Consider the following 282,350-nt stretch of genomic DNA (forward strand, 5'->3'; position numbering starts at 1 on the left):
TCAGCAAAGGAAACTCTCAGCAATGTGAAGAGAGAGCCTACAGAGTGGGAGAATATCTTTGCCAATCATACTTCAGATAGAGCGCTAATTTCCAGAATCTATAAAGAACTCAAAAAACTCTACACCAAGAATACAAATAATCCAATCAACAAATGGGCTAAGGAAATGAACAGACACTTCACAGAAGAAGATGTACAAGTAATCAACAGATATATGAAAAAATGTTCAACATCCCTAGTAATAAGGGAAATGCAAATCAAAACTACCCTAAGATTTCATCTCACCCCAATTAGAATGGTGATTATCAAGAACACAAGCAACAATAGGTGTTGGCGAGGATGTGGTGAAAAAGGAACACTCATACATTGCTGGTGGGGTTGCAAATTAGTGCAGCCACTCTGGAAAGCAGTGTGGAGATTCCTCAGAAAGCTTGGAATGGAACAACCATTTGACCCAGCTATCCCACTCCTTGGCCTATACCCAAAGGACTTAAAATCAGCATACTACAGAGATACATCCACATCAATGTTCATTGCTGCTCAATTCACCATAGCCAGATTGTGGAATCAACCTAGATGCCCTTCAGTTGATGAATGGATAAAGAAACTGTGGCATATATATACAATGGAATATTACTCCTCAATGAAGAATGATAAAATTATGGCATTTGCAGGCAAATGGATGAAATTGGAGAATATCATGCTAAGTGAGATAAGCCAATCTCAAAAAACTAAAGGACGAATGATCTCGCTGACATATAATGGGGGGTGGGAGGGGTTAGCATTAGGTTTAGGGTTAGGTTTAGGGTTAGGGATAAGGAGAGCGGTAAGAATGAAGGAAAGAAGGACTGTATAGAGGGGAAAGAGGGGTGGGAGGGGTGGGGGGGAAGGGAAAAAAATAATCAAACATCATTGCCCTATGTAAACGTATGATTACACAAATGGTATGCCTTGACTCTAAGTACAAATAGAGAAACAACATGTATTCCATTTATATACAATAATAAAATAAATAAATAAATAAATAAAAAAGAAACAATGTTTGCAAAAAGAACCCAGTACTTTGTGTCTGGTGCAAAGATGCTCTGTTATTCCTGAGAGTTTTCATTTCAATAGCCTGAAAGTAACCTTATCAACTAATAAATACAATAGATAAATTATAGAATTAATCAATTGGTTGGATGCATCTCATATAACGCCTAATTTAGGATTTAAAGAACAAAATCTAAAAATAAGGCAAATTTTTGTAAACAGGAATAAAAAGTAGATACATTTTACTGGAGAAAATTACTCTTATTTTAGCACCATTCTTACCAAGGGAGGTTGAAGATTCAACCATAAATGGAAGACTCAGATGGGTTTATGCAGATAACCTGATAGAATGTAATGGAACCCGGGGAGAAAGCTCTATTGATTCTGTTGGAAATGTAGTTTGTGGAATCAAGCATTTGATGTTCTTTTCTAACTACAGGAAGCAATAAAAAATGAGGTATATTCTATCAAGCAAAAAGGAAGACAGAATCTATTTGCTACTGAAAGATGATAGTGTGGTAAATTCTCTTGTCATTTTAGAGCATCTTAACTATATTTATTGGACAGAGTGAGTACAGTAGAGTTTCTGGGTATTTTGATGAATGCCACATGAACAAAAATTCCAATACTATCTATCTGATAGTGATCTAGGACTAGGTGTATCATAGTCATTGGACAATTTGTTATTGTATGATGCCAAGTTATTTGCTGAGGTGCCATATTTGCACTTAATATGTATCCGAAAGAAAATATAAATTACCAGTTTCTAAGTGTTTGCCCTGGTGGAGGAAAAATAACCTCATTAATTTCAATGGAAACTTTTGGTTTTAGTTTTGTAAGTAACCTTTGGAATACGGTGCCTGAAATAATTTTCCATGATAGTCTAGAAAACAGTGAAGAGCCTGCTTATATACCTGGGATTTCTCCCCACCCTTCACAAATTGCTGGCTGCCTCCTTCCTCTGGAGAGGAATTACCTTTGGGTACCAGTGGTAAAAACCACAGGAGGCCCCCCCTACCAATGCTCCCTCCTCTGGGGCCTGTAACACTCCCTCCTCTTGTCCCCTTACCACCACTAGGGGTGGCAGAGGTTCCCATTCTTGATAGGCCATAAGTACTAGGTCATTTCCAGTTAATTTTCTTAAACTTTGCTACACTTTAAAATTAAACTCCTCAGTTACCCTTTTGAGTCTGCTGTTTCCTGCTGGGCTCTGGTTGACAGAATGCATTCATAAAAACTATTAATAGAAAGACAAAACAGTTTTGTTGCTTTTTAAAGATAGTACTTAAAACTAATTCTTTTTTTAAAGTGTCGCCTAATAGAAGTCATTAGAGATGGCATGTTCTGATGAATAAACAGGTCTTATCACTGTTTGCTGTTGTAAATAAAGTTTATCGGCTTTAGAATTGAAAAAAAAAAAAAAAACTGGATTGAAATTCACTCCCCTTATCCGTGGGACAGAGGGCCATCCAGTCTATTCCCAGAAGGAAAACAGATGATAGCAAAATGTGGATCTTCTCTATGCTCTTCCTTCATTTTTCTCTAGGGAAGAAGAATGTATTAAAGGGGCCTGAGGAGGTCTGGCCTAGGCCCCCCTCTCCCTGCCAGCCTGTCCTAACTGCAGACCACCTCTGCTCTGATTCCCATGTTGTAAGCTATGTCCAGTCCAAGGATAGGGTGGGCAAAACCACTGGGTGTGAAATGGGTAGAAATCACAGGAAGCCTTACTCGGGCATAGTCAAGCAACTTCATCATTAGTGATCATTTGATTTTTATTCATTTGGTATATTTCTCAACCGAATTGCAACTTAGAGATGAAGTGGGACCAAATAACACCCTCAAATCTGAACCCCTGTTTTAATATGGATATGGAAAGAGTGAAAGTTCTATGAACCACCCTACATCCTTTATTCTTGAAATTATCCATAAAGCATACTGTAGCTTCTTCATCTTCCTGCCTCCTGCTTACTGAATTCATCCACTGACTCTAAGAATTTTCTGCAGTTTACAACCCAGATCTGCTCACTTTGGGTTCCCTGGGGGCTCTGCTCTTGGTTTTCTTCTTACCTATTCACTCACATCATTTCCATCACCTTGGATATCCCATTGCTAATGCTTCTGGTAGAAGAAATAGAATATTATGCACCCTATGGGTCATTTGTTAAAAGTCTGTCATGCCCACATTTTTTCAGCCTGAAGGTTCCCTCAGGAACCTCCCCACCACACCCACCAAGTCAAATTCCTGATTAGATCCTCCTAATTAATGGCTTTTTGGGAAAAGAATTTGAGACCAGTAGGAGGGAAGAAAATACCGTGAAGGCCAATATTGAAGAATATTAATTCTTCACAATAAAACCATGTAGAAGAAACTTTATATTAAAGGCTAGAGACTGAAAAACATAAAAAATGAAGAAATCATCATCTTTTTCTTCTCCTCCTCCTCCTCCTTCTTCTTCTTCTTCTTCTTCTTCTTCTTCTTCTTCTTCGTCTTCTTCTTCTTCTCCAATCCCTCCCCCTCCCCCTCTTTCTTCTCTTCCTTCCCCTCCTCCTTCTACTAATTCTTCTTCTTTACTAGGAATCAAACCCAGGGCCTCACACATGCTTAGCACATACTCTACCACTGAGCTGCACTCCTAGCCTAAGAAATCCTCTTCTGTATTTAGTAACCATAAAAATAATCTTATTATCTTCCTTCCCCAAGCCAGTTCTTCTGGACTCTCTATCTGGAAAATGGCCTTGTATTCTCTTGCTCATCTGGTCTTAGTGGTAGGGCTCAGGGGAGGCAAGTGAGCTACCTGGGTGTAAAATATAAGGAGTTGCTTTCAAATTTAAGGGCAGCTTTCGGATTGGAACCCCACATCTGATCAGTCAGCACTCCGCTCCCGCCCCCCATCCCCTCACATTATCTCTTGCAGTCCCACCGTGGTGGGTGCTTGGCAGGGGAGGCTCAGGGCTAGGCGAACATTTCCCTCCTCTTGTCCCTGTGGCTGCTCCAGTAGAGGCCTGGTCATTTGACACCTATTTGCTATTAGAATTATGTTACAATTAACTTCTTTATTCTTCTGATCTTTAGTGTCTTGCACCCTTACGGTGTCTATGTGACAGTGAGTTAAAGAATAGCCTCAAATCATTGGCACAGACTTTCAAGTGTCTTCCTAGTGCAAAAGAAGCTTTCCCCAGCACCACAATTCCCACCCTGAGGACCTTACAGCCAGTTCAGCTGCTCACCACTCTCAGCCGAGGCCATGCACGTCCACGTCTTCACTCCCTACATGATGTTCTTTCCATATTCTGGTGAACCTTCTTCCCCTGGCAAAACCCAGACGAAGATGCAGCCCTGAAGTTCAGCTTCCTGAGAGGCCTTCCCCTCTGTTGCTCAAGCTGGTATCGCAGCTCTGATTTCACACCCATTTTCATCTCGTCAGCCTTGACACACAGCCACCATCCCTCTACCCCAACATCAAGATGGGGGTTCCTTGGCTGTTGGCACAGGGCCAAGCTGCCCTCATAACCTGCACACTACTTTGTGTGAAAGGTTAACTCCATAAATACTGACTAAGCCCAAGTATGCAACTGGTACAAAGGCAACTTTTTATAAGGGATTATTATTTTTTTTCTTCTAATACGTTTCCCACTCCTATTTCTACTGCCTTCTTTCCCTTCTACCTCTTCATCTTTGACTTTCAGTTCTAACACCAAGATAAAATATGCAACTAGACTTTCACAAAAAGCAGAGAACAACCATTAGAAGACTTAGCATGGTGAGGGCCGGAGCTGTCATCTCTCGACTCACAGCTCTGTTCTTAGTGGTTGGTACACAGTAGGTGCTCAAAAACTAATTACCAAAAGAGTGAATTTCTAACAAGTTTCATTATTTTATGCCACTGTTGGATTGCTTACGATTATAAAGAGTTCATGTCAGGATTTACATCACTTTCAAGTTTTTAAAAACTGAACTACCTGCACCAACCCCGCAAGAGTACAACATGAAGAGTGTTCCTTACTACTCCTTAGATCTTTATATTAATAATCCAAGGGGCACATTAACAAGGCTGGGGTTAGACCCTGTATTCCTGGAGGGAGGAACAAGGTGAGTGCTAGGTCTCAGCCCCCAGGCACATCTTCAGGTGACTTGGTCTGTTACGGCTTTTGCATTTCCTAGTAAAATCATGACAAGACAGGGAGAACTTTCTACATTTAGTAACATTTATTTATGCATTCAGTATCAAGTACATAAGTGCAAATATCCAGAGTCCATAATTAAGTACATTAGGAACTACAGAGAAAGTAATACAAATTGTAATAAATTTAACATGCTGGTACTTTTCGTTACCATACATGTAAATCAGCCCATCAATCCCAGACAACAAAAGTACTGCATGTTTGTTTTGGATTTATTCATTTATTTAATTATTTTAAGTTATACAAAACTGATTACCATAAGTACGGTCGACTGTTTTTTTTTTTTAATTTTTATGTTGTGTGTGTTGGAAAAATGCTAAAACATCAGTCTACAATTCTATATAATGTTATTAAAGATTAATCCAACCAGCAACCCAAGGACATATAAGCAATTTCCACTATTGCGCCAGTGCACTCGGCAGGAAAGGCCTAGCCACGGGGGACGTTAGACGCTACAGAAGCATGGCAGAGAGAAGAACACCGAAGGAGGAAGGAGAACGTGGGCTCTCACCATCATGCACTTTTTTTTTTTTGTTTTTAGCAACACGAAATTAAAAACCACATCTAATACACTTTTCTCTACACTTTAGTGCTTGACACAAGTGACTCAAATATCCTAAGAGTAAAGGAACAGCCTAAAAACAGCTGTTTTAAAGTTTGCCTCTAAGAGTATGGTACTGGGTAGGGGGAACAATCAATTTGCAGTAACGAGTAAGAAGAGAGCTGTCGCCTCTCCAGACGTCCCTGTTTGTGTCCAGTCCCCGCTGGGATACCTGTCTACTCAGCGTGTCTTTTGGCACCTGGGATTTTAGCTTGAATCCTAAGAACAAACAAAACAAGACAAAAAGTAAAGGGATAAATTGTAAATGTTAATTAACAAAACCATTTTATGTATCCATTCTGTTTCTTTAATTAGCTAAGATTAATTACATAAGATTCTGGAAGATATGGTTGTGTGTGTGTGTGTGTGTGTGTGTGTGTGTGTGTGTGTCTATAAATATTCTTCTAAAGAGCAATAAGAAGGAAACAAAAATTGGAAGGAAATGAGTGACCCAAGGAAGCTGCCTTCTTTACAGTATAACTTTTTAGGTAGATGAACATGCTGACTTATTTCAGGACTATAGTGACAGTAGCCATTGATCCCCTAATCTGAGGCACTTCTGAAAGACAAAGGAGAGTGCAGTTTCTACCTGTGCGAGGAAGATGAGCATAAACACAGATGGTTCCGGGTGAAAGAACCTGTGTGTATCCTCAATGTGGCCAAACTACTCAGAACTGGAAGTAAGAAACCTGGATCCCCACCTGAGTTTTGCTACTCACTCAACTGATGAACAGCTTTTCAGACTCTAGACACTCATCTTTCATATGTGGGTGCACAGCAGGCTGTCACCAAGGCTCCTGTGATTCTGTGGTGCTCACAATACGGTTGTGTCATTTCAAGGTAGGTTTACACCAGAACTGTTTTGTTTGGCAATGTGAAACTTAATGAGTTCATCATGCAGATTTTAATTGAGACCCTCCTCTATGCCAGGCACCCTTCCACATTCTGGAATTCAGTGGTCAACAAAAGGAAGAAGGTACCTGCTCCCATGGAGTTTTCCTTCTTGTAGGGGTTGAGAAGAGAAAAACAAGGAGAAAAGAGAAGTTGGGATGATGACAAATGCTATAAAACAAAACAAGGCAGTAGGAAAGGAAGTGAGTGGGCAACGTCCCACAGATCTGAGAAACAGGTGCCCAGAGGACAGGGAGGAGCCGACACACTCACGCAAAGATCTGGAGGTTGCAGGCAGCAGCAGCAGCCATTGCAAGGGCACTAAAGGAAGGACACGTGTAGGGGAAGAGGAGGGTACAGCCCACTGAGCTGAGGCGTGGAGTAGGGAGGCCTGAGAGGCAGGCAGTATCCAGATGGTGTTGGAACTTGTGGGCCATGATAGGGGATTTAAATTCTATTCTGTGTGATGAGAGGCCATTGAAAAATTTTATGCTGGGGAATGATGTGATCTGATTTACGTTTTAAGAAGATGATGATGGTGGCTATTTGAAAAAATTGGGGAAGTGAAAGTAAAGCAACAATGGAGGAAGGGACACCTATGGCATTCCGGGTACCAGAAGACAATGTCCAGAGTTTTGTGGCAGATGTGGAACAGGTGTCCACAGGCAGGTGACCAGCCCGTTTGGAATCTGGTTTGGAAATGGAGCTGAAAGGACCCACGTAACCTGTTGATGTGTTGAATGCATGGGCACAAGGGGAAGAGGAAGAAAAATAAAGGAAGATTCTTTAGTTTTGGGCCTGAGCGACCATGTGAATGATGATACAATGTAATTACCGGGATGGAGAGGACTAAAGGAAAAATGGGTTCCGATGAGGAATTGCAAGATGTTTGACCATGTAAATCTGAAATGTCTATGGGACATAGACCAGAAAGTATCAGATAAGCAGGTGAGTGGACCTGGTGCTCAGCAGAGGAAGTCTGGCTGGAAACACAAGTATGGAATCCTTGACATTTGAAGCTATAGGACCAGAAGAGAGGTGGATGAGAGGAGAAGCCAGGAGCAACAGGACATAGTGACAGGGGCCACCTAACTTCTACATGGATACTCGAATGAATGACAAGGAACTTACTGCTCCATGGGGCAAAGGCTTACATTGTGGAACAACTCTAATTTTTACTCTTTTATCTCATATTTTATTAGAATCTCAGAACATCTGAAATTTCTGCTTTTAAGAGAAAAAGAGAAAGCCTACTTCTTTCACAGTGTTAGACCTCCAAATACTTGAGGGACAGCCATTGTGTTCTTTTTAAAGTCATCTCTTTTCCAGGGTCATTCAGTGAATTTTGATCTTCACTAGTCATTATTGTCAGATTTCTAGTACCTCAGTACTGGAATTACTGTATGGCATTACTCCAGTATATTAATGCATCTCTTAAAACGCCCCATCCTGAAATAAACTGAATATATGTGTGAAAGGACCAAAATGGAATATAGCAACTCTGCCCTTTTTTCATTTAGGTTTTAGACTTTATATTAGTAACTTCTAAACTTGCACAAATTTTTTAAAAAGATGCCTCAGCATACCATGACTCACATTTGACTGGGGACCAATTAATCAATTTAAAAATCTCAGGTATTTTTTTATACCCACTACTGTTATAGTTTATCTCATTCACCCCTCCTCCATTCTTTTTTGAAGTTGACTTTTAAAAAAATCTAAATATAGAACTTTCCCTGTTAATTTCATTTTCTTGATTCAAATTCAGGCTCCTAGATTGCTCAAGGTCCTTTGATTCATCTTGAATCTTGCCCTCTCTGAATCTGCTTTTGCTCCAGGATATGTGCCACCTAGAACTTTGGAAATTATATTTGATTTATCTTCACATGGCTAGGAGAAGTAATGGTGTTGAAAGGGATGGGTCAAGGCCGGGTACTGCAGCACATTACTATGCCTTGCCCCAGGCAGTTACCCGGTAGATTAAGGAACACATTTTGGGTCTTCTACAGACTGTGCTATCATCTCTGGTTTTCTACACAAGAATGCCAGGAAGACTTGTTGAGTACCTCACTGAATACTCACTACCAGAACAGTATAGAATCTCTCCAGTTAGTGAACACACACAGTCTATTCTGAGTACCTACAGTTTTACTAATTCACTCTAGATTTTTTCTTGGAATTAGACATTCAATTCACCCAAAGATAAGTTCTAGAATCTATGCTTCCTTCCCATTTGAAAATTGAAACAGCTCCAGTTCAATTTCAGGTTTCAGGGAAGTCTTTCAGTCTCTGAGATTTATTAGAGATCACCAGGAAGGTTTCTACATAAAATCGCAGGCACTTTCACCGCCCCAGACTAGAACTCACCTAAATATAGGCAGCTACACTCATTTCTGGCAGATTTCTTATGTTCTTGCTTAAAGCTGTAATTTCCTCTATAATCTTTATTTTGCCTTTTCTAATTTGAGGCCTTTTCAAAACTCTAATAGTGTTTCTACATATCACCCCACCCCCACCCCATCTTAGATCTGGAAAACTGATACAAAGAAAGGTTAAATGACCTGGACAGGGTAACTCAGTATGGAGAAAGAATGGCATGAGGGTTCCCTGGCTCAGTCTGGAACTGTCCTGGATCTCTACACAGTAACAGGCTGTTGAGGAGGAGGAAGTGGAAGAGAAGGATACGTAACAGTTCTTGTTTCCCATGTCTAAGTAAGAATACTCTACAGTTGCTAACTTATTAAATAGACAACAACCCTATGAGGTAAGTACTAATATTTCCAATTTACTGATAAGGAAACAGGTTTACAGAGACAACATTTATGATGAACTCATATTGCATAAATGCCAGAAATGGACTTAAACTAGTCTCTCTGATGAACCATCGAGTTCTTAACTGACTAAAATGGTATAAATTCTGCGGTTAGAATTATTATAACATGAAATCAGAATTTTAGAGGTCAAGGAGACCTGAGAGGTAAGAGTTCATCAAGAAATTTCTTTTAGACTTTAGTGCCAGACAAAACAGATTACTTAACCTAATTTCTCTTTTTGTTCTAGCGACCAGAAAGCTCAGAACTGACTCAGAGTAAAGGTCAATTACAGAAGTCCTATCAGTCCTCATAGACAACATGTTCTCTCTCTGTTCCTTCATATAGTCCTGATTTCCAAGTGTAATTTAACAACTACATTGTGTGGGGGTCTGGGTGGTGGTGCGGGATTTTCTCTGCCATTTGTTTTCCCTTCATTTTAATAGTCTGTGCCCTGAACACTTTTGTTGGAATTACGATTTCTCCTAGCTGATTGCACATCTCCTCTGGTCTTTCTCCTCTCCAGTTCTTCTCTCACTAGACTGTCATGGCTGATCTTCACAAAAGGCAATTCTGATTACATCGATCTCCTTAGAAACATCACGAGCTAGCCATTTCCTATTGGGTCAGGGTCAAAACTGCTCAGGGCATTCAGGTCCTGGTCTCAGCTTCTCTTCCTACATTTCTTCTAACTGATCTTTCCACACAGTAAGCTTTGGACACACTGTCTGACTCACTGCTTCTTGAACATGACCCACATTTTTCAGGCTCTTTGTTTTTGCTTGTTTCGCTTCTTCTTCTTGCAGAGTCTTTTACCCTATCATCCACTGGGCTGCTGTTCACCCATTCTTCAGTGCCCAAGCCAAATGCCACCTTTTCTTAGTGACTTTCCATTGATCACTCTAGGAAGGATCAATTGTATCCTCATTGCTCTGACTTTAGTATTTTATGCAACTCTACCTGTATTTCTTAAATTGTCTTATAGTTGTTTCTTTTTGTCTGCACCAATAGGCTGAGAGCTGGATTTATTTCATTCATCTTTTTACCCTCTGTGTTTATTATATGAAGTATCCAGAACAAAATAGGTACTCCTCTTTTTAGAACCAATCAACCAGCACTGCCTACTCCCCATTAATAGATGTGATTTTCTCAAGATCCCCAAACTGAGTATTGTACAACTTAGTTCTAGAACTTCTATTTTTCTGTATCCAAACTCCTATTCTGGTGTTATGTACTATAGTTTCCATAGTTCTAACTGCCAAAAAAGTTACCTGGGAAAGTCACTGAAATGTAAATTTCAGGTCACCAACCCTAGAAATCCTCATTCTATGGGTCTGATACGGAATTTGTGTTTCAAACAGGTTCTCCAGGTTTGGGCACCACCAATCTTCACATGATGCCATGCTACCATTTATTAAAATAAAATAATGACTTTTGTCCTTCATTGGTTTATTTTATTAGATGTTGGTCACACTGGGGTCCAAGCTGATAATTTCAGACATTTTGAAATGTGCCGAAGATCTGTTACAGATCCATATTCACCACACAACCTGAGTTCCTTAAGAGTTTAAGAGGAGAATGTAAATGATACATAGTAAAGATAAAATCTGTATACACTTCAGGAGGGAACCGTTGTTGATGATATGTAACCTAATAGAGAGGAATTTTAAAGTGGTTGCCTTTCAATTTGTTTATTTTGCTTTTATACTTCTTTGCCTAAGGAAGGCAGCCTGATTCAGAAAATTAATGGTTAAATTGAAATAGAAACACTTGACATTTTCAATCTTTTAAACAATGAATAGCACTGCTTTTTAAACCATCAGAGTTATCTTTTAAACTTTAAAATAGATAAAGTTTTTGTTACCTAAATATTTTGATTATAAAATGCTGCCCTCTAAATCTGATCATCACCTGGGTTCAAATACATAGTTATTTGATTACTGGATGGAGTCCATATTAACTAAGACCCATCCTTTGGTGATATGTATTTGTAGCTGAAGATTAGTTCAACCTTCAATTAAAATCTTGAATAGTAATGACACCATAAAAACTATCATTGTAAATGGCAACAAACCTAAATATACTAATGTAAGAATTAGGGAAAGCTACTCAGTTAAGTGATCATGTTAGGTGCAGATATGTAAAACTGAAATCTTTATTCCCCAATACATTAGGTAGCCCATAAATTAGGGTCTGTTCTAGACTCGGATTTAAAAAGCAATGGTGTTAATCAAACACACTTATAAAGTAGTATAATTAAAATAGTTAGGTAACAAAATTTACCTATTTTAAAGTTTAAAAGAGAACTTTAATGGTTTAAAAATTAGTGCTATTTATTGTTTAAAAGATAAAAAATATTCGTTAATTTAAGTGTTTCTATTTCATTTTAACCATTAATTTTCTGAATCAGGCTTCCTTCCTTCTTCCATCTTGCTCTTGAACATGGGTCAGCCCTCAGCTAGAGCTTTACTTCATTTATTATTAAAACTCATTCATTATGATATTCAAGATAAATCCCTGGAGGTTTCAGTGAGTTGCAAGTTGTGAAATTCATAGTTATTTTCTGAAATAGTATAATTGAGAAGGGAATGAATATATGACTTGAATAAGTAAAAAAATCATACAGTAACCTATTATTTTACTATCTTTTATTATACCTATCTAATCCTTTCAAAGGCCTGCTTAAGACAGTGACTCTTTTTTATGAATCTTGCTGGACAACTTACTTGGCCACGACAGCATTTATGTGAGTCCTCACAAGTCCCAGATATTGGTCAATCTGTGCCTACGAAGAGAGAAATAATGAGCACATCCAAAGACCATGAGGTCAAAATTTAACATGAATGTCTGACCCCACAGAGAACTTACCTGGTGCTTAACATACACTACAGGTAGAGTAAACATTGAAACCACAGCTGGGATGAAAAAAAAAAATGCAGTGTTAAAATTCTGAGAGTTATCAATAATAATAAGTTCATAGACACATTTTTATATACTTATGTGATATTGCAACATTATTTGGAATAACTAGTATTCTAGATGAAGGATGACAGGGCAGTTATAAGGAAAGCGAAAAGATGTCATTCCTAGAATGAGGGTGCCTTCCCAAGATGAAAATGCATCTCTAGCCATAACTGCTGCTATAAACAGATACATTTAGAAACCAATATAACCCATTTTGGTTGAAGAAAAACAAAATCCTTCAGACTTAGAAATTCATTACTGATATCTAATATGTAAAGATTCTTTAATTGAGCTGTGATAGTAAGGGAAATGCCCTGCACTCAGGGATATCTGGCATTTGTCCCTAGGAGTTTATCAGAACAATGCTAAATGCTAACAGCCTAGGAAGACTTGTGTTCTCAGGGGGTGTGAAGGAAGACACAAAGCCCTCTTGTCCATCCTTACCCATGAGCAGCAGGGTCAGGCCATTGAAGAGGGCGCCGACGTAAGTCAGGAGCCACATCAGGACTGCAAACTGAAGAATGAAAGGATGATCAGAGCTCCTGAAGCCATTCCTGACAGACTCGAGCCTCCTATTGTTAATTTTTAGATTATAATTGATTTTTCTAATTAGTGTTTCAATTTTTTTTCCTAATTAGGATTTCTGATTAGAATTTTGTGGATTACAGTTATAGGTAATAGGAAATGAATTTCAATGGAATGATTTCAACAGGAAATGAAATAGCAATAGGTTTAAAGTCCATCATGGAATCACTGATGGGTTGTCATTAGCTCCCTTGGAAACCATTGGATCACACTGTCATAAGGTTTGACAGAATCTGGGCAACAGAAGTCTAGTCTAGGGCTTCATAAACTATGACTTTTGACCTGTTTCTATATGGGCCCATATAGAAATTTTTACATTTTTTAATGGTCAAAATCAAAGAAGAGAAAAATGATATGTGAAATGATATTAAATTTAATTTCCACTGTCCATCAGTAGAGTTTTACTGGTACGCAGTCGCAATCTTTCACTACTGTGTTACTGTGTTGTCTTTTGTGCTTTTATGCCACAGTGACAAAATTGGATAGACAAAGTGTCCTCTGCAAAGCCAAAATATTTACTATCTGGTTCTTTAGAGAGAAGGACTGCTGACCCCTGCTCTATCCCTATTTTTACATAGCGAAAGGAAACATTATCTTAGAAGCTCCAGGGCAGGTCATTATAATCTCCTGGTATCTGTCTTTAGTTACTCCTGTAAGTCACCATTCCTCTGAATCACCTCAAGGATCACGACCACATCTCTCACTTTCCCCTCTGCCTTTCCTTGAGCAGTTACCAGACCACTTGTGGTACAAGACCCCTGCCAGGGTGTGTCCAGAGTGTACTTGGAGGACACAGAACTTAGAGACCTTGTCCTGGCTGCCCCTCACTCTGCTCATGGCCTTGCTGAATCATAATTAGTTATCACCAGATAAAGCCCGGGGCCCAGGTCCTCACTCACATTGGTCGGAGCCTACTTCTGCCCTTCAGATGGCTCTGCCTCAGGACACTCAGAGGTCTTACCATTAGTAGATTCCAGAGTATCTTTCAATAAAGAAGTATGTATGTTTTCACATTTCCCAAAGTAGATTTTTATTTTAAAATTAATTTTAGAAAATTGGGTGGGGAATCAAAAATGGTTTAAGGACAGACATCCTGATGTGCTATAAAAAGAACAGAATTAGTAGTATGGTCTGGTTTTGATCCTAGCTTTGCCAGACTACTGGGCCACCTTGGCTAAGTATCTTAACCTCTAAGAGACAGTGATGCTTTCTGTGAAATGAAGGAATGGAGTCCATGGTGCCATACAACAGGAGAGTTTCTGACTCTAGAATACAACTGGCATAATCTTCTCTATTATGTGGCAGTTTATAATATTTTACTCTTAGGGAAAAACAAAACCATAAGATCATAAAGCGAAGAGCCTAAGGAAACATACTTTTAAGGAATCCACCAGGTCCTGGACCAGGAAGAGCCTCCGGAGCTCTTTCAGTGTGCTGTTCACGTAGAGCTGCAGGCAGTCCGTGTACTTCTGAATCTGCTCCTGGGACAGGGTGATCTCAAGCTCCAGGTAGGCCCTGTCAACAGATCACAGCATCAGAGACACCGTCAGAGGGATGGCACGCAGGCAGCCACGACCTGATGCCAGGTGAGTGTTCCCTTTCTCCAACTCCAGGGGTCATGTCGGTGGCTGCAGGGCACCCTAACTCGAGCTTCCTGTGCGTGGGGAACACAGGAATGGGGATGGGAGAGAATCGTGATTGTTTCTAGCCACTGATGACAGCATTACAGCCTGAGCTGATAGTTCAGAGAAACTGGCTGGAACTGGAGGAAAAGAAAAAAAAATCAATGCAAAACAGCTCATTTGCTAAATTCTCCATGACTGCGTGGAGATGAATTTTCTTCTTTAAATAATTGAGCTACCTGAAAAACTTAGCTGCCAATTATTGTTCCTCATTAAAACTCTTAAGAATTCATGTTTAAATTCTGGAATTTATTTCCAGGTTTATCTAGGGAGCACTGGAAACTCAAGAGACCTGGATCATGTGAAAACGCTCATTGGTTCTAGTAAATGGTATTTTTAGAAATGGAATCTTTAGTTTGTTAAATTTAACTTGTGGGTTGGTAAAATATATAAAACGTGATTTTTTTTTAATAAAATAAAAATATCTAAAAAACCCAACCTGAGCTTCCTCTGCTGGGCCATGCTTCCTGGCACAGTTCCTGCAGCCCCTCCCTTGCCTGCCTCTGCTGTTTCAAGATGGCACTTTGCCTGCCTAGAGGAAAATTCCCAGAGTTCTTAAAAGCCTGTTTAACTCTGGGAGTGTAGAAGAAAAGGGCAAAGCAACATTTGGCCTAAGTTGTAAGGAGTGTTAAGGACCAAATGCTGTGTCCCCTCAAAATTCACATGTTGGAATTCTCACCTCCAGTGATGGATGGCATTATGGCGTGGGGTCTTTGGGAGGTGATTAGGCTAAGAAGACGCCCTCATCAAAGGGACCCCTGAGAGCTCTTTTACCCTCTTTCTGCCTTGTGAGGACACAACCAGAAGATAGCAGTCTGCAACCCAACCATGTGGGCCATCTGGTTCAGGACTTCACAGCCTCCACAACTGTGAGAAATAAATGGATGTGTTTAAGCCACCTGATTTATAGTTTGTTAAAGCAGCCTGGACTAAGTCAGGGAGTTTGCATTGAAATACTATGACTTTTCTTTCCTTTAGAAAAAAAAAAGAAAGAAAAAGGAAAGAAAGGGGGAAAAAAAAAAAAAAACTAGTGATCTGTCTAGATAGTGTGTTCTGATTCAAAATACCCTGAGTCAGATGTTCCTTTTAATGATGAAAATGACTCAGTCAAAGGAATTCTTAATATTTTAAATTTGTCCCCTGAGGGAAGTGCTGAGCTAACTGTGGCTAGACTCCTGTTCCTATAACCAGGTATGAGAAGGAATAAGTCAAATGAGAGCTAAGTCCCTCGTGTGACAGCCTGGAGGCCAGAACAGGGTGGAAACAGCTGGTAGAATATGCTGACTGTTGGATGATGAAGGGAGAGACTGGGACAGGAGAGGGATGAAGATGTGGACTGTCACCAGTGAGGGCCACTCAGGTAGGTGTCACATATGCTCCTTGTGTGGCCAGGTGATAGCCCAGAAGACCCACTCACTCAGCATTAGAAGGACAAACATATCCCTAGGGTGGGAATGCCCAGGCAGTAACGCTGTCTGACACCAAGTCAGGACCCAGAGCCTGGGGAGGAAGGCCTGAGAGCAGCCTTCTCCTTTTGTCCAAAGCACCTGTAAACAGGCATCATTTTCCCTGTTAAGAGCCTGGTGCCACTGAGGCCTTGGGGAGAGCCAGGACGGATACAGAGGTGGCATCAGTAAATACCCAGGGCCATCCACACATCTCATCCAGGACTCAGAACCGTCCCTCGGTTGGTTACAGAGGTGAAGACAGCCAGTAGGCAGGTGAGGGGAGGTGCTGATGGTCAATGCTGTAAGTGCCCTGGCTTACAAGTTGGCGGATAGACTGTGGCGGAGCTGGGTGGGTGCTGCTGGCCAGCTAACGCTGCCCTCTGCCACATGCATCTTTCTTAATAGATTGCCTCCCTTTTAAAAAGTTCCCTACTTTTCAACACTCATTCTAATCAGACTTCCCCAGTATAAAAATTCAGAGGAGGGCACATGATAAGACTGTTCATGAACCTTGTACCTCTCAGATGGTTGGCCCTTTGGTCTTAAATTTCCAGAGAGTGTATGGAAATAAAAATCATGCACCCTCGCTGTGGTTCTGTGTTATTTCCTGGACACGTGACTCTGGGAGTTTCATTTTGCTTCTTGGAACTTCAGTTTTTCCACCTGTAACATAGGGATTATAATGCCTGCCCTGCCTTCCTTACAGAGTTGGGAGGATTAGTAATTGATGGAGTACTTTTTAAGTGATAAACCATTATACACATATAATGGATTATGATTACTATTGGTAATTAAAGTACAAAAACTCAACACAGCAATAAGTATCAGAATAAGGATAATGAAGTTTGTTTCAGGAACCCACCCAAAATGTTAGCTATTAAAGTCAGGATATTAGGAGATCTGTTGGTCTCAGAGAAACAAGTCCCAGTGCACCCCTGGCTTGGAGTGGAGGCAGGAGAGGAGCCCGAGGAGGTCAGGCGGCTGGTCAGCTGGGGGCACTCACTTGAAAGGGTGGCCCTCGTCGGTTTTCTGCACAGCTTGTAAGACAGACTTGTAGATGCGGAAACTGATGGTGGCTGAGAGAGCGGCCAGGGCCAGGTAGGCCACCACGCTCACCACGCTGAACTGGGTCAGGGAGAAGAGCAGCAGCAGGAAGCTCCCAAACACAATCCCCGTCTGCTTGATGTCCCGCCAGTAGAGCAGGTCGATAGCTGTCGGGAGGGGACACAAACACACACACCACTGAAATCTAGCAGTGCCAGAAGTGAGCAGCTGGCTCCGTCCACCCAGCTGCCGGTTCAGCAGGTTCCCACTGGGCATTTGGATTCCTAAATGCCAACCAGTGGACAGATGGCTGCACCAAAGGGCATTTATTGACACTCCATTTCAGTTTGAAAACTCTTTTCCATTGCTGGGGATAGTTCACAGATTCACAGAGAAGACTCCAGTGACCAAATCTCTATGGTGTATTCCAATGGGCTACAGCATGTATCCAGGGACTGGAATTATGTGGCTTTCAAATAGAGGATTCTGTGAAGTACCTGACATCCTGTGGATGTCATTGATTATGTGCATATCTTGATGCTCTGCTGACAATTTTATGTCTCAATGAGGGTCTGTAGATATGTATATCATTCATACGAAAAGGTCCATGCTAAGGAAAAAGGGAAGCAATCATGTAAACAGAGATTTGGGACAAGTGGTTTTTTGGAACATGCAGGGAGGTCTTGCGAGACCTTGGCAATACCATATGCATTTGGATAAAGGTATGACCTACCCCCTAAACTCAGGCAAAACTGAGGGGCTGGTGGCTGTCTTGACAAACCCTGGAGCTGATATTTGGATTGAGCTTTTGCATATGATTTATTTGCTTACATTATATGATTTGAAAAATCGGGAATGCAAGCTTTTTAAAATCTATTTCATATCTACCATTGTTATCATCCTTTTTTAATGTGTAAACAAAAAACTAAGTTCAAAAGAATAAAGCTAACCAGGTGTGGTGGCACATGCCTGTAATTCCAGCAACTCGGGAGGCTGAGGCAGGAAGATTGCTAGTTCAAAGTCAGCCTCAGCTACTTAGCGAGGCCCTAATAACTTAGCAGGATGCTGTCCCCAAATAAAAAAGAAGAAAAAAAAAAAAGGGCTGGGGGTGGGACTTAGTAGTAATGTGCCCCTGGGTTCAATTCCTGGTGCCAAAAATAAATAAATGAGGGCTGGGGAGGTAGCTCAGCTGGTAGAGTGCTTGCCTCGCAAGCGCAAGGCCCTGAGTTCGATCCCCAGTACCACAAAAAATAAATAAATAAATAAATGGATAAATAAAGCCACAGCATTTCCAGTGTGATACAAAATGGAAATATTTTGAATATTTCAGTTTCAGCCTTACTGAAGAATCTCTGCAAGTTCATTATCCTATTAGGCAAGTAGCAAATGGTCTTTATAGAATGTCATATCAATTCTCAGGATGAGAAAATAAGAAACAAATTTCCCATATGATAGACAGATATAAGTTGTAGTGGCTTAGACTGTCAGCTTTCTGTGCACTGTACCTGGGAACACCTGGTTTAGATTTTGATTTCAGTCATTTGCTCATTCATTTGCTCAAAGGAAAACACAGGTAACCAGGTTGAAGAGAGCAGGGGGTGTGGTGGACACACCTGTCCCATCATTCCTGAGTGTGCAATAAGCTGAAAGAGCCAAATGGGTTGAGGATTCCTTGTACAAAATGCCTGGGACTAGAAGTATTTCAGATGTATTCTGGATTTGGAAATAGTTGCATATACATTATGAGCTATATTGGGGAATGTGATCCAAGTCTGAACATGAAATTCATTTATGTTTTATATACCCCTGATACACATAATCTTGAAGATAACTTGAGAGAATATTTTTAATATTCTGTGCATGAAACAGTTTCATGGTGTGGAATTTTCCACCTGTGCAGTTGCATTAACACTCAAAAAGTTTTGGATTTTCTATTTTTGCTTTAGGGTTGTTCAATCTGTATTGTTGTCACATACCCTAGTGACAATCCAAGGTTAAAGAGGTGACATAGGAACCCCTTGCTCACAGCAGGCTTGCCTCTGGCTGGCTCGGTGCGAATCAGGGATTGAGAAACGAGAGGGTATTCATAATAGGCTGAGAACACCTCTGGCAGTCTGAAGCTGGGAAGAGAATTTATTCTGCATCCACCACCACTGTATTCTACCAAAGACATTAACTTAAAGATTCCAGTAGGCAGACATTTGTTGGGCAAAAACATGGCTTCCTTTCCCCTGTAGCACTTCTGCAAAGTATGAAGGAGAGGAGAGTATGAAGGTCAAAACTGGGATGTATATAATTTCTCTTTTAAGGAAGGCCAGGCCTACAAGTAGGTTTCCAGAGGCCAAGGAGAAGCATTGCTTCTCTAAAACCTCTCTCTCCTCCCTGCCCCAATTACCAGTCACACTGACTATTAGAAATTCATTCCTTTGAATAACCCTTTTTCTATCCTCAAAGTGGTTGTCAGCATGATGTCTCTATTTAATGCAAAATATGCAGGGATAGGACAATATTAAAGATTTGCTTGTCAACAACACAATTCAAATGAGTTCTCCAAATAATTCTCCTTTTAAAAGAGTTTATGAGGACAGAACATCAAAACATAATCATTTTCAGGCAGATGAGAGGATCTTTTGGAAGATACCACCTGCGGCAAATCCCTGGATCCTGAGGAGAAATGATAGAAGGGAAGAAGGAGGGAGCTCCATAGAAGCCTGGCTCCTCCTGGGGTTGAGTAGGTCCAGAGGCAGAGGTGAAAGTGGGTCTAGGCCTAGGTCCAGACCAGCAGGGCTAAAGGACTTTGGTGAGGAGGAGAGGCAAAGGGGAATAGAATAACAAGAGAATGACACACCATGGTTTAGAGGTATCACTGAAGTATGACTTCCTACACATTTACTTACTGAACCAGTATTCACTGATCAAGAACTAAGTGCCCAGCTTTGTGCCAGGGGTAGGAGTAGGGACATGAAAATAAATGAATTGCAAAAAGCAAAGAAATACATGCAAATAAATAAGAAATAAATTGTAATCTATTTTATGAGCCCACAGACTCAGATGGCAGGCACATTTGGAAGCAAATGCATGAAAAGGCAGCACGATTTTTGCTGAAGTGGGTACTTAGTACTAGGGGAGGTGACTTACCCACCTGTGACACACCTAGGGGCACAGGAAACCTTGCAAATAGTTTTCAGACAAAGAGGAGACATAATTTGCTATTTCCAAGCTGAATGAATTGCCTAACACCTGCCAACAATGGCATAACTTCTAGAAAGCCTTCTATCTCTCCAGCCATCTGTTCAAAGAGCTGAGAAAGGTGGGCACCCAGTCTGGGCTCTCCTGGAAGAGTCTGTGGGCAGATTGGTTAGCCAAATCACATTGGTTTGGTGAATAGTCATCTCCCAGCAGGTCTTCCAAACAACAGGTGAAGTTCCAGGAGCCTTTTACTTAGGAGCTTAACAGAAAAATTACCTTAAAACAATGGGTACTCTATGACAAGCTTTTCTATTTACATGAACTCTGAAATGTTCAAAACATTTGCATATATTACCTCATTTAAACTCCACGATAAACTCCATTAGACTGCTAATCTAACAGGCCAGAAAAGTTAAAAGTTAAGAAACTTGTATCCTGACTAGGTAATATAAGAAGCTCAAAGAACTTCTAAATTTGATACCTCTCCCTATTGTGTGTTAAATGTCCTCCAAAGTTATGAAAAATTAAATTTGGGTAACTTTGTTACATTTAAAACTGCTTTCAGAACTAGCTATTTAAAGGGAAATTCTTTAAGTAAAAAGAAGTCATTACCCATAACTCTTGATCATCCATTATCTAGGAAGTGTAGGACTCAAGCAATCTTAGAGTTATGTTCCTGTTTGAAGGAACTTAAGGTCAAAACTGGGATGATTGAGCACTCATCTAAAGAAAGCTTGACTTGATGCCAATATGTCTTGTTAATGGTGGCAAAAGTTGAATTCGGAAGGGGTGTGCTGAAATTGATGAGGCAAGAGGGCGTGGGATGGTTTGTAAATGTGGGGAACAATTTGTTAAGGAGATGGGGTGGATAAAAGGAAATATTATGAAGGATTAGTTGACAAGAATGGTGACTAATTAGCTGGGGGAGAAAGGAGGAAGAGCTAATTAAGGGTGAAAGCCTCATTTCAAAGCCTGGTGATTGAGAGATTAGCATCACTGACAAAAATAGGAAATTTGAGGGTGAACTGGTTTGGGAGAAAGATGACACTTGTTTTTAAACCAGATTCTGACATGATGACATGGAGCCAGGCATTTTGACACAGCCTGGGGCAGAGATGAGATCACGATTACAGATGCGTTAAGGCTGATAATTACGCACCATGCTGATTTTTAAAAAGCTTGAAACTTAAATGATTTTTTTTTTAGGCTTTGTCACAGTAGCCCAGAGTTAAGATTGGTCCTTAATGCCACAAATCCATTGAAATTCAGACAAATTTGTATAGTAGGCAACTGGAAATGTAGGAATAAGATTTGGTAAATGGGGTGGAATGTTTCCATTTGGGTGTATTTGGGGTAGAAGTGATTGCAGCCATGAGTGTGGAGGAAGTCTCCAAGGGGAGGCTAAGGGACGCAAATTTACGATGAAACCATAGAAAATCCTGAGTGTTAGAAAGGGCAACCACAGTAAGTAGGTCACAGCAGTCAGGAAGAAGAAACTTCCCAAAGAAAAGGGTTATCAGCAAGGAACACTGGATTTAGAATGGACAGAGAGCAGTGTTAGGAGGAGTGGGGATGGGGACCCCACTGTAAGGGGTGGGGTAAGTGGCAGAAGTTCACAGTAATGAAAAAGATGGCAGTCTGGTGGAGCAGCAGCAATAAGTAACCTTTAAGTTTGAGCAAAACCTGGGAATGTTGGTGCAAAGGAAGGGATGAGGGTTCTGGAAAAAGAAGATATTTGATTCTCAGAAGGCAGGAAAGCATGGAATTAGTCACAGCTCCCTTCAAAGAAGGCAGAAGAAAGAAGGGATGGGGAAGTGATGGGTATGGCTACATTGTGTTGAGGTGGACAGGAAGTAACTTAAAGTGGCCTCAGATAAATTAACTCAAATTCTCCCTGGAGAATGAGTCACAAGGCCCTCCTGAGACTGAGGAGGTTCCGGTATGGCATCACAAGGTAAGGTCTGTGCTGACCAGTACAATAGGGGCAAGCCACCTGTGGCTACTGAGCACCTGACTGTGTCTGGGCCCAAAGGAGATGGTCTGTAAATGTAAACTACATACTGGGGTTTCAGACTTAGAGCAAAAGAGGATGGAAAATATCTCATTAATTATATGTTGAAAGGCTAATACTTCTGAATATGTTGGATTAAACAAAATATATCATCAAAGTCAATTTTGCCTACTTAATTTTTTTGCGTGGCTATTAGAAAGCTTAAAGTTATATATGTGTCTCACATTATATTTCCATTGGACAATACTGCTATAAAGAGATATAATAAGGATTCCAAAAGAAATAAGTAGAAGGACTGCACAAAAGCAGAGAGGGTGTGACTAAAATCAAGGATTTCTAGTGGACGCAGTCTACAGGTTAGATGCTGGGAGCTCTCTCTTGAGTGGTGGGGCTGACCTAGGCCGATGAATTGACACAGGTGCAGGGTCAGAGAAGACTGAAATCCACTCGGACAGGATTGACACAAAGTCCTGGAATCAGGCTAGGAATGACAGGACAATTGGGGACTGATGGGCTGGCAGAGTGGCAATAGCTATGTGTGATCAGGTGGCAGGCAAATGGCCCGAAGCTCTGATGGTGGAGTGAGAAGAGTAGGAGGTGATGAAGTTGTGATCAGAGATGAGAATTTCTGTCCTCTGAATATGCTGTGTAAATGCTGGTTTTTCACATTTTATTTTTGCTTAGAATGATGTAAATTTGTGTAGGAAGCTTTATTGTACCTGCTATGGTTTGAATATGGTCTGTCTCCTATAAAATTTGTTTTGAATTTCAATGTTCATCGTAAAGTATTAAAAAGGTGGAAACAATCTGACCATGGTGTTGTAGAATGGGGGACCTTTGGGAGGGGATTAGAATTAGATAAGGTCATCAAGGTGAGGCTCCCATGATTGAACACTGGTGCCTTTAGAAGAAGAGAGGGAGAGACCAGGACACACAGACACACGTGTGTGCTCCCTGTCTCTTGCCATGGGATGCCCTACTCTGCCTCTGGGACTTGGCCAGCAAAAAGGTCATCACCAGATGCAGGTTCTCAACCTTGGATCTCTAGAACCATGTGCCCAAATAAACTTCTTTTCTTTAAAACTTACCTGGTCTGTTGTGATATTAGCAACAGAAAATGGACTAAGACACTACCTGATATAGGAGAGTAGATAATTGAATAAAGTTTCCTTAGAACTCAAGAAAAATGCAAGTAATTCTGTAACTGCAACAAATTACTCCCAAGTGGTCTCTGAGTACCACGAAATATAGATAGGTTATCTTTTCTTTTTAAAAATATCCTCCTAACACAGAAAAGTCAGGTGAGAATTTAAACATCTAAGCACACAATCACTAAGCACATTCACTAGGACAGGTGTATCACTGTATATTACTTTGACAATTAAAACAAATTCAAAGCTACTTTGCCAAAAATGACACATCAATGAGTCCTATGAACTTAACAAATCGCCTGTGTTTGGTAATGTCATTTTAGTCCCCAACCACAGATGGGAGCACATACTAGAGCCCTCAAGGGACAATCTTAGAACAAATGCAGTTAAGGGTGAACTGACAGATTTGAAGAGTCCCAATATCAAATACCAAAACCAGTAATTTCCTCATTTTTCAGAATCTATTCAACATCAGAAAAGAGAAGCCATCCAAGGTTAGAATTAATAGTGAAATGGAAATTAACTCCTATGTCAAATTTCTAGAAAGCCCTTTAGTACAGTCTGAAGTTTTTGGTTTGGGAAACTATTTTAGACACATTCAATTACATGACCCAATAGTGGCTGCAGTATTCATAAAGTTTATTAAAAATGTAAGAACTGGAAAGACAGTGTTGCAGCTATTCATAAATTATTTACAAGAAAAAATGTGCTGTAAGTAGATAATATAAAATGGCAATAAATTGTGCACAATAGTCTGCATTATGGCACTACTTTTTAAAATGTATATTTATATTACATCTTGGCCCAGAAAAGGTGGAGAAAATGACAAGTTAACTTGTCATTTAAAAAAGGCTACTTTCAAAAAGGCAAAGTGAGAACTGTAAGAAATTCCTGCTTATAGAAATATCAGCATTCCAACAAAAGAACCATTGACAAATGATGTGCTATTGACTTTTATTTACTTTTTAGCAAACTTCTAATGATCTGACTATAATAGCTGACTACTTGTGAGCAGAATGAGAAAACTCACAAACCTCATTTCTCTCCGACCCAGTGATAGAAGCAGGGATGGAAGGCCAGTTTCTCTGAATGACCTTCATGAGGCAAACGAACTATTACCACAACATGTCAACAAGAAGAAACATAAGTAATTTTCCCTACTTTAATCTTCTTCCTTATTTTACATGAAAAGAGAAATATAATGGAAGTAAACATAATAAAATTCTTGAAACATACACAGAGACCTTCAAAGGTGACGTCTTCTAGTCAAGTAATCTATGAATTTCATTTGTCAAGATTCTTACACGACTATTGAAATTTTAAAGGATAATCTAGGTGCACTAAACCCACAGGGGAAGCTCCTGGCAGGGACTTCTACTGGTAAGACAGTTGCATGGATTCCATTTTCCTAGCCCTTCCCTCAGACCTCCCAAATACAGCCAATATGACCGTGGAGAGAAAAATGCCAACACTATTTCTAGATGCTTCAGTAAGAGGGATGGGAGGGGTGGGGGGAAGGGGAAAAAATAACAGAATGAATCAACCAACATCACCCTATGTAAACGTATGATTACACAAATGGTATGCCTTTACTCTATGTACAAACAGAGAAAGAACATGTATCCCATTTGTTCACAATAAAAAAAAAAAAAAAAAAAAAGAGAAGACACACAAAGGTTGGTGTATCCCATACACAGTAAAAGAGCATAGCTTTCAACCCACTACTCTAAATGAGCTTTGGTGGAACTAAGGGAAATGAAGAATTTGATTGTCAAAGGCACAGCCAACAGCAATCTCTAGTACTTTTGTCCCATGAGAGACAAAAGCCAGTGCACTATTCCCCAGGGGCTATTCCTCAGGTTGGACCAAAGGCAAGACCCGTGTGATGCTTACACAGGCCTTATTTGTGTGACAGTGAATATGATTCCTGTTTGCTAGTTCTCATCACTAGACAGTGGCATTCGCATTGTCTCCCTGCTGTGATGTTGACCTAGGCCCAGAGTTGCCAGGATGGAGGGTCTGACTCCCTTTCAGGAAGTGAAACGGGCAGAGCCATGTATTTCAGACGGTTGACCAGTTTTTTCTAAAGCTCTAGCAAAGCTAGGGGGCTCATTTACAGGGGTCTTCCCAGGGCAAACTGAGATCAAAGGAAGAAATGGCCACACAGAGGAAAAAACAGACTTTGCAAATGAGATAGATGAGGCTAAAAGAAAGAATGTCTTAATGTACTTTTCCTTTCTTCAGGTTTTCTGACCAGATCAAGATGTATATTTGGTCTTCTGGTCATCATCATAATTAACCACAAGTGATTGTGTGTCACACATTCTTAAAATCTATCATAGTAGTGGAAGAGAAAAGAACCATGAAGGTAAGCAGGTTTTTTTTTTTTTTTTTCAAAGAATATATTTAACTTTTTGACTTAAGGTCAAAATGGTAAAAATATTTCTTGAACTATAGATATAAGAAAAGCAATTATCTCTCACCATACCTCTGTCCCATTTCATTAAAATGTTATGTTCTTCCTGGTGTTGGTTACTACTAGAGTTGAGGTTTGCTCATCTGCAATTTGGTGAACAGTCTCTTGAAAGGAGATAAACTGTGACCACATTGAATCCTGTCCACTATGAAATGGATTGAATTGTGATGAATTCACAATTATGATAAAGGGTAAAAAATGTCATATTTGTACTTTTCATTTGTTCAAAATTAACACTAGTTTTGACAAAGAACTGATAAGTACGTTGGAATTTTCCCCCTCCCCTTTGGCAACACAGGCAATAAGGAAGAGTTCTATTTCAGGAAACAAGACAACGTTTCTCAGATTTAACTTAAAGATATATGTCAAACATATTTTAGGAAATTAGAAATGTATACTTCTAAGTTTTAAAACTAACAATTTTCTTATTTGAAATATATTCATTTAGAATATAATTATCAAGTCTTTGAAGCAATTTTTATAGCTATCACCTAGGCAGAAGATGGTTTTTCAAGACTCACTAATGTCAAATTCTTAGCTTTCAAATTATGAGCTTAATTGCAAAGCAGTCAACTTTCTTCGAATGACTGAATATACTTTCTAAAAACTGGAAAGATGAAATCTGTAAATAATAGATGGGGCCAAATATGCACACAATTTAGAGATCAGGTTAGAAAGATGGGAAATTTGGTTGTGAGATATATTTAACTATTTTCAGAAATAAAATTTAGATATTCTGAAAACTGTACTTCAAACAATCATGCCCGCCATGTATTCTGGGCTGCTTGGCTCTTTAATGTTTAAATGAGCCCCTTTTAGAACAGATTGCCTTAAAGTGTTCCCATAAGGCACCGTAAGCCAGCATTGAGTTTCTACAATATTTTATTTTGTACAGTACTGACTGCATTCAGGTGGTCCTCTCTGGGAAAAGTTTCATCCTCCACAGGAACTTACGGCTAGAGCAGCTGTGGCTGCCCCACGAGGCCACACAGTCCACTGGGAGTCCAGGCCCACCCTTAGCCCTGCACACGACAGGTATCAGCTTCCATTCCTAAGCATCCTGCCAGGTGAATCTGTTAGCACAGGGAAATCTGGAAGAAATGATCTTTAGAGCACAGATGGAATCATATGGATGGATGATTCTGATGAGATTTTGCTCCCTGGCACAGCATCATTTGTATAGAAAAAACTAGAGACTTTAGGATCAGAGTGCCCTGTTCAGGACCCAGTTATGTCCTGGGGTAAGTCACTGAACCTCTCAACCTTAACACCTTCCATTTCCTCCTCTGTACAGGAGAGGGATGTCATGAAGCCTAAGGGAAGAGAAGGCATGCCACAGGAGCTTAGGACAGCAACTGACACACAGTTAACATAGGTGGAGAATTTAGGACGATGATGTGATGACCACAACAACCATAGTAGAAACTGGGCAAATCCCTGCCTCGCTGCTGAAGTTTGTTTTCTTCAAAATAATAATAAAAAAGAACCTATGTGAAACTATCTCGGAGGAGATAGTTCATTTTCTGTAACGCAGCATTAGTCACCCAGGTGCCTTGTGTTGGTGTGGGCGCACTCTGAATTCGAAGCCGAGGGAATCACCTTTTACTACTTCGTTTGCTACTTATCACAAAATATTGGGCAAGTCACTCTACTTCTCTGAGCTTCATGAGGTCCAAGGGTAAACTGGAAACATCAAGTGACATGTTTGGCAAAATGAAAACTTGAGTCCTTCATTTGGCAAAAATGTTATTCATTTGTTCGGCAAAAATGAAAAACGAGGACTTGTGAAGCCCACACAATCGCCATTACACAGATAATTCAAGTCTTCAGAAAGGCACTGGGGGAAAAGCCATCTATCTTGGAGGCAGATGGCGGAACAGTGAGGAGTGAAGGCCTCTGGCATCACTAGCTGTGTGCCCTGAGAGAGGCCTGTCATCACCTGTAACTGAGGATAATGAAAACTACATGTCAGGATTTGAGAGGATTAAGCACAACAATTCAAGTAAAGTGCACGGCAAAAGTGCCCCATAAACATTAGGATTGTTGGGCTCTGGAAGATTTTATCTATATATGTGTTGCACTAGGTTATTGTTTTTAGCTCATTTTGTTTTTACTAAGTAGAATGTGCTTTGCTTTATTAACACCTTTTTGGTCAATCTTTTTATGTTGGAAGTGGAATCTGTATAAAGTTATATAATGTAAACTTTTAGCCTTTAAACATTCATTACAGCTGAAATTATGTTAATAGATGGAGAGATCCTTTTTCACATGTATTGTAGTTTTTATGATACATTGTAATTAATTTCAGTGGAATCATCATGAAATATTCAATCTACTGCAAATGCTCCGTGAAATATTTAATAATATGAAGGAATCGTAAAGTTCACATTATTTATTTCCTCTATAGGCAAAATGCTCACTTCCTAACACTTGCAGAGGACATTTTCAATGGTGTTGCACTGACTTCTTTTAACTGCATTTGCAGATGCTCCTAGATCATCCCTGTGTCATCATTGGTACCCTGAACCTCTGCCGGCCCATGGGTATTACACACCCGTGGCTGCAACCCTCAGTGCATATTAAACTCACCTGAGGAGTGTTTTAAAAATACTGCCAATGCTTGACTCAAATGAATGAGGATCTCTGGGGTGGGATCCAGGCATCCTTTGGTTTTTAAAGCTCCCCAGGTGATTCTAATGTGCAGTATGAGTTAAGAACAACTACTTTTGATGAGGAGAAAATTAAAGTGAAGAAGATACATTGAAATTGTTAAAGAAAAAAATCTTGTAGGTTTAGTTTAGCTGAAAGTTTTCACATTGGGGAGGAAAAAAAGGCATAATTCATTTCTTACTATTTCTCTTTTGTGCCAATAAACCCACCCACCCAGTCAGTTATTAGTCACTTTTCAAGATAATGGCTTTGTTCTATCTGACATAAGAAAATCAATGATATTAAAGATGACCAAAAGGTCACTGAGTGTAAAAGATTCTAAATGATCTTGAATTAATCTTCACAAGTAGTTGTACATTGGAAATGAGCAGAAATGCCTTCAATGGATGAATTATGGTGCTTGCTGTGAATTTCCATGTTTTTATTTTTTAACAACCGCTCCAGAGAAAGTCAACAGACACAAAACAAATAGGACTGTGATGAAATAATGTCCTATGTCTTATACTCATAAAACAGAAAATCTGCCATCTTTTGGTATATACTTTTGTTAAGAATAGAAGAAACTCATAATCATAGTCTAATCACCAGTCTTTATGTCCAACTAAACTTGATATTCTATGGAGCCCAGGTTGTCAAGTGTGTATATGAAATAAACTGATGGGTCTAAACATGTACGGAGGAAATGTTACAAGGAATTTTCACAGCTGCCATCTATATTAAACACATGCTTTTCTATGTAGCTGTCATCGTTTTCCAAAAATATGACCCTTGATTGCTGTACATTTCTTATTTATTGGCTTTAAATTTGTGGTCCATCTATTTACCTTTGACAATTTATTTCCAATAGACACACACATTTTCAAGTAGACTACTATATTTTTGTCAATGCCACCCAATCCAACAAACAAGAGGCAGAGCAAGCATGCTGTCAATTCTGAGATATATATTAACTTTTTCTTAAAATATATACTGAAGAAAAACTCCCGAAAAGCATGAAAGATGAAAAGGAAACCTATTCTTTCAGTGATATAAAATTACTAGGGGAAGATGGCCAAGTTCAGGGAAAAAAAAAAAAATCAGCTGCTGCTCCAGAGTATTCTTGGTCCCCTGAGGGCTGCTGCAAAACCCTGCAGGTTACATCCAAACGCCTTCAGAACCATATTTGTTAAACATCAAAAGACACTTCACCTTACAGACACCCAAGTTGATGACACACAATTCATTCTTGCAAATTATCTCTTTCTCCTTATCATCTTTCACTTGAGCTAGGTGAGGAGCAGAATTTTAATGTAACAAAGGAGAGATGGATGTGTGAAGTATGAGGCTGAATAAAAATGGCTGAAAAGCAATCCAAGCGAGGCTGGAGGGTGGCCACACCCAGTGCTAATATGGACTGTTTCAAAATAAATCTGTTATACTGGAGGGCGGCCGTCACTGTTTTGTTATTTCCCTCCATTTATTCTATAGAATCCAATTATTAATAAATAGTAGTTACAGGTTACTAGGATGACAGACAAAAACACCGAAATATTTCAAAAGTGAGCCATTCTAATATGTGGCTACGCCATCATATTTTCAGGATTTGAAGAACTAGTCTACGTTTCCGGTCTCCTTTGTGTGACCACAAATAACAACCCTCAAATGGGTGTGTCCTCTTAAAAGGATGTACTAGAGCCCTCAGTTAATGGTTCTGCTAGGAGATTTCAACCTTTAGGCAGAAATAAATGCACGGGGATGTATGAAACAATAAGCAGCACTTTAACTCTCGGGATGAGAAAAGATTAAACAAGTACTGAATGATAACGCCAAAGGAGCTCCCTGAGGAGGCAAAAGATGCATTATTTCAAATAGCAGCATTACAACAAGACAACAAAGGATGAAGAGGGTTAAAAAAAATGAAGAAAAAAAATCAAACACCATTCATTTTGATTTTTGAAATAACACGTTTACTCCCCCCCGACAGAAAGCTCTTGAGTATAAAGCATGCATAGGTCCCACAGGTGAAATGATGCACAATGGACGAGTCCGGATCCCGGAATTCGCGTGCGCCGCAGGCATGCACTACTGAAATAAAAAGAATACCCTGACTTTTCCAGTTGCTCCACACACAGTCCATCTTGGTGGAATCGGCAGTGGCCTGCATGGTGCGGGCTTTGGGGACTCGCCGTTGCTCTTCGGGGGCGCTGAGCTGCACTCAGGCGTGGTGCCCCGGCTGCAGCAGCTGGGCTCGCGGCGGCCGCGCGGCTGCAGACAGACTGAGGCTGCACCAGGCGCGCGCGGCGAGGGGCGGGCGCGGCGCGGCGCCGCAGTCTGCGCGGCAGCGAATCAGCGCGGCGCAGCCCCGGAGCCGCCTGTGCGCGCGGGGATGCGGGCGCCGCTCGACGCCACAGAGCTGGCTGGGCAGTCTTTTGGGAGAGCTGCCCCCGGAGATGGTGAAGCCGCTTATGAACCGAAGGCACACAGGCGGGCTGGGTGTGGGAGGGTTGGCAGAAGGGGAAAAAGGTCAAGAGTGGGGGTGGGTGTTAGGAGAACCCGGGCTCTTCTGGCTGGTGTAGGGCATGTTCTGGAAATTTCTCAGAAACCTGTCGACAAGACACAGTAGTGGTAGTACAAATGCCAGGCTTGTAGCAGAATGCCCCCTAATTGTCCCCACCGTTAACTCATCTTTCCCATCCCTAATTCTGAAAATGCTGGCTACGATGAATTTTAATTGCCTGGACTCTTCCAAAGAAGTGCCAAAATCTCTCCCTCTTTTGGAATATTCCACAAAACCTTTGTTGTCAAGCTGCAGGCATTCGTGAGAAATCCTACTGCCCAGTCGCTCGGGGTGGTGTATTTCTCGTGTTGCTCCTCTACTTTCAATGTGTTTGGGTATTGGGTAAATAAAAATCAGAATGTTTTAACTTTAGGCCCCAGGTTAAAGTCCTTGGACGCTGGTCAAAGACCTTGTACTGCAGCGACAGTGCAAGGGTGTCAGTCCGGGGGACATTAAAAAAAAAAAAAAAAAAAAACTCAAAAGAAGCAAAGGGCATGCTGTGTAAACAGTGTCACCTTTGGGATTGGACACTGAGGATCATGGAGGTGTGTGGTAATGTAGTTGGGAGATAAGGATGGTTACCCAGAAGAGTCAAGGATTTCAGGAATCCCCAGTTAAAATGCAAATGTCAAAAGAAGGAACAGAACAATGTGTGATGACCTGTACTCAAATCTTAGCCCACGATGCTTTATCAGAATGCACACCAAGACCTTGGGAGACTGGATAGGGGGTAGGTGTGTTTTGATGGGGGAAGGGTAGATAGAGCAAAGAGAAAAGGGCTGGTATGTGGCATTTTCTGGAAGAGGGTAATTTCAGGAGACAAGACACAGCATGATGGCCTTGGGGACCATGGGAACATATCAAAGAAAGAATTCCTTGGCACTAAAGACAAACTCCCAACTCCATTTTGTTGTGGCAGGGCCTTACCTATTGCACAGGATCTCTCCCCCTGGTGGAGATGTGGTGCCTTCATGGTTCCTCCCTAGTTCCCAGAGGTGCTCTTTCTCAGACCCGAATCTACATTTACATATTCTGTGCCAGCAAAGGCCTAGGGGCAGTAATCTCAAGGTTATACTTGTAGACATGACATCTTTCATTTTTATGAAGCATACAGACTAAAATATGGTTTTTGGAATCATGCATATTCTATTCAAAAAGCTTCCAGAGAAACCAGCTGGACCCCTCTGCATATATTTGTAACATATCTGAAATTATTTTTGAGGATGCTTCATAAGTGTAACTACAGGAAGGTTATGGCACTTCTGGGCAACTGATGGCTCCTACAGGGTGTGGGGGTGTGTCAGAGCACCTACAGGACCGACCAGGAAGAAATCAGTGACCACATTATTACAAAGCACTTTTCAGAATAACCACCTCTAGGGACATTAGTGACTTTTAAAATTTGTGTTTCCTGCCCCCATTCCAACTGTTTTTTGTTGTTGTCATGGTCATTTTGGGGAATTTAGTTGGCAGATTACCCAAAAAAGACTGGTAGACAATGATGAGCTGATCAGCACCGAGTTCTTACTGCATAATGGGGGAACGAGACTCAAAAGGAAGGAGAGGGCAGCACTGGGGTTTGTCAGATGAGCTGTTATTGCCATGGTCACGTTTCAGTTGTAGATCTTTGAACCCTTAGCCACTAGGAGGCACTGCCAGTTCATTGATATCCTCAGTCTTGAGTCCTAAATTCTGGTGTCAGTAAGTACCTTCGGTGCAGAAATAGAGGGGCAATAAGCCCTTAGCCAGGCATGGTGGCCCATGCCTGCAATCCCAGCGACTTGAGAGGCTGAGGCAGGAGGACTGCAAATTTGAGGCCATGCTGGACAATTTAGTGAGATCCTAAGCAACTTAGTGAGTTCCTGTCTCAAAATAAAAAGGGCTGGGAGTGTGACTCAGTGATAGAATGCCTATGGGTTAAATCCCCAGTAACTCCCCGCCCTCCCCGCAACACACACAAAGAGCTACACAACCCCTAAGAGTCTACTCTATAATCAGGAACACCATGCATTGCTAATCGGGCAGTCTGCACAGTGTGCATTGCTAATCTCAGCAACAAGCTGACAGTAGCACATCCCTAACAAGGAACCACAGGCAGAGGTAAATTCTTTTTCAAGCAGAGGATAGATTATGTCAGACTCCTTGGGCTATCTATGCATGTTCATTGACCACAAAGTTGACCTTGGAATGTCAGCTTAGCTTTGAAAGGCCAGATTATTTTCAATCATGCTAAACCTGGAGAAAAAAGCTTGACAGTACATGAAAAACCAATAAAGTAGTCTGATAATAGAAGGTTGGAGGAAGTAAGACAACTGATAGCACAGACAAGAGTCCCACTAATGAGATACAAATTGAGGGGCTTTAGGTTAATGCATAGGTAGCAAGTGAAGCAGAAATGAACTTATTAAGACAAAGGTAGCAGCGTATGAAGATCTCTTGACTGGGAATCACTGAACATGTGTGTTGGACCCATGTGTATGCCAGAAGTTAGTTACATGACCTTCAGCAAGTCATTTATCATAATATACAAAAAAGTTATAGCTTTGGATGTTTGTTTCTATGAAATAATAAGAATTTATTTCCCATAAACATTGTAAATGGATGCTTTCTTTTTACAAATGCCCACGCTGTTAATTGAAAGCTCTTGCCAAGGTCAAAATGATCAAATGGGTAGAAAAGATATGTAAATTTTCCTAAAGCAGTGAAAGAAACAAAAAGCAAAAGAAAGCTTGCTAAAAGCAGGCAGGAACTGTCACTATCTTTAAACCAGTGGAGAACAGACGGGCTTTGTATACGGCCACCTCAGAACTTGGTTTAGGCGCCTGCCAGGAAAGGAAGTGATTTCTTTAGTTTTCAGGATGAAATCATGCATTAGGCAGTCTGTTTTAAGAAAAGCAAAACAGTCAAGTTTTATCATCTCATCCCACATCAAGATGAGTGTTGAAGACTAGCATGCCCAGAGTGACTCTAGGGTGTCTGTCTGCTATAGCACCAGGGTTTTACTATTGAGAAGCAGTGGCACCTACACAGATACGCTTAGTCAACAAATATTTATTGAACACCTAGTATGTGCTATACTGTTGCAGGCATGGAGAAAAGTTCCTTGGTTTAAGAAGTTTATATGCTAGTGTGAGGGGGAATGGAAGGGCAAATGATAAGTGTTAAACACTTTCATTTGTAGAGAAGTATGCTAGAAAAATAAAGCAGGTAAAAGGTAATAAAGAATGGAAATAAGTGGAAATTTGCTATTTTATAAGGAGGGTCAGTAAAAGCTCATGAGGTAAAATTGAAGCAGAAATCTAAAGACAGACCAGAACACCCTTAAGAGGTAGGGGAGATGGGCATCCAGAAATGAACTTTTTCATGATAGACTGTCATAACTGTCAGACGATATCAAGCATTCTCATAGAATGCCTCAGTGTTTTTTCAGTCTCTGAGAAGTGTAGCAATTGGAAGTAAAGGCACAGAGCTAAAAATATACTTCATTATGATCAAAGAACACTAAGAACTCTTTTTATGCCATATGGAATAAGGAAATTTAAAGAGACAACTAATTTGGTACATAACCTGCTGTACCAAGATAATGCATGAATTGCAGAGATTGAAACAATGGATTAGCACTTGCCATATGCAAAGAGCTCTTCACGCATGGTATACAGTTAGGGTTTATAAGATCCCTAACAAGTAGATAGTGTTTAACCTCAATTCTGGATCCATTCATTCATCTATTCATTTATGCCACCTACAAACATTTATACAGCCCATACCAAGTATTTGTCTCTGTAAATACAAAGGGAGCTGCCTAGTGGGAACTTCAGTCTAGTTAAAGAGATGTATGCAAGCAACAGATACCTGAAGAAGCAGGAAACAGTGGATACACAGAACACAGCAAGGTCGGGGAGAAGAGGCTTCAGGAAAGACTTCACTGTAGGTGAGAGCTGAGTTATTAACAGCAAAATGGCATCACCAGTTTGAGTGACAGAGCTTTCCTCGCAGACCAATATGGAATGGGAAACTTAATTACAGACAAGAGCATGGGCCAGATTGTGACAGACCTAAATAGTAATATTGTCAGTAAATGAGGGTGGCACTGAAGGGTTCGGGAGGGGACTAACATGAGAAGTTGAACAATTTATCCAAATTTGAAACTTTCCAGAATTGAAAAAAAGACATAAATTATAGGGTTTATGGCAGTCAGCCAGCCCTTAACAAGATGAATAAGAAATCAGTACCCTAATCCAGAGCACAGTGAAGCTGTAAGGTGTCAAAGACAAGAAGAAAATCTTAAAAGTGAACATAAACGAAAGGCAGACAAACTGCTAGATCAGAAGCAGCCTTGAACAGGAGAGGAGAACAGACATTTTCAGATATGTGAGGAATGAGAGAATTTACTGATTGCAGAACCTGAAGAAAAATTTACTGAAGGTGAAAAAAGAAAGAAGAAAAATGAACTTACAAGGAAAAAGTGATATGCATGAAAGAATGCTGAGCATAAAAATTGGTGGTGGCTGATTTGGAGTGGTCATAAAAGAAAGGGAGAACTACAACAGGAGACAAAAGATAACAAGGTTAGGTGAATGATAAGAGTAAAAACGTCATAGTTAATGTGATAATTTATATAGTTGGATCTAGGTCCATCATCTTCTTATTTCCTTCCTATTCTTTATATCTGTTTTTATGCCTTTATTTCTCCTTTCTTTTAACCTTTTAAAAATTAAGTATGTTTTTTATTAATCTATTTATTTCCTCTAATAGTTATGTGGCTGTACCTTTTCAACATTTTAGTGATTATCCTAAAAGCTACAATGTTCATCCTTAACTTATTCCAATAAGACTCCAGTTTATCTTAAATTCATAAGTTTATAATTTCCTTACAAGAATTTTATGACAGTAAATTCCATTTACGCCCTGTCCTATTTGTTGTAGGGTTATTCCATGTTATAAACACCAAATGACATAATTTTTGTTGTCTTAAAAATTCAATAATATTAGCCAGTCACTGTGGTGCACACCTATAATCCCAGCGGCTCAGGAGGCTGAGACAGGAGGATCACAAGTTCAAAGCAAACCTCTGCAAAAGTAAGGCGCTAAGCAACTCAGTGAGAACTTGTCTCTAAATAAAATACAAAATAGGGTGGAGAATGTGGCTCAGTGGTCAAGGACCCCTGAATTCAATCCCTGGTACCTCCCCCACTCCAAAAGCCATTAGTATTCCATATTTAGTCTTTTCTAGTTTTCTTCACCTCCTCTTACACTATCATGTTTCTATTTGGGATTCTTTTCTTTCAAGTCAAAGAATTTTCTTTACTAATTTTTAGTTTAGGTCATAGTATTCAATTATATTCACTTTTGTTTCTCTGACAAAACCTTTATTTCTTTTTCATTTATGGTAGTTTCATTGGACAAAGCACTCTAATTTGGCAGGTTTTTCTTCCAGCAATTAAAAGACTTCATTCTACCAATTACTGGTCTTCATAGTTTCAGCTGAAAAATCAAAAACTTGTTTTCTTGTTGCTTCTTGCAAAGTAATTTTTATAGTTTTAAAGAAGTATTTTATTTTTAGCTCTGATTTTATGCAGTTGATTACAATAGTATTATGTTTGCTTTGGGATCTGTTGAGCTTCTTAAATCTGTTGATTCCTTTTATCAGTTTTGAATAAAATATCTCAGCTATATTTCTATTTTCTTCAAATATTCCTTCTGACCCATTTTCTCCTTCTCTTCTGCGAATCCAATTATTCACGTTAGGCCTTCTAAAGATGTCTCAAACATCTCTTGTGCTCCGCTTTGGTCTTTTCATGTTTTCATCTACCACTTTGGATATTTGTTGTTGATCTCTGGGTTCACTAGTTTTGTCTCTTTTGTGTTCAAAGCCCTATAAAATGCAGCCATATAAGTCTTGTATTCAGAAATATTACTTCTTTACTTCTAGGAATTTCAGTTTTTAAAAAATAAATTCCATTCATCTGTTGAAGTTCTTCATTTTTATTCATTTTCTTTAACATATTTATAAGAGTAATTTTAAAGTCCTTTATATGCTATCTCTAATGTATGCATCATCTGTGTGTTTGTTTCTGTTTTTGTGTGTGTTTGCTCCTATTGTGTCCCGTTTTGCTTGAATACTGGCTACCTGCTTTGCCTCTTACTTGTCTAATAATATTTGTGCTATAATAGATATTGTATATAAAAATCATAAAGACTGACATTTTTTGCTATTTTCTTTTGAGAAAGCTTCCCCCCATCTTCTATTAAGTAACTCGGACAAAGGGTTGATTAGTTTCCATCAGAAACTGAGTCATAGTAGGTTTCAGTTTTAGTTAGAGACCAGTCCACCTCTAGTTTCCATTGTCATATGAGTGACATTTATGATGTGATTGTTTGAGGTCCCCTTTCTACTAGATCTACAATAAACACAACCCCTCAGTCTCAGCACACAGACATATATTTGGAGTTCCTCAAGATTCCCAAGCATCATGTCAAGCCATGCAACTGTCAAAAGTTCCATAGGTTTTCTTTCACCCAGTAGAATTCCTCTACCTAGGCCACAACTGATATGCAGCTGGTGTCTAATTTTGGTAAATGCTCCTACAGAAGAAAATGAACAGTGATGTCTGCTTACCTAGAAGTAACTCTCTTATTTCTTGAACTTTAGTTTATCTTATCTTTATTACCTCCAAACTGTCTAAAGTCTTTATAAATGTAATGATTTTCATAATTTGCTTATATTTTTCTAGTTCTTGCAGCAGGGATAGTGGCTTACTGCTATTTTCTCCATTCTACTTTGAATTAAGATCTTGGCATTTAGAAATTTTAAATTTTAATTAATAAATACTCTAAATAGTGAACTGAAAACATATTGAATATTGAAAAATAAAAACTTAGAAACACTGAAATCACATATTCATTGGGTAGAATAAGCTAAAGCAGTATTTATTGGGATATTATGCTTCTAAATGCATAAATATATAAAAGAAAAACAAACAGAAAATTAATGAGCTAGATGTTCAACATGAGAAGTCAGAAAAAAATGAATACACACAAAGAAAGATACATAAAGAAATAATAAATTATAACATCAGATATTAATGAAACAAGAAAATGACAAAATGAGTTTTGGTTTCTGGTCTAGCATGTAGGAAATTTGGAAGTCAATCCTCTGTCCTAACAAATAGCAAAGAGATGAACAAACTGAAAAGTCAATTCTTCTTAGGTTGGTAAGAAAAGTGAGACACATACTCTTTCCTAAATGGGAGAGGTTGATAGGCAAACACAGAGAATCACCTTACTGGAGCGAAGACTCATTATTTGAGAATCCCATGGGAACCAGTGCCTGGACCGGAAAACCCAAGCTGTAATAGACAAATTGCTGATGAGGATAAGTTTGAGAGATGGAAACTCTAAGAGTACCCTGTCACTGGGAGTGGGTGAGCACAATTTTGTCATCTCCAAAAGCTCTATCATGTTTTCACAGTAATCAGAGAAAATTCCCTTCCTTCTTCTAAGAAGGAAAAGGGAAAATGAAAAATTTCATAGCAACTCTGTTCATAACTGCCAACATTTAGAACAAACCAAGATATCAATTACTAGATGAATGGAAAAATGAACTGTGGTACATCCATACAATGGAATATTAGTTGGCACTAAAAAGAAATGAGTTACCAAGCCACAGATTGGCATGGAGATTTAAATGCATATTACTAAGTGAAAGGAGTCAATCTGGAAAGGTCATACATTGTATTATTTCAAATTTTATAACATTCTGAATAAGGCAAAACTATAGGGACAGTAAAGAGATCAGAAGTTGACAGGTTAGAAGAGGAGGGAGGGATGAAGAGGTGGTGCACAGAGGATTTGTAGGGTAGGGTAGTAAAAGTACTTTGCGTGGTACCATAATGATGGACACAAGTCACTCTTAATTTATCTAAACCCATAGAATGAACAACATCAAGAGTTAACCCCAATGTAAACTGCAGATTCTGGGTATTAAAAATTTGTTAATGCACATTCATCAATTGTAGCTAATGCACCATGCTGGCGGGTGATGCTGATAATGGGGAATCTGCCAGGTAGGAGGAATATGGCAAGTTTCTATACTTTTTTCTCAATTTTGTTGTGGACTTAAAACTACTTTGGAAAAATAACAAAACATAAGGGAATATCAATTAAATCAATTGCCAGTTCTTGAAAAGGTAATAAAATATGCAAACCTTTGGCATTTGGCCATGAAAAAAAGGCAGAAATAAGCACTTTAGGATAAAAAGGGTATTATGGTTACACATTTTAATTAGAGGAGAATATCATTATATTCTTATGACAATAATTTTAAAAATTTACAAAAATAAATGTTTTGATAAAAACTTACCAAAATTGACATAGAAAGAAGTGTAAAAATATGACCATCGCTGTTAAATGAATGCTCATAACTGAAGCTGAATGGCTTTACAAGCATATTTTAAATGGCCTTCAATAGTGTTATAAACATATTCTAAATGACTCTCAAACAGATATTCCTTATTTTATACAAGTTATTTTATAAAAAGAAAAGGCAGGAAAGACGCCCCAAGTTGTTTGGAAGATTTAGATCATCTTTCATTCCTGAATCAGGTAATGAGACTACCTCACTAAGGGACAAAATAAAAATCCTTAAAGATACATAAGCAGAGTATTTCAACAATGAATCAGTTAAACACAACTTTATCACAGGAATTCAAGATAATTTTTTATAAAAATCTATTTGCATGATTTACTGTATTCACAGACTTAAAGGACAAAAGTCTAAGTGATCAATTTGGTATGCTGAAAACATATGATAAAATTCAACAGCCATTAAGAAAAATTCTGTCTAGAAATAACATAAAAGTCACTAAAATCTCTAAAAAGAGCTCTACAGAAAAAGATATAGCAAAACCTTTAGAAGTAGTCTCTTTAAAACCAGTATTGAGAGAAGGTAGCTCACTCTTAACTCACATTTTATGGCAGGTATTAACTGGCACACAAGAAAAGTAAATCAAAAGTTTAAAAAAAATTGTAACAAAAGTGAAATTGTAATATCATGTACACAGAGCATTGATCTGATGAACAGACTACTATTAGAAAATATAATATTTAAGCTACCTATGGTAAGGGTAATAAATTTATGACGTTATTAGGAATAAACTTAGTTAAGATTGTATAGAAACTTAAAGGAAGATTATAAAACTTTTTATAGGATGTATAGGAAATCTTGAGAAGACACCCCATGCTAGATGACCCATTGTAGTAAAGATGGAAATGGTGTCAGATATGTATCATTCTGTGAATTCATGGCACTATCAATCAAACTCACAGTAAGCTTTTTCATAGTATTAGACAAACTAACCCTAAAATTCATATGGAGGTATAAAATGCTGAAAATATTCAGTACAATTTTGAAAAAGAAAAAGAAGCAAGGAGGAAGGGGAAGAGAAAGAGAAATGTTTCTTTTTTGTTGTTGCTGGTTTTTATATTTATTTATTTATTTATTTATTTATTATTTATTTTTGAGACAAGGTCTCCCTTTGTTGCCCAGGTTGATCTCCAACACCTGATCCTCCTGCCTCAGCCTCCTGAATACCTGTGATTACAGTTGCCCACCACCACACCTGCAAAGAAAGTTCTTATCTTCTAGTTATACTTACATCAATTTTCCAGTAAGAGAGCAGAATGTTGGTGCAGCAATAGATAAATAGACCTATGCAACCAACTAACAATCTAGAAATGTACCCATGCATATATAAAATTTGCTATTATCACTACTAATGACATAGTTTGTCACTGTTTTAAATGCTTTACATATGTTAATTTGTTTGGCCTATGACATTAATCAGTGAGAAAGGAAGGGCTAGTCAGTCAAAAGTGCTGGAATAATTGGCTAGTCATCTGGGAAAAGACAAAATTAAATCTCCAATTAACACTATCTATAATCATTAATTAATAAATACTTTAAAGACTAAGTATAAACAATTTAAAGAAAAAACAAGAGCATAACTTTATGAGAGCAAGATAGGAAAAAGTTTTAGAAATATAAATTTAAAAGGAAAATTATGATCATTTTGATTAACGAAAGAAAGTATATATAGTGAAAAGAAAAGTCAGGGACTAGGAAAACTACAAATTAATAACAAAAAGAAATTTTAATAGAAAAATGAGAAGACATGCAGTAGGCAATTCATACAACTGGAAACACTTTGAGCCAATAAGCAGAGTGGAAGTAGGGGTTTGTCCATTCTAATCAGGGAAATGAAAATGAGAACCAGAAAAAATTAAATGTTGGATGTTATTAAGTGAGAATGCAAAAGCAGCAACACATACTTTGCTAGCTCTGTGGAGCAGTTCAGCAAATTCTAGGAAAGTTTAAATGCATGTTTTGTGACCCAGCAACTCCAGAGAATTACCTACTCTAGAGAAACTCTCAAACTTGTACATAAGGACTTATGAAAACAGTTGTTCACTGCAGCCACGTCTGTAACACTTTCAGTAGAAAAACAAATAGATCATGGTTTATTCCATAACAGAAGCCTAGATAGCTGTTAAAAGGAATGAATGAAGGTTTCGGTATAACTAAATTTGAAAACAGGATGTTGAGTAAAAACCACAACTTGAAAAAGATATGTACAGCACAAAATCTGGAGAGAGTGGAGTAGAGGGGATGGCACAACATCTTCCCCAAACCAAGTATGAACTTGGACAAATTTTTTCAAAACAGCCACTTACCAGTTCTAGAAACCAACCAAACACTATTAACTAGAGGCATTTATTCATACAGTTTTGGAATAAGGTGGGATTCTGTTGTTCTTGACTAGGGCTTCTCCCATCCTTACTGCTAGCTGAGTTGTTGCAATAGTGTTACTAGATGAGGGATGCTTTGGACCTTGTGGAAATGAGCAGCTTCACTCTTCAAGAGGAGTGACTAGCTCAGGACTTTGGGGTGAAAAACCCCAACCCAGTGGTGTTGTCGATAAAGAGAACAAACTTAGTGGAGAATGGAAAATACCACAATTTCTGGAACCCTAAAGTTGTGAGCATGGAGTGACCAGCAGACCAGTGGATTAGCCGGAAATGTAAAAGGAGTTCTAATTACTTGCAAAAGTAATTAGAAAGGGGTGGAGGGGTTGCATGGTCACATATTCTTTGGTAACTGGGAGATTGTGAGCATGTGCAAGGAAGACCCAGGAAGAACCAAGCTCTCCATAGTCTTTGGTTGACTGAGAAGTCATGAGTATTCACAGGAAAGATATCAGAGAGGCCAAGATCTCCCATATCTATGGTTCCTGGTAGTCTGTGTGCACATGCTAGGCAGAACTGGGATGGTCCAGGGGAAAGTAAACCCGGAGAAGACTTAAAAACTTCCTGAACTTGTAATGTGTTCCAAAGTCCATATGCAGATCCACTGGTTGTGGGTTGAAACTTTATAGATTTGAGATGTTTGAGTGCCAACTATCATTAGCTGTCCATTAAACTTTGCAGACACAAGGGGGATGCTTGGGAAGTCATAATAAAACATAACACAATACTAAGCAGAGATATTAGTGTCCATATACCATGGGGATTCACCCTAATTAAATCCAGGAAAGTTACTAAACACAAAAACAAAACAAAAAAGCCAAACAATAGCAAAAACTCTCAGTTAAAAAAAAATGTCAGAATTGGCTGGGCACAGTGATGCCAGCCTGTAATCACAGCTATTCAGGAAGCTGAGGAAGAAAGATCACTAACCCAAGGCCAGCAGGTACAACTTAGCAAGACCCTTTCTCAAAATAGAAAATAAGGGTTGGCAATGTAGCTTGGTAGTACAGCATTCCTGGGTTCTGTCCCCACTACCAATAAAATAAAATCTAGGGCTGTTACAAGGTATTAACCAAGTGTTCAATTGTCCACAACAATTACTAGATGTAGAGACACAGGAAATTGTGACCCAAACTCAGGAAAAATAACAAAAGCTAAATAAAAACAGACTCTGAGTAGGTCCAGGTATTGATTAAGCAGAGGCAGACTTCAAAGTCTTCAGAATATGTTCAAGTAATCAAATGAAACCATATTTAAAGGATTTGTGGAAAATGGGATGAAAATGACCCAACAAATAGGACCTACTGATGAAGACACAGAAACTTACAAAGAAGTTACTGGAAATTCAAGCACAACAATATTCACTGGATGATCTCAACAGCGAATTTAATAAAGCAGAAGACAATATTGTTGAATTCAAAAGTAGATGAATAGAAATGTACACATAGAGAAAAAAATGCTTGAAGACAAAAGTACAGAGACACAGAGACTTGAAACATCCAAGTACACCAACATATGTGTAAAAGAAGTTCCAGAAAGAGAGAGGAGAAATGGATGGAAAAAATAATTTAAGAAATAATCCTGCAAAAAATCCCAATTAAAATTGATGAATAACAGATATAAGAACCTCACGTAGTTTAAGTACAAAGAGATTCACATCTAGATACACCTTTATCAAAAAGTTGAAATAAAAAGACAAATGGAAAACTTAATATACTACCAAACTAATAATGGGTTCAAGAAGAAAACACAAGTCAATTAGAAAAGACTTTGAGGTTACAGTAAAGCATATCTTAGAACTGTATTGCTGTAAAAACCTATATCAAACAAGAAGACATCAGTAACTTAATCTTCTGTCTCAAGAAACCAGAACAAATTAAACCCAAAGCACACAGACTAAAAAGTAATAAAGATTAGAGTGGAAGTTAATAAAATAGAGAAAACAATGCAGAAAAAAAAATCAATGACACCAAAAGATGACTCTGAAAGGATCAATAAAATTGACAAGCCTTTATTTAGCTAGAATAACCAAGAAAAAATAGGACTCAAATTACTAAAATCAGGGATGAGAGGAAATTGCCACTGACCTTCTAGAAATTTAAAAAATTATTGGGAAAACTATGAATAACTGCAGACCAACAAATTAGATAACCTAAATGAAGTGGACAAATTTTTAGAAAAACAACTCAAGCTGACTCAAAAGAAATTGAAAATCTGAATTGATTGAGATTAAAAGAGAATCAATCATTTAAAAACTTCCCATCAAGAAAATCCCAGGTACAGATGGCTTCACTGGTGAATTCTATCAAAGAAAAATTAACATCAGTGCTTCAGAAACTCTTCCAAAAGCAAGAAGAGGGGGCAAGAACTTTCCATCTCACTTTATAATGTCAGTATTACCCTGATGCCAAAACCAGACGAAGGCATTCAAGCAAAGAAAATTATAGAACAATATCCTTCATGAACACAGATACAGAAATCCGCCAGAAAATACTAGTAAGTTGAATGCCACAATATACAAAAAAGGAAACATTGTGACTCAGTGAGACTTATCCCAGGGTAGAGCAATCAATGTAATGCCCATGTCAACAGAATAAAGGAGGAAATACAAACAATTATTTCAATTAGTGAAGAAAAGTCATTTGAAAATTCAAACACCCTCTCATGATTTAAGAAAAAAACAATATCAACAACAACGAAAAAAAAAAAAAAAAAAAAAAACTCCAAAAACTGGGAATGGAAGGAAATTTCTTTAACCTGATAAAGGGAATCTCAAAAAACTTACCTTATGGCTAACATGCTATGTATATAACAATGAAAAGTTGAGAGCTTTTCCCCTCAGATCTAGAGCAAGACAAGGATTATTAATTAGTTCTCATAACTTCTGTACTATACTGGAGATTCTAGCTAGGGCAATGAAATAAGACAAAGAAATAAAAGCCATTCACATTGAAAATGAAGAAGGACAGCCATTTCTACCTGTTGACAAAACAATCTTGTATATAGAAAATTCTAGGAAATCCACACAGTATAATTGAGAGGATATAAGTCTGGCAGTTTGTAGGATACAAGAGCATTACACAAAAGTCAATCCTATTTCTATATACAAGTAGTGAACAAGTGAAAATTAAGAAAACAATTCCCCTTACCATAGCATAAAAAAGAAAAAATATTTAGTAATAAATTTAATAAAGGATATATGACACTTACATCCTGAAAACTACAAAACACTGAAAGAAACTAAAGACAGAATAAAATGGAAGGACATTTTGGTTATAGATTGCAAGATTTAATACCGTTAAGATGATAGTATCTCCCAAATTAAAATATAGATTCAACACAATCCTTGCCAAAATTACATCTCGTTTTCATTTTCTTGTTTGGTTTTATTTTCAGAAGTTGACCACCTGATCCTAAAATATGGGGATGCAAGGGATCCAGAACAGACAAAACAATCTTGAAAAAGAACAAAGTTATAGGCTATACTTTCTGGTTTCAGAATTATTGCAAAACTGTAATGATTAAGACACTAATATACTGGATAAGGCTAGACTATAGACCAATATAATAGAATTCACAGTATAGAATCAAACCCTTATATATATGGTCAGCTGATTTTTGACAAGTGTGCCAAGAATATTCAACGGGAAAAAGAATAGTATTTTTAATAATGGTGGTGGAACAACTGGATATACAAGAGAAAAGAGTTGGACTACTGCATTACATCATACACAAAAATGAACTCAAAATAGGTAAAATGTCAAATATGCATGAGAAAAAAAAAAAAACAAGAAAAGTATTAAAAGAAAACACAGGCATAACCAGATTCACATTAGGACTAAGTGGTACTCATGAATTACATTGACTCTGTACTGCTCAATATTACACCCCATCTTCCCTCTAGTTTGTTGAGTAGTAGTGGAGGGGATAAGCTAAATAGTAATTTTCGACAAAGACTGGGAAGGGTTTTTCTGTTTGAATGACAATGGAATTGGCATAATTGGGAATGAAGCTAAAACTTGGAACCAAGATGGAGAAGATGGAATGTATGTAGACAGGCTGTTTAAAATGTAAAACTTGGTTGCATTATATGTGGAGACTCAAACTTGTGAAGGTTAAATACCATAATTTTTCCATATGTTCTGCATTTTGATTCTGAAAAGAAAGCTGGCTTTGTTCATTTCTTACTAAAAAACCTGTAAAAAAATGCAACCTTGAATTAGACATGGATTTCTTAGATGATACACCAAATGCAAAAGAGCAAAAGAAAAAATATAGATTAATTGGACTTCATCATAATTAAAAAGTTTTGTGCACCAAAGGACATTGTCAAGAGAGTGAAAAGATAATCCATGGAATGGGGAAAATATCTGTAGACTATGTATATGATAAGGGATATGTATCTGAAAAAACAAATGACTCTTACAAGTCGTCAACTAAAATAAACCAATTAAAAGATGGACAATGGATTTGAAGTGACTTTTCTCCAAGGAAGACATACAAATGACCAATCATCACATAAAACGATGTTATCATTAGGTAAATACAGAACTACAATGATATAACACTTTGTGCTCATTTCAATATACATAATAAAAAGATGGAAAGTAACAAGGGTTGGCCAGGATGTGGAGCATTGGAACCCTCATACATTACTGGTGGGAACACAGTGGTGCAGACACTTTAGAAAACAGCTTGGCAGTTCCTCAAAAAGTTCAGTTACAGTGTGACCCAGAATTTTCACTTCTAGATTTATACCCAAGGGAACTGAGAATACATTCCCACGCAAAAGACTTGTATATAAATATTCATAGCAGTATTAATATTCATGACGGTGGGAACAAAATATCCATCCAGCGATGAATGGACAAACAAAACAGTACTGTATTCCACCACATCATCACTGCCACCGTGATCACTGCACCCTGTTTTTTAAGCCCCTAAATTGATTTATAACCTTTTGTCACTAATTGTCACATGGCATACTTCTGTTCATCACACCTTTAACAGGTAAACAGAGCAGCAATGTATTCACCAGGTACATGGATGCACATGGAACTGCTTGGCAAAGTTCCCACAATGGAAAAAAGGAATGGAGTGGAGCTGAGGTGCCTCAAGGTCATGGGACCCATGGCAGTTGCAGTGGTGGTGTGGATAAACAGGATTGGTTGGTCTTCAAAAACTCTTACTTCTGTTAGAGGTAAAATGTGGTATTGGCCTTTGTTCCCCTGAAAACTTGATCTGTTTGTTGGAAATGTACAGAGTAAGGATCTCATAAATTTGTTGAATTTCAAAAGAGACACCAGCTTAACACATCTAAAATGAAGCAATGAGAAGCCATCAGGAAGATGGGAGTGTACTACTCCTGGACCGACTGCTGTCCAAGGTGGTATCAGATTTGACCTGAGAACATTATTCTCAAATAATAAGAACACTGATGCCAAGACAAGCTGTCCTGTGAAGCTGACAACATTGTTTGAAATGTAATTAACCCTTTGAAGTGTTTTACACCAAAGTCATTGCTGAATAGATGATGAAAGTCACTTCTTCGTATATTGCATAATATATGAAAGGATATCATGTCTTCCCAACATCCTATTTATATATAAAAGACACTATATATGCAAAAGACACAATATTGTCCCAGTATCCTCTTTATAGGACACTCTGTATTTACATTTTTAATGATAAGAAAGGATTTATAAGATCTAGATTGATTTCCAACTTATTTTAATGCACCTGTGTCAATTTCATTGAAATATTCTAAGAATTGAAAACTCGAGACTAACTGGGTTAAAAAATAAGAGCTATCATTAGCATAAGATTCCTCCTGCAGGTGGCTGCAGTGTTGCAACTCAGCATGAGTCTTGGTGAACGGCGCGATCAAGCTTCACTTGCCATCTTGGCCAGCCACTCTTGGAAGGGAACCACAGGGCAACCTTACATGGCAGCTTGGACTTCTTCTCAGCCCACCCTTGTTCCCAGGCCAGCCTTGCTCTGTATCTCAGCCTCTGACAACAGCATAACTCCTTGACTCAGGCCAAAATTCTTCTCTGGAATCCCTTGGCAACCTGAGTTTATTGCTGTCCCCTTCCTAGTCTTCTCTTCCCATGTATCTCTCAGAATTTCCCTGGCGGGGCTTCCTGAGTCCATCATTTGAGTGGTTTCTGTAGTCTGCAGTTCTCGTCAAACATAGGCCTGAGCATGTTTGTTTGTTTTTTTACTTGCTAGGGATTTGATTCCTCGGATATTTGCTTGTCACACAGCTCTGCTTTCTACCCAGGAGTAGCTCTAGATTTTCTGTTTCTCGTCTTGCCATCTGTCAGTCAATGGCTGATTTATAGGAATTAGCACGATCTCCACAAGCTAATTTTTTCTTTCAAGCACACAGAAAACATTTCATGTTTATAGACAAAAGGAAGGAAGGAAGGAAGGAAGCTAATCCGCAAACTGATGGAAGATTCAAAGTAGTTCTCAGTAGTAAAAAATGTATGAAAAGTCATAGAACAATCATGATATAATAAAATCAAATGCACCTTATGAGGCTAACATTTAATTTTGATGTTGACTGGGACTTCAGAAACAATGATCTGATAAAGAAATCAGTAGTAAAGAATATCAAGACCTATGTACATGTGTATTAATCCTGTTTTTTATTTTACCTTGTGATGGTTTGAAATCTTTTTGTACTGTAAATTTTCTTCTTATGTCTATTGGACATTTGTTATTTCTTCCAATAATCATTATCTATTTATATCTCTACTGACTTTTTAAAATTTTATTTTTGATTAACATGTTATTAATTGTACATTACAGTGGGATTTGGTGTGATGTTTCAATACAAGCATACAGTGTGCACGGCTCAAATCCAGCCTCTCCCTCCCACACCAACCTCTAGTAATCACTATTCTACATTCAGATTGACTGTTTGTTTGTTTAAATTCCACATGTGAGGGGAAAACTTGTGATACTTGTCTTTCTCTATCTGGCTTATTTCACTTAATATAATGTCCTCTAGTTTCGTCCATTTTGCTGCAAATGTCAGGATTTCATTTTTCTTCAGGGCTGAATGATATTCCATTGTGTAAATATTCTGCATTTTTTTTATCTGTTCATCCTTTGATGGATACCTAGTTTGATTCCATTCTTAGCAACTGTGAATAGTGGTGCAACAGATATGGGTGTGCAGGTATATGTGTTGAGTTCATTTCCCTTGGATACATACTCATAAGTGGTAAGCTAGTTTTTGTTTTTTAACATTTACATTTCCACCAGTAGCATATGATAATTCGTTTTTCTCCACATTTTATTCAGCATTTGTTATTTTTTGTTCTTTTGATAGTAGCCATTCTAACTGGAGTGACATGTTTACAGACCCAGGGAGAGACTGTCCTTCCTGATGGCTGACTAAGTCCTCAAGATGGTAAACTACTTCCTTGAGAGAAAACCTCTTAAATGTAACCAGCCAGCCAGTATTCCCTCTGCCTTAAACTGCCCCAGGGCTAGGTAACAGACAACTAGAGATTAGTCCTACTGCCCAGAGCCCTCCAGAATTATCTAAACCAGTCAACCCTAGGCTGTGTACTCTCTCTTGCCTTGCCTGCAGAAACCCCTCCAGAAGGCTCTGGCTCCTGACCAAAACGTGCTGCTTTCCCTGTGGTCCTACGTGGCAAGGCATGACCCCTTCTCTTGGGAAATGTGAGTAATAAAACTGTTCTTTCAATGGCATTGACCTCTGTGTGCCATCACTCAGTCACCTCTAATTTAAATCCCTCAGGCACAAGTGGGACATCATGCTTGGAGAGTTTCCAAAGCCATACATGTGACCAAACCAGCAATACCATTCAATCAATCCCATCTGCATATTAGAATCAATCAGAGATTTTTAAAAATACCCTTGATAAATTCATTGTTATGCTCTTGAAATTTGTAATGTTTTAATTTTTTCAAGATTAAAATAAAAAGTTAATATGAAAAATCCTGGGTTGAGAGTTCCAGTGACAATGTGCTGTATCTGGACCATGCATGGGGTTGCTCGGAGGTATTTACTTACCTTCACCAGGCTGGGTACTTAAGATTGGTGCGTGTCACTATAAGGATGTCACACTTTTTGATAAGCACTTATTAATAAAAAACAAGAATTTATGCATGCTTTATGGGAGTACAAGTAATTCTAAATTAGGTAAATCTAAAGCATCAACAAGGGGTGCCAGAGGGAAGCAGCCTGGTGGGGAGGGTGGAGATAAGTAGGGCAGCAAGTCTCACCCAACTTTTTAAAAAATGAAGTGCAATATTATTTCAATCAAAATTCTAAAAATTTAAATAATTATTATTCCATCAAAATAAAGAATGATACATATTAGAAGACATGAAATAAGTCAAAAACAACAAATTAATCACAATCCTATTCATTATGACCACTAAGGACTTGGTGTATTTTTCCATTCATTGCTTTTATTAATTAAAGTATTTCTTGAGATGATTGTAGATTCACGTGAATTTTTAAGATTTAATACAGAGTGATCCTGTGCCCCCAGTGGGAAATATTTTATAAAACTGGAGTATGAAAACAACAGTCACGATATGAACATTGGTTCAATAAGATTAGTGAAGCTTCTTCAGACTTCCTCAGTTTTACCTGTGTGATTTTCATCACCTGTGCAGGTTCCTGTATCTATACCCACAGTCAGGATACGGACTAGTTCTTACCGTAAGCGTCTCTCATTGCCCTTGGGTAGGGACACCCACCTCCCTCCACCGACACCTCATCATACCTAATCTCTCTGGCACCACTAACATGTCCTCCACTTCTAGAAAACTGTCATTTCAAAATGTTATGTTATGGAATCTTCTAGTTTGTAATCTTTTGTGATTTTTTTCTCTTGACAAAAATATTGCTGGAAATTCATTCAAGTTGTTGCACATATCAATATTTCCCCCTTTTTATTCATTAAATTTTTCTGAGTAACAGTCCATGGTATGGATGGATTACAGATTGTTTTATCACCTGTTGAAGGAAGTTTCTTTTAAAAATAAAACTTCTGTAACTTTTGGATACAAAGTTTCTGAGTAAGCACAAGTTTTTTTTATTTTTCTAGAACAAATACCAAAGAGTGAAATTACTGGGTCATATGATAACTACGTATAGTTTTATAGAAATTATGAATTTTTTTTTGCAGAGCGGTTGTACAATTTTACGTTCCCACTAGCAGTGTCTCAGTGACCCTGTGCCTCCACATTCTTACCAGCATTTGGTGTTTCCACACTTACTCTTTTCTATCAGTGTAGTACTATCTTATTGTGGTTTTCATTTACATTTATCCAAAGCCTAGGGATGTTATTTCATGTGCTTATAGTACATATCCTCTCCAGTGAAATGTCTGCTCATGTCTTTTGCTCATTTTCTAATTGAATTATTTTTGGTTTCTTTCTATTGAGTTTTGAAAGTTCTTTATATATTCTGAACATTAATCCTTTATCAGATATATGGCTTACAAATATTTTATTCTAGCCTGTAATTTGTATTTTCATCCTGCACACAATGGGCTTCCATAAAGTAAAAGTTTTTACTAATTCCTGGTATGCAAGTCTGGTTCAACATTCAGAAATCCATGATAATCTACCATATCAGTAAGCTAAAGGAGAAAAATCATGATAATATCAATTGATATATGAAAAGTATTTGACAAAATCCAATACTCATTTGTGACAAAAATCTCTCAGAATAGTAGGGATACAGGGCAACCTTCCTAAACATGATAAAGAATGTATGAAAAATTCTATCACTGACATTATGCATATTGGTAAAAGATTGCAAGCTTTCCTGAATGTTTGCCTCTAAGGTCAGGGACAAAGCAAGGATACTGCTTTCACCACCGTTACTCAGCAGAGCATCGGCAATTTTGGCTTAGTCACACCACACAATTCTTTCTTTCTTTCTTTCTTTTGGTGTGCAATTGTTATATTTATTCAAAATGAGAATAGAAATGGTGATGAACACCAGTATTTTATATAATTATAATGCACCAATAAAATAATCAATCCCTCAAGGAACAAAATTAAAATATAAATAAAAATAATAACTAAAAGTGGTAATTCTTTAAGAAGGGAAAACTTTTGTAAGGTAGATTTTTGTACACCCTACTGCATGGCCCGCCCATTTAACAGATGCCTCAGTCACCTCAAGTCCTCTCCTCTTCATGGCCAAGTCGCTATGGAGTCCGTAAGAAATATGTAGTTGCTTTTCCAAGATGCTGTGCAGGTAGGGGCAGTAATGGAGCCAGGTTTTAGCCAGTGACAAATACGGGAAGGTATGCTAGCGGGCGTCTGGGAGATATTTTTTCTCAAGGAAAAACTGGGAGAACTCTTCACCCCAGCCTTGTATGTGGAAATGATGCTTGGAACTGCTACGGTCATCTCATGATCCTGAGGAGAAGGTCATGATAGCTAGGTGAGGCTAATGTCCTAACACTGGGGGTCTGTTGAGTCACTTGTGTCTCTGGAATCTCTTGCCTCTAAATTTAGTAAGTAAGCAGTGAATGACTGTATGGCTCACACTGATACTGGTTGGGTTTTCTGTTACTTACAGCCAAAGCATTCCTACTGATAGACTCACTGACAGGTTCGCACTGCCGTACATTTTTTCTGGTCCCTTCTTCATTCTTCAGACTCCTTGTTACAGCAAACAGCACCAACACTTTTCTGTTTATCTGCTCATTATTCTTACCATCAATGAAGTAGACATTTTCAGCCATTTTTTTTTTGAAGGTCAGGGTTGACCACTTGGACAGAATGCAATAGCAAAAAGAAAAATTGAATGAATGGGTTGCTATTGCAAAAATTTGCCTGGAGAGCCATGTAAAATAAGTATTCTCAATAAATCACCATAGAAGGTGACAGTGATTTTGCAACAGTGCCTCATTAGTAAAAAGTCACTGAAAAAAGTTTCTTTTGCTGAACATGCATTAACAAACAAAGACCAGAAACTAGATTTAAAATAATGATCTCATTAAACGTTTACAGCACAACAGTAAATTTTTGCAAACAGTTGCAGTTTGGCAAACCACTCCTAATATATCTAGGAGGAAAATTTTAAAAATACTAATCTGAAAGCCCAGGAAGCTGCTGAAGCAGCACTATCTTTTTTTTTCTTCTGTCGGCTAGAGGCAACCCAAATTCACAAAATCGGTTTCACCATTTAAGGTTTGGAATTTCAGAAGAGCGCTTTTGTGTTAGGAAAGAAGTAAGCAGACAAAGCACAAGAATAGTCAATTATTGAGGGGAAAAATGCTCTAGGGTAAACCCACACTAAAATTCTGTAGCACACAACTTCAGGAATGCAAGCACTAAGATTGAATCAAAGTGCTTCCTAGAATATGAACCCTTAGCAATCATTTAACTTCTTCTTCTTCTTTTTTAATGTGTAGGAGGGCATCTTTGTTGCAGTGAGTCTAGAAGATTCAGGGACCAGAAAGACATTTGTTCTTTTATAATAATGACTATAGCAAGTCCCAGGCTAAAACTCAAGTAAGATGAGTCCAAAATGATGCTTATAATGACTACTGTTGCCCACTGATCCCGTAGGAATACCTTTGAAGTTGTTAGCTGGAGAACCAGACAGATTACTCAATTATTGTGTCTGCTGCTCTCTATAACAATAGAGTTAGGTTCACTCTTTGATTCAGCCTCAGTGTTCTTAGCACAGATTTGCTCTGTTAAGCTTAAAATATAGAACTCTGTTCCAAATACATTCTGATTGCTTCTTTAATCTAATTCTAGATTTTTTTAAGACTTAAATATTGCTGACTTAGCAAAATTTGGTAAAACCCACATCAGGAGCTCATGGAAAAAGTCCTCCTCCTCATATTCCTTCTTTTGCAACTGTCAGATAATAAGGAATGAAGATTATTTATTTGTAAGTCATATATAAATATGAGAGCAGAGAAAAACATTCCACACTTGAAAAAAAATATGTGAGTAATACCTATAGGAACACATACTTGTCGACACGCGCCATGAGACAGACACTGGGCTCAGTGGTTCACAGGATTATCTCATTCAGTCCTTGTGACAGACTCACAAGGAAGATTTGCTAGTACTCCCACTTTACCAAAGGGGAAACTGAGTTTCAGAGGGTGAGTGACTGTTCCCAAAGCCCTAGTGGTAGAGTCAAGTTTCAGAGCTTCAGCTGCGACCCAGGCCACTTTACAGCCTATTGACCTTCCTAACAGCCATCTAATGTCTCTAGAAGCCAGGGCCTAGACAACAAGGGCCTCAAGTTCTGACCTGGAAAAGCCAGGCTGAGGGAGAGAACTACTAAGCCAAACTTCTCTGGTGTGTCTACTCCATGGAGCTGGGCCTGGGCTCTGAATTCAATGCAGAGACAGGATTGGTGTGTGTTTAATCATTGACTGCAGAACGCTTATGAAGCTAGAATTAAAGACAGGCAGTTAGGATAGATAGATGAACAGGTCAAATGGAGAAAATGGAGGTTAGTTTAGATCTGGGAAATTGGAGACTGCCCCAGGGAAACTGGATGTCAGTGTCTCCAGAGCCCTCTGTTTACCAGGATTACCTGACTATTCTACCCCTCCCAAAAGGTTGCAGACAGGGAGTTGCTAATTAATGCCCCCTGGGCTGCTACCTGCCTAGATCATTCCTTTTGGCCCTTCCCCTGCCCATGTGCTTCCCACCAGGCATCTCCGAGGTCTAGTCATGTAGATAGGAAGGAGAAAGATAAGCAGGGAGAGAGTGGGAGAACAAAGAAAGTAAAAGTCTATAAAAAGGGCAGGGTGCTCTCATTCTTGGGATACCAGAATACCAGCCATGGTCCCCTTCTCCCTCCTGGGAGGAGTCTGGATTGCTACCTTTAAATAAAACCTGCTCTGTATGCTTGCCTCAGAGTGCTTCTCTAATGTACAGACTTCAAGGAAGCAGAAGTCCTCACTGATAACTGGTGGTATCACTTAACACCAGTTGTATTTCTTTCTTTTTTTTTTTTTTAATTTTTCAGACTGCATTTTGATTCACTACACAAATGGGGTACAACTTTTCGTTTCTATGATTGTACAAGATGTAGATTCACACCATCCGTGTAATCATACATGTACATAGGGTCATGATGTCTGTCTCATTCCACCATCTTTCATACCCCCAACCCCTCCTCCCTCTCATTTCCCTCTATGTAATCTAAAGTTCCTCCATTCTTTTCTCATCCCCCAACCCACCACATCCATTATGTATCATCATCCACTTATCAAGAAAAACATTTGGCCTTTGGCTTTTTGGAATTGGCTTATTTCACTTAGCATGATATTCTCCAATTCCATCCATTTATCTGCAAATATCATATATTATTCTTCTTTATGGCTGAATAATATTTCATCTTTTTAAAAATATATTTTTAGTTGTAGATGGACATAATGCCTTTATTTTATTTTGTTTATTTTTATGTGGTGCTGAGATTCAAACCCAGGGCCTCACACCTGCCAGGCAAGTGCCCTACCACTGAGCCACAACCCAGCTCCTACACAAGTATTTCTAACATCTAGTTCCTGATTTCCCCTTCCTTGAATTGGACTCTTCTTGAAATCTGCTGCTACAGTGACTAGGAAGTGTTTATTTCAAAAGCATAAATGTGGGAAGTTTCTGAAGTCAGCCTCCAGAAACTTCTTTCTCTGGGTTTTGAGATGTGAATCTAGTCTGGATAAACTATAATAACAGGTAGGAAAAACCTTCCTGGCTCTGCCATATACTGGCATGACTGTTTTAAATGCTGTTCAGTTTCTCTAAGATCAGGTTCATCAACAGGAAAAAGGAGATGCCACTCACCACACAGGTGAAAACAGGCCAACACTCACGGTATTCACCAAGAGGCAGCTGTGTCACTTCAGCAGAGTGACAGATGGTGGAGGCAACCCAAGAGGGCATCCCACAGCTGCCAGTAAAGCACTATCAACGTACCTCAGCCTGAGTAAAGCCAGTATGGGACCGCCAAAGACAGCACTTTAGAACAATGTTAAATTCCAGGGAGAATCACTGTCTTTCCACAGTGGTGCTTTGAACTTCCTATCATCCACATAAAGAGCACACCATATGGGAATGATTTTACAATTAATATTCAAGGAAGGTATTGTCTCTTTCAAACAAATAATATGTTTTATTAGATAATGATGTTTATTGTATTCATTATTTATTGAATGAATGAATGGTTTGCTTAATAAATGGATTCAAAACATTTCTTTTTTGCCTAGACTTCTTTGCCCAAGTAGGGAGTCAAAGCCAAATTCAATATCAAACCAGATGAACTATACTAACATTAGTTGTAGCACATTGTCTGCACCCCTTTTTCTATTTTGGGGGGTGTATTGGGATTGAACTCAGGGGCATTCAACCACTGAGCCACACCCCCAGCCCTATTTTGTATTTTATTTAGAGACAGGGTCTCACTGAGTTGCTTAGCACCTCGTCATTGCTGAGGCTGGCTTTGAACTCACGATCCTCCTGCCTCAGCCTCCCGAGCCACTGGGATCACAGGTGTGCACCACTGTACCCGGCCCCCTTTTTCTGTATGACTTTGATTTTCTTACCTTCCTTCCTTCTTTCCTTTCTCCCTTCTTTCCTTCCTTCCTCCCTCCCTCCCTCTCTCTCTTCCTTCCTTCTCTCTCTCTCTTTTTTTAGTTTTTAAATTAAAACTTTTATTGAGACACTTGTAGGAGTATGAAAAACACAGAGAGATCCTTTATACTTTAAGAAATTTCCTTCAATGGTAACATTTTGTAAAACTAGTATAATACAACCAGCCTATGGACAATGCTTCGATCCCTGATCCTATTCAGATTTCCTTAGTTTCACTTGTGTGTGTGTGTGTGTGTGTGTGTGTGTGTACTAGGTTCCTTACAATTTTATCATCTGTGTAGGTTCCTGCATCCACCACCACAGTAAAGTTTCTGAATGGTTCCAACACCACAGAAATCCCTTGTGTTGCCCACTGGTAACTACACCCATCTCTTCCGAGTCCTCCTCCTTCTCATTCTATTTTCAAGCCCTATTTTCTACATTTTTGGAAGTCTATAGGAGATAAACAGAAATAAACTAATACTTAGAAACTGAGGTCATAACTCCATCCTGGTCTTATTGGCCATGTCAACTAACTTAGCCAGAGAACTACCAACATAAGTCCTTTCCCGGCAATGGGAAAACGTTTGCATTTATTTTCATTTCCAAATTTAATTTAAACAAGACTAACGGAGTGTCCAGTGCTCCAGACTTGTGCAAGGTGCAGGAAAAACAGAGATGAATAAATACAGGTGTTCATTAACAATGGGGGAGGTAGATATGTAAAGAAGCAATGCAATACAGATGTCACAGTTTGTTTTAAATTTGTGCATGCTAGTACAGATGAGGGAGCAGGGTTGGAGAGAGGAAGAGATGCATTAGAAACAGCTAAAAATTGACAATCTCTACAAATGCCTTGTACAATGGCTTTACCTAAAGCTAGGGAGGTTACACAAGGGCAATATTTAACAAATGCTATCAGAAGAAATATAAACATAAAGGATTTGTGTGTGAAAGATAACGAGAGAAAAAGAGAGAGGAGAGGGCTGGGGAGATAGCTCAACTGGTAGAGTGCTTGCCTCACAAGCACAAGGCCCTGAGTTCGATCCCCAGTACCGCTAAAAAAAAAAAAAAGAGAGAGGAGAGATTCAACCTACAGAAACATCATCCAGGAGTTCAGACTATAAAAAGAAAGACAGTGCACATGAATAATACTGAACTGCAAGATGCAAACAACAAGGGAAAAGCAACAAAGAGAGGTAAATAAGTACTTCAAAACTTGCTAATGGCACAGGGTGAAAAGATGCGTGATCTGTAAAATATTACAACAGGGAATCTACTAAGGCTAGTACATATGAATTGCACACATTCCTGGCCTGAAATTAGGGAGAAGTTGATACCTTCATTCATTCATTCATTCATTCATTCATTCGTTTGTTCATTCAAAAATACTCATCAAAAACATATTATGGGGCCAAACCTCTCTTCTAGGCACTGGACAAAGAAGGGCAAGCAAGTCACACAGGAAGACCATACAGCCCCCAGGGTATTCAGACAAGCGCACACACACAGCTATCACATGTGGTGGGAGCACCATGATGTAGGAAGAACAGCGAGTTATGGAAGTACATGAGTTATGCTGGCTAATCAAGATCCAGTGGACAGGGTCACAGAAGATTTCTTGGAGAAAATGGTAGATAAGTGGAGACTTGGTGGATGACTAATGAGTCAGGGGCAGGGGGGAAGAGAGGAAGAGGAATATGCGAGTCTTTGAGGCCAGGGAGTTTGGAGAAAAAAGAGTGCTCAGCAGAAGAACAGAAAGCTAACTTGGGGGTCAAGAGACTAATTAAACTAAAAATTTAATTATTTGATACCTACAGGAGTGAGGGGGCACTTACTATGTTCCAGAGAGTGAACTAGATGACTTTTCATGTTTTTTCACTTAATTCTCACAACAACCTTGTCATTTAGGGATTATTATTTCTACTTTACAGATGAGGAGCCCAAGATTTGGAAAGATTAAGTAACTTCTCCGAAGTCATACTGTACAAAAATGACAAGAGCTCAGATTTAAATTCAGAGGGGTCTGATTCTAATACCCAGGGACCTTACTTAACCAGGTTACTTTCGTTATCTATTTTCTAATTTTATAATTAAGATACAAATTACAAAAATTATGATGATGGTTAGAATTTTCTTTTAAAGGAAAGGAAACCAACCATCAAGTTCAAGATCTGGGGTCAACATATTCAGTCCCGTTCAGACCTTTGGTCCTATTCAATTTCAGCTTCAACCCTCTATGACACTTCCCTGACACCCACCCCCACACCCATTCAATACTGGGTGAGGTGACTCCACGCATACCCTGTTTTCTTTATTTTCTTGTTTGTTCCCAACTAGACTGTATGCTTCATGAGGGTAGTGTATCATGAGAACCTAGCTCAGTGACCGACATACAGCAGATAGTACATAAATATCCATTTAATGAACCTTCTAGATTAAGGTTAACTGAAAGAAATACTGAAGTTGAAATGCGCACTTGTGTCCAATTGCCTTCAGCTGGAAAGTGAAGGGGTTATTCTAGCTAGTTTGGGCAGAGACTGTAAAGATTAATGAGTTAATGTCTTCTGCATATACCAGGTACTCAGAAGAATACTACATATGTAGAAAATGTCACTGTTTATTTTCTGTGGTGTATAAATGACCTTGAGAATACCATCACCATCATTTGTAATGCAGTGCAGCAACTGAGGAAAAGTTTCAATTAATTATTCGTAGTTTTATGGCCTGAGCGATAAGTCAGAGTTTAAAGCAAAGAAGCATTAATGGGATCCTGCAAGAAGCCCAAGAGGGAAATCAAAGCTGAAGTGATGCCTACCTAATTGATACTTAGAAAAGACTTTTGAAGGCAAAGGGCACATCCACAAACGCACTGTGTATTGGGAGAACATCAAAGAGGCGGCAGGACAGTAGGAAGAGCAGAGGTAAAAAGAAGCCAAGAGCATATGGCAATGTAGCCTTGTCAACTCTCTGCTTTAAAATCACTGGGTGTACCCATTAAAAAGTGAAATTTTCTGCATCCATCCTTGATACCCCAAATCAGAATTGCTGAGGGTGAAGTCATTGAATTTACATTTTAGCAGGTTTCTTAGGTCATTCTCAAGCACTGAAAAAGTAAATCACTAATTATTAAATCCATTGAACATGATATGTTAATTTGATACGTTCATGGTAGTTTGTTTTTTCAACCTTTCCCCATTTTTTTCCTCTTTGCAACACAGGGATCAAACCCAGCTCCTTGTGCATGCAGCTTTACCAGTAAGCCACACCCACGGCTCACATCTCCGAGTTTAAAAAGCAATGTCACTTAGATTTTTCTCAGATTTGGAGTTTGTAATAGGCAGAGCCCTCTCCACCCGGTTTTTATTGTAGGTCACACAAGACACCTTTTCTGAGGGATGATGGCACTTCATCACTTGGACCAAAGAGGAAACAGTGGTTACAGTTAGGGAAGAACAACAATAAATATGACACAAGAAAAATTCACTTTTTCTTTCCTGCAGAAAAGATGAGGAAAGATTTGTGATTTGAAGTGTAACACAGGGAGTCAAATACTGCATTAAGTGGGCAGAATATGAGGCAAAACAAAAGCAAACAAAACAAAGTATAGATACCAATACTGGAGATTTTTCATCTCTAAACTAAGCTGGCAAACAAAAACCGGGCCCTGAGGAGGAAGATAATGAAGGACCAGCACAGTCACTCTGCAAAGGAAGGCATGGTCTTGGATTCTCCAGAAAATGGAAAAGGTGAAATCTATGTTGGCTTTCTTTTGATCAAAACACAGCTGAGTTCGCATATCTTTCTAGCTTTGAGAGGTGGTCAAAACTCAGAAACCACGACCCCATTTAAGAGAAAGTGGAAAAATGACCAACTACCCTGTTTGTAAAGGGCAATAACGTGGATTTCATCCTTGCAAGGAAACTTCCTAGCAAACCATATGGCCCATTTCTGTCTTTCAATGTTAGAAATACCCCCTAAAATACTTCTTACAAAAATAACATTCTTTTCCCACTCCAAGTATCTTGGCATCTAAATGCTATTCTAAGCATTTTAGAAAGATAAATTAGTCCATGCTATTTACAACAATGAATACCATGCTGTGGACTGAGATATTTTCCTTTGAATTGCCAAGAAAGGAACAAAGGTGTCATATAAACCCTGGAAAATAAGCTCAGGGAACAAGTCCTGATTTGGACTCTGGGATGATTTGGAAGACTGCCAATGCTGAGGCTGTACTGGGGGCCTGTGAAAAGGGGTCTTTTCTCCAAAGTTTTATTTGAGGATTGAATGCTAATGACAAAGTGGCCCAGCTCAATTATTTTAGCTACTCTGCCCTGATCTTCCTCATAATAAGCAAGAAATCATCAACTACTTAGGAAACTTCTCATTTCTCATAAAAGCCTGTGACTGCTCTTTGTTTATTGTATGTTTTGATTTCCACTACTGGAGAGAAGAGAATTGATTTAAACACTTAGGTAATTACAGATAATTCTCACTGACTCAGAAGACAGTTTACTCAAAGGGCAGATTTCAGATTTCTGTATCCCTATTTTTCCACCTTGTGCTTCACCCTTTATCAATACTGAAGTCCTATTGCTTTTCCTCACACCCACAGGTCTGGTGTGGCGATAGCCCATGTGAGGACCTCAAGAGATTCCTTGCTGGGCTCCCAGGTCCAGAGGAAGAGGCCTCCTCGCTCACCTCAGGCCTCCTCCATAGCACTGTCCCTACTACGTGCATAGGGTCACTGGTGCAGAAGAGATTCAGACTGTGATGCAGCTCCTTGGGTTTCTTAAAGTGTAAGCTACATACAACCTGCTTCAGAAGTAAAAGAGGACCTTGTTAAAAATTCTATGTCCTGGGCCTAACCCCAGGCTTACTGAGTCAGAATGGGGAGCTGGGAACTGCAATTTTGATAGGCTTTGCTGGTAATTCTTTTCACACATAAGTTTAAGGACTACAGACCTAGGCTTAAGGTCTCATTATCTAAATCTATTTGGTTCTTGTGTTCAATAGTGAATTCCAAAATCAAGGGACAGCATCTGAATCTTGTTGGTTCCAGGAATTTGGAAAGTAAGAGATTGGACTGCAAGGGAGAATGGTATTTGAAAAGGAGAAAAAGGCCAACATGATCCATAACTTGCCTATCTGTGAAGAGCATCGGCATGTTTTAGTGAAATCGTTAGGGTGGTTTGAGTGTGACTTGGAGGCGTATTCTGGGTTTCTCTCAGTTGTGGAGGTGCTCCAGAATGAACTAACAGCATGGCCTCTCTGCTGTCTCGCATCATCTATTAAACAGTGCCATGGACAACAACCCATGTACCCTTTGATTTAGGTTTCATTTTTGCTATTTTGTCAACATTCATAAAATAAGGCTGTGGGCTTGGGCTCTGTTACCAATCCAAACTCCAGTCCTCCCCACCTTGAGACCAAGAAGTCTCTGTTTCTTAATTTCCTCTGTTGTAAAATGAGCATGCCATTTATGGTGCCAGTCATATGTCGCGCTCAGGGTTATCAAGGAGAGTTAAGCAGTGAAAAAGCAGGGCACACGATAGGTATTAACATGAGTAATCACTGTTAATAATTTCACATTATCACTACAAAAACATAACACTGCTTTGACCAATGAGGAGAAGCTGAGCTGCTTAGTCTAAAGTCTGGGATTACTTGTGGATTTAAATTATTCACACTCTGCCTATCATCTATTGCCATAGATAGTTCAACGTTCACAGTTCTCTGTGATATCATGTAATTTTTTGAAGCTTCTACATAGACCTGCTTAAAATGACTGTGAGCTTTACAAATTTTTCTTATTTTGTTCTTAGGTTTAATAGGTGGGAATAGGTAGACAGACATAGATATAAATACAGATTTTTAAACAGAACCTTTCTTTTTAATCTAGGTCTACAGGTTCTAAATAAGATTTGGTATGTTACCCAACCTCTACAACTGTTACCACAATAAAATCTCACAGAACCTGCTGCATACTCAGAAATATTTACAATACATGTGACAAAGTGTGTCTATTTCCATGGCACCTGTCACCATGGTAGCAGAGCAGCAGTCCTCATGGAACAAACAAGTCAGTAATATAGCCCTTGGTTATTGCCTCCTAAAAGCTTTGCTCTTGAATGATGGGGACACTTTTTGTTTGTTTGTTTTAGAGAAGTCATAAAATTCCTCCAAAATAGATAATTATTGCTAAATACCGCTTAATTGTGCTAAAAACAAAATAACAAACTCTTGTAACTCTCCACATCAGCTAGAGAAGGATTCCTCTTTTCTTTCTTTTTAGAGAAGTATTTCCCAGGAAACCATGCAAAACATGCAGAAATACATTGTGCTTTGAACTTTATTGGAAGGTTCTTTGGCAGAAAGGTTAAACAAGAAAGCAGACAGTGGTGACTGTATATAGCAAGGCCACCTTTACCCTAATTTGAACCAATTCATCTGTTTGTTGAACAATTAAATACAGGGTTAGTTTCAATTCCCAGTGAACCCAAATTCAGGCTTCATAACATGCTTCTTACTTCGTGTTGATAATATGGACAGAAAGAGTAAGAGAAAAATGGGTTGAAATTTGGGTGGTGATTGGCCCAGGCGATTGCATTGTGGATGACACTTTTCCTGTCCTTTGTCATTCATAGTATGTGTATGCCTATTGCTATCTTTCTAATTTTCTCTGCCTCTCTTTTCTTTCATCTTATGTATCCATAACTAAGACTAAAATCTATTCTATTATCTGTATATTTATTAGATACAATTTAGAATTCTACATGCATCCATCTATCAAATACTTAATAAGTATTTGAGGTGCTAGAGACAATTCTTAATTTGGACATATGAACAGATATATATCCTCTAATAAAAACTCAGGTACTATGCCTTTAATTTATGTGGTTCTGTTGATTGATTTTTTTTTTTTCTCCAGGAGTTACTCTTCTTTAATAGAATAAAAATTCTCAGGAGGCTGAGGCCGGAGAATCAAAAGTTCAAGGCCAGCCTGAGCAATTTAGTGAGGCCCTAAGCAACTTAGCGAGATCCTGCATCAAAATAAAAAATAAAAACAGCTGGGAGGGGCTGCGGTGGTGGTTCAATGGTGGAGTGCTTGCCTCGCATGTGTGAGGCTGGGTTCAATCACCATGTAAAAATAAATAAATAAAATAAAATAGAACATTGATTGCCTAGGGAAGGATGACTGTAACAAGACATGCTAAAAAGTTTGGAAGTAAAGGATTGTTCAATATCTTAATTGTAATGGCAGTTTCATGGCTATATGTGCATCATCTCTCACCAAAGTATCTACTTTACATATTAGAGGTTTATTGTACAATCATACTTTATAAGTTAATTACTTGTAGAAAGGTAAAAATATACACTCATAGTATTAATGTATTTAAATATTATGAAATGTTTCAATATGACTGTCATGAATTTCAAGGATATCCAACAATGTTAAATGAAAAATTTAGGATAAAAAAAAATCACATATGCATCATATTTACATCTATATACCCATAACCAGGAAAAAAAGAATAAAAGAAAATACACCAAAAAATTAAAAATAAAATAAAATAAAATAAAATAAAATAAAGATATTGTGTCCATCTACAACTGAAAAAAAAAAAAAAAAAGCCCTCTGGGAATGTGTCTCAGTGGTTAAGCACCCCTGGATCCAATCCCTGGTACCTAGAAAAAAAAAAAAAAAAAAAAAAAAAAACGGGGGGTTGTAATTTGATAAAACCAAAATTTTCTTCATCCTACTTTCTTCCAACATTTTTCTAGCTCCAATAACAATTATATTAATCAGTGTCATATCAATTCCAATCTCAAAGTGCCACCATTCCCTGCAGTAGGCACTGGGAAGTGATGAATCTGGGTCGCTCACTGTTCTCCTCCCGGGCTCTCGCTGATGCTCATGCTTACCATTACGCTGGGTCCCATCAACCCTGTCTGCACCCTGGATCTAGCTCTTGAGTTCCAGGTGTACAGGTTCCTGAACACCTCACAGACATCCATGAACTCTTCTTTCCTGGCGCACCTTCTCCTTGGAGCCCTCCCTTTTGTACAGTCAATCAAACCAAAAACAAGGGTCATCCCAGATTCCGTGTTCTCTCCCAGGGTCCTCTTCATGCCAACCCTCACAACTTGATTTTTACTTCCCACATCTTGCAAACTCATCCTCTCAGGTGCTAATACTGCTGAGTTTAGACTTCAGACTCTCATCACCACTCACCAGATTTTTGTTATGATATTTCAGCTATTCTGTTGGTTGCCAATCTGTCCTTCACATGGAGAATTCCTTTTGAAAGTCAATCTGATTGTAATTCTCTCCTTTAAGAAGCTAGACTTAATGTGCTGTACCTGATCTGCCTCCTTCCCGCCTCCTCAGCTTCATCTCCCAAGGCTTTACTGCTGACATCTTATTTTCCAGGAAAAAAAAGTATCCTAGTTCCCTGAACCCACATGCTATCTCACCTTTGGACCACTTACACATATTGTCCCCTTCGGCGGGAATCCTGTCACCTGTTCCATCTTTCAGCAAACCACGCAGTTTCATACTTAGCTTAAGGTCACCTCCATGTCTCTCCTCATCTGTGGCATCACTACTTCTTGTACATATTCTCATAATTGTTTATTTAGTCAACCAAAATTTACTATGTAACCAATAAAGGCCATGCACTGTGCTGGCTCCTGAGAATGCGGATGTCTGCTTCAACAGAAGGATTGAGGGAATCCCCTCACCTTTACTGCCCTTGGGTATTTGTACCTCTTGATCACGAAATGGCAGGGACTGCACTTCTGCCCTCCCAGCTTCAGGCAAATATTAGTACTTAATAAATTTGTTAAAGCAATTGGCTAAATCAACAGAGCAATGAGACTGTAGGAGTATAAAAGTAACTTAGCATTTCCAATGATTTGATTCTTGATAATAAAGGAACACGAGAATCTATGTTTCTATGGAATCAGATCAAATGTACTAGCAGAGCACATGATTCAGCAGACCTTAAAAAATGCTTTGGGGATATGAATGGATAATTTCTCAGTTCCCTGATAGTCCTATGATTCAAATGAGTGATTGAAGGGAATATATTTAGTTCTATTTTAATCTACTTTAGACACTGATTTTTTAACCCACACGATACTTGTATGCCTAACAGAAATCTTACTTGTGGAGTTACTCAGCATTGAAGGGCATAGGTAATAGAAAGAGGTAGCAACTTGTAGCTATAGGAGTATCATTTGGTTCTTAATTAATATTAAAGAGCCAACCAACACAAAATATTTGGTGACACTCTATATTTGATTCATGAATCTGTCAACCTACTCTTCCTTACTAAGGTATTCTTTTGGTTTTATACTGAGACTTATTTCAAATTTAATCTCTATCGGAAATCACTAATTGGGATCCACCCTCTGCTTTTTTTTCGCTGAATAAATACATTACTTAATCAGTTTCAATATGTAGAAGGGTGGCATTCATTTTCATAAATTAACAACCATGCCCTATTTTCTGACTTAAGAATTTCCAAATCATCCTTGGGTAAGTAAAGTGAAAAATAGCACATTGGAAATATGGCTAACAAGGAAATATATTTTACAGATTTGAAATGATATGGATTCAATATAAATTGCTATTTGTCCACTTCATAAGCATTCAAAACTAGGATTTCTTTATTTTTCTTAAATTTCTTTTAGAAAATTGAGAAAGGTTAATTGGAATGTTTCCAGCCAGTCCCAAAACACTTTAAAGTATACTTTCCTAAGAGTCATTCACTGTAGAGATTAAATGTCACAAATGATGGCTTTTAACCACAACTTCTGAAAACTTTCTTTGTTCCTCAACCAGGTGAGCCAAGTTACAAATCTGTTTATTCATTTCTCTTTCCTGAAAGGTTAGATACCCTAGCTCAATAGCAAGTCCCTTGAAGGGCGCCTTTCTCTTGCTTTAGAAAAAAAAAAAAAACTCTCTTAGTTCCTTAATCTCTCTGGTTTCAGGTAGTTGCTCGTATTAGTCAAAAGAGTGCTTTTGGCTTTTGTCTGCGATGATGGAAAACTGATGACCCATCTAATTTGCTCTTCTCTGGTTTTCTATTCTTGTCAAAGCCAACTCTCTTCACTATGAAGAGTACCCTAGTGTTTTGATAGTCTTTGTGTGGTTCTTTAGCTTTGAGTCAGCTTCTTACAAGTAACAATTTTAGTGGCCAACTTTCAAGAAGCCCCAGAGCCCTGGATTTACAGTTTTGCAATGACCAAGCAAATTACATACGGTGCGCATCTAATTTGCAATGGACAACTCTGTGAATTTTAATTAGAATACGGCTTCTATTTCTTTTCTTTTCTCTTTTTTTCTTCCTCTTCTTTTCCTTCTTCTCCTCCTCTTCTTCCTTCTCATTCTTCTTCTAGTTAAAAATCTTCCTTATTTTATCTCACTCTTCTTATTTAGTTTCTGTTTTTACTTACAGTGGCTCCTATGGTTTATTTTAATTATCTATTTTGCAACTAGTTCTAAACCTGTTAATTTTAGGTAACACGTGTTACAAAAAAATGAAATTTTGTGCACTTTCACCACCACTCATTTTCTTTCCAGTTGCTGATTTTTCACAATATTTTTAGTGCCAAGACTTATAAAATTTAAATTTCAAGAGTTATAATTAGGATTGTTCTACTTTATCCATAGGACGATTTAAAACTTTGTGGTATTTATGGAATTATAGTATAGTATTTAAATAACCGTCTATAGGATTATAGTATATTGTGTGTAGTTGTGCTGTAACACAGCAGAGTATTGACATTTAACAAACTTTATACAATTATAGCATTATAGCTATTTAAATATTATTCACAAAGTGAACAACATATTTAGACTCAAAGAAAGGGAAGAATAATGTCATATCACTAAATCCCTCACTGCTCAATAGAAAAAAGTGTAAGCATTCAGATCCAATAAATTCTCTACTAATTTCTTTTCCATTTTCTTTGATTTTAATAGGTCAAATTCAGCTACCACTATTTCTTATATTTAACCTATTCCCTTTCCCTTGCTTGAATTTACTTTTGTTTTGTTAAGGTAACTTTCATTCATATATATATATATATATATATATATATATATATATATATAGTACTTAAGTAGTAAACTTTCAGAGTTTCCCTGTCAGAAAATACCTTGATTTTGCCCTTTAACCTAAATGTTTGGGTAGGGTTAGAAGTCCAGCTTCAAGGGTCTGGGGTTGTAGCTCAGTGACAGAGCGCTTGTCTTGAATAAATCTTAGCTTGTTGTTTCTTCTCACATGCAATGCTGCTGATAAAAAACATATTATTATCTAACCAACTCCCATTTCTTATTTTTTCATTCTCCACACTCTGGAATCTCTAACTTAACTTTCTCCTTTTAGTCCTCAAGCTTCACAGATCACATCAGGCTGTGTGTGTCTCCTTCCATCTACTTAATATTTGATAGATACATTAAGTCTGAAAATTCACACCTTTCTAACACTTGAAGAAAAGTTCTCCTGTTATTATTGACAATCTGATTATTATTACTTCTTCCCATCCATTGTTCCCTGATCCTGAAGCTCTGGTTCAATGATGGGCCTCCTGGTACAGTCTTTAATCTTTTCTTCTTTTTGGCCATTTTTTTCTTATTTTAACTAACATTTCTTGTTTTAACAAATGTTTTATCCTTCTTGGAGAGTTCTCGAATTTTAAATTTGGAGCACCAGCTTGGTCTTCATTATCACTCTTTTATTCAGTCTGAACTACTGGTTTTTTTTTTTTTTTTTTTCAGTCATATTTATAATTTCTAAGAACTAATTCTCCTCTGACCCTCATTCATAGTAGTCAAAAAAACCTTTCTCTAATCACTGTGTGAATACCAATTATAGCTTTAAAAAGATCTCTCTTTACCAATTTTCTCTGATTTATCTGTTTCCTTTTGGCTAGTTATCAAATTGTTCTTTTAAAATTAGTCGTTTAAACTCACACACAAAAACAAAGTTAAACATACATATGGGGTACCATGTAATGTTTCAATATAGGTACACATTGTGTGATGGTTTAATCAGGTGAAGCATTTGTTTCTTCAAACAGTTATCATTTCTATGTAGTGAAAACTTTCAAAATCTTCTCTTCTAGCTTTTGGAATATCCACTACACGATCACTACCTAGCCAGCTGCCACGCAGGAGCATGCCAGAGCTTCTTGCTCCTCCCTGTTTGTAATCAGAACCCACTGGCCTTTCCCGCCCCTCTCCATCCCACCCGCTGCTATCCCCAGCCTAGGGTGACTGGCATTCCGTGCTCAACTTCTATGAAATGGGGTCTTCTTCTATATGGTTGTTTTTTCCTCAAGACGAGGTGATTTCTTTCTGTTTTGAATCAGTTTTATTGAAGTGATTGATTACATGAATTAAATTTACATAAACGCGGTGACCCTGATTGTGACTTGACTAAGCCAAAGGACTCTGGCTTTCTTACCAGCCCAGCCTAGGAGCGGCAGTGAGCCCTGCTGTCTCACTATTACCAGTGCACGTGAGAAGTCCCCGAGCCCACCTGTCAAACTGGGAGCCTCTCCGTGCCCTCCTGGGTGAACGGCACCCACAGACGGTGCCTGTGACGATGGCTCTCTCTGCAATTCCACCAGTCCAGTCCCGTCTCTTCTCTGCTCTTCAAATCCTCCTGCACTTGTTGTCCACTGACTTCATTACTTCCTATTTCCCAGGGCCTATACAAATTTGTTATCTAAAAAGTATTTTCAGTGGGAAACGGGGAGGGAGGGAGGACATGTTTTGATACAAGTGCCACCTCTGTCATCTTGAGTCTCTGAATATGTAAGTTTGTTTTACCCATTCATATCTGCTCCTGCCTTTTCTGTAAATTAATTTTAATGTTGGGCACGTCACTTAGCATCTTTGTGTTGGTTTCCTTCATTTTAAAATCAAGGCATTCTAATAGAAATTTTCTAAATTTCTACCTAGCACTATAGTTTAAGGGTTCTAAAAATTTTCTTTAGCATCATAAAATTCTGTCACTCTTTGAAAATCATAGTGTCCTGCATAAAATGTCCAATATCTCCTTAACGTGGAAAAGCAGGTTGTACATGAATTATCCAATTAAAACCCTGGTGACTCCCTGCTTTTTTGCTCATACACAAGTTTTGTGAGGACAAGAAAAACATTAATAAAGTGACAGTCGTTGCAGTTCTTCAGTCACTGAACATGTATTGTTAGTCTTTATCTAAAGCAGGAAAGAGTGCTGCTGTCTTCTGGCCAAACAACAGGCAGAGTTTACTTACTTGCTTTACAGAAATAACTAAAATAGGGTCACAGAAGACCTCTCTGAGATGATGTAGGCTGAGAACAGAATAAGACAGGGACAGTTGTAAAAAGATCAGGAAAGGACATACTGCTAGGCAAAGAGAAGAACTAGTGCAAATGTCCTGGGGCAGGAACAACTTGGCATACTAGGGGAAAATGGAGGTCAGTGTGATTGGACAATGCTGTATGAGGAGGAAAATGGTAGAAAATAAGGTCATAGAGTAAGGCAGAACTATAGAAAGGGGCTCAAGACAATGAACAGTTTTTAAATGATCACTGATGTCTGATTCATGCTTTCGTAGCCATCATGTGGGGAACATCCTGTAGGATGCAAGAGCGGAAGCAGGGAGACCATTAAGAAAGGACAGGCAGCTTTCAGCAACAAGGTGTTTGCTATTCACTGAGTGCTTACTCCCCCACTCATGTGTTGACATTTAACCCCCAATGTGATGCTATTAGGAGGGAGGCTCTTGGTCTGTAATTAGGTCCTATAGAGGCCTCATGAATGGGATTTAAGTCCTTATAAACACACACATGACCTCACCTCCTCTTTCTCTACTCCCCACTCTGTGAGGATACAAGAAGATGGCATCTGCAAACTAGGAAGTGAGTCTCACCAGACACCAGATTGCTGGCACCTCAGTCTTGGCCTGCCCAGCCTGAAGAACTGTGAGAAATGAATTTTTGTTGCTTAAAGCACCGAGTCTATGATACTTTATTACATCAACTCTAAATGACCGAGACAGTACTGTTAAAGACAGCGGTCCATTTTTGCACAATTCACCTTTTAAAGCAGTGGTTGGAACATTTGTGGGCAGCCGTATGCTCATTTAATTGATTCGGCTCTTGGTTTTTCCTTCTTTTGTGGGATGTATGCTGTAACTCTGGACTCCAGGTCCAATTTGATGAGAATATAACCGTCCAAAGCTGTTTTCCTCCTGTGGCTTTTTCCTATAATGCTTTTCAGACAATGCTACCACAGAAAAATGCACACAATAAAAGAATCCTGAGGAATGGATTAAAGCTGTCTCTATCACAGCTGATGAATTCAGCCATAAGGGAAGTCAGCCTGCTCCAAGACAATGCAGTCAAAATGGTTTTGCTAGACTCAAGATCTGTTCAGAACCAGGCTGACTTTTTCAGTTCCCTTCACCTTTGCCATGCCTCCATTTGGTTTGAAGGAGGTGTGACTCCAAAGAAATGCTCCATTTGGGTTCTGAAACCTAAACTCTCAATACCACCTTTCAGTCCAGGGCCTTCATTGCTTTTCCTTCTTCAGCTGGGCTTGCAACCCAGTTGGTTTCTCAGCTCTCATTCCTTACTGTTCTCTAAATCAAGACTGGAATATTTTTTATTTCAAATAAAATATTGATCATAGTCAACTTTTAGTGAAAGTAACAAAGGCATGACAATTAAAAGCAAGAGATCACTTATCTGGAGAAAAGGGGCATCGCAGTTGAGGTGGGAGCAAGGGGGAAATCAGTCCCGAAGGGGAGAAACCACTGACAAACACCGCGAGAACGGAAGGAGGAAATAGCATATGTGAGTGTGTTTACTTACACAGATATAGCACTCTTCTCTTGAACGTCTGAGTTTCACATAGCTCATATGACCAAGGATAATTAGATATCTTTTTCAAGAAACAGTAATTGCTAGCTTCTGAAAATAATTCTGAAAATTTGCATGAGGCAAAACCTTAAAGTACATCAATTAAAAACCGAGAAAATGCCATATGGTGTCTTGAATTTCAAAACTTCAGGTTGAAAAGAAAATTTCTATAATCTTCTTATAGTTTCTCTGCCATTCAAAATTGCTAAACTTCCACCATGCTGGATCAACTTATAGTTAGGATGTGCAAATCACTGGTTATGAAGCTCAGAGAAGCCTGACAAGATTGTAAACATACACCAACAGCTCATTCCCTTCTGCAGACCCAACCATGGACGTGCCACAGAAAGGAACAGGGGGCTGGCAGGTCTCGGAAACCCATGTGTAAACTGGGGAACCCATCAGTGTAGCGTAGTTGGGTTCCAGAGTGGAGAGCGAGCAGCAGTCTAGACTCAGAAAGAGTGGGCATCCACAGACAGAGGACAGACTGGCATGGAGCTTTCTATTTTCTGTTCCCTCTGTTGCCCCAGCGTAGGTCATTAGAGGCATCAAAAGAGCAGTGCCAGCTTCCTGGGACAGCAAAGAACATTCCCTTCTCCTTGGAGGTGAAGATATAGAGAGGTTCTCAGAGAGGCCAGAACACTTGGTGTTTCCACAGTTGAGAGACAGGTTAGGGTGGCAGGTAGGGAGGTGACGGAGGAGGGAAGGTCAAGCGCAGACCATGACACTGGAGGCTTTCCATTTTGAGGAATATTTTCTCTACCAGACATATCATATTGAGGACAAGTTAGAACCTCAAAATCTAGAAAGCACTAATTGATCAAACAATGGGGTGAAGTAGATGAATCAAAAGTTGAAACTAGAAAGTTTAACAAACCCTGCACAGAAACTCATAGATGAAGCACTATAAGTCAGTAAAGCTATGTAAGATTTAAGTACAATTAATAGGTTCAAACTAGTGGAAAACTTTATGCCAACAGAAAGTATATATTTTATTTTCTTTAGACATACATGAAATATTCATGAAGTCAGCTACTTGCTAGAGTACAATCAAAACCTTAACAAATCCCAGAGAATCAATATTATACTCAACTAACCAAAATGTAATGACATTAATAATTATAGAGGAAAATTATAAAACCTTAGACCCGAATGATAAAGAAAACATGTCAAAATTTGTAAGAGTTTTAAATACATTTGACCGAAGAAAAGATAGCAAATGAACTGCATTTTCAATTCAAGTGTTATAAAAATGGAATAAATTCAAAGAAACAAAAAAGAAGGAAATATCAGTATAAGGAGAAATCAATAAACTAGAAATACAGCTAGAGCAAAATAGAAAAATTAAAAATTGAAAGTTGCTTATTTGAAAAGATTAAAAAGACAGGACTGATCAAGAAAAGGAGAAAGAACTAGCCAAAAAATGCATCATAACAAAGCTAAAACAGTTACAGATATAAGAGAAATTATGAGCAACTATAAATCAGTAATCTGAAAACTAGAAAATACATAAAACATTAAAACTGGTACAAAAAAGAATCAAAGTCTTACACTAACTGATAATCTTCAAAATCATCTGAATGGTAATTAAAGTCTTCCTTCATGAAAGAAACCATGAGTTCCTGTCCTGCTTTGGTCCCAGAAGCTGCCTGTGGGCCGGGCCCGCCGCTGGGTCCGGGGCTTCGGGTTGGCTCTGTGCGGAAAAGCTCTCACTGGGTGGGCCTGCTCCGAGGAGCTGGCTGTGATAGGTGTTGGCAAGGATGTGGGGAAAAAGGTACACTCATACATTGCTGGTGGGGTTGCAAATTAGTGCAGCCACTCTGGAAAGCAGTATGGAGATTCCTCAGAAAGCTTGGAATGGAACCACCATTTGACCCAGCTATCCCACTCCTTGGCCTATACCCAAAGGACTTAAAATCCGCACACTACAGAGATACAGTCACATCAATGTTCATTGCTGCTCAATTCACCATAGCCAGATTGTGGAACCAACCTAGATGCCCTTCAATTGATGAATGGATAAAGAAACTGTGGGATATATATACAATGGAATATTACTCAGTCATAAAGAAGGATAAAATTATGGCATTTGCAGGCAAATGGATGAAATTGGAGAATATCATGCTAAGTAAGATAAGCCAATCTCAAAAAACCAAAGGACGAATGATCTCACTGATAAGCGGATGATGACACATAATGGGGGGTGGGAGGGGTTAGTGTTAGGGTTAGGGTTAGGGTTAGGGTTTGGGTTAGGGAGGGGGGCAAGAATGGAGGAAGGAAGGACTGTATAGAGGGAAAAGAGGGGTGGGAGGGGTGGGGGGAAGGGAAAAAATAACAGAATGAATCAAATAACATTACCCTATGTAAATTTATGATTACACAAATGGTATGCCTTTACTCCATGTACAGAGAAACAACATGTATCCCATTTGTTTACAATAAAAAATAAAAACATGAACTCCAAGTAGTCTTATATTTCAGTTCTACCATACTTTCAAAGATCAGATGTTGCCTATTTTATACAGGTTGTTCCAGAAACAAAGAAGGAAAGTTGCTCACATCAGTTTATTCTGTAGGCATAATCTTGATTCCAAAATTAATTGAGATGTGAGTAAAAATAATCACAGTTCCACTCATTTACGAGAGGCAGTAAAGCATACAGGCACGCAGATTCCAGAATCAGGTCATCTGGGTTAAAACTGCTATGTCACCAGTCCTAGCTATGTGACGTTGAGAATGTTACTTCTCAGTGTCTCGCTTTATCATTAAAATATGCATGCTAACTCTTAGTCTATGTGTTGTAGGCTGCTGTAAGGTTTAATGGAGTTAAAGTCCTTGGTCAATATCTGATATGAAGCCAATGTTCTCTAAGTATCAGTTCTATAAGTATTGATAATTAATATCAACATGAATATCAAAGTTAAAAAGAAATATGAACTAACCAACAGACATTGGAATGCTACATAAAATAGCAACTATTATATTAAGACTTTATTTTAAAAATACAAGATGGCTTAATGTTGGAAAATCCATCATTTAATTAACTACATTAATTGAATATGCTTATCTTAGCAGGTGCAGATAAAGTGTTTAAAATTAAGTATTATTTATGACTAAACATATAAGAGAAGTAGAAATATAAGGAAACTTCTTTGATAAAAACTATAAATCAAAATTAAATTATAATAATGAAGAAAGTTTAAATGCATTTCTTTCATTATCAGAAATAAGATAACTATACAACTATTACTACCAGATTTCATATAATACTGGAACTCTTAGTCAATGCAGTAAGATAAGAGAAAGAAACAAGTTATACTAAGATTGTAAGGAAAGAAACAAAGCTGTATTATCTTGTATGTTATGATCATCTCTATCAAAACTCCCAGAATTTTCAAAAGACATAATATGGAACTATGGAACTCATATGCAAGTTGGCAAACTTGTCAGATATTGTAAGTTTATATTTACATATATAAATATATGTATAAGTATATATATTCACCTACTAATAGTCTCTCTCTCTCTCTCTCTCTCTCTCTCTCTCTCTCTCTCTTTCTCTCTCTTCCCCCAGACACAGAGCATTATTCTTTACCAGCAATAACCAACAAGAATATGTGGTTGCATTTACAACAATGGAAACTACTAGAACTAACTTCAAAAGGCACAAGACCTTTAAATAAAGAAATTATGAACTCCAGTTAATGGAAAAAAAAAAAGAAAGAAAGAAAAAGAAAGACTCAAGGGTAGGTATATACTACATATATAAATGAAAAACTTTTAACAATGCCAGTTCTCTCCAGTAACATATACAAATTCAATGCAATTCTAATAAAAATTTCCATTTGGGGGGAGGGGGAAATCTGAAAATGCATCTGAAAATTCATATTCAAGAACAAAGAAGTAAGCCAATTTTGAAAGTAAAAAAGGTAGACTTTCTCTAGCAAATGTTAAAACAAAGTGTAACAACATCTGACACAGGAACAGAAAAATATGCAAAGGGAAGAGAATTTGAAGCTCATAAGTGAGACCCCAGAGCTTGAAACTTGATTGATTATAATGGTGGGACAACAGTTCAATGGGGGAAAGGTTAAATCATTCAATAAGTTCTATTAAGAAAACTGACTCAGTGAATGAAGAAAAGAATGCCAGATTCTTAACTTATGGTATATTCAAAGGTAAACTACAGATGGATTAAAAACTTAAATGCAAAGGGGAATTTTAGATAGTAAAAGGAAAAGAAAAGAAATCACTTTATTATTTTGAAATTTAAAAAAAAATTAACCAAAAAAGCACAAATACACACACACACACACACCCATATATCTATTTATGCCAGTCAGTTTTTGTTTTTGTTTTTTTTTTTTGTTTTTGTTTTTGTTTTGCGGTGCTGGGGATTGAACCCAGGGCCTTGTGCTTGCAAAGGAAGCACTCTACCAACCAAGCTATATCCCCAGCCCACTACATATCTAGATCTAGATCTAAAGTTCAAACTATAAAGTCCTGGGAACTTCCTGATATAGTTTGTACTCTGTAACATCCATGGAAAAATACTCAAATGATTTTGTCCTAAAATACTCAAATGACTTTGTTCTAAAATTTTAGTTTTTTAGGGTCCTCACTCTATACCTGGTTTCCCGGAAGATTCTGACAGGGACTCCGTTAAAGTCAGAACAACTATCCAGCTAAGTATCCAACAATTCAGCTAAGTTTAGACTTCAACAGCAGCTCCATGCCTTCGTTTATCTGCCCAAGGGCAGGCAAGGTCATGCACCTTATGCTGAGGCAGCAGGCGGAAGGACTTCGCTTTTAAAAACTGCAGGGTCATTGCTCAATGGCGTGGATCGTCCCAACTAAATGAATGACTTGGCCCACAGCAGAATTACCTTGGTGTCTTCAGATGGCTTACTGCCCAAAGCCTCATCCTTCCCAGAGCTGACACCACTTTAAAGGTCAATAACATAACTTAATAAATGGACAAGTACTTTTATATTCTCAGGTCTTTGTTGGATCTTTGGTTTTTTTTTTTTTTTTTTTTTTTCTAAAAGATAAAATATCTTGCTGAATTGATTGTCCTTGTAGAGGTAGGAAATGGAAAATGCCATTCACCACAACTTCATGAGCTGATCCTGAGGACAGGACATGCAGGCCTGGTGACAAATCCATTTGTTGTGAGAAACAAATTCCTAAATCTCTGCCAAGATCTGAAGTACATTGTGACTCCCAGGTCTCATTACCAGTTTAAGAAGCTGGAAGCTTCCAAAACCTGGTTGTTGGAGGATGAAATCTGGACAAGAGTTGTTCTCTAAGATGAATGAGTTTCTCACAAAGCAGATTTGGCTCAATAAAGACAGGTTATCAAGGAATAAGTTTTCAGGATTTTCTATTTTGAGCCCCTAAATCTAGGGGACACAGGTGAGAGCTTCCTAATCACTCTTAAGGGTCAAAGAACAGGAAAATATTAGGGAAAATTTTTAAATGGAATTTTTCTCTCTGTAAGAATGAGATAGTCTTCACATTGTGAAGTTGCTACTGAATGTCCCAAGTATAGATTTGATTGACTAACAATTGTTCATAGTGGCAGAGTCTCAATTTTTTCATCAACTTGTTTCTTAAAAGAATAACTATCAGGCCAGATGTGGTGGCACAGGCCTGTAATCCCAGTGGCTTGGGAGGCTGAGACAGGAGGATCACGAATTCAAAGTCAGCCTCAGCAACAGCAAGGCCCTAAGCAATTCAGTGAGACTGTCTCTAAATGAAACACAAAATAGAGCTGTGGATGTGGCTCAGTGGTTGAGTGCCCCTGAGTTCAATCCCTGATGCCCCAAAAATAAAAAAAATGAACTATCAGACAAACAAAACTTTGTTTTCCTATGAATACATGCTGAGTAACAAATGGCAGATTCCTCTCCCATTTTTCTTACAAATGCCTACTCTTCTTTCAAGACTCTCTCTCTGTAGAGTGATGTATGCTTCAGAGTACTATGTTAGCTTGTTCACTGCATTCCCAATTCTGAGTATAGTCCATCAAAAAGTACATGCTAAATCAATTTGAATTTAAATCTGGGGACAAGTTCTTGATAGCCTGTTGCAAGATTTGAGCTCTCAAATCTTTCATTAATGTTATATAGGAAGCAAATAATCACTCCTATAGATAATGCAAAGGTGTCAGGGGTAGTGAATGCAGTAAATGACAGAATCTTTGCAATCTTTCAAGAAAAATGGGGTTAAACTAACAAGATAAAATTTAATAGGGATAAAAGTCAAGGTCTCGTACTTCTACCCAAAGTACCAACCATAATAATATGAAGTAGAAGAATGTAGCTTATTTTTAGTAGTACATATGAATAAGAGCATATGGGTTTCAAATATAAGGTTAACAGAAGTTAACAGTGTGATATGGCTGGAAATCGGGTGCTGTGTCCACAGATTAAATCAGGAGAAACAGGCATCTATCACAAAGGAAGTCAATGTCTTGCTGTAAAATCAACTATCCCATTTATTTACTTTTCAGAAAAATTTTCCATTTGGGATACAATTGTTAGAAAGGGGTCTGGGGGAAACTATAGGACATGAAAAACTATACAGGGACTTGAAATCAGTCTGCAACAGTTGATAGAAATGATAATGTAGGGTCTGGAAAAGTAAAGATGCAAAGTTAGTATGATGGTTATCTTTTTACTTTATGGTCCTACAGGATACAACAGGATTAGTGAATAAGTGGTATCAATGTATGAGATAAATTTCTTGTAGCCTGAATTGACCACGGATGGAAAATTGGTGAAGAAGGCAGAGAGAGTGTTCGTCAGGCCTGTTAATATTGGTTCCTTCCAAAGCTGAAATTCTCTGAGTCTGGGTTCTTTTATTGGTCAGGTAAAAAAATAAAAGGACATTCCTTGACTTCTAATAACAGGTAACACCATCTCAACCCTTGATCTTTTCTAATATTATATCCCACTGGAGACTAATAGTCATAATAGCCTGCCATTTTATTGAGAGATCGAAATAGATATTTTTTTATAAAGTATTGAGAATCAAGCTTTTAAAAAGTGACTGAAAGAGGCCTCTATCTTGCTAGAAGCACTAGACTTGAGGTTTGAGTGCCAGATAATCTCATCATGGGGTTACACTCCTGAAGCATTTCTAACTTTTAATTGTAAGTGGAAGTCTGCATTTTATTTATACAACTGGAGCTGCTGAGTCATACTTTATTAATTTTGGTCTAGCCATTGTTCTTCTGGAGTAGATTCAAATATGGAGCAAGAGGAAACCCATTTGAATCTGTTCCAGCTGGAAGCCTGCTGTCATCCACACCAACAAAATAGATGCTGCTGGAGATGTGCCTTTGGAGATGTGCCTTTGGAGATGTGCTTTTGGTGGCACAAACTGCTGCAATGTCTGTGCTGCAAATATATGAGACAAACCAGTGATTTCACTAGGAAATGGAGATAATCTATCTTTTCTTCAAGGGGAGAAGAAAGCCCAGTAAAAAACTTATTCTAGTATTCTCTACAACTGAGTAACCAACAGTTTTTTTCTGCACATTTTAAATCTTCATGAAAAGGAAGCAAATGGCATAAACAATAAAGGCACATCCAGTTTGCTGACTGAAGACTCATCACAGCGGTGGATGAGGACAGAGCGATGTCTGAGCTCTCATGGCCAGAGTTTACTTCCAAGCAGTGGAAAGGGAATGGACAAAAAGGAAGAATTTCTGAGTTTTCAGTCCAATTCTTCCATTAGCTCTTATGTGTAACATTAGTTACTTTTGTCCCTCATAATAAAAGAAAACTAAAATTTCAAGGAGGGAAAAGAGAACTTCGGAGAGATCAATTAAAATGTGATGATCCAGGATTTGGACCTGACTCATTAACTCCAAAACCCATCCTGTTTAATCTTACTTTTATCTCTCACTATCAAATAACATGACTCTTATTTCTCTTTCATCTTACCACATCTTATCTTTAGGGGATAAAAGAAGAGGATCAGCTTTTATACAAACAAATAATGTTCTAGAACAGAGATCAGCAAACTCTTTTTGTCAAGGACCAGACGGTTAATGTTTTTATGCTTTGTTGGCCAAATTGTCTCAACTTTGCCCTTGTAGCACAAAACAAATCTGACAATATGTAAGTAAATGAGTGTGGATGCATTCCAATAAAACTATATATATATATATTTTTTAAAGGTGATAATATAATAGCATCAAAAGTAATAAAGGACCAGGAATAATAAATTCAGTTTAAAAGTACAAGATCTGTACAATGACTAATGAGAAAACACTGTTGAAAGAAATTAAATAGGCCTGACTAAATGCAAAGCGATCCCGGGTTCATGCACTGGGAGACAATATTTTTATGATGGAAATACTCTCAGATTCAACACAATTCCTATCAAGATCCAAGCTAGTTATTTTTCAGAAATTGATGATATGATTCTAAAGTTCACATGAAAATCCAAGGAACTCAGAATAGTCAATATTGAGAAAAAAAAAGTTGGAAGATTCCACTTTTAAATTTCACTTACTACAAAGCTACAGTAGTCAAGATGGAATGATACTAGTATAATGCTAGACATATAAATCCCAACACCTTTACATTTATGGTGAATCGATTTTTTACTAGGGTGAAAAGACAATTCAATGGGAAAGAATAGACTTTCTTACAAATGTTGCTGGGACAACTAGTTATCCACATACAAAAGAATAAAGTTGGGCTCCTATCTCACACCATACACAAAAAAACTTAACTCAAAATCCTAAGTCAAAAAATCTAAATCAAAAACCTACATGTAAGAGTTAAAACTGGGCTGAGGAGATAGCTCAGCTGGTAGAGTGCTTGCCTCGAAAGCACAAGGCCCTGAGTTCAATCCCCAGTACCGCAAAAAAAAAAAAAAAAAAGAGTTAAAACTACTAAACATTTAGAAGAAAGAATGGGAATGAATATTTGCTTCCTTGGATTAGGCAATATTTCTTAGCAATTACATAAGCAGCAAGGTAAGAATAGAAAAATTTGGACTTCATAAAGATTTAAAACTTTTGTTTATCAAAGGGCACTATCTCGAAAGTGAAAACAATATGTAGTCGATTGAAATTGAACCCCTAAATCTAACCCTACACAAAACTCAACTCAGAGTGGATCAAGGACCTGATATTAGACCAGAGACCCTGTACATAGTAAAAGAAAAAGTAGGCCCAAATCTCCATCATAGAGGCTCAGGATTAGACTTCCTCAATAAGACTCCTAAAATGCAAGAAGTAAAATCAAGAATCAATCAATGTGATGGCATCAAACTAAAAAGCTTCTTCACAGCAAAGGAAACAATCAAGAACATGAACAGAAAGTCTATAGAATGAGAGAGAATCTGCACCTTAGATAAAGCACTAATCTCCAGGATATACAAAGAACTCAAAAAACAACACCAAAATAAACAAATAGCCCAATCAACAAACTGGCAAAGGAATCAAACAGGCACTTCACAGAAGAAATATGAATGGTCAAAAATTATATGAAAAAAAATGTTCAACATCTCTAGCAATTAGAGAAAAGCAAATGAAAACTACACTGAGATTCTATCTCACTCCAGTCAAAATGGCAATTATCAAGAATATAAACAACAATAAAATGCTGGTGAGGGTGTTGAGAAAAAGGTTCACTCGTACATTGCTGGTGGGACTGCAAATTGGTGCAACCACTCTGGAAAGCAGTATGGAGATTCCTTAGAAAACTTGGAATAGAACCACCATTTTGACCCAGTTATCCCACTCCTTGTCTTGTACTCAAAGGACATACAATCAGCATACTACAGTGACACAGCCACATCAATGTTTATAGCAGCTCAATTCACATTAGCCAAGCTATGGTACAACCTAGGTGCCCTTCAAAAGATGAATGGATAAAGAAAATGTGGTATATATACACAATGGAATATTACTCAGCTATAAAGAAGAATGAAATTATGGCATTTGCGGTAAATGGATGGAACTGGAGAATATCATGCTAAGTGAAATAAACCAGTCCCAAAGAACCAAAGGTCAAATGTTTTCTCTGATATATGGATGCTAATGCATAACAAGGGAGGGTAGGGAGGGAAATTACAGAAGTTCATTGGATTAGACAATGGGGAATGAAGGGAAGGGAGGGGAGAAGGGAATAGAAAAGACAGTAGAAGGAATCAGAAATAACTTTCCTATGCTTATATATGAATAAACAACATGAGCAGTGTAACTCTATATAATGTTCAACCACAAGAATGGGATCAAAATTGTAATGGGTTGCACTCCATGTATGTATAATATGTCAAAATGTGCTCTACTGTCATGTATAACTAAAAACAACAAATACATTTTTTAAAAAAAGAAAGTGAAAAGATAATCCATAAGAGAATTATTTGCAAATCATCTATCTGGTAGGAAACATGTATTCAGAACATATTAAAAAGCCCAGCAGCAAAAAGAAAATCAATCCAATTTAAAAATGCACCAATATTTGAATAAATTTTCCTACAGAGGAGATCTGTATGGCTGATAAAGCACATGAAAAGAAGTCCAACACTACTAGTCATCAGCAAAATGCAACCAAAACCTCTAGAATGGCCAGAACCAGAGTGTCGTAAGGACGTGAAGAAACTGGAATCAGACATTGCTGTGGGGATTGTAAACTTGTGCAGCTGGCTTGGAAAATAATTTGATAGTTCCTCAAAACGTTAAATGTAGTTATCTCAGGTCTACTCCTACAGACACTCAAAATAAAGAATCAAAAGCATGTCTCCTCACAAAAGCCTGTACGTGAACATTCATAGCACCATTACTTGTAAGGGGGAAAAAATGGAGACAACTCAAATGTCCATCAAATGATGAATGGATAAATAAAAGGTGATGTAACTGAAGGATGGAATATTATTTCTCTGTAAAAATGAACGATGTACTGATATCTGCTGATGATCTTGAGTACATCATGCCAAGTGCAAGAAGCCAGACACAAAATGCCACACAATATATGACTCCACTTATGTGAAGTATAAAATATGTCCACGGTAGGCAAATATATGGAAATAGAAAGTAGTTTAGTGGTTGTCAAAGGCTGAAGGAAAGGAGGAAGGGGGTGGGAGAATAAACACTAACAGGCAGCGGGCTTGTTTTGGAGGTGATGAAAATGTTCTGAAGTCAGTGGCTCTATAAAAGTAAAAACCACTGAACTATACACTGTAGAAGGAAGAATTTTATGGTATGTGAATTTATATTTTAATAAAGCTGTTGTAAAAACAAACACCTACTGGTAGTTTGTTCCAGATTCTTAGATATTTATCTAGGCCTCACTCCATCTATAAAATTATTGAATTCGAACAACTATTCTCCAAGATCGCTTTTGGAAAAATAAAAATTATCCTCTTTAAAAAAGTATTATACCCAGAATGAAGATCCGGAGGTTCTAGAAGATTTCCTGTCACCAACCATAACACTTTTGCTATGATAGGTGAAAATATCATCAAATTTTAGGAAATGATTAACAATGAAAGTTATAAATAATTATTTGTGATAAGACATTATTAATCAATATGCAAACCAGAGACTTTCTTTCCCCCAGTGCTGTGCTGCTCTGGAAGACTGTGCAAGGAGGGGCAACACGGTGAGGTTGCTCCAGAACTTATCATCTCCATCTACTGTAAACAATTGAAGGTAAATGTTCTGAGGCTTGCAGAGTTAACTAAAACCAGTACAGTTCATGTTCACATGTTATATAAGATTCTGTCAAAACTAGTCCCTGGTTCTCTTTACTTTATCTATACTGATCCCCTTGGTGATTTTATTCAGTCTCAAAGCTTTAAACATCATTTTCTGGAGACATGCAAACCAAAATCCAGGGAGTCATTCTTGTCTCTTATCCCACAGTACAGTCAGATGGTCAAGAAATCTTGTTAGTTCTAGCATCAAAATGTTTCCGAAAATCTGGTTTTATTTTTTTGTTGTCTGCTTGTTTTCATTTTTGTTTTTTAACCATCTCCACCACTAGCACCCTGGACCACCATCATCTCTCACCAGATTTCTAAAAGTCTCCCTGTTTCTGTCCTTGTCCCTCTACAGCCTTCTCGCTACAGTGAGCTCCTCAAGTGTGGTAGATTCAGTCATCCTTCTGCTTAAATCCTTGGGGGGGGGAGTCCCATTACACTCTCAGTAAGAGTCCTCACAATGGTCCAGGAGACCCACGGTCTGCCTGCCCCTTACCTCGTTGGTTCCCTTTTCCATGACTCCTCCCTCCCCAGCTACCCTGACCTCCTTTCTGCTCTGGGAAAACTTGGGACAACTACCACTGTAGGGCCTCTGCCACAGCTGCTCCTTCTGCTTGGACCACCTTCCCAGCGGGTATCCTCCTAGCTAAATTCTTCACCTTCTTTAAATCTCTGCTCCACTCTCACCTCCTCAATAGGAGCACCCTCCTTCACGTCGTGCCCTGGCCCTCCACCACCCTGCTAATCCCACTCTATTATTGCCTTATCCCAGTCATATCATTGCTATATCATTTCCTAGCCCCCAATTTCATTATGCTATGTTTATTGTTTTTGCTTTTCTTTCCATACGAGAATGTAAGTTCCATGAGGGCAGAAATCTTTGCTTCGCTCACTGAAGCATCTCAAGTGTCTCACATGGTGCTGAACTAGGAGATGCAACAGTGAATACCTGTCAAATAAATAAATCAGCCAGTCATCTATATGGAATGTCTTAACTAAAATTCCTGTTTTTTGACAACACTTACCTGATCATTACCTAAAATGTCACACTGCTTGACCAATTATAATACTGTAGCACTGGGGCCCCAGTCAGGGATCTGATTCCATAGAGTTTGGAAAAACAGAAATGACTATATCATACCTTCTCCCTTGTGAGTGGGTAGAGAGTAATCCTGTACGAAATCACAGATTCAGATTTGCTATAGCATAGAGCTACAGGGAGATAATCCAGTCCAGTGTTTTCTTTCTTCTTTTTTTTTTAATTTAAATCTTTTAAAAATTTTTTGAGTCACAGATCCCATTGAGAATGTGATGATCTATGAACCTTTATCTAACAAAATGTCCTGTGAATTTTTGTGCACAAATTTCAGGCCTTCCAGGGATTTATGGTCCCAGCACAAGAATCCTGGAAAGCTAATCCATTTAGAAACACCCCCAAGAATGGACAAATCTCTGCAAGGTTCAAAGATCTACTGAAAAGGTTATGCAACGCTGCTCAAAAATCTCATCTAATAGTGAACAATGCTCCCTCTTGGCAAACTCCTCCTTCTGTCTTTGTGAGGACGGAATGAAAGGGCAGTGGGTACATATGGTCCATCATCAGGAGAAGGGGAAACAGAAATGCTCAGAGCTTTGGAAAATCTGCTGGCATGGAAAAGAGTGAGCTTGTGAAGCTTCGGAGGCTCAGAGTCACCAGAACCTGCACACTAGCTCATGCCCCTGTGGACAGGCTGTCCCTATTACAGGGAAGTGATGGTTAGTGACTGGCTTTCTCTTTTTTGAATTCAGTTCTGTCCTATGAAGACAGTACAGGCATAAAGGATATTGGAGAAACAATCAAACTGGCAGTCACAGAGAAAGAGAGGAGGGAAGGCTATAGAAATGGCAGTGAACGCATGTGGGAAGAGCCAGCGCTGGCCCTGGAGTCTGGTTGCTGCTGCTGCTGTTGATTTTCCCCAACACTGTGATTAGTAGGAAAATCCCACCACCACCCCCCACGAGGGCTGTGCAATAGACCACAAAGCATTTTGATGCCAACTGAGCATATTGGGTTGGGGGGAAGGGAGAAGTGGGTAATCAGAAAGCTGGATCATCAATACAAACACTCAGCAACAAGCAGCTTTTACAGCTTTTATTAGCCCAACAAATATTTTTCCTGGCTCTAGAAAGTAATACTCGACTGAATGAAAATGCTATATGCAGTCTGGGAAAAATTATGAGCTTAGGTCTCTTCTTTGTGCCCAGAGTTACCTTATTAAAAGCACTCTGGAGAACAGAAGATAAATAGGACATTCAGCAGCTTTTCCCTATTCCCAAACTCAATTTCACTTTTGTTTCCATGCAGGCTAGTACAGGCTGCCAGGAAGAGGGGCAGGGGACCCTGTGAGTACTTAGGAGAAAGTAAGTTTCCTAGGAACCCAGATCTCACTCCAGCTTTGCAGCTACTCCACGATAGGCCTCTGTGGAGGTGAGCGTTTACAATGAACTGCAGAGAGGGCTACCCCATCTCTCAGGTCCTGCAGTAACTCCAAGCAAATTGAATAAATAGGAAACAGGGAGAAAGTGCATACTTCCCATTTGTTTCTCTCCTGCTGGTGTACTCTCACTACAGACTCTGATACCAGGACTTGAGCTATTAAAGCAATGATTCTTTTTATGTGTCTCATTTTCTGTAAGCCAAATGCTGTCATTACTTCAGGACAACCCAGGCTTTCTCCCCAAAGTAAGAAAGGGAGGGCTGGGGAGATAGCTCAGTTGGTAGAGTGCTCGCCTCACAAGTGCTAAGGCCCTGAGTTCAATCCCCAGCACCGCAAAAAAAAAAAAAAAAAAAAAAAAAAAAAAAAAAAAAGAAAGGGATACAAATCATTATGCTGCTAATAATTCTCCCTACAAGATTTTTGGAAGACATGGGAAAACAGTCACAGAAGGATCAGAATACGCATGCATCTCAACCCCTGCAATGTGAGTCAACACCAGACAGGGCTGTGATGCTTTCATTGCTCCCGACACTCTATTGCACTAACTTGTTCATGCATATGTTCCTACAAATGTCTTGTGGGCAGTAGGTGCCTATGACTTGATTCTTGAATACATGAACACGTGCATGTGGGAGTGGTGGATGCATGTTGGTAAACACAGAGAGGAATCCACACAGGTTATTTGTTTAGGATTTTAATGACCTGACTTCAGAATCTTCTAAAAATAGGAATATCGGTCATCTCATGGTGCTCAATGCACAACACGACCTGGCTGTTAGAGACAGTAGGAAAAGAGAAAGGTGATGGACATCTTGCTGCTTTTCCATTCTCTGAAGTCCAATAGTACTTAAGATTGAAAGCATTTATAGTGAGAATTTATCATAAGGGTACCTGGTGCTATTATTTAAATGTCCCGTATGTATTTATTATATCCCCTTGATTTGTTGCGGGTTGGTGAAGCATCCAGTTAAAAGCAACTCCAGGAGAACAGGCTCTTTGGTGTTCCTCACAGAACCAGTAAAGGACTAGGCGCATAGGGGTGCCCTGACCACCGACTGAACTGAAGAACCGCCACTCTGAGTGGAGCCCAGTGTCCATTCAGTTACAAAATGACAGCAGAAACTCTGTTGGCTTTCGAAGACCAGATTTGTTTCTCATTTGTGTAATGCTTCTGGCTCATGTTGAAATATAATTATTTAACTAATAAAGAGCCTCAAAGCACAGACACCTTTATTGTTTTTCTTAGTAAACTAGGCACATTAGAGATGCCCATTCCAATATTTAAATTCTATCATCTATCAGGCCACCTTTGACAATCCTATTTGACATAGCTCCCCTTAGTTTATTATTATTATTTTTTAAATTCACAGCACATGCCCCTACTTGGTATTATATTATGTGTATTTACTTGCATACTGTTGTCACCTCCAATGACAGAACATCATGATGGCAGGGAGCCTGCCTGGTCTCCACTGACCAGTGTCTCACAAGAAGCCGGACATGGATTTTGTTCTCAATAATTATTTATGCAGTAATGTTACTGACATGACAAATGTTCACTCACTGAGAGTCAGGTTCATATTTGAAATAAAGCAGAGAAGCCCAGGAATGAGTTAACTGCTTGATAATTACCCCCCCCCACACACACACACACGTGCGCGTGTGTGTGTGTGCGCGCACCACTCAGCTAACACACAAGTCTTCAGGAAATGAATACTGAGAGTGGAGGGAATGTATTCCTTTGACAACAGCCTCATCCAGTGATCAGTAGGAAAAAACAGGGGCAGTCAGTATGAAAGATTTGCGGAGATTTGATGCATTCTACTAAGACTAAAAAGAGTATCTGGGGAGGGGGGGATCTGCAAGCAAGCCAGATGGGGAGAACGCCATGCCACCTACAGCAGATGGCACTCAAATATTAAACTAACATTTCCTTGTGCTCCAAGCTCAGTTCTGCATTAATGCTGATTTCAGGATGTCTATTTAAAAACATGCAGATGAAAAATGAATCTTGCATTGTTAACTCCATCTGCTAAAAACAACTCCAAGCATGAGCACCTAATGTGCTTTCACAGAAAGGATATGCTAATATTATTCAGGCAAGGTTATGTCTAACAAAACCATCCAGAATAGGTGGAGGGCGGGGAGAAGCCCAGTGTCTCAGGAATCTGTTCAAAAACAAGCTCAGTGTGATAAAGCCAAGAAAATCTGCCTCGCTAATTTCCATAGGAACAGCAGCAACCCTCAGACAAACACTTTAAAAAACAGATTTGTTTTCCTCCTTTCTAAATACCTTTGCATGATATTTTTAGATAATGTTGAAATACAACTGACGTTGCATAAGGTGTAAACACACTGCTTGTTCCAATTGCTTCAGTATTAGGGCGGTTTGTCATTTTCTCTCTAAAGCCACAATGGTGCTTCCACTGGCAATGGTGCAGCACCTGGCTCTCTGGGGATGCCCCAGAAAAGTACTGTCAACTGAAAGTCAAGTTTAATAATGTTTATAGACTGACAGGAGGTAACCAGTTGGAGGACAAGATATTCTGAAGATTTATAAGCCATGTAAAGTAATCAGCATATTAACCACCCACTCTGCAAATATTATTTAAGTCTTCCACCAACAAGAAAACACACACCATTCATTTACTTTCTTATTAAATGGCAAGTGGAGAGACTATGTCCTGGTCAGCAAGAAGTCAAAGAAGAGAATGAAAAATGGAACCATGAGAACGGGAGCAATAAAGGATCCTACCAACTCTTCTATGTTTGAAACTTTTCTAATAAGATATGGGGAAGGAAAGAAACACACTGATCCTCATACGACATACAGAGAGTTTCCTCCTGGTTCATGTTCTTTTTATAGTCAATAGAATGGAAAAATAGAAATTGAGAGAAATTTGCTCATTGGCTAATTAAAACTGAACATCTGAAGGAAAAACTATTTGAAGGGATTTTAGGGGCATTAGATGACATTAAGTTATTTATTAGATGAAATAATGGTCCTATGGTTATGTAAGAAAAACGTTTCTATTTTCAAAGATATGCACTGAAACACTAGGGGTGGAGTATCCTGATGGTTCTGACTTAATTTTAAAATGCTTCTCCCAAAAGTAGACAAAACAAACATAACAAAGTGATAATTGTTAAATTTTAATGATCTAATGGTGATTTAATGATCTGTTCTCTAATCCAAGAATGTAAGTTTGTACAATGATCTACTTTAAATATCTTGGAAAAAAATAAAATCATGAAGCCTCATTTCAAATCATAGGTTAAGTGCTGGAAAGGTCAATCTTTATTTCAGCTTCTTTCAAGAATGATTAAAATGCATATTATTTCATGGATGACAATTCCTTGACAATCATTGGTGAAATACCTTTTGTGGGCTTTTGGAGCGAGCTGATGCACAATTTTTGAAAATACATAAACAGTAGACAAAGACAATGAAGCAAAAGGCACCAAACTGGCAAGTCATTATAGGAAACCTCTCTAGATGGGGATGGAAATTCTGCACAAATCTGACCTCCTGCCTGGTGCCAGTCTGCCTGCCTTGTAGGGCCTGGGCAGACAAGACCTGAGTCAGAAGCACACCAAAGCTCACTTTCCACTTAGGATAACTGCACTTGTAGCAAAATGAGAATGTTTTTAAGCAAAAAGGAAGTCATCCGAGGCATTTTATGTAAGAAACAAACTCTCAAGGATTGGCCTGCATACTTCAAAGGGCAATCCTGGGTTTATCATTATAAGAGCACAACTAAACCTTGCCCCCAATATTAATTCAAATATTCCTAAAAAATCTGGTTGTTCAGCAGGTAGCTTTCCATAAAAAGAATCACAGGGATGAAACTTCTTTAGGTGTAATAATTTGCTTTGGGAAATGAAGCACTCTGTAACATTTCCAGTTTGCCCCAAATTCAGTCCCTTTTCAAAGGAAGGGACCTTAATGGTTGTTACTGCCTAAGCATTCCTCTGGGTTGAGAGAAATCTATCCTACCAGCCTTGCCACAACTCATAGGACCAGAATTGGGGCTTGAGCTCAGCATTATGCATGAGGAAGATTGATGTCCTCAAGGTGGGCTGTAACAGGTGAGCTCCATACCAGATGGTGATGAGGCAGCCAACTCCGATCCTCTGCATCCTGGGAAACATGTATGTTGACGTATCAGAGGGTGGGCTGCTGATGGAGCTCAGGTGCAGGGCACGGCGGCCTTGGTTGTGCTCCACAGCCCACTGCCGAGCCAGCCTTGGAAGAAGCGTCAGGCCATGGGGCTGAGCCACCCAGGACAGCTCATCCTTGCGCTCTCATTCTCCCGTATCTCTCAGTAACATTTAACGGAACCTGGCTATAGAGCCTTAGCTAGTACAGAAAACACAACCCAACTATAGAATGTGATAATAACTGCTGTCATTTACAATATGCCAGGTCCCCTACCAACCTAAGCACCTTAAAAGCCTTATTTAACCTCACTGCACTTCTGGAAGTAGAAAGTATTAGCCATATTTTACAGAGGCTGCTTGAGAAGTTTTAGAACAGTAAGTGGTGCACCAAATCTTATTCTAGAACTCATGCCTTAATCACTATGTAAATACTGCCTGCCTCTGTACCAACCTTAATAACAAATCTTGTTTTTAATCTGGCTGTGTGTATTCAAAATAACAAAAAGCAGTCACTGAGAAAACTTTCCATTTTATAGAGGTTAACATTTCAATGAACTAGTGTGAATTTCATAAGCTTGGCTCAGCAAAGAAAAGGTTGAACGCAGGCCTATAGTGATGTCACCTTCTGCTTTGTCAACTCAAATCCATACTGGACTATGTCAGCGGAACCTCAGAAAGCATCTTCCTCTGCTGACTACATTTGCCCTTTCCTGGATCATCACTCCAAGAGTGCCCAAATGAGAGGTAAATGTTCTTCATGAGTAACAGTAGGTGATCCACACACAATGTTCTCTTCTTAATTGGTCCATTATTCTTTAAATCTGTCATTAGATTCAATAACATTTAAATGAGATTTTGGAAAAGAGCACAAGCTATAAAACACACTGACAAACAATAAAAGTCCATAATACACTTCAGCAACTTCACCTGTGTTTGTAGTCACCATTCATTTATTCGTCAAGTGTTTATTGAGTCTCTACTACTCATTAGGCATCATGGCAGACACTGGAGATTAAAAAAGTGAATAAAAAGCTGTGATCTGAAGATCTTAAAGCCTAGTTGGAAGACATTAGCAATAAATAGACAAATGCACATATCACATATTGAGTGATGATAAGTGCTAGGTCACACAAAAGATCACTGTGCAAGAATAAGAACTTAATGCACATCAAATTTCCAGGGTCCCCATGCATCAGGATGGGTAGAGTTATGTTATTAATTTCAGCCAACAGCCATAAGCAAAAGTGATGTGTATCATTTCCGGGAGATGTTTAAAAACTAGTGTGTACCTCCAACTATCTGTTCTCCTGGCATGGCAATCTAAGAAGCCATACGTTGCTATTCAGTGACATGGGGACATGGAGTTTGGGTCCCTTTGTAACTGGATGGAGGAGAGCCCCCACCAACAAGCATCATATTTTTAAAAATGTTTTTATTAGTGCAGTACAGTTACATGAAATAGTGTGGTTCATTTGGACATAATCATATATGCATGGAATATAATTTGCTTCATTCTAGTCTCTAGTACTTCCTCTTTCCCTCTCCTTCCTCTACTATACTGGTTTCCTTCTGTCCCATAATATGCTTGGGAAAGAATATATTGGTAAGGTCAAATAAACTTCATAAAAATCACCAGAAAATAATCTAACTGTGACATGAAGAAAACCTGCAAAATTTTTATTTGAAATTTTATGAAAAGAAAAAGTTGCAGAAAGCATATATACATTAAATAAGCAACTGAATTAGATTCTTCCAAAGTCCCATCTCATTGTATAACTGTGATTGTCATAAATATTTAAGTAGTAATAAAATGAGAGGGTTAGCACTTAACCTAAATTATCTCAACTAATCCTCATAAGAAGGCTGTGATGTAGGTACAATTACCCCCTTTGAACAGATTAAAAATATCAAAACTCAGACAGGCTAACTTATCCAAAGACATAGAAATAGCAATAAGTGGTAAAAGTCAGACCCAGATCCAGGTGGCCTGTGCTTCCTGGAAGAGGAATTGGTATCTGAAAGGACACAGAGTCTAGAGAAAGGGAATCTAGACAGTTGTCACTTGTGGAGCAGAAGAAACAGAGCAGCTATTCTGCATCGAGCTAAGAATCCTAGTCCTTTGAGATCAAAACAGTTCACAGGCCACCAAAGCATAATGGAAATTTCTGACAGTTTTACATTTCTTGCTCCAATTCATGCTCGCTGGGCAACAATGAGCTCATCTCCCCGCTAGGATGCAGTCTGCATGGACATGTCCAGTGTAAATTTATAACTGGGCATTCTGAGTGAGTCCAGATTCAGATAAGTTTCAGAATCCTTATAGCTGTGAAGGAGTTTTGGGATGAGGAAGTACTCCTTCAGGGCTTTCTGGAGATCTGGGCACCTTCCAAGTTCAAAGCCTACTATATAGGAGCAAGCACACACTAGTGAACTAATGCATTAAAACAAACTGGTTTATTAAATGAAATCTGTGTACCACACTCTTAAAAATGAAATGCATGAAGAACTTGAAGGAAAAGACACAGAGAATGCATATTTTGAGAGGAAACAGGAAGAGCTCAGGCACATTGGGTTCCAAAGTGGGGGCTTTGAGTAGCTGAGGGACAACATGGAAGCTGGAGACACCCTGGCGTGAGAGGGAGCAAACCCTAAGATACTGTGTTCATTTCCCCATTTTGACTGGCTGGCCTTAGACAGGGACTTCTCAGTTCTTTCTGGAGTCTCTCAGAAGCTTTTTGTGGTTCTGCTCTCCAGAGGGCACTAGTTACTCACTGTGGTTATTAAAGATTGGTACAGTTATTACAGCAACATTTCAGGAAGTAGCAATAAAATGTCCTGAGGATAGGAATGTATTTTTTGAAAATATGCTCAGAATGACCACACCAGTAATTCTAGCAGTGGGGTTGGCTAACACCAGCAAAGGAAAGTACAAAGAAGAAAGGTTTAGGGAAAGAGAAGCAAGATTTACATAAAATTACACAACTATGGGACATAGACTCTGACATGTTTTCTAACTATAGCTCTTCTTCAACCTCACAGTATATCATAGGTTATCCTGTGAGTCAGGAAGATGCTGGCTACAGTAACGAATAATGCCCAAACTGCAGTGCTTTAACGTGGGAGGGAATTATTTTGGCTAAGTAAATGGATTTGCATGAGTGGTCGTTCGGAGGCAGCTTTCCAGCAGGTACTCACTCAGGGACTCTCTGTCATCCCCTTCTAGAGCCTTGAAGGAGGAAAAGGCACAACTGCATCTCAGATGTGACCTTGTCCCCAGTGTGACCCACCTTACTGCCACTCACCTTCTATGGATAAGTATTAGATACATAGCTTCATAAATGCAAGGTGGGCTGGGAAAAGGGCCCTTACTGAGCAGCCACTTTCCAGCCATGTCCCTATCTATGGAAGAGCAAGTACCAATCTGGTGGAAAACAAGTCATCTTTACAAGTTACAGAATGAGCACCACATAAATTACAAGGGCAAGCGGTATAAAACAGGAGAGATGAAACTTATAGTGCAGGTGAATGACCTTACATCTCATCCCAGGGGCAAACCAGTCAAGATTCAACAGTCAAACCCCTGAAGGTGACTCACAGAGAACTTTGCCCTCAGAATCTAGAGTTTGGCTTTATGACTTCCCTTATCAAAGGGCCCACCTCTGTGTTTAGTCATGTTACTAGACTCAGAGGAAAAGATGTGGCCTCCACAGGAAAATATAAATCATGAGAGGCTTTCTAAATCAAAGTCAAAGCCAAAAATTTTGGCTTTGGAATGATAGGACATTTTATTAGAGTATATAAAATCTACCCAAAATGTCAGTATTTTGTTTTCAGAGGAGCAAAAAAGAGTATAAAAATGTGGACCTCATCAGAGAGAAAGAAAAGTAACAAAGTGACACTAAGAACATATTTATTTATATCAAAATTTATCTAGAATCAATTTATTTATGGTTTTGTTTCCCATTTGAGAAAAATATGATTCTAGTAAATCTGATTCAACTACCAATTGCCGAAGCTAAAATTTAAAAAAAAATAAATGCTTTTCAGTTATTGGACTGAATTTCTAGCCAATTGACCATGCTTGAACTAGTTTTATATAATGTGTACCATTATAAAAATCCTATTTGCATTAATATAAGTTCATGATATTAAATCTTAAATTTCCAAATGCTAAAGCAACTTGCCATAGAAAACCACTTAGGTTTGATTAAAGACATGTCTACTACTTGGAAATCAACTTAGTTGAGAAAAAAACACTGGATGAAAATTGGGAGATCTTTTTTTATAAGTCCTGGTTCTTCTACTATAACATCTCTCAGAGCAAATAACCATACATCAACCATTGACTTCAATCTGAAATGAAGTGTTTATCCAAAAACCTCAATTAGTGGGAACTAGCCTCATATATTCTTTGCAGCATCATGCTTTATGTTTTAACAGGGGCCAAATGGTATAATTTAAAATTAATTCTGATAAAAACTAAGTCGCTTAGGAATAGTTTTTAAAACTCTGCCTTTAGACTTGTTCTAAGGAAAATATGGATAATTGGTAAATGACCAATTAAACACATGGACATTGCAAAAATAATTCAAAGACCTTCTCTTAATCATAATCCATGATATCTGATTATGAATTTCAAATCATGGTGGTTTGAGATGAGAATAAAAATCAGAGGCTAGATATTTTCACCACAACCACTGGATGGCAACAGACAGTAACAATGAGTAGAAGTATCAATTCGAAACCCACTTTTTGCTTTAGTTGATTTTCTCTGCAGTTTGGATGAAGAATCAAATAACCTCCTTGAGATATTAGGGAGAAGTATGTGTTTTGAAACACATATTCTGCTTTTGCAAATGCTTTTTATGCAGATAAACCCCAAAATTCAGTACTTAGTCAAGAGTTGTAAAATGAATTGCCTACCACAAGGAAAGTGGTTAGCCAAAATGCTGTATTTACCAGTATCTGAACTCAATTATTTATTAGTGGCAGTGAAAGTTTTTATCTTGTATAACAAAATCGCACCTGCTATTTTCCCACTGTGAGTGGAAGCAATAGCTCAACCCTGTTCTCAGGCCTTCTCCCTGTACCATGACTTTTTCAAGCTATGGACAGAGGCCACTAGGAGCACTCCTCTAAAACCAGGAGGCCCCGAACACCCTGGACAGTGGATGGTTAGTTCCTCTGAGTCTCCACCACACGTTTTTGGGGTCTCTGTTTTGGAAGCGTTATGGGGTAGGGACATGTTAGGAAGCACCCTCCAGAGGGGGCCACGAAGGCCAGGGTTTGCCTTACATGATCTCTCCACTACTCTATGAGAAGGTACAGTCTCAAAATAAAGAGTATATGTTTCCTTCTAAATCTCATTTACCCACAAGAACCATTATTACTAACATCTACATTTAAGCAAAACCTAACTTTCATGAGCCTGGCACAGGCCCTGGAGAAAGGTGGGGCAAAAACCTAGGCAAAGATTACCCTGAGAACCTTGAGAAACCAGCCTCCACACAATCCCTAGAACACTGATTCTCAAATGGTGGTGAGCTTACAATTCACTGGAGCTACCTACTGAGGCAGATTCCTCAGCCCTCCTAGGAGATCCTACGGCAGGGCTATGAATGTATTTTAATAAACTGCTTCTGACATAAATGGCTTGCCAATCACACTTGGAGTGACACTACTTAGGAAAACCAAAGGGTCCTAATCCACTCTTGCTGCCACCCACCCAAATTTCCACAAGGAAAGAGAGAAGTCCTACATCAATGGTTTACCTGGCAGAGGAGGATCCTCCTGTCCAGTCCAGGTCACTTAAAACCCAGAGGGGACGTTACAGAGACAGGGTGGATGCAGGAAGCACTGAGTAAATCACAGATATAGACCAAGGTCAGCCTCAAACCCTAGCTGAAGTAGCAGACCCCATGTTGTACATGTACCCCCTTTGACTCCAGTTTGAGGGTCTGCTTTAAAGTTATCCTTGCTTTAACCTCTGTTCTCTGGAAGGCTAGTAACTCTTCCGTTAGTATAATTTTGATTCCTACCTGGAATTCCTACCTGTACCTTAGACAGTCTGAAAATTTTGTGATTTCCTGCCCCTAGCTAAGTTTGTAGCTAACTTTACTTAAACAACTCCTTTGCTTGTCCACAGTCTCTGCCTATTTCACAAGTTTCATTTAACCTCTGCAGGTATCATATCTTTTCAGCTACCGTTTCAGCCACCCAGATATCACTTGTCACCTAAACACATGAAAATCCCAGATGTTGGGCTGGGGAGATAGTTCAGTTGGTAGAGTGCTTGCCTTGCAAGCACAAAGCCCTAGGTTCGACACCCAGTACCACAAAAAAAAAAAAAAAAAAAGAAAAGAAAAGAAAAGAAAGCCCTAGATGTTCAGCCATAGGATGTTCAGCTCCAACTGAGAGGCTACTTCGGTACCATCATAATCTGCACGGATGATTCTCCCACAAGCACACACAAGAAATGGATTCAAAGGCTAATGAAGCAGCAACAAACTTGGGGAAATCCCCCCCATTATAAATACTTTAAAAAATCTATTTGTTAGAGCAAGCAATCATGAAATTCATCTGGAAGAATAAGAAACCCAGAATAGCTAAAGCAATCCTTAGCAGGAAGAATGAAACAGGGGGTATCACAATACCAGAACTTCAACAATACTACAAAGCAATAGTAACAAAAACGGCATGGTATTGGCACCAAAATAGACAGGTAGATCAATGATACAGAATAGAGGACATGGACACAAACCCAAATAAATACAATTTTCTAATACTAGACAAAGGTGCCAAAAATATGCAACGGAGAAAACACAGCCTCTTCAACAAATGGTGCTGGGAAAACTGGAAATCCATATGCAACAGAATGAAACTAAACCCCTCTCTCTCACCCTGTACAAAACTCAACTCACAATGGATCAAGGACCTTGAAATCAGACCAGAGACTCTGCATCTTATAGAAGAAAAAGCAGGTCCAAATCTTCAACTTGTTGGCTTAGGATCAGACTTCCTTAACAGGACTCCCATAGCACAAGAAATAAAAGCAAGAATCAATAACTGGGATAGTTTCAAACTAAATAGCTTTCTCTTAGCAAAGGAAACTATCAGCAATGCGAAGAGAGAGCCTACAGAGTGGGAGAATATCTTTGCCACTCATACTTCAGATAGGGCACTAATTTCCAGAATCTATAAAGAACTCAAAAAACTCTACACCAAGAATACACATAACCCAATCAACAAATGGGCTAAGGAAATGAACAGACACTTCACAGAAGATCTATAAGCCATCAACAAACATATGAAAAAATGTTCACCATCTTTAGTAATAAGAGAAATGCAAATCAAAACTACACTAAGATTCCATCTCACCCCAATTAGAATGGCGATTATCAAGAATACAAGCAACAGTAGGTGTTGGAGAGGATGTGGGGAAAAAGGTACGCCCATACATTGCTGGTGGGGCTGCAAATTAGAGCAGCCACTCTGGAAAGCAGTGTGGAGATTCCTAAGAAAACTTGGAATGGAACCACCATTTGACCCAGCTATCCTACTCCTCGGCCTTACCCAAAGGACTTAAAATCAGCATACTACAGAGATACAGCCACATCAATGTTCATAGCTGCTCAATTCACAATAGCCAGACTGTGGAACCAGCCTAGATGTCCTTCAATTGATGAATGGATAAAGAAACTGTGGTGTATATATATATATACACAATGGAATATTATTCAGCTATAAAGAATAATAAAATTATGGCATTTGCAGGCAAATGGATGAAATTGGAGAATATCATGCTAAGTGAGATAAGCCAATCTCAAAAATCCAAAAGACGAATGGTCTCACTGATAAGCGGATGATGACACATAATGGGGGATGGGAGGGGGGCAAGAACGGAGGAAGGAGGGACTGTATAGAGGGAAAAAAGGGATAAGAGGGGTGGAGGGGGAGGAAAAAATAACAGAATGAATCAAACATCATTACCCTATGTAAATGTATGATTACACAAATGGTATGCTGTTACTCCATGTACAAACAGAAACAACATGTATCCCATTTGTTTACAATAAAAATAAATTTTAAAAATCTATTTGTAATCATCATGTTGATAAAAATGGCAATATAATTTAAGAGATGTTGGGGGAAAAGTCGCCCCCACCATCAATGCAAAGCATAAATCTTATTAAGTCAATCTCTAAAATATATCTCAAATCTATCCATTCCTCTCTATCTCCATTGCTATTAAACTCCCTCAGTCACAGTCATCTCATTCCTTCTATAACTTCCTAATCAGTTTTCCTGTTTCCGAGCTTTTCCTCCTCCAAACCTTTCTCCCTACAGCAGCCAATGTGACCTTTAAAAATGCAAAGAAGGTGGCATCACTTCCTCACTTAAAAATCTTTCTGTGGCTTCTTATAAGGCTCAGTAAAGATCAAACACGGCACCGAGGTGGGTGCAGGAAAGGACATTGCCAACCTCCCAACCCTATTTCTTACCATTTTACCCCTTGCCTGTCACATTCTGGCTACATCATTGTTTTTTTCCATTTCTATAATATGTTCAGAACTTTCCTGCCTCTGGCCTTTGCATTTTCCACTGCCTGGAACTTTCTTTAATGAGATCTTGCCAGAGTTGACTCCTCAGTTTCTTTCTTCTCAGAAACCTTCTCTGACCTTCCTAGCTAAATGCCACCCCCAACCAGGTACTCCCTCATACATCACTGTGTTGATGTCCTTTTGTAATGTCTGACCCCTCCACCACCTGCATATAAGCCACAAAGGGTGAATTCATGTCCGCCTCCGTCCCCAAAATATTGCTTGGGTTAGGACACTGTATTCTATATTGACTTATATAAAGGAAGGATGAGTGGATAAAGGTCTTGCTGTGATAGGAGTGGCATAACTGTACATGATACATGCTGTCTGTAGTTCAGGAGTGTCTTGTAGGATCAAAAGAAAGAGTTTAGAAGTGCATAAAACACGAGTGCCCCATTTAAAATTTAGAGGAAAGTGAGGTCAGCATTTGAAGGGGTAAAGCATACCCTAGTGCCCATTTTGGCTCTGAAAATTAGAAATATGTGAATTATTTTCTCTAGACCCATTACTAGAGGTAATGGTGATTTATATGAGGGACAAAGACCCTGGGTAGGGAGTCAGGATCACCATCTAAGTATAAGCATTATTTGTTGGGGGCGACAAAATGTTTGCCATCTGTGAACTCTCGCTCTACAAGCAAGTTCAGGGTTGACTTGAACACATCTCAGCAGTTAATCTGTGTCCTATTCTGCACCCAGGCCAGATTTACTAAGGAATGGGGGTTTATTATATTCCAAGATTTGGCAAGAACCTCTTCTCCTGGGGAAGAAGTGTCAGGAGAACCTGCCCCCAACAATAATACCTGCTGGGGACCACCAAGATTTGGAGCAACTCTAGGTGAAGAAAGAAACCCCCTAATTTCCTGAAGCCATTATTTTAAAAACAGATCAATATGCAACTGGAACAATGTTAACCTTGTAACTCTTTCAGAAGGAAAAGCCAGTGAACTGAGCTGGTGATCCGCAGCCTCATTCCAGGGATGCCTAGACCGGAAAAGCACATTCTATCACTGGACAAAGCATCCAAAGAATAACTTAAGTGCTTTGAATTGTCTGAGGTAGGAAATTCAATTTCTTCATCTAGACATTTACACGTCCTTGTTGACCCAGGAGCCCAGGCCTTATCCAGCAAATGCTGGTCCATCTTGCTGAAAGCTGACATAGGGCAGCAGCCTAAGTCCTCTGTACCATGAAAGGAAAGAGCTCTCCAAGCCTGATTTATAAATTCAATCTCATGGATGCAAATAAATGTAAGACTAGGGTATAAAGATTATTTTTAGAATTATAGGAACAAAACTAAATGGGTGGCACTTATGTCAGTACTCATCCCAAAAAATAGAACAGAAGCAATATCTAGTATCATAATGAAAAGTAGTAACAAACATCATCCACGTGAGGCAGCTGGAATCTACTCTAATGGAAGACACCCACCTGGTACCCTTTTTGAAAATCACTCCCATAAGAAAAAGGGACTTTTCCCTGCACAGCCCTCCAAGCTCAGGCTGGTGGAGCTGGTACTGAATGGAAAGGCAGCCATAAAGGAGGAAGCTGTGCAGGTCTGCCTCCCAAAGCACAGGACGGGCACCTCTCTATCCAGAAGAGATGTTAAGAACTGAGTGGCCCTCAGTACCTTGAATTTAAAAGCAACGCTATGCCTGGGTCATCCTCATGAAGGTGTTTTGTTGTTGTTGTTTTTGTTTTTTACTGCAGATCCAATCTGCTTAGCTCATCTTCTCACAAAAGAAATTCTTGGTCTTCAGTGTGCTTACTAAAGGTTCAGATTTAGACCCTGCTTCTTATTCTATAGTTTGGGGATAGGGGTACAATGGGAACCTGAATTTATACTAGATCTCCAGGCAACACTAAGGGAACAAACAGCTTAAAGCAATATTTCTTAAACTGGGTCACTGGGTGCATTCTTAAGCATTCCACAAAGAGAATTTTTTCATTTTGTATTCTTATTTTGATGATAACTTTTCAAATACCATGAACATTCTGGATCATTGGGGTGATAATTTTAAAATCAAATACTAGAGCAGGTTACCTATCAAAGCGTTTACAATCAGGTCAGCACTGAGCACTTTTGGCTTTATCTCAGGCTAACGAGTCTTTACTCAGATCCAGACCTAATTCTTTTAAATGACTTCCTTGCACGCCACCGGGTAGATGAACCAAAATCATTTGCTCGACTCCCTGTTGATGGAGTGTTATTTCCTTTTTTTGTTGTTGTTGTTACTATGAAGAATGCTATTAGGAGAACACTTATCTGTATCTTTATAAATTTTTATAACATATATGTACATATGTATATAATTATGTACTGTGCACATATAATTTATAAACAAAAATGTTTACATTATATAAACCATATGTATATAATTCATTTATGTTTTGCCTACCTGCTGTAGCCTTTCTGTGGGAGAAATTCCACAGTATTTAAAGAATATGATCATTTAGAACTGTAAATAGCTATTACCAGATTACCCTCCTAAAAAGGCATTTGGATTCTGAAGGTTACAATCATGTAAGTGGAATAATGCTCAAATGACATTGTTTCATTTGCTCAGGAGGGGGAGAGAGGAAAGGCAGGAATGGATTTTGACCAATAATGAGGATATATTGCCTTTGGGAGATTAGGGGATGATCCACAAACAGTGGGGAAATGCGCTCGGCACTCAGAAGAGAGGGCTTCTCCAAAGTGAGATGTGGGAGGTGCCACACCCAGGGCAGCAGCTGAAGGCCTGCCAGGGTGAGACGGCACTGAGAACTAGATGCAAGGAGGGAAGAAAGACTAGGATGGAACTCAGCATAAGCCAGGGCAACCGGAAGGGAGGCAGCAAGAGATTGGAAAAGAGGTGAGGGAGTAAGGGGAGGGCCAGGAGGGAGAAACCTTACTGCAATGGGGGAAGAAAAAGTTCTGAGAAGCAGTCAGTGATCTCCATGTGAGCTGATATTGTCCCCAATTTTAATGTTAAATGAAATGCTACCAAACAGGATGTCTGATAGGATATCACTTGTGTAGTAAAAAATTCACATATTCTGATTACTTACAGAAAATGTTTGAAAGGAATGAGAACAATGATGAAAACAAAACAAAGCACGTCTGTGGTTACTGAGAATTAGGAAAGGGAGGGCAGATGGGACAACTTTAACTTTTTATTTTGCACTGTTTTGTATAGCTTAAATTAATAATTATGAACATACTTCCTCCTTTTAAAAAAAAAAAATAATGTTTTAAATTGATCAGCAGTATGTCCAGAGAGGGCAAAAAAAGAGGTCATCTGGCAAACAGGAAGTCACTGGTGACTTTCAGTAGAATGACTTTAGGTAGGAATGTGACAGCTAACTGCTATAGCCTAAAACACTGCTTCTCAATCTTTCAGGAGCAAAGGAATCATCAAGGGATCTTGTTAAAACACAGACTCTGATTCAGCAGGTCCTGGAAGGAGCCAAATAGTCCCCATTTCTAACAGGCTCCCACACGGTATCTGTAGGGCTGGCCCAAGCACCATACTTTTGAATTGCACAGTAAAGTAAATTAAAATGCAGAGACTGAACTTCAAGGCAAAAAGGACATTTCCCAAAGTGCTTCCCCTGGAAGATGAACTCATAGGCACATCCTAATAACAAAGATTCTCCAAACAGTTTCAGTAAATGCCACATACCTATCCTGATGAGTCGCATTTGTGTTTTATTGAGAATTTTTATATTGGCTTTTCACTGGGATGTTTCTAACAGTTAGGGCTAGCCTTGGAGAATGACTCTTCTGAGTCTGAGGTTCACAACAGAAAGTGCAGGGAAGCAGAAAGCTGAAACTAAAACACGAACAAAGAACTGTATTTTGTCTCCAGTGCAACAACAGCAGAGGTTTCTGAAAGGTAAGAAAGTTCCAAAAATAGACCCTGTTAGGGAACCTGCACCCTTAAGCCTGCTGCTCCTTAATGGTGCCAGTTCTGATGCCCCCGGAGATCCACTGAATCTTGTTCTAAATATTTCTAGGTGCTTCTGAAATCAAGCCCCGCAGAAGCAAGACAGCTCCAAAGACAGGGGAACTGGTAAGCGTTCTTGGAGAATGCACTTAGACTGCCAGACACTTTGGTGGACAAGAGCAGGAAATCCAAAGTTGACCTGACCCCACTGCTGAGGGAGGCTGCACTTGGCGTGAACACACTACTGCCCAGTGATAGTGACTGACAGCAGCCTGGGGGAGGCTGGGCAGCATTCATTCTTCCTTACCTGCTGAGATGGAACAGGTGAGACCAGAAGGAACCTCAGGGATCAAATAACCTGCTAGAGGCGCTGAGTCATCTATCCAGGGCCTCCTGTGCTTAGCTGTCCCAGAATGTCCTTTTAGAGTCTCTTCATAGATAGTGCAGCTGAGCAGTGAGTTTCAGTAGGAGACTAGATTTCAAAGGACCCCTTGGTGCAGAGTAGAGCAGAGGTTACTTACCCTGGCATGCTTTAGTCTTTTGAAAAGACTGCTGCACTCTAACTTTGAATCTTGGCAGTGGAGGGCCCAAGCCATATGGGGAAACTTGCGCAGAGATTTGAATGACACCTGATTGGCCATAAAAGATTCTGTGAAGCCCTTTCATTCACAGCTGCAGCTTTCCATTCCCTCAGTTCTTCATCAGATGTCTGGTCAGTCAATCTCAGATGCCGTACTTGTCCCTCCAAACTTAATAGGGAGGGAAATGGGACTGCAAAATTCCCTTTGCTCTTCAGACTTATTTGCTTTTGAGAATAAACATATTTGAATAGCACTGGGCACATGGTGACTATTTCAGGAACATTAGGGGATAAAATGGAGATGTGTGCTTGTCACTGTATAATGACATGAACATACACCCACCATGCCTCAAGTTCAACTGTTCCGAGCCCAGGAGACTGAAGATTGTTCTTCTTAATGCTGTTGCTGATGGCTGCTGAAACCCATAGGTTTCTTCCCCACCACAGTGGTGGCAAAAGAATACAAAAATGAGTTTTAATATTCACCTAACAAATACACATTTCCACTGTTAAATTTGCTTTCCAATGTCCTCCCTATTATATACACTAACTACATTTTAAACATTGAGGAGGAAAATTATTTATGAAATCAAGAGTCAATTATGTCACCCCACCACCACTGCACCACCATGATGCCACATGATTAAGCCACCAGCAACCAAGTAGCAAGGTTATCTTTTTGTTTCATTCCTTTAAATTACCACATTCTAATGTGTCAGTGTTAAAGAATTTAGAAGCTTGCTTCCAATCTATAATGAGAAAGATTATGCTATATGAAGTACTTTTAATTGCTAATCACTGAAGGTAGTAGAGACACAAGAAAGAGGGGATATCCTTGAAATAATAATTTAGCATCCCCCTCCCCCGATGCCAAATACTTCCAAAGAAACAAAAAGTATAAGAGATGGTTGGGAGGGGACATGGAGTGAAGTTGTACTTTTAGGGTTTGTTTTAAAGTTCTACATGGGAGTCCTATACTCCACCACTGTAGTCCACTAACATAAACAGAATCAGCAGAGCCTCCTTTGTTCATGTGACCCTGATTCCTGAATTCCATGATACAACCACACTCAGGTGTGTTGGATAATATAGGGGTGGGGGAAGAATTTCCTCTGTACACATAATGCTTGGAAACTAAAATAATGATTTTCACTTTACCTTCACTTGAAGATATTCAGTATTTCTCACAGGGAGAACACAATGGCCAAATTAAAATCATTCTAAGTTGTGACTTTAAGAATTAATAGACCACCTTAGGTCTTGTTCAGAAACAGGAGAAACTCTGGAACTGACTTTGGCCCCTGTCTTTTCTGACCATCTAGGACAAAACCCATATCAAGATCCAAATATCTTGCTCCTTAGGTAAGAGAAAGAATGGAGCTGAGTCCACTTGTTCTGTTTAAGGAACATCTTGAGCTGGTCCCTGCAACTGGTCAGTTACAGCATGGAGGGACCAAGCTAGTTCACATTACAGAGGAGGCCGGAAACTGAACAGGAGCCAGGACAATAACAAGAAAGGCATCCCTTTCCCCCTTTCCGTGGGACTGGGAAACTCAGCCCTGATGAAAGGGAAGGCACATTCACTCCATTCAAAAGCTCCTGGAGTGCACACAAAACCACTCATTATTTGGGGTGCTTGGGTTCACTTGGCCCAGTGATGCTAGGAGCACATGGATTTGACACCATGGTCTGTCCCAGCTGCAAATCTGAATTCTCTCCTTCCTTTCCCAAAAGGGAATTGTTCTCCAGTCTACTGTCTGATCAGCATAGGGCAGAACCAGATCCTCCCATCTCCCTGCTGGATTCTTCAGAGAGCACCCAGCGGGAGAACACCAACCAGACAACCCTGCTTCCATCTGAATACCTGTCACTTTACCTTTCTGCTTATTGAGAAACGGCAGAGGGGGCACAGTGCCAGGGCCTCGCGCTCCAAGGCCCTCTGAGGTCGACGGACTTTGGTTGGATGTCACTGCTTCCGCAGGTTTCCACTGCGATGGGGATCCCTCGGGCGCTGGGGCTCGGTCTCCAGAGGGCAGCTCGGGGTCGGTTTGAGGGGCAGCTGAGGGGTACGTGAAGGGGCCCTGCTCCACCAGGCCCCGCCGGCTGGGCGCGCGCTCCTCGGCCCGGGCGCCAGTCTCCTCCCGAATGGCGTCCAGGGCGCTGGGCTTCATCGGGGGCGAGTCCTGCTCCCGCTTGGGGCTCTCCTCCGAGGCCGAGGAGGCGTCGCAGGACTCGATGATGAGCTCGCTGTCCAGCTCGGCCTCTCGCTCCTCCCTCAGGATGCTATACTGGATGGATGGGGAGGCAGGGGAGGGCGGCGGGCCGCCCACAGTGCCGAAGGTCACGTAGCCCGAGGGCAGCGCATCCTCAGAAGCCATCGGGTCCTCCGACACGAGCTCAATTTCCGAGTCCCCGGATTCTGCGCTGCTAGCCTCATGGTCCAGGGGACTGGGGATGGTTGGCAGCCCAGACCTGGCCTTGGCCTCGGGTCTGTCGGCCACCTGGCCAACCGGCCGTGGACTCTCCGTGGTTTCATATGATAACCCCTTTGCTTCTTTAATGGCAGTAATCAGCTCATCCTCCGAGATGCTGCATTTTCCTTGGGACTCCGCAGCAGATGGTTCTGTCATTCCACAGAATGAAGAAGAACCAGAGAGGCACACACACGGACAGACAGATGGACAGAAAGAAGAAATAAAACAAAATTTCATTAGAGGAGATGTTTTGTTGTTGCTTGAGAAACACATATCTCATTAGCACAAAAATAGTCTGTTTCCAGGGCCATACTGGAAAGACAGGCCACCTGAACTTTTGGCTAATTAATCAGTGTTTTACATCCCTATCCATCTTAATCTAGCCATTTTAAAAAATGGCCCAGCAATTTCTTAGGAACAGAAACTTGGTTGGGTTTTTGTTGTTGTTGTTGTTTATTTCAATGAAGCAAAGATTCTCCAAGTCTTTTTTGTTTTGTTTTGTTTTCATTTCGGAGTAATTTTCTCAGGGGAATTTTTATATTTCACACATTTCATCAGATAATCTGATGTATATGTCACTACTTGGGCCCGTGGATACCAAAAATCTGAAAATCATCCATTATTCCATGTTCAAGGCTGTTCATGTTTTCTCTTGTTATAACACAAAGATAGGTATTAAGGAGCCTTGGATAGAACTTGATTCTGAGCTTTACAGATTTCTTAAGAATCAAATATTTTTACTATTTTTCAAGGGCTAGTATTAGTAGATGAAGCAGGAAAGAGACGGTGTGTTTCAATTCCCCAGAGCAGGCTGTGCAGATTATCCTAATATGCACCCTGCTGCAGAGCTTCCCAGCAGCAGCCTCTGCGTTCTTCACCTCCTTTCCCTTTCTCTTGAAAAGAACAAAACCGGAGAGTCACCCTGTCTCCTGGGTGAATGCCTGCCTTCTGCCTGATGTTTATCCAGATGGCATGAAGGCTACACTGGCAACCTTGCTGAGCTCTCTGTCCCTTGGATGAGATGACCTGGGATCACCATGACAACAGTGTACAGGAGCTTGGTTTTTTCCTTACCACTGAACAGGGCCTTATTTCAGAATACCTTAGGCAGTGGTCTATGGTCCTTTTGTGACTAGTAGCTCAAAGCTGTCTTCAAAGTGTTGAGGTCACTGGTGGGGGTGATTATCTACAGCTAGATCACCATTGCTTTAGGATTGTTGGGGAACCCCAGTGGATAAATCATTTTAGATGTTTTTATCTCTCAAAATTAAAATTGACCTTATGTGTCCATCACTTATTCATCTAATATTGATGGAGAATCTACTATTTGTTAGGTCCTCTTCTAGGCATTTGGGATATATTAAGAATGAGAGAGATAACAAAAGTCCCTGCTTTTATTCTAGTGGGAGTCACATAACACTATATATATTTATATATAATAAAGTATATAGCATGTTAGATGGTAAGTGCTATGGGGAAAAAGAGAGTAGAGGAAAGGAATCAGGAGTGTTGGGACAGTGTGGGATGAGTTTATAATTTTAAAAAGGGAGGGAAAAATGGGACTCATTAAGAAGTGAACCTGTCTTTAGCACTTGAAGGAGGTGAAAGGGTGACTTGTGAAAATATCCAGAGAAAAAGCACACCGAGAAGAGAGAACGGATATTGTAAAGGCTTGAAAGTGGAAGATGCAGTGATTTCTAGATATTGAAAAAAGGCTGTTGTGCCTGGTGGATCTGAATAAGGGACAAGTAATAGGAGAAGAGGTTGAAGTCATGGGGGGGGTTTGATTTCATTGGACTTTTATTTTGAGTGAAAAAAGAAGTAATTGGATAGTTTTGAGTAGAGGAATGACGTGATTTATTAAGTAACTCAAAGCAGTCACTACTTCATTATTTCTCCCATAATTTATCAGTTAAAAAAATATTGTATCATCTCAAATTCTACTTTTATAGCAGTAAGCTCCATAATAAGCTACATAGTTCTTTGCTATGATTTCAAACAGCAGAACAATTTAAAAGTTACATCAGTTGACTTCTGAACTGTTGGCTAGAGAAAGAAAGACAGATGATATGGAGTAGAGGCTAGTGCACTAAGGAATGGTCCATACCTCCCTGGCACTAGGTGCTATCAGTAGCAACAACTGTAAGCATCCACTGGGTGACAGGAACTTTACATATGGAGCTTAGAATCCAGTGGCAATAGGTTAAATGACTGTCCAATGTCATTGTGCTGGTTTCTCTCTGGATTCACTCTCATCTTTCTGTGTACTATCCTTGTCTTCTGAAAGACTGATCTACATAAAAGGCATCACTCGGGATCTTATCCCTTTTTCTGGGTTGTTTTCTGCCAACAGTAAACACTGAAAGGCTAGAAAGAGGGAGACTGAGGGAGATTGAGGTCTAGGAGATTCAGGTCTAGGGGTAGTGTTGGTCCTCTTAATCATCATTGCACATCTGCAAACAGCTCCCTCTTTAATCTCTTCAGTTACAACCTGTGAGAGTTTCACTGGTTTCCTGCCAGGACTTTAAACAATATAGCCACATGGCTAGAAATGACTTGAATTGGAACCATGTCTTTCTGCTTCTCGTATTTTTTACTATAAGTATCCATGTTTTAAAAGGAAGTGGGGTCTGAGAGGGGCCAGTTATATTTTGGAGAGTGAGAAGACAAGGAAAAAGCAAACTAGACAATCACACACCAAAGAAAGAAGCTGGACCCCTGCCTCAGGCCACATGCAAAAATGTAGTGCAGATAGATCAATGGTCCAAATAAGACATAATACCAGAAAACTCTAGAAAAAAACATGGAAATGAATCTTCATGATCTTGAATTAGAAAATAGATTCTTAGATTAAACACCAAAAACAGAAGTAACAAAAGATAAGTTGATAAACTGGGCTTCATCAAAATGATACATTTTCAAGTGGCAGAGTGCTTGCCTAGTAGTGCAAATGTCTGCATTCAGTTGCAAGCACTGCAAAAAGCAAACTCAAAAAACCACTCTTGTGTTTCAGAAAAAAATGATTGTACAATCCAAAGAATGAGGAAAAATATTTGCAAATCATACTTTGGATAAGGGACTTGTATGTTGAAAAACAAGAACAAAGAACAAAACTACTAGAAAAAGACAATCCAATTAAAAATGGACAAAGGACTTGAATTGACATTTCTCCAAAGATTTACAAATGCCTGAAAGGCACCTGAAAATATGCTCAGCATCATTATTCAGCAGAAATGTGCAAGTCAAAACCCCAAGATGTCAATTTACACTACTTCGATGGCTACAGTAAAAAAGTCAGATAATAACAAGTCTTGTCAAGGACGTGGATAAATTGTTACCCTCAAACTCTATTGTTAGGAATGAATGATGGTATAATTGTTTTAGAAAAAAGCATCTAGCAGTTCCTCAAATACTTAAACATAGTTTGCATATATAAAGTACATACACATGATAAAACATGGCTAAACCTTGAAAATATGCTAAGTGAAATAAACCAGTCACATAATATACCATATATATTATGAATTCTATCTATATGAAATGTCCAGAATAAGAAAATCTGTAGAAATAGTAGAATACGGTTGTGATAAGTAGGGAGTTTGGAGGGGACAAAAAAGGGGTACGGGGTTTCTTTTGGGGTAATAAAAATGCTCTAAATTTTATTATGGTGATGGATCACAACTCTGTGAATATACTAAAAACCACTGAAATGTTGTTCATTTTCAATGGGTAAGTTATATGGCATGTAACTTATATCTCAATAAATGTATTTTTAAAAAGAAAGATGGAGGAAGCTTGGCGCTGAATCTGTTCCTACACTGGACTACACTGGACTGTACCAGGAATAAGAAACTTTAATTATGTTAAATCACCAAGGTTTTAGGATTTATCTGAATCGGAATGAATACACCATTTCAATCTGAATTCCACCCCCTTTGCCTGTCTCAGATCACTGGTAATTTCCAGGTCATTTTTCAGTTCTCATCTTCTATGACTTCTTGCTAGCTTTTGACATCTTGTCTGCTTTGTTAGCTTCTGTGACACTATTATCTTCATATTTTTCTTCTTACTGCTCCTGATCTCAGCCACCTTTGTGGGCAATTCATTATTCTCTCCTAGGTTTTAAACACTGACCTCCCCAGAGCTCTGCCCTGGGCCCTCTTCCAACTCACTCCATCCAAGGTGATTTCCCCACCTCACCATACTCCATTACTGTCACTACTCACAGCCTTCTCTATCTCTCCTAGAGAGCAAGAAGAAAGCAGGACAGAATGGCCTTAGAGGCACAAAAATTCCAGAGGAACATAGAGGAGGTAATTGAGGAAGTTGCATTTGAATTGTCTTCAGATACAAATCCAGCCTTGAAAAACAGAGATTGTCCAAGAAGAGTGAACTCTGGAGCAAAGAGGGATGTGAAAAAGTGAGGGATGTGTTCAAAGGACAGCTATTTCAAAGTTTAACTGGGGTATCGTGGAAATGATAGCAGATGATATGACTGAAAAGGTAAACACCCCTGGGTCATAGAAGACCCTGGAAACTTTGTCTAAAAGTTAAGGGTAACAGGAGGTTCATCTCATGCCTTACTGCTCAACCACTGACAGCTTATTTCAAAACTGACCTTTTATTTACTTCCTCTTCTCCCTCTTCCCCTCCCTAACTTGAGAGAAGTAAAATTAACATTCTCCCTGTCCTAAGCCAAGTTATCTGTCCTTCAACTCACCGCCCACAACAATAAAGAACCTCTAGACCTGCAGACTGTAACTATAGCTTTCTCAAGGACACACTTGAACGTTAACCTCTTAATGATACTTCATGAAAATGTTACTTGGAGAACAGGCCTTCTATCCCCCCTTTTATAAGCCCTCTGCTCCCCCTGGCAGTTAGAATCACAATCTCTGAGACTTGAGTCCACTGCTAGTGAAGCAATAAAACTTCTTTTTCCTGTTTCTCAAAACCTTGTTCTGATTATTGGATCAGCACAGAGGACAAAGACTGAGCTTTTGGAATCAAATTTTTTATCAGACAGGCATTAGTGGGTCCTGTAAGAGTTAGAATAAACATGGGAGAAATCAGTAGAGGAAGGATGACCCATTAAGAGATGGTAGTGCAAGAGCTGAGAACAGAAATTACGGTAACCTAGTGTGTGTGGATGACCACAGGATGGAAAGGGGAAGAAAATTCAAGAAAACGCTGAAGAGAAATAAATCACAGACAATGGGTGTAATTCATGTGGTAGGTAAGAAAAAGAAGGGCATAATTCATGTGGTAAGTAAGAAAAAGAAGGATATCAAAAGTCATTCAGAAATGGTGGCACTGGACCGGTATAATGAACAAGGATTATAGAGCTAAGAGCATGGGATGCAGAACAATGAGCTGGCTGGATGGGACTGAGGAAGACAGTTCCTACGTGGGATGTGACTTCCTTTCCTGTGACACACATCCTTCTAGTTTCTCCTGCTGGATGCCTCTGTCAGAATACTCGGACTGCTGGGACTCTAGTTCCTGCTTGTACAGTCCACCCTGGGTGCCGGCTGGCCGAATGCTGTTTCCTTCAGGGGGCTAGCTGGTTCCCATTCATTCTGCATAACTTGGAGCCCCCCTTAGCTTTGAATGTTTGTGTGATGATTTGATTAAAGTCTGTCTCTTCACTCTCCCCTACTTTCCCTGACCCCAGACTGCAAAGCCACAAAGGTAAGGGGCAGCCCAGGCAGGTCACCCACTATCATAACTCCATCATCTACCACAGCACCTGGCACACAGGAGATAATTATGGTGCTCTGGTGAGCGTTAGTTCAGATTTTTAGATCCGTGATTTTATGTGTGTGTGTGTGTGTGTGTGTGTGTGTGTGTGTGTATGTCAGGGGATGGAATCCAAGACTTCACACATACTAGGCAAGCACTAAACACTCTGCTATTTACCTCTATCCCAGCCTGGAACAGTATTTCTCAACCAGGTGCCGGGTATGTGGATCAAAACTGCCCTCAGGAGTTCTGACTTAGTGCAGGTAGGTCTGGATGGAGCCCAGGTATCTGCATTTTGCAACTTCACATGTGATTTTAACAGTCACCTCCTATGAGAGTTGGCAGATTTAGCAAATAAAAATGCAGGACACCCTGTTAAATTTGAATCTCAGAAATAATAAAATTTTGTGTGTGTGTGTAAGCATGTTCCATGAAAATTTGTATTTTATCCAGCAACCCTACCTCTGGATGAGAACCACTGTGTCAGAGCATTCGGAAAAGGAAGAGTAGGGATCTTGCTTTATTTATCCAAATGTAAAGGTTACAGATAGAGAAAAGTACCTGATAAGTTCCATTTTAGGCAAGTTCTGTGACCTTAAAGGAAATCTGTCCATATTATGAGTCAAAAGGGAGCTAATAACTCCTGTAGACATTGTCCTTCGTTTTTCTTTTTTTTTTCTTTCTTTTTTTTTTTTTTTCCTGGTACCAGGGATTGAACCCAGAGGCACTTAACCACTGAGCCACATCCCCAAACCTGTCTATATTTTATTTTGACACAGGGTCTTGCTAAGTTGCTAAGGACATTTCTAAGTTGCTGAGTCTGGCTTTGAACTTGCAATCCTCCTGCCTCAGCCCCGCCAAACTGCTGCGATTACAGGTATACACCACTGTTTCTAGTCCTTTGTTCTTAATACAAACTAAAAGTGCTTTTTAAAATGCTAGAAGGAATCTGAGAAATTTTTAGAACAAAGCAGAAGTTTTCCTACCTCTATTTAAAGCCTTTTGGACCTCCAGCTAAGATTTTGGTTATTATGTATGAAGACTGACACAGCAAAAGTAGCAACTGTCAACTAAAAAAAAAACTCAAATCGTTACCCTATGTACATGTATGATCCCACGAATGGTGTGACTCTACCTCGTGCACAACCACAGAAACAAAAAGCTGTACCTCATTTGTGAACAATGAATCAAAATGCAGTCTGTAAAAATAAATAATAATAAAAATCAAATTGAGTATGAAAACTGGGAAGGTTAGAATTCCCTCTCTAGGGTGATGTGTTGCTGCTGATCTGATGCGGAGAAAGAAAAAGAAAGGCAGATGCCAGTGACTGACTGTGAATGATGCTGCCTTTTAGGCCCTCCCTTTGTTCTAGGTTTTTCTCTAACAACCATCCAGAGGGATCATTTGAAAACCCTGATTTGAACCTGCTGCCATTCCCCCCATCCTGGCCACCCTGACCTTGGCCTTCCCCTTGTTCCTTGAACGTACAAGACGTCCCCGGGATAGTGCCTGTGCCCTGGCTATCCCTGCAGCCTGGCACCCTCTCCTCAGATACCTGCACGGCCTGCTCATCACTCCATTCACGTCTCTGCTCAGAGCCACCAGCTTGGAGAAGCCTTTCCTCAGCACCCCTCTCCTACACTTCACCTGGGGTTACTCTGCTGCATGACCATTGTAACTGCCTGATCTTAAATGAAATCTTTATTTGTGTGTACGTCTTCCTAACTGGGATGCTAGCTCCGTGCAGGGGAGATTTTGTTGTCACTCACTACTGCATCCTTAGCAGTAACGGAAAAATGTCTGGTGTGAGTTAAAAGGCGGACAAATGTTTGCTCAATGAATCGATGAATGGATGAATGAATAAAGTCACTTCCCAGTTTAAGGCTCTCCAATGGTTTCCCATTGTATTTGGAAAGAACCTCAAATTCCATATCCACAATCTGAACTCTGCCTCCCTCTCCAGTTATGTTCTGTGCCACAGAACAGTTATGTTCTCTCTTACTCCTTTGCACCATTGGTCTTGTTTCAATTCCCAAATAACACACCCTCGGGTCTGCACATTTGCTGTTCCCTCTACCTCTGAGCCTCTGTCTTTGATTTGTGGGCTCCTTATTCTCATTCAGATCTCAGATCATGTGTCACTCCTCAGAGAGGTTATTCCTGACCCTTCTTACACCCAACCCTCTATCACTCTTTACAAGTCCTCATACTTTGTGACTAGTATGACAAGTTTTATTTTTATTGTCTATCTTCTCTAACTAGCTAGAAAGATCCACGAGGGCAGGGGCCTTGTACATCTTATATGCTGCAATGTCTCTGGTGCCTAGCACATTTCTGACATATAGAAGTCAGTCAAGTATTTTTTAATAAAAGAACAAATTTTCAAAATGGGTGGGAGAATTATAGACCTCATTGATGTAAGGAAGTAGCATCAGTAGTTTTGAAAGAGTTTGAAGTAATTTACTTTTGATTGCTCATTTTTTATTATTGTTTTTGAAGCTAACACATCAAACAATTCTCAGGACTCAGGACTGCCATACCACACTTGTTTGGAGTTTGCAGCAGAAACAATGCGAAGTTGATATATCAATGACATGGTGCCTCAAGGCACTTACTATATTTCTCTAAAATGCTTCCATTTTTTAAATGACTGGCCTTTGGTGAAAAGAGACTTTAATAACTTCTCTTGACCTCAGGGTATATTATTTAACAAGATGGGAATATTTAAGTATGCTGGAGAATGTTACAAAGTGGAATTATCTATTGGAATTGATGGAACTATATTAGACTCCTGGCTTAAATGTCAGAGTCTGTGGCTAAAGCTTTTCAACATTGGAATTCTTTTTCAATTATTTTCCAGATTTGGTAATTCCTTACTTAGTAAGCATTGATAAACTGAACTCCTTTTGCACAGAATGTTTTCTTTCCCTCAATTTCTATGTAGGATTATTTGTAATTCTTGGTATTTATCTTATCTGTGAGCACTGGAAATGGTAAAAGGAATCCAAGACTCAGAGGTGTTGTGAAGCCCTTATCTTCCCACATCTGTGGACAGAGTCACATGATGCCAGGGTTCCATAGAAGATGATTAGTGAGTATGGTAATCTCTTGGAATAGAAAGAACAAGGAGAGAGACCTCAGTGACAAGCTGATCCTCCTATTACTCTTATAATACCATTCTTATCTATTGTATTGACTCAGATGTTTTGATGTGGGATGCGTACAGAAGGAGGAATTAAACATGGGAGAGAACTGTGTCACAGGGCAGGGGACTTTCTCTTTCTTAAATAAATCTTGCTTAGAATGCATATTTGGTGCAACTGCAGAGAAAACCATTGCTCTAGCCCCAAGTGGGCAATCCAAGACCAAGAAACTTTAAGACCATGTGAGCCAGATGGGTCTTTGCCTTCCCTTGAAATTGCTCCAGGCTCCAGTGAGCTTTGGCTACTGAAAAAAAAAATTGAAATTCCCTAATAACAGTGGACACCATATTAAGTCTCTGTCACCTGCTTTGTAAGCTATAATTTTTACATGATTTGCAAGTGCTGTGTAAATGTACTGGGGCATTTCACTCTTCCGAAGTTCTTCAGGACTGACCACAGACAGTCCTAGACCTCTGGAAAATACATCTGATTATACAGCTTACATCCTTAGAGTATCAAGTATCTTTAAGTCATGGAATAAGGGTTTTGCTTTGCATTGCCAGAAAGTGAACAAAGAGGCTTTGAGTCCCAGGTCTGCCCCTATTCTCATGCTGTAGGCTGGGACAAGTCACATCTAATCCACTTGGAGCCACAGATTCCTGATTTGCTACCAATATGCAAATCTCAGCATCTTATGTGTCATTCACTGTGCCCTCACCTCTGTCTTTGCACCTCCTTGATTGGAAAGCCACCACCCTCTTTCACCTATTTGGTTCCTCCTGCTCTTTTGAGATCCAACTGTAGTCTCCATTCATCTAGGGAGACTTTGGACTCCAGTGTCCCTCAGTCCTCTGTGTTTCCCTGTCTCAGAACACAAATCACACTGGAGTAGGACTGTTTTCTTTGTTGTCTGTCCCATTGGAGGGCAGGGACAAGGTTTTGTTAGTTTTGTTTTTTAATTCCTGCATCACTGGTCCCCCCTAAAATACATGACCAAAAGAAAATGTTTACTCAAGAGTTTGTTGAGTGAATAAATGAATTAGAAAGTCAGAGACTTGTTTCAGGGAATTTTGATGCAGTGGATCCAGGAGCTTCAGTCAAGTCTGAGGTAACATCGGGAAAGGTGAGGGATTAATGCCAAAGTCTTTAGGGAAACAGGAGAGGGCTGTCTTTCATTAAGCCTACAGTGTTCTAACACTTGGACTTGGACTTCACCAGGTTGTAGGGCAATCGCTCCTCTTCTTGAGGCTGTGGTTCCATTTGGAGCTTCACTGGAGGCTCTTTTCCCCAAGAAGCTGACTAATGCTCTTTTGAGTACTGTTAGAAAGCCAGCCACCAGAGGCAGGGGAAGATTCAAGGACTTCTCACAGTCCTTTCATCCTGATGTCTCATGGCTGCTGGTGAGTAGTAGAGATACAAGAGGCTAGAGAGAAGGTGAGTGCTGTCATAGAGAACAGGGATGGGGTGGGACAGGGCAGGCTGAGGAAGCTTCTGCTACAATCCTGACTTTCACCCAGGGCACATGAGATCCCCTTTGAGTTTGAGAGTATGAGTTTGCGTATGGTTGAACATCCTGCTTTGAGTCAGAGTAGGAGAATGTTCAAAATGACAAGATCAACAGCCTAGTGAAGTCTAAACTTTTTGTTCTGATAAAATAATATCATTTAGTTTCAAAAAACTGAAAGTGCAAAGCAAAACTTCAAGGTACGAAAGAAATTAAAATGATGCTGGTGAGATGGAAGGAAAGGGAGAGGAATGTCCCTTGTTGAGGTTTCCTCTCATTGCCTATAACACCCCTATGAGATCCTGAAGCCACTACGCTCTCCTCCTTCATGGTACAGACTTAGAGTTGGGGCCAAGCATGTCCAAGGACCTGGAGGAGGAAGCCCAGCCGGGAAGTGCTCCCCATGATGCCTTCAGGAGACCCAGGTGTCCTGGGGGAATGGTAACCGAGAAGCAGGCGATACCTGCTTCCTTCTCTGCTGTGAACACTAGGGCCACATGAGGACATCGATGTTTCCAGTGTCATCCCTACCTATTCACTCAATTGAAGAAAAAGCATTTTACACAGAAAATCTGATAGGACTGAAAGGAAAATTTCAGATCTCAAACTTTGTACGATAGACACAGGCCTGGAAAAAGTTGCAGGCTAATTAAATCAGTTACACTAAATGAGATTTAAGGGGACCATGTAGTCAAGTATCTTAAGTCCTTTTCTTCATTCCTTAATCAGTGTTTTAGGAATTCAGATCTCCATATGCTGGGTTTTCCCAAGACAGGGAAACTCAGCACCTTTACCTGTTCCAGAAGATGGAGGAGTGACAGATCCCGGGCTGTCATCTTCAGGCTCTGAGACAGTGACAGTGGGGACTGTGTCAGGACTTGGTTTCAGACAGATATCTTGCTTCTCGGGAGTCTTCTCATGAGTAGCAGTTGTGACAGAAGGTTCGATCTCTGTCAGCGTGATTTTGATGGGGGCAGTGATCAGCGGAGCACTGTGCTGCCCCTCTGAGAGGTCATCTATGTAAGGAGCAAAGGTAGATTCTTCAAATAAGTGGTCCTTGATGACTTTTCCCTCCACAGGAGCTGGTTTGTCAGGTCCACGAACTCCTTCTACTTTTGTTGATATTTCAGTGTCCTTGTTCTTAAAGTTCAAGTCTTTGTCTTCCGACTCGGGGTGACGTTGCTCCTGACATTTCACCTCCTCTGGCCTGGTTATGTCCATGTATTTATAGGCTTCTGTTTTCATCTGGTCCAGGGGGTCTGCTAGGATCTTGTTCACTTCAGTGGACTCTGCAGGCGTCATTTCTATTCCAGAATCAGAACTGAATAAGCCGCGAGACTCCATCCCAGGCACATCAGGTAAGGAGGCGCCAGGGGTCCCCAACTCCTCAGGGTTCTCTGAAGTGGTGATGTGGCCATTTTCCTTCTGAAGAATTCCAGTGAAATATGTAGAATCCTCCTGAGGTGCGTAACAGATGTCAGAAATTAGAGATGTGTAACATGCTCCTTCCCCATCTTGCCGTGTTGTTGAGGAAAGATCCAGGGCACTGGAGATAGCAGCCATACCTGTCAATCAAAACAGCAACAGACTGTGAGGCTTCAGGTCTCTCTCCTGCCTAACCCACCAGCCAGCCCTGCCTCACAGAGGCACAACATCCTTTCTCCTCAAGAGTGTGTCCTTAGATCACTGGCAAGTTAATTTTCTTTGTCTCCATGATAGGCCATAGCTCTGGCGTTTTCCAAGTGGCAGACCCCAGTGACTCATATAAGCTTCCAGGTCTACATACTCTGGGGACACTTTCCAAAGGACTAGAAAAGTGATTTTTAACATCTACTACTTCAACACACCATAACTTAATTTATTAAAAAGAAACCATCTTCCCAGCTAAAGTCTTAATGGTTCTTTAGTTGAGGTAGAAATGTAGGTTAATCTAGGTTTGGAAATACAGTAGTGTAGCTGACCATTCAGGGGCTACTCTTAGAGACTCGCAGAACTGGGAGAGGCCTCAAGAGACCCTTGGATCTGCCCCACCACTGGTGGACTTCTGCTCCTTTTGGATGGACTCCATCCATTTTCTTTTTTAAGATCTGCAAAGAAAGAGTCTCCTAGTTCTGGACCTCACCCCAAAGTTGTTATTGCCTTAATCTTCTGCTTCCTGATTTCTCTGGGTTCCCCCTCATTTTGTTTCCCTCTTCCTTTGCTCCTCTACTGCCAATTACTTCTTTTCCAGTCATATTTAAAATGCTCTACTCTGAATTCCTTCCTTCCACTAGTGGTGCTAAGGGCAAAACAAATTTCCAGGTTTAAGCCTAAAGAGTGTTTTCACCTTGCCATCATTTTAGGCCAAAAAAAGAAAAAAAAAGGAAAAAAAAGTGTTAATAGTGAGCAGAAAAAGAAAACCCTCTATTGTTCACTCTCCACTATTTTTCTTTGTCATAAAATTCTGCCAGAGGAAAAGAAAACCAACATTTATTAAGGATTTACTGGATGGAAAGCAGTAGAATTTGTACCTACTTCTTTTTGAACAATTTAGTAATCATTTATAAGCAATTTTATAAATTAAACCCCTCACTCTCAACACACATATGCATAAACACATACAAAAAACACACACAGCCTCCACAGCATAAAAACCCTTAAGACACACTCGAGAAGAAACCAGACTAAGGTCTCATCTCCTACAAAAATAATCAAAGCAGTATTAGTAACATAATAAGAACAATAGATTTGAGTGTATGCTGCGTCAGATGTAACTTCAAGTTTTTCATTTAATATTGACTCATCTATTCATTGAAGCAATCCTTGAAGGTTGGTAATATTGTTAGTTTCATCTTCTAGATGAGAAAGCTAAAAAACAAAAAGTTAAATAACGCAGATCTCACAGGCAGTAAGTAGTGGAACAAGGATTCAAACCCCAACAGTCTACAACCCAGGAAATCTCCCAGAATGTTTTGCATCTCCTTAAACAAGTTTGTAAAGTTATTTTTTCCCTAAGTAATTTTGCTTCAGCATTAATAACAATAAGTGTAACATTTGCCTTTTCCTAGCTTCCTTCTTGGTTGCAACAAGCCACTTTTCGTCCATGGGGAACAGAATGGCACAAAGCCTCTTCCCCTGCTTGTACTCTTCTGTCTCAGCATTTTGGCATTAGCTATTTTCCTTTCTTGGAACTCTCTTCCTCCAGATACCTGTGCACCTAATTCCCTTATCTCCAAGTCTGGGCTCCAGTGTTACCTCTTTATGGAAGAGGAATTAGATTCTCTACCTCAAATCACAACCTGCTCTGCTCTCCTTACTCCCTAGGAATCCTGTTCCCTTCTACCCTTCTCTGCTTTTTCTTTTTTTCATATATCACTTATCTCCTTCTCATGTATTGTATACTTAACTCATTTACCTATTATTTATCAATTGTCCCTTCTTGCTGGGTAAGCTCCATAAAGACAGGAGTATTTGACTATTTTGCTCACTAATGTAACCCAGTTAATAGAACAAGTCCTGGCACATAGTAGGTACTCAGTATTTATTTATAAAATGAAGGCAATAATTATGAAGTTGAGAATTAAGCAGATGCAATTAGGATTTGAGTCCCTCAGTTTTTCTCTGAGGCATCATCTCAGGGAAAATTATATTGATTATGTTGTACAGGAAAGGAAGAAGCAAGGGAGCCGCATCAGACAGTGGCATCCAATCAATACAAACATCATGGCAAGTTGGAAAGAACCTCTATGGTTGTTACATCCAACTTTCCACAAAGTACTGGTTCCTGCCTGGACAGATTCTGATCTCAGCCTGAGGGTCAAAGAGGATCAGAACACTCTTGTTTTCAGATGAAGCCCCACTCTGTAGCCAATAGCTCAAAGTTTTACCCTACTTCTCACATGCCAGGTTAAAATATCAGGGTAATGTGAGAATACATGTTAGAAATTCCCCGCAAGTTGCTACTGACACTTCATTTGCCAAATGGCCAAATTTGTGAACAACAGACCAGTTGAAATCTGTTCATTTCAGCTAGGCTTCTAATTGTACTTCCTTTGTAAATCAGGCCCTCTTTTCAAGCTAGACAACCCCCTCCAAAAAAAAACCTCAATCATAAAAGGAATAATAGCAATGATTGGCCACCTTACCTAAACCTACATTGACCACCAAAAGACAAGTGATGAAATTTACATCCATGAGTGCACGCACACTCTTACCCTATAGAATTCTTAAAATGTCTTTTATTGTATCACTCAGCCTACAGGTAGACCTCACTGGAGGCAGGGAAATCAATCTGAGATATTTCACTGCAGATATTTGCATCCTGAGGTTCTCTGCCACAATTATGTGCAATCATTTGAAGGTGCTAATAACCTTCCAGAAAGTCAGGAGTTCGTCCATGGGTATTATTAATCTGGAGATGTGGGGAGTGGGGGCAATGCTCCACTGTCACTGGGAAACTGTCCCGTTGGATTCCTTCAAATGCTTCCACTGCAGAGGCCACCACAGTGCTCCTGGACACTATCACCTATACCAGGCATGCCTCTTATCCCTCGAGTCCACTGTCTCCTGACCCCACAGTTATCACACTCAACACAAGTGCCTCTTGTTCAGCACTTAGCCCCAGGACTCTGTCCTGCCTCCTGATGAGCCTTCAACTCTGTAGCCTGGTGTTGGAGACAGTGTGAGTTCTCCCATCTCAGAGCCAGTCTCCACTGCTCCTCTAACTTACTGTCCCACTTCAAGCATGCAAAGCCCTTCACAGTCTCGCACTTGTTTGACTAGATTTTCTAACCCTTTCTTTCACTCTCCAGTTCAAACATTAAGCTCCAGTTATAAACAACTCATCACATCCCTGACACTTTATTCTTCCAATCTCTACATCCAAATCTCTCTTTGACTTCAAGTCATTAGAGATAATAATCTTAGCAGGGCCTAGTTGCACATGCTGTAATCCCAGCAACTCAGGAGGCTGAGGCAGGAGGATCACGAGTTCAAAGCCAGCCTTAGCAAAAGCAAGACGCTAAGCAACTCAGTGAGACCCTGGTCACTAAATCAAATACAAAATTGGCCTGGGGATGTGACTCAGTGGTCAAAGGTCCCTGAGTTCAATCCCCAGTATCCCCCCACAAAAAGGATAATAATCATTAAATGTCACATCCTTCATGATAAAATTACTTAGTCCATTTGGGATGCTTATAACAAAATTACCATAAACTAGATAACTTATAACAACAGAAATTTATTCTGGAGGCTGGTAAGTGCAAGATTGAGGTACCGGTATATTCACTGTCTAGTGAGTACCTGCTTCTTAGATGGTTGTCTTTTTGCTGTAACCTCACATGGTGGAAGAAGTGAGGGATCTTTGCAGTGTCTCTTATACGAGCACAATCCTCATAACCTAATCATCTCACAAATATCCTCACCTTCAAATACCATCACACTGGGGGATTAGGATTTCAACATATACATTTTTGAGGGGTACAAACGCTCAGATCATAGCACTGACCATGCCTACGGGACCAGACTCTTTTCTTTTGGTCTCTTTCCTCACTCCTATAGCACTGAACTTATACTGCTTGCATGACCTGTGTGACATATAATATATATATCCATGTTATCTTCTACAAATTCTTTCAGCTCCTGGAATTTGAAGCTTATGTCTGGCATACTGTATTATACATAAGAAGTGTTCAATACCAGATGAATAAGTGGATGAATGGGTCAATCAACCAATCAATCAATTATTACACTTACAGAGAGAAGCTACTGAGTACAAAGTAGGACTACTTAATGCAAGTTACAAAGAGCACATTTTAACCTGGCATGTGAGAAGTAGGGCAAAAATTTGAGCTATTGGCTACAGAGCGGGGCTTCATCTGAAAACAAGAGTGTTCTGATCCTGTTTGGCCCTCAGAGATCAGAATCTGTCCAGGCAAGAACCAGTACTTTGTGGAAAGTTGGATGTAACAACCATAGAGGTTCTTTCCAACTTGCCATGATATTTGTATTGATTGGATGCCACTGTCTGATGCGGCTCCCTTGCTTCTTCCTTTCCTGTACAACATAATCAATATAATTTTCCCTGAGATGATGCCTCAGAGAATAACTGAAGGACTCGAATCCTAATTGCATCTATATTTTTGAGAGACTATAACTAGAACCAACAATTGGGAAGAACTCTCACCCCTGAAATGTTTATACAGCCAGCTTTGTCTTGCTCAAAGGTCCTACCATGAATTGGAAGGACCCCTTTGTCATTCTCTATAAATACTGCCAGCTAGAGGAAGAGGTACACTTGTTTGAGTAAAGCTAGTGCCAATCACAATCCCGAAAGACACAACCCTAAATACCATAGTCCCAAATGTTGAATCTCAAAAGATCGAAAGCCCTGAAGACTGAAGTTATAAAAAAAAAAAAAAAATCACAATCTCAAAAGATCAAAATCCCAAATGTTGAAATCCTGAAGGCCCAAATCCCCTAAATCACAATTCCAATAAAATTAAAAGGGTGATGTAGAAGAGTTTGACAGCTGAGTTCTGGGGAAGAAGCTGTATGTTTTCAGTTGTACTCAGAATAGCTGTGGCCTCTGAGATGCCCTGATACCTGGAAAGATGATGAAGCATGATTTGGGGTGTATCTGTGAGAGAGTTTTTAGAGATTAGTGTGTGAGTCTCAGTGGACTAGGTGGGGAAAAATCCACCATGTAGAAAATGGGTGTGAATGTATTGTCTGAGAAGAGCTGTGCCTTAAAAGAAAGCAGATATTCATCATCATGATGTAATACTTCAAAATATACCTAATGGTTGTAAAAGTAGGCCAAGTTATGGACTACCTCCAGACAACTGCCTATAATCTATCCCTACAATATGATTTTTCATACACAGAATTTTTTCTTTTCCTACTTTTTTCCCCCACTATTTTACATTGTCAGCATGCGTTTTACAATTCACAATCCTATATATTTCAAATTTAAGTCTTTTCCAAAACTATAAGGGTAAATTATGTAAAAATGTATAGAGAATTCTAACTCATTTTATGCATTTCTTGCAAATTTGATTTCTTGAAAGTATATTATCACAACGTTGTATTTGTGTTAAGCCTTGTGCATACACATAAAAATGTTGAAATTTCTCAATAACTGAAGGAATGTCGTTTTGTTTACTTGCATTTGTGAAAGATTAAATTTCTCCAGATCTCATCTCTTTGAGCAGCTGTATAGTGATGGTGGCCTATTGTAGTTTTTGATCAGTATCTTCAAAAAGACTTGGTTGTCCTGTCAGTTTCTCAAATGACCAAAAACTTATAAATGCACACAATTACCGACCACAGTGACATGCATTTATATATTTTGCTTTTTGACCTATTTTTTATGAGTAGAACTTTGTCTGTTCATAGATATTACACTCTTGTGACTATCGTTAGTATACCTGAGTGTTCATGCTTGCAAAAACATGCATTATTGTTGTCCATTTTGTTGTACAAAGTGGATGATGCAGTGTTCTGTTGTGTTTTTATTTACTTCTCAAATAAATCTCTTTAAAAATGTAATACATATATCTTAATTAATCTTTATTATAGTTTTCAGAATGCTATTTTGGGGATTTTGATCCTTCTGGATTTTAGACTTCAGAGATTCGATCTTTTGGGATTTCAACATTTGGGATCATGGTGTTCAGAATTGTATTTTTCAGGATGGTGTCCTAAATCTGTGTAAATTGCACATTTTATTCTTTTAATATTTTTCACACATTTTAGATGTGTCCATGTTAGCATCACCATAAAAACAATGAAAAATCCAAATGCTTTCAATATGGCCATGCCCTACATTCTTAAGATTATAATTTACTGAATCTGAAAAAATATATATGCATTATAATGGTGCCTAGCAGATAGAACCCTTGTAAACAGAAAGTCCTTCTGGACAGTAAATTACACGAGAGCAGAGTCCTGTGGGGATTGTTGGCACTGAGAAGCAGAGCTGAGCCTGAAGGCTCAGGAAAGCCAATTAATTTTTGTCAGTGCTTCCTGCAGAGCTGGCAGATGTGGGAACTGAGGCAGAGAGCATAAGCCAATTGCCCCAGGTAGGAACCAATATTGTGTAGAGTTAAATACAAATTCGCAAAATAAATGTGCATTCTTCATCTAGACTAGAAATTACTACTATATGTATAAAACCCAAGGATTACTTTGAACATCTGATTTTCTCATTCTCTCTGGTTTCCTCCTGGGCCATCTAGAAGTCTCATGGACAGATGTACATCAAGAATTAACATGGGGACCCACAGATGCCCTCTCAGGGGGTGGCTAGACAGGAAGGGCAGAGCAAATTAGTTACCTGAACACATTTTCAGTGACTCTAATCCTCAGAATTTCAATTTATTAGTAACTTCCAGGGAAGTACTTATAATAAAAATTGAAGATTCTTAGGTCACTATTTCTGGTCAAAAGCTAAATAGAAGAGAATGAAAATAAACTGAAACTACTGCATTAAATCATCTGTGCTGATAAAAATCAGGCTTTGTATCCACCAATGTCATAGATCAGAAATATGGGTGGCAAGTTCAGTAATGTCATAAAGGGTAGGTATTCTATTCTATCCTACTCTATTTTTAGCTCCCTGGCAGTATTGAGGAATGGGATGACAAACATGACTTGCTTCAATCATAAAATCCCAGTTCTTATCACTGATTCACTCACATGAATGGAACCCATTCAAATTGGCCACCTACTTAGGTAGCTCGTATTCTGGCTCTTCCAAAATCACTTTCAACATTCTGTAGGGTCCACATCTTAGAGACTTTAGTTATCCATCTTTAAGACAAGAGGTGGACAAAAGTTCTCACATTATTGGATTACTCTGAGAATTAAATGAGGTAAAACACTTAAATCTCTGCCTGACACATGGGATAGCTCAACAAATGAAAGTTGTTGATTCTATTATTATCTCTATTTTTCAGGAAGGACACGTCATTTGCAACAGACTGCCATCTGTCCATTAGTTTGTTTCTTGATTTTTAATGACATACTTTCAGGTTAGTTTGGGCCAGAAGGAGTTTAAGAAAACCGACCCATACTCACGTTGCTCTCTGCAGTTTGCCTTAGATGCAAAGGTCCCCAGAGTGCAAGGACACCGCTGTCTGCCTCGTGCCACAGGCAGGTGTTTGTTCATTAAGAACTTTTCAGTGATGCAACTGACAGAGATTCTGTCATAAACTTGATAATGACTGCCTTGAGCATGAAAAGTTGAAATTCATCAAGACAATAGAAAAGAGGTGGGAGTGTTCAGTGCCCAGGGATGAGCCTCCTCTCCGTGGACAGAGCCCATCCTCACTCACTAGGCTCCACAGGAGGGCCTATGGCTTACCACAATGTTTCCATAACTCAGTGAGTCCTCTCTTCCTGCTCTGCCATGGAAACAGAGAATGCCAGAAAACAGCCTGATCATAACAAAAGGTTTTCTGGGCACAGGGGTAGAATTACTCTACTACAGAAAAACATCTGGCTTACCCTGCTCTCTGAAATTACGAAAAAATGCCAAATATTGTTTGACAGGTATAGAGAACATTATTCTTGTTAAATTGAGACTTTTGTTAAAAAAGTGGGGCAAACATTAAAAAAAAAAAAAAAAAAAACTGTAATGACAGTGAGAAGAGAGGTACATATACAATTCAAAATCGAAAGCTGGAATCAGTGACTAAAAGTGAGTCTGCCTTCACCTTCCTAGACTCCTTTGCCTTCCGGCTGCCATGTGATGGATGGCGGTAGCCTGCACAGAAGTGGAGCTGAAAGCTTGTTCCCTGAGCACTCCCACTCATCTTTCCTGAGTGCTACACAATTAGCAGGCTCAGAAAATGGAGGCTGCGGCACACTTGTCAACAGACTCTGCCGTGAGGGATGGATATGCCAGGCAGGCTCCAGGGGCCTCTATGTCATCTAGGGAACATTCTCCTTCTGAAATTAAGTGTCCTGTGGTTTAGCATGACAAATGGGGACTGAGAAATCCAGGTACACCCATTATTTACCAGTTTCATCTTTGTGATCAATGAACAGAATAACATCTTAAAAAATGAGTCTGTATTCTCTAGCAAAGACTCGAAGCCAAAGCACAAGACCTGCTCAGGGGTTTAAGAACACGAGTGACCCACCCTTTTTCCTTTCCCCAACTCACTGCCTTACTTAAAGTTTGACTGCCAAAATAGTAGATTTCACTCTTGGGATTGCAAAATTCATGTTTAATAATAAATGATTCAGCAAAATGTTTTTGGTTGTTTTGTTTTCTCCTACAAAGAAAGACCCAGGATTTGCATTGCCTGGGAAGTTATCCGTTCAGCAAAAAAAAAAAAAAAAAAAAAAAATTCTGTAAGGGGAAAAACCTGCCCTAGCAGACACACTGCAGTTGAGTTCTCTAGAGTTCCCAGCAGCACCCTGGAAAGAGGAAGCTGCAGCGTTGAGGGGAGACGAGAGCGGAAGTTCTGGTGGGTTTGAGAGGGTAGGTGTTTTTGATGTCAGTTTTTGTTTTGCTCTTTTGTTGTTGTTTTCCTTGTGTCTAAAGATGGAAATGTGATTCTGTGCCTTTCTTTAGGGAATACTTTTCGTTGTGGGGAAGGATGGAGGTGAATATTTATTTATAATTTACTTAGATCTTACAAAAAGTTCCTTGAAGCCCTACATAGACTTTCCATTGCTTTTTTAAATATCAGCTTTGGTGATATATGATTCATATAGCATAAATTTACTCTCTTGAAGTATACAATTTGGCAGTTTTTGTATATTCAGAGTTATGTAACCTTCACCACTATCTTCTAACTCACCCACCTAATTGAGATGCATTCTACTCTTCATGTATTCAATACAGAAAGACCACTAAGTTGCCTCCACCATGCAAAGAATCACCTTTGGAACAAAACATGGATGGATTATCTCCAAACATCTTTCTGTTGGTCATTGGTTGACAGAATTTGGATTTTTTATTTCAAAAGAGAAAAATAATTGTTCTTGTTCATATTTCCTCAATGCTGCATATAAGATGAATAGTAGCAAAAAATATGCATTATAAATTTGCTCTGTAATAGTTCTTCTGTTTTATCCCCTCCATAGAATTATCTAGTTATTCTCCATAATCCTTTTTATTTACAGACCTAAAAATTTTAGAGCAGATTTAGGTTCACAGCAAAATTGAAAGGAAGGTACAGAGATTTCTCATATGCTCCTCACCCTATACGAGTCTGTCTGTTTGTGTCTCCCCACTACCCGCCCCTGCCCAAGTTAATATGTCAAAATTCTAACTCCCAAGGTTAGGAGGTACTAGGAGGTGGGGCCTTTGGGAGGAGATTAAATCAGAAGGGAGAAGCCCTCATGAGTGGGATTCATGTCCTTATAAAAATAATCCAAGGGAATTTGTTCACCCCTTCTCCCATGTAAAGACAGAGAGGAGTGCCATCTATGAACCAGAAAGTGGGCCCTCACCAGACACCGGATCTGCCAGTGCCTTGATTGTTGGACTTACCAGCTTCTGTGGCTTTGAGAAAGAAACATTTAATGCTTATAAGCCGCCAGTTTATAGTCTGTCGTTAGAGAATCCTGGGTTGAACAAGACACACACACAGCCCCCTCCACTCTCGACATCCAAAGTGGTACATTTATTACAACTGATGAATGCTACATCAATGCATCATTATCACCCCATATCTATAGTCTACATTAGGATTCTCTCTTGGTACTGTACATTCTAGGGTTTGGACAGGACATACATCCAACATTATGGTATCATACAAGTATTTTCATTGCCCTAAAATTTTTCTGTGCCTCACCTATTCTTCACTCTCTTACTGCAACCCCTGGCAAGCATGGTCTTTTTCCTGTCTCCACAGTTTTGCCTTTTCCATGATGTCTTATAGCTGCAAACACCCATAATTCTTTGCACATGACCTTTGTCCCTCCCCTCTAATCCCACGGCTAGCTCCCCAGCTAGACCCTTAGCACCTTCCACTGGGTTTATTACAATAGTTTCCTAAGTGTCTCACTTCCAGACTCACCTCTTCCCACTATGCACATGGCTGATTATAGTCATCTTCCTAAAACACCACTTTCACCATGTCACTTCTCTATTCCAAGCTTTGAATGGTCATCTTTGCCTACCATATGGCTTAGAATTCAGGATCCTCTTCCACAGGGTCCTAGCCTGCCTTTATGGCTTTATTTCTGAGACTTCTCGAGAAACACAACCAGTCAAGCTCACAACCAGGAGATTTTCAACTCCTATGCCTTTGCTCCAGCCCTTCCCTCAACTGAAAGGCTCTTTGGCTTCTCCTAAAATATAAATAAAGTCTCTAGTGAACTCCTACTTCCTCTAGTTTGCCCTTATTATTCCGTTTCTATGCTTTCTTTCCTGTCTCTGTCCCAAAGGCCATGGGCATTAATTTGCCATTGGCCCATTGGCTTTTCTGCCTTTGCTCTCAGTTATCTTCTTCTGTATACTTCTGTATACATCGCCTTCCATATCTTCACATCCTGGCATTTCTAGCACTGTGCTGTGGGCACTGCACATGCTCAGCAATTACTGACTGGGCACTTCTGTGTAACCAACTGATTTGGTCACATTCAAGAGCTTTGGAATGAACTTCACTGCCAATCATGTATTCATTTAAGAAAAAAGATGTGCTAAATGCTTACTTGTGCAAAGTACCAAAATAAAGGATATTCCTACAATATGCAAAGGCTTACTAACCTAGTGTGATACAAAAATTGACTACAAAGTCATTGTTTATAACTGGAAGTTCGGGACCCCTACCTGCCCTGGCAGTGATGTTTGGTGGGTAACAGTACCTGTTGGAAGATCATAGTAGAATCAGTGAAGCCCTAAGTGACACAACATATTTCCTGATCCACCTTTTTGTCAGGTCTGGTATTATCAGAACAAAATAAAGAAGGACTGGAAGTGTTCTCTGAGGTCCTGTAATACAAACCCCTGGCATCCCTAGGATCTTATCCACAGATTCGGACCAGTCATCTGAAGACCTTAGTTTGGGTATTTTCATTAATGTGATCTCACAACTTGCTCTGCATACCCACTTCTAAGTGCTGTGGTTAACAGTCTAGGTCTTGGAATAAGATGTGTCTTTGAATACTGACTCTACCATTTCCTAGCTATGTCTGTACACTGAGAATGATATGGAAAGACAGACTATTTCTTCCCTAGTTTTGATTCCTTTGATTTGAATTTCCTATTTTTATTCTCATCACCCTGTACTAATAGTTCATGCTGCATTTGTGACCAAATAAAATATATAGGTACACAAGTTGTTGTTTTAAATAACTGCATAATTTCAAAATGCTCTCTTAGCTATTGCACTGGGTGCAATGCATAAGTTTGAAAGATATTAAAGTCAGAAGCAAAGAATTTTCATGATAATGATCTAAGACCTGCATCTATCATTTAGAACAGATTGAAGAAGACCTTACAAAGTGTATTTACGTCAATCTGGAATGGTCCATAAGACCAAGCTGTAGCTGGAATTATAGTCTCTCACTAGAATGAGAGCAAACATGTATTGGCATAACAGGGCACGTATCACGGTGCAGTAGGACTTGGCACAGTGTGAGGTATGGTGAGTTTGGGGTTATAGCATCCTGTTGTAGGAAAGTCCCAGGTGTCAGAGAACTTGGGTTTAAGTTCCATCTCCATCACATTACTCCCCTTCCAAAAATCCTTCAACTCTCAGGAAACCCCAGTTTTCTCCCTCACACAGGGAAGACAACAGTAGCCAACACTTAAAACACATGTGTGATCTGTGCTGAATGAGATCAATAAGTGGATTATCTCATTTAGCCCATCAACTGTTTATGAGGCATGTTTTTAAAAATCACATCCATCCCATCGATGAAGAAACTGGAGTTTAGAGAGGTTAAGGAACTTGCCATTAGGAAAACAGATAGATATGGCAGAATTGGAACTTAGGATTTAGGGCAATCTGACTCCAAAGCTAATGCTAACAACATTAGTCTTGCAGTTGCTGTGAGAATTGAAGAAGATCCAATGGTTGATGGAAGGTTCTTAAGCAAAGCTAAATGGCTTTGAATTTGGGGTCACATCACAGCTAATGGGGCAGCAGAGAAGAAAGAAATCATCTTGGTACAGAGTCAACTCAGTAGCTGGTCTATGTTCATGTCATAAAAATTAAGTGGTTATGACAAGAAAGTGTATGTGTACGACTTGTATTTTTCTGAGAGTATTTCACAGTGAATTTCAAAAAATCATAGGCTGAACACCTTTTTGAGATACACAGGAGATAATTTTTATTTTTAAATATGATTCTTATTAGCTACCATTTTGCTTTTTTATGGTATGTGCCTTCTTCCTCCAGTTTTTAAAATCTAACTTACATGTTCTGCTAGTCATGAGATAATGCAAAATTTAATTATGGTTTTTGAGCATTCCCAATTTCAAACATTACTTCGTATTGGAATGCAGGTCATAAAAATAGAAACAGGCAAATGACATCTTGGAACAAATTAGCATAAACCTGGAATCCAGTAATCATTTGGTAGACTCCAAGACAAACTCTTTGACTTTGACAAACATACAGATACTCACTCACAAGCACTCAAAATCAAAATATATATGGAAAATTTATTCTATGAGGTCCTAGAGGTAGCTATCCTAATCAAGGAGAATGACAAGAAAGATTAATGTCCTTTACCAACAACATCATTCATTTTGTTCCTCTGAGCTATCTGATCTATGAGCCAAGATAAACTGTGTGTCTCCAGCAGGGCAATAACTCATCTGTTGTTGTGTCAGAGTTTGGAAATATTGATCCAACTGACTCTGAGTGCTTAGTCAAGAGACTACATCAAGATATCTTTTCTTCCCATTTTCTTTCTTTTACCCACAAGAATAAAAAGTGCAATAAATAATAAGCAACAAATTTAAAACAATTTTTGAAATTAATGCAAACTTTCAATTAACTGCATATTTTAAGCATATGATTACAATACTGCATTCTCCTAACATAACCCACATGAAGATCAATAAAAATACCATGTGTTTTTAGGAATTTGGAGATGGATTACTGTTGTGAGGAAAGTTAAGATTTACACTGGAGCTTTGAAAACATGTATGATTGTAGACAGGCAGAGACAAGTGTCAGGGTGTCATTTGAAGGGCAGAATTAACAGCAAAGATAAAGGTGAAATTGTAAAAGTAGGAAGGAATCTGGACTCCAAGTGGAGATCTTAGGAAGTAATGGTAACTCAGGAAAAGTGGCCAGGATTATGGAGCCACTGTGAGAGTATTAGAAAGGAGGTAGGAAACAAGGATCCAATGGTTATTTTAGAGTATACAAATAATTCAAGTGACTAATCTAATAATAACTCCATATAATGGTATATTCAGGTTTGGGGGTCATGTCAAATGAGTTTTTTATTTTTTTAATTACAGTGATTTCTAGAAACTTAAAAAAATAAAAGTACATAAGTTAAAAAGTGAAGTTTTCATCCCTAACCCCATTCCTCATAAATAACAACACAATATTTGGTGAATCTATAAACATTTTATTATTTTTCTATATGAATGGGATCATTGTCTTCAAATTTTGTTTCTTATCTGCTGCATTATTTAGGATCATACTTCCATTTAGATATTTAAATATTTAAATATCTAGAGGTTATCTTATATTTTTAAAAGTCAGTTTTCCACAAGACAAATGCTCTAAAATTCATTTAAGCATTCCCCTTCCGTTGGACATCTATGTTACCACCAGTACTTCTATCATTATAAATAACCATATAATGAACATTCCTGGAATATGTGACTTTCTGATGAGACTCTGGAGGCTCAAAGATGTGAATATTTTTAAATATCTTTTTACTTTACTATGTAGTACTTTTAAATGGCTTAGTAAAATGTTCTTCTTCATGTTAAGCCTATATGTCAAATTGGAAGAACTGGGAAAAGACATAGCAAAGGAGGAGCAGGATTCAACAACACAGAGGCTAAGAGAAAGAGAGGTTCCAGAAATTGCTGTGAGCAAATAGTGGCCACCCACCAGGACTTGCATTTAATATAGCTGGGAGCTTCAAGTTCCAAAGATGAGTTAACCCTTAGAGAGGCTGGAGAAGGGTCCAACAGAAAGTCCTTTTCCTACAGAAGTGCCTGGTTTGGAAGGTTTCACAGAATTAAAGAAATCTGAGCTCAATCTTGAAGGATGTGGAAGATTTATACGGGCTAAAGTATAGGTCATGAATTTGCAGGGACAGGGTGTTGATGTTGTGATCTTCAGTCAAACACATGCAGATAGTGACTTGAATTTCTATGTATTCTGTCTAAACTTGCACATCATTGCACAGTCATCCTCTCTAAAGAATCTAAAATGAATCTGTCACATTTAGGGAAAAACATAAGCTGTTAAATAAGCCAGTGTGTGGATCGTTAAAATAGCCTGGGTAAAACCATGAATAAATAAGAGCCTGCAAAGAACACTCTATTTCTTTGTTCTTAAGACTTCATAAAATGCAAGGAGAAGCCAAAATCAAATGTGCCCTGGAAAGAAACCAGCAACCAATTACTATGTCAATAATTCAGTATGAGTATTAAATTTTCATAGTTTTAAAAACTCCTAAAAATAATCTGCAGGACATGATTTCCTCTGATGTTTGAAGTCCTATAATCATGACTGCTAAAGATCATACTTTTTCCCAGTCAAGGACTGAATGGACAGTCCTTGACCACAAGCACATACTTTCTTTTTAATTTGGTTAACAATTGTCTGAAACTTAATCTGTTCCTCAACACACAGTGGGCTTCAAAATAAACCCTTCTTGAAAAGACCAACTGGAAAGTAGAAATCAATTTTCATTTCCTAAGTATGTGTAGAGTCAATGCATACATTATGTTTTATCTTTGTTTCTATTATTTTTGTCCCAAGTTCACATATTTTATTTAACACATTATTTTCTATCTCTGGAACTTGGTAAGATAGATGTTTTTATATTTTGGGGAAGAAAGACTTAAAACAGAGGGATCCAGTTGCTGGTTGCCACTGGTTATTACTTGTCAGATGACCCCCAAGAAACCTGAATTTTTTAAACTGATGCTGTTTCAGGGAATTCTTTAACTGAAAATGCTCCAGTTTTCAGTCTTCTTCTCTGAATGGCAAGATAATAGTTTCAATATTATTTCTTAATGTATTTTTATATCCTGTGTATGAATCTTTTCTTCCCAACTAGAGGAAATAGAAGGCAATAGTATTTGTTGAATACTTGCTATGGGCAAGTCATTCTGCTATGTTCTTGAATTCTCCATCATGCCAACCCATAAATAAGTAGAAATTCTAAAGTAGAAAAAAAATTTTAAAGAGGTTGACCCCATGGGTTTTTTTAAAACACTTTTTCAGTTGTCAATGGATCTTTTTATTTCATTTATTTATATGTGGTGCTGAGTATTGAACCCAGGGCTTCACACATGCCAGGCAAGCGCTCTACCACTGAGGCACAACTTCAACCCCTAAAATAGAAATTTGATAATACTCTAGGAAACATGAAGACAGGCCTAACTTAATAGTGAGATGAAACACTTGATAATTTTCAGTATTCAGTTATTTAACTTTCTTCATCCATCATATTGATAGGCACTGAGTACCTGCTACGTTCTAGATACTCATTTCAGTTTCTGGAGATATAACAATAAATGAGATCGTCTCTAGATCATGGAAGACAAAATCAAACAAAAAACAAACAGAAACACAACTATGTAGGCATGGCGGAGTCCACTAACTGCCCTTCTTTCCTTTGGCAATAGCCTCCTGCTCCCACCTCTGCCAAGGAATTTGAGCATATGGCCACCCAGCTGAAGAACATATTTCTAAACCTTCCCCTAGGAGTGGACACATGACTGAGATGTGAAGAGGAGATTTACGTTTCTTCTGGATCACAATCTTCAAGAAAAAACTGGTTGCCCTCCCCTCTTTCTTTGCCCTTCAGATGTGCTACACCATGAAGATGGTCTTGTTGAGCAAGCTTTAACAACAGAGATGAAGGCACTAGGGATCTGGAGATTTGGATAACTTCATGGGACAGACATTAACCTGACCACACACTACTTATGTACTGATAGTTAAAGGAGACACTTCTTTCTTTTTTTTTTTTTTTTTGTATTTTTAATTATTTTTTAAAATTGTTAGTTCTATTTAGTTATACATGACAGCAGAATGCATTTTGATTCATTATACACAAAAGGGGTACAACTTTTCATTTCTCTGGTTGTACACAATGTAGAGTCACACCATTCGTATAATTATACATGTATATAGTGTACTGATGTTTGTCTCATTCCATCATCTTTCCTCCCCCTACCCTTATCCCCTTTCCCTCCCCTCATTTCCCTCTACACAATCCAAAGTTCTTCCATTCTTCCCTTACCACTCTGCGCCTCCCACTCCCATTATGTATCAGTATCCACTTATCAGAGAAAACATTTGGCATTTGGTTTGGGGGACTGACCAATCTCACTTAGCATGATATTCTCCAACTCCATCCATTTGCCTGCAAATTTTATTTTATTCTTCTTTATGGTTGAGTAATATTCCTTCGGGTATATATACCACAATTTCTTTATCCATTCATCTATTGAAGGGCATCTAGGTTGGTTCTACAACCTAACTACTGTGAATTGAGCTGCTAAAAACATTGTTGTGGCTGCGTCATTGTAGTATGCTGATTTTAAGTCCTTTGGGTATAGGCCAACGAATGGGATAGCTGGGTTAAATGGTGGTTCCACTCCAAGTGTTCTAAGGAATCTCCATACTGCTTTCCAGAGTGACTCTGCACCAACTTGCAAATCCCACCAGCAATGTGTGAGTGTACCTTTTACCCCACATCCTCACCAACACCTATTGTTGCTTGTATTTTTGATAATAGTCATTCTAATTGGAGTGAGATGAAATCTTAGGGCAGTTTTAATTTGCATTTCTCTAACTACTATAGATGTTGAACATTTTTTCATATACTTCTTGGTCAATTGTATATCTTTTTCTCTGAAGTGTCTGCTCAGTTCATTATTGATGGGATTATTTGTATTTTTGGTGTTTTGGGGTTCTTTATAAATTCTGGAGATTAGTGCTCTATTTGAGTGCGTGTGGCAAAGATTTTCTCCCACTCTGTGGGCTCTCTTTTCACATTATTGATTGTTTTCTTTGCTGAGAAAAAGCTTTTTAGTTTGAATCCATCCCATTTATTGATTCTTGTTTTTATTTCTTGTGCTTTGGGAGTCTTAAGGAAGTCTCGTCCTAAGCTGACATGAGGAGGATTTGGACCTACTTTTTCTTCTATTTGGTGCAAGGTCTATGGTCTAATTCCTAAGTCCTTGATCCATTTTGAGTTGAGTTTTGTACAGGGTGAGAGATAGGGGTTTAATTTCATTTTGCTGCATATGGTCTTCCAGTTTTCCCAGCACCAATTGTTGAAGAGGCTATCTTTTCCCTATTGTATGTTTTTGGCACCTTTGTCTAGTATGAGATAACTGTATTTGAGTCACTCTAGTTTCATATCAATTATAGCAGTTTAGCCTATGTTCTAACCAATCCAAGAAACAAATAAAATAATTGACAATTAAAAGAGCTCTGAAGGAAACAAGAGGATAACAGAAAGAATAAAATGTAGTGAGTAGGGAGGAGCGGATTATTTTAGATAAGATGCTCAGGCCTCTCTAAGGAGGTGAAATTCAATCTGAGGCCTAAGAGAGAAGAAGGGACCATATGAACTTTTTAGTTTCCCCATGGTGCCTCTTTTAGTTCCTTCTCCCTCTCCATGTTTTGATTGCTTTGTTCCTCTTACTCTTGCTGTGGGCTCGGGTGCAAACATATCCACCTGTGTGAGAACCCTGGGATAGGCCCCTCACCAGAATACCCGACCTTTCTCCATGGTCGTTGCCTTTAAGTAAAAAGCTGCATGCATCAGTTAACCAGCCAGAGACAAACCTTACTCAACAGTTAGCTGTCTGCTTTGCGTTATGGTCATTTTATGCTAGGAGATACTTGAGGACAAGAATGGTCCTCCTATTATCTTTGTATCCCATGCAGCATGAATAGCATTTAGGAAGAATTCACTACATTTTATTGAATGACCAAGTTTACTAGGTCTACAGTGCCAAATGTTCAAAAAAATTTTTTTCCTCATGGATGACCTTTTCTAGATACAGATTTTCCTTTGGTAACATAAGCATAGGCCCTCATAGCAGCTGTATATTTTAAGACAACTCTTTCAAAATGTAGTAATGGTCCAGTGGCTCATATCAGGATATATGTCTTCATTTGGACCAGATGACCAGAGGTAACCAAGTTGTGGCCTTTCCCCTAGAATGTTGGATGCACCATGGCTTTTTACCTGGTATATTGATGCCACAGAGCCCTGGATTGTGTTTAGAAGATTGAGCAGCCCCACACCCTCACTCCATACCCCATTTCTACCTATCGATGACTTAAGGATGGCAAGAGAGGAGGCAGTCATGGGATGACCGTATGAGGGTCTTGAATGAGCACTGTTAACATGCTAACAAGGTCCTACACTTCTTTCACTTAATTTCATGTGTCTCACGATGAACTTTTTAGATTACGGAGAGGGAAATGAGAGGGGGCAAAAGGAGGGGGTACAAAAGGTGGTGGAATGAGACAGACATGATTACCCTACGTTCATGTATGATTACACAAATGGTGTGAATCTATATTGTGCACAACCACAGAAACGAAAAGTTGTACCCCATTTGAGTACAATGAATCAAAATGCAGTCTATAGAAATAAAAAAATAAAATAAAAATAAAAATAAAAATCTGCCACTTAAAAAAATTATACCAACCAATAATAAGGATAAAAATAGCTGAACTGATTTAACTTTCCTATGTGCTGAGCTCTCTTCCAATAGTTGTTCATGCAATAACTCATTTAAGCTCCGTAAGAACCCTATGTTGTAGGTACCACTGCCAATCCCATTTATAGGCAAGAATTAGAGAAAGTAATGACAAAGTGTTACATTTATAGAATGAAATGGCTCCTTGCAATAATCTCAGTTCACACAGGACCAATTCTCTCAGTTTTCCAGGCTGTAGAGTTTTCAGTGCTAAAACCGAGAGTATCTGAACGCACCAGGGTGGGTTAGTCTTCTTAGAAGCAGATGAAGAAGAATTTGAGAACTGGTTGTTGAATTCTAAAGCAATTATTCTTAACCATTATGTTATACTGCCTTTTTAAAGTGTTCACTACTAAATAGAAGGAAAGTTCTCTCTATGGTATCATAAATGTTAAATGAAAACAGAGGTTGCAAGAAAGTCTTTTACATGACATTATGTCATTCTGCACTGCAATCTCCATTATGATGTTTTTCAAAAAACTATTAGCATATGCACTTTGAGAAAACGTTTTTTGATTTGGCACCTGGATACAATCAGCATCGATCCACAGCAAGCATTTATGAGGCTTAAAGCACTTGCTATATAATATGAACATGAGTATGAAAAAATTCACAGCTAAGTCTCCATAGAAATGGAACACGTTTCATAAAACTTTTCCCTTGTGATGAGTACTTTTGCCTCTATAATTCCAGAATAATTGATGAGAACTGTGCTGGGAACCTGAAGGAGCAGGACTTGGCTGCTGGCAGACTGGTCCTATGGTAGAATAAGTTGAGATAGTAGAATGCTGAAATGCAATCTTGTAAGAATTGTCAAGCAGATTTTGTTTTGCATTAAGATTAAACTGAAACAGAGTTAAGATTAAAAGTGTTATTTACAATAGCTAGATTGTGGAACCAACCTAGATGCCCTTTAATAGATGAATGGATAAAGAAACTGATATATATATATATATATCAGTATATATATATATATACACACACACACACACACACACACACACACACATACACACACACACACACACACACACACACACACACACACCATGGAATATTATTACCCAGCCATAAAGAAGAATGAAATTATGGCATTTGCAGGTAAATGGATGGAGTTGGAGAATATCATGCTAAGTGAAATAAGCCAATTCCGAAAAACCAAATGCCAAAGTTTTCTCTAAGAGGATGCTGATACATAACAGGGTCGGGGGGTGAAGAGGGTGGGGGGGATGGGTAAGGGAAGAATGGAGGACCTTTGGATTATGTAGAGGGAAATGAGGGGAGGGGAGGGGATAGGGGGAAGGAAAGATGGCAGAATGAGATGAACATCATTACCCTATGTACATGTATGATTACACAAATGGTGTGACTGTACATCATGTCCACCCAGAGAAATGAAAAGTTGTACTCTATTTGTGTACAATGAATCAAAATGCATTCTGCTGTCATGTATAACTAAATAGAACAAACAATAAAAAGATTAATAAAATTTAAAAAAAATATCAAGAGAGAAAATAAACCATGAATAAGACAAAAAAAAAAAAGTATTCATCTTTGACTTTGTGGCACAGAAGTCTGCACAATCCCTGGTCACACCCAAGGTCTAGGTGCCTCGTGGCTGGTTCAGGAGAAAGAGCCACTTGGATTCCGCATGTGGTCACAGAGCCCGACTGTGAGGAACCCTGTGTTAATATAATAAGCACATCATGACTCCCAGGTAAGGCAGAGAGGCAGCCCCCTGTCCTCCAGGAGTCGGCAGGCATCAGTGATGGCTGTGATGAAAGACAAGGAACAGAAGACACAGGTGGAGAGAGAGTTGTGGGGATGGAGGGCGGGAGGCTCAGGTCTGACCTGCGAGACGAGGCTTTTCCCAGGGAAGCTGGTGCTCAGGTGAATGGACAGGGCGGCAAAGGGAGGAGAAAAGGAGCCCCAAGCTCTCCAGGAAGACAACACGAAAGTCGCCACAACAAAGTCCGAGTCTTAGGAAAAAGAAGTCTTTCTGGGGTCGCTGATGCCACATATCACAGCACAATCAAATAAATAAGCCAAAAAGCTGACAACAACATAGAATCTGGGGTTTCAAAGATTAATACATGATTTAGTTTCGTTTAGAAGTTTGGTCTTTTGGAAATGCATTAGATTTGCCATAAAGCCAGTTCAATATTCTCGAACTCTACTCATTTTTATGGTTCTTTCCCAGAATTTATAATTTATCACGAAGAACCTAAATGTTATATTCATACTTTGTGTATGTTATGTATCTTTGTGTTGTTTAGTTTCATAAACTAGAAATTTATTGAAATTCGTATTGATCAGATCAACTACAGTTATTCAAAAATTTAAAAGATTTACATATTTAGACTCTTTAAATTTTCAGGCTCATTTCCCTGAAATAACTGCCCTGACATTTATTTAAGAAATATAGCTGGGCATGGAGGCACACACTTGTAATCCTAGCATCTCGGGAGGCTAAGGCAGGAGGATTGTGAGTTCAAAGCCAACCTCAGCAACTTAGCAAGGCCCTAAGTAACTCAGAGAGAACCTATCTCTAATAAAATATTTTAAAAGGGAGGGGATGTAGCTTGCTGGTTAAGCACCCCCGGGTTCAATCCCTGATACAAAAAAAACATATAGTGATTGAACTTTCCTTCCCATATCAGAGTTATCCATTACCAACATGATCTGTGTTTCAAATTCTCTCTCCAGTAGCTATGATATGTTTCTGATGACCATTTATATTCTCACTCTCCAGCTGACATTTTGGTTTCATATTTGCAAAATGGTTGGGTTAGAGCAGGGAGCTGCTTGTGGTCATGGAATCAATAGAAACTTCAAGCCCCAGCAGGGGTTCCCAGTGGACTTCTCTCCAGATGGGTTGGCTAAGAATAAGCAAGAGTTGCCGGTAAAACCATCGGCCCGAACCTTGTGTGAGAAGCATTACTTTTTGAAGGTGCCAAGTTGGCTCCTTAACTTTTACAAAATCAAAACCCAGTGCATCTGTGAGGTATGTGAATCATAAGCATTCACAAAATGTCATGACTAAATTAAGTCTTATCATCAAATAGTATTTATTAAACACCCACATTCTGCATACACATGGCAGGGTGTGAGGTGCATTAGCAACAGAGCACTGTATCTTCAGCTGCAAAAATACTTCATAATAAAATAGGTCATAAAGATAGTCTCCTACTGCAAATATACCCACCATAAATTTTAAATAAAGCATGGAATGGAGTAGCTTCTCCCATATGGGGAAGTCTTCACTGAAGTGCTTCATGTTCAGTTATCCTTCTCAGTAAATAAAAGGCTTATATGCAATTCCAATTACGCTTCTTATGGAAATGGCAAGACATTCCCAGAAGAATTACTCATGTATGGATTCACATCATTTTGCACTGTGCATTTAAAATTATGAGACAATTAGATACACAGTAAGAAGTAATGTCTACATTCAAGTTATGAAAGAACCATTTTACTTTAGACTCCATTATACTATTCAGTATTTATTTCTGTTGCCTTTGGGAATTACTTTTGAGACTATGTGCACAAAAAAAAATTCATAAAAGCTGAACAAATTGAACATTTGAAGACAACAGCACCAAAATTACTTTTTATATCTAGAGGCTGAGAGCATAGTCATTTAACTAAAAAAAAAAATTTTTTTCAGTCGATCAACTGGTGTTTTGTCTACAGAACATTAGAAAAATCTGTTTGTTTTTATACCATGCAATTAACTTTTTAAAAGCTTAGCTGTTGCTTATACCTCTTTTGGAAAGATGCTGAAATGATTTTAAATCTGCACTGATTATGTTATACCACAATAGGTTTTTTTTCAGTACTTAGTCATTTTCCTTTACAAATGATACATTGAGTTCATTGTTCGACTTACCAACAAATACATTTGGATGCATTAATTGCCTTATTAGGTAATTTGAGTGCTACAGAAACAGCAAAAGGAAGTTGAATAACAGTTTACATCTTTTCAGAGTAAGTCGCATGACAGCTGAATTCTTTTCTCTTTCCCCAAGATTAAAAATAAAGGAAGTACAGTGAGAGGAAATCTTTGCTTTTGGCTCATTTCTTAGCTAACATGATGCTAAATCATAAAATTATGACTGTGCATCTTTTAGGGTGCTCCTTTTTTGCTGCAAGGAGAGTCTTTGCTGTGAAAAGCACTAATCCTCCAAGATGACACAGTCTTTTTCCTTCATATTTAGCTTCTCAGGTCCTCAAACAATATGGGCACTCACTAAGAACATCCTTATTAGCCAACGAAGGACTCTTGTTTGCCAACTTAGAAATGGGAAAATTGAGGGTTAGAACAAAATTAAATGATGTAACCCTTATGAAACCCTGTGGCTATGTTTCTGGGATACCTCTGAATGAAGCCCGGGTAAACAGCCAACCTGAAGATGAAGCTCTCCTGTGCATTATCCCTCACACTCCCTTAGATGAGGCTCAAGATTTGCCCAGCTGATACTGTATTGTGTCTCTAATGACCGTATGGATAATGACCATAAAATAGCAGAGCAATTCATTTCTGATGACTTGACATAAACCAGTTGTTATGGTTTGGATGTGAGGTGTCCCCCGAAAGTTCACATGTGAAACAATGCAAGAAGGTTCAGAGGAGAAATGATTGAGTTGTAAGAGTCCTAACCCAATTGGTGATTTAATCCCCTGATAGGGATTAACTGAGTGGTAACTGAAGTGGTAGGGTGTGGCTGGAGGAGGTAGGAATTGGGGCATGGCTTTTGGGTTGATATTTTGTATCTTTCTCTCTCTCTCTGCTTTCTTCTGCCATGATGTCCTGCTTCCCTTCCATCCCTTGAGGAATGGAGCCTGCTGTCTATGAATTAAGACCTCTGAAACTACGAACCTTTGATAAACTCTTCCTCCTCCACAGTTGGGTGCTGGTTGGGTCTTTTAGTGGCAGCAACAAAAAAGCTGACTAAAACACTGATACGATGGCAAATTTGTTAACTAAATATAGAATTCCTTACCTTAAAGTAGTCCATAAATTAGTCCTTAACTGTATTATCATTTCCTTAAGCATTCTGTTTCAAGTGCCTTCTCATGTAAAAGCCCCAAAGACAGTGAAGCAGAAATCTATGAGATCTATTTAGATATATTTATTGTCACTGTGAAAACACTATCTTACTAAGTCAAAGAAAAAAAACTAAAGGCAATACTATATCATGTAATTTACCGTTGTAGCTCCAAGAAATGAGAAGTATTATGTTTATGATATATCTTCTGGTGCTAAAAATCTCATTTCTGATAAATAAATCAGCTCCAAGAAGAGAGAACTCACTTAAAACTATAACAATGTTCATTTACAGGGAATAAATATTCTCATTTTGGATTAAGCCTATAACTATCACATAAAATGCAAATTTTCCATAACTGAGTATCAAATGCAGTATTTCCATTAAGCTAGGGGTCTCTTGAAGGCTGTGTCCCCACCTGGATTACCAACTCATATCTGAGCACCTCATGTTCAATAGGGTAAGTTAAAAGTTGGGTGCACTGCCGTTGCCCAATTATTCAAGGAATACTTTATTTTGGCTTTTCACTTAACTGTCTTTCTTCCTCAATCTATCCTACTTTGGGCATAAGAGAGCAGAAAAGAAACATATTCAGTCAATCCTCTAGATTCTTGCTTTGGTAATTTCAGGAAGGGACATCATAGCAGGAAGATGGAAAACAGTGGCTGAAACCAGGACTTCAAGCTATCTGAGTGTTTGAATCATATATTCTTCTCTTCCTTTCTTTTTTGTGAATATGAAAGAATTATCATTATTTCTCTATTATCAATGGATTAAGATAAACCTGCATCTGTGTGTGCCAAATAGAATGTCAGATTTACAAATCTTAGGTAAGACCCTACACTCTTATCTACAGTGAACTACCAGCTCCACTTAAGTGAAGAGGCACTTTAAATATCATAAATAGAATTAAAATACAGGGCAACTGCTGAGTTAATGAAGATGCAGTCCTTTGTTTTGCTGTAGCAAATGGATGTGAGTTTCTTATTAAACTCGCTTTAAAAACTGCCGGGATTTTCTCCCAAAACATTCTGTATCCCAGTTGGCATAATGTGGAATCAACTCTGAATAAAAGTACATAAAAGTGATGTACAACCCACACAACACTGTACCGATTATCATAATTGGCTCTGAAGTGCTGGTTTCTTTCGACCTCTGCAGTTTTAGTTGTGTCGCCTGCTGTTTTAGCTGTGTCAACATGGGCAAAGTTGAGAGCTGAAGTAATTAGGCCAATAACTCAAGCCAAAAATATGACCGAGAAATAAGCTACTTGGCAGTCTCACTCCACACTGATCAAAGTCAGCTCATAATAACCCAATTCTTTGTTTGTTTTGTTTTCTTTTTGTTCCCCAAAGGCCTCAAATAAAAACACGAAGTCAATGCAATTCAAGTAATTTTTATTTGGAATCTCACCACACACTCTTTATGTTCCCTTCCAAATGAAATGCCACCAACATGGATAGATCTGGTCAAAATAGTTGACCACCATCATGCTTGAGATTTGAGACATGGTATGATAAAATCAGCCAAGAGCCAACTCATCGATCATCCTCAAGTATCTCCACAAGGAGATCACATGAACGAAAGTAACACCTCAGAAAAATTTTCTTGATAATTAAAATGCCATCTTTTTCACATTAACCGAAGAGTCAAAGAAAGCCAAGTAACCACTTCTGCATGACTTTACTGAATTACATTTCAGAAGGAAATGTTGCAATAATAAATAGAAACCTCCTGCAAATCTATGGTCGAGATGGGCCATGGTCCATGTCACAGCTCCATAGCATAACGTGCTGCAGGGAAGCAGTGCCCAGTCAGAGACTACATTTCCTGACTTCCTTTCCAGGTTGGGCCAGGTCACTAACTCTTACAGAAGTGAAGTGTCACTTCTTGGCAAGATGGTTAAAAAAAATCTCTTCTCATCTTTTGTTTATTGGCTGAATGTCTCTGTTGCATGCAACCCTGAAGACCCACCCATATTAAAGATGGTAGCACCAAGATATGGAAGGAGCCTGGTCCTTACATTGCCATTTGAGTACAGCTGTCTGTTGATTAGACTTTACCTGGATGATAAATGATGTTCTATTGTGTTCGATCAATCAACATTCTTCACTCTTTTTTTTTAGACAAATCCTACTCTTAGACAAATCCTATAGCAGCATTTCGAACATGGTGCTTGAACATGATCTCTCAGAGGCTTACTTCACTAGGTGGTGACAATGATGGTAGTTAATACTTATGAACTGCTTACAGTGTGTCACATACTATTCTAAATCCTCTGCACAAAGATACTCACTCAGTCCTTATTTAGTCCCATGAGATAGGTGCTATGCAGCATTCCCATTTTATGGATGAGAATATTGAGGCATGGTAAAAATGAAATGCCACAGTAACAGTGGTGTTAAGTTGAACTGAAACACCAGGTGACACATCTCCAGAACAAAATGAGATAATTCACATTTCACGTTTCACGTGACAAATATGAATATCTCTGTTTTGATGTATATTTTAATACATTCTGCGGATAGCCAATACAAATGGTAGACTGATAGTCTGATTTGTTAGAAAGACCACTCATTCATAGAGCAGCAAGTTGTTCTAATAACTGAAATAGAAAAGAGAAGCCACTTGAAGTCTGATCTCTTTTGCTCACAACCAAGAATAAGAAGTTTTAAATTGGGGATAGCCAAGATTAATCAATACAAATAAAATCCAATAACTGAAAAATGAAAGAAATTTGATTCGATAGGATGTCGTATAATGATAAGCTTAGGTCATTTCTGTCCATTCCTTTCTATGCTGTAATCAACAGCCTTCTGGGTTTTGAGATTAAGTACCTGACACAACACTCATAGGACACTGTGATGCTGCTGAACCATTGCACTTTTGTCAGGTCCATAGGAGAGAAATAGGAACTAACTGTAGGGCAGGTGGTTCCCCTCTTGGACTCACTCACTACTTTCACCCAGGAGAGGAGGCTGAGCCTCCCTGTGCTTGGTGGACTAGGTGCTTCTTGCTGTTTTCCCATGACCTGCCTCTCACCCTCTCTGATCCTCCTTTGGAGTTGCACACTGCTCCTTTCCTTCATTGAGTAAGTAGAAGCCTCCACTGGACATCAGATGGAAAATCATTCCAGAAATAGGAGAAAGAAGCCCATTTTTCCACTCTCAATCCAGACTCTGCCCTCTGACCCAGTTTTACCAGAAATAAAGCAATAAGGAAGGCATATGACTGGATTGGTTCAGAACTCAGAAGGAAAGAAGTGAGATTAATGGGCATTCTGAAACTCCCACGGAAATCCTAACTTATTTGTTGAATTATAGCTCCTAAACTGAAAGTTAGCCATCGCTGACAGGGCACAATGGGTGAGTGTTCCTCATGGGTGACATGCCCCTCAACAAGGAAGACTGAACGTGTCAGGATGAGCAGACATGGTCCTTGAGGCGTGGGAACCTCGGCGGTGGAATTGCTATTGCAGAAGTACGCAGACTCTTCTGCCTTCCCTCTCCTCGGATGCCTGTCGTTGTAGGAGAGTAACTGCTGCATATTGCTGTGACAGGCATGATGAGTCATCATCCTTTCTGGGTTTAGAGGCATACTCAAGCCCTTGGAACTCTGCTTGAGTTTTGTGTTGATCCTTCACATTGACCTGCAGACTTTTTATCCCTCGATACTTTGTCTCCAGTAACAGTTACACTCCAGTTGGAAAAGACCACAATGGGACTACACACCATTTTAGAAATATTCCTATTAAGTTTGTGCCCTCCCTCTGGCTTTGATGTCTAAATACCTCTATTATGACCTATCAGTACCTATAGCTGCTCTTTCTCCCTGTGGCCATATAGTTGGTGGCACTCCTTCCGAGCAATCTCTTTCTGGAATGCAACAGAAGTCTATGATGCTTCTTCAGCTGAGAAGCTTCAGTGCTGGCTCTGTATTGGGACCTTATGCCTTCTTCTTTCAGGAGTGCTCTTAGGACCAAAGGGGGCAAATTATGAGCACATGATGAGATTGACACTATGTTTCCAGAGAGTCATGACCTTTTTTCCTCCAGTTTTTTTTTCCCTAAGTCTTGGGAAATCAAAGATGGGGAGAACTGAAACAAGGAAAACTAATATTTACTTATTTGTGTTTTTCCTGTGTCAAGTTAGGGCTGCAATATGCAATGCCCACCTGTCTCTTCAGCTTCTCCTTGCCCCCCATTCACTCTTGCCCTCTCATCCCAGGAACACTGGCTTTCTTTAAGTTCCTTGATTATCTTATCCTCTGGTAAGAGTTTGCACGTGCTAGTCTCTGCCTGGGAAATGCACCTGATAGCTCTTTATCCTTCAACATCACTTCCTCCTGAAAGGTTTCCCCGACTTCTCTGATTAGGTCTATACTTCTATCATAGACTCTCCTGGACACATGTGGCCCTGCCTCAAAGTGACATTTGTGATTTTTATATTTATTTGTGTGGTTCTTTTATTTCCTCTAAGTAGACAGCATATTTCATGACTGCAGGGAACCATGTGTGTTTTCGTTCATCGTGGTACCTTAAGCTATGTGTTGAATTAATAAATGGCTTTCTTTAATTTTCAGAAAAATCCTATGCTATAGATATTTTAAACCCTTTTGTTTTCAGTGCTTTTGAAGAATTCTGGCTGAAATGATTTGTCCGAGTCACAGTAAGTGAAAGAGCTTGAGACACTACTTATTCCTAAATCCATCCAATATTTATTGAAAGCTCAGTGTCAGACACTGGAATAAAATGATGAATAAGTCACAGCTCTTTCAGAAATTCCTTGTCTGTGTGAGTGAGAGATTTGTAAACAAATAAGCAAAACAGTACATCAATTAGGATGCAATGCGGGGGACATACAGAGGAGAGAGTTGGCAGGTCTATGGACAGGTAGTGAGTCCTGAAATACAGGCAAACACTTACCAAACAGACAAGTAATAAGAGCAACAGAGTGGTGGCAGCCCTGGGAAAAAAGGCAGGGAACACGCTGGGAGTGAGGCCCTGAGACAAAGCCAAAAGCCCAGAGGTGCAGGAACAGAGGTGAGGAGGCTGGAGAGAGTGGGCACGGTCAGATCAGGGAGGGCCTCATGTGCTAAGGATAGTGGACATTCTGCTACAGCAATGCAAAGTCACTGAAGGTCCTTAATCAAGGGACATTTGGCCAGATCTCAGGAAAGTTTCTAGAAGTGGAGAACAGTAGACGAATGAGGGGGCAAGTGAGTCTGGAAAGTGGTAGAACAGAGTAGTGGATACCACAGTGGCCCAGGGGAGCAGTAGTAAGGACCAGAACTAGGGCAGAAGCAGTGAGGATGGAGAGGAGTAGATGCAGAAGTGTCTAGAGGAGAAGAAACCAACAAAACTTGGTAGCAATTGGGTATGAACACAGAGAGTGAGGGAGGACTCCAGGTGATTCCTGAGTTTCCACATGACCAACTGGATGATGGTAATATAAACTTCTCTTACACAAAGGGCGGAAAGAGGTTTGGGAAGACAGAAAATAAATTCTGCTTGGGATCCAAAGAGTTTAAACTGCCTCAGAAACATACCAGTGGAGCTGGGCTAGAGAAATGAATGTGGGAAACCTCAGTGAAATGTTGGTAGGTGGGCAGGGTGCAGTGGCACACATCTGTAATCCCAGCAGCTCGAGAGGCTGAGGCAGGAGGATCACAAGTTCAAAGCCAGCCTCAGCAAAAGTGAGGTGCTAAGCAACTCAGTGAGACCTTGTCTCTAAATAAAATACAAAATAGGGCTGGGGGTGTGGTTCAGTGGTTGAGTGCCCTTGAGTTCAATCCCTGGTACCCCCACCCCGCTCTGCAAAAAAAATGTTTGTAGATGGGGCCAGAGTTGTAAATGAGGTCACAGGAGAGAATGCAGAGAGGGAAGGCCAAATCCTAAGGAACCACACTTACATTTCAGGGATAGACTAAAGGACTGCATCCAGCAAAGGAGACAGTTGATCATGACAGTTTTATTATCAACTACAGAGAATGGAAAATGATGCCTAAGCATAAGAAAAATCATATCCTCCTCCAGATAAATTATATTATTTTTCCAGGCACCTTTTTGGCATATTCTCACTAGGCCTACTGATTAGGAGAACATGACTGACCTCTTTTTCAGAACGTGGTCCAGCTCTGTGCAGAAACTTTTGAATTGTCTTTGTGTTGCTAAGTTCTTTAATGATTGCTCATAACTTCATTGCTTTCTTTCCTGCGCCTACTTGCACTCTGCAATCTCAAAGGAGAACATTCAGGTAACGATATTAAATGATTTAGCAAGAACTATGTCAATAGTTAGTAGCAGGGCAGAAATGTAGACCCAGAAATGTGGGAAGCCGTCCTTATTTAGCAGAATCAGAGTAGGTTGAGCCATGGGACGCAGACGCCTGGCTTCTAGGAACTACTGGGAAGCATGTGGCACTGCATGGGAGTGGTTCCCTGTCTCCTTCTGGAATTTTCCCCCTAAGAGGATGGCTCTCCTAACTCCACCCTATTCTACCATCAAAGAAGAGCTCCTCCCAGTCCAGGACCCTTTTACCTGTCTGTCTGTAAATAAAAGAGAGTTGGGCGACTCATGGTTGTAAAGAGGCCAGAGTTGGTATGGCCAGGATCTGTCACACCCTCCTCTCATAAAAAGAGTATTGGCTCTCGTGTGTTTATTGAGTAGAAAAGTTTTTTGGGTAATAGGTAGAAAAACAGCCAACATGCTCCTCCGGCAGTCAACCTTTTCCTCCTCCACACGGGACATGGCAGAGAGGACCCCAACATGGAATCGTCAAGTTTTCCTTCCTACACTTGAGTTCTATCAGTATTTGAAAGAAAAATCTATAGGTATGTCTGCACTAATGGGCATTTCTTGCATATTCTGGCACTCTGTGCCAGGTACCACCTTAGAATAAAAGATGAAAGGCAAGGACCTTGTCCTCAGGACCCTCCCATGATGGTTGGAGGCTGGACAGGTAGACAGGAGACAATGATTTGCTCAGTGAAGGATGTCATTCAGTGCCACCAAGGGTGGAGAGGGGGTGCTGAATTATATCCTTAAGTCTGCAGAGGCTGTGCAGAACATACAGTGCTCACACTACTCCAATCTTCCTTAGAGTATAAACATAGCCACGAAGGCAGACAAATCCAAATTAAAAAGAGAATACATGGAAGATATTAACAAAACTGAGCATCATCTTGGATTGATAACTGAAGACAATGAAACTGAGAGGAAGCTGTGGAATGGAAAACCACTGAACCAAAGGAAGCATCACCTACTGGTGTCAATCATCTGGGGAAATCAAATCTGGTGACTATCACACATGAGGGAAAATACAGGCAGAACCATGCTAAGTGAATGAAGAAGCTATGGAAACAGTCATTTTCTAGGGTCAGATCTCACATAATTTACAAGTTAGTCATTTGTTTTTCTTTTCTTTTCTTACCTATTTTATTTTTTCTCCTGTTTAAAGGAAACTCCATTTCTATTTGATTTTTTTCATTGCTTCTTATCAGTAAAGGAGGCTGGGGAAACTGGATGCCACAAAATAAGCTCATTTGGGTAGAAGTGAATCCAATTTTATCATAGAAAGCAAGGTAAATACAAAAAGGTGCTGTGATTAACAATTTGTTCCACACATATTTATTCACTTCACCTGCACTTTGTAGCAGCAAGAGTACAATATACCAGGAGGAGGCAACCATCTTGGAAACAGCAGAGGTCTCTCATATTTTGATTTCCCCTTTGCCCTACAGTACTATTACTGGATGCTACTCCAGGGCATGGCACCTGTGTATAAGCCATGTTTATTAGCATCTAATAATATATACTGATGACATCCTAATAATGAGCAGGTCTTTTTCTTCTGCTGCCTATGGAGTGGGTGTTCCCATTTTATACATAAGGAAATGAGGTGTCTGGACCAGGTCATGTGGATGGGACAGAGCTGGGACCTGAACCGTGGTCTCCCTGATGCCAGAGCCCATGCTTCCTAGCTTAGTCTATTTTGTGTTTCTATATAAAAATAGCAAATAATGAGTCATTTATAAAGAAAAAATATTTATGTCCTATTGTTCTGGAGGCTGGAAGGTCAAGGTTGAGAGGTTGCATCTGGTGAGGGCCTTCATGCTGCATCATCACATGGTGGAGGAATCGAATGGAGGGAGTGAGTGTGCAAGTTCAGGGCCCTCTAATGATGTCACCTAACCCTGAAAACCTCCTAAAGCCTCCACCTCCAACACCCCCATACCATGGACATTTGAGGAGCAAGCCTTCAACAATTTAGGGGACACATTTGACCATAGCAGTCTTCCCATTACTCGCCACCTCCCTTTATCAGAGCAAATCTCTTGGACCATTTTACCTTCAAACAACTACCTTGTAGACCTCAATATCTTTATATAGAAATAAACATTGCTAAAACGTCAATCATCAAATCTAGGTTTTCATTCCTGTTCCTTTGTCCTTGTTGAATATGCTAATTTTTTCTCAGTACATAATTTTGAGTTTCTCCTTTTTCTTCTCAATACTACTTCAAAATCCAGCCTCAAGTCCTGACATGGTTCATACCATTCATCATTTTAACAGCCATAATATATTTCACTCTGGTCTTTTGTTTGTTTGTTTGTTTCCTTTAAAATAACCAAGGATAACTTTCATGTAGCCTTCTTCTTGTATGTTGTCATTATTATTGTTTTTTAATGTTGAGGTGTTTTTAAATTGTAAGATTTCTGAAGGAACTGTAATTTAAAATCAACTTTTCTTGTACATTGAGTTCCTCAGTTATATGATTTAGCAAAAATGTTGAAGTTAGTAGATTAGAGAAGAATTACAAACAAGTTTTTTGAAATATTCATATAATGAAAGATAAACATTTTGTGAAGATATAATGCTATGGTTTGAATGTTTGCAACCTCCCCAAAATTCATATGTTGAAATCCTAACCTTCAAAGTATTATAACTGTGGGCTTGGGAGGTTTCTTATTTAGTATTTTTATGTAGAAATTCATGAGGATGGAGGATTCATGAGTGAAGTGCCGTTATAAAAAAAGAGTTAATAAGCTTGCTAGACCTCTCTGCATGCCAGGATGAAGCAAAGCACCATCTCTGAAATGGACTCTTTGATGGACAATGCATCCACCTTGATCTCAGACTTCTTCTTAGTCTCTGGAAATGTGAGAATAAATTTCTGATGCTTATAAACTACCCAGGTTAGGAGATTTTCTTATAGAAGCCCAGACCAAGACATATGATAAAAGAGTCATAGATTCGGAGGGAAAAAAAAAAGTGGGTCATGAAGGCACTGTTGCTGGAAGACAGCCACCCAGCTACATTAGCCAACAAAATCTCTGTCAGGAAAGGAGAAAGTACATTTGCATTTTAATCCTCTGGTAATGGACTTTTCTTTCACAATAAAAAGGAACGGGGACCAAGAATTTAAAGTTGAAAAGATTAAATAACTTTCTACTCATCTAGAGAATGCACTCTTCTCCCAGGTTGCCAAAGCCAGAAACATTTTAAAGCCCCTGTAAAACTTCACTGCCCACAGTTGCAAAAATGGGAGGAAGTTAAGTCAGCTTTTTATCTCAAGTCTCTTACCTAAATTAATTATTAAGATCCAATAAAGAGCCAAAATGTAGTCAAATGGACGAAGTAGAACACTTGATAATGATTTGCTAAGAGGCTGTCATTTTTGTTTTTTTTCCGGTCTGGGTCCTGATTTATAGCTGCCCTCTTACTGTAAGCAAAGAAATGCCTTCCACCAACACCTTTTCAGGCGGCTGTGACATAATGTACCCGGTAGGGTAGCAGTAGCAGCGTGTGGTGTAACTTTTCTCCTTCCTGTCTTGGTGGCGAGTTCCTTTTCTCTAGAAAAGAATGACTGCTTTCACTAATGCATCACAGGGTCAGTGGAGCCAGCTGGAGCACAGTCTGCCTGTGTGGAGTGATCACCCTGTGCAGGTCTGTGGGGGGTCCTGGCTGCCATGACTCCCTGAGCACTTGGTGCACTTTGCATTGATCAATAATCCATTTACTCCTCATAACAGGAATCCGGTCAATCTGTTTTTGCAGATATTACAAGACAGAGAGAGATGAAGAACGTTTCCTAAGGGCACGCAGTGGCTGAGGTGTACTGAATCCAGAGCTCTCTTGATTCCTACACTGTGCTACCTCCACACCTGTGATTTAAATTTTCATTCAGTCAATCATGACTATCTCCAAACCTCCACTGTATGTACAAGACAATGGTGAAAACCATATGCACCAAAATTTTGGGCAAAGTAATGAGTAAAGAAGAAACAGGAAAGAAAGCTGTCCTGGGGGGGCCACACCCCTTAAAAGTAATTGGAGTGGGGTCTGGATTACATTCCTTGAGAGGCTGGGGAATAATGTCACCTGAATTTTGGGATATGTGGAGGACAAAATGACTGGGAATATGGAGAAGGAGGAAAGAGGAAGAGTAGGTGAGGTGGTCAAAGTTGTGTGAGGTGGGATGTGATTCCTCCCCTAGAGACCCTCTGATTTTCCACAAACTAAGCTCACTAGATGCTCTGTGTGTTGGGATTTCTTGCTGAGAACACTGAAGCAGTAATTTCTGTACTCAGAGATCAGAGATGCAACGGAAACAGTGAGACCAAACCTTCCTCTTTTCCCTGTAGAAAAATGGGGAGGGGGGCCCTGGAGCCTGAATGACACAGGGGTTTCATGCTCCAAGGACAACCTCCGTGAATCTCAAGGATATTGTTCTCTGCTTCAAACAGGAATAAGAAATATGACTAAAATAGTACACTATAGACTCAAGGAATTAAAAGTGTTACACGTGAAAAACTTAAGAGTCATATAATCTTATGATTTTCCAATCTGCAGGCCAAAATTAAAAAAAAAAAAAAAAAAAAAAAAAAAAAAAAGATCCTTGTGGTTTGAACGTGCATTTTCCTGATCTCCAGACAGGGGCATAGATCTCTACAAATGTTTATTTGTTATCTATCATTCATATCTTTGCACGTTTTCTACTAGGTCACTTGTCTTTTTAATATTACTTTGTTGTCACTAAATATACAGTGTAATTATTCATTTTTAAATGTTTTAAAAATCTTCATCGTCATAGTTTTTCAACTTTATGTTATCTTTTGCTGTACAGAAGTTTCAGCTTGTATACGGTCAAATCTATAGATTTTGCTACATGTCTTTTAGGTTTTGTGTATTATAAGGAAGTATTGCTCAGTACTATTGGAGTGTAGTTATGGGATATATTGTGATATGGTCTTTTGGGAGAACAATTTAGCAGTTTTCTTTATGGGCTATGTTATTGTCTGTGTGAAATTTTTGGTAGAAGGGCATTCATATTTGCTGCTATAATTATGGTGGCTGGGGAGCAATAAGTAATTTAACGACACTTCACTTCTGTAACTCTAGAACATCTGTTACAAGGAAGATAGAATGGAAGCTAAGAGTGGAAATGGGTAAATTTCTTGGGGGTGTGAAGTTGTATAGTACCATTTTTAATTGATATTAAATGATATTTTGGTAACAGAAAGGCTTCCTGAATCTCCTGGTAGTTTTAGATATATTTATGTTTGTCAACCCTTTATTTCCATTTTACCTGCTTTCATAGATCCTACAACTCTGCAAAGATTGAGATTTCACCTCACTGGATAAATCCTGCAGCACCAATTCAAGTGGAGAGGAGTGTGTCGTACAACTATAAATATCTTGCTCCATGTTCCAAATGGCTGAGTTTTCAGTAATCCTAATGCTGCAGGTATTATCTCCGGTGCCTTTTCCATTCACAAAGTAATGTTTTCTAATCATTTGTGTTAGTCTAATCCACGAAATCATCAATGCTCAAGTTGCTTCATTTGAATTCTTCCTGCAACATTATTTCATTTTTTCCTTCTTAAAAAAGTCTCATTTTGCAGGATCTGAGTTAATTTTAGTGCCTAATGATATAAGCTCATTGCTAAAACATGTAAGAAAAATTATAACAAAAGTAAAACTCTCCATATCTAAATGCCAAGATAAATTTTGTCATCTGGTGCTTTGTCTCTACCTAAATACATTTGTTTCTTTCCCATCTGTTTGGAAACTTATTTAAGCAAATTAACATTTTTTTTTGTCAAAATTAATCTGGCTCACATATCAAATGGCAAATATTTTTATTTGAAGAAACTTTGCATATTTTGTTATTTAATCTCCATCACATGCACTATGTTATAACTATTGTTATTCCTATGATTCAGATAAAGAAACAGATGAAAAATGTAAAATAACTTGAATAAAGTCATATGGTCCCTCAGTAATATTGCTGGGATTACATTCCCTGAGATGCGGGTACACTCAGTTGGTCTCCCTCACATTCCTGCTCCTTCCAAAATATGGCATTTCCACCTTTGCGTTCATTCACAAAGGTCAGCATACTGCTGTTATTTGGCTGATTACAAGGTTAAGACTCTCCATGTTCTCCCTTAAGAGAGAATATACCTAGAGGAGTTCACAGGCTGAAACTCCAGTATCCACAGGAAACAACTGGGTCATCCACAGAGACAATTATTTCCTCTTCTGCCCAAAAGTCTTCCTGTACTTTCTCTTTTTGGTCACAGAGACACGGAGATTTTTTTCCCCTCCAATCAGAGAATAGCAGAGATAGAAAGCAACTCATCCCTTAGTAGGTAGGACGACCCATCAATAGCCACCCAGAAGTCAATGTTCCCAGGAGGACCCCAGGCAGCATGAAGTAAAAAATGGGGCCAGCACCTTTAGACATCCCCCATCCTTCCTGTCTACACTGGCCCAGTTGAAATCCTACCTTACACCGAAGTTGACAGAAAGAACAGAGGTTTTGTAGTTAGATAGACCTATGTTTGAATTCAAGTGACATTATTTACTATTAAGTGATTTGGGGCAAACTTTGAGAGCCTTTATTCATCTACAAAATGGAGTGACCACCTCACAGTGCTCCGCAAGTGGCAGTGACTACTAGTTTCACTGATGACAGGAGGGAAGGCCTACGCTTTTCTGTATTTCCTCTATGCAAAGAAATAAAGAGATACCCATGATGTGCACCCAATGAGAAATACTCATTATTACTGTCACTGAAAGAGAAGATTACAACTGGCCTTGGAAAGATCTTTTCCAGATTTGGGATTTGAGGGGAGGGGAGGGAGAGTAATGAGGAAGGGTAAATATATAGGATAGAGAGGGAGCATAGATTAGAAGGGAAAGACAAAAAGGCAAAAGTATGGAAAGTTCACCTTTCACTTCTGTTCAGAGTCTTGTGAATATGTAAGCTAAGTCCTCACCATTGGCATCAATTCTGGCTAATGATTTCACCTTTGCTGTCTGAGCAACATAGTTATTATGAGAGAGAAAATAGCAACTCACCTGGAACCGTGTTCAGCTGTTAAGAGTCACCATGTCAGAACTTAGTAACCAAACTTCAGCAAAATGAGTAATACCAAAATACACCTTTGAAGTACCAAAAATAGTTCTAATAATGACAAAACTGAGCAATCAGAAATGATTTGGGAAAAGCAATCAAGGGACAGATCAGTACTTAAGGAACCCCTGCTGCATATGTATTATTAAAAAGAAATGAACAGTAATTTCAGATGACCTCAGCTGATACAGGAGCTATTCCCCAAAGACCTTTTTGAGTTAGTGTTTGGGAATCTGAAATGTTTATACCTACACCAAGAAAAGCAGTTATAAATGATGACTTGCATTGGTGCAGGAAACCTATTTGACTCACCATGAATCTAAGGAGAATACTACAGAGGTAGTGACATGACTGTCAGAAGTTCTACTACTGGAGGTAGCAACACCAGGGTTTGAACCCTTGACTTGTCTCTTACTAGAGACAGGGTCCTGGGCAAGCAACCACATCTCTATCATCCTCAGTCAACTCTTTTGTCAAATGGTCATGAAAATGGCACTAGTCTCATAGATCCATGTGAGGAGTAACAGACCATAGACATGAAGTATTCTGCACGATGTCCCCCTGATCACTTTGGTCGGTGCTTGGTAGATGGCATTGACTACCAATATTAGTAGTAGAAGTTCAGGACTGACCTCTGTCTTTCTTCTCTGCAGCTTTTACCTATCAGCAGGAAGGCAGAACTGCAGAAACATCTAAGAACAAAGGAGAATTGTCCTCCCCTAACTGGAAGAAAATGGCTGGGGTTCTTGTGGTAAATATAGTCAGAACAATAGCGCTGGTGAGGAAGAGGTTAGACACAGGGCTAGTGGGTCTGAGGTCCAGTGGGGACAGGGTGATTTTTGACCTTCTAGATACATGAGATTTAAAATGCAAACAATTAAAGGCAAAAGACAAAGAAAGTGTTTCCTTTCCTTCCTTTTCCCCCCATCCTTTATTCTTGTGTATCCAAAAAAAAAAAAAATTATGTATATATTAGCCTACATAGGTCTTAATACTTTTTCTATCCCTACACCTGTCTAAACCTCTTACTCTTTATTTATAAAATGTGATTATGATCATCTGTAATTTTATTACCCTTTTTCTAAACTTAATAAATATTAGAGTTCTTTCCATGTGTGTGAATATAGATCTACCTCATTCTCTGCAAAAATTCACAGGTATTGCTTTGTTTAAATGTACTTTAATATTTTAACCTCATTCCTATAAGTTGATATTTAGTGTTATCTCAAAAATTTGATAATAACAAATGTTCAATAAACATTCTTGTTCATATTAAATTGTCATATTTTGCAAGTTTATCAGGAGGCTAAATTTCCAGCAACAGGGCTGCCAAACTAAAGAATACATTTTTTTTCTTTTGAGAAATATTATCAGATTTCCTCTTAAAAAAGAATGCACCATTTGCATTCTTCCAGCAGCAATAAATTCCTGTTTCTGTTTACCCTAACTAACAATTGGAAGTAGAAAACACTGAAGATGTCACCATCAGATGTACAAAAAATAACATCTCATTTTATTTGAAATTTCTTTTATGATGAATGAGATAATCAAATGTTTGTCTTTCATGTTTGTTTGGCATTTGCATTTATTTTTCTATGAAATTCCTTTTCATATCCTATGTTCAGTTTCTCTCTTTTATTTTATTTTTTACCCTTTATTTTTAAAGGATCTGGTCTTTCTGTCATTTAAGTGAATTGACCTTTATCATCTTTTTAAATACTAATTTTAAATGCTTTATAATTTTATTTTTGACTGATATAATAGTTGTGCATATGTTTAGGGTAAGATGTTTTAATACATGTATACATTGTATTATGATCAAATCACAATAATTAGCATATTTATCATCTTAAATATTTAGCATTTTATTGCAGTTAAAACAGTCAAAATCCTTTCTTCCATCTTCTATATTTTAAATTATACAATAATTATTATTATCTAAAGTTCCCCTAACTGCCCAATAGAACAAAAGAGCTCATTTCATCTAAGGATAACATTGTATCTATTGACCTCCTTCTCCCCAACCCCACCCCCACAACTTTCCTCAGCCTCCAGTAACCACTATTCTATTCTCAACTTCCATGAGCTCAACTATTTCAGATTCCACACATGACTGAGATCATGTGGTGTTTTTCTTTTTATACTCAAAGCACTGGGAAAATGTTCTATGACATTAGTCTCTGCAAAAATTTTTTGGATCAGACCTTCCGAAGGCAACAATAGCAAAAATAGCCAAAATGGAATTATCTCAAACTAAAAAGATTCTACACAGCAAAAGAAACAACAGAGTGAAGAGACAGATGACAGAATTCAAGAATGCATTTGCCAACTCTATGTCCGATATGTTAATATTCAAAATATATAAGGAACTCAAGCAACTAAATCATAAAATATAAATAAATAAAAGATGGCATACAAAGGACCAACAGGTATATAAAAAAAAGCACTCGACATAGCTAGTCATCCAGGAAATGCAAATCAAAACTACAATTAGATGCAACTTTATTTCCAGTAGTATGGTTATTCTGAAAAAGATGAAGATAGCAAGTATAGAAAAAGGAACCCCCACACACTGTCAGTGGGAACGTACACTAGTACAGCCATTGTGGAAAAAAAGTATGGAAAAATTAAAAATAGAATTGCTGTACAATCCAGCAACAACACCACTGGGTATAAAACCAAAGGAAATGAAATCAGTATGTCAAAAAAATATCTGCACTCTAGGGTATATTGCAACATTATTCATAATAGTGAAGAAATGGATTCAACCTAAGAGTCCACCTATGAATGAATGGGAAAGAAGATGTAGCATATATACACAATGCAGTATTAGCCATAAAAAGGATGAAATTCTGACATGCTTCCTTTTTAATACCAAATGTTTATGTGAATTTGAGTTTATGAGAATCTTATTATTTCCCACTAATCTTTTTTCTGCCCTAAGCAATTTTAGTTATAAAGTATTTCACATCTTGCCTAGCTGTCTTTCTCCTCTTCCTTCTATCTTTTGGCTGTTCTTATGGTTTATTTTTCCAAACTAAAAAGGTACCTTGATTTTTAGTTGCTATTTACTAACATCTTTATTTTAGGTTTCTCTATTCAAGAGTAAGCTACAAATTTATGTTTTTCTTTTATGTGCTTTGATAGATTTTTAATGTCACAAAGGTCTTTTGTGTATAATGTAATATTGTTCCTTTTACCTATACAGTTTCGTCACTTGGTATTTTAAATAGAATTCTACCTCCTTCATGTTTTTATATTTATGCCTTTAACCTAATTATGTAACTAGCCACCTTACCATACTCTTAATATTTTGAGTTTTTGTTCAGTTTGAGTCTCTCAGATTTTCTTGATGCACAGTATTTAGCTACTCCTTTCTTCTTTGGCCAAGTGCATTCACCAAGATAGGAAAATGCTAATAATAAAGTTGAATGGCATTTGTTCATTATTTAATGGGAAAATAATTCATGTGTATAATTCATGTTACTTTTAAACTGATGCTAAGAAAATATTCATCCATTTCTATTTTGCTAAAAGTTACCTCTTTTTCAGGAATAAATTTTATCGAATACTTATTTGGCATCTTTTTAAAGGGTCATAAATTTTTTATACTTTAAGAAAATTTAATAAAGAAAAGCAAAGTGAATTATGACAGCATACTCTACAAATTTTTCAAAAAAAAACCTAAAAGCCTGATTGAAGTGAATTCTTCCCTAGGAAAGTCTGCTTGGAAGGCTTGCATATTTCAAAGTATTTTGTTGTCTTAGAACTCAACAATGAGTTGGCTAGGTGTACATGTTTGGAACAAAGTAAAAGAACATGCATCAATCTTGCAATTCAGAAATTCTATATCTAATGTTTAGCTTAGAGAAACATTTATATTTGTGTACAAGGAAAAGCCTAAGGTCATTCTATTGCAGCTTTATTATAAAACTAACATATTGAAAAATCAAATTTTTGCATGCATGTATTTTTGTATTATTAAATATATAAGTTAAAAAAAATAAAGAACGTTGGTAGGTATCATTGAGGACAAATCTGAAAATGTTGCTAGAAAATAAAGCAGGTTGCAAATGGATACATACAACCTGAACTATTTATAAAAGCACACACAAAATTTGTATGTTTTTATAGGTACTTATTGTTACAGCATAAAAAAGATGAGAATGATATATATTCTAATTTTTTTTTTTTTTTTTTTTTTGGTACTGAGGGATTTAACCTCAGGAACTTAACCACTGAGCCACATCTCAGCCCATTTTTGTATTTTATTTAGAGACAGGGTCTCAGCTGAGTTGCTAATGGGCTCACTAAGTTGCTGAGGCTGGCTTTGAACTCTCCATCCTCCGGCTCAGCCGCTGAGCCACTGGGTTACGGCATGTGCCACCACACCTGGTTACATCTAAATTATAACAGTCTAAATGTGTATCTTTCAAGATTTTAATCCTCTCCAATCTCTTAACTTTTTAATTAGTAAAAATGTAGTCACTCATTCTCTCATACAGAGAGAGACAGAGAAAGAGGTGATAGAGAGAGCAAGAGCACATACTCCTAGAAAATTAGTGTTGGAAATGTGAGAACACATTAACAGCACTTATTTCAGCATAGCAATGGAGGTTTATGGTCTTTTTGCTTTTGAAATTTTTGATTCTCTCGTCATAATTTTCTATATTGTGCCCTATTGTCTTGGCTTGATTGCTGCTTTAGAAAAATGTTGAGGCAAGCTTAATTTTTTTCCTACTGTAAGTGATTTGTTTATGTGTGAAAGATGACTAAAGAACTCATTCTCTAGCTTCAAAGGAATACTCTATGTCTTGACATTGAAACGTCTTTATCAAATTTTCTTAGAACAACAGTATACTCTTTTTGCTTGTGGAGAATCAATTATTTCAGGATTTTTTCTTGCAATTTCTTTAAAAAATTTTTTTCTGCTCCACTTACTCTATTTTTTAACAGATATTTCATTTTTTCTTTGCTGTGTAATCTTTGAGTTCCATGTCTATTATCTTCTCATGCTTACTCACCCATCTTTGCCTTTGCATCCACTGATTATTTCAAAACGTTGCTCTTGTTCATTATTTGAGGTTTCTGCAGGTTTAGTCTCTTTATTCCAATTTCTAACTTATTTATCACTCGAGTAACAATATTGTTTTGGCTCTCATTCCTCTCCTTTACTTTGGGGCATCTCCTTATTTTGTTCTATAGCCTTATCATCTTGGGTTTCCCAGTTTTATACTCTTTTAAAAGTTCTTTGTAACAACAAACAACCATTGAGGTAATATATTCTTTTTTTAAATTATTTTTTAGTTGTTGATGAATCTTTATTTATTTATTTATATACAGTGCTGAGAATCAAACCCAGTGCCTCACACATGCTAGGCAAGCGCTCTACCACTGAGTCACAGCCCCAGCCCCATGAGGCAATATATTCTATAGCTAGTTTTCTTTCAGAATCTATTCTTCATCTCTCCTTGGCATCTTTCCGTCCTCTTTGTTTCTCTTCCTAGCTCCTTACTCCTCGTTTCCACGTGATCTTTCTAATTTTTTTCCTTCCTTGTTCACTACTTAACCTGAACAGTTCTGCCAAGTCATCATTGTTCCTTAGCTCTCCTTCTTATTATCTGACACCTCTTCACCACCTTTTATCTTCAGTTGGAGGGTTGAGAATTTCAGGTTTTATCCAGAGACAAGTTCTGCTGAGACTGTGGGTGGCCATGGCTAGCAGACTGGCCACTGCTCTCCCTGGTGTGCTCCTGAAAAATAAGATCTTGCATGGGTGCACACCTCTAAGTCGCCCAATGCCAGGGGATATAGTCTCCTTATCCTTGGTCAGGGCGAAGCCAAGGAAGCGTCACTAAGAAAAGACCAAGTGTCTGCCCTCTATATTTACCGTCCTCTTTCCACTAGTGGGTCCCCACTTTCTTCGCAGCCACAGAGTCCCTTGATACAAACAGATGTCCATTTGGCCATATTAACATCCACTATGGTCTAACGACTGGTTCATACATGTACCTCTTCCTCCAAGCCCTTGCCCCCTTATTTACTTTATTTATTCCTTTGGTCGCTCGGTCAACTCAGTCACTAAGTAGTGCTGGAGATATTTCATTCTGAGTAATTATAGTCACTCCCTTTTTCCTCTCTGCGTTCTTTCCACCTGGTCAGTTTTATGAAGGTCAGTCGGGATTTTTTTCCTTCCCTGGTTAGACACCAAGGGCATAGGGAGAACACTCCAAGTCCTTCCCCAGGGGCCATCTGTACACACAACAGAGCACCTCTAATGGGGAGACTTCTTAGGATTTTGTCCACTCACATTTTCCTCTGCGCCCCCACTGCCTCAGGGGAGCAAGATGTGGGGGCAATGGAATTAGGAATCATGAAAGCCCTGATCTCTTGCTCTTTTTTCTTTCCCCGGCTGTACACTCCAGTAGGCTGTACTCTGCCATTATTTGATGGCTGTCAACATACTTTGTGCTGGTTTTAAAATTTATCTGTCTCTGGGCATGCCATTACCTTTGGGGAGAAGGAGATTTGGCGATCTGGCTTCATCATACTGTCTTATCCTGGAAGTACATTTTAGGTACTGTAATTCGGGGACTGTCCTCTCAAAAGTACCACTAAATAAATTGTATTCTTTCTTCAATAGTGAAAGACATGGACAGAATACTAATTCAACCTGAGAAAAGGCAAACACAAAGGTTCTGAGGTAACGCTGCTTACATACATGGGCGTGTCTGCAGGCGGGCAGAAGTATAAATGGAAAGGCTAATAGAAACTTGGCAGGATTCAATTGAGTTACCTTTAGTTATTTATGAAAATGACAAATAACAACGGCCTTAGTAGCACCGGAAATTTAAGTCAGGACCAACAATACTCTTTAGGACCCAATTCTGAAAAGGCACCCAAATCCTCCATTTCGTACTTACAGTTCAATCTTGTCAAAAATGCCAAGGTGGGGTCAATATAGTTATAACACAACCACACTTAAAAGATGACTATTATAATCTCAAAACCTCCAAAGCAGATTTTAAGATTAGAAATGTTTCAAAAAGTACCAGAAGGAAGCAAGAAATGGTTAACAGTCCTTCCAGATTTCCTCAGAGTTCTAATACACAATTTTCTATGAGTGGAGGGAACTGTTAAAAGGAGATTTTTTGGGGGGCCCTCAGAAAGAACACAAAGGTCTTCCTTTTCCTTCTATATCATGCTGGGTTAAAATGATCCATATTACTTCACATGCCTACAGCGAGGAAATAAAACAACAAAAACTTCCTGAAATCATGTGACAGACTTAGCCATGATGTTTTTAAAAAGGTTCTAAAATACTGCTTCAAGCACTTGATCATCCTGGCCCAAGGTCACATCATAACTACCTTAGGAACAAATTGCTGAACTGGCAAAGTCTGAAGAACACACATCACAGTGATTCTACTGAGAAACAATGACTTAATATTAAAATAGCTGCTTTTACTGATGAACATAAGTGCACATGTTAAACCAACATGCAGTATTTTACTTTGTTCTGGGAAAAATTAAGATTATTTTCTTCTGAATTGGATTACCCCATGTTATTCATCCTATCCTGTGCCGGGGCGGGCAGAGGATTCAGGAAATGTAAACTGTGCTTTCCACCTTTATCCTCAGTTGTCCTTAGCAGCAAAGGTGGGGCTAACCTCAAAATGCAATGAGTTTGTCTTGCGTAGAGAAGCACCAGGTTCCCCTCCCAAGGCAAAGTCAGTGCAAGAGCTATAACAGCAACATACCCAATTCACAGTTGCAGAAATCTAGTAAAAAGACTAATTACTGTATACAACTATGTGCATGTGTTTGGGGGGGGGGGGTGCTGGGGGATGTTTTAAGCATATATATTTCAGTCCCTGTGCCCAGGGCCTTTATCAGATAACTTACAAAAATTCATTACAGTCTCAGGATTACACACACACATACACACACATACACGCAGAGTACTGAAAATAAAAAGTTACCCAGACACACATTCGCTTAGGACTCTCCTAGTGGTTATTATATTAATTTAACTTGCTTCTCTGCTCTAATCCAAAAATTCCCGTCATGGAGGCCTGCTCTTTCAGCCCACATTATGAGGTCACATATACAAAGTCCCAACCTAACCTTCAAACCATTAAGTAGTAGCCCCATGCATACTGCCACTACAACACTGAGGAAGACTAGACCCTGTGCCACATAAGCTCCCACATTCTCTCTTCGGGTCTGCTCACCTTTAGCAGTAGATATTACTCAGATGCCTCCCAGCACTCATTGCATGCCTCACGCCACTGAGTAGCAGCCAGGAATCGTGAGTTAGACTGATCCCTTCCTTCAGTCCCAGGAATGCTGATTGGTTTAAGCCAGTCAGGATGGTAACATGCCCTTTACCATGATTACCGATAATCCAAAGATAAGTCAGTAAGTATACAGAATTATCTGGCCTAGTGATTAATCTAAGTATGAGTTAATGTGACCTAGAATTGTTCCAATTAAGCTGAAAACAATTTCTTCGCTAGGTGGTTAAAAGAACAAGAAGCTTCTGTCCCCCTGGATGTTAACAAAAATGCATGTAATCATAGGGAGCTGCTAGCAATACTTTGTTGACTTAAGAGGAAAGGAATATGCAAAGAATTATAGACCTGAAGCATAAGTCACTGAATCAGATTTCCCCGGAAGCCTATCTACCTCTAGACTTACAGTTTCAACAGTCAATATACGTCTTGACCGTTTTGACCATTCCAAATTGAGTTTGTTGTTTGTAACACAGATAATTCACTGACACGTCTTACTCCTGCTTTCCAGTTGTATTGGAATAAAGTTTAATTCCCGTAATTAAAATCCAAAATAACAATGATTTCTTCCAGGACCAGTATATCAGCTTCATGGTTTGGGGACTCAGGACTATCCTGTCCTCACATCTATCCAGGATGTGTGTATGGTTGAAAGTTGTTCCTTACCAAGCATTTGTTCTTGGCTGAAGATAAAGAATGGGAAAGGAAAAGAAAGGACATACTCATTCTTTAAGGGCACTATTCAGATGCAGCACACATAAACTGTAGTCATTTCTATTGATCAAAGGATGGTTGTACAGTCACATTTAACTGTAAGGGAGGCTGAGATATTTTGTCTTTGTCTGAGCACCCATATGTCTAGCTAAAAAGTCTTCCACTATGGAAGAAGAAACGAACGGAAATTGGAAGAAAACTAGAAACTTCCATGGTAAAATTTACATTGATTGGTTGTTCCATACAGGGGCATTTGGTGGATTGTGATCCACCAAATCATTTCCATTTGTTCTTATAAACCTATTTAATATCCACCCCAATTTAGCAGAATCTCAATCCCATCTGCTGAGTTTTACATGAAAATAACTCCATATTGTGTGTATGTTTGTGTGCATAGCCAGCTAAAGTTCAAACTCTGGCTAATTTCAATATTCTGTGACTAATTTTAATATTTGATAGGACAAACTGAAATTAACCCAAGTTGCTTTCACTTGATGTCATTAAGGATTTTTTTTTTTAAGATAATAGCATGACTGGTATGGGCAATCACTCTCTAAGGCACAGTTTATGAGAGGGTACTTTGTTTTTGAACCATTTCAAAATAACTAGATTTATGTTAAATGCTATGCATAGTACTAGCCAGAATTCTGAAATTTTTCCCACAGATAAAAATGCATCTGTATTGTCTTGGTAATGTTCATCTACACAGTTTATTCCAACATGTTCCCAATGCCTAGGAAGGTACATTCACTTCACTTCTGGAGGTTTTAAACTAAATTCTTATTAAGATGTTCACTAGAAGACTAAAGGGTCAACTTGACATCAGTATTTGGTACTTAAGCAGCAAATAGTTACCTGGACTGACAGATTTAAATCATTGCTGATTAATGTCACAGAAGATGAATCTGTTCACAATCCCTTTTCCCCATGCAGAGCTCTACTCAGGAATGCAATGATTTTGGGATGAAAAGAAGAACAGAAATTGGGATTTCTAATAACATGACCATTTAGATGAATCTAAACCAAATGCCATACTTATATATTAATCACCAACTATGTCCCAAGTACTGTGGGAGGTACTTGGACAATAAAATGAGACAAAGTCCCTGCCCCTGTGATAGCAACCTGGTGTTATAAGCATATATGTATCAGTATAGGATTGTTGCATAGTACTTCTGTTTACTTGTTTATGTAAATCTTTCAGTGGACCCCATTTTCCAGCAGCAAAATACCCATAGTTCTTGGAAGAGGCATAGGATTTTATATTCTGGCTCTTATCAAATTAGCATTTCCCCATGACCCTGCTACGCCCTATTGCATCAGTAGTTATACTTGCATGAATGTTCTATACTGTCTCACCACCTCCAAGATTTTACATAAACTTCTAACTTGGTTTGTCTCCTCCTAGTCTAGTGACTCCTACTCAGTCTTCAAAATTCGCTCAGATTGTGAAAAAAATTTTCCCCAGCCTCTGTAAACATATGGGGTACCTTCTTTTAATTCTCTTCAAAGGAATCATTCTCTGGTTACAATCCCCCACATTATTTCTATCCATTCATTTGCTGACCTCTTCACCCACTCAGCTTCGGGTTCCTGAGGGGCAATGTTTTTATTCCTAGCCATCTCCTATCCGCAGGACCTAGAATAGTGCCTTGCACAAATAAAGGTTTAATAAAAGTGTATGGGATTAACAAATAAGAATTTGGTGTCTTAAGATTGTAGTATGAACCCAATGTAAATTATTGGTAATCTAGAATAACTTCCTCAAATTCTAAAGGAGTCACTTGGATTCATTGAATCTTTGTCCCACTGTTGTTTGTATTAATATAAGTTTTTGTTCCACAGAGAATTCTTTGAAAGAGTTATTGTTTATTGTCTGTGAGTAGTTGAACTTCCTAGGCTATGTATATCTGCTAAATATGAAACAAATTTGATCACTACCACCCTCCATCATTTTCTGAGCAAACTTCTTCAAGCTTAGAGAGTATGAGACAACGATAGGGGGAAAATTCCTTGTCTAATAACCATCTTGGTTCACTCATCCCAGTGGGTTAACTGTATTGGTAATGCAATCTTCTATGCCATTTGAAAAATCAGCTTTGAAAAGATTCCAAGCAGGAACCAGTGGATTCAGATTCAGAAAATGCAGTGCAATATCCAACATGCTTCTGTCACTGTACACTAAAGAGAGATCTTTCTCTCTAGATATTCAAAAGTCCATTGTACAACCAGTAACCAGAACCTAAACCTACTATTAGTAAGAAGGAAACTCCAGGATACTTTTCAGCATAGTCAAAGAGGCCAGTAACCTCCATGGCCGAACATTGGAGATAGATCAAACTATCTAAATGCCACCAAATATCTGCCTTAACTCATGCCCTGACTGAGGGTCTAAAGTTCATTATTAGTCATTCCTTTGGTTTAAGGTATTAAGCATGCTCCTTCTGTATAGAACAGTAGAGACATGAAATCATATTAAAGATAAGATTCTGACACTTTATTTTGTCTGGTGCCATCCCTATTAATGCTATAGAAGAGGAATCCTTTATAGTGATGAGAGCAGAGATGTGGAGGTATATGTCTGAGTCAAAAGTAGCTCTTAGGGCTGGGATATACTCAGTTGGTAGAGTGCTTGCCTCACAAGCACAAGCCCTGGGTTCAATCCCCAGCACCACCAAAAAAAAGAAAAAAGTAGCTCTTCACTGACAAGGTGCAGCAATTTGGTCAATGACCTCTTTGAGCTTACATCAGTTTTCTGAGCTTCAATTACCTGTAAAATAGGGATATGAATAATTGCTTCTAAAGTTATGAAGATTATATGAGACAAATATAAGTGCCTAACATATATGGCTCACAGTAAATGGAAAATATTCATTTTTAATGATATTGTTAGTGTTACTATTAAAAAATAATAAGATCTGGGCTTTAAGAGAAGGCAGTAACTCATCCTGGCACAAAGTCTATCATGAAGAGACAATGTGCTAAATATTAAGCCAGAAAAAAAAAATAGGAAATGTATTCCTCATATAAGGATAGGATGTCATCTATTATTATCCATGATAAAACAGGGAACACAGAATAGCTCTAAAATAAGAGGTGCTATATTCATTTTCCCAGGATGACAGGCCAAGAATCATGACTATTTCTCCTACTAAGATGGATAATTTATTATGAATTTATATCTCCAAAAATCACAAAACAAAATTCATTAAGCAGCTCAACTAATATTAATAAAGGACCAATATTAGGATTACCAACTAATGTTCACTTGACTAAAACTCTTTTACATGGTTACATTTGCTGGGTAATTCCTTTTCTTATGCTATGAAGGAAAATCAGATTTAGTCTTTCAAAGTTTGTATAAAGTCCTATTGCCACTGAAACAATGACCACGAACAGTGGCTTAAGCAATACAAATTGATTACCTTATAGTATGGAGGTCAGAAATCCTGTTTATTAACAAAGCATTCTTACATTACAAACAATGATTTGCCAAGGTCACTTGAAATAGATTATCAGATTTTTCAAGCAAGATTATATGAGACAATATAATATTGATATGTCTGAATTCACTTCCTCTCGCAATGAGGTCAAGTAATTATGACTTGATTATACTAACAAGTGTGCTATTATTCTAAACCTATTGTTTGCTTTATACAGGTTAGGGTAATTACATCATGACTTGAGATGAAAGAAAAAGATTTAAAATTATTTCAAAATGGCATCTCGAGAAGAGCCAAGATGGTATGTCCTGAACAAAAACAAAATGTCTTAAGGAATAAGTAAGTATCTGCTGGCAAGCCACACTCGTCAAAATTTCACACATTCCAATACCATGAAGAAAGGAATTCTTCTGAAGAAGTAGAAGAGCTTCAAGGGAACATCATTCCCATATTTAACATTGAGATAAATTTAGAAAATTTGCAAAAGAGCATCCATTTTCTCAGACATCAGAGAGCTAAGGTTATGAATTTCATAACGAAAAAAGCCCTCAGTGAATGTAGAACGCTTGAAATCTTTGCACTACAGATAGAGCAGGGAAGAAGAGACAGCCATCAAAAAAGAACAATCAGCTGAAGTTTTAACAAATTTTAATTTATAATAACTTGGAGCCCCAGACATAAGGGAGTTCATGTTCTTCTCCGTGGACTCCCAATGGTGGCTCACAAGAAACTCAGAGAAACCAATTGCAATTTTTCCAAAGGAAGGGACCAGAATTCAAAAACCTGGTCATGGCAGGCAGCATCTGCATCAGTTTGAAGTGCAGAATTTCAGGTTACACCAGAGACCTTCCGAATCATAATCTCTATAGGACTAGAAACATAGGGGGCACTAGACTACAGTAGAGTAGAATATGATTTCTGTCTAGTCATGAGACAAGGAAGCAATGTGTATTTAATCTATCTGGTAACTGAATCTGAGCTACAAGAGTATCTGAATTTACATTTGCTTCAATGATTGCCAGAAAAGAATCCCCAAGCCAATTTTTGTTACCTAGTCTTCACACTTAATGTTTATATGCAATTTCATATTAGAATTTAGTGATGCATTTAGAATTTACATATTTAAAAGCCAGGGCACAATTGTACATAACTTGGTCCCGGTGACTCTAGAGGCTGAGGCAGGAGGATCTGAGTTCAAAGCCAGATTTAGCAACTTACTGAGGCCCTGAATAACTTAGCAAGATCCTGTCTCAAAATAAAAAATAAAAAGGGCTGGGGATGTGGTTCAGTAGTTAAGCTCCTCTGGGTTTAATCAGCAGTACCACAAATAAATTAAATTTAAAAGTTTACATATTTAGTATTCAACATTTTTTTTAGTTGCCATTTCTAACATCCAAACAGCTACAGTAAAGAAGAGGCCTCTGAATTATTTAAGAATTTTACCACTGGGGAAGTTTCACAGGTTTTGCCCTCCCAACATCTGACCGATATTAAACCAAAATCTCACTTTCTAAAACGGAAATTAATTTTAATTGTATTAAAAATCTTTTTTTCTTTAACCAGAATGATATCACAATCTTGATAAGCCAGAGCCAAGTCAGGTGCCATCTGTTTGCCTGTCTAAAAGTAATAATAAAGTATAATTAACTCTGGATAAAAGATCACTTTACAAAGAGGAGAAAACTTATAGGCAACATTTAATTCTCTCAGCTTTCACTGCTTAAAAAAAAAAAAGAAAAGAAAGAGCCTCCACATAAACACACGATCCTCTTAGTGGAAGTGATGAAGGAAACATGTCATTTGCTCCCGGATAAATACACGGCCAAAGAGAAAATAGCTACTATCTAAATGAAATCACGAGGACAGGATGTCTCCTCCTTGCATTTGACTAAACCCGCTGGAGAGAGGACACCTGTAACCAGAGTCCCTGGGACTGATTGAGGCAGCTCACTGATCACCTATTGAAGAGATAGAGTCAGTTCTGTGCAAAACACTCAACTGTGTGAGACTCGCTGCTACTTCACAGAGTTCACAATTGAGTAAATGCCTTTACAAGCTAATGATTCCTTCCAGATGTAAAAAGTTTCGAGGCCTTGAGTATGTTTTCATCCTTTAGGAAGGAAACTGGTATCTCAGGGAATGAATGGCCTACTTCCCTCAAAGGCCAGGTCTCCACAGTCAAAGCAAAGAATTAGGGCAACTATCCAGACAATTCAGGCCACCCACATCTACTCTGGCCTGAATTACTCAAGTTAAAAAGCAACCTTTGCCGGATCCAGTCTCCCATATAATTCAGGAGGTCGAGATGCCCCAGCATTTTCTTACTTGGGAAATCAGCTTCATATACCACCTCAATAAGACAAGAGGTGAAAATATTAATGTGATCCACCCGTTTGTGTCTTCCGGTGCTTTCTGCCTGAATACGTTACACTTTGCTTTCCATCCTAAAGGGATCTTTCCTTTCCTGAACTACCATGACTGAGGCAGAAACAGTAGTAAATAGCAAAAGAGGCAGTAAGCAGGTCATGTTTTACACCTCTTGACTTGCAGATTGAGAAATCTGAGGCCTGGTAACCCATGCTTTATTGTCTTTTTTTTTTTTAATGTAGAATTTTTGTTTATTTATTTTTGCACTTATGTACTTTTATTTTAACTTTTTATTTTCTGGATAGTTTTGGGTTTCACAAAAGCAGTGAATATAGTGCAAATAGTCCCCATGTACCCCACATCCAGTTTCTTTATCATTAATGTCTAGTCTTAGTGAGGTACATTACTACAATTAATAAATCAGTATTGATGCATTATTATAAAGTCCATATTTTATTCACATTTCCTTAGTTTTTATCTGATATCCTTTTTTCAGGATCCCATCCAGGATATAACTGTATATTTAGTTGTCATATCTCTTTAGGCTCCTTTGGGCAATGATTTTCTCAGACTTCCCTTATTTTTTACCAGCTTGACACTTTTGAGGTGAATTGGTCAGTATTTGACAAACTGTCCCTCAATTAGGGTCTGTCTTATGTTTTTCTTCTGATTAGACTTGGGTTACAAATTTGGAGATGGACATGATGGGCCAGTCTCATACTGCCAATCAAAAGGCCATGAAATTGACATGACATGATGCTCACTTTGGCACTGGAGGTAGTGTTTACCAGGTTTCTCTACCATAAAATTACAGACAGAATCCCTGAATGTCATACTGATTGTAGATCTGGATTCATATTCACATATATCTATATACTATATATATATATATTTTTTAAATGCTAGCTATTTAAAGTAATTTAACTTTAAAAGAATTATAGAGTGCTCACCTATCTAGTCTGAAGAATTCACTGAGGGCATTGAAGTTTTCCATACTTTCACACTCTAACAGTGTTTGTGTATTGTGTCTCTATTTCCACTAGGATGTAAACCCACAATAGCAGGGACTTCTTTGCTGTTCTGCCCCTGAATTCCAAGATAGTTTCTGGAACAGAATTCAGGCTCACAGTCTTCAACAAGGTGTAGAAGAGAGAGCAGTCACCAGTCTGAAGAATCTGAGAACTCAGCCACATTCTGTGGCTAGTCTCGGCCTCTGAACATCTGAACGTCCTGATGGGACTAAACCTCCACCATGGCAGCCCATCTGCCTCCCCCCAAATCCCTAATCAATGTCAAAGAATGAAACATTAGGGATGTGTATCGGCTTAAAATTAAAATTACAAATGCTCATGTTACTTGTGCACATAAACAGATCTTTTCCTGGAAGGCTTATGTACTATCATAGCCTGGATTATTCCGCAGAAGTTAGAACTAAAAATATCATCAAAATTTTCTTCCACGAAAGTTTTTATTCTTCATCAGTTACATTTTCTAGACAATAATCCTCAGTTTTTATAATTAAAGGTGACATTATGAATTCCACATTACTAGGCACTTTTCCAATGACATCAAAGACTCCAAAAGGAAAGAGCACAAGGCAGAGAATGACTTTCATTTGTTTACTGCATTCAATTCTAATTGAGGAACTTTCATAAAAGTGGGACCAGAAGATATCTGCTATGGATGACGTGAATTATAAATATGAAAATTGCATATGTTTGGTTTAATAAAGCTATGAATCACTGACCATAAAATTATATTTCTTTTTCTTCTCATTATCATACATCTTTCTTCTCAATCTTGATCAGTGGAACTATCATTGCTTGTGTGTTTGTTTATTTAAGTCTGGCTAAAATCCTGTAGGAACAAAAATGAATTAAACATAAATTGTAAAATATTTTCATATTTTCTCTCTCAATGCTAAATTTTTTTAAATGCAATTCTTTATCTCAAATTTGGCTGAGGCCACAAAAGGATGAGAACAAAAATAGGTAGTGAGCACTCTCCTATTCTAATAAATAGGAAAACCAATTTTGTAACTCTGTCCCTAACACATTCCATGAGATAAAAGTACTAAAGTTGAAGAGGCTGAGAGTGGTTAACTGAAAGGAATTTTTCAAGGAAGAAAGATGTCAGTATGACTTTATGGCAAATTAGAGGACCCTCCAGGAGAGCCTGTCCAAACTTGATATATGTCCCAGTGCCTGGAAGCTCTATGGGCTGTGGTTTGTGGCTACAGAGTGAAGAGGTGGATTTGGGGTGTAAATGCATTCTACCTACTATGGCCAAAGGAGAGTTGCCTCAGGGTGGTCTTAGATCCAGGTCCAAACATTGGCCTAGAACTGTTAAGAGACTTCAACAAAATGAAGCCAGAGGTGGTCTGCAGGATGTGAAAATTCACTGGACATACAAAGGAATTTCAGATGACAGATCTTTAGGGAAGGGGGAAATCTACAAAGAATCTGTAATGCCTCATAAAAGCCTTAAACATCTGCTACACTCAGGAAGTCAAGAGTCTTTTATATCAGTGCCATTCAAGTGAACACTTTCTCTCCCCACCCCAACATCAATTCTGGAAGGTCACAAGCTGCCTTGGCAGAGTTGATAGAAAACATAGCAGAGCTGACAGAAAAGCTACTTGGTCCCTCTTTTCCACGGTAGTCTCTCATACAGGGTAGCCCTGATTTGTGGTAGGGAAAAGCTTTAAGTGAAACTAGGATGGAGTTTCCAAAGGATATGACATTTTAATTATGAATGCGATTATGTTTTTATCACTTACAGTAGCCACAGGCTATTTTGTTTTCCAAGAATTATCAGACAAGTTGTAGAACCCACTCTACATTGGCCCAAAGACTGGGAAAACCTGAAAGGGCTGAGGGTAAGAATGAAGTTTGGGTTTTTGTTTGTTTGTTTGTTTGAACCCTATGAGTCCTGCTCCTTCAGTATATCCCTAAGTACATTATTAATTGGCTCTAACAAAAGTGTGCTTTGTCTCTACAAGTATGTTGAAATTTCTCAATATTTTACACAAGGGAGTCAGGTTCCACAAATATTTTCTTAAGCTAATACCTGCACCAAAGCAAAAAAGGCTATAATTATACAAATTAATAGCTTAGTGGGATATGAAGATAAATAGCCTAATTATTGAATCTGCTATGATCCTTCCTTGTTGTAGGAATCAGCATTCAGTATTTAGCTTTAACATATCCACCCTCTTTCAAAGCAACTGACCAAGAGTTGAAAGCTCACCAAGTACAGAGGGCACAGCTAAGCCCGCAGATGGCCTCATATGGTATTGAGAGTGTTTCAAACTGATTTTCATTTTTTTATATTAAAAGAAAATGGTCTCTGTTCAAAGATGATGGAAGAAAAACTTCCAAAATAAGCATTTAATTTTTTCTTCTCAAAGTTATATATATTTTTAAATTTCCAGCTGCTTTCAATCATTTTTTAACAAATATTTACTGAGTACTCACTATATTTCTAGCCCTGTGCTAGTGCCAGAGATTAAAAAAAAAAAAAAAAAAGATGATGGAAGATGATTCTCTGAGTCTCTTGCATGTCCCTTGTCTTAGGAAGTATTGATGGCTTCGTTCTCAAGGATGTTTGTATGGCAAACAGCCTTGGCAGATAGTGTCTACCTCCCAGGCAGTTTCACAATTGGGATGAGATACTGTCTCCCCTCCAGGGTAAGGTCTGGTCGGTTCTCCTAGCAGCCTCTTAGAAGACTGGAGCTTCTCCTAAGTGCAGCGTTCCTTGGCTGTGACACAAACCCATGTGTATACAGCACCAACCAAGGCTGCTCTATGTGGCCCCCACAATATTTGGGGGTTAAGGGAACAGATGCAAATGAGAAGCTCATGCTGCTGCACTGTGAGTTAATAATGCTCTGACGCTGGCCCAAGCGTCTCTTGTCTTCTACAACTCCCAAAAAAACTGGCAGGTTCCCTTGTTAGCTTGCAAACAGGGTAAAACCTCAGACCCCTCATAGTGCTTGGTATTCATTTTCCTGCATCAAAGAGCTCATGGTATTTTAGGGGAGTAAAGGAAAATTTAAAAAATTATAAAGATGTGCTACCTGGGGTAAACAAAAATGTGCTTACAATGTACAGTGAAATGAGAAAGGTTCCAAGGAGGCGATGCCACACAAACAGAATCTTCTAGTCTTCTAAGAAATCAGCCAGGTGAAGAAGAGGGCCTGTATGTGCACAGCTATGGCAGCAGAGTCGCATGGTCTGTGCAGAGAACCAAAGGAGTCGCTGGTGCAGCAGCAGATGGTGTGAGCCCAGATTGACCCCAAGCATGGCTGGACAGCAGGCAGAGGCCACTACAGGAACCTGGATTTCAGCTGTAGCCCAGTGACCTCTAAAGAGAAGCACACAAGGCCATCCTTTGTGGTGCTAAGAGAAACATATTGGAACGTCTATATATTTGTAAGTTTCATTGAAAAATTAATTTAATTTTATTAAATCTAATATGTAGAGTGGCACAGACTCCATCTGAGTTGTATTCTTGATGCTTGTGTGTCACACAGTTATGTAGGGGATTCCTAGGCAAGTAGGAGGAAGCTCCTCAATGGCTGGTGAGCTTTCAGCATATTGTAACATTGCGGTCTGTGTATACTTGGCTAAGCTGTTTACAGATTATATTACCTAGTTTTATTAGTCTAACCCTCACAAAATGGGCAAGTGGCCTTAAAAGATCACCGCAAAGAAACGACAGATTGGTGACAGCATTAATAATGTAGGCACGAACACTTGATGGGGACATAGGCTTACACCTGGAATGTGAGCTCCTCCTCAGCTACTTACTAGATAGAATTAGTGGCAATTAAATCGGATTCTGACCAGAGGGATTAGGTTTGTTGGTTGTTAATTGAAATACAGATTTATATCTACCACGGACAAAAATGAACCACATTGTAAGGATATGTTAATCCTTAAGATATTAGCTAATGTTGGTGTCTATTGTCATCCTAACTGACATTTAAAAACTGAACACTGTAAACATGGAGTCAACACTGCAATGTTTTCAGTGTCGCTTGAAGTTCTGTATGCCTCAGTACACCAAATATTATGGGAAGATACATGTAAAAGATTGCTGCACATTTGAAAAGACTCAGTATAAATTATACAAGTGGGAGGTAGGCTACACAGCTGGACACAAGCACTGGGGGTTTCGACATGTCTCAGCTTGTGATATTTGCTGGTATCTCTTTTAGTGATAGAAGACACAAAATCACATTTGGTGAACAACTGATAGTGATTCTCAATCCTAACTGCACATTAGAACTGAGCACTGTTTAAAAAAATTCTCACCTCTGGTTCCTTCCCAGACCAATTAAATCAGAATCATTGTAAATAGGTTTTTGGTTAGGACAAAGAAACAGAAAGGTCAGAAAGATAGCAATTCACAGTGACCCATTCTCTAATCATCACAGACAAATCATTGCTGCAAAGATGTCAAAGTCAGGATTGCCGGCCTGTTTCCAGAGGTCATCAATGTGCAGTAGTCCGTTCTGCTAACACCATTACATATGCATTCCTACACGTCTCCACACCCAACCACAGGGCTTACAGGTAAAACAGGGCAAGGGCATAGCATTCAAAAACCCTACCGGTGACAGATGGTTTTCAAAAAGATAGAGATGAAAACAAAAGCACAGTTTTACTTGTACTAAATGATTAAGAAGTACATAAATATACAATAACTATGTTATTCTGTCTTGGACTAGGTCTAAAAGTTTGTGGAAATGGATGATAGGAAGGTTCCAGTTGTGGTTATTGTGAAATTATGAAGAAAGTTTAGCTGAAATTAGATTGAAAGTTCAACAGATGTGAACAAATGTGACTCATAACACAAACAAACACAATCTGGCAAACTGAGGCAGCTGGTACATGTTTCAGGTGTGCACGTGTGTTTTCTGTGTTCCTGTGTGACTCAACACAGCTATTTATGCATTACCTAAGTTCTTTAGTTTTCCGCATGGGTGAAATCGTGTACATAAGCAAACAAAAATTTGTGTTATGCCTGGTGTATTCCCTAATTTATCAGTTGCATTAGAGCAAAGTCACAGTTTCGAAAAAGATAGCAGAACTTCTCAACTTAGAAATACAATACAATGAAATGTTGATAAATTGTCAATATTTACAATGAAATGGAGAGCAGATAAAAACTTTTCATATCACTCAAAGTTTGTTGGCTATCTGACTGAAAAGAAAATATATGAATTATTGAACTTTCAGTTGAATTATTCATTTATTTTTTACAAAAAAGACAAGTAATCTAAATTTTGCTGATCTATTTCTGGGATAACAAAATCCTTCTGTAATATAGTACCAACTGGATATTTTAAACAAAATAGCACTAGCAAACTCTCCCTTCACCACAGAGGTGGAAATTTAACCAAGAGGGGGAAAAAAAAAAAAAGGCTTTTCAAGAGACAAGCTATGGAAGGAGCAAATCCAAAATGAGTCCACCGTTAGGTAACTTTTTGCTCAAAAGGGTGTGTCACATGTGAAAATTCATATATTAGCACACATTAAATTGGAAACTGAATTTTCCAGTGCATCTCAAAATTCTTCCAGACAAGGAGTCTCTGTTGGTCTTGAAACCAATTGTTGAAAGTATTAAAAGCACCATTCCCAATTAGTTTGCAGGAAAGTCTTTGGGGAAGATTGATGTTTACTGGACAAATTTAGTAAAAAATCTTTTTTGTTACTGATAGATGGGATTGAAAAATGACAATCTAGATTTAATAAGTTCAGCCAATGATCTACTTACTACATTTGAATATGTATGTCTTTGTGAGATATCCTTTTCAAAACCCTCCCACTGTTACACTGATTTTCAAAAATTAAAAAAAAATTTTGAATTACATTAAATCACACTTACATTGCTGTATTTTGAGAGTAGAAAAAGATTCCATATCATTAGCAAATAGGCTAAAATATAAAATTATTTAAAACTTTTTATCTTTATCCATTTTTCTCTGTCTAAAATCATATTAGTACATGTGAATGTTTTATAAATGAATAAAATACAAATGTATATATTTATTGATAAAATATATTTTTTGTATTGGTAGACATCATGATCAAAAAAGTTTTGAGGACCACTACTAAAGTTGATAGGGAAATGAAACATTTGGGACTGCATCCAACTGAATATTATCAAAGTACTTTATAGAGAGTTTGATTTTCTCAGGTACAAGAATCTTAGATGTATGCACTCATTTAAGACCCAGACTACTCCTGTATTTCCACAAGGCTTTACTTAGTAGTTGGATTTGACCTCATGCACACAAGATGGCTGCTGCACCTGCAGACATCACGTCCACTTTCAAGGATAGAAAAAAGTGAAAGAAAAAAGGCATCACACACATTAGCCGGAGGTTTGTACACATATCCCAGATATCCCAGGGATAGGCACCCAGGGAATAAGATCCAGGGAAGTCAACTAAGGCTCTCATCAAAGCAGAAAAAAGAGGCAAAGGCTGAAAGTTGGGCATCAATATGGTGAAGTGAGAAGAAAGTTTGACTTGTGGTTGGTTGAGTGTTGCCAGTGAGGGACCAAAGCAAACCTCATCCTACACAGGGAGCCAGGACAGGTGCCCTTGGGTTCTTGACTGGCAGTTGGAAACTGCTCTGCATCTCAAGGCACAGGCACAGAAGCTTCTCTGGAAAGGAAGATTATGAAAAGGAAAAGCTAAACAGATTTCTTACAAGTCCCCCCTGCTCTCACATTTCTTATCCACTATCTCATTATTTGCAAACAGCAGTATATATGATCAGGTATGGCCAAATCCAATTGGTGCCTACTTCAAAATATTCTTTAGGAAAACCCTGCTTAGCAATGCTAAAAATTAATCTCTGAATAAGCTCATTCACTAACTCATCTAAAGCAAACTTAATGATTTTAGGCGACTACAGGCAACCCAAACAAAGAAATGAATAGAGAATGTTGGCAGCTTAGAAGGACCGCCAATTATCTGGGATAATTTTATCCCGATAAGGAATAGTTACCCTGATTTATGTTCTTCCTGATTTCTTCACATAAATATTTTTGGGACTTTTGCTCTGTGATAGTTAGAATCGGCTACTTTGTTAAAACAGCAGAAATAGTAAAACTTAAGGCCAAGATTATCTATTGCTTACAACAGTGTGCATGTTCAGGCTATTTTATGTTGCTCAAGACTCAGCCTTGTGCATTATTCATTTACTTCAAACAGAGCCTGTAATAAATTACTGCCGAGATGCAATCACTTGGGAAAAGACAGCTCATATTTACTCTAAAAAACAATTTCTTCTCAGAGTTTTTTCCATTAAGGTCATTGTCATGGGTACAGACAACCCTCCAAATAATGTACATCCTTTACCCTCCTGCCCACTACCCTGGGCAAAGATCCATTCTGTAACTTGAAATGGAAATAGACTGTTCCCTCTTGATTTCACATTCTGAAGGTGGCAGCTGTGGAAGAAGGTAGTGTCTGATGCAGCACAATGCAGGATGTAAGTCTCCCCCAGTTCCCTCTGTTACCTCTTCCAAGAAGTTACCCATTGCTTCTCCTTGACTAAAAATCCCCTCCTGTGTCCTAGGTTTCCCTAAAGTTGCCCTGGTAGCTCTATCACATTCTCTTCTCACCAAGATACTTAAGTGGGAGCTTATGCTGTCTTCCTCCCCAACTCCTGCTCTCCTGACTCTCACTGCAAGCTTGGTGCCCATCAACCAAAGCCTACTAAGCTATGCTTTTGCAGAAGGTCTCCATGGAAACCTACCTTCTCAGTGCTCTTCCAGGCACACAAAGTAGCCTCAGAGAGGATCTCCTTCCTCACCCAGTTCTGATTCCTTCAACCCTTCTCTAGACTCTAACGCTTTCACACTGCTCCCTTGCCCACCCCAATCCATACCTCCCGTCCTGAAGTCCTCCTTTATTCATCACTTCCATATTACAGATTCCCAGCCCTTGGAGGACTCCAGGGGGTATATCTGCAACTGTCTCCAGTGGTCTCATTAGTCTGCTATTTCCTACACAGTGTACTTGCTTCAACCTTCATGCCCTTGCTAGGGCACTACTGCTAGCAATGCTTCCTGTCCCTAACACGGGTGCAATCACTTGGACCACCTGTTCTTAGACCAAGATATGAAATATCCCCATGCAGCCTTCCCCAATTAATCCCCATACCACTCAGTGTACCCAACCTCCCCCAATACATTAAAGCATAATTTCTTTCTCCCTGGACACTGGAATGTAGAATCCTTGTTTCCTATTTCTCTTATGATTATCTCTCATTCTTCATGAATAATTTTAGAGAATAAGTTATGCAAATACACAAATACATTGAAACCATAGTTATTCAGGTGATTAATGCTGAAATAGACCTTTTGTAAAGAATAAAGAAATCATTTTCCTGGAAGCCACCGTACACTCTGCCCATCTCCCCTAGCATTTTGCCCTTTTCATTGCTATAAATCTGACCTCATGGTAACATGGCTAGCACATTGTCTACCTTCTCTAATCCAGGAGACAAGAAAGGAACCAGATTCATCTCTGTATTCCAGCACCTCACACAGTGCCTGAAACAGAGTAGAGGGTTTTCTGAACACTACTTACATGTAGAAATGAGCTCTGAGATGGAGCATTCAAACCAGGGAAACCAAATTGGGATCAACATCTAAGAGAAAATTAAGGAGGGGGGATCAGATCGAATTATAAAATATCCAGTATGAATAAGGGCTGTTTTATGTATGTTTGGAAGATCTCAGCATGAAGAACTTACAGGAGAGGGCATCTTAGGAAACCTATCTGTTTGGAAAACAATAGTCAAACACAGAACTCAAGTTCTGATAAAAGTGCACCCATTTATTCAGAAAATTGTTAATAAATGCCCAGATGTGACAGGCAGCAAGTTAAGCACTGAAATTGCAATAGTGATGGTCTTTGTTCTTACAAGACCTCTTAAAAATCTAGTGGAGAAATGAACTTGACATAGTAGTAAGTGCAACGAAGTGCAATTGCAAACTGTGGTAAGTGCTCTGAAGAAGAAACTTAAGGATGCCAGGAGCCTCCGCACGGGACAATCTAACCAACATGATGCTTAAGGGGGTACAAACTGCTTTTATCTGTTTAATTCTTTCTAAGGCAGGAAAAAGAGACATACCTGGATTGGATCCTTAGCATGTCGTCAAGTTGTCCAATAGTATCTTCTAACATCTGTCAAAATGACCTTGTCAAAGGGTGTCATGAAGAAGATCATCTTCATGTTTACTGTTGTAAAGGCTTTCGTGAAGCTCCCGTAATAAATGTTCCTAATGCCCTCTGTCCTTTCTGTACTGATGGGAAATTGAGAATATACTAAACCTCTAACAACCTACACATTTATTCTTCCTTTTATTATTTTTTAAGAAAAATTCTGAGCAGTGGGCATGCTGGATGAATAGCATAAGATTTCCAGGCCTCTTGCAACACGCTGCCAGGCAGCACCCAGCCACACAGCGTGGGAGTGGTCCTGTTGGCTAACAGCTTTGTCAGCAGCACATTTCATTGTCTTCTCTATATTTTGGCTAGTTGTCAAGGTTAAACAGATTTTAAAAGCTGATTTACTGGTTTTTCTTCTTGTATGTCATTTTGAACAAGTTATTTACCTTCTCTAAACTGAATGTTCCTGTATGGTTTGAATATGAGGCATCCCCAAAGATGTGTGTTGAAGGCTTGGTCCCCAGTGCAGAATGTTTAGAGGTGGAACTTTGGGGAACCGATTGAATCATGAGAAGTCTGACTCCATCAGTAAATTATCCCTTGATTGCAGAATGGACTACTAGGAGGTCATGGAAAATATAGGAGGTGGGACCTGGTTGAAGGAAGTAGTGTCACGGTGCTGTGCCCCGGAAGGATATTTCTTGTCCCGAGGGCGACTTTCTCATCTGTTCCTCCCTCCTTCCTGACTGCCATGAGGGGAGCAGCTTTCCTCTGACACACTTGTCCACCATGATTCTGTTTAACCTTAGGCCCAAGGAAATGAAACCAACTGACCATGGACTAAACATCTGAAACCAAGAACCAAATAAATCTTCCACCTCTGAGTTGTTCATGCCAGGCAATTTAGTCACAGAAACAAAAAGCTGATCAACACAGTACCTCAAATGGTATATAGGGAGATCACAGTACCCATCCCTCCAAGGCTGTTTAAGAACCAAATGAAACAAGGTTCTTAAAATGTTAAACCCAATACCTGCATGTAGCAACATTCAGTAGATGGTAACTGTCAAGTTATTTATCCATTATGAGCTTAGTTTCCTTGAGATTTGTAAGTATTCTTATATTTTATGTAATAGAGATTGGTCTGGCAAAATGAAAGTATTTTCTCCCATTCTACTGTTTCCATTATCTTATCACTAGATACCAATGGCACCCTTGATCATGTCATCAAAAATATCTAGATATCGCCAAATGTACCTGGGGAAAAAAAATCACTTCCACAACCTCAGTTAAGAACCTTATCTTACTCCCTGAATCTAATCTCTGGTTAACTGGGTCTATGGCCCTTGCTTATCGCCTTGGGTTGTTTTGACAGTCCAAAGTCTGGAATAAACATGATAATGCTCTTAACTCAGAGCAAGTTCCTGCAAAAGAATAATGAAATAGTTAAAATGTGCTTTCTGTTTTGGGGGTTTTTTTCTGAAGTTTTATCAACCAAGAGGGAGCTATCTACCATGCAGACAGCAGTGTGGAAGAATGCAGAGTGTCAATGACATGCTCTTAGAGGTACCCAGGATTTGAGAGTTGATCTACTACAGTGCCTCATTGGTAACCTCTATTCTCAGTTATAGATAACACAAAACAGAGGCCCATGGAGAAGCTGAATGGCATTTCTGAGGTCTCAAGGTTATTGTATCAACTTAACTCAAACCAACAGACTGAATGGCGGGAGCAAGCACCTCACAGTTTGTGGTACCCATTCCCAGTGTCCCAGCACACATTTCATTCTTTAAGCATTGACTTTTCTATTTGCAACTTGCATGTTTTATATTAAACATATAGCAAATACTTCTATTTCCTCAACTGGTGAATAAAAAGAGCAATTCATAGAAAAGCAGGAACCACAATATTGGGAACTCAGAAAAACACCATAAGAAGAGAGAGAAAGAAAAAAGACAATACTTTTATAAGCACCACTAATTATCTCAGCTAGTTCTCAAAGTGCATCTGAATACTGGCCCCACTATCTCTAGTAAGATGCCTAAACTCTCTGTGCCTCAGTTTTCTCATCTGTAAAATAGCAGAATAATGAATTTTACCTTAACATATAGTCATGGGAATTAAACGACACCATGAATAAAAGTACTCAGCACAGGAGTTGGCACAAAGTAAGCACTTCAGACCTGAGAGTGATTGTTGTTCTGAATTCCAGTTTCACCTTCATATTCCAGCTGCCGTATTCCAAGTCTCAGCCTAACTATATAACCATCATTTGGGGCAGCTCACTTAGTTCCCTCCCATAACTGCATTGGCTAGTGGCTTCTATAAACAAGCTAAGAGGAAGACAGAGTTTGCGGGGATAGCCTCCCTGTTCTATCACAGCCCATTTTTGTTCAGTAAATGTTTTGAGCTGGGCACAGTGGTGCATGCCTATAATCCAGCAACTCGGGAGGCTGAGGCAGGAGGATCATAATTTCAAAGCCGACCTCAGCAATTTAACAAATCCCTAAGCAACCTAGTAAGACCCTACCTCAAAATAAAAAATAATAATTAAAAAAAAAGGCTGGGGATGTTTCTCAGAGGTCAAGTACCCTTGGGGGTTCAATCTCCAGGACCAAAAAAAAGAAAAGAAATTTTTAAAAAATTTGAACCAGAAATTCAAAATTCCAAGATGAATAAAAGATAGCATCCACACATAAACAGCCACTGTTTATCATCTAGCAAGTGTTTATTGAGCACCTGCTCTATGCTAGGGTCTATACCATGGTCTAAAGATACCAGGGAAAAGGAGAGACCGCTGCTGTTCTGATTCTAGTGCAGGGAAATGTAAACTGAAACAGTAGTAGTAGTGATGAGAGTAAGGAAAATGAAATAGATACGACCAACAGTGAGAGAGGGAGTTGGGGGTAAAGGGTATGGTATTTAGAGTGAATAGCCAGGGAGGGCCCCTCTGAGGTGGTGGCATTCAAGTTGGCATAGGGATGACAAGAATCATCCATCCAGGTAAAGGTTTGGGAACAACAGAAAAGTCTATAACCAATAAAGATTGTGCATGTGTGGTTCTTACTGCATTTTTCTTCTCTGCATCACTTGGCTTATTTTCTCACTGGACTTGCCCTCCCATTGGCTGCCATAGCAACCTGGTCGGACCATTTATTTTGCCCACCCAGTCACTCATCAGCGCACACTGGGCACATACCCAATCCTAGCAACCAGTCATGGAAACATTATTTAGAAAACAATAGACTCCATAACTCTTTGCATCAGCTCCAAGGACTATTCAGCTATACTTGAAAATAAATCAGGCAGCCTTGTCCTGGGAGAAAGCCACAGTTGTTGCCTATCCTTCACAAATAATTAGCTTGGCCTCCTCAAGCCAGTTCCTACTTGCTTTGAACAAAAGGCTTAGTCAGCCAACCTGAGTGACCCATAATCGGTCTGTCTGACACCACATGGTGTTATTCTCTACCCTCTCTAGTCAGACTTCCTTGATTGCAATCTGGATATATCTGCCTTCAAGACAAGTCTTTATATAGCAAATATTTCTGTAAGATGTGCTCCCAGAAGTTGCAGCCTATGTACGGTTTGTTTCTACTTATCTGTTGCATTTCATTTAAGTTCTTCCATACAAAAAGATGAATAGGATACTTCCTTGTTTGATGAGCCATGTAGGAGCAAAAAAGTTACCACTCTATCTCCTAGGAAATGAGTTCAGGGGAGGATTTTATACTTTTATTCACCTCACATTGTAATATAGCTTAGCAAATGTTGTTTTACATCTTAAACAATAATTCAGAGTCATCTCCCCTGACATGGACATTTTTTCTGTGAGTCTTTTAAATCATTTCATGGAGATGTTCAAATATTTATTCTGGTCCTTTATTCTCAAAGGAGAGCTAAAGAATTAAATAAATAAGATCATGCCTCCCCAGGATCTAATCTTTCTCTCGCGATTGAAGTATTAAGTAAAGTATATGTCATTAGATAGACTGACTGTAATGCCTAGACAGAAGCCAGGGATTTGTGCAGACTCTGACTCTCCCTAGAAGGCTGTGCTCATTTCTGGGCTGGACAAAGCCCACCTTAAGAGGATGTGGAGTACTGGGGATGTAGCTCAGTTGGTAGAGTGCTTGCCTCACAAGCGCAAGACCCTGGGTTCAATCCCCAGCACCGCAAAAAAAAAAAAAAAAAAAAAGAGGATGTGGAGATCACTGGCCAGAGCATAAAGGGAAGATGACCCAGAGGCCTGAAAGAAGAAATTGGTGAGAATGAGCCCATATCATGTGGCCTGGAGGGAAGGCTGCAGAATGTCTCTTTGCATACCAGCCACAAGGAATGACAAATAGCCTTAAAGCCAGATGCCAGTGTTTCAATAATTTCCTAGTCTTCGTCTCAGGCAATAGCTCACCAGAGATGAAACCTCAAGAAGGGTCTCCATCATAAAACATCTGGCTGGTAGTTCACTGCTAGGTCCCAGGGGAGGATGCACTGCTGAATGCAATTTCAGTGTGATTTTTCTCCCCCATTACTGTGGATGGTTACAAAAAAAAAAAAAAAATCAAATGATTGGGGGACAAGCATCATAATTTCAGAGTGAAAATCTTGACTTCTAAAGAGACATATACTCAGCTAAATTCTCTGAGGCACTGAAAACTCTAAACAGCAAAGAAGGAAGTAAGGTGTTCTATAAGTGATGCAAGGTGTAATGTACTAAGACTGTCTAAGTGTCTTATCTCTGCCCACCTCACTTCCACCAGATATTTTTATCATTCAGTCTCCAAGGCTTTCACTCTATCCTTGGTTGATCTCACAGCTCAGCACTGAAGCAGCTAGATAATGATGAACTTTAGGATATCTAATTAATTTCCAAAATGAAAAAAATCCTATTTTTCCTATCTAGGAGGCTAGAAAGTACACAAAAATCTATCATTCATTCATTAATAAGCGTTTTATAGTGCTTTCTACTGCAACATGTTGGGAGGGACATAAAGAAAAGCGCTACGATTTAGATATGAGGTGTTTCCCCAAAGCTCATGGGTAAACAGTACAAGAAAGTTTAGAGGTGAAATGACTGGTTATAAGAATCTTAACCTACTCAATGCATTAGTCCACTGGTAGGGATTAACTGGGTGGCATCTGTAGGTATGTGGGGTGTAACTGGAGGAGGTGAGTCCCTGGGGGTGTGCCTTTGGGATACATATTTGTCCTTGTTGAGAGGAGCTCTCTATCTCTCCCTTCCTAGTTCCATGTTCCCAGCTGCTTTCCTTCACCACACTCTTCCACCATGACATTCTGCCTCACCTTGAGCCCCAAGGAATGAAAATGGCTGACTATGGACAGAGACCTCTGTAAACATGAGCCCCCAAAATAAGTTTTCCTTATTAAAATTGTCAGGTCTTTTGGTCACAGCAACGAAAAAGCTGACTAAAGCAATAAATAAGATATATCTCTTGGGAAGCTCATGAATTGGCAATGAGATAGAGCATATATATATATTTATGTACACCAAAACAAAATATGCTGTTTGCTAAAAGAGGGGGCAATCAAAATGTGATGGACATTAGTTGAAAGAGATTCATGTGCCTATAATTAAGTTATACATGTTTTATAAAACAACCCAATTACTCACAATAGAACGGTTAATTCCAAAATCTCAGTGACTTGAAGAAATGTGTTATAATTATGTAAACTTTACCCGTGAAGGAAATACCGAAGGATATGTAAGATATCTTGGTTATTTTTTCAACTTCCTATAAGTTGATAGTTACTGAAACATAAAACATATAGAAGACAGACAGATAGATAGACATGTCAGGAGAGGAGGGACTGATCAAACATTTCATTTCTTGCTTATGCTCCTTGTCCAAGCAAGTTGGGGAACTCTGCTCTAAATAATACTCATGCAGAGAACAGACTAAGGGAGGCTCAACTTATGCTTCCACAAAACAGAAGAGAAACGTGGTGAAAAACACAGTTGTTCTTAAAACTTACACCATAAAGAGGTGTAGGACACCTCATTCATGTCTCATTGACCAAATCTAATCATAAGACCATACAACCTCCAGGGGACCGGTAAATACCCATATTTATCAAAAAGCACTAATAACTGTGATACCTAGGACAGAAGATGTATACTTAGGCATTGAGTTTTTGTTTGTCTGTTTTGGTTTATTTGTTTTGTTTTGTTTTGTGTTTTTGGGTACCAGAGATTGAACCCAGGATTGCTTAACCACTGAGTCACATCACAAGCCCTTTTTATTCTTTATTTTGAGATAGAGTCTCATCAAGTTCCTTAGGGCCTCACTAAGTTGCTGAGGCTGGCTTTGAATTTGTGATCCTCCTTGCTTCAACCTCCAGGGCCCCTAGGATTACAGGCATGTGCCACCATGCCTGGTGCAAGCATTTATTTTTTGAAGAGTTTTCTATGAAAAATAATCAGGTATTTTTGGAATGTCTTTAGTCTTATTTTATTTTCTCATAACAGCAGAGTTTCCTTTGAAATTGATTCAACTGGAACACAGTCACCCATACTCTTTTGCTACAGAATAACTGTGTGTCCTTCTCTATGTTTTTCAGTCCTCTGCACACCAGCAGCACAGGGCTATTACAATGCTTTCAGTAAAGCATTACACAGAATATGGATCATTGTGGATAATGCTAGTTGAAAAGCAATCCCCGCTACATCGGATATGAGTCTGAATTTTAAAGTGGCCAAATATCATTAGTGCCAACATTAAAGATGTTTTATGTGAACTCTCCAAGTGCATGCTGCAAGATTGTCAGAGTGAGCTACAATGAAACCAACCCACACTCTCACCCACAATGTCTGCAACATTAGCATCCTTAAATTAAGTCTATGAAGATTAAGGCATTCTCCATCCTGTGTTGCAATAAGGGAAATTGCTGAAAGAGGATGGAGGAGCCCAGGAGAACAGCAACAATAGTCAGGGCAGCAGGATAGGGTAGAGGTGCCTAAGAACAAATCTCTGCTCCACCTCCTAGAGGTTGTGTGGTTCTGAGCAAATAATTAACCCTTCCTATATCTCTTTTTCTTTTTTTTTAATTTTTAGCTATTATTTTTTAATTATTTTTTTTACAGACTGCATTTTGATTCATTGTACACAAATGGGTTACATCATTTCATGTCTATGGTTGTGCACGATGTAGATTCATACCATTCATGCAATCATACATGTACATAGAGTAATGATGTCTGTCTCATTCCACCATTTTTTCATACCCCCATTTCCTTCTACATAATCTAAAGTTCCTCAATTCTTCTCTCATTTCCCCATTCCCCCCACCCCCATTATATATCATCATCTACTTATCAGGGAAAACATTTGGCCTTTGGTTTTTTGGGATTGGCTTATTTTACTTAGCATGATATTCTCCAATTATATTCATTTATTTGCAATGCCATAATATTCTTCTTTATGGCTCAATAATATTCTATTGTGTATATATACCACAGTTTCTTTATCTATTCATCTGTTGAAGGGCATCTAGGTTGGTTCCACAATCTAGCTATTGTGAATTGAGCTACTATAAACATTGATTTGGCTGCGTTACTGTAATATGCTAATTTTAAGTTTCATTTTCTTTATCTTTAAAATTAAGGAATTGTATTAGAATCTGAATCCCTTCCTAATTAAGAGCCAGATTACCAGATTACTGTGTTCAAATAACAGCTATATCCCTAACTAGCAATGTGACCTTCAACCAGTACTTAACATCTCTGTGCCTTGACTTTCTGATCTCTAAAATGAGGACACAAGGGGCCTAGCTCACAGGATAGCTGCAATAAATAAATGACTTAACATTTACAATAGTGCCTGGCACGTGGTAAAGCCTAAGTAATCATGATCTAACATTTGCATTATTAGTATTATTAAATAAAGGGGAAGACACAGAACCAACCTCAGAACTCTTGGCCCCATGTCCTGAAAGAGCATGTTTTATATCAGTTTCCTAGTGAGTATGGGTTTAAAGATGAAAGTTAAACGTATCAGTTATAATCAACAGAAAAAATGCTGACATGTTACTTCACTAGATTTGGGGCATTAGAAAAGAATCAGTCTTCTTCATTCACATTTGAAAGGTGACCCATAACACCTCACCATACCTGTAATGGTTAATTTTAATGTGTCAGCTTTACTGGACTATAGGATGCCTAGATATTTGCTCAAACATTATTCTAGGTATTTCTACCAGGGTGTTTGGGGATGAGATTAACTTTTGCATGTGTAGACTAAGTAGAGCAGATTGCCCTCCCTTATGTAGGTAAGACTCCTCCAATCAGTTGAAGGTTGAAATAGAATGGAAAGGATGACTGTCTCTCAAGTAAGAAGGAATCCCCCCGCCCCCGCCTTTGTTCCAAGACAGCAGCTTTCTCCTGCCTGCAGACTTCAGCTGAAATCTGTACCTCCAGGGTTTCAAGCCTGCTGGCCTGCAGACTGGAGCTATACCATCAGCCTTCGCGGTTTCCAGCTTGCTGACTTTCCTTGCAGATCTTGGGATTTGTCAGCCTCCATAACTGTGTGAGATAATTGAGATAATTCTTTATTCTCTCTCTCTCTCTCTCTCTCTCTCTCTCTCATCTCTCTCTCTCTCTGTGTGTTTCCGTTTCTCTGGAGAACCCTAACAAATTGGCCAACACTCTGCCTTGTTCTCCTCTCACCCTCTGTGGCACAGAAGATTAGCCCCCTAGGCAAAGTCTCTTAAGGCAACACTTCTCTGGCATCATTTCAGTGAACTCGCATACTCTGGAAAACCCAACTTTTAGTCAAGAACATGGGCTTCTGAGAGTCACAGGAGATACCAAGAACCCAAAGAGCAGGAGACAGGAAAAATAATCTGAAATTAAGTTTACCAGGATCTGGTGGGGGCAAAAAACTCTGGGTTTGACTACGTAGTCCTTGAAATATTATACAACTGGAATCAAATGACATATGAACAAAAAGAAAGAAAAGACCTATGTAAGACAGTGCACATTGTCTTCAAATCCTAGTACCGGTGGAAATGAAGTAGGGTACAAAAAACAATTCGATTACATAAACTTCAAGATTTTTAAAAAAGAGAGATTTCCTTACATTTCTTTTTCATTCTCCTCTATTGTTCTCCTGGCAGTCCTAGAATATGGCTATGGCCACAGAATCCATGGTCCAAGCAGGAGGGGCTCCTTCTTACCCATTTATGGAGTGCTGGGTGCCAGGAAGCCCTCCTCAGGAAGCACCTGCAGCTGCACCTACAGCTCTTCTCTCTTGGACCAGGCCAGGTCTGATGCCTCCAGAGAACTATATATTTATTTACATACTTATTTACTTACTTGTCCTCATCTATATCTTTTATACTTTCAAGAAAATCCCTTGAGGACTACTATAGGTTGGATATGAGGCATCTCCCAAAAGCTCTGTGACTGCATGAATATTCAGAAGTAAAATGATAGGATTGTGAGAACCGCGACCTAATCAGTTTCATCCTACGTTGAATGGACTGACTGGGTAGTAACTGTAGGCAGGTAAGGTGTGGTTGGAAGAGGGGGATCTTTCTGGGGCACGCCTTGAAAGGGTGCATCTTCCTATGGCCCTTCTTCTCCTCTCTCTGCCTCCCTGGGTTCTGTGAGGGGAGCAGCTTTTCTCCACCATGCCCTTTCCCATGATGTTTCTGCCTTACCTTGGACCCTGAACAATGAATAGAGTTGGCCATCTAGGAACTTGATACTGTGAACCAAAATAAACTTTTCCTCCTTTAAGTTGTTCTTGCCAGTTATTTTGGTCACAGTGACACACAACTGACTAAAACAAGGGCATTCCCAGATGTCCTTGGTTGTGGAGGTGCCTCATGACCAGCTAGGCAATGGCCGAAAAGCTCTGCAAGGGCATTCCCTCCTCTGCAGACTGAGTACAGGGAAAATTCCTCCCATCTGCACTAAGCTCCTGTGCAAATTGAAACAAAGATGCCATGTGTCATTACTTCACAGACCCTTTCCATGTCCCTAATCTGTGCAGGCACTAAAATGCCCACTACTTCAAGAGGCTTGTGTTGGTCAAAGGAACTCCCTCCTTGCGTGCTCTCAGCATGCTGCAAACCACCCCTATCAGGTCTTGTTATTGTAATTATGATTCATTTCTTCATACAGAGTCCATGTGCTCTTCCAGATGAAGATATACCTGTTTAATCTATGAATTTTGGACCCATAAGTGGTCATCAAATCTACTACTATACTTTTATCCTCATTTCACTTAGACCACAGGAATTCAAGGAAAAAAAAAAACAACATACATAATACATCAAGACTGCATTCTACAATGATTAAGCAACAGGAAGTATCTGGAAGAGAATGTGACAAGGGGTCTTAGGAGAAAAAAGAGTAAGCACATCTAGGTAACTTCCCAACTGAAACATGAACAGGGCTGGGAGATAGCTCAGTTGGTAGAGCACTTGCCTTGCATGCACAATGCCCTGGGTTCGATCCCCAGCACCGCAAAAAAAAAAAAAAAAAAAAAAAAAAATTACAGATGAAACGTGAACAAACATTTTTCCAGAAAGCTAGAACTCTCAGACCTGGACAAACAGATCAAAGGCAAATCTATCATAACTCAGAGATTTATCTGAAAATGGAATATTTATATCACACAGATTCATATGGGAGATAAAAGTCTAACAGGAATAGAAACAGTGAAAAAAATAATATAATAAATAATGACTGTCTCCTGGTGATTGACAATTATCCAAAGTATTGATACAAAATCTTAATTATAAGAAAATATTAATAATAGTAAAAAGTGACATGATCTACACACAATTTTAGAGAATATGCATCCTCTAGTAATGATATGATAACTTCTATTTCCTTAGGGGCACAAATAATAAGATCATATAGTCAGACAAGTTGTTCCCCAAAGAAATTGCAAATCTCTGAAATTTGCAAACTTCTTCCAAACAATCAATAATTCAGATTCCCCCTTGACTTAAAAATCCTTTGTTAACAAAAACTAAGGTTGGAGGACTAATACCATCTAATTTCAAAACTTATAAAGCTAATTTTCAAGAGAATAGTACTGGCTTAAAATAGACCAATGGAACAGAATAGAGAACCATAATTAGGACTCATACATAAGTGGACAACTGATTTTCAACATAGGAAAATCAGTGGATAAAAGATAGTCTTTCAACAAATGGTGCTTGGAAAACGTGGGTATCCACAAGCACAAAAAAAAAATAGAAAGAAAAAGAAAAAAGATGAACTACTTCTATCTATATCTCACATAATATAACAAAATTAGATTTAAATGGATTATAGATATATGTATAAAATCTGAAGCTATGAACTTTCCAAAAGAAACTCTGTCACCTTAACTAGGCAAAAATGTCTAAGAAAACAACACCAGAATCACAATTTGTAGAAGAGTTAACTATTAAATTGGACTTGATCAAATAAACACTTTTGTTCATTAACAGACTGTTCAGAGAATGAAAAGATAAGCCAGGACTGTGAAAAAAAAATCGCAAATCATATGTCTCATAAAGGATTTGCATGAGGTATCTATAAAGTGCTCTCAAATTCAATAGAAAACAAACACCCTAAATACTGATTGTGTGTGTGTGTGTGTGCATGTGTGTGTATAAACTTGTATATAAGCCCACAAATGACGCAACATCATACATAAGTCATTAGGGAAATTCAAGTTAAAGCCACAATGAAATGCCACTACATGCCTATTAGAATAGCCAAAATTGAAGGACAGACAATTGCAAATTTTAGGATGTGGGAGATTGAACTCTCATATGCCAGTGGGAATGTAAAATAGTGCAATGATTTTAGAAAACAGGCAGCATATTGGAAGGTTAAATGTACAACTACCTTATCATCCAACCATTCTACTCCTGGGTATGAATCCAAGAAAAATGAAAGCATATGTCCATAAAACCCTTGCATATAATGCTCATAGCAGCTTTATTGGAAACAACCCAAATGACTACCAACAGAGGAATGAATAAATAAATTGTGTTTATCCATACGATGGAGTACCACTCAGCAATAAAAAGGAATGAAATATCGACATACATGAACAAATAGGAAAATAATTGTTCTGTGGAAAAAAAAACTAGACGAAAAGTACCAGCTGTATATTCCATGTATAAGAAAATCAAGGAAATTCAAGTTAATAAGTAGTGACAGAAAACAGATGGAGGCCAGGAGGGGTGGATTGCAATAACCCAATGAATTTTGGGGGTGATGGGTATGTTCATTCCTTGATTATAATGATGGTTTCACAATTCTGTACACATGTCAAAACTTACTGTACCCATTAAATATGTGTAGTTTATGGTATGTCCACTTATGCCTCAATAAAACTGTTTTTTAAAATAATAACTTTATTTATTCAACAAAAATTTGTTAAGCATGTACTCTTAGCCAGCACTGTTACTGGCATTGAGATCAAAATCGAAAAATTCTTTCTGTAGTCTTTTCCAAATAAAAACATTGTGTCTCCTTCTTATATATGAAGTTGTTTGCTAAAACCAGGGGAAAAAAATTAGAATCTGTTTGAGTCGAATCAAATTCTCCTCTAACACTTGCAGGACCCACAGGGCAATGACACAAATAGAGGCCTTCAGTGCACATCTGACATATAAAAGTGATACATCAAGCTGTGGCCCTGCCCAGTCCAAACTTCCCCTGCTCTCTAGACGTTAGGAACCGCTCTTCCTGGGCCAGCACTGCCAGACTCCTGAAGAGGTACCTGAAAATACTGGGGTGAGACAGACGCTCAACTTTCCAGACTCAGGATTTCCACGTGTCTCCCAATCTAAACTTCCTGAGCAGAGCAGAGGACAAGAGCACACTTATCCGGTGTCTAGGACAGATGCTGGGATTCCTTCTTTCTCTTGGTGGACTCCTGTGTTCTCACCTCAATATTCTTACCTGGGCTGGCAGGTTCAAGTTGTTCTGTCATTTACTCAACTAGTTCCTGGACTCAAAACAATTTTTGTTTGTAAGTTTGTTCTTAGAAGATGAAACAATTTTTAAAGGTATTTATTTCTCAATGACTGCAATATGCAGAGCCCTTTTAAAAGGTTCAGATCAGGGTCCCTTTGGTGTGGGTCTATGAGTGGCACTTGCCAGGAATAGAAATAAGATTTCCGGAGAGTTAAGATGGGTCAAAAAAGAAACATAGTCAATACCAATATGATCATAGAATGCTTTAGTAAATTAACCAAAAGTTTCTGAGTGGAAAGGAAGGGAATGTAGAGAGAGAAATGTAGAGAGCATTTATGAAGAAATTTGTGTTTTCTTGAATTTCTTTCTTTAGTGTTCTGTAGTTCTCATTGTAGAGGTCTTTCACCTCTAAGAACTCAAAAAAACTCTACACGAAGAATACAAATAATCCAATCAACAAATGGGCTAAGGAAATGAACAGACACTTCAACAGAAGAAGATGTACAAGTAATCAACAGATATATGAAAAAATGTTCAACATCCCTAGTAATAAGAGAAATGCAAATCAAAACTACCCTAAGATTTCATCTCACCCCAATTAGAATGGCGATTATCAAGAACACAAGCAACAATAGGTGTTGGCGAGGATGTGGTGAAAAAGGAACACTCAAACATTGCTGGTGGGGTGCAAATTAGTGCAGCCACTCTGGAAAGCAGTGTGGAGATTCCTCAGAAAGCTTGGAATGGAAAACACCATTTGACCCAAGCTATCCCACTCCTTGGTCTATACCCAAAGGACTTAAATCAGCATACTACAGAGATACAGCCACATCAATGTTCATTGCTGCTCAATTCACCATAGCCAGATTGTGGAAACCAACCTAGATGCCCTTCAGTTGATGAATGGATAAAGAAACTGTGGCATATTATACAATGGAATATTACTCCGCAATGAAGAATGATAAAATTATGGCATTTGTAGGCAAATGGTCGAAATTGGAGAATATCATGCTAAGTGAGATAAGCCAATCTCAAAAAACTAAAGGACGAATGATCTCGCTGATAAGCGGGATGAGGACATATAATGGGGGTGGGAGGGGTTAGCATTAGGTTTAGGGTAGGTTTAGAGTTAGGCTAAGGAGAGCGGTAAGAATGAAGGAAAGAAGGACTGTATAAGGGAAAAGGGTGGGAGGGGTGGGGGGGAAGGAAAAAAAAGAACATCATTACCCTATGTAAACGTAAAAAAATAAATAAAAAAAAATAAAAATAAAAAAAAAGAAATTTGTGTTTCTCTAAATTAACATAAAATTAATACTTGAATAAATTGAAAGTGTATCATATGCCTGAAATTTCAATTACAATTTTACTGACTTTTTTTTTTTTTTTTTGTAACCTAAAGGAAAAATGCTAAGGTTCATAGAGAAAAATGAGGAGGTAAGAATGGCCGGGTATATGTTCAAGAAAATAAACCTAAGAGGAAATAACATTACCTCATAATAAAATATATAACCAAACTAGACAATAAAAATAGAATAGAATGAGCAAATAATGAACAGATTAATGGAACAGACATAAGCAAAAGGCAAGTATTTAGTAGAAAGTAAAGGTGGTAGTGTCACCATAAGGCAATTTAAGAAGTTCTCTCTAGAAGTAGCGGGGACCTCAACTTGGACCTTCCAAGCTCCTAACATGTCACAGGAAAGAGTTTAAGGATAAATTGGGTTTTAGCAAAGAGGAAGAGCTTTATTAGAAGTAGAAGGTGAAGATACACATTCTCAGAGCAGAATGTGGGCTGCCTTAAGAGCAAGGTGCACTTTTGGGGTCTCAGGCTCTTCTTTTAAAGGAAACTTGGTGAGGGGTGGACATGGGAAGGTATGTGGAAGGACGTCAGCCTGTGATCTCAGTTCCTTGATCATGGATCACAAGATGTTTATGGTGGTCTCATCCTCTCCAGGACCTTCAGGTTGACACTGTCTCCTAGCTTGATAAAGTTTGGAATGTGCCCCCATTACAGGTTTCATAAAATACTTTTCCCTTTGTTATATCTAACTTGAAATACATTGTATAGATTAACAATGCACATAAGGTTTAGTCAAAATTAGGTAATATTCATAATTGAGTAAATTTATAGTAACTGTAGATCTCTTAGAAATTTAGTAGTGACCGACATGGGGGTATAAAAGAACTGGGGAATAAGTCTGATCATGGAGCTTTTAGATGTAGAGTTAGTCTATTTTTTCCTTCCTTTCTGTTTCCTTCCTATATAGCTTTATTTCTTCTATCCTACCTCAGTAATTCAAATCAGATGATAAGAAGTATCTTGAAAATGATGCTGGCATGATAGGTCAACTTGGAAATAAATGTGGGTTTCTACATACATTAACCAAAACAAATACAGAAATGATTAAATTATGAAGTATTAAAAAGCATAAAATGTTTTTTAAAATAGAAAGAAATGTGAATTTTTAACCTCAAGTTGAGGAACGCTTTTTAAACATAGATGTAAAGGATGAAATAAGAAGGAAATCAATGATACTTTAAACATAATAATACTCCAATAAACATAATAATACTCCAATTCATAAACACCATTAAAAACATCAAATAAGAAACTGACAAATATTAGTAAATATATGCAATGGAAAAAATTACTACCATTAAACATAAAGAACTTTTATCAAGAGAAATACTCCAATAGAAATTCTGAATAATAATAAAAAAATAAATAAATAAAATAAAAAATAAAAAAAAAGAAATTCTGAATGATCTGAACTAAGAATTCATAAGTAAACATAAAGGGCAGCAAACATAAAAAAAGACTTCATTGATAACCAAAATATTAAATAATAATTATGCCTTTCCCTATCAAATTGATAAAATTATTTGAATAATAATACCCCAACGTTATTAAAGAAAAACATGCAATCTCAGACAATGCTGTTAGACATACATTATAGTTCAACCTTTCTGAAAGGAAATATGACAATTTGTATCAAAAGCCTTAAAAACATTTACATCGTTTGACTCACCATTTCCACATCCAGGAATTCTGTCCAAAGGAAATAACTAGAAAAGTGCACAAAGATGTTCACTATCAGGGGGTATTTTAGTAGAAACACAATGAGGTCAACCTAAAGTTTCAATAACAGAAGATTGTAGTACATCTATAGGATAGAATGCTAGGCAGACTTTAAGACTATGTTGGTGAAAAATAATTAAGGATGTCAGAAGATACTGAAAATTCTACTGAAGTGAAAAAATAAGTCACTTGACAGTATGTAGAAGATGAGCCCAAAAGTTTTTGCCACACGCGTGTATATATAAAGACCTAAAGGATATACAACAAATACTAATTTATTTCATCTACTGAAGTTCTCCAGTATACTTAACTAAAGGCACCACAACCACAAGATTTAACTCTGTATGAAAACGGACAGGATCCAAAAGATCATATGTAGCACTGTGGTTGTTATAGGTGTGTACAACTGAGGGGCTAAATCGCTGAAATATATTTGTTCTTCCACCTAGAGAATCTCCCTTGTAACTGTGTTTGTCTCAAATATTTTTATTTTTCTTTATAATGTTCCAATTTTGTTATTTGGCCCTTTCTGTTAACTCTGTAGTGTAATATATACATACATATACATAAATATTAATAAGAAAACAGTATCAAACCAAAATAAAGAAAGCTTTCTCCAGGTTATTTTACTAGCAAAATCTTCTAGATTCTCAAGTTTAAATTCTTCATAATGAATCACAAAGAAAGACTGAAAATGATCAATAGAGTTAGATAATCAAGTGAATTCATTTGAATGTATAATTTTTTCCTTTCCAGTGCTATTTCATATTCCTAACAAAGACATGTAGATATGACTCTGTTTACTCTAGAAATTAAAGTTCTATGCCTCTATTACTACAAAAAGGTTTTTAGATTATAGGACTCATATTCTTCTAAAAATGTCCAAAACATGTTAGCCTGTCTTTAGTGTCAGCTCATAAATGCATTATGATATTCATAAATACTACATTATTATTACTATAGTTATTGTATTCCAAAGCAATGCCTCCTTATTGTAACCTTTCAAGCAATTTCAAGAATTATAAAGATTGATAATCATCTTCTGACCTAAATCCACTCTCCCAAAGAACTCAAGTTAACTGACTGTTATCCTTTGGCATACACTAAAAACTTGTTTTAATTTGGTTTCACAAACCCAAAAAAGCAAAAGTTCAGCCCATTAGCTACAGTATATTGTGACTTTACAAAGTATACATCTACATGTTTTACGTGGGCAAGGTGGCACATGCCTGTAATGATGATGAGTCAGGAGAATCACCATTTGAAGGCAACCTCAGCACCTTATCACACTCTTTCAAATTTTAAAAAATAAAAGTAAAATAAAAGAACTGTGGATGTAACTGAGTGACCCTGGGTTCAATTCCAGTACAAAAAAAATGGCAATAAATCAAAAGTGATCCAAAATCTTTACAATTCCTATTCTGAAACAGGAAATGGTTTTCCAAAATCAAGGCTAAGAATTTAACAAACTCAGAATGACTCACAAGGAAACACTTTTTCTCTCTCTAACATAACTAAGTCATTTGTATAATTATCATTTATTACTGAGCAATTAAGAATCTGTTTTTAGTGTTAAACATGCAGAAAAAAGGACATTTATATTGGTTCTTTTCTGCTCCATAAACTTAACCTTTCCTCTCTGTTTAAGATTGATTCTTGGTGTTCTATAATTAAATTTTACTTCTAGTTTTTCCTTTTTTTCTTCTAGCTCCAAATTTTTCAAAATAGGTTTCCAGAATCATTTTCAAACCCTTAGGCTTTCAGTTTTTGGAACCCATTGTCCACTCTGCACTTCATTCCATGTGGTTCTGCTTCTTGTGGTTCTATTTTACTCCAAGCTGGGTCTATTCTGATCATGGGGAGGATATGTGGACCCCTGAACTTTTATTGACAGTGATACCGGATATTGATGAATTCACCTAACCAGTGTCTCCATTGTCCCCTCAGTAAAAATGAAAATGCTATGTATTCCCAGAAAGTTGTTGTGAGGTACACATATAATATAATCCAGAAGAGGTGTAAACTGAAAAAAAAACCTTCTCCTCCACACCTTTCATTTGCATAATGGCTTAAGATTATAAGGCTCTCAAGTCAGCCAGACTAGTTCTACCATTTCTATCTGTATGATCTTGGGCATAATCTCATCCTTTCTGTGCATCAATTTCCTCATCTTTAAGGTGAAGACAAAGAAGAATCTACCACATACAGTTGTAGGATTACACATAGAAATGTTTGAAAAGCCCTTAGTACACAGCTGTGATCAATAAATGTTAGCTACCTTAATTTTATAAAATCTGAGTCTTTCGCTCTTAGAATAAACTAAAACATACTTCCTCCTTCGATCTTGAAAATATTCACCAAGTAATTCTCTTTCACAGATTTGCTTTTTTGGAGAAACTTTAACAATAATATTTCCTCATGATTAAAGAAATGTTTCACCCAGCAGCTCAGGAGGCTGAGGCAGGAGAATTTTTGAGTTCAAAGCCAGCCTCAGCGACTTATTGAGACCCTAAGCAACTCAGTGAAACTCTGTCTCTAAATAAAATACAAAAAAGGGCTGGGGATGTGACTCAGTGTTTAAGTGCTCCTGGGTTCAATCCCTGGTACCATAAAAGCAAAAAATATTTCAATGAAACAGCAACCAAACTTATAGCCTAATAGATCCATTGTGGATGATTAAAGAACACTGGGTTTTACCTACCTGTAGAAGCCCCATTGCAAAAGGCTGATAGAGAAAATATGAAAAACAGTGTCTGTCAACTTGAACTAATGGGCACTTACAGAACATTGACACCTAAGAGTGGATTGGAAGGTGCTTAAGAGGTTAATCACTTTTGAAAATACAAATGCACTATACACTTAAAATGAGTACATTTTATTAATGGTACATATCAGCAGTGGAAAAAAGATGAAACCACAATGAGAGTTTACTAAACATCTACTGGAAAGTCAGAACCTAGAGTCTAATAATAATACTTGCTGGTGAGGATGGGAAACAATTGAAACTTTCATATGTTGTGGATAGGGATGGAAAATGGCATACCTACTTTAAGGAACTATATAATGGTTCATAATAGAAATAAATATTGGCCTACCTATGCCCTCTAAGTTATATACTCAAATGTTTTCACAATGCTTCCATAAAATAATATGTTTAAGAATATTCATATAGTGTTAGTCATTATAGCCAAAAATGTGCCCCAAATGTCCATCAGCAAGTGTGTGGAGGGGCTGGAGTTGTAACTCAGTGGTAGAGTGCTTGCCTAGCACATGTGAGGTACTGTGTTCAATCCTCAGCACCACATACAAACAACAAATAAATAACATACAGGTATTGTGTCCATCTACAACTGAAAATATAGAAAAACAAAAACAAATGACTGGAAGAACCAATTGTGATGTATTGAAAATCTTGAATAGTCCATAGTCCTACATGAAACTAACAAACTCTCAATACATGCAATAGCATGAATGATTCACAAAAATGTCATGTTGAACAAAGCAGACAGACATAAAATTATTCCCTTCGTATGATGTTCAAAGACAACACTATGTTTTGGGGCTAGAAGCTAGAGTAATGGCTGCTCCTGGCAAGGGAGGCTGACTGGAATGATGCTCCATATTGATCTGGGTGATGGCTGCATGCCGGTATCCATAGAACCATTCAAATGAGATCTGTTTGCTTTTCTGTATGCAAATTGCATCTTGGTATTTTTTAATGATTAAATGATGAGAATATAAGCTAAATCACAGAATCATTCTGAAACGCAGATGATGTTTAATAAATTATAACTATTATTGTTATTCAACTTAAAAATATCTGTTACTAATACTTGCTAAGAAAGTGTAACCACACACCCTTGAGGGGGAAAAGGGAAAAAAGCTAAACCAAACTGAAAGAGGAAGCCACATATGATTTGACAAGGGCATTTGTGAAAGCGTGGGAGAAAATGTGAGCGCAATTTCCCTACAGTGAGACACTAGAAAAACACAAAACTCTTCCAGCCTGTGTCCTATAAGTGGCTAGCTGCACTTCATAAAACATTGATAAAATACATAGCCATTGCAGTTTTGTCATGAGTGCCATTTGTTTTCATAGCCTTCAATTTAGAAGGCAATAATTATATCATTGTGCTTTTTCATAAACATTTTAAAGGCATTAGGAAAAAAAAGAGATTTATTTTAAGAAAATAAATGGGTTAAGATTTAGGTCAAAATCCCAAAATGATTTGTTTGTCCTTAATTCACTCCATGAAAAGGACTGCTTTGAGAATCTCGGTATCCTCTTGGGACTCCCTTGCTCCCTGCCTCTCTGCAAGAAAGCAGACTGGCTTAGCAATGGAGGAACCCATGCTGTCTGGGCAGAACAAGGAGAGCTTGTAGGTGTTCCGCAAGCACAGTTTCACAGGTCTCATAAATATGACTTTGGGAATAGAAAGGGGACAAAAATGGGATTATTATAATTGCCTTACTATCATATAAAAGGAAAGAGAAAATAAGTAGGAAAAGCATTTTAAAATGGAAAACTACAAAAGTGAAGAAGGTGAAATTCTGTGAAGAAGCTTTGGCACCTTGAAAGTGGAATAACTACACAGAGTTCTCCAAAATTGAAGGGCTTAAATTTTTTGCTTCTAAATGTCTCCCTGTGAGCTTTTCCTCATACTCCATGAAAGAAAACTAACCATTTATTTATCCATTTACTCATCAATCAGTTTATTTTGAACATCCTCATATGCTGAGCATTAATCTAGGTACTGATTCTAGATCTAGGTACTAGTGATGCAGAAGTGAGAATCAGACAAAGCCTTCGGAACACAAAGTTCCTAAGCACAAAAAAAAATGAATCAGGTCTTCCCAAGTGTTAATTCTAGTTTCTGAATACAAAATTGCTGGTATGAACATGCCTTGCCTTACCATGTCAAGTAGAAAACACTGGGTGTATGTGAAAGTCAAAATCTCAGGTCTATGAGCAAGAACAACTCTGTTTTAGTCTGTGAAACTGTAATGAGAATAAATCATAAGAGTGGGGTGGGGGTGGAGGGACCTTCTGCATATTCCACCAGAGCAATCAATTAAAGGGTTGGAGCAGAATGATCCCATTCTGGAGAAAGACAGGAAGAACCTGAGCTACCTTCTACTGTGTGATGCTTTAATTCACAATCTTTTGAGATAGTGCATGGGGTTGTGACTCATCATAATTAGGCCATAAGAATTCTCACATTTCATATTTCCATTATCAAAATTAAAAAAAAAAAAACATGTTGGGCTCAAAGTAAAACCTCAGAAACTTTACTAACCATGTTCAAATTTTACATTCCAGTTCTAACTGATTTTAGAAAACACTGTGGCAGAGTCTTAAAATATGCCATAATCATGGTCCAACCATGTTACCTGATCAGTTCAGACTGGCTTATGAGGTATAAGAAGCAACAGTTCAACTGAGACAATGTAAGAAAGTTTACAGGTGAGAATTAATAGGATTTAACATTGACTAAATGCCTCTGGTATGCTGGACTCTGTTCAAATGCTTTTACATATAGCAGCTCATTGAAACTTCACAACAATAAGGCAAATTATATTGAGTTAAGATGAAGAAACTGAGACTCCCCACTTGCCTGAGTTTGCACAATTAGAAAATAAAATGGTAGCTCAGGGTTCAAACGCGGACAAAGCTACCCCAGACACTGTTCTCTCAAACACTGCTTTCACTTGCCACCACCTGTCAGGAGACAGCTGATTTGTCTTTAGATCTGAATCTGAACTGGGAAGTACAGGAGGGACTTGTCCCAAGTTCACCAATAAGCTATCTTCTCAGTATACCCAATGCACTGTGATGCTTAGAAACCTTTTACCAGAAGTCCTGACAATGCAACGGGCTATGCCAGTCTACACAACCGTCAAGAATTTCTAAAGAAACAATATTATTCTCTTTTGTGTAAATAGTAATGAGTTCTCCTAGGGTAGTCAAGTTCCCAGATATATAAAGTATAATGGTGGTTGGTTGCTAGGGGCCAGGGGAGTAGGACAGGGAGTTGGAGTTTATTAGTTACAGAACGATCAATGGGGATGAGTGGTGGTGATTGTTGCACAAAAGTCTGAATGTACTTAACACCATGAACTACACACTTTGCTATGGTTAGATATGAGGCGTCCCCCAAAAACTCATGTGTGAGACAGTACAAGAAAGTTTAGAGGTGAAATGATTGGGTTGGGACAGCCTTAATCTAATCAGTGCATTAGTTCACTTGAGTGGATTAACTGAGTGGTAACTGTAGGCAGGTGTGGCTGGAGAAGGTGGGTCACTGGGGGCAAGACACTGGGGTTTATATTTTGTCTCTGATGAGTAGGACCCTCTCTTGCTTCCTAGTGGCTATGTACTGAGCTGCTTTCCTTTTCCCCCATGATGTTCTGCCTTACCTAGGGCCCAGAACAATGGAGCCAGCGGCCCATGGACTGAGACCTCTGAAACAGTGAGCACCAAATAGATTTTTTTCTTCTCTGAAATTATTCTTGTCAGGGCTTTTGGTCACAGTAGGGAAAAAGCTAACTAAAACATGCTGAAAAATTATTAAGATGTAAATATTATGTTCCTTTTACCATAATTATATTTTTAAAAGATAACCACTTGGGGAAGATCAATAAATAATGAATCATTCTGTTGTTTTATTTAATAAATAAATGAAATGAGTAAATATATAATTAGGGGCATTTGTGATAGATCTTATTAGCATTTAGCAAACTTTATTTCCCCTCTCCAGTAAGTCTTAAAATTTTAGTTAATATTTATGGATGGTAAATAATGATATTGCAAGAATGTAATTGTTCAATCAATTTATAATTAGTTGGTAGAGCCAGTTAATGTTTCTCCATATCAGAAAATGATAATAAAGTAAGATCTACAACCGAAGTAAAATTTAATTACCTTATAAATGAACCTGACATCGTAGGAATCCTGTGTCAATTAAAAGTTTTAAATTGAAAGGGTTCATAGTTTGCATCTTTTGTATGGTGTTATAAAAACACTATACTTATGTTCCTGATAGTTTCTCTGTATCTGTACAATCAGCACTATTGATGGCCATTACCTTATAATTCAGTGAAATATTTTAATATTAATAGGTTACATTTGCAATGGAGTGCTCTGATCTTTGAAAGGGTTTTACATTGATTTTCTCTTCCTGTATCCACATCTCACTTAACAGCATCATCATCCACCCACATGTCTGAGCCAGAAACTTAAATAAATTTTAAGACTTTTTTATCTCCAAGTTCTATGCACTGTATTTCATAAAAATTCTAAACCCTCTTGCTTGGCCTCACTGCATCTCATTTGGACTGCTGAGGAAACCTCTCAACTAAGCCCCAGACAGCATCAAGCTCCATTCCAGCCCGCGCACTGTCAGAGTGGTTTCCTAACACACATCTGAGAGCTCCTCAAATGCCTCTATGCTGTTAACAGAGATAAAATGTGAAGCTCTGTATGGTAGGTCCACCATTTCATTCTCATCTTCCCTTCTCACCATCCCTTTCCCAAGGAGAATGTAGACACATGAATATCTTCTTTTCAGCATCTAATCATGCCAGTTTTACAACTCTGCTCATACATACTCACAGAACCTTTCCCTAGAGTGCCCACCACCATCTCAATTTTCCAGCATGTGAAATTATTAAGGTCCATTAAAAAGAAGTTACTTCAAGCAGCTTCCGTGGACAATTCTATAGAGGAAAAAAAAAAAACTCCTAAATGCCAGCATCATTCATACCTGCACTGTAGCAGATTAGGAGTGCAGGAGCTGGAACTAAGAGCATGCAGATGATGAAGTCTCTACATTTAAAAACCTCAATTTGAAACAATTACAGAAAGCCTGAAAACTGTCTGTAATAACAGCCCTGATGTATGTAAGCAACAAGCTCAAGGTGAGTTGTTGCAGGATGTGAACCAGATTGGGACACAAGAAAAAGTCCTTGATATTACAGAATGAGGATGAAGCAAGAAGAGAACTGGGCTCAGAGACCCCACTACAACTTTTCTCCCTTCTCATTTTTCACTCAAGGCAGACAACATTCATTAACTCCAGCTTCCTTTACAACACTGTTCTCTTGCCATGTCCATATCTATGCTGCTACATCCATGGACCAGAGTTGGCTATTCACATACATGTTCACAAACACACATAAATGTGCACCACACACACATGCATACACACACTCATCTGTCACCTTGCTCCTGAGGTCTCAATACTCCCCCCAGACCACCTACCCAGACACCTTTCTGCTCATCATTTCTCAGTAGTTTCCCACTAAATAGCATAATGGGAAAAAATAGTGTGTATGTCAAGGGCCTGGGCCCACACAGTAAGAAATTTATTCAAGTTTCACATTTAAAGGATTATGATTTTTACACCTCCATGCTTTTTTTTTTCCTTTTGGTAACAAAAATAGTGTTTTGAATAGCTTTCTGCAGGAGAAATTTGACTTTGTCTCTTCTGGCTCTGAGTGTCCTTGGTCCTTAGCCAGGTGTCTGCATACCTGTTTAAGGTTCACAGTCTGTGCAATTCCGAAAGTCATATACCCTCTAAGAAAAGTGAAAGCTTTGAAGAGAATGATTTTGCTTATGAAGCAGGAATAATCTAGAGGTTTAAAAGCAAACACAAAGAAAGAGTTCAATACTACTTCATTGCCTTTCTAGAACCCAGAAAGTCTGGAAGCCAGAAGGGAGGGAGGGAGGAAAAGATGCCAAGAAGTGAAAGACATGGTTTTAAATGGTGCTGCTGTCTCTGAAGTTTTTGCCATTCCTTATCTTGCTAATTTCTCATCCATTAAAACTCCATTCCAGAACCATTTCCCGTAAAAAGCTTTCTGACTTTCCATTCTGTTTCAATACCTAACATAGCATGATACACCTACTTCTACCATGTTTCTTCACATTAAAATGTGTTGCTTTATCTCCTCTCCTTCATTAGACTATAAATTCCTTGAGGACTGTTAAAACTTTATATCCATAGTACGTACCATGTTAGTGGGCATGTAATTATAAAACAATAAATAATTAATACCTTTCTAGTATTTTCTCTTATGAACGCTCCTTTATAAAATATTTTGTCTACAATAGTACTTTAATATACATAATGATTAATCATGTTTCCATCCCATTTGTCAAAGACATTTTGTCTGAACATGCCCAGAAATAAAACAAATAGCATATGCTTAAAAGTTTTAAAATTACTCATTAATTTAGGTTGTTTCTATTTTGTTCTGCCCAAATGTACAAATGCAAGTTTTAGCTAAAGGTATAAAACTCCAACACAGGTTGGGGTTTCCTAATCCAAAAATCCAATATTCAAAATGCACTAAAATCTGAAACTTTTCGAGTAACATCATGATGGCCACAAGTGGAAAATCCCACACCGTGAAACTTTGTTTAACACACAAAATTAGTTAAACTATTTACAAAATTACCTTCAGATTATGTGTATAAGACACATTTGAAACAAATTTTGTGTTTAGACTTGGGTCCCATCTCTAAAATATCTCCTTATGCATATGTAAAAATATTTCAAATTCTAAAAGTCCAAGACACTTCTGGTACAGCATTTTGGATAAGTCATACTCAACCCAGTATTTTAAATGTACAGATATCATTTCAAAGTCATTCACAGGATTTAGGACATAACAATTCCCTGCTTTATCATAATATCATAGAATCCTGACAAAATTCTGATAAAAGGAATACAAAGAATACTTGAATACTGCCGGAACCCCTCAAGTAATAGGGAATGCCCTGCTTCACACTACCTTCCTTTTTGAACTGCTCTAACTGCTGAACCCACAGACATTTTTGTCACACATGTGTAGGCAAGGTCACGTAGAAACTAAGGCAGCCATCACAGCTCACCCACGCAGCAGTTAGGACACAAGCCAGAGCCCAGGATTTATTTACAAATCCCATCACCTATGAAGACTTCCAGCCAGGCACTTTTGCTGGGGTGCCAGAAATCACTTTTTCACCCTGCACAAACCCACTTTTTAAAAAGCCCCACTTCATTGGAGCCTCACTTGAAGTAACTGATCATATTTCCAAGGGCTAGAATAGAACTGAAAAGACCATGATGTCTTGCTCTCCACAAACTAAGCAAAGATTAATTCACCATTATTAATCTATTATTAACAGAAAAAGAGGCTTTAACTTGTAATGAACACCATCCCAATGCAGCATCTGCCTTTTGAGGGCAGAGCTGCCAGGGAAAGCTGACAGGTGGTAAGGAGGAGGCACTGCTAATGGCAATTGTGTCAAACTAATCTCAGCACAAACTACTATATTTCATTACATAAATTCTCAGGATAATTGTATGCCATATCAAGGACATTCATCCAATTAATTTTAAAAATGTTAACAGAATTCATTTATCACCAAATAGTTTTAATTGTATCTGTCAAGATTTTTTTAAAGTTATCATGCGATAGAGTTTTTAAGAAAATTCAAAATGGTATGATATAAAATTTTTGCTGATTATTGTTATAACTCATATAAATAGGAGGAAGAATTTATACTTTGATTGACTTAAGATTGGTCATATGAGTTCCACATAAAAGATCCAAATCCTACTTCTCAAGTCTTTGAATAGTCATTGATTCTGTGAACTTTTTAAACTTTTAAAAATGTGCTATGATCTCAATATGGCATTTAAACCATTTTATGTTACTCCCCCCCAAAAAAGGATGAAACATCAAATTATGAAATTCTGACACTTATAGACTTAAATGTCTTCTAAGGACTACAGAGACTATTGAAGACCTAACCTCTGTGCCTTGAGGACCAGATTAGATAAGCAGAAACAAACACTAGTTCACTTGACACAACAGGAACACAAACATGTACACAAATCAACATTGAAGAAAGGACAGGTAGACCCCAGACCTCAACTATTTCAACAGGTTCCCTAGGAAGGATGTAACTTAAATAAGTATTCCTAAAAATGCACATTTGTTACCAGCTAAAACTTGAACCTCAGTATCTGGTTCAGGGGAAATCCTGATCAGCGTAGTGGGAACTCACTGGAAGACTCCTTTTTTATACTGTTTATATCCTTGGAAGGAAGCAAATTAAAATATGCAAATTCGTTGCCACTCCTACTCAGATTAACCAAATAATAGTTTGATACTCTGCTATATATTCAACAGGCCATTGGACCATATAGCTAATCTAAGAAAGTATATGAAGTGTTTATCTTAGCACCTGTTTGCCTAGAACTAGGTGCCAAATAAATGTTTACTTCTTTAGTTTTATCTATTTTCTCTCTTTCTTTAACTATTCCCTGTTCCCCAATCAAGGTAGAGAATACATTTTCAGATCTGAATGTAGTAAAAGAAAAACCAATTAATTCCCTGCATTGCCATCCAAACACTGCATTTGGAAATCTCATGGCTAGTAGTGCAGAAGGGGAATTTATATAAATAATCTCTTATATCTGGAGGAAATCCTAAGCTAAATTCTTCTTTATTTGGATAATTAGATAATGTGAGTCCTTTGGAAACTCCCCAGGGTGAGGAAGGAACATTCAGCCCACAGGCCTGACTCAACCCACTGCTTGATTTTATTCAGCATGAGGGTGAGAAAGCTCTGGGGAGCCCTGTAGAGAACCCTAGGAACAGCTCTTGCCCCTGACCCTAGGGGCCTCTGGGGTCCCCACTTAAAAAGTTTCTTGTAGCATGTGGATCTAAGCAATTGTAAACATGTGAATTACAATTTCTGAGGAAAGTAAAGGCAAGGGCTCCCACTCTCTTACTCTTAATTCTAGAACTTAGGAAAGACTTTTTGTCTATTTATCTTTTTTTCTTCTTTACAAATCCACTCTTTTCTTTTGTTTGTTTGTTTTTTCTTCTTCAGAGGGCATCCCTCCCTCCCTATTTCTTTCCTGTGTAACTCCTCCTTTTTCTGCTTCCCACCTCCTCTCCTCTTGGTCTATTTGTGTCCAGTGCACAGATCAAGCCAACACCGTCTTTCCCCGACACCATCCATCCCACTGCCACTGGGTCTGTCTCTTCTCCACCTTTACCTCTCTCCTCCCTGTATCTTTCCTTCTATTTCTCCAGCTGAGACTCTTCGATTACTTCATTCCTTTCTTGAAAGTGAAGCTGAATCCCATGGCCTGGCTTTCCTGTCTTCTGAGACGGTTTCATTTTTCTTTGCATTGCATTTCGAAGACAGAAAGGCAGTGTGGCACAACAGAGACAGCATGAGCCTTGGGAGTTGGAGCTGCGACCTTGGTCTTGCTCGGAGTCCTCATTTGTAAAATGAGGAACACTCAGTAAATGATATGAGTTCTGTATCCATTCTAAAGCACTTTTAAAAGGTGAGTGATTAATTAGCAAATGGCCAAAAATTGACAGAGAATCAAAAAAATAATAAAAATAACAAACATTTGTATAGTCCTTACTGTGTCTCAAGGACTATTCAAGTACTTCACAAATCCTCACTCATTGAATCCTCAAACTGCCATGAGGTTGGCACTAAGAACTTGCAGAGAAGATGGGATTGTGAATATTTTTTTCTTATTATATTTCTTTTATTATCCTATTCACAATTTTAAAACAAGACTGGAGTTGAACAATTCTATTTCACTAAGTGAACAAAAATTAAGTCCTCTTTTACTTATACAGTTTTCTACTGACTTTCTTTTTTCCTGCAGTGCAGAACCCCTTGTGGGGAGAAAGTAAACAAGCAAATTAGTGTTCCAGGTGCTTGTGATCAACCTGGGTACCAACTTTCCCTTTTAAAAACAGAAAATTATGCTAAGGCTCTATAAGACTCATAATAATGTGATTATATAATGGAACTTATTATTCACTATCCAAAAGATATTTCCACACAGATGGAAACATAATCATCACTCTCAGGAAATGTTTCTTAATCATTATGTATTAAGAGATGCAATTAAAGGTTGACCTTGATGCCCCCTGTCTGGCAAGAATGGTAAAGTTTTTTGTTTTTAGCAAAGATTTCTTTTAGGGATCAATGTTCCTGGGAATTATTATTGCAGTTAAATAAAAACTGGGCCCAAAACAGTGCTACATTTGAAAAATAAGGAACACAAAGAGCCTTGATGACCCACCCCATTCATTCCCTACTCCAGTGCATTACTTTTAAGATAGACTATTTCTAGGGCTTATTTCTCCAGAAGGATATTATTGCCTCTCTTCTTCAAAACATATTTTTAATTCCTTCACACTATGTATAGAAACAAATCAACACTTGATTATGAGATTCCTTATATACAAACATCTAATTTATCAATGAGAAATTTTGACTTTAAAAGATTGTACAGTTTCAAGGAAGTAATATATTTCATTTATTTTGCATTGCTATAGTAAAATATCTGAGACTGAGCAAAATATAAAGGAAAAAAGTTTTATTTAACTCATAATGCTGGTGGTTAGAAAGTCCAGACAGCATGGAGCTCCTCCAGTAAGAATCCCCTAGCTGCATCACAACATGACACAGAAGCAGAAAGGGAACTTGCCATGTGCATAAAGGGCCACGGCAGGGTATGTTCTCACTTTGTGACCACCTGTTCTTATGGGAACTAATCCACTCACAGGAGACCTGGTCTGCTGCCTCAAGACAGCATTAATCTATTCGTGAGAGTGGAGCCCCCATGACCTAATTTCCTTCCACTAAGCTGCACATCTTAAAGGTTCTATCATCTCCACATAACCAACCTTCCAGCACGTGAACCCTTGGGGGACAAACCAAAGTACAATTTAGGAATTTTTTCTTTCTCACACTTCTTGAAATATAAAATAGAAACGCTTCTCTGGCACGGTGAACTTAATTTTAAAAAGCTCACATGAGTTCAGAATTGGTCATTAAAAATGCTTGGTTGCAATTTGCTCTTGTAGTATTTATAATAAATGTTTTGTGAAACAAACCAACAGTGTGATTAGTGGCAACTCCAAAATTCATACTAATTCAAGTAATGATAGCCGGGCCACAGTGTTGTCGGAGGAAGAGTTAACATGTTTAGAAGCTGTTTGTGCATAGGAAGCATCCTATACTTGCAATTAAAGTATATTTTTTAAATTAATAAAACAACATTTATGGAATGCAGATATTTCCTCTAATTTAGACTGTTCTCTCTCATAGTCTAACTCATATTGCTATTTTACTGCATTTACTTTTATATTTTTATTATGTACTTAAATATCATCTACTCAACTTCATATCTTATGTGTGTAAATGCTTAACAAATATTTGTTGAACAAATAAATAGATGACTCAGTGACATTTTATAAACCATGGAACTACTGCCCTTGAAAGTATCTAGAATCATTGAGTTCTTAGAGTTAGAAAGTTATTTCATTCCTCTATCCATAAAAGACTTCTGAAAAAAACCAGAATCTGTGTGCAAAATGTTATGTTTAAGTGTATTTTCCGAGGCAGAGATTCCAAAGTTTACATGAAATTCCCCAGTGGGAGTCTATAATCCTGAAAATATAAAGATTAGAATTACTGAAGTATCTTCTATTACCCTCTGCCATAGAAGTGACCAGTCCAATTCTGAATGTATACCTCCAATGACAAGAATTCCACTACCAGATGGAATAGACTAGATTATTTTCATATTTTACAGTTCTAATGATACTGAACCATAATCCTTTCCCTGCCACTTCTGATTGGCCACAGCTCCATCCTCCAGAGTCACACAGACAGGTCCTGCCAAGTCACTATGATATTTGATGACACTGTGTATTTTTAGACAACTGCCATAACCTATCCTGTCTTCTCTTGTGCAGGCTATAAATTCTCAGCTCTTCCTACCAGAGTCAAGTTCTACTGCCATTTCTTCCCTGACATTCAGTGCACCCAGGACTTTGCACATGATCCAGCCCTTCGAGAGCTAAGCACAGCTCTTATACTTGTTCTGGGCATTTTGAGTTAATGAGACCAACAGTTCATCCTCTCAGGGGTAGCTGTGTCACTCCACTGTCTCAGTGTTAACTTACAGTGAACTAAAGTCTCTGCTTTATTCATTTATTTTTCTTTACTTGTGCTGCAGTTCTACCATCCATGGCCTTTCTATTCTATCCAAGCAGTAAGTTTGGGGATCTACTGCAGGATTTTGCCAATTTTTCTACTTCTTAAATGTAACTAATCATTGCTTTGGACTGAGGTTCTTAAGAATTCCCAGATTCTATCAACCTAAGTTTTGGCCACCATTCCCTATCCCTACCCAGTTTCATACTCACTCTAGTCCAAATATATTTCATGCAGATTAAAGCCTTAATTTGCAACTTTCACTGCCCAGATTATAAAATAGACACTGCACAAGCAAAGTCTAAAATAGCATGAATGAGATTATTAAGGGGACAGACTTCAAATCCAGAATATTGAGGCTCAAATCCTGATGCTGCCGCTTACTAGCTGTGTAACCTTAGACATATCACATAATCTGTTTCCTCATTAGTAAAGCGGGGTAAATAACCATATTTCCTGCATTATGTGGTAGTAAAGATTAAATGTAAAGAGTTCAGAATACATTTTAAGTGCTATGTAAATATTACCTATATATGTAAATATAATTTAGCTCATGTATGCTCATAATTAATGTATATATAAATACAGGATTAGAAACCAGAGTTTTATAAATGTGGAAAATATCTCAAAGACTTAGAGCAGTAGTATTCAGTTATTTCCCTCAAATCCCATATTTGGACCAACATTTAAAAAAGGGAACAAGTCCTATAAACATTCTTGTGCTGTAGAGTGAAAGAATTTTATAATTTATCTGTTTTTATTTTCAGCCTGATTTTTCTCTATTGTTCACATGGATCATTTCTATTATTTATCTTCAAGTTGATGGATCCTGTCTTCTCTCCTCTCCATTCTATTGTTCAGCCCACATACTAGGTCATTGTTGTTTAATTCTTTCAGTTATATTTTGTTCTAAAATTTTTCATTGAACTATTTATAACTTGCACTTATTGGATGAGACTTTTTATTTCTTTACTGTGACTTTCTATGTTTTATTGTTTCATGCATATTTATAATTGCTTATTATAGCATTTTTGTGATAGCTTCTTTAAAATGTTTGTCAAGTAATGTCTCTTATTTTGACACTGACTGTTTTTTTGTCATTCGAGTTCACACCTTCCTGCTTCTTAGCCTAACAATTGATTTTCAATTAAAACCTGAATATTTGGGGATTAGGAGATGAAGAATCTTATTTAAATGTCACATGAGCCAGCGAAGAAGGGTAGTGCCTTGTTACTGGCAGATGAAGATGGAAATCAGGTTTTCTCCTCAGCCTTATTACCATCCTGCAGCAGTGAATCTCCTGCGCCTGTCTAGGCTGCTTCCGACACTATGCTGACTGGCAGACAAGCTAGCCTTTGCTCCCGAGGGCCTCTTATCACCTCAGAAGGGTGAAGTCTCCACTTTGCAGTGGGAATGGGACCTATTTATTTCATAGTGTTTGACTCAATAAAGAGAGCATTTATTTTCTATAAGCTTTCTTTCTTGGTAGGTTGCCCCTTTCCTGGTCTCTTTTCTGGAGAGAAAGAGTTTTTCTTTTGTTTTGTTTGTGGGTGATTTTGCTTATGCTCATTGGTATTTTCTGGTTGGTGTCTTGTCCAGTATCCAGTCTGAGATATATAAAGAACAAAAACTCAAGAGAACTCACTGCTGTGTCCTTCCTCAGGCACTAAGTTCCTTAGGAAGTATGCCTTCTCTCCACATTGTCGTCTTTTTATATTTATTTTATATTTAACATTCAGGGTTTTTACTGTTTATAGCAGGAGGCATAGGAATAGTATGCCTGTTTCATCATCTCAGAGCATTAGTGTATTTATGGAAGACTAACCTACTGAACCGTGAGAGTAAGCCACAGATTCCCCAAAGACCACAGGGCCAGTTGATTTAAGCCTGCTGGGGGGGTAGCAGGTATGGTCCTTCATTGTACACCCTCTCTGGTATGAGAGGCAGCCTATCCAGACCAGCTCCCGGGCATACCTGGGAGAGCTTCCTACACGTATTGCCCTTCGACTGAGCAGGAGAATCAGAATAGATCCCATCTGCCATCCTCCCTCACTCCAGCTGGCCTCATGGGCACACCTCAGTCTTAATCCAGTAACAGATCACTCATTAGGACGTGGCAAATGCAGTGGGTTCCCACTTCTACTGCACTCCTCCTACCCAAAATTTTCCAATGTGGATTGCCAGAACCAACTTCTCCCACTTTACATTTTTCTTTGCTTCCTGCCAGTCCCCATTATTATTTGACTGAGGTCCAGCTAAGCACAACAACCATTTTTTTATTAAAACCCACCGAGGGCTGAGGTAGCATGACTTTCCTCAATCTTTGCTCTGAATTTCTTCTGCATCTGACATTAATAGCACCTTTCAGATGCTATTAAGATGTAGTTACTTGTCATTTGCATGTCCCTCCTTGTGTTGCCTCATGTTATCTCCACAGCAGCTCTATAAGATGGGCAGTGTTGTGCCCATGTTATATATTTAGGCTGAAGCACGATGCAGACGTAGCACTTGCCCACATTGACATAATATTAGGTGCCAAAGCCCAAACTAGATAAATCTGATTTCTCAGTCAGGGCTCATTCCAAACCATAACATCTTGGCTTCTGTAGAATTATAATAATGAGAGCAGTTACCATTTGACTACAAGACACTCTACAAATATCTAAAAATGTATAAGCATATAAAGAATCTGGGGCTTACAGAAATTAAGCCTGAAGCCACTCAGCTAAAAAACGGAAGGAGTTCTTGCTATGAACTTGGTCCTGTTTTTTCCCATTCCACATAAATGCTCTTTTAAAAACTAATTTATTCTATGGCCTTTCTTCTAACTTTCTATCATATCAACAATCCTGTTTTCATCTCCAAAATCTATGTCTTTATCTGCAATTGCCAAGTAGAGATTTCCACTCAAATGATTTGTCTTCATTTCAAGTCCCACAGGAATAAAAATGAATTCATTATCCTCATACCCCAACCAGTTCCTGCTCCCACCCTCTACAGCACCAACGTTCTCCCACCCACAGGGCATAAAACATTTTTGATTCATTTCTCCCCTCATTCCCCATATTCTGTCAGCCCCAAAGCCCTATTGAATGTTCCTGTGAAGTCACTCATCTTTTCTCCCATGTACCTTCCTCTTTGTTCCATGGTCAAGGCCCTTTAATTGATGCTTTTGGGTCAGCCTTCTTTCAGCAAAACTCACAGGTTTCAATATCATCCATTCTTCCCTCACACAACTCTATAGTATTGCTTCCCCTGTATATAAATCTGCAAAGATCCCAGAATCATGGTAAAAGAGTCTAGAGTCCTGTGAATAGCTTTCAGACCCTCCCAAATCTGTCTTTTTCCACCTGGTTGAGTAGGCAAAATGCCTCATCACTTCTTATCCCCACATCACCATCCATGCATCTTTCACTGTATCTGCCTATCTGCTCACTTCTGCCTGTTCCTCTTCCGTCATGTAGTTGTAAGCTGCACCTTGCCCCTTTCAAGAAACCAGGTAGTTTGGAATCCTTAAAATCATGAAATTCCTGTTGCACATAGACCTTGTATCATCCATCTAAGCTTCTGGCTACACTGACCTGAGTTGTTTACCTTTGTTTAGTGTGAGTCAGCCACACCTCCCAACTAGCTCAGGAGGAAGTAGGAATAGAGGATATCACTCATGTTCCTCTGTTCCCCAGGGCTCCTAGCAGAATCCCAAGCATAAGAGGGAAGCTCAATAAATCAGTGTGTCTTAAAGTTTTAATCTTCATTTGGTAGGTTTGTTTCCCTTGGCATAGGACGACCCCCTATGATCCTGAAGCAGGCAGGCTGCAGATCACATTTTGAGAAGCCCCAATTTTTCAGAGTTAAAGTTATGCCAGAGGTAAACACAACATTGGTTTTTATCATTATCCCTGTCAACTAGATCAATAATAACTCAAATTCACACAATTATCTGTTGTCCAAGAGTTGTTTATTTAAATGAACACATAAAACAAAGTTCTAGATATCATGAAGTACATAAGATGTTCAACAAATTGTCCACATCCAAAAAGCAAGAATTTGATCTATAACTGGTTTTATAAAAATCTCATGCAGTAGATAAATTAGGAAATTCAATTTGGGGATTGGACATGAACGTTCTTCAGGCAACCAGTAAACATGGTCTTAAAGTGAATAATTCTCCATAAATATATAATGAGGTAGAGGAGCAAGGGGAAAATCATTTGGTTCTTTTTAGATTGAAAAACTATTTAATGAATTTCCAAAACATTTTATGTGCTTATTTTATGTTGAGTATTTATGGAACTAGATCTACTAGTTTAAAAAGGAAGATTGTTCCAGAGAAAGAATAAGTAAAAGAGAAACTTTTAGATAACATGTTTCATAGTTAGGTAAATAACCTAAAATTAGATAAAATTGCAACACTTTTAAGAAGTTGAGTATTACATTATGGAGTTTTCTTGCCAATGGAGTATTAGAGAAGAACTTAAAGGCAGCTACATTTTTTTGGAGAATACATTTTAAGTCATCATTTTGAAGTTAACTATGGTTCCTATGATGGACATTGGTTTCATTAGTGTGCTTTTTGCTTTTGAGAAATATGTAATAACATAATAGATACCGTGTAATGTAATAAAAACAATGTAATGTTAGTGGCACTATTCTCTTTTAGGAAGATATAAAGATCTTGACATACCTAATGCATTCCATCCCAAATTTTTTGCATCAAAACAGCAACCTCACTTTTGCTTTGACATCAGTAACTGGGAGACAAACTGTCTCATTTTGGGTTCTAATTACTATAACATTTTCTTTCATTAAGCAGAAATCTGCTTCTCCAAATCACTAGTCCCAATTCTATCCTTTGAAGTCACCTGGGTCCAGTTGTCTTCTTCTGCTTCCTGCAAGTTTTTCTGGTAGTTGGATTTAAGTATCAGATCTTTCTTTTCTTCTTGCTAAAAATTCTCAGTTTTTTTCAGTCATTTCTCAATTTGTTTTCCAAAAGTCTCACTATTCTAGTTTTCCTTGTATCACCATATTATAACTCATCAATGTCTCTCAAAGCATGGCATCTACCCTTTGGTACAAGACTCAATTTTGTCCTGCTTAGGACAGAGGGATCTATTACCTTGTACAGAGATGTTCTATTAATATTACCTGAGATTATAGAAGGTATTTTAGCAATTTCACCACACCACTAGATCACATTTAGTTAATTACCACCCTCAATGTTCCCAACCCCCTCCACCATGAACTGTTTTAAGTAGCATCTCCTATATTCTATACAAGTTAAACAGAGTTTGCAGATCTTACAGTCAGGATTTTACATTTTTAATTTTACAGTCCACTGTTCTTCTCTCTCCTTAGAAACTAGATCTAGAGTTGAAACCAAAGCTATTATGTCCTTTCTTAAAGATATCAGTTGGTACCTGGTTCACTGTCATGCTGCAATATTTGTTATGGTTTCTGGTGGTGTCAGTAATCACACAGGCGATCATTTCACTCCTGCCCTCATCATTCTTCTGGACTCTACTCCTCCAATAACCTTGTCCTCCTTGTGATCTCAGTCTCCCACTTCCTTTCTAATCTCTATCTCAAATACCCCAACTCTAAAATCACCACCTCGTATTCTTTTAGTTTCCTTACTCTAGTACCCTTACTCCAGCAACCCTGCCAACATATAAAATCCACTGTTCATACCACTTTTCTCTGTGCTTTTTCCTTCCTCCCCATTCATGTATGTACTCCCTTGCATACAGCCTTAAATCCAGCACTCCTCTATTCCTGTCATGCTCACTGGGAAACCAAAGCCAAAACCAATCCAACCATCCACCTACTCCAAACCAACACTTAGGACTGAATGTGACTGGAGAAAAAAAAAAAAAAAGATAACATATGTAGTAACTTGTCTCCCTTTAAGCTCATGGCCACCAATTCCAAGTGAGCTCCAAGGACTGTTTGGAATTTCTATAATCTTACTTAGTCCTTTCATTCTTCCATTCTCCTAGAGGATAATGTTAAATTTCCCCCCTTTTTCTCAAGACTCCAGCATTCACTCTGCTGTTGACCTTGTTTCCTATTTTATTCATTAAAAGAGAAGCAGTCAGAAGAGAACTTCCACCCCACATCGTCATATCCATGAACTGTCCATGTCTAAAATCCACCTTCTATTGCACCCTGGATCTATTTCCTCTCACCTACTCAGGGGAATAATTGTGGGTAATCTCCCCTCTCTTTCCTGCATCATTAGTCTTTTCCTGCCTATTGAATCATTTGTGTTAGATATCTTTCCATTACCATAACAAATACATGAGACAACCCATATATAAAGAAAAAAGGTTTATTTGGGTTCATTGTTTTGGACATTTCAGTCCCCAATTGGCCCTGTTGCTTTGGGATTGGTGCAGCACATCATGATGGTAGCATGAGGCAGAGCAAAGCTGCTCACCTCATGTCAGGACACAAAAGAGGCAGAGGAAGGGGCTGGGGTCCCACTATCAAGGGCATCCCCCTTTCTGTCATATCCCATTCACAACTGATTAGGATATACCATTAGCTTCAGAACTTACAAACAGATTATATCTAGAATCCAACTACTTTTCACCTCCTCCAATGCTATCACTCTGGGACAAGCCTCCACAATCTCTTGCTCAGACTATTGCAATGGCCTACTGATTGGTCATTCTTATTCCACACCTACCACCATCATCCTCACATTAGATTCTCAACACAGTGACCACTTGACTTTAATATTAACTCTAAACATGCTCCCTTTCTACTAAAAACTTTCCAGTGGTTTCCATTGCATTCATAGTAATATCCAAAGCTGTTACAAGAGCCTACAGAACCTAATCTGCCTACTACCCCTCACCCTGAGCTCATCTCCTACCATTCTTCCCTTGTTAGCTCCACTTCATGCTCCTTTCTGCTGCTTCCTGAATGTGCCAGGCACACTCACACCAGGACTATTCCCTCTTCCTAAAATGATCTTCTGCCAGGTACCTGCACACTTGTCCTGTCGCTTCCTTTAAGTCTCTGTTTCGATGACACCTTATCAAAGAGGCCTTCTTTGACTATCCCCCTCACTTCTGTTACTCTGTTTTAACTTTCTCCACAGTACTTATCAATCCTTGACAAATATTTTCTGTCCTTGGTCTCCCCTCCCTCCTCCCTTCTTCCCCCACAATAAACATATATTGTATGGGAGATGAATTTTATCTGTTTCCTTTTTTTTCTCTATCTTTAGTGTTTAGAACAATGCCTGTCAGGGCTGGGGAGATAGCTCAGCTGGTAGAGTGCTTGCCTTGCAAGCACAAGGCCTTGAGTTCGATCCCCAGTACCGCAAAAAAAAAAAAAAAAAAAAAAAGAACAATGCCTGTCATATAATAAGGGTTCAATAAGTAATACTGCAATCACAGATTAATTAAGTTATGCTCTCTTGCTAAAATTTATAACAGTGGTTACCTTTGGAGAGAGGAATGATCAGCTAAAAGATATGAGTAACATATCCTTTTCTCTGTATACCCTTTTGTATCTTTTAAATTTTAATACCATACGCATGCATTTCCTACCCTGAAAAAATATTTTTAATTAGGGTTAAAATGATTTTAATAAAAAGAGTTTATCTTGTTGCTTTTGGGTAAACACTAAAATCAAGATTTTTTTTACAGCAATGTTATTCTGTAGCATATTGATCATCTTTTGAAATTTTGTGCTATTTACAAAATTAAATAGCATGCTTTCTACATCTTTTGTAAATTGAATGCTTCGTATAGTTACTGAGCATAGTAAATGCTATATATATGATGGTGACTCATAATATGAAAAAGGAGAAAATTTTTTAAGCATTATTTTTTAGTAATTCAATGGGAATTACTAGTGATTGACATATTCCTTCACTTCAAAGAATATACCAATATTTGGCATTACAATGCATTCTTAGATTCTACCAGCAATCAACATCAAATAACATTTGACTTATAAAGTTTAAAAATCCACCATTTCCCTCTTTTTTTAAAATCACTTACCCATTTTAACTTTTCTGGAATCAGTCTTATTCTACAAAGATACTCAGTCTGACTTTAAAGCTGCCCAGAAAACTCATATCATCACAGCAGTAATACATAATTTTACCTTCATTTACTTCTCCTGGGCTCCCAATCTCTCCTCCCATATGTTTTTGCTTTTCCAGCTTTAAGTCACTATTCATTTTAAGTCGTATGGATTAAACATTAATTAAGATGCTCCTCCCTCTCTTTTCTCATACACTATTTCTGCTGCATTTTCCACAGTGACCTCTCTTCTTCATGTCCTTCTCACTGTTCTCTTTGCCCTCAAATAGTATCTAAACAAACAAAACTGGTTGTCCTTCATTTTTTGACCATGTCCTTTATATAAAGTCTTTAGTGGAGAGCTTCATGAGTAGATACATTGTCTTTAACTATGTCTTTTCTTTTCATTGCTCTACAAATTTCCCAGTACCTTTTACAAAGCTCCCTCCTTAGTAATTATATTCTCTAAAGAAGCACAGAATGAGATAGGTGATAGAGGAGTGGAAAGATACTTCTATTTTCCAAAACTTTTCAGTCTGAGCAAGACATGTTCATATTTATTTATTCTGTGCCAACCTCAGAAAACTAACTCATGCCCTTGTGCCCTTGGGGTTTTATAATATAATGCCCTTCTAGTCAAATTTCTCAGTAATGACTTGGGAATGAGGAAGCTGAAAATGATACAAAAGAAAATGTTTGACTAAACTACACACTAATGTGAAACAGAAAGGTACACATGTTCTAGGAATCTGTAATCTATATTTAGCAGAGGTCCTTTCACAAAGGAGGCATTTAGTAAATGTTTACTAAGTTGAATTGAACTGCAATGGTTTCTCACTTTACAGATAACAAAAACTCTCTGTAATCCATGCTACCCAGGATAGACAGTATAATGGGCAAGATAATCAACAACTCTGTAAAATTTTTAAAAACCCACAAACCTCTCCAAATTAGAAGTTGATGGTCAGCCTGGAAAAGATGAGGACAAGAAAGCCTTCAGTGTATCTGAGGTGCAAAGATCAGGGTGGGTTCCTGGAATGGTGTGTTCATGAAGAGAAAGTTACGATAAAAACCTTGATAAGATCTATTTTTCAATATATTTTAAAGATATAAAGTGTTTCTAAATTTTAATTTAACTTAACTTGAATTCCCTATATTAAGGGGCATGTACTATACTTATTGCCAGAAATGTCATTGATTGTATACAGAGACTATTGCCCAGATATATACATTGCACTAGGTTTCCAAACTTTTATCTTTCTTATATGTTCTTTAATAAATTGCCAAAGAAAAGTATAGTGCTTCTTCCCATTTCAAGATGAAAGAAAACAAAAGATTGGGATTGACACCTTCTGAAGAGGATTATACTAGAAAAGATTCCAAATAAAAATGCCCATACATCTATCAAACACATGCCAAAAGCAAAGACAGTCAATTCAGTCTCCAAATGAAGATGATGATCAGTTAATGTATCATAGTTCTCTAGATTTATTATATTAAACAGTGGATGCATAAAACATTCTCAATGCTATTTAAATAATGATAGACTGATAACCACTTTCTAATAGCACATCAAATTTAGCATTTGAAAATTACAAATTTATAAACTCCGAGGTTGAAGTAATGTAAATTTGTTTTGCAATTATCTAGAAATTTAAGTCAAATTACCCATAGCCAAAATCACTGGAGCAAACCACATTAGACTGATTTCTCCTGACCATTCTCCATCCTGTTCTTCATTTTGCCTTCCTTCCATGCATGAAGCAGCCATGCATGAAGCAGTCAATTAGCTAATTTCCAAAGCAGACAATGAGTTAACTTCTCACCATTTCATTTTGTTCAAATGTTCTATTTTAAATTCTTTCTTTAAACAAAGAGCCATTCTTCTATCCTTTTGTTATTGTATGCTCCTTTTGAATAGTTTCCAGGAATAAAATAACTTCATGAGAAAACAAAACAGTGGTTCTTAATATCTTTTGGATAGTTATTAGATGATGGCAGTGCTTCATGATCAACAAGTCTAACATGTTGTAGTCAACGTATGGCATATTAAATATTCACTTGACCATAGATACCATTTCACAAGTTCACTATCGACGTCAGACATTAAAAGGGTAACTTAAGAAGAGAGTGTCACTTTTTGTTGAGAATATTTTCATGCCATAAAGGAACCAAATTAATGAGAATACCTGAATATATAGTACTGACTGGGGTTTTATAGTACAGCTTTAATTATGTTTAAAAAATATACATTTCAGGGCATTACTGAGAAATATTTTGGGAAATATTTCTTTGTAAACTTTAATTAACATCAATGTATAAAAATAAATAACAGAATGTCTGTCCAGATGGTATGATTGGTGGTGTTTCTCAAAAAAAAAAAATTTCAAACCCCAGTATCTATCTTACATTTTAATATTCTATCTGAAAAAAGAAATAAAATCTGCTTACAGTATATGGCACTGAAAGTCTAAGTTGCTTCTTAGTTTAACTTAGGGTCCCAAAGAGCACCATTCTTGAAGATAATAATAAAGCAGCTATGGCCATGTGAGTACACAGCTAAAATAACAACTTTTTAGGAGTAAGATGTGAATCTGTTGGTACCTTGGTCTTAGACTTCCCAGCCTCCAACACAGTGAGAAAATTAATTTATGCTTATAAGCCAAAAATAAGTTTTTAAAATGCAGAGTAAATCAGTGTGCATAATAGGCTACCTTTGTCTCTAATACAGTTGATGATTCACCTTCTGATTTTTGCTTATTGCAATAGAACTGCCAAAGTAACAGACAAGGAAGCTGGCCCAGATCTGGTCTGGATTTTTCAAGATGTGGTTATTTATTTGGCTATTATTACTAGTACTTAGGTCTCTTATAGCAGGCCATCAGTCTACTTTATAGGAAATATATGATATAAAACAATGACCACTGAACCACAATATTAGAAATTTCTTCAAACAACAATAATAAACTAAAACATTTCTATATAAGCAGGCAAATAAATATAGGCTTCATTCTCCTTCTCCACCCAAACTTAGAAACATAATTGATATTAGCACATTTGTTGCACTAATAATATGCTAAGTATTTTATATGTAATAACACATTTTAGTGAATAGTATGTTACTAAACACAGGACACTTGGTTTCCTTACCTTCAGTAACATAACCGTACTGAACTAATGGGAGGCAGGCAATGTTTATGAAGAAATAATTAATCTTTTAGGGGATAAAGGTTCTGAACTATGAGTTGCCCTCAGTAAAGAATGGTAATGACAAAAACTACCTTCCTTTGTCTATTATCATTTGTCATCTTCTTTTGCCAATTATGTTTTGCTTTCTCTTCATTTCAGTACCGAAACTGAAGAGAGGTTGGATAGCCTCTTAGACTTAACCACCCCTCCTGTAACAATTAATATATGACAAATGGGGGTTTCAGCATTTGAGTTCTTTCCTTCTTCTTTTCACTTTTCTCTTCTCCTCCACCACCACCTCCTCCTCCTTTTGCTTGTACACGGTCCCCACTTTTTTTCTTTTCTGCTCAAAATATTGGCAAGTTTTAATAAACCCATTCTCCAAACCTCCTTTCCCTCCCCCCCACTCGCTCAGATCTTTTATACTAGAGCAGAGTTAAGACAACCTAAGGCACTTCACATAACCCTTGAGAGGGAGTGGCTTAAGAAAGGGGTTTCCCAAAATCTGCTGCCAAGAGCACATATGCCAGTCCCGCCCCCTTTCTTCTCCTCCTGGAGCACCCACCACCCCAGGCCTTCTGAAGCTACATTGCCAAAACTAAACAACTCCCACTCCATCATAGCAAAGCTTTCTCGGAGAACAGAAAAACATAACACCCCCTACTTCTCTCGCTGGAAACAGCCCTAACCAGGCCGGCAGCCCCGGCTCAAAGGGTGCGCCTCTTGCCTCTTTTGACCAGAATTCGCCAAAGCCCTGGGGTCCTGACAGCCACGGGTCTGCTCGGGTAGTGAGGAGGAAGTCAAGCCAAGGGAGATCGAATCCTGGGCAATTTTCAAATGCTGGGGCGGATTTAGACTGCTGGTAAATCGTGTCCAGTCCACTCACCACTACCCAAACCCTCCAACCCACAACCAGGCCCGCCGTATTTCGGGCTTCCAAGTTTCAATGCTCCCTGTAAGATGGGGACGTTAGAGCAGCTAGGTTCTGAGTGAGGGCAGACACAACTCCCAACCCACTTGCGAAGCTGTTCCTCCAGAAGTAGGTACACACTCCTCGGGATTTGTTTTCTGCGCGGGGAGTGGGGGAGGGGAGTGTGGGAGGGAGGACTGGGAAGAGCAGGGTGTGGCGACTCCTGGAGAGAAAGGTAGAGGAGAGTTAAAGCCATATCGCCGCCCAGCACCGCCGCGTCCTGGGGCAGGGGGTTCACCCGCTGCTTTGTTGTCAGCATCTCCTGTGACCCGCGCGCACAGTGCGCGCCAACACGCCCCAGAAAACCGTCACAACCTGTCATAACGGCCCTACAGCCCTAAGCCCTTGACAAGAGGGAAAAACTTGTACCGGGGCGCACCAGCAAGTCAGGATGCTGCAGCTTGCCAGTGAGGACAATGTTTTCAACCGAAATAAACATAATGAAATAAAGGGATCAATAGCATCCGGTCTTCCTCCGAACCTAAGGAAAAATAAAAGTGCTGTTTTCTTCTACCAGTTCATTCACATTTGCAATCGCCCTTGGCGAAACGGGGTTGGGATTGGTGCTAACAGCAGGGAACACCAGAAAGGTGCCGAGGAGAGCTGTTAAGAAGAGAACCGACTGGGACCTGGGTACCTGACGCCATTTGCGGGGTAACGGCGCCCTCCCGCCTTACCTGTGGATGCAGTTTCCATGGCAACGGGCGGCGGCCGGGCGGGGCCGGAGCCCAGTTCCCGCGGCGCCGCTCCCTCGGTCCCGGAGCCCAACCCCCGGCCCGGCTCGTCGGTCTGCGGCGCCGGCCTGGCCCCTTTCGGCGTCACTGCTTCGTCCTCCCCCTCCCCCCGGTCCCCGAACCACTGGGACCCGGGGTTGGCCAGAGGCAGCAATTCGTCTTGCGGATCCGGCGGCGCGGCCATAGCTGGCGGTCCCCCGGCGTGGCGACGGCGGCTTGGCGGGGCCGAGGTGTGGTCGCTGGGCGGGCGATCGCTCCTTGCTGCTGTCCCCGCCGGGACTCTGGGCTCCGGGAGGCTGCGGAGTCTCCGCGCCACCGCCGCCGCCGCTGCTGCAACTCGGGCCCAGGCGCTGCCTGCTGCTCTTGGCGCTTCAGCTCCTCCTCCTCCCCCCTCCTCTTCCTCCCGGCCCCGCCGCGGCCGCTGCCTGCGCTCCTCCCCTACTCCAGTCACTGATGCTGCTGCTGCTGCTGCTCCGCTACTCCCAAGCCTGTTATTACGCAGGTGAAAATGGCCTGCTTCAGAGCACGTCAGCCCCGGCCTGCTAATGGCAGGCCCTGATTAAGGGATGTGCCAAATCCACTTGAATCTCCCCTTCATCCGGGGAGGCATACAAAGGGAGGATCAGCAGGTAGAAACAGCCCCCAGCTGCTGCTGACTGATTAGGCAAGCTGCCCTCCCAACTCAAGAAGTTAAGCTTCGACTGGTGTTCTGGGACCTAAGGCAAAGAAAGGAAACTGGAGACCTCAGGGTCACACTTCTGAGGGTGACCAGCATCCGTTGTGGATGGGGACATAGGTCTGAGCGAGAAAGTGGTGGACATGGATGTTGGTGGCAAATGGAGACAAGAGAACGTGCAAGCCCGAGGTTAAATCTTGCAGCTTTGAACTGTTTGCAAAACGGGGCTGGGAAATAGCGGAGTACAGAAATACTGGAATGAGCTATAGGAGAAACTTAAAAAGAAATAAATAAGCTTTCCAGATCTCATCACCAACAGCCCTGAGGGTAAAATAGGATATCAATAGGCAAGACAAAAGCATTTCAGAAACACTCAGTCAAAAGCCTTACAAATTGCAAGCTGTCTGTGCAGTCATTTTTATGTGAGAAGTTGAATGTTTCAAGAAGCTTGCTTCTGCTGCTTTTATTTTTTTCTTCAATTGGTGCCTAAATTGTTTATAAAATGATGTGATCAAAAAACTAAGGTTAAGTCCCACACAAAGTAGAGGACTAAACTCATGTACTACCGGTTCTCCAAAAGAGGTGGGTATGGGTAGTACAGCATACTAGGAGGCTTTGTAGAACTCTGAACCACCAAATGCCTCTTGAAGATTTCATGTTTGTCTATTTGTAGATTTAAAAGCTGCTTTAGCACCATTTGTGTGCTCTTCGAATATTCTAAAACTAAAAATTCCAGATTCATTCTAATCTTTTGTTCTATTAGGACATTAATATTCAAAAGATGACAATAAATTAGAGAAAAATTGTTCACTAAATGCACAATAAATATGGCCTCCTAATGCCAGATGCCTGTAGGGATCATTGATGGTTACCAAATTTTTACATTATTGTTATATTCAAAAATTATCTCCTACTAAGACTATGTTCTTTATTTCATTGTGATGATAGCTTCACAGGTATATGCAAATGTCAAACCTTACCAAATTGTCACTGTAAATAAATGCAATTTATTTCATTTCTATTATACCTCCATAAAGCTATAAAAAGTATCAACAAACAATAAAATTCTACCATGAATCATCATAGTTTTTGAAATCTTTGGAGAAGAAAACAAGAGCTTACTTAAGAAACCATTAAGATGAAAGCTTATTCCACTGCTGTCTTTCCATGGAGCTTAATTCAATTATGTAATCGGAGGACACTTGTGAGATTTCTTCAAATCTATTGTTCAGGTTGCCTTAAAGCATCACAAACACCAGAGGGAAGTTTCTTGTGGTTTCATTTTTGACATGCTAAGAACACAAAAAACTCTAATGATATATTAAATGGTTATTAGTTGGTGCTGAATATTTTAAGAATTGTAGTGGTGAGGGAGTAGTCTATAGAATAATATGGAGTATATTATTTTGTTTCTCTAAAAAGCACTAAGGGAAGCTATCATTAAAAAACTGGAATACCTATGCAAGTCTCTTAGCTTTCTTAGGATCAAATGCATATGGCCTTTGGGGATATGATTCTAATTATTTTCTATATTTCATCAGATACTGGTCAATACTCTAGTTTGAGTACATATAGAGGAAATTGCCAGTAAGAATATTTAGATTTTATCCATCAAAGGAAACTGACAACTGCATTTTCTAATAGTTTATTTAATGACAACTGCATTTTGATAAATTATTCTATTTTGCTCTGTTGAAAAGAGTTGGACTGGAGATATAGCTTAGTGATATAGCACTTAGCATGTATGAGTCCCTGGGTTGATCCCTACCAAAGAGAAGAGGAGGAGGAGGAGGAAAAGGAGGAGTGGGAAGAAGAAGAGGGGAGGGGATGGGGGAGAGAAAGAAGAAGAAAAATATTCACAATGTTTTAGTATGATCAACTTTCACAATTATTTTTTCTTATTAACTTCCACCTTTGAATGTACATAAATTATCTGTTCAGGAAAGAAAGTTTTGTCAGGTTTATGCTATGATTTGAAATGACCAGTTTTATTAGTATTATTTTACATTTGCACCTTTCTAAATTGACAAAACTTGATAAAATAGAAGATTTAAGGCCACAGCACAGAGTCAATGATGGAGTTCCAGGGTTTATATAGTTGCTCTCAGTTATGAATTGCTCTAATATGCTTGTGAGACAAAGAAAATAAAGTTGGCACTTTTTAAACATTCTTAGTAAGAGGAGTTGAGACCAAGGGACTGTCAGATTTTGTCTTCAGTTGCTTTGTTTTTTTTTCCCCCCAATTATGTCAAAAGAAAGAATCTGGTGAGGAACACTTATTTAATACTAGCTTCTTAACTTTTACCAAACCTTGTATCATGGGGAAAGGGATGTGGAGACATTTTAGGAAAAGTGCCACAAGTAACAAACTTTAATCAAGCCAAAATTCTTTCTAGATAACTCAATATTAAATTTATTTGATATCTTTGCATCTCAGGTTCAATAATTGGGCACTGGGTATTGAATCCAGGGATGCTCTACCACTGAGCTATATCCCAGCCCTTTTATATTTTATTTTCACACAGGGTCTCACCAAGTTTCCCAGGCTGGCCTTGAACTTGCAATTCTTCCACCTCAGTCTCCTGAATGGTTAAGGTTACAGGGATGTGCCCTGATATTTGGCTAAACTGGAAATTTTAATAGTACCTCTGCATAGGGTTTGGGGAACATTAAATGGCCAACATATATTATTTTTTTTATTTTTTTACATTTACATAGGGTAATGATGTTTATTTTTCCCCTCCCCCCACCCCTCCCACCCCTCTTTTCCCTCTACACAGTCCTTCTTTCCTTCATTCTTGCCGCTCTCCTTAGCCTAACTCTAAACCTAACCCTAAACCTAATGCTAGCCCCTCCCACCCCCCATTATATGTCCTCATCCGCTTATCAGCGAGATCATTCGTCCTTTAGTTTTTTGAGATTGGCTTATCTCACTTAGCATGATATTCTCCAATTTCGACCATTTGCCTACAAATGCCATAATTTTATCATTCTTCATTGTGGAGTAATATTCCATTGTATAAATATGCCACAGTTTCTTTATCCATTCATCAACTGAAGGGCATCTAGGTTGTTTCCACAATCTGGCTATGGTGAATTGAGCAGCAATGAACAACATATATTATTAAGATAATAGAATGTACAAATTATTTCCAGGAAATGTCTTACAATGCTAGAACTCTGTGTATTTATATTTGTACAAACTAAAGATGGTAAATGCTTCAGGTATTTAAAAACAAACTAGATAAGGAATATTCAGTTATTATTGTGAATCATGATGATATATATATGTATTGAGTGTTTCTACTTGTAATTTCTGTATTCTGAAAGGTAAACTTTATATAAAGATAAATGGATTTCAAAGATTCTTTTAAGAATTTGAGTCAAGCACACACACACATTTTAACCTAAAATAGCCTATTTCAGAAATGGCAAATAAGTCTCATTAATAAATAATGAATGCTAGGAGGGTTGTATTGAGGATATGTCATGGCCATGTTCAGATTCTATAGGAAAGAGTGCCTTAAAGGACAAGCAATAGCTACACTCAGGTAAGTGAAGAGGGCAGGTCATGCATACCACATATTTGCCATATGTGTCTTATATTTAAGTTTGTCAGCTCCTAAGTCAAGGCCCTAAACCTTTTCAGAAGCGAATGCAATGGTAGAAACACTCTCATTGACCTGATTAAATGAAGATGAGACCCATTCTGGTGCCTCAAATTTAAATCCTGTGGGCAGTGGCGTTTGGAGGCTTAGTTTCCTATGTGGCACCTAGATCATGTTGAAACATGGTTTTCACTCTCCTACAATGTGCAAAAGCTCTTGAATTTGATAGGGAAAAGAGTTCTCCATTTTCTTCTGCAGTGAAAAAATATTTAGATTAAACTTAATATGTAGAGGCTACAGGTTGGTGCCCAGGACAGAAATGGTTTCTCTAGGAGACCCCTGCTGCACTCATAAATGCCACACAGCACTTTTGGAACACACTAGGCTACTTGGTCAATTAGAGTGGTTGCTGTTATTTAATCTACCAATCGAAGGGACAAAACATTGTTGCTTCTATTGTTCTCCAATAGGTGTGGGAATAGGAAATTTTATCACTTTTTTTGAACCTAATTTTTTTCTCTACTTCATTTGCACATTTGAGTAAAACTGTAAGGAGTTTTTATTTCTTTGTGGAAAAATATGAGAGATGTGTAACTTGTTTTGGACAAAATATAAACATTTTAAAGGTATTCTGAGCTTAAGTGTAATCAATATACACAAGAAAGGTAAATTGCCTTTGAATAGTTCTTTGCAGTTTCAAAGTGCATCCCCCATACAGATCTCATTTCACACACACACACACACACACACACACACACACACACTATCTCTCTCTCTCTCTTTCTCTTACACACACCCCCTTTTAATTCACAATTTGATGAGAGATATGTTATAGTAATTTCCATTAATTTATTTTATTTATTTATTTTGGTGCCAGGATTGAAACCAGGGGTGCTTCACCATTGAGCTCCACCGTTTATTATTTTCTCATTAAGTTGCTTAGGGCCTTGTTAAATTGCTGAGGCTGACCTTGAACTTGAGATCCTCCTGCCTCAGCCTCCCAAGTCACTGGAATTATAGGCATTTAATGCACCTGGATTTTTTATTTATTTTATGAATAATGAATTAAGAATTTTTATGAACTTCTTGATAATTTATATTTCTCTTTTAATAACAATTTTATTGAGCTTTAACTCACTATACAACTTAAAGTATAGAATTCAATGGTTCTTAGTATATTCAGAGTTGTGCAACCATCACCAAAAGCAATTTGAAACATTTTCATCACTCCCAAAAGAAACTTTATATCCTACGGGAAGCCGTTCTTATTTATCAGAATCAGTCTAGGTTGAGTCATGGGATGCAGAGACCTGGCTCCTAGGAACTGCAGGGAAGCATGTGGCACTGCGTGGGAGTGGTTCCCTGTCTCCTCCTGGAATTTTCCCCTAAGAGAATGGCTTCCCTAACTCCACCCTATCCTGTCCATCACAGAAGGAGCTCCTCCCAGTCCAGACTCCCTTTACCTGTATATTATAAATAAAGGAGAGTTGGGCGACTCCATGTTGTATTTGTAAGAGACCAGAGCTGGTATGGCCAGACCCGTCACACCCTCTCGCATATGAAAAGAGTACTGCCTCTTGTATGTTTACTGAGTAGATAAATTTTTTGAGTAATAGAAAAACTGCTAACATCCTCCTCTGGCAGTTAACCCTTTTCTCCTCCATCCAGAGAGGACCCCCACAATATCCATTAGCAGTCATTCCTCATCCCACCCCCAACCCCAAGTCCTGTGCTAAAACAATCACTAATCTACTGTCCATCTCCATAAATTTGCATATTCTGAGCATTTCATGTAAATAGAATCATACAACATGTGTCCTTTGGTGACTAAGTTCTTTCATTTGTCATATTTTCAAGCCTCATCCTTGGAGCACAAATCCATATCCCATTCCTTTTTATTGACAAGTAATACTCCATTGTATGGATGTACTTCACTTTGTTCACCCATTCATTAAGTGATGGATATTTTAGGTTATTTCCACTTGTCAGTTATTACAAATAATGCTACTAAGAATGTTTACATACACTTTTTTCAGCATATTTTTATTTCTTTTGGTTATGAAACAAGGATTAGGCCTAAAATATAACTCAGTGGTAGAGTGCTTGCCTAGCATAGGTAATGCCATTCTTTCTTCTAAGAAAAAATAACTTTCAGGAGACTATTCTCATAGCTTTCATCATTGAACTTAATAAAACAACATTAAAATTTCAAAAAATAAATCCCACTGGTAGCATATGGGGTTTCTTTCTTCATACCATCACCAACACACTAATTATCTGGCTTTTTAAAATTGTAAGCATCTTAAGGGGTGTAATATATTGTGGTTTTGATTTGCATTTCCCTGATGGTTTGTGATATTGAGCATGTCCTCATGTGCTTATTTTCCTTTTGTGTATTTTCTTTGGATAAATATTCTTTTATTACTAAATTATAAGTTTTTATACATTCTGGATACAAATTTCTTATAAGATACATGATTTGCAATTTTTTCTGTTCTGTGAATTGTCTTTATACTTTCTCAATGGTGTTCTTAGCACCATGTGTTTAATTTCTTATTAAATCAGTGTATACATTTTCCTTTTGTTGTTTATAGATTTGGAGTTTTATCTAAGCAACCATTATCTAATCTCAGGTCACAGGGGTTTACACTTGTGTTTTCTTTGAAGAGTTTTATAGCTTATGGCCTTACACTTAGGTTTTTATTTATTTATTTTTAGTTATTTGTATATATCACACATGTAATTTTTCTTTCTTATTTTGTGAATTACGCTTTGTGTCCTGAACTTACTTCTACAATCAGGTTTTTTTTTTTTTTCTCATCCATTTTTAAATGCTCTTCATATTGTATTTTTGTCATTTATGTTGCAAATTTTTTTCACATTTTATTGTCCAGGGATGATGAAAATCAACTTCTTAGAAAATTCAGAGACTTCTCCTAAGTCACATTCTTAATGAAGTTGTTACTCAAGTCTAAGTCATCTGACTCTATGCCTCATGATCCCCAATTTAAAAGTCTGAAAACAGTAAAATTAATTTTTCACTTTGTACGCAGTATGCCATCAACAGGAGCCTGGCTCAACAAAACTGAAGGTGAACTACAAAATGTAGTCAGGATCAGTGATCCCAAACTACAACCAACGTATTTAGAACCAGCCTCAAAACCAAGGAGAGGGAAAGTACTGATGTTTGGTGTACAAATCAGAACCCTGGACAGCTCAATGACCAGGGTTTCCCTCTAACTTCAAACTGCCATCATGGAGACACCGGGTTGTTGGTTGAAAGCTGGCACTTTAAGGGGTTAATTTCAGTGAAAAGGGCTTGGTTTTATCGTAAGGCCCCAACTTATTCTGAGGAAAATTGTCGTGCCATCTGCCAGGAGTTTTTAGTCTTCATCAAGAGCCATTGCCTCGTCTCTATGCCCAACCAAAACCCTAGAGCATCCCGGTCCTTGGGGCTTCTTTGGAGTTAGGTTAGGTCAAGGAAAAGTTGTTTTCCTTCCCTCCTTTCTTGGAGGTCTTTATCCACAAATATGCCTTTCCATTCAAATTTAGAGACCGAGTGGGGATCTGAAATTTCATGTGGGGATCTGAAATAATACTTAGTTGAAGCTTAAGTACAGAGGCATCAAAGAAAATTGAGGCAAATATTGATTTTAAAAAAAGCACTCAGAAACTGGCTATATTTGTACTTCCAAAATATTAAATGTAATATAATTTGACCACTGGTGTTACAGAGCAGATAGGACAACACAAACTCTGTGGCTTATATGTACTTATGAATCATACTGAGGAGTTGGTCACCCATCTCACAGTGGCCCTATTTTGGTTATAAGTCAGCAATGTGTCAGGATAAGCCTATCACAACTGTGGGAACAAAACTAGGACAAAAGCTAAAGATTGTAGAAGGTTCCCAACAAACGTTATTACTATCATGCTAGTCTGGGTTACCTAGCAGAGTCAATTAAAAAACACTTTGGATCTATTTCATTTCAGTCAAAGAAACAAAAGGAAAAGAGAACCTTGAATCTTGTCTCTTCCAAATGGGAGTAACATATTAAAACATCCTCCAGGAACTCACTGTTGTAAAAACGCCAAGCCAGCTATCTTATGTAGAGAAACAATTGCTCTACAGGAATGTCTAGATGATACTCTGGAATAACATTGTTCTTAAACAATCATAGCTTTCCTGAGCAGTTTAACTTGGGGGACTCGAGAAAGATCTTTCTGTCAACTGTTGCTCCTTCTAGCCTGTCATTAGTCTTGAAAGTTTAATATTTTGAGTTCGTAAATTTGGTAGGTTTATACTGCTGTAGATGGTAGGATCCACAAAGAAGTCAATTCAGCATTCATAGTATTAATACCTCATAGTAAATTATCAGGCTACTTTACTAACTCAAGCCTAGACTTTGATAAGGGGAATAAGTTAGAGTCAAAGACTTCCACAATGCCCAGTTAGAGAGCCTGGGACAAGGCAACGACAGGCCTTTGTGAGCCAGGGGTAAGTGCTTCAGCTTCCCCAGGGCAGAATAACCTTTTGTGAAACTGTAAACGTTCAACAGTCCTTGAAGACTCTTAATAGTTTCAAAATCTCTAGGATTGTGAAAAGTTTTTCTTTGAAATTTTTCATTTTTTCTTAATTCCCTAAGAAAACAGTAAGTTAAATTTAGAGTATCTTAAATAATACAGATCATATCCTGTAGATAATCAATTTTGTTTATAGAGCCAGGCATGGCGTCACCTGTAATCCCAGCGGCTCAGAAGGCTGAGACTGGAAGATCATGAGTTCAAAGCCAGCCTCAGAACTCACTGAGACCCTGTCTCTAAATAGAATATGAAAAGGGCTGTGGATGTGGCTCAGTGGTTGAGCACCCCTGGGGTCAATCCTCAGTACCAAAAAAGTTTGTTTATAAATTATAGCTATAAAGTCATCTTAAACACCAAGGATCAGTTCATGAGAGGGGCACTACAAGTTCTCTGTAAGCCAGAAGAAAATGAGCATGCATTTGACTGCTTCAAGAAAATCCCAGATGTCCCTTTAATAAGAAATGCAGCTCTAACTCTTAAATTCAAATTCTAACGCCTGAAAACAGAAGAAGAAACTACATACATAGAAGTTTGCAGATGAATTTTTAAGGCATCAGGTGTTAAAGATATTTGTTTGGAAGAGTGAAATCTAAAAGTAGATCTAATGACATTATTGTTTTTGTGCAGACAGTTATGAAAAAGTAACTTCCTAAAGATCAAGCTTCTTCAGCAGTTTCAGCAACAAAATTTATTCAATAGGTATCATCTTCATTCAATCACTCATAAATGTTTTTTAAAAATCTCCCCTGTTAACCAGGTTGGGAGAGGGTATACTACACTAACATTGAAATTTCAGTGGCTAACAACAATGAAGTTTTTTACTTAAATTCACACCTAATGCAGTTCAGGGGAGAGCTCTGATCCACATGACCAATTGGGAACTCAGACTTGTAGAAACTCTACTGACTTGTAGCTAGACCATCTCAAGCAGCTTTATAGATTGTTACAAAAGTGGAAGAAAAGAGAAAGAGTGGAAAATTCTCACCTGTTCCAAAATACCTCTAGCTGGAAGTATTATGCTTCGTTTCTTGTAGATTATTGACCGGAATTAGTCTCATGCTTGAGTCCAATGACATAGGATGCTGGGGAATATAAAGAAGTACATAGGATATCTATTGAGTCCTATCCACCTTATTAAAATATTTGTACCAGACACATTGAGAATACAAAGGTGACTCTGAACCATTTTTCAAAATATTTACAACCAAACTGTGGAGACAAAATGTACATGAAAATAATCAAAATCCAAACCAGAAAATCATAAACACTATAAAAAAGTCACAGGTAAAATCAGAAGATGTGAAGATTACTGCCATCTGGAAAGATCAGAACCTTCATGGGAAGAGAAGCATTTGAGCCAGGCTTTGAATGATGCAGGGTTTGTACATGAGACACTGATGAACAGAGATCATTCTGGTTTAGAAGAACAGCAAGGACATGGGAGAGAAAAATTACAGGACACTTAAGAGTGATTAAATGACTTTCTAGAGCAAAGGGTGAGCAAAGTGGGAAATAAAAATAGGATTGGTTGGGTTCAAATCTGAAGTACCTAGAACACTAGGATTGAGTGTTTAGATTATGTGTGGACCAGAATTTTAATGAAACATTTAACAGATGTTGTTCAAGAAAAGATGGCAGCAATTAAAATGAATTGGAGGAGAAAAAGACTCATGGTAGAGAGGCCAGGTAGCCAGCTGTTAAAGTGATTTTTGGTAAGGGCACTAGGAAAGAGGAAACAATTATAAGAATGGGAAAAAAAAATTAGAAATATTTCAACCCATGCAGCCACTCTGGAAAGCAGTGTGGAGATTCCTTAGAAAACTTGGAATGGACCCACCATTTGACCTAGCTATCCCACTCCTCAGTTTATACCCAAAGGACTTAAAATCAGCATACTACAGAGATACAGTCACAACAATGTTCATAGCTGCTCAATTCACAATAGCCAGATGGAACCAACCTAGATACCCCTCAATTGATGAATGGATAAAGAAACTGTAGTATATATATATACCATGGAATATTACTCAGCCATAAAGAATAATAAAATTTTGGCATTTGCAGGCAAATGAATGCAGTTGGAGAATATCATGCTAAGTGAGATAAACCAATCTCCAAAAAACTAAAGGACGAATGATCTTGCTGATAACCAGATGGTGACACATAAAGGGGGTGGGAAGGGGGCAAGAATGGAGGAAGGAGGGATAAGAGGGGTGGGAGGGGTGGGGTAAAATAACAGAATGAATCAAAAACTATTACCCTAGGTAAATGTATGATTACACAATGGTATGCCTCTACTTCATGTACAGAGAAACAAGATGTATCCCATTTGTTCACAATAAAAATGAATTAAAAAAAGAAATATTTCAACCCAAAGAAATTGATGTCTGATTGAATATAGGAAGAGTAAAACTTGACCTACAGAAAGAGAAACTAGTTGTAGAAAAATGATGAGTTTATGTTGGGCCATGAAGAATTTGCTGCACACATGAGATGCTTAGGGAAAGTGGCAAGCTGGCCACTGGGAATGTGCAGTGCAGGCCAAGGTCAGAACCAATGATTCAGATTTAGCTGTCACCTGGATGAGAGGATAGTCCAAGTCAGAAGATGGGATGAGTCTTCCAGGGAAGACAGTACAGAGAGCTGAGTAGATGGAGAGTACATTCTTTTTTTTTTTTTTAAATAGGAATAAGCCCTTAATTTGTTGATTCTTTTTTTAATCTTTTAAAAAAATTTTATTTTTACAGATCGCATTTTAATTCATTGTACACAAATGGAGTACAACTTTTCATTTCTATGGTTGTACGTGATGTAGATTCACACCATTCGTGTAATCGTACATGTACATAGGGTAATGATGCCTGTCCACCATCTGTCATACGCCCTCCCTTCCCTCCTCATTTCCCTCTACACAATGCAAAGTTCCTCCATTCTTCTCTTAACCCCCACACCCCACTCCCATTATGTATCAGAATCCACTTATCAGGGAAAATGTTTGGCCTTTGGTTTTGGGGGATTGACTTATTTCACTTAGCATGATATTCTTCAATTCCATCCATTCACCAGCAAATGCCATAATTTTTTATTCTTTATGGCTGAATAGTATTCCATTATGTATCTATACCACAGTTTCTTTATCTATCTGTCGAAGGGCATCTAGGTTGTTTCCACAGTCTGGCTATTGTGAATTGAGCTGCTATAAACATTGATGTGGCTGTGTTACTGTAGTATGCTGATTTTAAGTCCTTTGGTTATGAACCGAGGAGTGGGATAACTGGGTCAAAAGGTGGGTCCGTTCCAAGTTTTCTGAGGAATCTTCATAATGCTTTCCAGAGTGGCTGCACCAATTTGCAACCCCACCAGCAAAGTACAAGTGTGCCTTTTTCCCCATATCCACGCCAACAGTACATTCTTTAAAAATTTTAATTAAAAAAATAAATACAGACAGCCTTAAAAAAAAAAAGAAATACATATTTAAAAGTTCAAAGAAGAAGACAGGGAAAAATACAGCCAGGAGGTAGGAGGAGAATGCAACCAAGGGAGGATCTTCAGGTGTGGGCGTGTTCGACCATGTTTACAACTGACCTAAATGTTGAATTTGGTCCCTGGGAGGAAACAGCAACACTTGCTTAAAGTTAAGGGAATAAGGGAGAATTGTGGTCTTTGGAAAAAGAGAAAAAGTATACAGGCTAAAGGTGAAGATGCAGTGGAGAAGAGAGAAATGTAGACCCAAGAAAGAGGAGACAATTAAGCCAGGAGGTAAGGATGGAATCAGCACCCAGTTCTCATCCAGACTGCCCATTTCCCCAAAAGAAGCAAATCCCAACTCACTCCATTTGCCTAATCCTAAACCAATTAATCTGGATTCATCAGAATTCTACTTGGTATGTTCCTATCTTATTTGGATCCCAGACCCTGACCGCACCCTGTAGACCTGAAGACTCCTTGTAGCAAATGTCTAATACCTGCCTTATAATTTTGCCATCTAAACTAGAAAAAATTCATACTCCATACCTGGAACAGGCTTTTGAGAATGAGGATTAAATTTAGAACATAGTAAACTTAATACTTTTTCTGAGATATAAAAAAGAGAACACAAGGGAGAGGAAGACTGAACACAAAGGTGGAGATGAGGGAATTTCAGATCAGATGACCTGTAATTTTTCAGTGAATTATGAGGGAGAGTCATCAACAAAGCAGGCAAAGGCAAGGTTGCATTAATATTTGTAATAAATTTTCCAATAGACTTCCATTACAATTCTATAGTATGTTCACACTCAGGTTGGTTAGATTCTAATTCTTCAAATGGAACATTCCGATATTATCAAAAAGTCTTCTGACTGTTCTTTATCAAAGGCATTTTATGTTCTTTATGGAAGAAAATAATAGTAAAGTGAATGATGAACTTATCTTTCATACACAAATCCTTTTAAGATATCTATTCCTAAAAATTGTTAATGATTCCACTGGAGTTTAATGTTTAAATGATGGCAGTAGTTATTTTGACTACTTCCGGATCTTAATACCAATCATGATCCAAAAAAACAGACAAAATGAAAGAAGGAGAACCATGTGAGAAGCCAGGTAGGATTTGAGAACATATTGCACCACCTACTAGAATACAGTATAGCAGTAAAGGACAGAGGATAAGAGTGGCAACAGAAATTCTGTGTTCTGATTGTGACTGTCCAACCTACTCAATTATTAATAGCATCTCTGACATGAACAGAAATACAAACTAACTGCAAAGTGAGGAAATGCCATAAAAATCAAGGGGCATAAGCCACAAGCAATGACAGCCTGGGTTGGCTATAAAATGCTAAAAACGTGTTGCCAGGAGCCCTATTGCAAAAGTTTTGTGAAGACTGATACAAGTTGATCAACCATTATTTTGGTTCTGTAAAATTAACTTCTTCCTGTGTGTTGTGTTAAATAACTTATCAAGTTCTTGGGTGTCTTTTTCTTACTAATTTGCATGTACATTTTATAGAGGTCACTGGCATAAGTATATGCTTAATATATGATGGCTGAATAAATGAATGAAGTATGAAGAGTTCCCCAAGAAAAAGACACATTGGTGATCCTTTAGACTAAGCAGGGTGACATCAAAATTCCTAGCACACCTTCTGCTTATGAGTCCTGAGATATTAACCAGGGTTTCCACCAGGTACCCACAGATCCTATGATATTGCAGGTCCTGATTTTGAATCAGCTTTTTCTTCTAGATATGGAGTGGCTTTAGCCATCAGTTTTCTATCCCTGTTTTCCCTGGTTTCTCCCTTAAATATGTTGTCATTTCTAGTAACTTGTTCTTGCCCTATTCAACCTAAACCTCCTTTCAACCTTACAAGTCTTTTGCCCATTTCCCAGGTAAACCTGAGTCTTTCTTTCTCTCAACTCCTTGGCCTCATATTCAACATGTCCATCAGCTACATGGCACCTGCAGACTCTGAGATTAGCCCCTTGGATTGTCAGTTCATGCTATCTCTGCTCATTAATTCCCAATATGCAGAGAGAAGTATGATCTCCAACCCAAGACCCTACAGAAGGGAGGTTATAGCATTCTTAATGTTATGAAGACTGAATTCTATCACCTTTTTTTCCTGATTCTTTTATAATCTTCTCTCTTGGAATTCCAAACAAGTTTGAAATTTAAAAAAAAAAAAAATCCTCTCCAACTTCTTGGAGTGAATCCAGATGTTCAACTCTTTGGCCTGTGTTTCAAGTCACTTCAACACAGGTGACTTGAAGTTTAGGCTTCCTTATAACCTATCTCTTTAGAAGGTTATGGATAAAAATCTCCAGTGATAAAAATATAATCATACACACACACACACACACACACACACGTACACGCATATGTATGTGTGTACGTGTGTGTGTGTGTGTGTGTGTGTACACATATATGTGATTTTAGGGGCATACTTTGAAGGATGTAAGAGGTGGTGACTGGGTCCGGAAGCTTCAGTGGCAATAGTAGAGCCTTATATCTTGGCCTAGATTTCTCATTTCATTTAACTCCCTCAGCTTGGACTGGAAGAAAGCCACATAGATAATGAGTTTCAGGACATTCTAAATAGTCAGTGCATTTGGGCCACTGCATTAAAGAGATTGCAATTCTGTCTAGATCATGGTACCTTCTGACTAAAGTTAATTCAATGCCCTTTACATACCAGTTCAGGTTTCTATGTAATTTTTCTGACTTGGTGGCTTCCTTAGGGACAATCTTCATCTGATGCAGTTAGCCTGGCCTCCCTCCAGCTTTCTCTTCCTCTTTGCATTTGGACAATCAGTCATTTAACCATTTATAAGTCCCAAGTGGAAAGAGGGAAAGTAGAAAATAATTAATTTTGGTCAATTTTGAGGAACCTACAGAAGAACAAGTAGTGAGGTCCCTACCAAAGCACTAGTGTCATCATGGAGTCACATAATATCTGCAGTGATCACCACAGTAGTCCTAAGATGGTCTACCAACCTAAATAGGCTTGAGAATTTAACCTGGAGGTGGTAACCTGTGAAATGGACATCTATTTCCATTTACCATCTCTCAGTATTATCATATGAAATATATTCCATGAAACTACACAGCCATTGTCTTTTGTCTTCTATCCAAAGTACACACTATATTAAGCCAGGCCAGAAACCAAAGTCAAACTTACACAGAAAAAGGAACTACAAGTTCATATCACTGAATGTTTTGTTGATAATCCTTGTTTCAGGCTCAGCTAGACCTTGTTTCAGGCTCAGCTAGGATTAGGATTTACCTGTATCCCTCAGGTAGTTTCCCCTGAAATGGGGCAATGAGCATTGACAGATGACATCATCTACCCAATTGATTTATTTCAGTCTGAAGAAATAAAACTCTTTGCCAAAAGCTCTGAAAAGAATGTTCTGGGAAGAATGTCCATAGGCCCAATTTAGGGTACCATATGCATTCTTTTAGGGCCAGGATGATTATTTTGTGGGGCATGGTGACCAACTCATTCCAGTTTACCCGAAATTCTTCCAGTTTTATAACTGAAGGCCCTATGTCCCAGGGAACCCCTCAGTCCCAGGCAAGCAAGGAAGGTTGGTTACCCCAGGAAGGCCAGTCTTACTTTTTCTATACAAGATGAGTTCTCCACAGAAAGAGTGCTTCTGTTACAAGAGGAAGAGATAGAAGGGCTGAAAGAGAGGGGATATTCACTTTACCCACATCAGTCCCCTCTGGTATGGACGGTAAAAGCACCCATTCTGCCCACTTCCCTGCAGCCAGACTGCCTTCCAGATCAGGGTGGGCCTATGTGACTGTCACAGGCTATCAACCCAGAATGCTTCATCCCAAAAAAGTTCAACCAGGATCTGAGAGTTTCTCCAAGGGTCCTTTGTACCCTCTTCAAGCCCTTAACTGATCCTACTTCCTTGCCTTGATCTGACTTTCTTCCCCTCTATGACCTGGCAGCTTGCTCTCTGATTTTTGTTCCTGAGATCACCCTGGTTTCTGAATTTGTGTCTCTACCTCATCCTTGCTTTGATCCACCAGGTCCTATGATACCATTGCTGCATCACACTTGGATCTGACCTGATGGTCTAGCCTTAGGATCTATCAACCAAGGTTTGTCCAAGCCTCCTCTAGCCTTAGGATCTATCAGCCAAGGTTTGTCCAAGCCTCCTTACTCACACAGTTTGCCACTGCCCCCACCAGGAGGAATTCAACATAGCTGTCCATCAATATCCCTTCTAATTAGTTCACTTAGTCATAAATATTACTTATCTCACTTCACACATGTATACCATGATAATTCTATCAAGTTATATGATGGTGGTAACTAAAGTAGTCAGGTCAGAACTGACAACTTCTGAAGGCTGTTTTTTTAAAGTCCTGCTAGCTCTCTCTCTCTGTCTCCCGCTCTCTCTCTCTCTCTCCCTCTCCTATTATTGACACTCAATAAGAACAAACACAGGGTTTTTCAAGATGGAGACTGCATTTCATGTTGCTCCAGGACTCAGGATTCAAGAAGAGGAGGTATTGAGAGACTCAGGACCAACTCAGAGCCGCAGGGTGAGTCTCTCCCACTGGGCAAGGCTCCCCGGATGGGGCGGTAGTCCCAGAACGCAGGGAACTTCATGGAGTAGAGTTGCCCAGCGAGACTCCCCCACTGGAGTGGTGAACCCAGACAGCCAGGAGCACTGTAGAGGAGGGCTGCCCAGTGACAGGCTTCTGCACAGAGCGAGGTTCCCAGGCCTGGGTGGTGGGACCGGACTGCAGGCAGCTTCTCGGAGGAGGGCCACCCAGCGAGAGAGTCCCTCGCAGGGCCAGGCTCCCTAGACCAGGCAGTAGGTCAGGACCCCAGGGAACATCGCAGATGAGGGCTGCTCAGCCCAGGCGGTAGTTCTGGACCAAAGGGAACATCTCAGAAGAGAGCTGCCCAGTGAAACTTCTCCACCAGGTGAGTCTTCCCCACTGGGCCAGGCTTTCCCACCAGGGCGGTAGAACCAGAGACACAGGCCTAGATCAGCCATGACCCAGCCTGTAGTCTAGTCCCCCTTTGGCTGACCATCAGTCAACAAGTAGAGGAGCCTCTGCCCACTAGCAGGGAATATACCCCACCTGAAGGCCACCACCCCTAGAGGGGCAGCTTCCTTGTGGAGCACTGCATTATCAAGTTCCTCCAAGACTTCAGGCTACTGAAGGCTAGGAGGTGAGTTATTGGGAATCTATAGGGACACTATAAGTCAATAGAGGAAATCTGCAACATCTCGGAGTTTCACTACTAAAGGGGTAGATACCTGAGCAATATGAGAAAACAAGGAAAGAAAATGTCCCAAACAAACCTAGATGCTACATCAATAAAATCCAATGACAGCATGGCAGAAGAAATGTCAGAAAGGGAGTTCAGAATGTACATAATTAAAATGATCAGAAAAGCAAATGATGACATGAAAGAGCAAATGCAGGCTTTGAATGATCTCACCAATCAACAGTTAAAAGAGCAAATGTGGGAAGCAAAAGATCATTTCAATAAAGAGTTAGAGATACTGAAATAAAAACCAAACAGAAATCCTTGAAATGAAGGAAACAATAAACCAAATTAAAAACTCCATAGGAAGCATAACCAATAGGATAGAACACCTGGAAGACAGAACCTCAGACATTGAAGACAAAATATTTAATCTTGAAAACAAAGTTGACCAAACAGAGAAGATGGTAAGAAATCATGAACAGAATCTCCAAGAATTATGGGATATCATGAAAAGACCAAATTTAAGAATTATTGGGATTGAGGAAGGCTTAGAGAAACAAACAAAAGAATGAACAATCTATTCAATGAAATAATATCAGAAAATTTCCCACATCTGAAGAATATATGGAAAATCAAGTACAAGAGGCTTATAGGACTCCAAATATACAAAATTACAATAGACCCACACCAAGGCACATTATATAATGAAAATACCTAACATATAAAATAAAGACAGAATTTTAAAGACTGTGAGAGAAAAGAATCAAATTACTTTCAGGGGGAAACCAATACGGATATCAGCAGATTTTTTGACCCAGACACTAAAAGCTAGAAGGGCCTGGAACAACATTTTCAAGCTCTGAAAGAAAACAGATGCCAACCAAAAATCTTATACCCAGCAAAATTTACCTTCAGACTTGACAATGAAATAAAATCCTTCCATGATAAACAAAAGCTAAAATTTACAAAAAGAAAGCCGGCATTATAGAACATTCGCAGCAAAATATTCCATGAGGAAGAGATAAAAAACAATGATGTAAATCAGGAAAGGGAGGAGCTACCCTAAAGGAATAGCCAAATAAAGGAGAAACCAAGTCGTGTCAAAAATCAAAAATGAGCCAAATGACCAGGAATACAAATCATATCTCAATAATAACCCTGAATGTTAATGGCCTGAACTCATCAAACAAAAGACATAGACTGGCAGATTGGATTAAAAGAAAGATCCAACAATATGCTGCCTGCAAGAGACTCATCTCATAGAAAGAAATACCCACAGACTAAAGGTGAAAGAATGGGGAAAAAACATACCATGCACATGGACTCAGCAAAAAAGCAGGAATATCCATCCTCATATCAGATAATGTGGACTTCAAGCCAAAGTTAGTCAGAAGGGATAAAGAAGGACATTTTATACTGCTTAAGGGAAGCATAAATAAGGAAGACATAACAATCATAAATACTTGTGCCCCAAACAGTGTCTTGTCCATGAAACAAATCCTTCTCAATTCCAGAAATCAAATAGACCACAACACAATAATACTAGGTGACTTTAACACACCTCTCTCACCACTGGACAGATCTTCCAAACAAAAATTGAACAAAGAAACCATAGATCTCAATAACACAATCAATAATTTAGACTTAATGGACATTTATAGAATATACCATCCATCAAAGAGCAAATACACTTTCTTCTCAGCAGCACATGGATCTTTCTCTAAAATAGACCATATATTATGCCACAAAGCTACTGTTAGCAAATACAAGAAGATAGAGATACTACCTTGTATTCTATCAGACCATAATGGATTGAAATTAGAAATAAATGACAGAATAAAAAACAGAAACAACTGCAACACCTGAAGATTAAATAATACACTATTGAATGATGAATGGATAACAGAAGACATCAGGGGGGAAATTAAAAAATTCTTAGAGGTAAATGAGAACAAAGATACATCATATCAAAATCTCTGGGACACTATGAAAGCAGTTCTTAGAGGAAAATTTATTTCATGGAGCTCATTCAATAAAAGAAGAAAAAATCAACAAATAAACAACCTAACACTACATCTCAAAGCCCTAGAAAAAGAAGAACAGAGCAACAACAAAAGTAGTAGAAGACAGGAAATAGTTAAAATCAGAGCTGAAATCAATGATATTGAAACAAAAGAAAAAATTGACAAAATAAAAAGTTGGTTCTTTGAAAAAATAAACAAAATTGATAAAACCCTTAGCCACACTAACAAAGAGGAGAGAGAAAACTCAAATTACTAAAATTCAGAATGAACAAGGAAATATCACAATCACAACAGACATGATTGAAATACAAAACATAATTAGAAACTATTTTGAAAATCTATACTCCAACAAAATAGAAAATCTCAAAGACATCAACAGGTTTCTAGAGAACCAGGAGGACATACACAATTTAAATAGATCAATTTCAAGTAATGAAATAGAAGAAGTCATCAAAAGTCTACCAACAAAGAAAAGTCCAGGACCAGATGGGTTCTCAGTCGAGTTCTACAAAACCTTTAAAGGCCCGCTAGTGAGAGCCTGTCTGAACAGAGCAGGCTCCGAGTCCCAGAGCCGCTGCAGTGCAGTGTACTCCTGCAAAGAACCAGCGGAGAGTCTCGATCTGCAATCAGCCTCAGGGATAAGGGCAGGGCAGCCAGAGACCTCTTCAGGCGGCTCTGCCCACTCCGGCTGCGGGCTCTCTTCACGGGGCGATCCAAGATGGCGGCCTAGAGGGAGACTGCACCCCCAGTCGCTCCAGAACCCAGGAGTTAAGAAAGGGAGGCACTGAGAGACTCGGACTGAAGTGGAGCCACGGGTGAGTCTGCCCACTGGGTAAAGCTCGGCCCGGGTGGCAGGCCCAGATAGAGGTGGCTTATCGGAGCCGGGCAGGGCAGCTAGAGTCATCCACAGGCAGTCCTGCGCACTCCGGCGGTGGGCCCCGCCCACACAGCCAGCTTCTCCAGGTTCTCGGAACGGAACTGGCCCTCTAGTGAGAGCCTGTCTGAACAGAGCAGGCTCCGAGTCCCGGAGCCGCTGCAGTGCAGTGTACTCCTGCAAAGAACCAGCGGAGTGCCTCGATCTGCAATCAGCCTCAGGGATTAGGGCAGGGCAGCCGGAGACCTCTTCAGGCGGCTCTGCCCACTCCGGCTGCGGGCTCTCTTCACGGGGCGATCCAAGATGGCGGCCTAGAGGGAGACTGCACTTCCAGTCGCTCCACAACCCAGGAGTTAAGAAGGGGAGGCATTGAGAGACTCGGACTGAAGTGGAGCCACGGGTGAGTCTGCCCACTGGGTAAAGCTCAGCCCGGGTGGCAGGCCCAGATAGAGGTGGCTTAGCAGAGCCGGGCAGGGCAGCTTGAGTCTTCCCAAGGTAGTCTTCCACACTCCGGCAGTGGGCTCTTCCCACACGGCCAGCTGCACGGTGCAGGCCCACAGTGAGAGCATTTCCGCACAGAGCCAGTTCCAAAACGTGGAACCAGTAGGGGACTAGGGGCAGTATTCTTCGAATGAGCTGCTATATCAGATTCCTCCAAGACATCAGGCTACTGAAGGCTGGGAGGTGATACACTGGAAATCTACTGGGACACTATAAGCCAATAGTGGAAAACTGCAATATCTCAGGGTCCCACTGACAACTGACCATTATGAGAAAACAAGGGAAGAAAATGTCCCAAACAAACCTAGATACTACATCAATAAAACCCAATGACAGCACAGCAGAAGAAATGTCAGAAAGGGAGTTCAGAATGTACGTAATTAAAACGATCAGGGAAGCTAATGAGGAGATGAAAGAGCAAATGCAGGCATTGAAGGAGGAGATGAAAGAGCAAATGCAGGCATTAAATGATCGCACCAATCAACAGTTAAAAGACCAAATACGGGAAGCAAGAGATCATTTCAATAAAGAGTTAGAGATACTGAAAAAAAACCAAACTGAAATCCTTGAAATGAAGGAAACAATAAACCAAGTTAAAAACTCCATAGAAAGCATAACCAATAGGATAGAACACCTGGAAGACAGAACCTCAGACATTGAAGACAAAATATTTAACCTTGAAAACAAAGTGGAACAAACAGAGAAGATGGTAAGAAATCATGAACAGAATCTCCAAGAACTATGGGATATCATGAAAAGGCCAAATTTGAGAATTATTGGGATTGAGGAAGGCTTAGAGAAACAAACCAAAGGAATGAACAATCTATTCAATGAAATAATAACAGAAAATTTCCCAAATCTGAAGAACGAAATGGAAAACCAAGTACAAGAGGCTTATAGAACTCCAAACATACAAAATTACAACAGACCCACACCAAGGCACATTATTATGAAAATATCTAACATACAAAATAAAGACAGAATTTTAAAGGCCGCGAGAGAAAAGAATCAAATTACATTCAGAGGGAAACCAATAAGAATATCAGCAGATTTTTCAATCCAGACCCTAAAAGCTAGAAGGGCCTGGAACAACATATACCAAGCCCTGAAAGAAAATGGATGCCAACCAAGAATCTTATACCCAGCAAAACTTACCTTCAAATTTGACGATGAAATAAGATCCTTCCATGATAAACAAAAGCTAAAGGAATTTACAAAAAGAAAGCCAGCATTACAGAACATTCTCAGCAAAATATTCCATGAGGAAGAGATGAAAAACAACGATGCAAATCAGCAACAGGAGGCGCTAGCCTAAAGGAATAGCCAAATAAAGGAGAAACCAAATCATGTCAAAAACAAATATGAGTCAATTGACTGGGAATACAAATCATATCACAATAATAACCCTGAATGTTAATGGCCTGAATTCATCAATCAAAAGACACAGACTGGCAGATTGGATTAAAAAGAAAAATCCAACAATATGCTGCCTGCAAGAGACTCATCTCATAGAAAGAGACACCCATAGACTAAAGGTGAAAGGATGGGGACAAACATACCATGCACACGGACACAGCAAAAAAGCTGGAGTATCCATCCTCATCTCAGATAATGTGGACTTCAAACCAAAACTAGTCAGAAGGGATAAAGAAGGACATTACATGCTGCTTAAGGGAAGCATAAATCAGCAAGACATAACAATCATAAATATCTATGCCCCGAACATTGGCTCATCCACGTACGTCAAACAAATCCTTCTCAATTCCAGAAATCAAATAGACCACAACACAATAATACTAGGCGATTTTAACACACCTCTCTCACCACTGGATAGATTGTCCAAACAAAAATTGAATAAAGAAACTATAGATCTCAACAACACAATCAGCAATTTAGACTTAACGGACATATATAGAATATACCATCCAACAAAGAATGAATATACTTTCTTCTCAGCAGCACATGGATCCTTCTCTAAAATAGACCATATTTTATGCCACAAAGCTACTGTTAGTAAATACAAGAAGATAGAGATACTACCTTGTACTCTATCAGATCATAATGGATTGAAACTAGAAATAAATGACAGAATAAAAAACAGAAACTTCTCCAATACCTGGAGACTAAATAATACACTATTATATGATGAATGGATAACAGAAGACATCAGGAGGGAAATAAAAAAATTCTTAGAAGTAAACGAGAACAAAGACACATCATATCAAAATCTCTGGGACACTATGAAAGCAGTACTTAGAGGAAGATTTATTTCATGGGGTGCATTCAAAAAAAGAAGTAGAAATCAACAAATAAACGAGTTAACACTACAGCTCAAAGCACTAGAAAAAGAAGAGCAGACCAATACCAAAAGTAGTAGAAGACAGGAAATAGTTAAAATCAGAGCCGAAATCAACGAAATCGAAACAAAAGAAACAATCGGAAAAATTAATAAAATAAATAGTTGGTTCTTTGAAAAAATAAATAAAATTGATAAACCCTTAGCCACACTAACAAAGAGAAAGAGGGAGAAAACTCAAATTACTAAAATTCGGAATGAACAAGGAAACATCACAACAGACACGAGTGAAATACAAAACATAATTAGAAGCTATTTCGAAAATCTATACTCCAACAAAACAGAAAACCTTGAAGACATCAACAAATTTCTAGAGACATATGAACTACCTAAACTGAACGAGGAGGACATACACAACTTAAATAAACCAATTTCAAGCAATGAAATAGAAGAGGTCATCAAAAGCCTACCAACAAAGAAAAGTCCAGGACCAGATGGGTTCTCAGCCGAGTTCTACAAAACCTTTAAAGAAGAGCTCATTCCAATACTCCTCAAACTATTCCATGAAATAGAAGAGGAGGGAACCCTACCAAACTCGTTCTATGAAGCCAATATCACCCTGATACCTAAACCAGACAGAGACACATCAAGGAAAGAAAATTTCAGACCAATATCCTTAATGAACATCGATGCAAAAATTCTCAACAAAATTTTAGCAAATCGCATACAAATATATATTAAAAAGATAGTGCACCACGATCAAGTGGGTTTTATCCCAGGGATGCAAGGTTGGTTCAACATTCGGAAATCAATAAATGTCATTCACCATATCAACAGACTTAAAGTTAAGAATCACATGATTATTTCAATAGATGCAGAAAAAGCATTTGATAAAATACAGCATCCCTTCATGCTCAAAACACTAGAAAAAATTGGGGTAATGGGAACATTCCTAAACATTATAAAGGCCATCTACGCTAAGCCCATGGCTAATATCATTCTAAATGGTGAAAAACTGAAAGCGTTCCCCCTAAAAACTGGAACAAGGCAGGGATGCCCTCTTTCACCGCTTCTATTCAACATCGTCCTTGAGACTCTAGCCAGAGCAATCAGACAAACCAAAGAAATTAAAGGGATACGAATAGGAAAAGAAGAACTCAAACTATCCCTGTTCGCTGATGACATGATTATATATTTAGAGGAACCTGGAAATTCCACCAGAAAACTTTTAGAACTCATAAGTGAATTCAGTAAAGTAGCAGGTTACAAGATCAATGCTCATAAATCCAATGCATTTTTATACATAAGTGATGAATCTTCAGAAAGAGAAATTAGGAAAACTACCCCATTCACAATAGCATCGAAAAAAATAAAATACTTGGGAATCAATCTCACAAAAGAGGTGAAAGACCTCTACAATGAGAACTACAGAACACTAAAGAAAGAAATTCAAGAAAACCTTAGAAGATGGAAAGATCTCCCATGTTCCTGGATAGGCAGAATTAATATCGTCAAAATGGCTATACTACCTAAAGTTCTATACAGATTCAATGCAATTCCAATTAAAATCCCAATGATGTACCTCGCAGAAATAGAGCAAGCAATTATGAAATTCATCTGGAAGAATAAAAACCTAGAATAGCTAAAGCAATCCTCAGTAGCAAGAGCGAAGCAGGGGGTATTGCAATACCAGATCTTCAACTCTACTACAAAGCAATAGTAACAAAAACGGCATGGTATTGGTACCAAAATAGACAGGTAGATCAATGGTACAGAATAGAGGACATGGACACAAACCCAAATAAATACAATTTTCTCATACTAGACAAAGGTTCCAACAATATGCAATGGAGAAAAGATAGCCTCTTCAACAAATGGTGCTGGGAAAACTGGAAAACTATATGCAATAGAATGAAACTAAACCCCTATCTCTCACCCTACACAAAACTCAACTCAAAATGGATCAAGGACCTCGGAATCAGACCAGAGACCCTGCATCTTATAGAAGAAAAAGTAGGTCCAAATCTTCAACTTGTTGGCTCAGGATCAGATTTCCTTAACAGGACTCCCATAGCACAAGAAATAAAAGCAAGAATAAACAACTGGGATAGATTCAAACTAAAAAGCTTTCTGTCAGCAAAGGAAACTATCAGAAATGTGAAGAGAGAGCCTACAGAGTGGGAGAATATCTTTGCCAACCATACCTCAGATAGAGCGCTAATTTCCAGAATCTATAAAGAACTCAAAAAACTCTACACGAAGAATACAAATAATCCAATCAACAAATGGGCTAAGGAAATGAACAGACACTTCACAGAAGAAGATGTACAAGTAATCACCAGATATATGAAAAAATGTTCAACATCCCTAGTAATAAGGGAAATGCAAATCAAAACTACCCTAAGATTTCATCTCACCCCAATTAGAATGGCAATTATCAAGAATACAAGCAACAATAGGTGTTGGCGAGGATGTGGTGAAAAAGGAACACTCATACATTGCTGGTGGGGTTGCAAATTAGTGCAACCACTCTGGAAAGCAGTGTGGAGATTCCTCAGAAAGCTTGGAATGGAAACACCATTTGACCCAGCTATCCCACTCCTTGGCCTATACCCAAAGGACTTAAAATCAGCATACTACAGAGATACAGCCACATCAATGTTAATTGCTGCTCAATTCACCATAGCCAGATTGTGGAACCAACCTAGATGCCCTTCAGTTGATGAATGGATAAAGAAACTGTGGCATATTTATACAATGGAATATTACTCCGCAATGAAGAATGATAAAATTATGGCATTTGTAGGCAAATGGTCGAAATTGGAGAATATCATGCTAAGTGAGATAAGCCAATCTCAAAAAACTAAAGGACGAATGATCTCGCTGATAAGCGGATGAGGACATATAATGGGGGGTGGGACGGGCTAGCATTAGGTTTAGGGTTAGGTTTAGAGTTAGGCTAAGGAGAGCAGTAAGAATGAAGGAAAGAAGGACTGTGTAGAGGGAAAAGAGGGGTGGGAGGGGTGGGAGGGGTGGGAGGGGTGGGGGGGAGGGGAAAAATATAATAAAAAAAAAAAAAAAATAAGGTGGTTCAACAGACTGCTACTGCCTTATCTACTCAGCAGACAGTGGATCAACACTTCAAAGCAGGGATTCTTTTAGTGAACCAGCGAGTGGACTTACTTCAAGAACAAATGGACATTTTGCAGGAACTGTTAAGCGTAGGATGCATTTATCACCTAAGAGGACTTTGTGTTACACCCATAGCTTATCATAACTTCAGCTATGCAGCAAATTTGTCTAGAATCTTGTCTGTTCAGCTACGTTCCAACTGGTCTTACGAATTTGATAATCTTACTGCTATTCTTAGATCTCAAATTGCTAGCCTTAATGCTACTAGAGTTGATGTAGCTCCAATGTCTGAAGTGCTAAATTGGTTATCCTCTTCTTTCAGTTTTATTAAGCAGTGGGCTGGTACGGGAGCATTATGCATGCTTATGATCATTGCTGTTATCTTCCTCTCACGCACTATCATGCGTGTGCGTCAGAGTCAAGCGAGAGATCGTATCATCTTCCATCAGGCCATGGCTGCCCTAGAGGCCGGCAGCTCCCCACAAGTGTGGCTCGCGAGGCTGGACCATTGACCAGACGGGTAAGGAAGGTGGTGACTCCGTACCGACCTAAGACAGGAGCTGTAGCATGCTCTACAGTTATCCGATGACTGGTAAGGACGGTAGTTGACCACTCCGCCTAAGACAGGCTTGGTCCCGAGCTTTTCTTTTAAAAGAAAAAAGGGGGAACTGTCGGGGTTTCGGCCGGACCCCTGGCCCTAGGTGGAGCCTGGCCAAGATGGCACCTGGCAAGCTGCCAGTGCGGTTGAAAAACTGCTATTCTGCACGTATACAACTAACTTCACCTTGAGGAAGTCTCAGTAATTGGTCAGGGCCTCTGCATGATTCTTGCGTGATTCTTAGGTGCTTCAAGTTATACCCATATACGTCTATCTTCTCCCCACATATCATGAATATTCTAATTAGTTGATATAACCTATATAAGTGACAATAACTTCCCTAAAAGAAGAAGAAGAATCTGCTGTTAATAAAGAAGTTTGCCACCCAAAAAAAAAAAAAAAAAATCTATGTACTTATTCACTTTCAGTAAACTTGGCTTTAAATGACGAAAGATGATCTGTATGTTCCTCACATACTATTCTTCCCACCAAAAATCTACCAAAGTTACTTTTAATTATTGGATTCATTTCTGTAGAGTTCAGTAACAAATAGCAAGAGAGACTCTCTAGATCATCTGTATAACTGTCAAATAGTTGCATGATTGCTTGGGGCGGGGTGGAAGGAGAGTCTTCTAAAACATCAGAAATAATAAAATTTTTAGTTTCTGAACTTTAAAAAAAAAAAAAAAAAAAAAAACCTTTAAAGAAGAGCTCATTCCAATACTTCTCAAAGTACTCCAAACTCATTCTATGAAACCAATATCACCCTGATACCTAAACCAGACAGAGACACATCGAGGAAATAAAATTTCAGACCAATATCCTTAATGAACATCGACGCAAAAATTCTAAACAAAATTTTAGCAAATTGCATACAAAAATATATTAAAAAGATAGTGCACCATGATCAAGTGGGTTTCATCCCAGGGATGCAAGGTTGGTTCAACATCCAGAAATCAATAAATGTAATTTACCATATCAACAGACTTGAAGTCAAAATCACATGATTATTTTGATAGATGCAGAAAAAGCACTTGATAAAATACAGCCTCCTTCATGCTCAAAACACTAGAAAAATTAGGGATAGTGGGAACATTCCTTAACATTGTAAAGGTCATCTATGCTAAACCCATGGCCAATATCATTCTAAATGGTGAAAAATTGAAAGCATTCCACCTAAAAACTGGAACAAGGCAGGGATGTCCTCTTTCACCACTTCTATTCAACAGTGTCCTAGAAACTCTAGTCAGAGCAATTAGACAGACCAAAGAAATTAAAGGGATACAAATAGGAAGAGAAGAACTCAAACTACCCCTATTTGCTCATGACATGGTTATATATTTAGAGGAACCTGGAAATTCCACTAGAAAACTTTTAGATCTCATAAGTGAATTCAGTAAAGTAGAAGGATATAAGATCAATGCTCATAAGTCTAATGCATTTTTTACATAAGTGATGAATCTTCAGAAAGAGAAGTTAGGAAAACTACCCCATTCATAATAGCCTTGAAAAAAATAAAATACTTGGGAATCAATCTAACCAAAGAGGTGAAAGACCTCTACAATGAGAACTACAGAACATTAAAGAAAGAAATTAAAGAAAACCTTAAAAGATGGAAAGATCTCCCATGTTCTTGGATAGGCAGAATTAATATTGTCAAAATGGCCATACTACCAAAAGTGCTATACAGATTCAATGCAATTCCAATTAAAATCCCAATGACGTACCTTACAGAAACAGAGCAAGAAATCATGAAATTCATCTGGAAGAATAAGAAACCCAGAATAGCTAAAGCAATTCTTAGCAGGAAGAGTGAAGCCGGGGGTATCAAAATACCAGAACTTCAACTATACTACAAAGCAATAGTAACAAAAACAGCATGGTATTGGTACCAAAATAGACAGGTAGATCAATGGTACAGAATAGAGGACACGGACACAAACCCAAATAAATACAATTTTCTCATACTAGACAAAGGTACCAAAATATGCAAAGGAGAAAAGATAGCCTCTTCAACAAATGGTGGTGGGAAAGCTGGAAATCTATATGCAGCAGAATGAAACTAAACTCCTATCTCTCACCCTGCACAAAACTCAACTCAAAATGGATCAAGGACCTCGCAATCAGACCAGAGACCCTTCAGTTTATAGAACAAAAAGCAGGTCCAAATCTTCAACATGTGAGCTTAGGATCAGACTTCCTTAACAGGACTCCCATAGCACAAGAAATAAAAGCAAGAATCAATAACTGGGACAGATTCAAACTAAAAACTTTCTCTCAGAAAAGGAAACTATCAGCAATGTGAAGAGAGAGCCTACAGAGTGGGAGATAATCTTTGCCACTCATACTTCAGATAGAGCACTAATTTCCAGAATCTATAAAGAACTCAAAAAACTCTACACCAAGAATACAAATAACCCAATCAACAAATGGGCTAAGGATATGAACACTTCACAGAAGAAGATCTACAAGCAATCAACAGATATATGAAAAAATGTTCACCATCTTTAGTAATAAGAGAAATGCAAATCGAAACTACCCTAAGATTCCATCTCACCTCAATTAGAATGGCAATTATCAAGAATACAAGCAACAACAGGTGTTGGTAAGGATGTGGGGGAAAAGACACACTCATACATTGCTGGTAGAGTTGCAAATTAGTGCAGCCACTCTGGAAAGCAGTGTGGAGATTCCTAAGAAAACTTGGAATGGAACCACCATTTGACCCAGCTATCCCACTCCTTGGCCTATACCCAAAGGACTTTAAATCAGCATACTACAGTGATGCAGCCACATCAATGTTCATAGCTGCTCAATTCACAATAGCCAGATTGTGGAACCAGCCTAGATGTCCTTCAATTGATGAATGGATAGAGAAACTGTGGTATATATATACCATGGAATATTACTCAGCCACAAAGAATAATAAAATCATGGTATTTGCAGGCAAACGTATGAAATTGGAGAAAATCATGCTAAGTAAGATAAGCCAATCTCAAAAAACTAAAGGACGAATGATCTCGCTGATAATGGGGGGGTGGGAGGGAGGCAAGAATGGAGGAAGGAGGGACTGTGTAGAGGGAAAAGAGGGGTGGGAGGGGTGGGGGGAAGGGAAAAAATAACAATGAATCAAACACCATTACCCTATGTAAATGTATGATTACACAAATGGTATGCCTCTACTTCATGTACAGAGAAACAAGTTGTGCCCCATTTGTTTACAATAAAATTTCAAAAAAAGATCAAACACATATGTGGTATTTTTCAGAATTTTAAAAACTAATCTCTACTTCTACAACTGAAACAGTGAAGAAATATTTTCACATATATTTTAAATTATATTCCAATAACTATTGGAATAACTTCTAAGTCTTCAATTCTAAATTTGTTCACTCTCAGTCATGAATATTGCAATTTTTTTCTCTTCATGAACCAAATATTGTTCTAAACTAGTGGTTCTCAGTTTGTGTGTGGTGACTTTCAGGTTGGTTTCAGAAGACCAGAGTCATTCTTATAATAAGAGTAAGAGGTTATTTGCCTTTTGCTCTGATACTCTCATGAGTGCTCTGGAAGCATCCAGAAGCTTCAGGATTTGAGATTTTGTAATAAGTTAAGTGCAAAATGTAGTATGAGAATCCAAGATGTCATCTCTCAAGTGAAATACTAAAGAATTATTTTAAAAGTATAAATCAATGTCATGTTCTTCCCCATAATTTTGTTCAGAAAATGTGATTTTCTAAGAATACGTTATTTGGGTCAACACATAATAAGTGTATGAAAGTGACCCTTCTGCTTCAGCTCCTTGAGTAGATAATTTTAAACTAAATAATAAATGTTTTAAATTTCTGAATTTTATTGTGAATATGGTAAATATCAATTGATATTGCTTACATAAACAACAGCTCTTTGGGTTCCTCAATATTTTTAAGAGAATGAAGGATACCAAGAAGTTTGAGGATAATTGTTATAATCAAAAGATTTTAATGGTTAAATTCTAAGATAAAAAACGCCTAGTGTGATTTCATATTCTAGAAAACTGGGTAGATAAGGATATTCAACTAATTTGGAAAGAAGAGTGAACTCTTATTTTAAAAAATAATAACGTAATTTGAAACAGCTGCCAGTCATTCATTAAGCTGTTCATCAAGTTTCTTCTCTTATCGTTTATACTTGAGTCCCTGTACTATGGCTTAAATAACACTATGCTTAGCTACTCATGTAAGTTGAAAGTAAAAACAACTGATGGAAAAGGTCTGTGACAAAATGAAACACTATTTTTAAAACTTTGTGTAAATAAGCTTTTATATTTCATAAAATGTAGTATCCAGTTGGAAAATTTTTAAATGGAATCAAAATCTTAAGCCATGCACAAGAATTGCAAATTAAATAATTCCTACAGTTGAATTAGGGAAAAGCAAAAGTTATGAGAATTAAAGAAACAAAGTGCATCTGGGGTAAGAACAAACATCTACAACTGAAGAATACAAAAATCTCACCTACAATCATCTCATTTATTTTATCTTCTCCATCCTCTGCTGCACGACTTTAAAAGGTGCTAACATCTTCTCCAGTTAACTTTCCCCTTTGAACTCAATCAAGGGACTGCTGAAAGAGGTCTAAATGAAAATCACAGTATGATTAAACTATTTAAAATAGTTTTTGATATGGGAAGGGCTATTATGATATTTCTTTAAAATCATTTTTTGTTTAGTTTTCTTTATAACTCAAACAACTTTGGTTAGTAAAAGGAAATCAGCAGTATTTCAGGGTTATTTCCTGGGTCACTGTCATGAGGAAGATGAATAATTGTCCTGTAATTTTAAAACTCAGGCTTGTTGAGTAACCACCTGGCAGGAGCACTCTGAGACCTGAGGACAGAAGACAGATGGGACATCACCAGGTGGAGCAGAGACAAGAGTCTGAGACTCAGAGCGACGTGGTGAATCTTTCCCATTGATTTGATTATATGACATCTTACCTACTCTGTTGGTTCCTCTCTCCCTCTTTCTCAAACAAAGGGCTCCCTGTGGACTCATTAATTCATTTGCTAAATTAAAACAAATAATTCATTTTGAACATTTACTGTATCTGCTTAGATTATTGAAGTCATGCTTGGGTACCACAAAACCAGAACTGGAAACCCATTTATCTATCATCAGTCTCAAATCTTCACAAATTCACATAATTGGGATGGGGACAATGATACTTTTTGTTGAGCTAGAAGTTAAGAATATTGATTGAGGGAAGGAGGAAGAGAGAAATTTGATTTCAACTTTTAGTATTTATTTTCAGAGACAGGGCAAACTGGCATTGAATAAAAGCAGTTTTTTGAATTAGCTTCCACATATCAGAGAAAACATTCTATTAGTCCCCGGATATTTCCTGAGATTCCATAGATTTAAGGTAGCTATACATTTGATTAGAAATACCAAAATCTGTTTATTCAACTACTCTGTCAATGTTATGTCTAAGAAAAATAAAAGCAACAAAATATTGGCTCATGACTTCTGGCTTTTTATAAATACTTATGAAGGAAAAGTTTACCTGACAAAATAGTTAAACAACGGCAATGTGTCAAAAAGGGGAAAATGGAGTCTACTACTCATTCAACATATTTTCTCTCCAGAAGAGAGCTCCACATTTAGAGAAACTGCCAATTCAGTGGGATAATATTTCTTGGACACATGACGACATCACTTCAATAACTAAGTATTTAAATATGTACATGCATGAACACAAATTGGAAAGCTGGAATAAAAATTGTCATGCCAGATGTTCTGGTTATGAACCAAGTTTGTGGGAATCTTTCTACAGTGGCAGAAATCCCTCTGACGGTTACATAAGCATAGCCCAATCCTGAATTCATCCAGAATCCTTTATCTCCTGAGACATCAAATGACAGTAGATTTGCCAATAAACTAACAAATGCCTAGGTTAATTCTATTAAAGTAGGTATCGCTTAGCAGTGTGTTGTCTTACTCTGAAGTGGTAATTGGTATGTTTAAGCATAGCTGGGCTTACAGGTTGGGCACCATCATGCCTGACGATAACCATATATTTTGGTTGCATGTTGAAACTTTAATATTTTATATGTTGGGTTGAAAATATTATTAAAATCAATTTCACTTGTTTCTTTTTACTTTGACTTATGGAACATTTAAAATCACCTATATGGTTCACATTTCATTTCTATTGAACAGCCCTTATCTAGGATATGTGCAAACTTTAAATATGGAGATCTTCCATCTTCACTGAAGATCAAAAAAGATAAGGAAAACACGGACCACATCACTTCAGATTTAAGTCAGGCATAGGGTGAATACATGTCTATAGAAATTTTTAAAATGAGAATGGAAGATTAATAGACCTTTCAAACTTAGAAATCTCAGATTAGTTGAAATGTGACTTTATTTCAAGACAAAAAGTTAATTAAACAAATGCTCATGGTCTCTGAAGCACATTAATTTAAAAATTTGCATAACTTTGATATAAAACCATTATCTTCTATAAATATAATTCTTCAAAGAATATATACATATATGTATAAAAATACAAAGATATATGAGGCATTCAAATTACATATGTACATATTAGCTTTTATTTCAGATTACATAAGTATGTGTTGGATTTTATTATATGTTGCTAATGTTTTCAAGGGCATGAGTGGACTTTGTATTTTTTGATGCCCTAGGTCTAAAGTTAGTTGCAATTTAGCACTGTGCTTGGTGTTCATCCTGTATTTGCACAGTTAAATTCTGCTTCCTAGGAGCTGGATTTGCAAGTTGTATGATCTTGTAATGATCATGTAATGATCTTTCTGTCACAGCTAGCACAGTGTGACTGGGCACACTTAGCACTTGTCTCAGAGCTCTCTGTATTTAATAGTAGTGTTACATCTCTTTCCTAAGACTTCTTGTCAAGTGCACAAGTATAGACATTAGCCAAAGTGCATAGAGAAAGTGTTTCTAGGGAGGCTAGCACTAATTTCTAAAGATACTCTCATCTATGTATATGTGCTAAGAGGTAGATGTGTGGTAACAGTACAGAAAACTTAACTTTCCCTGAAGGGAAAAGGAGTTCTTTTCTCTAACTAATGGAATTGGCGGGGGGGGGGGGTTTTTTTGAATGTCAATGTACTTTCAAAATTTCAACATTGGGATTATAGAAAGATCATATTTAACCCAAATTACAATCAGGCTTTAAAAGAATCAATAAATGGAATGGATTCAAAGTAAAAAAAATTTTTTCTCAGCACAGGAAACAATCAATAATGTAAAAAGAGAGCCTAAAGAGTAGGAGAAAATCTTTTCCACACACACTTCGGTCAGAGCACTCATCTCCAAAGTTTATAAAGAACTTAAAAAACTGTACACCCAAAATACAAGAACCCAATCAATAAATGGGCTAAGGAAACGGGCAGACATTTCATAGAAGAAGACATACAGGCGATCAACAGATATATGAAAAAGTGCTCGTCATCCCTAGTAATTAGAGAAATGCAAATTAAAACCACCCTAATATTTCATCTAACTCCAATTAGAATGGCTATTATCAAGAACACAAGCAATAATAAATGTTGGTATGGATGCAGGGGAAAAGACACACTCATACATTGCTGGTGGAGTTGCAAATTGGTACAGCCACTCTGGAAAGCAGTATGGAGATTCCTCAGAAAACTTGGAATAGACCCACATTTTGACCCAGCTATCCCACTCCTGGGTTTATACCTAAAGGACTTAAAATCAGCATACTACAGTGATGTAGCCATATCAATGTTCATAGCAGCTTAATTCATAATAGCTAGATTGTGGAATACCAAGATGCCCTTCAATTGACAAATGGATAAAGAAAATGTGGTATACATACACAATGCAATATTACTCAGTCATAAAGAATAATAAAATTATGGCATTTGCTAGTAAATGGATGAAGTTGGAAAATATCATGCTAAGTGCAATAGGCCAAGCCCAAAAAACTAAAGGCCAAATGTTTTCTCTAATAAGTGCATGACAATATACAATGAGGGGTGGGGGAGAGAAGAATGAAGGAACTTTGGATGGTACAGAGGAAAATGGGGTGGGAGAGGGTGGGGGACAGAAAGATAGTAAAATGAAACAGACAGTATTACCCTATGTATACATGTGATTACATGAATGGTGTGAATCTACATTGTGTACAACCATAGAAATGAAAAGTTGTACCCCATTTGTGTACAATGAATCAAAATGCAGTCTGTAAAAATAAAAAATGTTTTAATAAAAAAATAAGTTTTATTACTAAAAGTCATTGGGACAGTATGACTATAAATCTATGGAGAAAGGGGCTGTAGCATTCTGCATTCCCAGCATGCCTTGCAACAGCCCACAGGAAGGAAAGTTTGGATCTGTGCAGGAGATTTCACTTAGACAAAATTGCTGCCTCCCACTTGTCTGGCACATAAACACATGAAAATAGGAGCAAATCCCAGCATTTTCATTCCTGTAGTAAATTAGCTTCACCAAATCAAGATACATGGGTCAGTGAGGTATCAAGTTCACTGTTGACTTTCAAGTATTTTATTGTAAAATGCTACAGATGGAAAATAAATGAAGATGAATATAGAGAGCAAGGCAGCACTGGTTTTGGACTCTGAGGATTAGCACTCACTCTACACATTGTGATGTAGGGTCACTAGAGTGGACAACTACTGTGTTTCCTTTTGCAGCATTCAATATTTCTGGTAGGGACACCTTAATTTCCCTGCATGGAATCTACCATCTTCCTCTATTGCAAGAGTTTTCTTACAGTAAACGGGCTTCTGATTGGCCTGATTCCACCTTAGCCCAAGCCAATTGGAACATTCTGCTGAGACCCAGAACTAAATTGAACCCTTTATCCTGAACTTTAGAACTTGTGTTGATGCTCCTGGAAAAAGATCACCCTATTTCCGTCAGTGCCTGGAGGCTGGAAGAGGACAAGCCTGGACTGACTGGAGATAACTCTCTCCAAAAGGGAAACCAATGAACATAGACCCATGAGATGGAGACATGGAGTCCTCGCACTTTGTTTGAATGAATGTTGAATATACGATTTTGCCTAAGATCTGCTCCTGGGCATTGACCTGTTCTTTGTGAAATTCAACGTTTCTTTTTTAAAAAAAATATTTTCTTCAACTTTTTCAAATTAGATTTTCTTCATTTAACATCAGAATGGTTTCCCAATCAATAAATAAACTCACTGATACACATATAAAAATATCTTTCCCAGAAATTTGTCACATAGTTTAAAATTACACCACAGGAGGAATCTTCTTCTAGAAGTAACATACTATCAATTAGAGCATCTTGGTGTTCAGCAATTACTAGTTTGGGGAGAAAAACAATAGTGGAAAAATTGATATTTTTATCAAGGATACTTGCATTTTTCCAAGGAAAATAAAATGATAGAGTTCATGTCTTCCTCATTGAATCAACTTCTGGTTAGACATTGATAATTAGCAAGGATATCGTAAATAAGATTCATTGCTAAAAGAATCTGGGGATTATTTTAAAACATCAATTTCTGAAGGTTCCTTTAACCTAATGAATGATATTCTTTGAGATAATGTTCTTAGAATCTTAGTTATGTAAATTGCAATTGGTTTTATATTATTTATTTTGATTTACATATATTATTAGTTTTTATTAGTTATACATGATAAAATAATGGATTTTGATATATTATATATATATGGAGTTTAACTTCTCATTCTTCTGGTTGTACATGATGTAGAATTACATTGCTCATGTAATCATACATGCACACAGGATAGTAATGTCCAACTCATTGTACTATCTTTCCCATTCCTCCTCCTTTCACTTCATTCAGCTTTGTCTAATCCAAAATACTTCTATTCTTCCCTATCCCACTCCTTATTGCAAGTTAGTATCACATCTCAGAGAAAACATTCAGCCTTGGTTTTGGGGATTGGTTTATTTCACTTAGCATGATATTCTCCAGTTCCATTCATTTATTGGCAAATTCCGTCATTTCATTCTTCTTTATGACTGAGTAATATTCCATTATATATATATATAATATAAATATATAAATATATAAAATATATATCACACTTTCTTTATCCATTCATCTGTCAAAGGTTACCTAGGTTGGTTCCATAGTTTAGCTATTGTGAATTGAGCTGCTATAAACATTTATGTGGCTAAGTTACTGTAGTTTGCTGTCCAATGTAGGAGCAATGTAGGAGTGTACCTTTTCCCCAATCCTTACTGACATTTATTGTTGCTTAAATTCTTGATAATTGCTGTTCTGACTGGAGTAAAAAAATCTCAGTGTACTTTCAATTGGCATTTCTCTAATTGCTAGAAATGTTGAATATTATTTCATGTCTTTGTTGACTGATCATCTTTCTTCTTCCGTGAAGTGTCTGTTCAGTTCCTTGCCAGTTTATTGATTGGGTTATTTGGGTTTTTTTATGTTAAGGTTTTTTTAGTTCTTTGTATATCCTGGAGATTAATGCTTTATCTGAGGTGCAGGTGGTAAAGATTTTTTCCCATTCTGGAGGCTCTCTCTTCATATTCTTGATTGTTTGCTTTGAAGAAATCGTTTAGTTTGATACAATTCCATTTATTGATTTTCAATTTTACTTCTTGCACTTTAGGAGTTTTGTTGAGAAAACCGTTCCTAAGCCAATATGATGGAGATTTGGGTCTCTTTTTCTTCTAGTAGGCACAGAGTCTCTGGTATAATTCCTAGCTCCTCAATACACTTTATGTTGAGTTTTGTGCAGGATAAGAGATAGGGGTCTAATTTCATTTTATTACCTATGAATTTCCAGTTTTCCCAGCACCATTTGTTGAGAGGCTATCTTTTCTCCAATGCATGTTTATGGTGCCTTTGTCTAGATGAGATAATTGTACTTATATGGGTATGTCTCTGTGTCTTCTATTCTGTATCTTTGGTCTTCTTGTCTGTTTTGATGCCAATACCATGTGGTTTTTGTTACTATAGCTCTGTAGTATAAGTTAAAATTTGATATTGTGATATTTCCTGCTTCACTTTTCTTGCTGAGGATTGCTTTGACTATTCTGAGTCTCTTACTTTTCCAAATAAATATCAGGATAGCCTCTTCTATTTCTATGAAGAATGTCATTGGGATTTTAATGGGAATTGAATTAAATCTGTGTATCACTTTTGGTAGTATGGCCATTTTGACAATATTAATTCTGCCTATCCAAGAACATGGGAGATCTTGCCATATTCTAAGGTCTTCTTCAATTTCTTTCTTTAGTGTTCTCTAGTTTTCATTGTAGAGGTCTTTCACCTCTTTGTTAGGTTGAGTCCCAAGTAATATTTTAAGACTGTTATGAATGGGATAGTTTTCCTAATTTCTCTTTCAGTATATTTATCACTGATGTATAGAAATGCAATTAATTTGTAGGTGTTAATTTTATGTCCTGCTACTTTGCTGAATTAACTTATGAGTGCTAGAAGTATTGTGGTGAAATTTGGGGGGGTCTTATACATATAGAATCATATCGTTGGCAAATAGTGATAATTTGAGTTCTTCTTTTCCTATTTTTATCCCTTTAATTTCTTTCATCTAATTGCTCTGGCTAGAGTTTCAAAGATAACTTTGAATAAAAGTGGTGAAAGAGGATAGCCTTGTCTTGTTCCAGTTTTAAGAGGGAATACTGTCAATTTTTCTCCATTTAGAATATGTTGACCTTGGGTTTAGCATATATAGCCTTCACAATGTTGAGATATATTCCTAGTATCCCTTGTTTTTCTGATGTTTTGAACATGAAGGAGTGCTATATTTTATCAAATCCTTTTTCTGCATCTATTGAGATAATCATGATTCTTGTCTAAGTCTATTGACATGGTGAATTATGTTTCTTGATTTCTGTATGTTGAACCAACCTTGCATCCTGGGACAAACCCCACTGGATCATGGTGCACTATCTTTTCAATATATTTTTGTATGTGATTTGTCAGAATTTTATTGAGAATTTTTGCATCTTTATTCATCAGGGATATTGGTCTGAAGTTTTCTTTCCATGATATGTCTTTGTCTAGTTTTGGTATTGGGTGATAATCACTTCATAGAATGAGTTTGGAAGGGTTCCCTCCTTCTTATTTCAAGGAATAATTTGAGGAGTATTGTTGTTAATTTTCTTTGAAGGTCTTGTAGAATTTGACTGAGAATTCATCTGGTCCCATGCTTTTCTTAATGGGTAGGTTTGTGATGGCATCTTCTATTTTATTGCTTAAAACTGATCTGTTTAAATTTTGTATGTTGGCCAGGTATGGTGGTGCAAACCTCTAATCCCAGCATCTCAGGAGGTTGAGGCAGGAGGATTACAAGTTCAAAGCCAGTCTCAGCAACAGTGAGGCACTAAGCAACTCAGTGAGACCCTGTCTCTAAATAAAATACAAAATAGGGCTGTGGATGTGGCCCAGTGGTTGAGTGCCCCTGAGTTCAATATCCAATACCAAATTAAATAAATCAATTGTGTACATACTCCTGATTCAGTTTGGGTAGGTCATATGTCTCTAGAAATTTGTCAATGTCTTCCAAATTTTCTATTTTACTAGAGTATAAGTTTTCAAAGTTGTTTCTGATTATTGTCTGTATTTCAGTAGTACCCATCATATTTCCTTTTCATCATAAGTTTTAGTAATTTGAGTTTTCTCTTCATTTTCGTGACTAAGGTCTTATCAATTTTTTTAAAAGAACCAACTTTTTGTTTTGTCATTTTTTCAATTGTTTCTTTTGTTTCAACTTCATTGATTTCAGCTTTGATTTAATTATTTCCTGTCCTTCTACTGCTTTTGGTGTTCATTGTTCTTCTTTTTCTGGGACTTTGAGATATAATATTAGGTTATCTATTTGGCTATTTCTGTTCTTTTTATCTATTTCTTTTAATGAGTGAGCTCACTGTAATGAACTTTCCTCTTAGAACTGCTTTCATAGTGTTCCAGAGACACTATGTTGTGTCGCTATTCTCATTTACTTCTAAATATTCTTTTATTTCATCCCTGATTTCTTCTGCTATCAGTTGGTCATTTGGAGCATATTAGTTAGTCTCCAGGTATTAGGAGCAGCTTCTATTTTTTATTTTATCATTGACTTCTAATTTCATTCATTATGGTCTGACAGAATATAAGGTATTATCTCTACTTTTTCTGTATTTTCCTATGAGTTTACTTTGTGACCCAAGAAATCATCTATTTTAGAGAAGGATGAATGTGCTGCAGAGAAGAAAGTGCATTTAATCTTTAATGGATGAAATATTTTATATATGTTTGTTAAGTCTAAATTATGGATTACATTGTTTAGTTCAATACTTTCTTTTTAGTTTTGTTTGGAGTATTTGTCCAATGGTGAGAGAGGTGTGTTAAAGTCACTCAGTATTATTGTGTTGTGGTATATTTGAATCCTTAAAGTTGAGAATTGTTTGTTTTGATTTACGTAGAAGCTCCATTGTTTGTGGCATAAATATTTGTCTGTGAGTCTCTTGGTGACAGCATATTGTTGGGTCTTGTTTTTTAATGCAATCTTCCAGTCTATGTCTTTGCTTGGTGAACTTAGGCCATAACATTCAGGGTTATTATTGAGTTATGATTTGTATTCCCAGTCATTTGGGTTTATTTCTGGTTTATAATTTGACTGAGTTTCTCCTTTGATTGACTATTCCTTTAGTATAGTTCCTCCCTTTATTTCCTCCCTTCACTGGTTTTTGCTTTTTTTTTTTTTTTTCATTGCATCTCCATGGAATATTTTGCTGAGAATGTTCTGTAGTGCAGGCTTTCTAGTTGTGAATTCTTTAACTTTTGTCTTTCATGGAAGGTTTTATTTCATCTTCAAATCTGAAGCTTAATATGCTGGGTATATTTCAGTTTTGTATATTTCAGGTTTGTTTTGTATTCTTTTATTTTTACCTTTTCTACTTTTAATTTAAAAATTTTAATGGTTGGCATCCATTTTTTTTTCAGAGCTTGGTAGATATTGTTCCAAGATCTCCTAGCTTTGAGGGTCTAGGTTGAGAAATCAGATGAGGTCCAAATTAGTTTTCCTCTAAACGTAATCTGACATTTTTCTCTGGCAATCTTCAAAATTCTATTCTTATTCTGTATGTTAGGTATTTCATAATAATGTGCCTTGGTGTGAGTATGTTGTGCTTTTGTGTATTGGGAGTCCTGTAAGCCTCTGTGTTTGATTTCCATTTCATTCTTTAGGTTCAGGAAATTTTCTGATATTATTTCATTGAAAAGATTGTGTATTTCCTTTGCTTTGAATCTCCACACTTTCATCTATCACAATAAATATGAAATTTGGGTCTTTCATGTTGTCCCATATTTACCTGGAAGTTACATTCATGGTCTGATAACATCTTTTATCCATAGTCAATTCTATTTTCAAGATTATACATTTTGTCTTCATTGTCTTCCAAATGGTCTAGTCTGTTGGTCATGCTTTTTATTGAATTTTCAATTTGGTTTACTGATTCCATCATTTCAAGGATTTCTGCTTTGAAGTTTTTCAGAATCTCTATCTCTTTATTGAAGTTATCTCTTTTTCACCTCCTTAGTTTGCTCTCTGATTTCACTCCTTACATCATTCTTTACCTTTCAAATCAGTTTAGCTATGTTGTACATTCTAAACTCCTTCTCTGACATTTCTTTCACTGTGGTGTCAATGGATTCTATTATTGGAGAATCTTGGTTTGTTTGGGGGTGATTTGTTCCCTTTTTTTTATTTCCATGTTTTTTGTGCATCTACCATCTAGCAGTGTGGATCTGAGGCAGTACAGTTTCTACCCTGTAGACCTTATAGTGTCCCTGAAGGTTTCCAGTACCTTGCTGTTAAGGGGGAGACAAATAATAACAGCAACAAATGCAAACAACATACAGTCCTTAAGCCAAATAGCTCCTACTATGACACCTACAGTTTTGTCTCAATAAACAGAAATAATATGCTCTGTTATTGTCTACAATAAAAAAAAATATGTTTGCAAAAGGGGTTACAATTTCAATAGTGGGCAAAGAAAGAACAGAAGTATAGTAGGATGTGACATTTATGAAGAAGAATGAGAGAAAATAATAGACATTGTTAGCAGAAGAAAAGAGAGAATGAGAATCAAGGAAAACAGATAAATGAGAGAAAAATATATAAAGTAAAAAAAATTTTTAAATTAAAAGTAGAAAAGGTAAAAATAAAAGAATACAAAACAAACCTGAAATATACTAATCCAACACCTAGTCCTCATGTGTAAAAAATAATTGGTTTCAAAAATGGTAGAAATGTGAGAGGAAAAAAAAAGAAAGAAAAAAAAAAAAAGAAAAGAATAAAAGATCTGGATGAAAAATTGAACAATGTTTCCATTGGAGTTCAAGAGATTCTCAGCTTCCCTTCTAAGCAGTTATGTGGGGTTGTGTGGAGTATGATGGCTTCCTCCACCCTAAAGGTGGAGTTGCTAGGGTTAGATGGTTAATCTTGAGTGCAAAACTCCTGGAGGTGGGGTTTAGGCTAAGTTATGCTCTAGTCTCTTTGTTGAATGCCATTGGTCTGGAAATTTTAAATCAGCACACCTCCAGCACACTTTCAGTTCATGCTGGAAGACTGCACCCCTGAAATCTCCTTTAGCTTCCAGTCATGTGGTGTAGGAGCCAGTTGTTAGCCCATTCTGTTGCCTGCAGATCATGATTCTTGGTCTCTGATTCAGTCTCCAAAGTCAATCTCTCCAATTTCCCACCCTTTTGTGTTCCCAGTCAGGTGCTTCTCTCCCAACTGGTCCTGTTAGCAGTCCAATTGGAAAGGAAGGAGGAAACTGGGTAGGTTTCCATGACCAGTATTCCCCTGTGTAAACCTCTCTTCATGCTTGAGTTTTTCTCCTGGTCACTTAGGCACACTCTGTCACGCAGCGTGTGTTTGCCTGGTTTGTTTTTCAAGTCAGACTCTGGTCTGCCAGAAATTGTCTCCCCCAGCTACCAGCCCCCACACCACAGCTGCAAAATGGTTCTTTCCACTGCCTTCCCAGGACAGTTGGTGGCTTCTTTCCCATACAAGGATATTGTGCAGTGAATCTTGCTGTATAGTCAGGCAGTGACTCTGATCTCTAAACTCTCTGTACTCTGACATAACTTGATCCTCCTGGGAATAGGGGGTTCCTTTAATTTTGTTATTGCTTTTTACTGCATTCAGGAGGAACCATTCTGGCTTGTGCCTTGAGATGCTGCCACAACTGTGGCCCGGATATTTATCTTTGTTTTATTATATTCAGTTTCCTTACTCTCCCATCTATTTTGAGTACCCAGTATTACATTCCAGTAAGGTTCCCCTAATTTTTTTCATTCACCCACCTTGATGAAAAGCTGCCTGTCCACTTTTCTTGGTTTCATACACATAGCCATCAGGGAAGTGACCTCTCCATTCTGCCATCTTCCTCCCTATCACAGGTTGATTTTAATAATCAGGTTTACAAACTGTTGGTCTAGATGGAGGTGGTGGTAATTCACATTGATAGTATTCATTCAATCATTTGTTCATGAAATCATTATTTTAGGTTTCTGTTTGCTACAGTCCAGCAAATAAAAAGCAGGGATGAATATATATATCCCTGCTTCCTAAAAACCCACAGCCTGACCCCATGGTCTCTAAAGAAGCATGAACCATGGTCTGGATGGGAAAGTTGGAAGGAGAAAAGGCTTACTTTTCTGGGATATTGAGAGAGGGTTTGGAAAAGAGGATACAATTGAAAAGAAGTTGTAGGAATAGGTATAGGAGAGGGTAAAAAATATTGAGACCTAGGGACTAGTGGATATAAAAGGGAATGTAAGGACTTGGAATATTCTGGAAATGATGAGTTTGATGTGAGTATAGTATGAGGAATTCCTGCAAACAGGGGTGAGGGGATGAAGAAAGTGAGAGAGGTGATTAGGCTTTTAATTTTGTGAAATACTAAAATGTAGGGTATGTTCTTGTGTGCTTCCACTGATATGTGGATCAACCCAAACTTTCCCTGTAATCTTCATGAAGTCACATTCCTTCCTAGCTTAAATCCCAAGGTCAATCAGTATTGAATTTCCAAACATAACCTCAACCTTTTTGTCCCTCTTTCACTTTGTTACACTCATTTTGTTAAACCACAACTCTCCCAGTCCTCTATGCTAGCAAATACACAGCTGAATGTCAGTGGTGAAATTCACAGCCATACTGCCCGGTCTCATCTTATACTGCCAATCACTAAGCTCATGACAGAGTACTGCAGTCTGGCAATCATATACTATTGACCTAGGGCACTCACTCTCCCATACTTCTGAACCATTAAATCATAATTTCACCTCTCTCTTTCATCAAACCTCCAACTCCTCCTGCATCCTTACTCTCAGATGATCTTACTTTCTTGACTTTCACTGAAAAAACTGAAGCCAAGGGAAAAGGACTTCCATATATCTCCACCATATATGATTACCTAAAGGGTTCAGTGTATCAAACCTCATGGTTTCTGGTATGACTTTTGGCCTTAATTGCACCACCTAAGGGTTTTCCCATACAAGATATTCTTGGGTTTTCAGAAACCCAAATGGGTCCTCAGTCAGTCAGCAATGGTTACCTCCTCTATTTCACCTGGAACAGGGCCACAGCCTATGGAGAGCAATCTGAACACTCTACAGGGCACTGATAGAGGTGGACCAGATGAACTATGTCTCCAAGCACCCTAATCTTTGTCTTCCGGGAGCAAAGGTCTCCTTTTGCTCAAAAGTATTGTCCTTAAGTTGTACCTTCCCGGAAGGAATGACCTTTCTAATTTCCACAAAAGTGCTTATGGTTTACTTTGAGCAGATTACTTCCCCCTTCCTAAGAGTGCCTTTAATAATTTATTAGGGTTCATATAACAAATTACCACAAATTAAGTGGGTTAAAATAGCAGAAATGTATTCTTTCACAGTTCTGGAAGCCAGAAGTGCAAATCAAGGTATTAAAAGAATCATGGTCCCTCTGGTGGCTCTCAAGAAGAATCCTTTGCCTCTTCCTATATTCCGGTGGTGGCTGGCAATGCTTGGTGCTCAGTGGCATGCACTTAAACCAATAAAATCTCTGCCTTTGTCTTCATATGGCTTTCTTCCCTCTGTTGTGTCTGTGTTCTCACATGATCTTTTTATATATAGGTACCAGTCCTTGAATTTAGGGCCTACCCTGATCTAGTATCACCTCATCCTAACTAATTTCATCTTTAAAGACCTAATTTACAAATAACATTCTGAGATTCAGGTGGACATAAATTTTGGTGGAGACACTATTCGACTCAGTACAGATATAATTTCCTTTTGGGGAAACATCTACTCCCTTTCTGTGCCCCCACAACACCATCTTCTGGGTCTTTCCATCAGATATTCCTTCTCATCCAGTGTGATCAAGCATGTGACCTAACCTCAGCCAATCAATTTTATATTCAGTCACCTTGAATCTGGAAGCTTGTAATACATGGTTGGTTGAGAGAAAAAATGGAATCGATATAATTTCCCTCAATAGAATGAAAACTTCTAGAAGCAGGGGACTTTTGTTCTATACTATGCTCATAATCTAAAACAATAACTGGCAATTATTTGCTGAATAGATGGATAGAGTACTATAGGAAACTGTCTGGATGTAGGCCCTTTGAATCTTCAGCCATATACAGTCCTAGTTAATACTCATAAATTGGCCATAGGCTACAGTCTGTGCTACACGAGATCTAATCTAAAGAACCAGCAAACTATCTGAAAAGTCCAAAGAGTAAATATAAGTTTTGCAGGCAATACTGTTTTCATTGTGTAATTACTCAACCTTGCCATTTTAATGGGTAAATGAGTGTGGCTGTATTTCAATAAAAACGTACGTTAGGAAAACAGGTGGCAGGCTGGATTGGCTCAAAGGCCATAATTCGCCAACTCCTGCTCTAGAGTAATAGTGTTATTTACATTTCTCTCCTTCTAATCCCTATCTTTCCACCCCTAAACCCCACTCATCAAAACCTCACTGAAAATTTCACTTTTCCTGACAAAGGTATACAGAAGTTGCATTGGCACTGGGAAAAAAATTTGGCATTCGCTGAATGAAAGGGTTAGTTCATAAGACCTGTGCTCTGGGCCTCCAAAAATAGAGTCCCACCAGGGCAATAACCAGAGGAGAAGCATACAGCTCCAACCTGTGAGAGCTATGTCATGGACTGTGCCTTGCAAAGCCATGGGAGCTGGTCCACCCAGAGTTTTGGAGGTCTCACCCCTACCCCAGTGTGTCCAGAAGTCAGGGCACTGAGTCAAAGATTATTCTTGAGTTTGAAAATGTAACTATTTTCCCTATGGGTTTAATACATATTACCTTTTTCTTGTTTCTTATTTCTCCCTTTCAAAATGGGAATGTCTATCTTGTACCTTTTGTTTTGCTTGACTGATTTCTCAGGTTCACAGTCCAAGTGGAATTTGTCTTAAGATTAATCATGCATTTAGTCTCATTTATATCTAATTTAGTTGCTAATTAGATGAGACTCTTGACTTATTTGAGTTGATGCTGGACTAAGTTAAGACTATGGGCCTTACTCAGGTGGAATGACTGTATTCTGCATTTGAGAATGACAAGACTTAGGGAGGGCCAGGGTGGAATGCACTGGTCTTCCCAAAATTCTTATGTTGGAACTCTAACCTCCAAGGTGCTTAGGAGGTAGACCCTTTTGGAGGGGATAAGATCATGAAGGCAAAACACTGAAGAATGGGATTAGTGCTCTCATAAAACAGGTCCAAGGGAGCTCATTCACCCCTTCCCCCAGGTGAGGATACAGAAAGAAATCAGTAGCCCTCCATCTTCCTGAGAGAGGGATTTCCCCAACAGGGAAAACATCATTGAATATTTGAGTTTTATAAATACTGATTTTCATACGGCATTTAGTTTGCTTAACGTGGAGGAAACAGAATTCTCTAGAGAGAAAAGGTATCTGCTACTTCTTGCTTACTAAAGAAAATGGCCAGACAAAATGCTAAGAATATTCCAGAGGTCCAAAACAACAAACTGATCAAAATATGACATAATTTATATAAAATCCTAAATACATTACTTGGTAGGCATACATTCAACCACTCTTTCTCGAACACTTGTGTGACAGCCACTAAGCTAGATGCTAGGAAATGCAAGGGTGAATGAAGGTCAAGGGATTCTTACCTTCAAGAGGGACAAAGACTAGTGGTAGAGGCAGGCATTATACAAATTTTAGCAAAGATGAGCATAAAGGAAATACAAATTTTAAAAATCCATGGTACACAAGAAAGATATCTGCCCTGCTTTCTTTCAGAACACTTTCCTTAGAAAATCTGAAATTGCAAATTTTCTGTCCCTTCAATATGTAAATCTTTTTAAAACTGAAGTTTCTCAGCAGTTTCACAACACAAGAATAACTTGAGGACTTGTAGTCATCTCTTTGAATTGTAATCATCAATAAAGATGACACCCCTGCCTCCCAGTTTCTTGTGGGATAGTAGGATCCTAACTTGGCAGGTGCCTGGTTTCCAAATTGTCTTCTGTCATGAAAATATAGGTGTTTAATTTTCCTTTGGATAAAACCCTTTATCTAACATATATGATCACCCCAATTAGCAGGATGAACTCAATGCTCTTCCTAAAGGTGTCACAAATGGTACCCTTCAAGTTCTCTTACTTGAGGACTAGTTATTCTTTATTTTGAGAACATGTGTGCCATGGATTTTATCTGCCTGACTATATAAAAACACAAAATTTCTTTCAGTCCTTGCAGTCTCCTTGGAGGCTTGCCTGTGATACATCACATTCTGGTTTTATGCTCATTCAATAATAGAACTGTTTTATTTTACTTCTACCTCTTTTCTGTGTAGGCAGATTTTGTTTTCAATTATACTTTCCCAGCAGGCAAACAAGAATTCTCAAGTACCGTTGATAGGAGGGAAATCTGAGACAGCCATTCTGGAAAGTTATCAGATGGTACTTAGTGAAGTCAAGGATGTTTGTTTAGCCAATAATTCTACTCCTACTACGTATTCTAGAGAAACTGTCCTTAAGAAAATAATTACGAGGTTGTTCAGTGTTGCTTAGTCAACCTAAGTGCCCATCACTGGAGAAACACCAAAAAAGACAAAACATGGTTGATGTACATTATGGAACAGTGCAGAATAAAGAAACATTGAAATGAATCAAATGTCATTACCCTATGTAAATGAATGATTAAATAAATGATATGCCTCAACTTCATGTACAAGAGAAACAAGTTGTACCCCATTTGTTTACAATAAAAAAGAAACTTTGAATTAGACATACATACATAAAATGGACAGATATTAAATAGCATGGGATAAAAAAGAATAAGAATAAAAATTATACCATGATATCAGTTTTGTAAATTTAAAATGCAGATATACAGAACACCACTGTTAGATTCTTTGTGTGTGTGTGTGTGTGTTTGTTTTTTTTTTTTTTTGTATACAAATGGGATACATGTTGTTTCTCTATTTGTACATAGAGTCAAGGCATACCATTTGTGTAATCATACGTTTACATAGGGCAATGATGTTTGATATTTTTTTTCCTTCCCCCCCACTCCTCCCACCCCTAGATTCTTAATTATAAAGGTACAACTAAAGGTTTATAAGAAACATTAGATTTGTGCCTATGGTTCAGGTTTGGGTATGGAAAAAAACTAGAGATAAATTAAAAGAAGAGCCTTCTATGGTCCTACAATGATAGTGAACTTGGACCTGAGGAATACAATCAACTTTTTAAGTCTGTGGTCTAAATTTCTTCCACACAAGAACTTGTCATCTCTCTAGTAAATTAATACTACTAAGTCTACTTAAATTCCCTGTCCTGCAATGTGTTGCCTTAGAGCTAAATAAAAATATATCTGGGATATTAAATAAGTTTAAATCATATGAGACAGAGGAACTAACTTTTGATAATTTGGTTGCCTTCTAAAAGAAAATCAGGGTTCTCTAGAGGAGCAGAATCAACTGGAAGTATGATTATAAAAGGGGGACTTTTTAGATTGGCTTATACAACCAGAAGTTGGATAATCCACAATAGCCATCTGCAGGCTGGAGAGCTAGAGGAACTAGTAGTTGCACAGTCCAAGAGGCTGAAGTCTCAGAACAAGAAGGATCAAGGGTGCTACTTACTCTAGTCCAAGATGGAAGACTTCTGGAAACTCCCTGGAGAATCACTGTCAGAGTCTGATTTGGAAGAGTGAAGGGAGAGTTGGATATCTTCAGGTGATCATAGCAGCAATCAAGAACACATTCAAGAAGAATGGAGCTTGCATCTACTGCTGCTTCCTTTTTTTCCTTCCAATTTTATTCCATTCAAGCCACTATCCTATTCCATGGTGCTGCCCATGTTTAGGGAGGGTCTCCAGTTCACCATCTCACATGCCAATCATCCCTAGACACACCCTCATGGGCACACCCAGAAGTCTTGTAATCATCTGCATCTCTTAATCCAATCAAGTTGACAATTCAAAGTAACCAAGAAACCATTGACTGTTGCATCTATTTCCTACCACTCTGACACTTGACACAGTTCTGTTGAAAGATCATCCTCCCTCTTGGGGGTCATAGGCATGACATATCTTCATGTATAGTTGCTTTTTAATTTTAATAATCAATATATCATTAGAAACTTATTGGAAAAACATTGGGAAGGTTTTACTGTATTGGGACACAAAATAGTACACAATAAAAATTTAGTAGTAATACATAGATAAAATATATGAAATAAACAATTGTAGTTATGCTCAAGTTAAAAGGAGCCTGAGATACTTTAGTATAATAATTTCTAAATCCTATACTAATTATAGATGGATAAAGAGGCATTCCTCTGAGCTTGGATGCGGTGTTTAGCCTTTGTTGCTTTCCTAGTTTTAATAATTGACTGTAGAGATACTTTACATAATAAAAATATTTGGGTTAGTCATAAATATAATTTGTGCTTCTCCTATGTTTAGTCTAATTCTTTGAGAATCAAAATAAGATTGTAGTCCTCCATTAAATGAAATAGAATAGACTAAATATTAACTATAAGTTGATTTTTTTGCCCTTTGTTAATAATAGTAAAAACTTTTCACTGTTAAACACTGGAGATCATGGTGGGGGTGGTTTCTTAGAAATCTAGTGAGGGCTCACTGTCAGGTGCCTATCATCCACCATTTGCCTGCCTCTTGTCTATCCATCACCTGCCTTACATCTATCCATCACCCAAAGCATGAGGTTCACCTCCCGATCGTCCGACAACAGTCAGCAAACTGATCGTCAACCGCCAGTGGAGCATCAGCTGCCTGCTGTTGCCTGGAAGTTCACTGTTACAGTACCTGTAGGTTTAATTACACATCGCTGCCACCATTTGAGACAACAGTCAGGCCCCATAGGACCCCTGGCCAGACTGACTGAGCCCTGTCTCCAGGTTCCCTCAGCCCGACCAATCACTCCCTGCCTCTGGGGCCCTCACATCGACTGACTGCTCCCTGCCACCAGGAACCCCAGACCAATTGACTGCGCCCTATCACCGAGATCCCAGACCAACTGATTGCACCTGGCCTCCAGGATCCCGCAACCACACCAATCACACCCGACCTCCAGGACCCCTGCCTGACCAACTACACCCCGCCTCCAGGACCTCCAGTTGACCACGTCCACACACTGAACTGCAGCTCCCCATTTGCCAACACATTTGGAAGCCAGAGTAGCCATCTTGGATAATCCTGGAAGCCATAGCTCTGATCTTTAGGTGGGGCAAATCCCATCCTGAGATGCCTGCTAGAGACTTGAAGCTCATTGTCAGATGCCTCTCATGCATCAGGCTACTGAACACTGGGAGGTTTCATACTATATGACTGTTATACTGTAGATTTTCTTTTTTCTCCTTATTGAAAAAGTTTAAGTTTTTATTTCTTTACTTTTCTTGCTCTCTTCTCCTTTTGTTAACCTGTTCCCTCAGAGTCTCTTTCTCCCTTTTTTGGCATGCTAACATCCAATTTCTTTTGATTACACTCTCGCCCTTTCTATTATCTAGAACTTCTGTATATTCTTTTCTTATCCCATTAACAGCTACATTCTACATCCCTCTGCATCCTCTTTGTCCTCCATTAGAAACTGCAGACCTTATTGCAAATCTGTTTGTTTTACTGAATATAATATTTGAACTCATTCTGTTTATTTTGACAATATTGTTATTGTCCTCATAGGGGCTATTTGGTCTACGATTGCATACTTTCTGAATTGGGCACTGCTAATATTGATCTCCCCTTACAGAAAAGGTTTTGGAAACCTATAGGGCCACTATAAGTCTATAGGGGGAAATCTGCAATATCCCAGATCTGCACTGCTAGAGGGGAAGATAAATGAACGACATGAAATAACAAGGGAAGAAAATGATCCAAACAAATCTAGATTCTATATTAATAGAATCCAATGACAGTATGTTAGAAGAAATATCAGAAAAGGACTTCAGATTATACATGATTAAGATAATTCACAAAGCAAAGGATGAGTTAAGAGAGCAAATGCAGGTAATGAATGATAATACCAATAAGCTGAAAGAGCAACTGCAAGAAGCAAAAGATCATTTCAACAAAGAGATAGAGATTCTCAAACAAAAACCAAACGGAAATCCTTGAAATGAAGGAAACTATAAACCAAATAAAAAACCCAATGGAAAGCATTACCAAAAGACTAGACAACTTGGAAGACAGAACCTCAGACAATGAAGACAAAATATTTAAATCTTCAAAATAAAGTTGCCCAAACAGAGAAGATGGTAAGAGATCATGAACAGAATCTCCAAGAACTATGGGACATCATGAAAAGACCAAATTTAAGAATTATTGGGATTGAGGAAGGCACAGAGATACAAACAAAAGGAATGAACAACCTATTCAATGAAATATCAGAAAATTTCCCAAACCTGAAGAATGAAATGGAAAATCAAATACAACAGGCTTAGAGAACACCAAATGCACAAAATCTCAACAGATCCACACCAAGGCACATTATAATGAAAAAGCCTAACATTCAAAATAAAGATAGGATTTTGAAGGCTGCGAGAGAAAAGCATCAGATTACATATAGGGGGAAACCAATACGGATAGCAGCAGACTTCTCAACCCAGACTCTAAAAGCTAGAAGGGCCTGGACCAACATATTTCAAGCTCTGAAAGAACATGGTTGCCAACCAAAAATCCTATACCCAGCAAAACTAACCTTCAGATTTGAAATGAAATAAAATCCTTCCATGATAAACAAAAGTTAAAAGAATTTACAAATAGAAAGCCTGCCCTACAGAATGTTCTCAACAACATATTCCATGAGGAGGAAATGAAAAACAACAATGTAGGTCAGCAAAGGGAGGAACTACCTTAGAGAAAAACCACTCAAAGGAGAAACCAAGCCAAGTTAAAAACCAAAAATAAGCCCAAATGACTGGGAATACAAATCATATCTCAATAATAACCCTGAATGTTAATGGCCTAAACTCATCAATCAAAAGACATAGACTGGCAGAATGGATTAAAAAGAAAGACCCAACAATATGCTGCCTGCAAGAGACTCATCTCATAGAAAAAGACATCCACAGACTAAAAGTGAAAGGATGGGAAAAAAACCTACCACGCACATGGACTCAGTAAAAAAGCGGGGGTTTCCATCCTTATATCAGATAAAGTGGACTTCAAGCCAAAGTTAGTCAGAAGGGATAAAGAAGGACATTTCATACTGCTTAAGGGAACCATAATCAGGAAGACATAACGATAGTAAATATTTATGCCCCAAACAATGGTGCATCCCTGTACATCAAACAAATCCTTCTCAATTTCAGGAATCACATAGACCACGACACAATAATTCTGGGTGACTTTAACGCACTGCTGTCACCACTAGATAGATCTTCCAAACAAAATCCAACCAAAGAAACCATAGAACTCAATAACACAATCAATAACCTAGACTTAATAGACATATATAGAATATTCCATCCATCAACGAGTGGATTCACTTTCTTCTCAGCAGCACATGGTACCTTCTCGAAAATAGATCATATGTTATGCCACAAAGCAGCCCTTAGGAAATGCAAAAAAATAGAGATACTGCCTTGTGTTCTATCAGATCATAATGGACTGAGAGTAGAAATCAATGACAAAATAAAAAACAAATTTCTCCAACACCTGGAGACTAAATAATATGCTATTGGATAAAACATGGATAACAGAAAACATCAGGGAGGAGATAAAAAAATTATTAGAGGTCAATGAGAACAACGATACCACATATCAAAATCTCTGGGACACTATGAAAGCAGTACTAAGGAGGAAAATTCATTGCATGGAGCGCATTCCAGAAAAGAATGAAAAGTCAACAACTAAATGACCTAACATTATAGCTCAAAGCCCTAGAAAAAGAAGAACAGAATAACAGCAAAAGTAGTAGAAGACAGGAAATAATTAAAATCAGAGCTAAAATCAATGAAATTGAAACAAAAGAAACAATTCAAAAAAATTGACAAAACAAAAAGTTGGTTCTTTGAAAAAGAAAACAAAGTAGACAAACCCTTAGCCACACTAACAAACAGAAGGAGAAAGATGACTCAAATTACTAAAATTCGTGATGAAAAAGGAAATATCACGACAGACACCACTGAGATACATAACATAATGAGAAGCTACTTTGAAAATCTGTATTCCAACAAAATAGAAACTACCAAAGACATTTACAAATTTCTAGAGACATATGTTCCTCCCAAACTGAACCAGGAGGACATACACAATTTAAAAGATCAATTTCAAGCAATAAAATAGAAGAAGCCATTAAAAACCTACCATCCAAGAAAAGCCCAGGACTAGATGAATTCTCAGCCAAGTTCTACAAGACCTTCAAAGAAGAACTCATTCCAATACTTCTCAAAGTATTCCAGGAAATAGAAAAGGAGGGTACCCTACCGAACTCATTCTATGAAGCTAATATCACCCTCATACCCAAACCAAGCAAAGACGCATAAAGGAAAGAAAATTTTAGACCAATATCCTTGATGAATATAGATGCAAAGATCCTTAACAAAATATTCGCAAACTGTATCCAAAAACATGTTAAGAAAATCATGCACCACGATCAAGTGGGGTTCATCCCTGGAATGCAAGGATGGTTTAACATCCGTAAACCAATAAACGTATTCTATCATGTCAATAGACTTAAGGATAAGAATCATATGGTTATTTCAATTGACGCAGAAAAAGCGTTCAACAAAATACAACACCCCTTCATGCTCAAAACACTAGAAAAAATAGGAACATACCTGAACATTGTAAAGGCTATTTATGCTAAGCCTGTGGCCAACATCATTCTTAATGGAAAAAACTGAAACCATTCCCTTTAAAAATGGGAACAAGACAGGGATGTCCTCTTTCACCACTTCTATTCAACATTGTCCTCGAAACTCAAAGCCAGAGCAATTAGACAGACTAAAGAAATTAAAGGGATACAAATAGGAAAAGAGGAACTTAAGCTGTCACTGTTTGCTGATGACATGATTCTATATTTAGAGAATCCAAAAAACTCCTCCAGAAAACTTCTAGACCTCATCAATGAATTCAGCAAAATAGCAGGCTATAAAATCACCACACATAAATCTAAGGCATTTTTATACACAAGCGATGAAACATATGAAAGGGAAATGAGGAAAACAACTCCATTTGCAATAGCCTCAAAAACAATTAAATACTTGGGAAATTCTAGTGAAGTGTTTATTCTGGAGGTTGAGGGTTGGCAGATTGTGGTGCCCTTGGTTTGGCTGGGGGACGGGGTTGTTTTGGTCTGGCTGGGAAATAAGGTTGTTTTGGTCTGGGCTGTCATACAGAGGGAATGTGTACTTTAAGAAGAAGCATGGATTGTACTTTTGAAGACTTTTCTTATTTTAAGCTAACCATAAAATGATATAATCATTACTAAAGAAAAATGTATATAAAGGTTGGCAGAAAAATAGAGTAATTCAGCCTCTGAACACTTGGTGTCTCTGTCTGCTGTTTCCCCACTACACTGACACCTCCCATCCACCTAGGACCCCCAACTACTGCTAGGGCTGGACTCCGGCAATTGACAAAGACTTACATTTTTTGATAGAATAATTAGAAATATCATTCTGTTGGCCTAATTAAAAGTTTGTTTCAGAACAACTCCTAACTTTCAAATGACTCTTAGTATAGTCATTTCATAGGATCTTTATATTCATTGCCAGTCATTAATAGATGGGCTTCTGTTGATGTCTTAATAAGCACCATAAATTTATTCCACTACCAAAGTAAATACTGAATTGTGCACATTTGTGGTTTTTCATAATATATTAAATTCAAATGTGAGGTGAGTGAATTTTTACAGATAATTTAATATAATAATTAGGTGGAATGTATTCATTTGCATAAATATAAAAATCTACAATAATGTAAAAATCAAATTAGTTAACACATTTTTTCCAGACTTCTGCCTCTCCAGACTTTTGGTTCCCTGGAATTATACTTAAAAGATTATAAAACAATTTTAAATAGATATCTCCTCAGTTCTCTAACAATATGAATGTTTTTTTCTTTTTGAGAAATAAATTTAACAACCAATCCATAAATTGTAAGTAAACACAGTAATAGTACCTTTTTACTCTGTGATGTGGATATTGTTACAGAGAACATACCAGTGGCTCCCACCATTGAGCTCACAACACCTAGTAAATGTGTGATCTATGGAGAAATCCCTGAAGGACCTGCTAATGCAGTCTGTCAAAAATAAACTTTGAATGCCCTCCCCACCAAAACACAACCTATCCATTAAAATTTAAGTAATAAATTTGTATAATTCACAATTTTCTTATTTGGGCCTGCAAAGTCGCCTCTACTTTGTCCAATGATTCTTCAATCCAAGTGGTGATACAGTAAGGTTTAAACTATTATGAGTGGTAACAGATCATCTTGATTATTTTTAGATTAAAACAGCTTTACCAGCTGGGTGGCACACACCTATAATCCCAGCCACTTGGAAGGTTGAGGCAGGAGGATCACAAGCTCAGAGTCAGCCTCAGAAACTTAGCAAGGCCTTAAGCAACTCAGTGAGACCCTGTCTCTAAAAAAATATTTTAATAGGGCTGGGGATGTGGCTCGGTGGTAAAGGGTTCAATCCCTGATACCAAACAAAAACAAAAACAAAAAGATAGCTTTGCTTCTAAATAAACAGATATGACTTTGTAAAGATTGTCCCTTCTCTAGGCGCATAAATAGAGAAGTGAATGAGATGAAGTCTTTTTTTTCACTCTGAATGATTACTTAACTTGCTAGACTTTTAGTGGCTTAATTTTCATTTTTGTTTTGTACAGACATAAAATCACATCATATAGCAACTTCAGATTGAGGAAAAGATTGACAAGTATCCTTTGCTCCAAATAAAATCTGGAATATGTGAACAGACAATTCTCTGAAGAATTACTCTGGGCAAAGATTTTAATTCAGCAAGACACAAATGGTTATTAGTCTATAGCTATACAGGAACTTGAATTCAAATGATGACAAAGATTCTTGAGCTTTATCTAGAAATAATGACATTCTTAAAATAATTTTTTCACATGACATAAAGAAAATTCTGTGTCAGGTCTCTTCTTCTGTCCTCTACTGTTTAGGAAAATCACAACAAATTTCTATACTTCAACAATATACTTTTATAATCTCTATACTCTCATCCCAAAGTAGTGTGTTCCCCAAAATGAGAAACTTGATGTAGATAATTCATCTTAATTGATTTACATTTCTTTATATAAAAGTTCAGAAATTTAAACTATTATCCTCTATTAGTCTATATTCTAAGAGGAAGACCTCCCCAAACACAGGTCATGATGTTCAACTAGATTTTTAGATGATAATAGTAAAAGTCAAACTATGAATCAGATTCTTTCTGTCATCAGTAGGAAATCCCTAAGCCACAAATATTTTAAATAACTTATTTTTAACCTATCAATGATAGGTGGAAATAATTGTATGTGAAATAAAAATACAGAATGAAAATAAGTTTACCTTTTTCTATGTGGTTATGTTTACAGTCAATATTACTGATAACATCAAATGAATCTCAGCAAATATGTGGAATTCCTGATAGCTGTTAGACAAACAAATATTTCCTCAACTATTTTTCTTGAGTCGTTTAAAACTAGTCTGTTGAATGAGGTGGCCATCTGGTGAGGGAAAATAGCACTACTGACACTATTTTGCATGAAGTGAACCCTTGTATTCTATACAAACCCTCTGAACCTCGAAGGACAGAACAACAATCTCCAAGAGAAACCTAACCCAAGTCAACTAATGTATGCAATTTAAATTCTTCTGATAGCTGTATTTTCAAAGTAGAAACAATAAATTTTGTATATTTTTATTTAATCCAATGTATCAACAATTATTTCAACATGTAATCAATATAAAAATTATTAGCGAATAGTTTACTTTTTTCATACTAAGCTTTCAAAATACAATGCATATTTTACAACATATCTCAATTCAGATTCGCCGCATTGCAAGTGCCTAACAGCAACACATGGCTGTGGCAGTGGCTTACCTCACTGAACTGAGCGGCTATAGAAAATGAGAGGGAGGCTACATTCACTTTGTATTTTACTAAGGTCTATCCATTTCATTCCTCTGCACCCTCTGAAAAGTCCCTTCCTTTCCCCCTTAAATTTTACTTTATTTTGCAAATATTTGTTTTTCTTGCTTCTTGAACACTTTAGAAAACTTTAAAAGGCACTTAAACGCCTGTCCGAAATCAAGACCCGCGGAAGGCTTGACGTTCCGGGGCTTCGGTTCGCCGGCGCGGTCCTTCTATTCGACTCGCTGGGCTCACAGCAGCTTCGGGCGCTGGTCAGCTATATTGCTGGAACCTGCGGTCGCAGGCCGGAGAGAAAGGTCACACCTGGGAACCGGGGCAGGTCCCAGCCGTCAGGCCGCCTTGTGACATCACAGCGCCATGGCTCTGGGGC

The 282,350-nt window shown here is 38.4% G+C and overlaps 1 protein-coding gene across 2 annotated transcripts; it reads right to left on the minus strand.

Annotated features, from left to right (window-relative positions):
- Positions 1-5,432: 5,432 nt before the first annotated feature.
- On the minus strand, positions 5,433-224,739 carry Rtn1 (reticulon 1). Of its 2 annotated transcripts, XM_047541705.1 has the most exons (9): positions 224,254-224,739; positions 116,751-117,521; positions 104,969-105,715; positions 17,198-17,405; positions 14,441-14,579; positions 12,924-12,993; positions 12,384-12,430; positions 12,242-12,300; positions 5,433-6,033 (listed from the first exon to the last, which is right to left on the minus strand). In XM_047541705.1, exons 1-9 carry the CDS (start codon positions 224,492-224,494, stop codon positions 5,991-5,993), a joined length of 2,325 nt encoding a protein of 774 aa, XP_047397661.1. In that variant the 5' UTR covers positions 224,495-224,739; the 3' UTR covers positions 5,433-5,990. The 2 variants fall into 2 exon arrangements, with proteins under 2 accessions (XP_047397661.1, XP_047397662.1); XM_047541706.1 differs by lacking the exons at positions 104,969-105,715; positions 116,751-117,521; positions 224,254-224,739 and adding an exon at positions 30,818-31,029.
- Positions 224,740-282,350: the final 57,611 nt, after the last annotated feature.

Source organism: Sciurus carolinensis, chromosome 2, assembly GCF_902686445.1.
Source record: "Sciurus carolinensis chromosome 2, mSciCar1.2, whole genome shotgun sequence".
NCBI lineage: Eukaryota > Metazoa > Chordata > Mammalia > Rodentia > Sciuridae > Sciurus > Sciurus carolinensis.

Coding starts and splice junctions, on each gene's coding strand:
- Rtn1 (XM_047541705.1), bottom strand. CDS start 224,494: ATGGCCGCGCCGCCGGATCCGCAAGACGAATTGCTGCCTCTGGCCAAC. Junction 14,580..17,197: donor GACGAGGGCCACCCTTTCAA/GTGAGTGCCCCC, acceptor ATCTGTTGACAG/GGCCTACCTGGAGCTTGAGA. Junction 12,301..12,383: donor TAGTGTATGTTAAGCACCAG/GTAAGTTCTCTG, acceptor CTCTCTTCGTAG/GCACAGATTGACCAATATCT.